Source organism: Camelus bactrianus, chromosome 13 (genome assembly GCF_048773025.1).
Source record: "Camelus bactrianus isolate YW-2024 breed Bactrian camel chromosome 13, ASM4877302v1, whole genome shotgun sequence".
Classification (NCBI taxonomy): Eukaryota; Metazoa; Chordata; class Mammalia; order Artiodactyla; family Camelidae; genus Camelus; species Camelus bactrianus.
In genome coordinates, this window is record NC_133551.1 from 12,498,000 (window position 1) to 12,777,866 (window position 279,867).

A 279,867-nucleotide genomic window follows, 5' to 3' on the forward strand; every position below is an offset into this window, starting at 1 on the left:
GAATTATTTTTGTAAATCTGCTACCCCTCTCATCAATTATCCATTAAAAGTATAAACATCATATTTTAGTTGAAACCTGAAGAGCTGTAGCTTCTAACATCAGAACCCCATTTTCTGTGTAAACTACTGAGATAACTTATTATAACACTGCTTTTATAATTATTCTTGAAGCATTCTGCTGACCAATATATGCATGAAAGAGTACAAAACGCATGAAAACCATCCAATTTGCTGAAGTTTTGTCTCTCTGGAATGCCCTGGTAAAACGCTAGTCTTTCTGGGAAGTGACCATTTTGAAGGAAATCTGACTCATGACACTTTGCTGGTGAAAGTCCATCACTGCCTCAGAGGAAAAGCCAAAATTGTCACTCTGGCCTCGGAGCCCTGCATGACCCGAGCCTGCCCCTCCCTAACCTCATCTCTTACTCCTCGGCCCTTCCCTGCATGCGCTCCTTGCTGACCGCTGAACACCAGGCCTCCTTCAGACAAGGTCCTCTGACCTGAGGTTCCCTCTGCCTGGAATACTTTCCACCCAGCATCTACCTGGCTACGTCCGATCTTTACGCAAATGTCACCTCAGGAGAACTTATCTGACCTCCCATTTAATATTGTAAATCCTGCCTCTCCCCATCCCTTTTCCCTGCCTCATTTTTCTCCTTAGCACTTACCATCGATCTTACAATGTTTCCCTCATTTTATTTATCATTTGTATCCCCTCCTAACCTATGTTCCCTGAGTCTCCGGATTTTTCATGTTTGTTTATCGCTGTATCCGCAGCACCTAAAGCAGAATCTGGCATAAAGTAGCATTGGATAAATGACTTCCTGCAAATGGAACTTGGCCCTCAAAACGCTACTGGTGGTTGGTTCTTAACATTGTTTTGTTTTTAACCTTGTGTCTCTCTTTGGTCCCTAAGATTGTTCCTAAAACAGCAGGTATGATAGCATATCTGAGTCACTTCAGCCAGGCTTCTGAATCACCCGTGCTGAAGGCTTCAGCTAATCAATAATGTGGGACTTTGATCTGTGGAAACCCAATCCCAGGATACAGGACTCGAAGTCACACTTGGCTCCTGGCTCCAAGACGTTTAGATTCAATAGAGTAGAAATCTGCAAGCATTTTTAAGCCAGGCAGTGCATATGTACACATGCATATGCACACATGTGTGTGCATACACATACACACACACACATACACACACAAAAGCTTGAAATTATATTTGTCTCCCTCTTGCCTGGTAAATAAGTATTTCTAATCAGGGTTTGGTTCAGTCTAAAACAATGCTGATAACGATATCTCAGCCCCTGCCTTTCAAACATGGGGAAATGGATGTGAACTGGTGCAACATTCCTGGAGGGCGATTTCACAATATCCATCAAAGTATTCTATGAGCACACCGCCCTTTGATGCCCTGATTCTGTGGCTAGGTATTTACACTTTGAACACACAAACTTTCAGCCACAAATATGAACAAGCATGTTCATGGTGGCATTGTCTGTAACATCACAAAACTAGAAACAGCCAATTCCTCCGTTATTGGCAGTATAGTTAAATAAATTATGGTGTCTAGCCAAAGAATGCAGTTTATCTCTGTCACCTGAGGAAAAAAAGAAGAATAGACTATTGAATATGATCTATTTATGCCAATAAAACAAAAATACATTAACAGATGATTATACCCAGGTACACTATGGATGCATTTTACATGAATTTGAATTATGCAAAAATTGACCGCTGGACCATAACAAAATATTAACACAGTCTTTCTTGTGCTCAGAATTTTAAATAATTTTCATTTCCTCAAATAAAAATTTTGTTTGAAAAAATACATAACTTCAAGGCTGGCAGGCCCTGTGCGTATACAATTGCAAGATGGCAGTGTCACCTGAGCTGTAAACAGCGCCACCATTTGGCCAAGGTGCTGAGGTCGAAGGAGCCTGGGGAGTCTCAGGTACATTGTTCTTAGCCTTTTGTTCAGGAAATGGGACTAGCTGTGCACAGCGCTCGACAAATGGTCTTAAGAAGCAACATAATCTTTCTCTTTCCTTGTTTCATAATCAATTAAATGAAAAAGTACATTTCCATATTAATAGATCCAAATACTTCTGAGTTCCAATTAAAAGTACTCAGAGGGGTGATCTATCACAGAAAGCAAGCCATAACTAAATTCTTATTAAGTTCAAGTGTAGTTCATATCATTTTACTCTGGAACAGTTTCATGAAAATTTGAGAGAATCAAACAAGTCTGGTTATTTTAGAGGTAGAGAATCATGACCATTTAGTTCAGTGGGAAATTCTTAGGATCTCCGTTGTAAAATGAAACTACTGACCTTGGGTGTGTGGGGAATTTTTTTCTTAACTTCCGCATCACAGAAAAGAAAGCTAAAAGATAGATCCAATCCCTCATTCACAAGATAGACAATAATGTCAGACTCCAGCCTGAGTTGAACCTAACTGGAAAAGGACAGATGATAGTCCAAAGACAGGTTAGGAGTGAGCATTTTGATGAGAATGCTACAAAATTAGCTTGAGGGCTCAAAACACTGGGTAGGAAGGGACAAATGCAAAAAAGTGACCGGGGCTTTGTATGCAGCTGTTTTTCTGCATCTGGATGCCAATGCCGTACAATAAAGTCATTAAACACTGGAAGACTGCTAGCCCATTGTAGGTTTTGTGGTTTTAATAGAAAAGCTACTTTCAAGTTAACTTTGATGTTTTTTAACTTGAAAAAAAACCCATCCCAATACAAGTGGTCTAAGTACCTGATAGTGCACCAAACATCACCTCTACTAAACTGTATATGGAAACTGCTTACCTTACTGGTATTCAGAACACTCATTAAGAGTGGGCACACTGTTAATACTCAGATAATACTACTACTAGTAACGGTAGCTCGTGACGTCTGGAGATGAGACACTGAGCAGACACTACACATATTGGCTAAGCTCAGTGGTAGGACAGTGGGTGGCAAACGCTTTACTTCACAAAAGTGTAGGGCAGGGTCCTTTCATCCGGTCATTGTGAAAGCAAACTCCTAGGTAGGAAAGGTCAGAAAATAGTGAGAATGAGCAGGTATAATGGACAACTTTGTAAACGAGAGACAGCACTAGAGGGAAAAAAGGAAAAGCTAGCCATGATGGGAACACCCTCTTTGTAAACCTCACTAACCTGGTTTAATTATTGTAAAGAAGAGTCAGAATAATCATATTGTAAAACATATTATGTCATTCATTCAATCAACCAATAACTCACATAAACTACAATTATTGCAAAAGGTTAGTCAAAAAGGTCCAAAGAAGAAATTAGGATGCTTCAGCCCTCAGTGAGCTCGACACAGTTTCTTTTCAAGCACCTGTAGGAGCAGATTCAACCCTGGGAAAGCACTGCTTAAAGGTCCTTGGTACATGCACTGGTTTTACCTCTTAAATTGCACTAAGACTTTTGGGGCTGTCTGTATATCATTCTCCTATTTCAAAGGTAAATGTTGTTTCTGTTTCATAACATTATAACCAAAATTACAATTTTCCTGTTTTCAGCATCTATCTTGCTTCCAATATTATATTTAAAAACATTGCAGTGGACATCTTCATGAACATAGTATTCCGTATTTTAAATCATTTCCTTACTTCAGTTCTCAGAAGTGGGATTACAGGCACAAGATGCTTTCACATCTAATTCTTCTTGGAGTATTGCCAAACTGCTTAACTGCTTTCTTAAAGGGTTGTGTCGATTTACAGTCCTATGAGCAACGCATGACAGTAATGAGAGCGATTTTACATTCTCATCACATGGTCATACTTTATCATTTGTATACAGAACTTTGATTTAACATACAAATAATATGAGATTATTTTTAAATTGGTAGTTATTTTACACCAATAAGGTTTTTAGCATGTGATTTTCATGGAAACAGTAAGCATCTAATGTTAAAATTCTAGAATTTTAACATTAAGAAAGTGCCTAGTAACAGGTTACATGAATATGAATGTGTCTCATGTTCTCATTTTCCCCCAGTAGCTCACTATCTGAAAACCATTAATAGGACTTTAAAGACAAATCTTATTTACACTAAAGTAAATGAACCTAAAAACATTTTAAATTAAATTCTCATATATCATTCAATTTCCCCATTTTTTATTACAAAATGAGAATGTTTTTATTTTGAGAAAAAATATTAGCTTCAAGACATATAATAAAACAACACTAAATAGTGCAGCATAACTTTTGGAGTCACATACTTAATGCCAAATGATGTCTTTTTGGAAAAAAATATTGATTTGAAAAGTCACAAGCTACTAATGGGAACCCTTTAGAGTTCTTTTGTTTTGTTTTGTTTTTAGCAGAGTCATTTATTTATTTACTTATTTTATTGAGTTATAGTCAGTTTACAATGTTGTGTCAGTTTCTTGGTGTACAGTGCACGCAATGCTTCAGTCATACACGAATATACATACATTCATTGTCATATTCTTTTTCATTGTGAGCTACTACAAGATATTGAATAGATTTCCCTGGGCTATACAGTATGAACTTGTTTATCTATTTTATGTATACCAGTCAGTATCTGCAATTCTCAAACTCCCAGTCTAGCCCTTCCCACCCCCCTCCCCCCGGGCAACTACAAAGCTGTATTCTATGTCTGTGAGTCTGTTTCTGTTTTATATATAAGTTCATTTGTCTCTTTTTTTTAGATCCCACATATGAGTGATATTTATGGTATTTTTCTTTCTCTTTCTGGCTTACTTCACTTAGCATAACATTCCCCAGGGACGTCCATGTTGCTGCAAATGGCATTATGTTGTCATTTTTATGGCTGAATAGTATTCCATTGTATAAATATACCACAACTTCTTTATCCAGTCGTCTGTCAATGGACATTTAGGTTGTTTCCATGTCTTGGCTATTGTATATAGTGCTGCTATGAACATTGGGGTGCAGGTGTCTTTTTGAATTAGGGTTCCTTCTGGATATATTCCCAGCAGTGGGATTGCTGGGTCATATGGTAGGTCTGTTTTTAGTCTTTTGAGAAATCTCCATATTGTTTTCTAAAATGGCTGCACCAAATTAGCAGAGTACTTTAGAAGTTTAAAAGAAAACTACTGCCCACTGACTGAACATGAAATTAAAAAGTGAGTTAACTTCTATTGGGGGGGGTAATTAGGTTTTTTTGTTTGTTTGTTTGTTTAGTTTTTAATGGTGATTGAACCCAGGACCTGGTGCATGCTAAGTATGTGCTCTACCACTGAGCTATACCCTGCCCCGAAAAAGTGAGTTAATTTCTAGCACCCTTCCTCCCTGATTCTATAAGAAATAATGATGTTAATATTTTCTACGTTATTGATTATTAATGTTTTCAAACTATATTCTACTTTCTAACACTTGCCAAAAGCTGCTGGCTTTTCCCAGTGCAGAAAAAGATTTATTCTCAAATGAACAACAAGCTGCCAATACTGAGGAATCAAAGATTTCAAATAAATCAACAAACAGACAAATGCAAAAGTTAAATTCAGGATCACATATGCAAGTAGATTTAGCAATGGGATGGGAGCCAGGCACATTTCAGTTGAGGGAGCACGTGAACTGACAAGCACAAGTGTCCTTATGTGGGCAGCTGGCCAGAACATTTTAGAGTCCAGCTGCCCCATGAAATCAAGCCCACATGATAGCTGCAGGTACACTGCTTGCTGAATCCACTTCCTGATCTTAAAGTTTGTAAACTGAATTTCTGTATACTGAGTTTCTATTAGGAGGCATACTGCATGGACTCTGGAGCCAAATTGCTAGGGTTCAAACCCCGCTCTGCCATTTACTAGCTGTGTGACTTCAGGCAAGTTACTTAACCATTCTGTGCCTCAACTTCTCCATCCATAAATCGGGGACAATAATCGTATCCAACTCAACAGAGTTGTTGGGAAGATTAAATGAGTTAATATATGCAAAGCTTTAAACATCATACTCAGCACATATTAAGCACTATATGAGTGTTTACTATGATTATTAATATCATGACTCTTAATTTTTATTACTACTTCTACCTGAATTTAATAAAGCTTTATGCCTTTGTTAAAGAAGCAGAAGAATGAATGCTTCTATAAATACACTGTGTATTTCCCAGGGCACAGTAATTTGGTATTAAAACTATAATCTTTTAGTAACAGTTACATAGTAGGCATGTGCAGAAGCAAGGCAATTTTAAAGTCAGTTATTCCTGACTTTGAATTCTACTGCCACTCACTTATTTCGTAACCCTGGGCAATTTACCTACTCAACCTCTAAGACTTAAAAGGAGAATAGTAATAACTGTCTGACAAGATAACCAAGAATTAGATAAAATAATGATCATGAAATACCTGACAGGTGGCCTCACGCAAAAGGACCTCAGGCCTACTTTCCTGAACTCACCTAGTCCTTGCAACTCACCATGTCCTTTCCCTCTCTGGCTCCCTGCCACCTTCAGCTGGGCCCTTTTCTGCCCAGTGCAGCCAAACTACCAAGAAGCAGGCCCAGGACAATCACCAACAGAAAACTTAGTGTGTGAGGACATCACTGACAATGTAGGAAGTATTATAACACTATATAAAAACGGTTTAAAAGTCCATGTTTTTTAGAAACGCAGACTAAAGCATGTATGGGTCAAGGTGATACACGGGATCGGTTTTTAACTTACTTCAGCAAAGGGAGAAAAAAGGGAAGAAGAGGACACACGAAACAAATGTGGCAAAATCATGATAATTGTTGAATCAGGATATTACATGAGGATTCATTATATTATTTTCTCTAATATTTAGTGTGTTTGTAAATCTTCATATATGATAAAACACTCCAAAATTTAAAATAAAAAACCCTCACATCTCTAGAAGTAATACATATGGCCCCTTAGGCACCAGGCACAGGAGGTTTGTCTCATATTCTAGGCATTTCTTCTCATTTCCAAAAAAGCCCAAGACAGAGCTGGTCATAAATTTCAGTGAATCCTCTGTTCTTCCTAGTCCAACAGAATATGTCATATGACATATTTCAAATATTCCATGATTTCCAATCAAGTATTTGTCAAACCTTGCTTAAGTTAGGAAATTGTCATCTTCTGCAATATCACCATACAGGCACTTTTATAACAGACACTTATATATCAGTCTTCCCAAAAGTGAGGCCACAGGATAAATCTAATGAACCTCCAAAATATTACACCAAGGAGAAGAAGCCAGATTTAAAAGACAACATATCATATGATTCCATTTACATGAAAAATCAAAAAAAGGCAAATCTATAGAGACAGAAAGCAGATGAGTGATTCTCAGGCTGGAAGTGGAATGTGCATTTACTGTACATGAGCATGAGTGAGCTTACTGTGATGATGGAGATGTGTTAAACCTGGGTTGTGGGGATGGTTGCACAACATGCTAAAATTGCTAAATAGCATTGACTTCTAAACAGGTGAATTCTATGTATGTAATTATACCTCAATAAATTAAAAAAATATATATATATCCAGGTGATCACAAACTTTAAAAAAATCATTTACTAGGTATGTAAAGCATTCATACTTTAGAAGAACTATAACCTACCACGTTGTCATTTCACAGTAGTGATATAAATGTTTAAAATTTTAAGTTAAAAAAGATGTGTTAGTGCAAATGATTGATTTAAATAAATAATTTTAACTAATTAATTCACATAATTCAGTTAAATAAAAATGATGATACTAACAAATCAGAAGTTTTGGTAAATGCTAGTCTGGATCATTGATTTCTAGGTGACAAAACCTCAGCTCTATGTGTTTCAATCTCAGAATCAGATACGAAGATTAATTGAGATAACGTTGAAGAAAATGCTTTGTAAATTTCCAATGCTATACAAACAACAACAAAAAAGGAATGGCCTACCTAAGCTGCTTCTATTTTAATATAAAAGGAATCCTAACTAGGTTATGACAGATAAGAGACTCTTCACATGGGGCAGAAGTAATTTAACCATTGCCCGGCTTCCTTCCTCTGGTGTTTCAATTTCTCTGATGGTTTCTTCCCTCCACAAACATTACTGAATGCCTACCACAGACCATAGGTGGTGGATCCTTATCTTGATTCTCAAGAGGTGCACAGTTGCCTTCCTCCTCTTTTCCCTTTTCTCCTCCCAAGCCAGGGTGCTCTACTATGAAAACTTTCTGCTGGATTGGGGTAGAGCACCCCCAAGCCCTTCCTTGGTTGCATTTGGCATACTTGAAATAAACTGGCATCTTGAAACTTTACCACGTATTAAGGGAGAAAACAGAAAACCCCCCACAAAAGTACAGTCGAGTTTTTAAATTACAGATTGGAAGACCAAAAAACAAAAAAAAAAGCTCTCCCATTCCCATCTAGATTTCCGTTCCTAAACTCCTGCCTCTTATATCTCTTGTTCTTTCTAAGGAAGCGAGTCTTCCCCACCTTCAAGAAAACAAGGAGTATTTCGTGGCACTTAAGTCCCATGCCTAAATGAACAAAGCAGCCACTATATTATATGTTCTCACCCCCATAGAAACTCACAGCATCCTTTTCCCTCCGATTCCCATAGGGCCAAGGGAGGTTTGCTTTCATCTAAGTATTGATAGCGTCGTGGTGGTTATTACCATTCTGACACTAGTTTGGCTAACTAATAAACCTAGGAACCTTTTGCGGCATTTAAACGTTCTGCTAAGGTCTCCATATTTCAGCTACCAGCCAAATTTGCAAAGACCATGAAACCAACAGTCAGGGTAGGGCCCACATCACTTCCTCACAGCGCTCTCACATGATTTTGTTTCATCTCCTGCCAATTCTAAAAGGGTATGCAAGGCAGATACTATCACCCCTTGCTCCAAAATGCGAAAGGCGGAGAGACATAGCATGCCTAAGAAGACACAGCTTGCTCGCTGATGACAGAGCCTGAATTGACACCTGTTCGGGCTGACCTCAGTGAATTTCTCTTTATTCCAAATACCTTAGTGGAATCAGCCCTCTAGCCCAGTAACAACTGCACTCAAACTGGAGTTAAGTGACTCCCGGAGGGGTGAGGGGGCGTCCTAAGTGATGAGGGCTTTGCCCCCTCCACGAAGCAAGGCTCGTCTTTATGTTTTAATTCAGTCAAGTTGAAGGTATCTCCGGTGTAGCCCGTTTGCAGGGTACCCTTGAGGGTTTTCCAGGGTAGTTTCGTCGACTGACCCAGAAGCTTAGCAAATAACCGAAACGGAACAGGGACGAAGAAAACGCAAAGCACGTGGCGTAAGGAACGCGCTATTCTTGGCCCTTCTCCCGACCCGTAGCCACGCCCTATTACGACTGCGTGTTTGACTCGTTTATAAAAGCCCGTCTCGAAGCGTCTCGTCGCCAGTCTCTTCCTGTTCGCTTTGCGGTTGGCGGTGGTTGTTTCTGGAGCCGCAGCGGCTGTGAAGATGGCGTCTACCAGCCGGTTAGTACGTCCGGCCGAGCCGGGCCAGCTGAGGGGCGGGCCGAGAGTGCGGGACTTGCTGGGCGGCCACCTCCGCTGCCGCGTCGGGCGAAACGCCCCGGAGGTGCGGGGAGAGGCGGCGGGACCGGCTGGCCGACCCGGACAAAGGCGCTTCCAGACGCGGGGCTGTCAGGGGTGTCGCCGGGGGAGCTGAGCCGTCGGCGTTTCCCCTCCAGCGTCTTCGGTCTTTTCTCACCCAGACAGCACCCTGCGGGGGATGCGGTGTTCCCGGCCCCTGGCCTCACGTCTTTGGCGGATCTTTCAACCGTTTTTTTTCCTGCGCTTGTTTTTCCACCTATGGCTCAACCAGCCCTAAGGTCCATGAGTCGTCCTTTCCAAAGAGCGGGCAGGGGTTAGTTTTAGGCCCCTATCGATCTGACAGCTAGAAAGGTAGGGACGTCAGCAGTGGTAAGCCTGATGGAAACTGACTGCCACCCCGGAGGCCTTTTGAAGTGGAAGTTAGGGCATTTCTGAAGAACTGACAAGTTCCCTTCTGAGAGATTTCCTTAAAAATGTCTTCTGCGTACTCCTGAAGATCTTGCGTGCAAAAATGATATGCTGGGAAGTCACTCTTCCATATATTTTTAAAATGTGGTGTTCTCATAGCTGTAGAAGATGCATACAGTGCCATTTGAGACAGCCTTAATCCTGGGACGTGAAAAATGCTTGCAGACCCTAATTATATCTCTCATGACCACTATGAGGTAGATACTAGAATTTTTGCGTAAGTGTAAACTGAGTCACGCCAGTGTTGACTTTTCCAAGGCTAGTGTTAAGAGTGTGGAGTCTCAGATGTCTATTTCCTGTTATCACACTTGGGCTGGAGTTAACTCATAATGTATTAAAAGTATCAGTTTAGATTCTGGTAGCTTCTGGAAGGCAAGGCAACTCTGGAGTAATTTTTCTGGACTTGTTACCTGTGGAATTGAGTTCCCAGTGAAAACCATTATCACAAAATAGTAAGCTGGAGATGTCCAGGCCCTTTTTGGTAACTGCTAGGCTTCCTACTGTATGCTGCTGGGTTTAAAAAGGTTGCGGCGAGGGTAGGCAGCTTTACCTGAAACAACCTGAAAACAGGTAATAAAGCCAAAGACAACTTGTTTACTGATTGTAATTCTATGATTGGATGCTCAGTCATTCTGCCTGGGTGTGGCTCTGTCAGGTAAGGCTTCCTAGTAGGCAAATGGAGAACTAGTTTCTCTAAGACACTTAACTATGGCCTGTAGTCTGTCGTGGCAATAGATCTGAAGGGTAAACGTGGTCATATTTGAGCACAGCTTTTGTATGTCATAGAGCAGGGTATGGGATCTGTAAGAAATGTAATTGTTATTTGTGTGGTAAATTCACCTGACAGTCTTTACCGAAATAATACATTTCTTTTGTGTGCCTTTAATTTCTTCATTTGTTAAAAAAAAAAAAAACCTTTGAAATAAGTTTTTTCTAGGCATGTCCAGCTCTTAAATATATGTCACTACAGTTGTCCATCTCTTGAGGTTTTTCTACCAGTGAGAACAAAAGTAAATACATTTCTGTCCTTAACTTCCTTTTTTTCCCCTCCCTGAGGAAGATGCACAGTTGTTAGACCATGAAACTGCCTGGTGTTTTCACAGAGAAGAACACAAAAGAACACAGATTTGAACTCCACCACTTACTAGTTCTAGGAAAATCATTCTCTGAGAATAATCTTTAAAATGCAGATAATGCTTAATTTGTAGGGTTCCTGTGAAGACTAACCATTTATGGATAGTACTGGACATGTAGTAGGCACCGAATGAATGATAGCTGTAAAATGAAATTTGGGCTTTTCTGGCTCCTTAGGCAGCCTAAATTGTTGTAGTGTCAATGGTGGTGGTTTACTCCATCCCTTCCCTCTTTCTCTCCCAGACTTCCCCCACCACTCCACTGTTGTAGTTCCTCTTTTGTATTGCCCTTGTGGGTCATTTCTTTAAAAATTGACTTCTTGAGCACAGTTTCATTTTGCTTTGGCTAGGTAACGCATGCAAATCGTACAAAAGCGAGAAGAAAGTGAAAAGCAGTTTCCTTCCTTCCCTAGCTCCTAGTCATCTAATTCTTCTCCAGAGTAGCCAAGGTAACCAGTTTCTTGGTGTTTTCTTCCTTCCCAAAAGTGGTCTAATATAAATGCTGTACGCTACCTTGTTTTCTACCTTTTTTCATGAAGTTAGCACATATTTTAAGTGTACGGTTAAATTACAAAGTGAGCACATACACCTAGCTACCGCCCAGGTGAAGAAATCAAATACCACTAGCACCCTGGAAGCCTCTTTCATGCTCTCAGTCATTAACTCTTCCCAAAGATAACCACATCCTGACTTCTAACACCATAGACTTATTTTGCTTGATTTAAACTTTACATATAAATGGCATATGTATTCCTCCGTGTGTCATTTCTTTTGATCAGTATTTTGAACTTCCTTCATGTTATTACATATAACTGTAGTTCATACTTTTTTCAGTTTTGTATAAAATCCCTACCTTACTCTTTCCGCTTAGCATATCTTTGAGATGTTTCCAAGTCATTTTTATATGTATATACACGCACACAATATTTTGTCTACATTTTAGCAGTGCAAAATATATTAGTCCTCTGTATACTGTGTGCCACATGGCTGCCCATTTTACGCATTTGTAATTACTGTTACCCTGCTAACATTTTATTTATTTTGACACCGTTTAAAAATAATGTATACTAATTTCTTAATAGTTTGTCATAATTTATTAAAATACTTTTAGTAGGAATTTTATGGAATAAGCATACCATCTTTCCCCTATTTTCCCAGCGAAAAGATTCAAGATGGATTCTGGTTAGCCTGAATATGTGAATTTGGGGAACGTGGATTATTTTATCAGTTTTTCAGTGGGAATCACCTTCTTTGTTGAAAGTTAACATTCTGAATTGTATTTGCTGGTTTGAGAAGCGTTATTCAAAGCCACAAATACTTATTTACATACTTTAAGGATGGTTGATGTTGTCTTTTACATGTTTATTTGTGATGGCCACGACATAACCTTGTTCAGTATTACTTCAGGTGAACTTTTAAAAAGTGCTTGTTTTTGGTGATACCGACATTTGTGATTGTAAAGTCATACAGAAATAATTATTAAATCTGTTAAATTTCTTTGTTGCTTTTTAAAACTGATTCTGTCAGGTCATTTAGGGCTGATGTGTTTTCCCCAAACTGCCTTATTTTCAAAATAAAATAATCTGAGCAAATTATTATCACAGATAGATTAAAAAGTAGCTTTTGAAACCATTTCTTAGGGGAATGGTACGGCTCAGTGATAGAGTGCGTGCTTAGCATGCACAAGGTCCTAGGTTCAATCCCCAGTACCTCCATTAAAAATAAATAAATCTAATTAACACCAACCCCTCCCAAAAAAATAAATACATAAAAAGCACCATGAAACCATTTCTTGAATGCTAACAAACTCAGTCCTGGACTAAAAAATGAAATCCTGAGGTCGTTAAGTCAGCAGAGCCACATCTGCCACCCTCCTTTATGTACCTGCTAGGTTCAGTGTACTCTTCTAAGTTTGTTAGTGAGAGATACAACAGGTAGGGGAACACAGACTTGATGTGTATTCTCTGACCAGAGAAATAAGTGGCAAGAGTCAGGAACGCAGATATGTGTGTGCAAATGTCGGCACATTATTATGGTAGCTAGTCGTTTCTATGCTAATTAGGATCTGTAAACATTTTGGTAGCCTACATGTTAAAAAGAAGAACACTTGTTTTCCATTTAAGTTTTTAAAGTGTTCCGTGTCTGCAAACCAGTAACTGTTCTTAAAAAAAAAGTTCCAGTGGGATCTGTTAATTACTAGCTAGGACTTAAAGTAGCCTGACTGGGAAGTTTATTTTGAAAATTTAACTTAAATGTGTTATAAATATGTAATATTTGGGAAGTGTTCAAAATCCTCCTTTTTTTCCGCCCGAAGACTAGTATGTTGTTGTATTTTGGTTAGGAGGATATTAAAAAAAAATTTTTTTTTTCCATTTAGTTTGGATGCTCTTCCAAGAGTCACATGTCCAAACCATCCAGATGCGATCTTAGTGGAGGACTACAGAGCTGGTGATATGATCTGTCCTGAATGTGGCCTGGTTGTAGGTGAGTGGGTATTACGGTTTTAACTGAAATCACTATTTAGGGTATTTTGCCTTTGTGTATTTTCCAAACTCTTTTAGTGAATACATTTTGACTTTTTTCCCTACAAGTAATTCACATTTATTGTAAAACAAAAAGAATTAGAAAAGAGTAAAATCAAAGACACCACATTTTATTGTTTATATAAATGCATTTATTTCATGATGTAGGATAGGAGGGAATATCTAAAACTGACATCGGTGATCCAAAAGAAAAGGCTCTTAGTCTCCTGGGTCCTTACGCCTAATTAAGTATTTGATGTACACTCATGCATATGAAATAATGAATTAATGTCATCTAACTTTGGTGGCTTTTATATATTTACACATGATTTATTTCGGAGTAATAAATGTATCTGTCTGTACTGAGTCTCATCCAAGGCCCTTTAGTCGGCAAAAGAGATTTGTTTTAATTTTCATTTGCTCATATGGAATTGTTCATATTTAGGAATTTCTGTTATAAAATTGTTATTGCCAAAAATAGTACTTCTTAAAATTTCACTTTTACTCCTATTTGCTCACTAATCTAGATATGCAGCATTACTTTAGAATAAAGATGGTCTGTTAAAAAAAATGTTCTCATGAGTGGGTTGCAGCCAGCACCTGAGGCAAGGAGTAGTACTTAGCCACTTGAAATACTCAGGAATGAAACTGCCAGTAGGACTGTGGGAGGTATAAGAGAAGCACTGGTGGTGGTATACTGTGAAAGGATCTGACTTGGAGGACATCTGTAGTGTTACTCCAAGTAAGCTGCTTGCCTCAGACCTCCAGTGGGAGTTTTAAATTGTACAGAGTTGTTAATATGAATTTGAATCCGTTTGCAGTTACATTCTGCTCAATAAGCAATATAAACAGCTAATGTACTTACTAGATGCTAGGCACTGTTCTAGGTGACTTACATGCCCTGGTGATCATTAGATAAACCTGTGATGTGAGAACCAACATCTTCATCTTAGAGATGAGGAAACTGAAGTTTAAGTAGTCTGGCAGTCTAGCTCCAGTGTCTGCATGGGAACCAAATTTCTATCATGCCGTTGTTTTTCATAAAAAAATGAGTTCAATCTGAGATTGGCAAACTATGACCCGTCGCATATTTTTAATATTGCCTGCATGCTAGGAAAGGCTTTTTTAATGGTTGAAAAAATCAAAATAATAGTATTTTGGGACACATGAAAATATTATCAAATTCAAACTTCAGTACCCATAAATAAAGTTTTATTGGAACATAGCCAGACTCACTTGCTGATATACTGTCTGGCTGCTCTTATATTACAGTAGCAGAACTTAGTGGTTGCAGCAAAACCATATGTGGTGCTCTCAGCACATCCTGCTGCTCCCTGTGCCGAAGTCAGTGATGCAGTTATAAATCCACAGCATTCTCAGGGCCAAGCGTGGCTCCATACTGCAGTATTTTACTTACTCTGTTACCACTGCATGCCTGTCATGTCAAAATAAGGGGAAAAAGTGAACTTTGAATGTCATGCTTTTAAGGCACAGTGGAGTGTAGGTGGTTACTGAATTAGTTGGTGAAGTATTGTGTTTATTACGCAGTGATAGATGTGCCAAAAGAATACGACAGATGTTGACATTAGCAGATTAAGCACTCATCACAATGCCACTAACTCAGGAAAACAATGGTCAGAAAATTTAGAGTGTAAAGGGAAATACCTCATCACAGCAGAGTTTCTTCACAAAAATTAAAGAATAAAAATAGGGCCGCAGCTAAAGTAAGTTTGAGTGGTTCATTTGCAGGCCAAGCAGGGAAAGCCATTTACCAATGATGAGTTAATTCGTGTTTGATTGCAGTAGCTAAAGAAATGTGTCCAGAGAAAATAAACTTATTGAAGACTATCAGCCTCTCAGCAGAAACAGCCATTTGAAGAGTTGAAGACATTGGGACTGATATTAGTAGTCAATTAAAGGTCAGGGTGATTTATTTCAAGTATTTTTCTAGACTCTGGATGACTAGACAGGTGTTACTGATACCAGTGAGTTGTTTATTCAAGGAGTCAGTGCAGAGTTTGAAGTGACTATGGAACAACTACAGGAGAAACTACTTCCAAATAAGTTGCAAGAACACTGATTCACTGCAACCTGAAGTGGAATCTGCCAGGGTGTATTAAAAATACTACGTGGAGCAGAAGTCTTAGTTGGACAAATTTACAAAGAATGTGAAAATGTAAGAATTTTAAAGCCTGTAGTTACTCACTGTGTTATTCATCAGGTACATTGTGGGAAAGGTTTGAATCTATCACGTGTTACTGATGCAGTAGAGTCAGTTGTGAACTTCATTCACTCTCATGGACTTAATTGTCATCAGATCTGTAAATTTTTGTCAGAAGCTGAGTATCCTGACTTGCCCTACCGCACAATAAATTGGTAGCTTAGCAGTGGCAAAGTTTTCTTGTGTGTGTGTTTTTTTTGTTTGTTTTTAGGTCAGGGCCAAGGTTGAAATTTTTCTGAACCAGTGCTGCCTTCAACCACTATTATTGAACTGGCTTAGGAAGTTGGGTTTTCCTGCAGACTTGCTAATATTTCTTAATGAATTCAACCTGGAACTGCAAGGCAAAATAATGCCTGTATATTGATTACACTGTAGTAAAGCCCATTTGACAACAACTTAACACTATTTGAATCACAAGTAATATCAGATTGCTTTAATATATTTTATATACCTTCATTGCTGTCAGAAGTTAAAACAAGAACTAAAGATTTTCGTTGCCACGCAAATCTGCAGTGGATGTTTGCCAAATTCAAACTATATTTTAATCAGTGTTTTTCAGACCTGGATGCAAATGGAAAGGAAATTTTCATATTTCAAAAACATTTAACTGCAATTAAGGAGCTTCCACTTAACCTTCAATTGGAAGTGATTAATCTACAATGTAATCACATGTTAAAAGGCAAATATCAGATGAATGTAATAAAATTCTATAAATGCCTTCCAAGCAATGAATATGCTCAATTAAAATCATATGCTTGCAGATTAATACCAGTATTTGATAGTACTTGTCTGTGTGAAAAAGACATTTCTAAAAATGGAATACATAAAATCTTAACACAGCATTGACAGATGAACATTTGTAATTGATTTTGATGATAGGGAACACTAACTTTGAACCCCAAATAAGTGAAATGTTATCCTCCAAATGAGAATTCTGTTTTTCTCAGTAGTAGAAATAGATTACAACAAATTATACTGTTTATTATATTTTTTAATTTCATCCATTAAAAAACTAGTGGATTTTTCTTTTTCTATATAAATACCTTTGTAATATTCTCAGTTTGCTCTCTTGACCCATAAAGCCAAAAATATTTACTGTGGCCCTTTACAGAAAATGCTGACCTTTAAGTTAAATGAGAGCATTCTAATTCTCTCAAAAGTACTAAGATCAAACGGATATGTAAAAGTGAGACAGAGACAGAAGACTGAAGATAATTTTAGATTCATGGCTCTCCTAAGCTCTGTAGCCGTTTAAAAAGAAGTAGTGCAAAAATCCTGCATTATATTTCCAGTCCTTCCATCACCTTCATTTCCACTTTGACTAGCAGGGTAGTTGGGTAAAAATAAGCAACTGGAGAAGGAAGATACAATTCACAAGTTTTCTGTGCTTTTTTGTGCTTGGAATCACTAATTTTTACTTGCATTTTTCTGCTATATCAAACCAAAGGAAGTTAACTTTCTTTTAGTTTTGCTTTATTATTAGTCTTGAACACTATTAAAACAACTGTATTCTAACGAAACCTACTGGCTTAGATTTTAAGGCCTGAAAATTTAAAAAATATATAAACTTTTCTTCGTTTCTATATAAACAAATATGTTCGTGATGCTGGTTTTCTGACATAAAATATAACAAATGTTTGTTTTAGAACACACAGTGGCCTGACTCACAGGTATTTGTGGTTAAATGTGTAATATGATGTCCTGCAAGTGAAGAATCTGTTCCATAGCCAGACAAGGGCAGGAGGGCAAGAGTCTGCTAAGAAAGTTCTATTTTGCTGAAGATACCATCAGTCAAATTATGTTGAAAATAGTTCAATTGAACATGATACTCCAGAAGTCTAAATTTTTAAGACACGTAACATGTACATATATACAAAGCATATGTCATTGTCATATATCAGTAATAAATTTAGGTTTGCATCATCATGCTGGTTTAAAGGCATATGGTCTTTGTTGCCAGCTGAATTCAACCTTTAATACTATGGAGATAGGGAAGAAACTAAGCTGGGCAGATATTCTGCAGTCCACTAAGGGCATATAAAAGTGTTGTGGCTTTTTTCATATTTGAGATACTGATATTCATACAGATTTATATCTAGACAACATCATCGTGTTTTTCCTAGTAAGCTTGGTGTACGTTGTTTGTACTTGGCCATAACATTTTACACTGTAAGTTTTTAGGTTATAGCATTTATTGAATAAGCAATTTGAATAGCCGCCTGTTTAAATAATCACCAGACAACTTTAGAAACTGAAATTCTTTTAGAATTGTTTTTGAAGAACTCTGTACTTGATTTTTAGTACGTTCTTGAAACAGTGCAGCCCATTGTCACTAACTCCCCTTAATTTTAAACTCAAGACTAGATGCTCCCAGCTGTCTTCACAGCTGTGTATTACCCCTTTCAACTGAATCAGCAAGTGGGAGAGCCCATTACTGTCATCTTTTTAAGTGAAATAATTCATAATACAAAAAGTGTATTTTATATGATATAAAATATCTTTTCTCCAGTTCCTGATAACACTTTTCTCACTGTCCTTCAAACCTTCATTCATAGGCTTCTTGAGGCCCACCACTCAGTCTCAAAACTGGTACAACATGAACTTTCTTAAGGCAACATCAACATCATACTTTGAGGAACCAATTTCCTTCTTTTCTTTTCTTTCTTTCCTCATCTTTCTCTTTCTCTCTTTTTCTCCCTCCCTATCTCCCTCTCCCCTCTTTCTACCCCCCCTTTCTCTCTCCCTCCCTATTTCTGTTTCAGTTAGATAACACACCACCTCAAAACTTAGTGGCTTGTAACAAACATTTTATTTTGCTCATAATTTTCTGGGCCATTGTTTCTCTTCCCTGGCACTGGCTGGACCTGGGGGATTCACTTCGGTAATGGCTTCTTCATCTGCGTTTCCGGTGCTTTGTGCTCCCTTGACCTCCCCACATGAGTCTGTCTTCCTCTGAAGCGTCTCCATAGTTGTGTTAATCATATTTCACACATGGTGGTTGGTTTCTAAGAGAGATATCCCAAGAGCAAGTGTTTGGAGAGAAATGGAAGCTGGACTCAAGTAGTTAAGGGCTATGCCTAGAACAGGATCACTGCTCCATTCTAGTTAAAGCAGTCCTAGGACCCACCTGGATGGGACGGGGAGGAGGAATAGGCGCCACCTCAGTGTGAGGGTGACAGGGTCATTTTGCAGAAGAACATGTGGGTGGGAGATATTATTGCTGCCATCTTTGGAAAATACAATTTGTTACATGTTTGATGCTTTTGTTTAATTTTCCCCCAGTATTTAAATGGTTGTGTAGTATTCAGTCTGTCCTATAATTTAGGTTGTTTCCAATTTCTTGTTTTTGTTTAATTTTTATTTATAGGTTATTTCCAATTTTATGGCTATTTTTAGTACTATTTTAACATGTAATATTTGTTTAATTGATTTTCCTCTATGAATTATAGGGTTATTGATTTAGATATATGAAGTATTATGATTTGTCATTGGTGGTCCCATCAGTGACCGTTGAGATATTGGTAGTGATCTCTAAAATAGGGCCAATTTTTAAATCAACACTGTGTCATTTCTACCATGAAACTACTGGCTCTAACAGTACTATTTGTGGGTTTTTTTCCCCCTGAATCCTGTGTGATTGTGTCATTTTAAAGGTTGAGCATTAGGTGGCAGTATAATCATATGTAAATTATCAGTTTGTTCATAAATTTGACCTTGTGTGTTGTTTATACATAATTTATAGGCTGCAGAGTGTTAGGTTAGTAAGCTGTTATAATAGCTATTAAAACATGAAACTGGTTATCAAGACTTTTATAAATTAGGATTTCAACAATGAGGTATTGTATAGAACTGTTTCTAGTTAAAGCCACATTTTGTGTACAATTTAAAACTAATTCTCTCTCTCTTTTTTTTTTCCTAATGGAGGTACTGGAGATTGAACCCAGGACCTCATGCATGCTAAGCACACCCTCTACCACTGAGCTGTGCCGCTTCCCTCCCCCAAAACTAGTTCTTTCGTTCTTAAAAGTAATATAAGGAAAATACTAGAAAATAGTTTAGATGAATTTGAAAGAGAAAAATGAGTCAATTTGACCATCCCCTCCTGAACTCAATCCAGATATTGTTTATACCAGTGAATCTGAGACATGGAGGTGAATGTGCATGAGGAATCAGCTGAGAAATTTGTTCACAAGGATTCCAGGCCCCACTTCCAGAAACCGTAGCTCAGGTCACACATTGGTAATGGGTTAAGAACAGATCTGTACTACTAACTTTATGATTTGCCACATTCTTTGAGATCTTTGTACTTCTAGTTTTCATCTTTTTTTTCATCAGTTTTCTTTGTCTCCAGACCTAGGCTGCAGATTCCTGTAGGGCAGGTACCTCTGTGTGTCCGTAGTTCCCGGTATAACTTGGAGTCAGTGACCCTGGAGTCTAGGCTTGGCCCTACTAGTTAGTTAGTCATGTTAACTATAGTCAAGTTAAGTAATTTCTCCAAGCTTAACTTTCTTTATAAGCAAAATAAACAACCTCCCCTCAGAAGGGCCATGTACCAAGCATCTCAGATTTTTTAGAAATTTTTAAGAATCAAATGAGATAATGTATGAAATATATAGTATAATTTTATATGAGATTTCAGTGATACATATTTTGGGGTTGTAAGTACTCCTTTTTCTTAACCTTGTAGAAGAGGGTGATTCTGAGTGGGAGACACTGTCCTTCACAGCAAGTCCATTGCAGGATGTGTCTGAGTAATTGTCATGTGTCTGGTATACTTAATGTTGCAGCTATAGTATTTAAACATTATTGGGTTACCATCTTTAAATTTACGTGAGTAGTGTTCCCTAAAAGGAAAATACTCAGATTTAGTTTAATGGGCCAAGTTATATTTTTAAATTAAGGAATATTTGTATTCACTTTCAAATTCTTGCTTTGTTAGCTCCTGTAAGTACCCAGGGACAGCCTTCTTGCCTAATTCAGAATTTTTAATTTAGACACTACTTTTCTTTTAAGCATTGAAGACCTACTAATGTTACTTGGTTGACACAGTCACTCTTTGAGGTAGTTCTTTTCATTCTACAGAAAGGGAAACTGAGGTATGTATGGAGTGTTTGGGTAATTAGTTCAAGATTCCACAACTAGTAAGTGACAAAGCTACTTAAATCCAGATCTGTAGGACTTAAAAGCCTTTGGTCTTTGTACTGTGTATTTCTGTTAAACGCTGTGCTGATCAGGGAGAGCGACAGAAAGATGAGCAAGCCCTGGAGCAGCTCTGTCTGGTTTGTGGAAGGGAGAAGGGTAAATTAATACCACAGAGCATGGCAGAAGTTCTAGTACATATCTTCCAAGTTTGGTGAGAACATGTCGGAAGGAAGCAAGGACTCCTGGGGAAATTAATGTTGAATTTACGTTGAGACGTGGTCATGAAGAGTTAGTAAGGGTTTATGGAGGTAAAGTCATTCCAGGTAGAGGGAAAAGGAAATGCGTTCCGTGGGATAGAAGCCTGGAAGCCTTAGTATATGAATGGCTAACGCGTTGTGACTGGGTTAGGATATGTCTATCAGAGCTGCAGCTCCTTAGCTTAGATGCTGCTGCTGCAGACCTCCCTGCCTGTATTTGAGGAAAAGCAAGGTGTATTCAGATATTCAGGGATGGAACTTACAATGTATTTTCTTTTACAAATTATTTTCCGAACAGTTTTTTGTTTTGTTTTGTTTTTTTTTTTGCTTTTTGTTTGTGTTTTTTAAGGGTCTTAACATCATGGTTAAAGTAGGCTTTTATGGGTTGGTCTGAGAAATTAACCATGAGATGGTTTGTTTCAGGAGGATAAGTCATTTTGCGTTTGTACTCAGTTTACATTATGGGAACATAAACTGATTTGAAGACTGGCTATATTATTAATAGTTTTTCTTTATAAAGTATCTCTTGGTCAAAGTTGACTTCAAAATTATCTTGAATGCAAGATTTCTTATAAGAATGTATTTTAACCCTAGACTGAAAATTAGGATTTTTTGAAATACCTTAAGAAGGAATGGTAGAAAGGGTTAAATGACTGAGGTGGGTTTAGAAGCTAGTGATATATTTCATTTTCAGCATTAGATTTAACAAATAATGTGTTGGCTTAAACAGTTTTCCAAAGCACCTTGATTTTTTTAAATTAAAAAAATTCAGTGCTTTTAGTTTATCCATCTTGAATAATAGATTTTGATTATTGATGTTTTAGACTTCTCATGTATGATAATATGAAAATGTAGTTTTACACTAAGTGGGTTTAGATAAATCTAGCCTATGAAGACAAGTATTTTGGGGATTATTGTTCCAAGACTCTTGCCTACTACAGGTTGTATGCCAAAATGCTTACTTAAATAAGAACAATTTCCAGAAAGATGGCAGAAATAATTAAAATTCTGGGCAGTTCCTCTTAATATTCCCTTTTTAAAAAAGTTCTTTATTTATTTACAGTAAGAAACAGAGAACAAAATCCTGATAGTCTAAGCCAGGTTGGAAAATCAGGCTATCCTCCAGTATTGGCTTTCTGGCTGCTTTTGGTACACTGGAGTTTCCCCATGCACTATTAAGATTGCTAACTTAAGCTCTTGTGGTTTTAATATTGTGCTACAAAGTACCTTTGGTTGTATTTACAGTTTATAGCTTGCACCGTAAGGAGGTTAAGTGTCTGTTTACTTTAGACTATAAGGCAAAGAACCTTGTTTCAACTGGACATTCTTTCCAGTCTCTCTCTCCCTACCCCGTTATTCCTTGTAGTTTGTGCTACAAGGAATACCTATTCACCAACTCTTTCATACTAAGACTCCCCCAATTTTCAACTGGGCGTGTGGCTGCCCAGCCAGCCTGTATTTCCCAGCTTCCCTTGCAGTTAGGTATGGCCATGTGATTAAGTTCTAAACAATGGGTTGTAATAGAAGAGGTATGTGCAACTCTAGATCCCGCCCTAAGGGATGTGCTTTCTCTTTCTCCCCTTCCCGCTGGCTAGAATGAGGGAACTACCAACAGCCACCATATGCTACAGAACGCAGGTCATGGTGAAGGTGGCTTATCAAAAAGATAGGAGAAGCCTGAGAGTCCCACTGATCAAAACTATTAACTGTGGACTGTTAACCTGAGAACGTTCTGTTTTGTTTAAGTCACTGTTGTTTTTGCTTTGATTACAAACCTACCTGTTCCTTCCTCATACATTTTTAGAATCATACTGGGAGTTTATTTTTGTTTGGGTTATCTGTTGTCTGCCAGGGGTTTGTGAGTACCCAGAGAGACTGACAGCCGGCGTTGGTGGATTGGAACCGGTTTTCCAACATCACTGCCACCACTGGACTTGGATTGACAATTCTTTATTACAGGGCAAATAAACATAAAAATCAACATGAGGCTTATGGATACAAACAGCAGTGAAGAAGAACAGTGATCCTGTGGACTTAACAGGAAATTCTGCCCCGACACAGTTTACTAAAAAAATTACACAAAATAACTGAGTCTTGTGATCAGTGAAATAAAGCTTCCTTAATGTCTCTATTAATTGTGATCAGAAAGAAGTAAGATAGCACAAGGAGACAAACACAGTAAAAGTGTTTTGGTTCGCAATTAGCTGACATAACAATCTAGAAAGTTGAATCAGTAAAGCAGAAAACACACCCGAGAATGTGGAGGTGAGTGTTGGAAAGTGATAGAGGTGAGAGAGCCACTGTGGTACTACTTGACCATCCAGGTAAATATGAGAAAGTATTACAGTTACAATAGAAGAAAACCTTACATTCCTCTCAGAAGCCCCCTGGGGTTGCAAAGCAAGACCCCCACCTACTAAGGAATGTATCATTTTAACATTTTTAAACAGTTTTTTAAATAAAAATTTGCAAGCAGCCAACTGGTAAAAATATTACTTTGAAAGGATCAAAAATTTTATTGACAGATTGCTTCTCTGTGACAAATGCTAAAATACAGTGAAGTTAACTCTAAGTCCTCAGTTTGTTGTGTAACACAAAAATGAAGTCATAGAACAGTCTTTTTAAAATGAACTTATACAAAAATCTACAAAAATGTGGAGCTGTGAATTCTGTTTGCTGATGGTCATGTGAAACAGTGCTGATGACTCTTCACTGATAATTCTGTTTCTTCTCCTTTGGGCTACATGTTACAGTTTTATTTCCCCACTCCCTTTGAAGTTAAGCATCACCCTTTCACTGGCTTTGGCCAATGGCATGTGACTGGAAATGTTGCTATTAGAAACCATTAAGGCAGTGCATGATTCACATTCCCATTTCCCTAGCACATGACTGGCATGTCTCCAGGGGTAGGGATTCCATCATCTTGAATAAGGATGGCATGGAAAGCAGTCCTTTTCCCCTGTAGACATGTAGTATGAATAAGAAAGAAATCTTCATTTTAAACCACCCATCTTCTGAAACTTTCTATTACCCACGAATAACTTAGTTTATCTTAGCACATAAGTACTAGAAGAATAAAAACCCACAGACAACTTACAGTTAGCTTTTATGAGGTAAGAAAAACACTATGGTCTGCTAAGATGACAGACACTTAATAAACTCAGCACTTACTCTTCGTACAAGATGCTCTGAATTACAGTAGAATGGTGCTTTAATAGAAGACTTTTTAGTTCAGCTGTTACTTTCATGCATAATGTTGAAATATTGGAGACGTTTCTGTTTTAAATCAAAGGCATTGTTTTGAAACTTCCAACAAGTGCTTTAGATATAAAATAGAAATGGGAGTTAAGCATTGGAAGGGGAACAAGTTCTTTCCACTGATGGAATTCTATATCTGGATTATTCAGATCAAGTTTTAAAAATTAATACTCTATTAAAAGTGGCTGAATATAAGCATGTAAAATATTACAGCAATTACTTGTTAGAAAATGAGATTTTTAACCAAAGAAAAAGGTCTAAATGTGGCATACGTGTAATCTGAAAGATCTTGAGAAAGAGCATGTTCTCTTGTCCAGGAAGATTGATAAAAATTGTTGAAAAAACCTATACACTCCTTCCAAAGTGTATAGGTTTACAGTTTAATTCAAAATCAACTATTTTGATGGGAGTGAACTTTAATTTTTAAGTTATTAAGGAATTATTGCAGACAGTAAAGTGCGTAGATCCCAGATGTACGGTTTGAGTTTTGACATTGCATGTGCTGGTGTGCCCTGCACAGCAGTCAAGATGTCTAGACCAGTTCTGTCGCCTCAGAAGTTCCCTCCTGCTGCGGAGTCAGTCACTGCTGCCCCCACCCCCACCCCCACCCCCACCCAACAGCTGCCACTGTACTGATTTCTATCCTCCTATTTTGTCTGTTTTTGAACTTTCTATTAATAGAATCATATAGTATGTTCTTTTTTGTGACTGACTTTTTTGGCTTCAAGTAGTGTTTTTGAAATGCGTTTCTATTACTGCATTAGTAGTTGATTTGCTGAGGGGTAGTCCATTGTTTCCATATTCCTTTTGATGGACATCTGGGTGTTTCCAGCTTTTAGCTAATATGAGTAATGCTGCTATGCACATTCCTGTATGAGACTTTTGTAGGCAAATCCTTCGGAGTGGAAATCATAAGGTAGGTAGGTGCCGAAGTGGTTGAACCATTTTAAAACTGGTGTGAATGATTTTGGCGATTAATCTTAATTTCTCCTTGAAAAATAAAGAGATGAAACTCATTCTCTTTAGAATACAGTAATATGTCTTAGTGAATGAATACTCTTTAGGCACCACTCAGATATACGGATTGAGAACTGTACACGTGTGTAATACCTGAATATACACACTGCATCGGTTTACCTCTCCGGATGGGGAGCTTGATCAGAGTGTTAGCGATCATACGCTACAGGCGGAGGCAGGACGAGTGCTGTTTCATATGGCGTAGTAGTGCTATTGGCTATTAAAAACCTTATATATAGACTTTATACCTGGTGTTAATTTTACAGAAACCAGCGTGTGGTTAAGAAAGGAACTGGTAAAATTTGGCATGTTTCTCTGCTTCTAGAACATTAAAGGATGTGTGAGGTGGTGTCTGTGCACACACATGCTAATTGGCAAGCTGCTCCCTTGTCCCCGGTTGATTATACCCAAACTTTGTGACTGTCTTGTGCGCTTACTCCTTGAAAAGATTCTAGATTGCAGTTTCCTTCTAGAGTAACTTTAAAAAATGCTGCCGCATTTAGATTTTGTTCAAGAAAATCCTTTCTGTATTCTCACCTTTTTTTTTTTTTCCCTGAATGGTCTGCCCTGTTTCTTGTTACTCATGCACTTAATCTGATGGTCTAGTTGTAGTTTCATGATGTGCTATTTGAGTTATTTTGGAAATTTTGTTTCTTACAAATGCTATGTTTTGAGCAATAAAGTGTGAAAAGAGAGAAAGGCTCTTAAGACAAACCACAGATTGTTGAATGAGTCATGTAGATCATTCCCACGTATGTGGAAAAATTACATCACTGCCCAGTTCTGAGTTTTCTATTTATACTGTCCTAGGCCAGCTTCCCTGCCCCCCCACCCACCCAAATCCAACTTGGCTTTTTTGAGGCAGCACAAAGTAAGCAGTAAAAGAAACTCATGGTAAGTTACTTTTGGAACAAAGGAAAATGCTGTGAAATGAAGTATCTTGGCTAACTAATACTTTAGAGTTCTAGAGAGACTTACAAGATGTGAGTTAGTAAAGATAAAGTATTCTCTTAGTGTATTCATTGTGTTAATTAAAATATCAAAAGTTAATGATGACTATTCAGCCATAAAAAGAATAAAATACTGCCATTTGCAGCAACATGGATGGACCTGGAGATGGTCATTCTGAGTAAAGTAAGCCAGAAAGGAAGAAAAATACCATATATCACTTACATGTGGAGTCTAAAAAAAGGACACAAATGAAGTTATTTTTTACAAAATAGAAACAGACTCACAGACATAGAAAACAAACTTATGGTTACCAGGGGGAAAGAGGGTGGGAAGGGATAAACTGGGAGTTTGAGATTTGCAAAAATTTTTTTTAAATGGAGGTACTGGGGATTGAACCCAGCACCCTTGTGCGTGCTAAGCATGCACTTTACCAATGAGCTATACCCTACCCCCCAAGATTTGCAAATACTAACTTCTATATATAAAGTAGATAAATAAGTTTATACTTTATAGCACAGAGAACTATATTCAGCATCTTGTAGTGACCTATAATGAAAAAGAATATGAAAATGAATGTATGTATATTCATGTATGACTGAAGCATTGTGCTGTACACCAGAAATTGACACAACATTGTAAACTGACTATACTTCAATTTAAAAAGTTGATGATGACATTTTTTTTTTTTTAACTTAAAATTTAGCAAGTAACTCTAGATTTGAAGGCCACAGTAGTTTTTTGTGTTGTTCACATTTGTATTTTTATTTCAGTGACCAGGAAAGTTAGAACCACTTTTCTTCCTTTGAAAACATGGAGTGTAGAGATAGCATGATACCACTTTAGTGGATGGATGCTATTTCAGGGGCTAAACTTCGTCTAAAAATCTTGTTTTGGTGTTTTGATAGAATTTTAGTGAAAAGAGCTTATCATGGAACAGGCACAATATAATCTAATTTTAATCTTAGAAAAAAACGTATTTGTACACATGAGGGAAAGGGCAGAAAGAATATATACCAGAATGTTTTCAGTGGCTGTCTCTGGGTGTTGGGAACACAGGTGATTTTGTTTTGCTTATAGAGCTATTTTTTGTAGGCAGCTGTTCTTTATAAAAAGGAAGAAAAATCAATCTTTTTAGAGTGGGCTCTGAGACGTGGGCCTTGCTTAGTACTGTAGTGAGGCTCCGTGCACAACTACAGATTTTGTTACTTTCTGGTATGTTTTAAAAATCGCTATTAATTTATATAATTAGAATTGCTTCTGAAGTTTAGTGATGTTTGTTACTATGAGGAGGAAGCAGAGAAATCCATCGTGATCATCCCATCCGTTTCACTTCTTATTTGGGCCACCTGCTCAATCTCTGATCCACTGAAGTTGCCGTATAACTGATCTCCCTGCTTCTGCTCTCCTTGGCCATTCTCATTGCTTATAGGTATGGCAGATGGGGACCCTGCCTCCATGTCAGTTCCCCAGTGATATGGACACATGATAGTCCAAGATCATCTGGTTAATCCCAAACGGTTTGAGTGTCCAGAGAAAAACAGGTTTTTCCAAAACAATCAGAAATGAGTGATTCTGTTGTGTATTTACCTGCTTTGTTAAATGAAACACTGAGGTCAGATTGTGATCACTGTGCTCTTGTTTGTGAGCATTTTAGTTTATGTACCATGCATCAAATCGTTTGCGACTTGGCATAGTTTACACTGAGTTCCTTCCTTCTGTTCCCTCCCTGCTTCCTTGGCTGTGCTGCTGACCATGCACCCGCAGCAGCTTTCCGATACTTCTGTTTTACAGCTGCTGCTCTTCTTACTCAGAGCGAATGCCAGAATGTCAGAGTATTTGTCACCTTGCTTTTTCTTTATAGCAGTAAATAGCTAAAGTCAAGCAACTCACTCTAAACTGCTTTTTAAGCACTTCTTGTATACTGTACCTGTATTAGCTTATTTAATCTTTCCAATCTTTAAAATGAGGAAACGTCCAAGGCTAAGCAACAACTGGTGGCGTCCCCTGTCAGCCGTTGTGCTGCTTGCCTCTGAGAGTCGGGCTTCTTTTAGTTGCTGGAGTAATTGATTTCTGCCATTCCGTGTTCCTTTCTGCTCATTGTGTAAAGATGAAAATAGCCTGACTCTTGCTTTCAGCTTTATCACACTGGTGGAAAAGCTCACGTTCGCAATGCAGTATAGAACAGACTCTGGAATCCCATTCAGATTTCAGTTCCACCTGTGTGATCTTGAGAAATTAATCTTATTTCTGATGTGGCAATAAAAGTGATACCTACCTTTATCAGTGCCCCACAGATGCAAGTGTTCGTTGCTAACTTTTGTCTATGATGAAGTTATTACCAGCCGTTGAGCGCCCCCCCAAAGCAGTAATGTACACCGGATCTCTCCATGTCTCATTTCTTGGCGAGATGTATTTAGCCACTGCCTCTTTGCCTAAAAGGAAAAGCTTGCCTACCTTTCTGCTTACTGATTCTAGGCTTCAAGTTTATTCTGTATAAATTGTTTGCCCCAAAATACTCTTTCATCAAATAGTTACTAAAACATAAGCTTAGGCTTAGTTCTTTGCAAAGCATTGCCCATAAAAGCTTTGTAATTTTTTTCTAATGCTAAATTGTGTTTTAATACCATTGTGAACAGCTTTCTATTTTTTTTCCATGCCTGTTGCACATTTTGTGCAAATTTTGGTTCTTCATTGTTATATTACTTTATCTTTGCAGCACATGAATAGCTTTATCTTGCTATTTGTCCTTATTTTGACTAATTCTTTCTTCCAGAAGTCAGAATATGATTAATCAGAGCAGTGTTTAAAGAGGGTTATAATTGGGACTGGCACAATAGTTAAAGAAATGCTTTGGGACAAATGTCTGAGACAAGATACTTAACACTGAAGCGCAGATGTTCGTGTTGAGGTGTCCTGGGAATAAAAGGGCTGAGTCGGGCATTAGACAGTGTTCAATAAATCCTGTCTTGACGACTTAGATTTGTGCTTGTATTCTTAGGTGACCGGGTTATCGACGTGGGATCTGAGTGGAGAACTTTCAGCAACGATAAAGCAACAAAAGATCCATCTCGAGTTGGAGACGCTCAGAATCCTCTTCTGAGTGATGGAGATTTGTCCACTATGATCGGCAAGGTAATACATCCACTTGGGAGGAAGTACCAAGTGTGCACTGACCGAAGGCCTGGGAGTTCGGAAACTACAGAAGCGTCAGTCATTGCCCCAGGGCGGAGTCGTGACCTGAGAATCACATTTGCCAGTAATACCATTGTGAAGGATGTGCATTTCTTCCATCTTAAGGGGGAGACCAACAGATTTAAGCCGCAGAATCCTTACATCTCAGGCCCTTGTTTTCATGAAGCAGTTTCACACACAAAAATGAGTGTCGTATGGTCCTTAAGAGTTCGTATTGCCGTGTTCTTGAATGCTGGGGATGTCTCCTCTTTCCCTCCATACCACCTCAGGTAAATCTCAGTGTAGACAGTTTTCTAATACTGCTGAATGGATGACTTTCCTCAGCTTCACTGTCCTCATCAGTAAAGTGAGGATAACACTTCATAGAGGTGTTGAGGGTCAGTGGGAGTGCACGTGAAGCGTCGTGACACGGGTAGTGTGTGGTGTGTGCTCAGTTAATTGCTGCTGCTCGCACATAAGGCAGCAGCAGAATCTTCCTGGCAATCTGGCCTTTTTTTTTTCCCCTGTTACCTGAACTGGAAGTCGCAGTGGCAGTATTCCAGAGGACTCATCAAGGAAGCGTGTGCTATTTTAGAGCTTAATCTGTACTACTGCAGTGTCTATTTTTAAGAAAGTATTAAAAAGCAGGTCATTATTTTTTCATGCTCTATAAACTACATATTAAATTTGAAAAATACAGGCTAGATGAAAAAGTTTGTAATGTTGAGAAATATTTTAAGTAGGTGGTTTCTGCATTTGCTTTAGCTTTCCAGGCTGAAAAAAAATTATACTGAGGACATTTAAAAATGTTTTAAGATTGCAGCTAACTGACACTAACTTTTATTAATGCTTAATTTTTTTCAATAGGAAATACATGATTCGAAAACAAAAATGTAAAAAGAACACAGTAATTTTTCCTCACCCTTAACCCTCAAACTCTCAGTTCCTACTGCAGCCCCCTTTCCCTGTCAGAAACAGGTAACCACTATTACTAGGTTCTCCTGTGTGCTTTGAAAGTATTTATGCCTGTGTGGCAAAGATTTGTCTATATGTCAATTTTTGAGATGCTGCATTTGTCATGCTAAACTTCTGTGTATTTGGGGATATTTCTGGACTTCTATCCTTTCTCTGACCTGGTCTAGTTAGTCAGATGCCACACCACTCTGTTCTTATATCTGGGAGCATTAATCCTCATTTATTGCCCCTTTTCAGCATTTTCTTTACTAGTCTGTTCCATTTAAAGTTTAGGATCATTTTATGTAGTTAAAAAAAACCCCTCAAAACCTGGTTATTATTGTCACTGAGATGTTGGTTAGATTTATTTGGTAATTGACTTCTAGAGAATTGACTTCTTAATGAAGAACCTTCCTGTCCAAAGACTTGGCATCCGTTTCCATTTCCTTAGGTCATGTGTGTCCCTCAACGGATGTTTTAAAATTTTTCTCCATGAAGATCTTGCGTGTTTCTTAAGTTGACCCCTCAATATTTTGTCTTTTTTGTTGCTGTTGTTATTGGACCTTTTTGTTTCTCTAACTGGTTGGTTACACACATGTAGGCTGCTGATTTCTGTTTGTTAATTTTGACCTTGCCACGCTAATGAATTCTTACTGTTTACAGTAGTCTCAGGGATTTTCTTGAGTGTTCTGCGTATATACAATACTACCTGCAAGTAGTTTATCACTTCCTTCTCAGATTTATACTTTAAATCTTTTGCCGAATTTTAATATAATAATATAATTGTTATGTAATTACATTATGTAACTGTAATTACATAATACTGGCTAGTTTTTCTAGCACAGTGTTGGGAAATTGTGCTGGTAGGAAGCACCTTTGTCTTCTGTCTCTGGTGGTGGTGCTGCTAATCCCTCCACTAATCATTTTGCTGGGCTTGGGCTTGGGCGAGTGGCTTTCTAGTAAGAAGTACCTATTGTGTTTCATGAGTTTATCAGAAAATGGATTTTGAGTTTTGTTTTCTTAGCCTTTTTTAGCACATTTGGAGCTCAGCGTGTGATTTTTCTCCTTAGTTCTGTTAATATGATGGTTTATATTAGACTTTCTACTAATATTTTTATATTTGAAGTATTTGCTACAAACCTCTTTGAACCCATCTTAAGCTAGTACTTTTTCTGAAAATTGAGGAATAGAGAGGATGCTCGGGGTAGATTTCTTGGGCAATGTGGAGTCAGATGGTATAAGTTCAGTTTTGCTAGAAATTGATCATTTGGGTTTTCAAAATTTTTTTGCATGAGGTTACAAAACTTTTGTTTTATAGGGAACAGGAGCTGCAAGTTTTGATGAATTTGGTAATTCTAAGTACCAGAATCGGAGAACGATGAGTAGTTCCGATCGGGCAATGATGAATGCCTTCAAGGAAATCACCACCATGGCAGACAGAATCAACCTCCCTCGGAATATAGTTGTAAGTTCTTGTCTGTCTGTATTTAAGCCATACTGGCATTGGCTTCACTAGCATAATTTAGTGAATACATGAAATTTTGATCTTGCAACTAATTAAATGGCCTAGAGTTAAACAAACTTAGTTTCTCTGCTTTGAAGGATCGAACAAATAATTTATTCAAGCAAGTGTATGAACAGAAGAGCCTGAAGGGAAGAGCTAATGATGCCATAGCTTCCGCTTGTCTCTATATTGCCTGCAGACAGGAAGGGGTGCCCAGGACATTTAAAGGTAAGTTTTTACTTGCATAGATTTAAGTGTTAATCTGTTTTGTAGTAAACAGACCAAAGGCAAGCAGCTGTGACACTGAGTGGCTAAGTCATGTCTTCCTGGTTACATGCAGTAATCCACCTCAGCGACTTTCCAAGTGTTACGTTACCTCCTTCCTTGACAAAAATAAATTCCATGATTTAATTGACCATGTTCTTTTCAGGCTGTTTTCTTTCCCATGTGAAGTCATTTTAGTGCATGTAAGCCCTGTGTTCTTTGCTAGTAAGATCTTCTGACTGTCCTTGGGGGCTTCGAGGCCTGGCGTGAGAAGCCAGAGTTGGCCTTTGGCGTGGTCCGTACGCCGGAGGCGCAGGGATGGGTTCTGCTCCTAGCACAGGTCTCTGCATGAGAGGGAGTCGAGCCTTAAAAAGCGTCCGTGGCGTTTTTTCTCCTGAGTTGGACAGTTTGCATGTTCATGCTTAAGTCAGAGGCTTTGAGAGAGCCAGAATTTTTAATCCAGTTTGCAGTTCACCCATAAATACGTGACAGCGCAGCCACAGTGTCGCTGTGACACTTCCACATTTTAGCTTAAGACTGTGACTACCCTTCGTTCATCCACAGATACTTCTTTGTCACATTTTCTTGTGCCAAAGTAAAGAGGCAGTGCCCGTTATCGTCATCATTTGATTATTACGAGTAAAACTAGGCTTTGTTAGATTTATTCTGAAAGTGGTAGTTGAATTTTTAGAATAACGGAGTCAGATGTTTGATCCCATTTTGCTGTCGCCTAAAATCGCAGGGCTTACACACACGTATGACATCTTTAGCTTCAGAAGCGTTCTTTAGCTTGAGTCTTTTCTCTCATCTTCTTGATACTCTCCTTAAAGCAGATTAACATAAATATCAAAGAAGTTTTTGATTGGTTGAAGAGACTTACTTGATGAATTGAAACTTGAGAGAAGTTACTGGACTGTGTGCCTTCTGTGGATTGATTTACTTACATTTCTTTTTCTTTTAGAAATATGCGCTGTATCACGAATTTCTAAGAAAGAAATCGGTCGATGTTTTAAGCTTATTTTGAAAGCTTTAGAAACCAGCGTGGATTTGATTACAACCGGGGACTTCATGTCCAGGTTTTGCTCCAACCTTTGTCTCCCTAAGCAAGTGCAGATGGCGGCCACGCACATAGCCCGCAAGGCCGTGGAGCTGGACTTGGTTCCTGGCCGGAGCCCGATATCTGTGGCGGCGGCGGCCATTTACATGGCCTCGCAGGCGTCCGCGGAGAAGAGGACCCAGAAAGGTAGTGCTCGTCATCTGGGAGGGCGGGCCGAGGGGCGAGGGCTGCGGGCCGCGTGTGATTGCGTCTGCGCTCCCGGCGTGAAGCCGGCAGGCACGCCGCTCTCTGTCGGACTTCTCACAGCATCAGACAGATTGACGGTTTATGTCAACCCTGCATCGTCAAATGATGGTTAGCGCTTCTTAAGTAGTCAACTATTTTTTAATTAAGGTATGTGTGTTGTTTTTTTAGACATATTTTTGCACACTTAATAGACCATGGTATAGTATAAACCTTAAGTTTTATATGTGCTGGGACCCCAAAAAATTCCTCTGACTTGCTTTATTGCAGTGTTGGCTTTATTGCAGTGGTCTGGAACTGAACCTCCAGGTAGTCTGGTAAATATCCAGAACCCACATTTAGGAGGTAGTTCCTTAGCATCAGAACTTAAGAAAGTACAGTATTTTGCTTGTGAGTGGCTCATAAATAAAAGTATTTGGAGGCATAACCCTGTGTACAGACTTAACGTTTTTGTGATTAATTTTAGGTTGTATATTTTTCATTTTTAGAAGTTTTTATGTGTTCCCTCTAAATATTCCTGGTTATTTTAAATAGTCGCTTTTTTTCCTCTCAAATTTTACCTTTTTAACTCTTGAGAGGATGTGGTCGTGCTTTGTTTCTCATTGCCTGGCACGGCGCCCTCAGGATAGGCACGCTGTAGATGTGTGCTGACCATCGAGTTTCACCTTCCTGTGGAACCTATTCTCTTTCTTCCTCCATGTGCCGTCCACAGCTCCCTCATGAAAATGCTGACACAGGTGGTTCAGACTCTGCAGCCGTTTTTGAATTTGCTCTTGTAGGAGAACTTTCAGACAGAGGTATTTAGTGAATGTCCTTGCAAGCATGTATTCATTAATTACTTCTGTGGTCCTCACGAAGATGTATAAAGAAAAAGGAGAAGTCGGTTCTAAATTTAAAAGTGAGGCAGTGAACTTACTTGCTGCAGTGACTGTAACACCCTGTTCACAGCGGCCTTTTACCTTCGCTTAGGCCGTATGTTTCTGTATTAATAAAAGTAATGAATTATATAGAAGAATGATTAGAAAGAAGCACCCATCCATTAGGTATGTAAGTGTGCCATTGTCCATTCTCTTTGGCCTTCACGTTTATTTTTTAAGGAAATTGTGAGTCTCCTGGGAAAATTTTGAGAAGTTGTGGCTGGGCAGGTCGTCCTTACCTTCATTCCAAGTTGTAAAGTTTATTCTAATCAACACAAAAATGTTGAGCTTGGCACTTTGCTACTGTTTGTGTTTTGCATGAAGTTTTGTTTTGTTTTTTTTAATTTAAGGTCCTTTCCTTCCCTGCCCAGCAGCCAGCAGACATTCACGTAGTTGACATTCATTGGTACCTATATCTAGAAAAATTGTAATGCAGCATGAGACAAGGAAATTTTAAATTAGCTAATTATGCACTGATGGAGGTGTCCATGCTAAAAAGCCGTAAAGTCTCATCGATTTGAATTGGCTGTGAAAAGGTGGCAAAATGAATTTGTATTAAAGAGTGTGTGTGTTTTAAAAATCTATTTTGATTAAGTATAACTAACCAAATAATTAAATGGCTCTCCTTTGGGACTTCTAATAAAGAAAAGTGACACCTAGTGACTTTACAGAGAGTAAGTGGATCCTAGGGTTCTGTAACGGGCTGTAGGAATAACTCATGAGCTCAATATATATGCTCAAGCATGCGTTTATTGTAATAGTGAAAACCTGCATCATGCCGTAATATATAGCTGCTCCATCTCACACGTATTAAGTAGAAAAAGAGGTTGTAGAACAGTACTTACAGTGTGACCCCATTTTGCTTTTTTTAAGGTTTGCAGCTGTTCTGTTTACAAGTATACATTGAACACAGTGAAATACAGGCTGGTGTATGAAGCCTAGTTAGTGGTAGTGTAACTGTGTGTCATTTTGATGATTACATTATTGTAAACAAATTACATTGAAAAATTAATACGATAAAATTCTTGGTCATAATATTAGTAAGAAATACAATATATAAATTGAAAATATGATTGCTTACAATTTGAAAATGAGAGTGAACTCACTGGAACCTAACGGAAGAACCTCTTAATAGAAATTTGCTAGGGGAGATGTTGCAGGGTCAGTGTTTTTTCTTTTCTGGTATGGGAGTCTTTTTTTTTTTTTAATAGCTTTATTGTGATATGGCTCCTGTACAGTACAATTTGATGAATTTTGATAGATGTATATACACCAGCGAAACCACTGCCACAATCAAGATAGCTATCATTTCCATCACTCCCCAAGAGGTGCAATTTTCGAATTCGTTGCAGGGGAACTTTTAAACACAGAAATAATAAAGTGAATTTCTTTACAAGAATGTACTCATGGATTACTTCTGTGATCCTCAAAAGGATTTCTTGTGAAGAAAACAAGTCAGTGCTAAATACAATGACCAGTATAATAGTTATCACACGTCGTGCTATGCCCTGAGCACTGTTCAAAATGTTTTACGTACAAAACCTTTTAATACCGACGTGCAGCCTTTGAGATGGTGAGTACTAACCCCACTGCGTTGTCGCTGTAGCCCTTCTTTCTGCTTTTCAGAATGTATTTCCATTATCAGTTTTTAAGAATCAGCATTTTTGTCCTGTTTTTCACTGAGCCGCGTTATCCCACCATGTCCCGCAGATGGGAATGCAGGTAGGAGCAGGGAGGTGGGTGGAAGTTCGACTGATGTTTTGCTGTCTGTCTTCTAGAAATTGGAGACATTGCTGGTGTTGCCGATGTCACAATCAGACAGTCCTACAGACTCATCTACCCTCGGGCGCCGGATCTGTTTCCTACAGACTTCAAATTTGACACCCCCGTGGACAAACTCCCACAGCTTTAAACCAAGGCAGCTAACGTCAGACTCCTCTGCACACGGAACCCTGCCTGCCTGTTGCACACGGCCCGCACGCCGTGCCGGACAGGGCCTGCGTGAGGGGGAACGAGAGACGTGGTACGCATTCCAGGCCCAAATGTTGACCGCTTGGCATTCTGTATGTATATACTAGTGAAACATATTTAATGATTTAAATTTCTTATTGAACTTGCTTTCTTTTGTAGTAATCTAGGAAACTGTATTTTGGAAGATATTTGAAATTATATAATTCTTGAATAAAACGTTTTTCAAAACTAAAGTTTTTGTTATAATTACGTGTTACATGTAATTGATAATTTATAATATATAACTACAAATAATGCATATTATTGCAGCTAATAAAGCTGATAGAGGTCTTTGTTTTTTGTTATTTTTTTCATATATTTTTTATTTTAATAAAGTTATGGAAATAATAAAGGCTTTTGAGACCCACTGTTGAACCTACTTTAGTTTGCAGTCTGAAAGTGGGGGGTATGCATGGTTTATTACTATATGCATTAAAAAGCAAGAAGGGGTGAACTGGGCCTTGCAAGGCCCTGGCCTAAGAGAGATGTTCGAGTACATGTCTCCCTCAGTGAGCTTGCTGAGCAGAAGGTGACGCTCATAAATAATAAGCAGCAGGACCATTTCCGTTTTCAGACGCTTACATTTCTCTTTATAGAAGCTGCATATCTGCAGTTCTTCGTTATTTTTTCTTAGTGGAGTACTGTCAGTGTGAAAATACTTTAAATGGAGGTCATTTAGCCTGAGAACGTCCAGGAGCTTGTTGTAACACGCGGCTCCCCCAGGGGCTGTGAAGGGCAGGCATTCTTCACGTCGCTCTTCCAGGAGCCCTGATGCAAGGTCTCGACCTCTGGGCAATGTAAGTGAAGACGTAGCTGGTACAGGGGACTTGAATCCATGCTGAACATCGCCACGGATAGCACTTCCTTTAGAACGGTGTCACGGTTCTTACACACCTGTAAAGAGGTTAGCTCTAGATTAAAGAAAGTCTCCTGCTGGGGCCTTGGCAGCCACATTCAGCCTGGTCCACAGAGTGACCTTCTCCTCTAGAAAATCCGCCCTCCGCGGTCATTTCTGTTGACCATGGAAGGAAGGTGGGTGTTAGGCCGTGAAGACATGTTACTTCTCTCTTGCACAAAGTGTAGGCCATGCAAACAGTATCACTGAAAGCTGAGGGAAAACACGAGAGCAATAAGCACAGGAGCATTATAACCAAGTGCAGGGCGGTAAGGCTAGTGGCGAACGCTACACTCTGCAGGCAGGTGGAGCCCGTCCTCCCCACAGTGAGACCAAAGAAGAAGTCCTAGGTTAGTGCCTCCTCCTGGGGGCACCAAGCCTCTCCATCTTTCCAGGTATAGACAGAGCGTCAGGCCTCCCGTCATAAGTTTCCCCGGTTTTTAGTGATTGACGCAGATCTCCCCGTTCAGCGATGACTTTCTGTAAGCTGCGACCAGTTAAGTAGATCTTAAAAGTTACTCTTGCAATTATCAAAGGTTAGTATGTGCCCACTATGGAACATTTGGAAAACGCACAGTGAAAACGCCTGTAAGCCACCCAGGAATAACCACCGGCACGGTGGTGGTGTTTCTTCCCAGTGGTCTGCTGCGCTTTAAAGAAGGACAGTTGCAGCTTAGGTGTAACTGTTACACCATGTTGTGGTATGACAACATGTTTAGTCTTTCCATTTTCCTGGCTGCAAAAGTATATAGTAGATAACTAGAAAAATGCAGATCAGCATAAAGGTGGGAGAGGGACCTTGCCCCTGCCACGGATGTACAAACATTTTGGTCTTTCTTTAAAATGTATATTTAACAAACTTGGATCGATAGAACTGATTTTGAAGACTGATCTGTGGGCAGAAGTATATTTGCTTTTTTTAGAGAATGGAGCTTATAGTCTTACCTCCTGAGGTGTGGAAAAACTCCCCATACACAGGTGGACACCAACCTCGTTGAGAGCTGATCATACATAGAGTTTGAAGCCAGCTTCTGTGTGGGGCCTACATCCTAGCAAGTTTGGCGCATTAGCCGTGCAAGGCAATTTCTCTGACGATGAGGTGGTGGATCCATCCTGTGCACGCTGGCATCTTTAAACAGTTGAAATCTTGGCTAATGTGGCCCCTTGCATGTGGGTATTCAAAACAAAGCCTGGCTTACTGAAAGTCAGTTTCACTGACAGTCACTATGCGTTCAAGTATTTGTAAGTTTCATGGAATCTTGAGTTTGCTCTGGTCCAGTGTCCCCATTTTGTGGATCAAAAGAGAAGCCTAGAGAAGCCAAAAGATGCAAGGTCACTTGGCAGCAACTGGACCGACTCAGGTCTCTTGATCACTCAATCCAGTGCCCTTTTCCACTTCAGTGTTCTATTTAAGCTTATTTCACAGGAGGCTGCCTCAGGACTGACTTCAGTTGCTTTTGAATTAGAACTCTTCAGTTAGTGAATTAACAGTTATTCAGTGTAATACTTGTATCTGGGTCTTTGGGGAAAGCTCTTCAGAGTTCGAGTTTGAACTACCTTAATATCCACCCAGATGACAAGGAGTTAATAGCTAGAAATTATTCTTTTAGCTCTTCCTTCAAATGAAATGGCTTCTTAAATTAGATGCCTCTTGATAGTAAGCCTTTGTGTTCAGAGCAACAAATGCACTTTTCCCAGGGTTGCCGTTGGTTTCTGAGCTCATTTTGTATCACAGGTGCAGGATTTACTCTAATTATCAAAACGAACAGCTGGGGGATGGGCCAGCCTGCTACCCACCTGGTCCTGCTCCAGCCAGGAGGCCTCTGTGCCCCATGCCACTGTTTCCAATTGTCAGTGGCCCTGACTTTTCCTACTGCTGGAGTTTTAATCTCATCTGCCAATTGTGGAGCGATGAAGGATTCCCTGGTCCCCTAAACGCCTCACTCCCCCCTCCCAGGTATCTACACATACTTCTTCTTTCATCGGGATCTCAAGATCTTAAGGTGTCACTGCAAAACCGCCATTCAGCTGATCTCTGCACCATGGGGACCTCAGAATCTCTCACAAGCACGAACTTCCAATTGTAATCCCCACTGGCATTTCTCTGGCCGGGGGGGACTTTCAACTGCCATTCTGAGAGGCGGAAGTTGGTACTTAGTGAAAGAGAAGGGGAAAGGTGACCATAAAGCTGCTCGTTTCTCCTGCAGAGGAGCACAACAATCGCATGCCGTCTCTCATCTGTGCCTGTGGCTGGTACAGCCATTATTTGAAACGATCAATGTTTTGAAACATCTGGGAAAGACGGAAAATCGCTGGTCTGGCAAAGTACTTATCAAGAGTAAGAAAAACAAGCAAAAGTGATGTCATGTTAAATTTAAGACTGCCAAAAGATATTTTGTTTTCAATTGACATATATGACAAAGTTAAAAACCACAAAAGAACTGGGTTTCAGTGTTCTTAGAGGCATTAGAAAGGCTAGCTTGTTCCATGATGTTCCAAAATGCAGGTCTAGGGTGGAAGAGTCATGCAGCTCCCAGCTGAGCACGTGAGTCCTGATGAAGACTTCACTGAGGGTGCTTACGCAGAGACTTGCCTGATCTCTCAGAGATTTCTCTGGAAAGACCTTACTGCCTCTCCGGTTCCTTCTAGCTCTAAGATGGCTACTAGATACCAGAAAACTTAACGATGGACTCAACTTTCAACGCCCTCCCACACTGCTACAACTGAACAAATGTTATCTGCTATGCAAACAAGTTTTCTCCCCGTTTTAATCTGTCAGTGCGGCAGAGGTCTGCTCTTCAGTGCACAATAGGGGCCCGGGTTTGGGCCTTGATACCACGTTTTAGCTCTGTGACTTTGAGTCTGCCATCATATTGGACGTGGTGCATATTCCATGATAGCTCTAAAAGGCATTTTATGGGTCTTCTAATAGCATGGACATCCAACTCTGTAGGTTAGGGGCTTCCACGGAAGACAGGAGTAGCTCCAGTGACTGACAAACTGGGCCCCTGGCCTGCTTCTGCTCTGACCTTCTTGCTATGTGTTGGAGTAACATTGAAGATTCTTGTTTGAAAAGAAAGATTGAAAATGAATGACCTACTGTATCATCTCCTTCATTTTGCAGATGAGAACATTAGTGACATGTTCACGGTATCACCTGTGAGGTGGGATGACGCGTCCAAGGTCGCAGCAGTAGTTAGCAGCAAAATAAGGACCAGCCCTAGGTCTCCTGCTGCCTCCATGTGCCGACTCTCCCAGTGGCTGCACGTCTCAAGCGACAGCTTATACGCGGACATTCTGTGCAGGTTAGGAAGAACTAAACTGAAACAAGGGATGACTTACAGTGGCTGTCAGGGGGTCACCGTTGTTGTGTTGAAGCCCAACTGCAATTCATATCAACAACTAATCTTAGGTTGAGTCTCAACCACTCACAGAAACTTTGTAATATTTTATATTTCTCTTTGGACAGAATAATGTAAATGTCTTTGTACAGAGCAAAGCAAGCCATTCCCTCATCCTCCACGACGAAGACTCTGGAGGCACAAGATGACACACGAGGTGAAGCAGATGCCCTGCACCGATGCAGAGAGTGAGTGTGAGATGGAGATGTGCTCAAAGCCCAGGGCAGTCAGAGAGGAGGAGACATTCTTTCCACCTGGGTGCAAAGAGCGGTGCGCAAAGTGGCAGAAAGGACTTCTTAACTGGAAAGGCTCTTGGGGGTTAAGTGGCACCCACACTGGCGGGGAGACATCCCCGCCGTGGGGTTGGTACACGGCCCCTTGTGGGCTGCATGTCGTCAGCCCTAGTCCTGTGCTCACTCGCCCACTTTTCTCTGTCCTAACTGCTATCTCCCACTCTGGGCCTTTATCATCCCCAGCAGCTGCTGAGGAGGCTCCAAGCCACTGCTCCAGCTTTCGCCTCGAACCCTCCAATCCAGCCTCCACACGGCAAATCTAATCCCATCTCTCCTGGCTGAAGAGGCTTCAGTGGCTCTGAGACAGAGGGAACTGATCAGAAAGCTAATGAAACTTAAGGTGCAGGCGCACAGGCCCCTTCCAAGGCTTTGGGCTTAATTTTGTAGCTATAAATACAAACTCATGGATTCCTTAAAGAGGGCCCCCCAAATTTGTACACTTCTGGCCCCACAAAACTTAGATCTGCCCATATGATAAACAACCCTTTCTGAACAGAGCCCACAGTGCCCGCATAATATGAGCCTTTCCTTCCTCTTTACCCACCTGCTCCGTACACATGCTCCGGCTGCACTGAACTGTCGTTTCCTCAAAAGTGCCATGTTCCTTCATCTCTGGGCAAATTCAAATATTCCTTTCTCATCTGGAACCCTTCCTGGCACACTCTGCTTGGCTAATTCGTCTCCATGCATCGGCCTAAATACCAAGACCTCTGAGACGCCTCCACGGACTCCCCGCCCTGGGGTCTCTGATGAGCTCCCGGAGCATTCTCTGTACACAGAGACCCTAGAGGGGTCCTGAGCATGCCACAGCGTGACTGCCGCCTGGCTCTGTGCACCCGACTGGGTTGTCAGCTCCACTGAGACAGCGATGTCATCTTTCCTTTTGTCTGAAGCAAGCACGATGCCTGGTGACCAGTAACATGGGATCAATATATATAATTAAATGAATAAACATCAGACTTTGATTTCAAACACTGGTCAAGCAATATATAGAGGCTGAACACTCCTCCCTTGGACAAAATAGCAATTTTCTTATACTTTTGATAGTATGAAATTTAACCGTGAAGAAAATTCTTTGAACTTTTAGCTTCCCTTTGAAAATTCGCTGTTCACAAAAATAGGACAAACGATCCTAAAATTTTGTGTGGAGCCACATGAGACCCCCGAACACCCAAAGCAAGCTTAAGAAAGAAGAGCAAAGTTAGAGGCCCCCTGCTCCTTAACTTCAAACTATATTAGAAAGTTAGAGTAATCAAAACAGTATGTTTTTTGGGGGGGTATAAAAACAGACATGCAGATCAATGGAATATAATAGCGATCTCAGAAATAAACCCATGCATAAATGGCCGATTAATTTATGCCAAAGGAGCTGAGACTATAAAGGACAGTCCTTTAATAAATGGTGCTGAGAAAACAGGACAGCCATCTACAAATGAATAAAACTAGAACACTATCTTACACCATACACAAAACTTAATTCAAAATGGATTAAAGACTTGGACCTAAGACCTGAAACCATAAAACTTCTAGAAGAAAACATGAGCAGTAAGTTCCTTGGCACTGGTCTTGGCAATGATATTGTGGATTTGATATCAAAAGCAAAGGCAACAAAAATAAAAATAAACAAACAGGGCTACATCAAACTAAAAAGCTTCTGCACAGCAAAGGAGACCATCAACAAAATGAAAAGGCAACCTTCAGAATGGGGGAAAGTATGTGCAAATCATGTATCTAATAAGGGGTTAATATCCAAAATGTATGAAGAACTACAACTCAACAGCAAAAAAAAAATTCGATTAAAAAGTGGGCCGAGGACTTGAATAGATACTTCTCTAAAGAAGAGAGACAGATGGCCAACAGGTACATGAAAAGATGCTCAGCATCACTGTTCATCAAAGAAATGCCAATCAAAACCACAATGAGGTATCACCTCACGCCTGTTAGAATGGCTATTATCAGAAAGACAACAAATCCCAAGTGTTGACAAGGCTGTGAAGAAAAGTGAACCCTCACGCACTATCAGTGGGAATGTAAATTGGTGCAGCCACTATGGAAAACAGTATGGAGTTTCCTCAAAAAATTAAAAATAGAACTACCTTGTGATCCAGCAATTCCAATTCTGAGTATTTATCTGAAGGAAATAAAACCACTAACTCAAAAGGATGTGTGCACCCACATGTTCATTGCAGCACTATTCACAATCGTCAAGACATGGAAGCAATCTAAATGTCCATCGACAGATGGCTGGCTAAAGCAGCTGTACCATGTAGACACAATGGACTATCACTCAGCCATAAAAGAGAAGGGACTCTCGCCACTTGCAACAACATGGATGGACCTTGAGGGCGTTATGCTCAGTGAGATAGATCAGAAACAGAAAGACAAACACTGTACCATCTCACTTACACGTGGAATCTAAAAACACAGAAAACCAAAATGAGCTCATCGATTCAGAAAGCAGATTGTTGGGGGATGGAAAATGGGCGAAATGGGTGAAGGCAATCAAAAGGTACAAACTTCCTGTTATAAAATAAGTAAGTCATGGGGATGTTATGTACAGATGGTGACTGTAGTTAATAATACTGTATAGCATATTTGAAAGTTTCTAAGGGAATAGATCTTAAAAGTTGTCAGGAGGGAGGGAATAGCTCAGTGGTAGAGCGGACGCTCAGTATTCGTGAGGTCCTGGGTTCAATCCCCAGCCACCTCCGTTGGAAAAAAAGTTCCCGTCACGAGAAAAAGTATTTGGTAACCGTGTATGGTGACGTTAACTAGAATCACCGTGGTGAGGCACACTGTAATTCAGACTGCCCTTTTCCTCACAGGCCTCACTTCAAGTCTCCAATTTGGAGCGTCAGGCTCAAGTAACGACTTTTAAAAGGCCAGGATCAAACACTCTCATGAGAGATGAGAATAACATAACACCATTTTAAATCTTAAAAACCAAAGCAAGCGGGGAGGGTATAGCTCTAAGGATAAATAAATGTAATTACCTGCCTCCACCAGAAAAAAAAGCAACATAAAATAACAATTACCAAAATATATTTCTGATGACAGGTTATCAAGTAATTGTAACCACCTCCACAAAATAAGACATGTCTGACAAACAATTCTCCCTTCCTCCGCAATTTGCCTGAATTTTTTCCAGGCCAGCCTTAAACCTACTTTTCCCCATCCTAAGTTAGGCCAGCAAGCAGTATATGCCAACTGCATGCTGTGTAAGATGATTTCATTTTATCTGACCTGAAATTACCTCTTTCTTTTTCAGCCTTACATTTAACGCATTCATTTAACAAATACTAGACACCAACTAATATTGTCTGGTACTGTTTCGGGCACTGAGGATGTAGTGTTGAACAAGGCAAGGCCTCTGCTCTCATTCTAGATGGAGAAACAAATACATAAACAAATGAGAAAAAATCAGATTATTATTAGCACAAAGCAGATAACTAAAATATAATAAATAATATGGTAATATGATAAATATGGCACTGTGATAATGACAATATATAGTTACTTTCATAAAGGTGATAGGAAAAGGGCTCTTTGAATAGGATATTTTAAAAAAACTTTTTATTATGGAAATTTTCAAACATTCAAAAAAGAAAGAATATTGTAAAGCTGTCTTCCTCCCAACCCCCATGTATCCATTACGTAGCCTGGTCAGTTAGTACCATTATGCAATTCTTGTTTTATCTACACTCTTGCTTTTTGCTTAAGTATTTTAAAGCAACTACTAGAAGCCATATCATTTCATCCATAAATATCTACTGGTAAAGAATTAAAAAAAAAAAAACCCTATAAACCACAAAATTATCATAGCCAACTAAATTACAATGTGATATGTTGTCCATACCCATGGGTCCTCATTTGGTCTCAGAATTACCTATGATTTTTTTTTTTTTCCAAATTAGAATCAAAGTTCATACATCACATCTCTTGAATCTTTAAAGAAATCTATAATCAATTCCCTCCTTTTTTTCCCCTAAGTCATTTGTTTGCTAAAGAGCTTAGGTCATTTGTATTTTGCACCTCCTGGTGTGTCCTCATGACGCTATTCAGCATATTACCCCTGTATGACCCATAAACTGATCGTTAGAGCCAGAGATTGGATTAGATTTAGGTTTAAACTGGGAGGGGGGCGGGGGCGGCGGCGACGAAGGGAACAAGATGGCGCCTTTCGCTTTCTATCGCATCAAACCAGAACGCAGACCTTTTGTATTTGTTCTGATTTCTGTGATACTAAGATTGAGCAATGAGTTCAAGAGCTGCCAGGCTGACTCATCTGTTACAAAAATTCCGTGGGGTTGTTTTGCTTAGTAGTTTTAGCAACTATTGCCAAATTGCTGCCAAGATCCATTATTTCAACAGGGGTTGCAAAGAGCCAGTTGTCTAATTCTGAAATTGTTTCTGCATTTATTAGCTATGACTCTTGTACACAAAAGAAGAACACGTCCCTAGCAACTGTTTGGTTACCCTGAAACGTAGTACGGTACCCGGAAGACAGGTGGATGTTGATTCTTTCCTTTAATTTGTAAGGTTTCAGAGCATGGGATTGGAGCCTTATCGATCGACCTCTGAACCCCACAGCCCAGGCCCATACTATGAACGTCCAGCAATTTTGTAACACGCCACCGCCCAGAGTGCCAAGGGGCTTTACTTCCTACCTGTGTCGCTAGGCTACAGCACAAACAGCTCGAGGGGCCAATGAGGCAGGAAGTAGCCCAGCATGCGAAGGAAAAGCAGGTACCAAGAAGGCATCAAGGGTTCCTTAGAAATCAAATTGTCACTTACTAACTTTGTCTAAAAGCGCCCTGGAGTTGATGAGTTCAGATGATGGATGAGAAATAAAGCTACACCTCTTCTTCACAGTGCTGAGACGCTGGACATCCCTGGAAGTTTGCTAAGTGCTTTACAAGCAGTTTGGGGATCAGAGATAAGATTACCAGGATTAAGCTTTTTCACATCAATTTCAAACTTTGAAAAGGTAAACGCAGTTATTATTTCCATAGAAACATAACTCTTTTGTTGCTAATCACATTCTTAAATATTTCACGCATGCCACAGACTGCGCAAATCAGAGAAGGCAACAAGTTATTTGTCATTTGCATATTGTTTAGCTTTGGTTAGTTTGCATTTTTCATTATTTTTATTGTATTGTGTTATATCCATATTTCACAAGTAAGAGACCAACTTGAAAGTGGTTCACTGAAATGTAAAAGCAAGAAAAAGCAAATGCTGCCATTCAGCACAATGCTGTAAATGTCAAAAAGACTAAACCGGGTTCCACTGAGAATCTAAAATGTGAACCTGTACACTAGGAGGAGTGAATCTGTGAGTGATGCCTTTGCATAAACAGCTAAAAAGAAAACAGAAATTAGGAACTATGTCAACAATCCCTGAAAACTGTTCGCCTGGCTCCCACTGAGGCCTTGAAGGCAGTGGCAGGAGGCTTTTAAGCTTTTACATAATTTCCAGATAAAGTATAGCAATCTCTTTGGTAAACTGACTCAGATTTTTCTAAAACAAGAAAGAAAAATACTGCTTTCTAGTATGAAATTGAATCACCAAATGCAGACCCTCAAAAACGAGGGTCTTTAATAGCAGAAGAAAAATGAAAGTATGAAATGAGGATAAATTGAAGAAGAATACTGTGATTCTCTGTTATAAATCAGGGTAAACCCACGATTTTGAGAAAGGTTTATTTCTTAGCTCCATCAACTGAGAGGGTCTACATATCATGACTTCACAACAGCAATCAGATTTTATTTTCTGTGTATTCTTTCTCCACTAAAAAAAGAAAACAAAAACAAAAACAAAAATGAAGCTAATACCAGGTTTGCAGGGAAAATATAAAGTGGGCCTGGAACATCTTATAGCACAAGAAAGCAAGGAGGTACTCAGAGACCAATGGAGCCAAATTCTGGGACAATTTAAGCATCCAAGAAAAAAGAAATAACAATGGATTATAATACAATAGTTTAAAAAAATTCATGCATCCATAGTAATACTCATAAAAAAAGGTGAGGGAAGGAGAAAAAAGGGAAAGCTTTAAAAAAAAAAAAAAAAACCAAGAGTGGCAGATAATGGATGTAGATGAAATACTAGAGTTTGAAAATTATTTTGCAACTTCCAATGTAATAATTTGTTTAGGTGAGGATCAGGAGGCAGGTTGTTGGGAAATAGAATGTTTAAGTGATCTCGAGTATTATCTGAGATTGTCTATTAGTTACAAAGGTAAAAATATGTCTTTACAAAGAGGGATCTGATGCTCACCACCTTAACCATGTGACCAAACTTAGATCAATGATAGTGGAAACATCTGAGATTACAAATCTGCTCATGTGATACAGTAAGTGCGTAATACCATCGTGGTGGGTAGCGTTCTTGGAAGAGGGGAGTTTTACCTTTATTTTGTCTTCATCTTCCTTTGAGGGGAGTTGGCTATCGACTGGTCTGATTTAAAAGCATCTTAAACAAAACGTTTGTAGTGTAACAGAAAAGCCAATGGGCAAGGAGGGGATGGTTCTAGCTCTGCTACCCGGCAGCTGTGTGAGCTGGGGCAACTTACGTTACTCCACCAACTTCATAGGGGTAGTCTTGAAGATTAAATGAGATCATATATGGGAGACTGTTTAAATTTTAAATGTTATTATTATATTTCTAAGAAGAGAAAAAAATGGTAATACTAGTGTCACAAGCAGGCAATGGTTTCAGGTCAGAGATCTGATTAATACAGGTTGACAAGCAAGTGAGTAAAGTAGATCTGAGTAGAAAGGAGAAAAAAGGCAAGGTCTGAAAATTCAGTGAAAATAAACTGCCCTAGAAAGCCTGGGGCCAAGATGGCAGTGATCTTGAAATCTTGGATTTCTGGCTTTCTGTTTGTATGTTCATGACCAGGGGATACACGGTGCTGATTATTTGAAGGGAGGAGGAGGGGTGCTTTATGAATCACTCTGCATAATTACATTACCTTGACAGTAACAAGCAGGTATTTAATTTATACAAATACCTACTTGGCATGAACACACACGAGAGAGAGAAATAAATTTGTAACCAGTCTTGTTTCTTATTCTACTCCATCTCTTACTAAATCCGTCTCTCAGTGTGACCATGATAAGGGAGCCAAGTTAACTGTCCTTCAGCTGGTCTCAATTTCATGTGCTTTTCATATGTGTACTTCTCATTTTGCTTAGTGATCCTAACACTTAAAAATCTGAGATACAGAAGTGTATATACATATACCTACACACATATTTTTTGGGGGGAGGTGTACAACATAGTTCCTAAATGCAAGCCTATCACTTAAGCCTATGCTCAACGTAAGAGTGGCAGTGTGCAACAGGCACATGAAAAGATGCTCAACATCACTAATTATCAGAGAAGTGCAAGTCAAAACTACAATGAGGTATAACCTCACACCAGTCAGAATGGCCGTCATTCAAAAGTCCACAAATGATAAATGCTGGGGAGGGTGTGGAGGAAAGGGAACCCTCCTACCCTGTCAGTGGGAATGCAGTTTGGTGCAGCCATTATGGAAAACAGTATGGAGATTCCTCAAAAGACTAAAAATAGACTTACTATGTGATCCAGCAATCCTACTCCTGCGTATATATCCAGAAGGAACTCAATTTTGAAAAGACACCTGCACCCCAGTGTTCATAGCAGCACTATATACAATAGCCAATTCATGGAAGCAACCTAAATGTCCATCGACAGATGACTGAATAGAGAAGCTGTGGTATATTTATACAATGGAATACTACTCAGCCATAAAAAGAATAAAATAATGCCATTTGCAGCAACAAGGATGTCCCTGGAGAATGTCATTCTAAGTGAAGTAAGCCAGAAAGAGAAAGAAAAATACCATAGGATATCATTTATATGTAGAATCTAAAAAAAAAAAAAAAGAAAAAAAGACACTAATGAACTCATTTATAAAACAGAAACAGACTTGCAGACATAGTAAACAATCTTATGGTTTCCGGGGGAAAGAGGGGTGAGAAGGGATAAATTTGGGAGTTCGAGATTTGCAAATACAAACTTCTATGTATAAAAATAAATAAAGAACCAGTTTCTTCTGCATAGCACAGGGAACTATACTCAATATCTTGTAATAACCTTTAACGAAACAGAATATGAAAACAAAAATATGTATGTATATGTAGGACTGGGACACTGTGCTGTACACCAATGACTGACACATTGTAATGGACTATACTTCAATTAAAACAAAACAGAGTGGCAATGTGTTTTGATGCCAGAGGACGAATTGACTATGTTGACCCAGAGACAGTATTTGTCTCCAAAGTATAGGAAAATAAAGTTACAGAAAAATGAGCAAGCAATCAAAATTGGAATGAGAAAAATGTCAAGTAAGAAATAAAAAGGCATCTAAATTGGAAACAAGGAAGTAAAATTGCCATTATTCACAGATTATATGCTCTTATATAAAGAAAACTCTAAAGATTCAACCATAAAACTATTAGAAATAATTAACAAATTCAGTAAAGTTGCAGGGTGTAAAATCAACATTCAAAAATCAGTTGCATTTCTACACACTAACAATGAGACATCTAAAAAAATAAAGCAAACTATCCCATTCACATTAGCATCAAAACCAGTAAAATACCTAGGAGCAAATTTACCCAAGGAAGTGAAAGATCCATACAAAGAAAACTACAAGACTTTGATGAAAGAAATTGAAAACACAAATGGAAAGATATCCTATGCTCATGGATCAGAAGAATTAATATTGCTAAAATATCTATATTACCTAAAGCCTTCTACGGATTCAATGCAATTCCTATCAAAATTTCAATGACATTTTCCACAGAAATAGAAAAAAAACCCAGTCCATATGATCCAGCATTCCCACTCTTGGGCATATATCCAGAGGGGAACTTAATTCAAAAATATACATGCACCTGAATGTTCATAAAAGCACTATTTACAGTAGCCAAGACATGGAAACAACCTAAATGTCCATCGACAGATGACTGGATAGAGAAGCTGTGGTATATTTATACAATGGAATACTACTCAGCCATAAAAAGAATAAAATAATGCCATTTGCAGCAACAAGGATGTCCCTGGAGAATGTCATTCTAAGCAAAGTAAGCCAGAAGGAGAAAGAAAAGTACTATATGATATCACTTATATATGGAATCTTAAAAAAAAAAAAAAAGACAAACGAACTTATTTACAAAACAGAAACAGACTCACAGACATAGCAAACAAGGGAGGAAGGGGGTGGGAAGTGATAAACTGGGAGTTCAAGATTTGCAGATACTGACTAACATATATAAAGTAGATAAACAACAAGGTCATACTGTACAGCACAGGGAATTATATTTAATACCATGTAGAAACTTATGGTGAAAAAGAATATGAAAATGAATATATGTATGTCCATGTATGACTGAAGCATTGTGCTGTACACCAGAAATTGACACAACACTGTAAACTGATTATACTTCAATAAAAATATATATTTACCAAAAAAATCCTAAAAATGTGTTTGGAGCCACAGAAGATCTTGAATAGCCAAAGCAATCCTGAGAAAGAAAACAGCATGGTACTAGCATAAAAATTAACACATAGAACAGAAAAGAGCCCAGAAATAAACTCTCTGCATTTTGGGTCAATTAATATTTGACAAGGGCACCAAGAACACTCACCGGGGAAAGGATAGCTTCTTCAATAAATGATGTTCGGAGAACTGTACAGCCACACGCAGAAAAATGAAACTGGACCCCTAGACCCCTACCGCACACTGCTCACAATAACTCAAAACAGATTATAGTCTTAAACATAAGACCTAATACCATGAATCTCCAAGAATAAAACAGGAAAGAAGGCCCTTTCCATTGGTCTAGGCAATGATTTTTAAGATATGGTACCAAAAGCACAAGCTACAAAAGCGAAAATAAGTGAGACTACATCAAATTAAAAAGCTTCTTCACAGCCAAAGAGACAATCAACAAAATGAAAAGGCAGGTTACAAAATGAGAGAAAATGTTTGCCATATATCAGATAGGGATTTAATATCCCCAACTCAATAATAAAAAACCAAATAGTCTGATTAAAAAAATGGGCAGAGACACTAAATAGGCATTTTTCTAAAGAAGCCATCCACATGGTCAACAGGTACGTGAAAAGATGCTCAGCATCACTATAATCATCAGAGAAATGCAAATCAAAACCACAATGAGATGTCACTCCACACCTGTTAATGGTTACCATCAAGAAGACAGGGGAGAGGTTTTGGTAAGCATGTAGAGGTAGGGAACCCTTGTGCACTGTTGGTGAGAATGTAAACTGGCTTAGCCATTATGGAAAACAGTATGGAGATTCTTCAAAAAATTAAAAATGGAACTACCTATGTTCCAGCAATCCAAATCCTGGATATATATCTGATGAAGATGAAAACAAGATATGGAAGAGATAAATGTACCCCCTTGCTGACTCTAGTATTTCTCTCAATAGCCAAAGTATGGAAAAAACCTAAGTGTCTGTCAATGAATGAATGGAAAAAAAAAGTTGTGGTGTATATACACAATGGAATGTAGCTCAGCCATGAGAAAGGAAATCCTGCCATTTACAACAACATGGATGGACCTTGAGGGCACTATGCTAACTGAGATAACAAGACAGAGAAAGGCAATTGCTATATGTTATTGTTTATATGTGGAATCTAAAAAAGCTCATCTAAAAACAGAGATGGGGTGGTTACCAGGGACTTGCTTAAAAAAAAAAAAAGCAACGTTTTATCACACGTGCTTGGGTTAGTTTTTAACTTTCAAAAATGATATCATGCTTGTATATAGTCTTTAATCAGCTTCTTTCAGATATTTTGCTCTTTGTATTGTTTGCTGTAGCTGCAGCTGGTTTTCATTGCTCTATAATATTTCATGGTGTGATTTCATGGTGATAATCATACTATATTTTATTAAACCCTTCTTTTCCACTGATGAGCATTTGGGTTTCAAGTTATAGCTATTACAGATAGCGCTGTGAACATTCTTGCTCATGACTTGGTGCGTATGTAAAAAGTTTCTTCAGGATATAGTGAGTACTCAAGTGGAATTGCTGGGTACCAAGGTATACAAATATTCAACTTTACAAGATAATATCAAATTGTTCTTCCGGAGTGGTTACTTCTTTATATGGGTCACAGCAATTTACATGAGATCTCATTGCTCCACTCCAACTCCACCAGTTGATACAGTCCAAATTGAAAAGTTCTGCCAGTTGAATGTGTACAGTTGTTTCATATGGCCCTGATTCTGCAGTCTGACTACAGCTGAGATCGAGTATGTGCATTGTCCCAGTGAAATGTTTGTTTACATCTTTCAAATTTTTCCACTTTCTTCTCCTTGCTGAGTTTCAGGAATTTTAAATATATCTTAGCTATCATTCTTTCTTTGTTACATGTGATAGAAATAATTTTCCAATTTGTGCCTGTCTTTCCCCTTTATGATGTCTGTTGATAAACAGAAACTCTAAATTTTATTATAGGTGAATTTATAAAATTTTCTTGCATTTTAGGGCTTTTTCTTCCCGTATCTAATTTTTAAATGTTTTAAGTCTTACTTTTGACATTGTAATTCATCTGAATTTTTAGTGTATGGTGTAACACAGAAATTCTACTTCTTTTTCCCTTTCCACATGAATATTTTTCCTAGTACTTTTAATGGAACATGTTCTTTTTCCCACTAAATTATCATGTTGCTTCTTTTATATGCGAAAATTTTAGATATGCGTGCGTCTGATCCTTGACTCTCTTGCTCCATTTGTAACTTGTACCAATCCTACAATAATTGCTACAGCTTTATAATTCTTGGTATCTGGTAGGACAGATTCGCTCTCCTCCTCTTTGCTCTTCAGGAGTTTCAGAACTATTTTCTACTATTATTGATGTTTTGCTCTTCTATATAAATTCTAGAATGGGCTTGTAAAGTTCCATAAAAAACTGTTGAGATTCTGCTTGGAGATGCATTAAGTTTACAGAGCAATTTGACAACTGACATCACATCATAAGATGGGATATTTCTACATTTACTTAGGGTCTACTTTAATGTCCCATTATAGAATTAAAAAACAAAACAAAACAGGTCTTGCACATCTTTTGTTCGATTTATTTCTAGGTAACTTAGTTTTGTTGTTTTTGTAAAAGTTGTTTTAAAAATACTACGTATTCTAATTATTTGATCATAGTCCATAGACATGTCACTGACTTTTCTGTGCTTTCATCTTACAACCAGAATCTTGGATAAACTATGATTGCTGGCAGATTGTAGTCTTTTGCGTCTTCTAGGTAGATAATCGTATCATCTGCAAGTAATAACCATTTTATATCCTCCCTTTCAATCCATGTATTATTGAGAGTAGCAGAGATCAGTTTTGAAAAGAAGTAGTACTAACAGGCATCCTAGTCCTAGTCCCCAGTTTTAAAGGGAATGTTTCCTCATATGGGATGAGGCTATTGATTTTAGTTACTTGTGTTTTTTGTTTTCCTATAGATACCACTTACCAGTTTAAGGAACCGCCTCCCCGCCCCTGCACCGCTTTAAAGCAGGAATGTGATCAGCTTTTTCTAAATTTATTACTTTTTCTCCTTTAATCTGTTAATAAAGCAAATGGCAATGACAGATTTTCTAATGTTAAGCCATCCTTACATTACTAGGATAAGCCAAATTTGCTAATGTCTTTTACAAACATCACGGAATCTGATTTGGTAATATTTTGCATAGTATTTTTATATTAATATTCATGAGTGAAATTTGCTAGTAACCTACTCTTGTATATTTTGTTATCTGGATTATACTGACTTCATAGAATGAGCTAGAAGATACAGATTTTCCCCATTATCTCAAAAGCTTTCTATGTGGTTGAAATAATTTCTTCCTTAAAAGTTTGGAAGGATTCACTTGTAAAGGAATCTGGACCCAATGTTTTCTTCGTGGACTTTGAACTCCTGCTTTGATTTCTTTAACAGTTATGAGATTATTCAGGCTAACTTCTTCCCCAGTTAGTTTCCTTATACTTTCCAAAGATTAGCCCCACTATTTTAAGTTTTCAAATTAAGTTGTTTACTGTTGATAGCATTTTCTTTCAATGAAAAAAAACTTTGCTGTGTTTGCATTTTCATTTATAATAGATAGCATTTATGCCTTCTCTCACTTTTCATCTATTCAGAGCTGTGTCTGTTTTGTTAGCATTTTCAAGGAACAAGCTTTTGGTTTTTGTTTCTATTATATTGATTACTTTTACTGTTTACTTTCAGTTTATTGTTTTTTTCCCCTAACTTCTTAAACTGAACAATCAATTTTAACTTTCCTTTTTCTAGCAAACATTTAGTTTATAAAGTTCCCTGGAAGAACCAATTTTGCCACGTCTTCTCAAGTTTTGGTATGTAATGTTTTTACTATTACTCAGTTACCTAAGTATTATTTCTTCATTTTCTCCATTATTTAAAGGGCATATTTTTTCTCAATTATGAATATATACATATTTAATCTTTCCGTTCTAACCAGTTAGAAAATATAATCGGTATAACTATAATTTTCTGCAGTTTATGGCTCAATTTTTATAAATGCTCTGTATGTACTTGAAAAGAACTTGAAATGTCTTGTTATATGCAGACATCTGTATGTCCACTGGACTGAGCTCATTGTTTTTTTCAAGCATTCTGTAACTTTGCCAATTAAAAAATTCAGTAATATGAGTTGAAATCTTCCACCCTGATGGGAATTTGTTTTTTTCAGTGGCTCTAACAATTTTTGCTGTATGTACGTAGGGAGTATTTTATTCAATACATATATGCTTAGAATTATATCATCTTTTTGGAGAACTGAATCATTCATCATTGTGTAGAAACACTCTACTCTTGGTGGTACTCATTTTTTCAAGATGGGTCTAAAATCAGTTTTGTTTGATATTAGGTAGAGCTACCATAGTTGTAGCCTTACTGGTTTTTGCATCATATATATTTCCTTATAGTTTTACTTTCAACTTCTCTATGTACATATATTTTAGATTTATCTTTCTGTAAATATTACAGAGCCAGATTTCCTTTTAAAAATCTATACCTTGCTTTTAAGTAGTAAACTTGTTCCATTTACATTTATTATGATTAATGATACACATTGTTCAAATGTAATTAGATTTATTTCTACCATCCTACCTTTGGTTTGGAATTTATACACAGTATTTTCTTTTAATGAATAAACTTGACATTTTATGACCATACATTTAACAGTTAGTCAGTGTCTTGACACCCCAACAATAAAAATAGAATACTTCAGCTCCAATTTTCGCGATCTCAATTTTCTTACTATTGCTGTCCAGATTTTGTTGATTTAAAACAGAAAAAAAAAAAAAGGCTTTGTCTGATCTATTGATTTGGTTTATTCAGATCTACCTAAGTGTTTACCATTTTATTTGCTCACCAGCCTTTTTTGTATCTTAGATCATTTGGGGATCATTTTCTTTCTCCTCGAAGCACTTCCTTAGAGTAGAACCCTTGATCATGAACCCTCCTTTAAAAAAGAGTATTTTCAATTGCTCTCATTCTAAAAAAATTTGTTTTTTACTTTCTACATAATTCCAGGTTGACATTTTATTTTCCAGTACTCTGGAAACAATATTTCACTGCTTTTACCGTTGCTATTGAAAATTCAGTTGTTAGTCTACATAAATTTATATTCCGTATGCAGAATATTGTGCTTATTAAATACGTACCATCCTTGGGAGGTTTACAGTACTGCCTCTTTAAATATTGCCTCTCTTCCATTCTTTCCTGTTGGGTCTTCATTTTCTGTAACTCTTAACCTTCCTTTCACATTTTCCACTCCCTTATCCCTTTATTTATTTGGGAATGATTTTTCAGATACTATCTTTCAGTTCTCCAGCTCTCTTTTCACCTGTCTAATCTGCTGTTAATGCTTCCACTGAGTTTCAGATTTGATCAATTATATTTTTTATTTTTGGGTTTTTTAAATTTGTTAATTTCTCTCAAACTTCATTGTACATATTTATCCTGGTAAATTTTAGGTGTGTAAACATTTTATATAGAGCTATTTTATATTTTGTATCTGAGAATTCTAATACTTGCAAACTTTTAAAGGGCACGTCTCTATTTACTGTTTTTGTTGGCTTTCATTCAAGACAACTTGCTGTCGCTCATGTAGCTGGTGATCTCTGATAGTGTATGACTTGATCTTAATCTGTGGAAACCCTACATGCCCAGCCTGGGGAAGCTTTCATTCAGAAAGTATTTGATTCCACCGGTATAGAGTGATGTGCAAAACAGAACTTGAATTCCTCCTGAAGGATTTCTGGAACAGAACATAAATTCTACTGCTATTCCAAGGTTTGTCACCTTCATAATGGTGTTGCTACAGACATCTGTCCTTGGCAACGACCTCCACTTCTGGGTGCCTGCATTTCCAGGCCAGCTCCCTGCCGTTTTAGCTCTCACCCTCCCACTTCCTGCTTCTCTGGCCTGCCCTGTGGGCTCAGCTTCCGGGCCCATCCTCTGACTATTCTCACCCTTATTCTGGGATCCTCCCTAATCCTTAGGTGCTGAAGCCCTCTTGGGGCTAGATTCATGCTCGAGATTGTTCATTTTTTCGGGGTGAGGGGCCGTCTGAGCCCACTCATACCTTTAATAAGAGCAGCAGTGCCTCATGTTAGTTGTTGTACTGGGTGCCTGAGAGCGTCCACTTAGTTATGACACTAAAAGTAAAAATTATGCAAGATTTTTGATACCTACAAGTTACTTAAAAACTTACCTCTATTTATATATGTGTATGTTTATATACATGTTTATAAATACATATATTTATATACGTATATACATATGAAGCTTATATCTCAGAGAAACGCAAGAGCTCCCAGGGCAGCTAGGGGCAAATGAGAATTCTAAATTAGGACTATGATCCGTTGACTGGCATCCGCTCCGTGGCTTTCTCACACTCACCTCAGTTGCTTTGGGAGAATTAGCAGCACCTGTGAAAGTTCTGTTAGATTTGAATCTACCGGGCAGCTGTTACCCAGTCACCATATAATGGCGATTTCCATTATGACCTTCGCTTGTGTTACATAACCTCAAACAAGAGGAAGTTCACACAAGGCTGGTGCTTGCACTTTAGCGTTAATGCACGGCATTCTTCATGTATGAAAACTTCGGTGCCCCCCCCCCCCACTTTTCTATATTCGGTGTCTAGCACACAGTAGGCGCCCCATAACCACTGAATGAAAGATGCTACTAATCTTACAGGAGCAAATCCAGAAATTTCCCCATTATTACCAGTGAAGTAGACATTTTGGTCTGACTCTTAATGATTTTGCCTTTCCCGAGGACAAAAAGTATTTGCAAGAAGGCTAATAACTCAAGTTAACTAGTCTCTGAGATCTTGGATATAATAAAGTGAATACATATTTTGACCAACAGGAAGTTTCCAAAAGGAAATAATACTTAAAAACAAACTTACAAATTACAATCTATTTAAACTTTAATTTGTGCATTTGTGGTAATTTATGACTGCAAAACACTTTTTCTTAAAATGACATAAAGGCACATTTCATTTGAATGCATAGTGTACCATTCTAAAATATCCTAATTTCCTTACAAAGTGCTTGAGCAGTCACTTACACATACAGTAATAGCAAAATATATTTACACTCTATGGAGTTTAAAAATTTTTAACCTAAAATATATATATTTTAAAAACTACAGAAAAAATTAGTGCTTTCTTCAGCTTAATTGTGTGAATATACCCTGCCCTCTAATTATTTTTAGTGATTGACTTCAATTAAAAAAAAATTCTGTACACTGTGTAGTTACAAAACGCTATGTCAGTTTTTAATGCTAAAAAGTCTATTTTAGACATTGCTCTCTATGCATATTTGAGAACCAGAAAAGGTGAGCAGACTGTACCTCAAAAGTATTTAGTGTTTTTTTTTAATGTTGTATTAACACTGTTTACATTAAGACCATTTAAGCTAAGATCCTCTACTGTCCTTTACCAAGGAAGTTAACTGGCATTTTAAAATAATTTTAAACATAAGTACTCCCTCTTTCTGTAAGATTTCCTCCAAAGGATCATGGGTAATAATCAATTTGTAAGGAAATAGGAATTATCTGTGAACAATTTTAATTGTTCTCAGAGTACAACAAAAACATGCCAACACATCCTGGTAAGGCTGAAGAATTTATAAATGCTTTAAGCTCAACTGTCTTATAATCAGTGTGCTTTCATTTTTTTCACAGGATTTAAACTTGAGCAATTTTAAAGATATGAGATCATGGTGATTGAATTGTTTAACTCAGTATGGTTAGTTAACAACTTGTTATTCCTGAGGTATGATGACCCTAACATGCTAATAAGCACAGAATCAACGATGGTGTTATTGAACTGAGGAAAAACAAAGTCATAGGCTAGGAGGGAAAATAATTAAAACAAAACAAAACAGAAATAAAAACAAACTCCAGGCAAGTAGAAAAGTCATGGCCTGCAAAAAGACTCTTCTATAAGAGCATTGAAAAAGCCACAATGGATCCTCTGAACAGTTGTAAAAAGTATTTGATCAAATTATTTTTGAGACTTTTGAGGTACAGCTTTAGTGTTATAATAATTTTTATAAAATATAGACTGTTTTATCAAAAATATTTATACATTCTGTTATAATATATTGCTTTTGCCCTCAGTAACTGCCAATATAAAATCTGGATCCAGTGGCCTAAAATGTACAAATGCACTTAATGTACATGCTGGAGTCTGAGGTGTCTGCTTGGCCACTGTACAAAGTGATGAAGTGGTGAAATTAAATAATAAACCTACAACACAGAATACATTACAACTTGCACATATACATGTTCACAGCATGTATACAATGATAATCCCTATGTTTTAACAAAGATATAGTTCTCTTCTACAGTAGACACAAGAAGATGAACTAGGTTGATAAATGTACAATGAATATCAAAAAAGGAGTAATCAGTTCACTGATTCTGGAAGAAGGTAGGACTGAACGTACTGAGTAGCTAGACTTTGGGAATGCATACAGGTAACAGCGTCTTGGTACAGGCTGGTCGTAAGTCCTCATTCTTAACATTTTAAGTAAATGTAGATGTAGAGTTGTTCCTGTTTGTTTCACCATGGTTGGTTTAAGAAACAAAAAAGTTGTTTGGCAAGTAGCTCTGTTGGAAAGCTATGAGGCTCTGTTACATGGTTGGTAAAGGTAAGGCAATAAAATTTTTCTTCTAATAAATATAGAAAATTTATAATACAAGACATCAATTCATTTCGTTTAAAAAAAAAAAAGGCCCCAAAATGTGCACAAACTACCACTACATTTTTTTGATATTACAGTAATTTCTTTAAAAAAATAAGAGCATTTGCCTTATTCAAACAAAATCATACTGTGTGTGGATGGCAATGGCACCCCAAGCCCTCCTTCCTCTTTCTGGAAACGCAGCTGAGGGCAATGGCTCCTCAGCCCTGCTCCCACTTCAGGTGGGCACACGGCGAAGCTCGGGGCTGCAGAAGGGTGTTTTTTGTTTTTTTTTTTCCTTTTTTAAAAATAAGACTATTGATCCAAAAGTATTCATCTGTGAGAGATTTTCACGGCCGATGTTCATTCAGCTTAAATTCCATGAAACTGTTTCCAGTGCTCGATTTACATTGAAAATACACTGAGAAGCCACTTTTCAAGACGGTATTAGAACAGTACTTTTAAACACATCTTCATATGTTTACAGTAACTCAGAAGCTATTGGTGGCAAATGAAGGGTTGCTATTTTTAAGAGGTCTGCTTGTGAGTGGGTCTCCTTTGTTTCACAGTGTATAGGAACTCAACACCAATCAGCGATGTAGTCAAAATCTCTGAACATTTCCTGCTCCTCTTCTGAAAGTATCCTCGGTTCTCGAGGGGGAGTCAGAATAGGTGCTTCTGAGGTAAATTCATCATCAAAATTACTGACATCTTCCCGGCCTCTAATGGTAGGTACAAACGGCGGCTTTACTTTTTTGTCCATCAGAGCACTCCAATCAATTAGCTGCATTGCAAAATATAAAACGACCAGTTTAGCTTCCTACTCTTAATTCCTATAGTTTCATTAAAAAAAAGAATTAAACTTTCATACTTACTCGGAAAAATGGGTGCTTTTTTACATCCTCTGCATCTTTCTCTCCAGCTCCAAGGCGCCGCTCAGGATTTCTTCTTAATAACTAACACAACATAAAGGAAGAAATTTAAAATAAAACCCGGGACTTCATTGATAAGGATTTTTAGAACTTGCAAAGTTTAGACGCTTCTTTTGACGTGTGTTTGTCTAAACCATGCAACATCTACGACTGAAAAACAACTTCTAAAATTCTACTGAGAAATGTCTTCAATATAAAAGAAGTCAAGGAATTCAGAAACCACTGATTCTTACCCTTCTCATGATTGAGATGGCTTCTGTAGATAAGAACCTTGGGTACCTTACTTCATCGTTTACAATACTGTCAAACACTTCCTCTTCATCATCACCAGGAAAGGGAGACTAGAAGAAATATCTCTGAGTCAGTCAAATTGCATTTTAATACAGTAAAATCTTACCTATCTGAAGTTCTGAAGTACAACCAAGAACCAGGTAGTGGGGAAAAAAAGAAAAAGGAAAAACAAAAACAAAAAAACAAATCCACCGAAACACCAAGCAAATAAGGACTACACAAGGCCACAATAGACGCACAGAAGATATGTATCTATTATCCAGAGATACACCATATACTCCTGCGGAAATCTTCGTGTGGAAAGACAGAAGGAAACGGGTAAGGCAAATATGGTATTACGTGTTACTGCAGAGGGAAGCACAGAGTTTGAGGAAATACATCAGATATGGACGTGCTTTGAATTTCACAGCCAGTAGCAAATTAATGACGGCAAAACACAGAGACTGTGGTGTAATGATGGCACTGAGAAGCAACTGCCCACAAAATTAACCCGAAAGGAACAAAAGAGCACACAATTACAGGCATATTTAATGCTCTATACACAATAGGTCTTAGGGCAGTTCAATAAGCAGAATATTAAACTGTTGCCCATAATGACAATAATGACCCCAAATCATAAAAAAGTAGTTAAGTAACATTCACTGTAACAATTTGATGTACACAGGCATGAACTCTCAACCACGTTGGAAATGTGGCCGTGAAGCATGACTTACTACCTCAGAATCTCAGATGACTCAGATCTGGCTGCTTGCTTCCTGTCAGTTTCAGTTATTAAAGAAAAAGAACCCAGAGCCAAGGGGAAGGCACTATTAGCGGAGAGCGCGATCTCTGCCCCAAGCAATCTGTGAAAGTGAACTCAGAACCCAACTTCCTAAAGCTGGGCTGCTAATCTTACTGCTCATATCTAAGAAAACCTCAAACTTTTCAGTCATCTAACCTTAGTTATGATTTGCTAAAACCTGGTTTTATCAAGTTTGTTGCATCAAAACCAAGTTTGCTCATTCACTCATTCAAAACACGTAAGTCAAATACCTGCTATATGGGACAACATAAATTTTTCTGAGATTGAGACTGTAAGTTAGGGGAAAATTCTATTTCACAAGGATTCTCCATCAGAATTTCAAATGGTAACACATAGCTCTTTTGTCTCCTATTTGATCAGTCGATTCTGTATTTGAAAACTAACACTCTACAAGTCTCTGAACAGTGAAGATATATCTATGTATTTGTTAAGTTGTTAAAGTTCCTTTTTCCTGCAAATAGATTATAAACAAACAGGGCTCACAATGAAAGGCCAGCAAACGTGCTTTAAGCACACAGAAAAAGAACCCTGTAGTCTGCTCAGCCATCGAAGCCCTCACTCCAGTATCTGAGGCTGCTTCCAACTCCGCTGACACTTTCACTCCCATTCGGCACAGAGAAAGGGGCCCTGACGCATTAGTTGATTCCTACAGTCTTCCAAGTCCTCAAAACTCAGACAGATACAAATACAAACTTGAAAATGCACAATGTATCCAGTGAGTTTTCAATCATTTGTAGTAATAGAGGAATCAGATATAAACTTTAACTGAACCTCACTTTTATAACATTAAAAAAAGGTATTGTTTACATCTCACCAGTGCTATGGATGTGTGTACCAATGAGTTTTAAGTTTAGTTCTTTTCCTAACTACACTTTCAAAAAGGTGCTAAAAAGAAATGATGTTGCAAAAAGCAATTGTGAAGAAACAGCCAGATTCATTGTCTTTCATCTCCTAGTAAGTGAGAGCTTCATCAATTAGGAGCTCTTTTAAAAAAATATGGAATAGGAGCATCCCCATTTGTCCACTGCCACGTTCCCCAGACACACAATTAAGTGGCTCTCGATTCTATAGTATTTTGCAATAAACTCACATTTTTGCATGTCACCTCTAATGTGGCAAGTAAATTTTAAGCAAGCACATAATTTTTGTTAACTTAAATCTCATACATAATTGAATACTACATTTAAAAAACAAAAACAAAAGTGTTACTTAAAAAAGAAGAAGTTCAAGTGTGCCACAGCTTACAGAAGCAACTATAATGAGCACTTTTGGAAAGTAAAGACCACTGTGGATTAGGGATAAAATGTATCTTTCCATCTTAAAGTACCATGCACTTTTCTAAACAGGTGAAAAATTCAGATCTGAATCCTTGGTCTGAATAATAGAAACAAGTTTGGGTGGATTCAATACCCTATTCCTGGAGGCAGCAAAGCAGAGACAGGTGAAAATCTCAGCCCCACTGTATGAGAGCTGTGTGATTATAAGCAAGTTATTAGCCATTTTGGGTCTCTATTTATATGCATCTGAAAATAAACGTAAGACTCCTACTGAGCTCATTAAAGGTTGCTGGAAAATTAAATGAGCTAATATTTATACAGCACGTAGAACAGGGTCTGGCACACGGTAGACATTTTAATTGGCTACTTTCGCCCCTCTTTTCCAAGTTTCTACTCCAACTTGACATACCAAAAGGCACTGTCATTGGAGGAACTAAAATAATTTATTTGTTTGTTTGGGATAACTGTCACTAAACTGCAGTGCCAAACTTCAGAAATTTCTGACATTCAGTAATTCAGTCACCCCTTCATTCAGCTACTACTTCATTCCCACCTAGAATGTGCAAGGAAGGCTGCTGGCATTAGGGAAACCGGAACAATGAACCAGTCCCGTAAGATAATTTTTCTTGCATCTTGAGACCATCAAGCCCCTCTACTAAGGAGTTTTCAATTGCTTGACTAAATATTTACTCTTTTCTAATTCCACCCTAATTTACCATTTCCAACAATTTATAACAAGATAGATCAGCCTCCTTTTACTGCTTTATTAATCAGATATAATCCACTGTTTCCCAAGTGGTAACAATTTCTATGTACAAATAAGTTAGTCCAAGAAATTTAAGTTAATTTAAAGAAAACAGTAGGAAAAAATGTTACTCTTTTCGATTCTTCTGTGTTGCTTTTGAAGGTAACACTTATTTTGCCCAACGTATGGCTACTTTTCCTTATACAGAGTGCATTCTTTTTATTAGTCTTGCTTTCTATTTCCTATGAAATGATCAGTCATGTATGGTTGTGTTTTAGAATCATAAAGCATAATCATAGCAACACTGAAATATGAAGCTGTTTTCTAGTGTTAGTAACGCATTCCACAGACAATACAAAAATCTACAAAAGACAGTGAAGGTCAATGGAGAACACAGGCAACTGTAAGTATATTACAAATATTTATAACACTTTAAGTTCCACTTAGGCAGGAGCTGTACTAAATGGTTTTGTAAGTGACGTGCTGTGCGCTGTCAGTCACTTTTCTCTTCTCCCTATTTTACACCGCTTACCTCCCCAACGAGCATTTCATATATAAGCACACCAAGGCCCCACCAATCGACAGCCCTCGTGTAGGATGTTTCTGTTAACACTTCCGGGGCAAGAAATTCAGGAGTGCCACAGAATGTGCTTGTTCTGTCTCCATATCCCATTCCTGCAAAGAGGTAAAATTTAAATATTTGTTAGCAAAGGAAAAAATGAGCATGAAATTTAGAAGATGTCCTTAGGAAGCAAAATTAAAGGTGTGCATTTGTGCATGGTGTCCAGACTCAAGACACAGCAAGGACTTTTAAAGAAAATGCTAAGGACTGGTAGAGAAAACTGTGCAACAGCAACTCATACTATTTAATTAATGGGTAAAAATAAGTACATAAAGGTTCCATACTTTGTTTTATTATTTATTCTTTCTATCTTGTCACTTCTTTACATTTACATTACAAATGCTCCACGTGCTGCTAGGAAGTTAAATTTAAAATAGTATGCATTTATTTTGATTGAAAATCTCAAATGAATCTGTAAGACTATGGGAGCAAAACTTGAAGGGCATAATTAAATACAATAACACATTAAGGTGGAGGAATTTCCCCCCTTAACATTTCTTTAATTTTGTCATATTCTTTTTTTTATTTTCAATAAAATGCCATTTTAAAAAATAGTTGATACAATATCTATATTAGTTCTACACAAGCCTTTTAAGTGACTTGGAGAAGATTAAGAAAACAAAGACAGAAACAGAACTAACATTTTTGATTTTTATGATTTTTATTTTCTGCTCTGATCACATTAATTAATCCAACTACTTATGAATTAAACATTCACTGAGTACTTAAGATGTGCCAAGCACTACACTATATGCTATGGAAAGAAAGCTAAATAATAAGAGGCTACCAGAGAAGAGGGGGAGACAGACAATGTTCACTACAGTACACTGTATTAAATGTACCTATGCGTTATATATTAGGCACTGTGCCATATGCTTCTCTCTAATTCTCATAGTTACCCTAAGCAAGAAGAGTTCTATTCATTTTATAGCTGAGGAAACAGACTCAATGAGCGTAAGAGTAACTCATCCAAAGACACACAGCAAGTAAGTGGCAGAGCCAGGATTCAAACCTAAGACTGTCTGGTGCGCGAGCCTATGCTCTCTGCACTTTCTTTTGCTGCCTTTGACTCAGACTCCCTGGGTACGTACTTGTTCACGCACACGCAAACGATTCCTGAGGGGTATGAATATTTCTTATTTAAAATGTTAAAAGTTTTAAGAAGCAGGGGAGTTTTTAGGCCTATATAATTTACTCTGCACAATCTCAGCAGAGCAAAAAATCTGGTGCTTAACCAATGCTTTCTTAGAGTAGTGACAGAGAATCTTAGTTTTAAACTATAATTTCTGAAAACCTAACCTTATTCATATTCACAGAATAAATTCTTAATAATGTGATAAGTAGGTTAAATGAACAATCCAACATGTCTCAATAAAGAATAAATTAAAGTTAAAAATACACTTTGCTTTCCATAGACAGGCTTGAAAAGAATTAAAGTACCAAGGAATAGTAATCTATTAGAAAAAGCACTTTAAAATATCTAATTACCTTCTTTGCAAAGACCAAAATCGGCAATTTTCACAAAGCCCTCTGTATCTAGCAATAAGTTATCCAATTTCAAATCTCTGTTCAGGGTAAAAAAATGCAAAATGAAAAAAAAATCAATAAAATCAGTAGATAATGTAGTAAAAAAATCATTTCAATAAGAGCCATATTTTCTCTTTACTAAAAAAAAACTGAGTTTTTTCAAATTAGGGTTGAGATTTAAATACTGTCTTGCAAGTATTCATTTTCTTCCTTTTGGCAAGTTTATTACTTTATATAACACAGCTTCCGACTAATTTTCCCCGTTATATAGAAAAGGAAAAATGTATTTAAAAGAGGAATGTTTTATCTATTTAAATACGTATTTTAAAGCATAGGAGGAGTTCAAGTGTATTTAACTCAATTTTTATTAATTTGTTATTCATGATAATCTGACTTCTAAGTTTGACGTTTGCCTACCCACCATCCATAAGAAAGAACTGTCAAACTAACAGTACAAATAAGGTGTCTGGGAGTAGGTTTAACCAAACTTCTAAGGGAATAATTCAAAATAAAGAGAAAGTTACTGAGTATACTAAATGATTGCAAGTTAGGTTGAAAATTTTATTCTTTGAGTAAAATAGGGCCATGAGGAAACCATTACCTTGGGAATATTGTAAGACGTTTGAATAAACTGATGTTTATACTCCTTTTAATTCTGACCAGCCCTCCCAGAACTTGCCCAACCTACAGTGATACCATTCAAAGTGTGGCCCACAGACGAGCTGCTGGGCTGTGAACTCTCTGTTCCTTCCTGGTCTGTGATGTGGGGAGGAGTCTGTGCCAGCACAGAAGTCAGTTCTGGCACCAAGCACACTGTTTAGCTGATGGCAAGACTTAGTGAAGGAAGCAGAGTGATGTCTTACAATCTGGCACAAGCTACTCATCACGGACAAATTTTGAGGAGTCGTCGTCTACAGACGTTTTCTGTAGTGGGTCTAATGGACGCAAAATATTCACCAGGATGAATATTGTTGGCAAACTGTGTTATCACAAGCCAATTTATAATCTGACTATTCTACTTGGGGAATGGGCAGAAGAGCACGAACAAAGAAGCTCATCACACGGTTACTGTGTGAAACATGTCTTTCAAAATTGGAGTCTACCTTTTTCAGAGGTCACTCATCATATGAAAGATAAAATTAAGAAGCTGATTAAACACAAAATATCCTTATTTATTTTTAATTCTAATTCATATAAAAATAAGCAACTAGAAAGTATCAAAACTTTACTTACCTATAAACAATTTTGTGTTCATGTAAATACTGCAACCCGAGCACTACACATGCAGCATAAAATCTGTGTGAAAAATTAAATCAAAAGAAGTTTATTAAGTTCCACTGCTCTCGAATTCCAGTTTATACTTTTATGTTCAGAGCAGAATTCTATAGTTCATTATTTCACAAACACTTACCATGTGCCAGACATGTAAGTAAGACATGTGCTAAACATTAGGGCTAAAATAAAAAAATAAGAAAAATACAGTCTCTAAAACGGAAGCCAGTATCTTTGCCTGGTGGAGTCACGGAAGCCTGTGGACAGCAGACATCTGACCTGGTTCTGTAGAAGTAATTACACCATGACATAAAGGCGGAAGGATGCTGTGAAAGGCAGGAATTTTGTGGGGAAATGTGGGGCATCCCCCTAAGAGGGAAAGGACCAGAGGTATCAAAGGTGTAACATGTTTGACAACCAATAACAAGTTTGTTGTGGCTGAAATAAAGGATGGGGAAGAAATGGTGGGCGATGAGGCTGAAGAGACAGCCTGAGGTCAAGTCATGAAGGACTCTGAATTCTGTGTTATGAATGCAGGCATACGTTGTTTTACTGCATTTTTACCTTACTGTGCTTTGTAGATAATTGCGTTTTTTTTTTTTTTAAACAAAGTGAAGGTTTATGGCAACCCTGCAAGAAACAAGACTATAGGTTCCATTTTTCCAACAGCGTTTGCTCATTTCAGGTTTCTATATCACATTTTGGAATTCTCTCAATATTTAAAACTTTTTCATCATTGTTGTATTTGTCATGATGATCTATGATCTTTGATGTTATTATTGCAAAAAAATTACAATTTGCTGAAGGCTCAGGTGACAGCATTTTTTTTTTAGCAATAAAGTATTTGCTAATCAAGGCATTTACATTTTTTTAAGACATAATGCTATCTCACACTTAATAGATTAAGGTATAGTGTAAACATAAGTTTTATATGTACTGGGAAACCAGCAAATTCATGTGACTCACTTTATTGTGACATTCATTTTATTGCGGTGGCCTGGAACCGAACCTGCAGTATCTCCAAGGTATGCCTGTACTGAAAATTCTTCCCTTAGCAATAGCCAGTCAAACCATTTCAGTTGGGACAGAATGATCAGATTTATGTTAGATTTTTCTTGATAGCAGTGTGAAGGTCAGAGTGGAAGCAGGTGTATACTCAGAGGGAAAAGGAGCAGACAAGGCTAGAATGAAAGTACAGATGAAGACCCTGAGTACCTCTAACGTAGCAGCAAGAGAGTAAGAGATGGATTCAAGGGAGACCACAACCAGCATGGCAGGACTTGGTGTCTTATTAACTAGGAAGGATGAGGGAGAGGGAAAAGCTTAAGATAACTATGCTCAAGGTTTTCTTCTTCATGTAATGAACAGGTAATGAAATACACAAATAGCTCAAATTTTATAGGGAAGATGAGTTTGGTTTTAGACATGTTGACTTCAAATTGCCTTGAGGCAGCTGAAGATGTCTAGAAATTGGATAAACAAGTTTGGATCTTAGGAAAACTTCAATCCAGTAGAATATTAACTCTTTAGGGACAGGACCATGTTTGTCTTTTTCAGCATTTAGCCTGATACATAAAAGCCTCACTGAATGAGGAGGTAGGTAATAAAGAATGAACTTTAAAATGCAGATCTGTCTTCAAAGTAGAACCTATAAGGAGACACTTAAAAATCAGTTCTTAATTTGACAAGCAATACACGGACATTTCCTCTATAAAATACACATAATGCCCCTGGCCCCACAGCACAGGATCTCCTTCATCCATCTCCATCTTGCCCCAAGCCACTACCATCCACACAGATAACTAGTCCTGTTAGTTTTGTGAATGTTCTTCAAACTTTTAGAATGCATTCATATGACCATGTAGATAATATGTATTTACGTTTACTTATTTTTATAAAAATGGAACCATAATTTGGAGAATTTAAATATGCAATTATTTATAAATATTTGATTATATGTTATATCTTATTGAATTATCAGGAGTTTAAAAGATCCAGCTGAAGTCCATCAAAACAAATGTGATTCTCAAATTGCTTAAGGTAGTCTTTTCTTTTTAATTAGCAAACTTATTTTAGTGGCAAAATAATGTTGTAACAATTGTAAAAATATCTTGATTTCTCTTTTCTCTGTAAACAGATTGCCCTAATGATACTTAATAAATAACTGGGTATATACTATTTAAAACATCTATTTCACTGAATGCTTCCATGGCAGGTACTATGTTAAATATTTTATCAACTTATTAATTTTCAAATCAAACCTTTAAGATAAATATAGAAGCAGAAAATGAAGTTCTCAAAGAGAGAGTAACTAACTTATCTAAACTCACACAGCTAGAAAACAGCAAAGCTAGGAATCAAACTGATTTCAGTTTCATAGTCCCAGGCAGTAAGAACACAGTTTGCCCAGGGTACGCCAGCCACTCTTCTGGGCGCGCTGCTAGCACGCAGAACAGACACGGTCCTTGCTCCTGCTGCTGTGTGAGGGGAGGCAGACAATAAAAATGTAAACAATAAATTAAGATGATTCCAGGTATAGATGAAGTGCTAAGCAGAATACAAATAGAAAATAGAACAGAGTGGCCTAATTTAGACCCTCGTGATACAGTGGTATTTCAGGTAAAAGTACTCAGGAGAGGACCTTCAAAGAAATGACATTTGAGGTGAGACCTGAATGGTTAGAGGGAGGTACTTCAGATATGAAATACTGCAATGTAGCATTTTATTCTTGTATTTCACTGGGCTTGTTTCATTGATACTATATAATTTGTATTCTCAGAAAAAATAAAAAGTTTCAGGATTTTATATTTAAAAAAAAAGGCATAACAAAACAAAAATAAATTCCCACAGCAGTTAGCACAGGGCTAGGCACAGTCCAGATGTCCTGATATTAATCTTTAAACATGCAGGAGATGGATTATTAGTAGCTCTCTATTACTTTGTGGTTTTGCCTCCTTTTCTGAAAGCTTCACTACCATCAGAACTAAAGCCGTATTTCTTCATTGGAAACTTAAAAGTGTGACAGTACGACTACTGTCTACTCTACTGCATCTCTAATGGTTATGGCAAGAATCAAATCAAGGAGTGAAAGTGAAAATGTTACACCAATGTTAGCCGCCAGAATACAGACAAGTGATAATAATTCAATAATGAACCCAATAAAGGTTTACTATTGGCTTACGATTTTTATGATTTGGGATATGCTTTGGAGGTAGAATTTGGATGCTGCACGTAAGAGAAAAAGAGAATCCACAACGATCCCTGTGTTTTGGCTTGAACAACTGGTAGGCGGTACTGCCGGTTAGTAAGACAGAGAAGAACAGTGGAGTGACAGGCTGGGGGCGGGGATGGGAAACACCAGGAGTCCAGCCTGAGCTGTTAAATGTGAAATACCTACTAGCTGTATGAAGGGCAAGCTGGCCGCTGAGTGTTATCAGAGCTGAAAGTTTAGGAAAGAGGTGAGGGCTGAAGGTGTCAACCTGGTGAACACCTGCACACAGAGCAGAGCTATTAAGAGCATTTTCCTAGGTTCACAGCTCCAGATCGTAGCGCCAACACTTACGAGCTGTACAGCGGGGATGACGACAGGGGAAGAATATATACACGTGGATGTTCAATCACAAGTGTTCGCTATTAATTATTTTTATGCATTTGAATAAGCAAAATTCATACAATATCAGATTCAAAAACTACAAAAAGGTTATAGTGGAAAGTCTGCATTCTCCGCCTCTCACTGGAAGCGATATGCATACCAGTTTCTTTCATATTCTACCAGAGATGTTGTGTACACACGTGCAAACAAATAATACTGCTTCTTTTAGATTACCCTTTAAATGCAAATACAAATATCTCATACGGATATATGATACAAACTCTTCTATACTTTCTTTTTTCACTTAACAATGTACTTTGAGTATAGTTAATATTTAAAGCCATGGTCCTAGATAGCATTCCCCAGGGAGAAAATATTATTAGGAAAAAAAGAGGAATTTTATTAAAATAAACCTAAATTGTATATTTAAATGATCAAGTGTGATTTAGGGTAATCCACGAAACTTTCAACATGGAGAACAGAGAAAAACAGATACATTTACATATGGCACAAAGGTAAGTAAGGAGTCCTAATATTCCTTGCAGAGATCTGTTTTCCATTTGGGGGAAAAATAAATCTAAAATTTAGACAGCTTTTTTCCCTTCCCAAAAAGAAACAGTCATGGAGGACCTCAGAAAACGTCTCAGTACTCACACAGCTCTTGGTTCAGAAAAGACGTCAGCATGAATGTGCATCATGAGGTCCCCGCCGGCAGCATATTCCATTACAAAGCAGACGTGCTCTTTGGTTTGGAAACATGCAAAAAGGTTCACCAAAAAGGGATGCCTTACACTATTCACAGTTTCAAAAATTCTTTTTTCACACATCAGGCTGTAAGAGAAAACATTTAAAAATCACTATTTTTTTAAAAACTTCTAATTGGAAATAACGTTCTTTAAAAATTACTAAACTCTAAAATAAGCAAAATTCTTAACTATTATAACTTTAAAACCATAAAATTTGTCTTAGTTTTGCTATAAATGCTTTGAAAAATTTGGACTACTTGCTATATATAACGTCAACAGAAATATATTTAAAAAAACTAAATACGATTAGCATGACACAAAACTCGCAGTGACTGTATCAGAGTAGCACACACACGGTTAACGGGTACAGTTAATAAAAAGGCTTAATTAGGGGTGAACTGTGAAAGTTTATCAGGAATTGGCCAAAGGATTTAGCAACTTTAAATTTTTAGGGCATAACTTTAAAATATAAAGTTTGTGATCAAGGTAATTTCGAGGACTGTATATGTTTATAATTCATAAGTAATGGTATCCAAATATTCTATCATATAAGAAGTTGTGGGGTAAAGATATACCATATAAAATTTTAATTTAGAAGTCTAACTGGAAAATAAAGAGGATACACAGGGCATTCTACAACAGGCCTCAAGGAAGCTCCTGGAGAGAAAAACAATTTATCTATGAGGTCTGCAGCTATCCCAGGTTTTCCCTGTAAGAACGCTTACAAGAACAGTGGTCAAACTTACTGGCTCTGAAACATTAATTTTGCCTAAACAGCAAAAAATACCACTTTTCTTTTTCAACTTCACTTAAAACTCAGAGCAGAAGAACATCAGGTCACATATGACTCAAACAGAACCTGGAATTAACATTTTAAGCACCTGATCAAAAGAAATATACCAACAGACAAATTTTATTAACAACTGTATTATATTTATGTTTCTAATACAAAAATAGGCACTTTTTCTGGTTTGTTTTTGAGACCGGAATAAAAAATGGATGTTAATGTCTGTTTAAAAGCATTAATAATGCTTTTATTTTTAAAATAAAAGAACTGGTTAGATTTTTTGTGTGTGTGTGGTTGTTGTTGATTTCAAAATGCCAAACTAAAGTCCAGATGTTGGAGGGAGGCAGACCCATTTTCCTTTCTTTTGAGTCTTTTAAGAGTTAATTTTAAAATGTTAATCATTTAAAGATTAAAGCATTTATTTGGGTATTCAGATTATATTGCTATAACTCAAAAATATTAAATAGAATTTTGAAAACATTTAAAAGTACACCTGCTGTGTAGGAGGATCATGTAATTTTGAAGCTATGTTAATATAGCTGTCTTCTGGGTTACAAACTCAAAATACCTGTTCAGTTTTAAATACTGACAGTAAATGGGGCTATTATAAAATAGCGTTTAAATTCTATTGAATATGGTCACATTCTAGATAAACTCCTATGCTCTGATTTCACACAATGTATTTATAATTTTACATATACTCAGGAACAGAAAGCCCCACTGTAATCATTTTTAAAGCGCTGGCCTTATGTCTACATACATTTGCCAGGTTTCTAAATGACTACAAATTTAAGTCATTATTAGAAATAAATTCATGGAAGATTAAAAAGAAAGTTAATAGCTTCGACTTTATCACCATTTAAGTTTATTGGAAAGTAATGTTCAATTGGGCAAGATCTATGCGATGGATTTTAAAACAACTGATTTACTATATCAATCTAAATTTTGGCTAATGTAGACAAAATATTCAGATGAAATAAGACAAACTGACAAGACGTCTTGGTCTCAAGTGGATGACAAACATGGCCTCTTGACTGTCTATGGTTTATATTTATGGGTGAATTACTAATAAACTATGGGGGAATTTATGGAAGAGTCATTAATTCTCAACGGGATGAGTATGAGGTTAGACCTGTGTTGAACATGCAAATGGTCTAAAGGATTGATCAGAGAACGTCTCTTAAAATGGTTTTAATGCCATAGGAATTCTTTGATGAAGACTGACAGTAATGATGAGGACTGGGTAGATGTCTTACGTCTATTAGGTAAACGAGAAAGGCTCTTTATAGACCCAAATCATCACAACAATTTTAAGCATTTCATAGCACACCAAAAAGCCGCTCCGTAAGAGTCTTTAACTATTCCCACCCTAATCTAAACTGCATGTTCTCCCTGAAAGCCCACGGAACAATCAAACCTCATTCAAAACTTTAAACTTCACTCATTCTGTCCAGAACATTTTCCTCTAAATTGTCATTTTTCTTCTCTCCATGTTCCCAAATATCTTCCACCTTCCGAAGAACAGCACAAACCCAATCTTCTTTACGAGGCCTTACCTAAACCCACCAGCACACCTTCACCCTGATGTTCCCATTTATGAGCTGCTACTGTCTTTACTGTTTATTTTAAACTCAAACATATCTAGTCTCTTTTACTTACATAACTAGTGTATTTCTGTTTTATCTCCCTAAGCAGCTAGTTCTAGCCTAACTTTTTTGTGCACTTCCTTCCCAGTACATTATTAGACATGCAGGAAACTTAAAACCTTGTACAGATAGTTATTTTGGTCAGTGGAAACCACATCATTAATAAGGCCAGCCTTAGGATTGAAGTGTGTGTGTGTGTGTGTGTGTGTGTGTGTGTGTGTGTGTGTATTATATAAAAAAATCTGACTAGCTGTGCTTTTGTTCTACAACTGCAGAAGTATACTTCCACAGCTATTCTGTTCTCTTGAAATATGAACTGATAAAAAAAAAAAGGAAGCTGAGTGAGAAGGCGTAACAATGACATAAATTTGACATGCTTAGAAGTGGGGAAGATGGGACTGAGAAAAAAGGTTCTACTACTGGTGGGTGGAGAATGTGATCTTTGTATATAAATCATATTACTCAGGAGTTAGTGCATAATTTGTATCCCTTTAAAAAGATGTAGATTTGTGGTTACCAGAGATGGGGGTCGAGAGAGGCGAAACTGGATGAAGGCAGTCAAAAGGTACAAACTTCCAGTTATAGGTACATAAGTACTAGGGATGTAATGTATAACATGATAAACAAAATTAATATTGCTGTATGTTATATATGAAACAAGAGAGTAAATCCTAAGAGTTCTCATCACGAGGAAAAATAGGTATTTTTAAAATTTGTTTAACTTCATTTCTATGAGATGATGTTTACTAAACTTACTGTGATAATCATTTCATGATGTATGTAAGTCAAATCATTATGCTGTACACATGAAACATGCTGCACTGCATGTCAATTATATTTCAATAAAACTAGAAGAAAAAAAAGCAAAAAAAAAACCGTAACAAAGTAAGGGGCTGATTTGGAACTTTCTAAGATTTAAGCAAAATAATAAAATTTACACTAGAGAAAGAATATTTAGAAAAAGTATTATCAAGAACCATTAAGCATTTAAAAAACATCTACAAAAAATAAACGACTAATATGCAATAACACTGAATTCTATGGAGCTATTATTAACAAGGATGAGCTAGAAAGTGAATATAAAGGATTCTGCTTACTTGTTTACCATTCAGACTTGCAAGTAATAAATATATTACTTTAAAAAACTTGCTTGTCTATTTTCTTAATTTTTTTCTTGTCTTCCTCTAATTGCTCCTTTTTTGCTGCCCTCCTCAAATTCCTCTGAGTTTTAGTTCTCACTCTGAATCTTACATTTCTCTGTTTTCCCAGTTCTACCAGAGATTATTTTACTTCCATGTTACTGAATACGTGGATTTATAACTGACGTTAGATAAAGATCACTCATCAACTTTTCACCAACGCTGGATCAAGTTTAAGTACGGGTAATGTCCTAGTTCTGGCTAAAGCTTCATTCTCTAATCTGGACGTTCTTTTTTAATAGCAATATTAACATTATTATGTCTAGATTAAATGAGAAAGTGTTTTCCTACAGAGACAGGGCTCAAAGTTGTAACAATGTAGTAACAATATAGGAGAAAGCTATTTAAACCACAAGGTAGTACCAGTTTCCCATTATGAACAGTAGTAGTACCAGTTTCCTATTATTTTAGGATATAAATGAATTTACTATTTATGGATCTGGAATAAATATTCTTAAAAGAAAAACATCTGACCTTACTATTATTGTAATTATAAAGAGACTGACAGTGCAATTAAAGGTTTGCATTAGCTACTTACATAACAGAAAAATACAGTTCTAAGCATATAATATGGTGTTCAGAATACTTCATAAATATTAAGCAAAATCCTCTCTGAGTAGTTTTAGATCAAGAAAGAGTTTATTTTGATGTAATTGAGGAGTATGACGAACAGGTAAAAAAAAGGAGAACTCCAAAAGGAAAAGATTTTTTTACACAAAGGAAACTCACATCTTTTAAGATCTATCCGAATTCTAAGAACTTCCTATATGATGGGAAAAAATTAAAAGCAGCAATCTGATGTATCTATATGGCACTTGGAACAATTTGGTAAGGCAAGTACTACCAAAAAATGTATTTTTAAAATGTATACTTTAACTGAGGCTCAGAGATGTTCAGTGAATTGCCCTGGGGTCAAATAATGAACTAAGAAGGAACAATCAGGACTAGAGAAGTGTTCTCACTCAAGTCCCAGGCTGTTTTCATTAGACAGGGCTGTCTTCCATTAATACTAATTGATGCTTCCTGGTGGTTTAACAAAAATAGTTGCAAATATCTAATAAAAGTCTCTTTCTGTAATAAACATGCCATTTGTTATATAATAATTTCCATGTTTATAAACACTCCATTAATTTGGAATTTGAATAAAAGTATATTCTCTAACCTAATTACAGTATTACCTCCAAAGTCCTTACATTTTAACAACTGTCTGTTAAGATGTATCCATATCAGTTTACACCCAGAAAGGTAAGATGCTCTGGTCAAAAAAATGTTACTTTAAGAAAAAGAGAGAGAGAAAAAAAGAACAGACAGGTGCATTTTAAAAAGCAGAATATATTAACCATTCAGTTAACTGAAGATAATTTATAAATGATATTTTATTACTTCTGGAATATGAAATGAGAAATAGCCTCCCCCAACCACAGATGCGTAACAGATCTTATTCCATATAAACACTAACACTTCCAAGTATAAGCTTATTAGTATTAGTTTAAACCATTTGTCATCTTTCCTTGGTATCCATTAACCAGTAAACTGTCGTAAGAGTGGGGAGGAGGGTTGGCTAGAAAGAAAATATTTAATTAATGCCTACCTTATGCATTAACTTAGTTTCTTTACATATCATAGCTGCCCCCTGAACAACACGGGGTTAATCTGTGCATAACTTACAGTCGGCCCTCTGTACCTGCAGCTCCTCCACATCTGTGGCTTCAACTAGCCACAGACCATGGAAACATATTTTAGTATTTACTATTGAAAAATATCTGTTTTAAGTCGACCCGCACAGTTGCAACCCATGTTGTTTAACAGTCAAATGCATTATGAAAATAGAAAGTTGCAATATGTACATCGATTGTCATAATATCAAATTACAACTTCGGAAAAATAAACAATTTAATTAAAAAAAAACTAACCTGTCTACTTCATCTCGAGCCACAATGTCTCCTTTCTTTAAGGCTTTTATAGCAAACATCTCATTTGTGTGTTTATATTCAGCCAAAAGTACCTGAGGTGAGATTAAAATAATTATTTCCCATTTGAGCTACTACTTTTGTAGGCATTCCAAGAAAATGTAAAAGATTACCTTTCCAAAATGTCCTCTGCCCAAGACAGCACAGCATCTGAAGTCTTGTAGATTAAACTGAAACATCTGTTGAGATCTGAAAACAGGGAGGCCAGTTAAAAACAAGGCAAAAGCACGGGGCCAAATGGGCAGGAGCAAGGCTGTGTGTGTCTTCTGTACCTTCTGTCCTCAAGTTCATGATCACCACTGTATTCGAGAACTGACTGAGGAATATCAGGTTCATATTCAGAATGCGATGTTGGAAGTACACTATTTCTGTCATTTTCAGTGTCAAAAATAGTTTCTGAAACCTGTAAAATATTAAACACTCATTAAATCATAGAAACATTCACAAAACAACTTACTAGGTAAGGACAGTTAAAAAAATATTAGAAGTCAATATATATATGAGTGAGAAAATAAAATTCAGGTATTGGATATTCATTCTTATGGTTATTAATTCTACATTACTCTTATCTAAAAATGTAAAAAAAGAAATAGAGTGGAAAAACTGAAAACACTAATTTGAAAACGTATATGCACCCCAACTTCACAGCAGCACTATTTACAACAGCCGAGACATGGAAGCAACTGAAGTGCCCACCAACAGATGACTGGTTTAAGAAGATGTGATGTCTATACATACAATGGAGTATTACCCTGCTATTAAAAAAGAAATTCTGCCATCTGCAGCAATGTGGATGGACCTAGAAAATATTATGCTTAATGAAGTAAGTCAGACAGAGAAAGACACTGTATGGTATCACTAACACATGGAATCTAAAAAATAATACAAACGAATGTGTATATAAAACAGAAACAGACTCACAGACATAGAAAACAAAACTGTGGTAACCAAAGGGGAGAAGGAAAGAGGGAGGGACAAATTAGGGGTATGGGATTAGCAGATACGAACCACTATATACAATGGAAAAGCAAAAAGGATACACTGTACAGCACAGGAGTTACACCACCATCCTGTAACAACCTGTCATGGATCAGAATCTGCAAAAATACTGAATCTTGACGCTGCACATCTGCAACTGACAGAATGCTGTAAATAACTATATTTCAATTAAATAAAATGAATACATCACTGTCATCTTCAATGCATTTCAGAAACCACATTACCCTAGTCAGAAGATGAACAGTGTTCAGGCAGCATGCCATCCAGCACCAGGCAGGCTCCTGTGCTCCTAGTTAAGCAGCCTATTCCATCTCCACCAGCTCAGAGCACCCGGAGGTGTTTACGATTCACTCAGAAGAGACAGGCAATTTTTAGTCATCTGTAACGTGTACCTCATTCAGTAGGACGCTTTTACTGGTAACTCATTGGTGACAAGGAATTATACAAGGTTTAAAATGCCTTGCCTGCCCTGGTGTATCCAAATCTCGTAATTCAGCAGATTCATCTATTTCTCCAAGGGAAGAATCACGTGGCGGGGCTGGAGGAGGTTCAGGTTCCAGATCAAAGTCCAATTTGGTTACTGTAGAATCACTTATAAAAGATAAAAGCAGTAATAAAAAGTGTGTATTTTAAACAGCTTCAAAATTAAAGCAAACAATTTTATTGTTTTAAAAGTAAGCAGAACACGAACTTCAAAATACTATTTGGAACAAACAAGACTTAAGAGACTCACTGCGATCAGTATGTGTGAATGTCACAACGACTACTTCATAAAAGCAGTGCGTCTCGAAGCACTTAAGTCCCATACCTAACTGGAGGCGCCAGTTCAGGGCTGCGCGCGTCAACCACGGGGACTGCAGCGGGCACCGGGGCCTGCGGGCTGAAGGTGCCAGAATGATTTACTGTGGGAATAGCTCTTCTCACTAGCCTTCCCCAAGTGGCAATATTAATATTCATCTGAGGAGCTCTGAGAAATGTTTTGCCTGTGGATATGGTGATGAAAGAAAGCAGAACAAGAAATCTTTTAATATATTACCAAAAGCCATATTTTAAACATTCATATTCATTGGTTTTTAATTTATGAAGAACAAACAAAATTTGTCACTTAAAAATAGTTTTTACTGTTATTAAAGGCTAGTGCAAAAAAGCAAAATCAGTTTTAAAAATAAATAGGTAGGAATTGCTCTTTTTTTATGTGTAATAATGATATATGGTTAAGGTTTAAAAAAGAATTCTTATCTTTTAGATATACTAGCTGTAATATTTATGGATGAATCAATATGAAGTCTGAGTTTGCTTCAAATAATCTGAGAAGTAGTGAGTGACAGGCTAGAGATGAAACGAAACTGGACATGAGCTAACTGCTGTTAAAGCTGAGTGACGATGCACTGCACCAGCCTCCATAACTCATGGATGTGCTTCACATATTCCCTAATAAAATCTAGAAGTAAATGACTGAGCAAATAAGAGGAAAACAAAAAACAAAGATGGATATCACTTTTTAAACAGTGTGTGGACTTTTTTATATTTACAATAACACCAAAACACTTTGTACTTGATTTCTTAGTAATTACCTTGTTGTTTTGAAAAAATTTTCTTTTGTCTTTGGAGTTTTGGTCTTCTTTCAATAACTGGATTAAAAAAGGTAACCTGCAGAGAAGAAAATTCAAGTTGACATGAATATAGCATTCGATTTATGGTTCATAAAATTCGTTTAACTTCTAGGTTTTAAAAACTTAAGAGAATCTGAGATATAATTTAGTTCAATTCCCTCATTTTCTAGATGAGAAAACAGACCTAGATAAATGATATGTCTTAGAATAATACACCTATTCAGTGGCAGAACTGAGCCAAGAATTCAAGTCGTCTGCCACTCAGCCTAACACTCCTCCCACTTCTTTCTCATGCTGCCTACGTGTGTCGTTTCAACTGTAGTTGTGCATATTTAATAAAATACATTTATTACCTCTGCAAATAAAGTACCCTGTGGTTCCAAATAGAGACACATGCCATGCCGTTGGTTGTCTAAAAAATCTTCTAACCTCAGAAATTTTACAGCACACAGAGATCGCCAATCACGCCAATAAACTGAAATTTCCAGTTCACGTGACTAGAATAATTAAATAAAAAATAAAGAAAACAGGGGAGACATCATTGGACACACACTTGAATAAAATATCACAAAAAATATAAAATACAAATACAATAAACAAAGATCACACACACAATGTTTGCACTATTTATAAGGGCGCTTTATATCTCTATTATATATTACTTTAACAAACTTATACATTTTAACTAAAAGGAAGAAATTCATATTCTGACACTATCAAGTTAAGGTATTCGTTTCAGATAAAGAATACACAACTGGGAACAACCAATACAAATGAAGCACCACAGAAACCCTTTCCCGTCTCGTAGCTTCAATCTTTTGGATTTTCCTCCTCCACTTCACATCACTTGCTGTGTCATTGCTAAAAGACCTCAGTGTTCACCTCAAAGAGCCCATTTCAAACCTTCTTATTTCCTTATTCCAATGTTGAATCAGGAAAAGGTCTGCGAACAGCATTTATTCTGTACTTCCAGTGTCCCACATACTATGTCAAACACTTTAAGAATGTTAGGTCATTAAATCTTCAATAGAATATCACCAGGTTATAGGACTAGTGATAACTGGGTCTGTGTAGGCAGGGAGCAAACAGGAAATTCAGATTAAGTTTTATATAGAAAGATGCTCATTTATTACAACATCAAAAATGAACAAACAAACAAACAAACCGCCCAAAACAGGAACAAGTGTATATAACATGTCTATATGAGGGAATACCCTGTAGTCATTAAAAATAATGCTTATGTGGAAAAACATATTTAAGGCTTTAACAATCAATTATTAAATGTACACAGTTTATAAACTGTACGTCAAGCCATAAACTGACTTCTACATGTAAGCCATAATCTACATACATTTTAATTATAAAGCACAAGACTTCTCCATTATTTTGTTTTTCAGGATTTTGTGGATCAGCCACAAAAAGAGATAAATGTTTTTCCCTTTAGGCTCAACAAATAAATTACTTCTTTCATATAAAAGCTTTCAATTTGTGAGCTTATGTATCTTATTATGTAAGCTCCTAGTATGCATAATAAAAATCATCTGAGTTTAAATGGTAAAACTAGTTGATGCAAATGAACACACAAAACACTTATAAAAAACAGAACATGAAAAAATGAGGCAAGACACAACATGCCAGAAGGTCTCACAGCCCATCAGGAAAAAAGGACTGGAAATAGACGTCTACGCCAGCGAACATGTGTGCCCAGGACCTCCTATCCCATTTCTTTTCTCTGATACATAATTATCATGGGAGAGAACACTCGTCATGAAAGAGTGTAATTATTTTAAGATCAGAAAATGACATTTAGAAGTGGTGAGTACTAGTGCTATAATATTTTATTCAACTTAAAATTTTAAGCATTTTGAAACCAGTTCTTTTGGGAAATAAATTAAATAGCTGGCTCTGGGGCTGGTAATTCAGACTGCATTGTTTCAATGTACAGGAGGAGGGGTGGGCTTCTCCTATCTTCTTCCACTGCATCAGGCAGGAAAACTTGCTGTGGACCAGGCGAGTGCAGGCAGTGTGCATGTTTGGGATGCGATCAGTCATTCTTAAAAATTCTTATACTTCTCACTCTGCCAAAATGGTAAGATTACAACTCTGTCCGGATGAGAGAGGATCCAATCACCTTCTTTATATTCTTTCTAGTCAATTTGGTAAAACTCAAGTATTAACTCATTTCTCTTTCTTCTCTTTATTCCATGCTTCAAACTAAGGTATGTTAGAAAGACCAGAGATGTGGGATGGAAGGTTATCTCAAGGCTTAAATTAGCATTCCTGGAATTCTACACTGAAATTTTAGGGATAAAGCTCTTCATTTTTGGTTGCTTTGCATTGTTCCCTGTGGGTATCACTCTCCACAACTTAAGGTGGAGGGTGGCTGTGATCGAAAGCAGATTCTGAAGTTTTATGTCAGTACTCGTAACACTGTCTCATGGAACCCCGATCCTACTTTAACTCCTAACATCCAGTGTGATCTGGAGAGATAAAGCAAGGAGACAGCATCTGAAAAGCACCCATAATATAAGGACATGCCACTGACGTTTGCTGAATTTAAACTGCAAATGTGACTGATCATTTGCTGGAATTTTCCAGACGAAGGAGGTCAGTTCCTTTATGGGAAGCAAGGGCATGCTTGCAGGTAATGTCAAACCTCAAGGGCCACAAAGTTCTAGATGGAATGAAATCACCACCAAAATAGCTGAGCAGTTATGATCTAAGTACTGATTGGTAACAGGGGCAAACTGTCTCAACCTGTGTTTCGTCTTGTGGTATTATGAATTTGAACCTAGAATCAAAGAGGAAACCCTGTAGCAGATCTAAGGAATCTGTATGGCTTGCCTGAAGTCTCTGTAAGGCCTGAAAGTAATCAGTAACTACTTCTTAAAACCTGAGGTATGACTGACAAGCAGAACTGTAAGACAGGGACAGTATACGTCAGGACGATCTGATACACACATCCATACACACGCTGTGAGAGAATTCCTCCCGTCTAGCTAATTAACACACCCATCACCTGGTTTATATCTATATAAATAAACATATATACATTTGCTGAGAACATTTAAGTTCTGTTCCCTTAGCAAATTTCATATACATACTACGGTGTTATTAACTAGTCATCATTATACATTACATTACACATTATACACATTTATTAGATGCTCAGACCTTATTCATGGTCTAACCAAAAGTTTGTTCCTTTTTACCAACCTCTCCCTGTTTTCCCCATTTCCTGGCAACCATTCTCCTAATCTTGGTTTCTATGAGTTTGACTCTTTTCTAAGGATTCCATACATGTGATACCATGCAGTATTTGTCTTTCTCTGTCCAGCTTATTTCACTCAGCATAATGTCCTCAAGGCCATCCATGTGACAGTGGCAGGATTTTATTCTTTCTCGTGGTTGAGTAATATTTCGTTATATATAGGCCATATTTTCTTTATCCATTTCATCCATGGACAGACACACAGACTGTTTCCACGTCTTGGCCATTGTGAGTAACGCTGCAAGGAGCATGCGAGTGCAGGGATCTCTTCAGCACCCCGTTTGCATTTCCTTTGAATACACACCCAGGATGTGGATTGCTGGATCACTTGCAGTTCTACTTTTAATTGTTTGAGAAACCTCCATACCGTTTTCCAGACTGGCTGAACTAATTTATACTTCCACCAGTACTGCACAAGGGTTTCTTTCCCTCCACGTCCTCAATAACACTCATCTCCTGTCTTCTTGATGACAGCCACTCTAACATGTGATATCTCACTGTGGTTTTGAATTGGATTTCCCTGATGATTAGGGGCGTTAAACACCTTTTCACGTATCTCTTGGCTGTTTGGATGCCTTCTTTATAAAAATGTCTATTCAGTTTCTTTGCCTTTTTAAAAATCAAACTGTTTTTTTTTGCTATTGAGTTGTGTGAGTTCTTCACATATTTTGGATACTTATCTAATAAAGTTTGGGAACCTCTGATAGATAATCAGTAACTACTTCTTAAAAATGAGAAAATGAGAACCAGATTTCACTGCTGAAAAGAAAAGGCAAAAAGCAAACTTTCTGTAGCCATTAAAAGAGAAAATTACTCAAAGCATGGAAAATTCAAAAGCCAAGGAAAGGTGAGATTTTGTGAAGGTGCACATGGCAGATGTCACACTAATTGGTCTTCGATTAATTGGTCTTCAATAGGCTTCTAAGGACAACGTAGGCCTGGGAAACAGCAACTAGGGTCCCAGCAGTAAAGAGATCATGCACTCAAAGAGTTTGCTTTAAAAGTTGACTATTTATGAAGGTGTGATTAGGTAAAGGAACCAACAAAAATGGGAAGCACCTGAGGATTAGCAACAGCAGAGATCTATTACCACTCCTAGCCTGGATGAGCAAGATGTAACAGTTACCAACATTCAGTGAAAACGGGGTCCTGGAAAAGGAAGTGCCAAACAGGAGCTGCCGCCACAGATGATCACGGCCGTGAAACAGGAGAGACGAGCCTCCTGACTTCTCTCTCTTCCTGCCCTCAGACCTCCTAACAGCATCTCCCATTTCAAGTCAGAGCCCACTGGTTCAGGTTCGCAGCCATCAGCCTCCAGAGACAAAGAGGCCAGTGAAGGGAGGCCGTGGGAACCCACTAGGGGGCAGAGAGAAAACTACCGCCGTGGGGAACAGTAACATCTGATTTCCTTTCAGGAGTCCAATGAGGGCGAGTCTCAGCTGCAACTAATGTGACGAAAAGCAGGAACAACCTAGGATCTTTGGGGAGGATGAGAAACACGAGGAGAGTAAAGAGACTGAGATAATGGAGAACATAAAGCTGTAAATTTGTTTGAAAAGTCTGCCTCCTATAGATGCGGGTGACTCTGCTCCATTCACAGGGAGTAGAAGAAACAGGTAAACAATTATGACACTATTTGGTGCTGGCACAGTTATGTGTAACAGTGCCCTATATCAATTCACATCCAATAAAAAGTTCCAAAGACTCCCTACTATTCCAAACCAACTTTTCTGCCTCACTGTATACACATATGGTTCCTATTTCTAATGGTGTGTCTTATTCCTCAACCAAACCGATATACCTACACAGACAAGGTTGAAAGCTGCTGTGGGGGCATCAGTAAGGAAGTGGCTCAGGGTAACACTGGTTTTAGGGAAAACAGAGAAGGAAATAAAATTTGTAAGGGGCTGACGGCCCCTTCTTCAACAACTTCCTGAATAATCAAGTAAATGGAAATGTCTGACCAGACATCTAGCTTTGTGGTAACAAAGAAACAACAGAAGCAGAGGAGTAACAAGAATAACATGAGCCACCACTAACTACATAACCATTATGTGCAAGGTCCTAATCTAGGTGCCTTACGCAGTTATCTCACTGAGGGGAGTAAGAGATTTGGTGACAGTTTGGGATACTGAATTTAAGATTTCAGAACAATTCACTGCTAAAACGACACAGAGCAAAGGCATCCTGGGGTTGATGCATTCAAGGAAGTTTGAAATAATATGTTAAATGGGTTGTTGTTTAGATACTCTAAATATTCACTGTCTCGGAGGATTCACATAGTCTCAGAGGATATGTGTCATTTGATAACAGAAGAATTGGAAACAGCAAAAGAGAGGTAAAAAGGGTATTATTACAGCTTCATTTTAAGTTAAAAAAACAGCAGCTCAGATTAAATAATATTCTTAACATCAGACAGCTCATACATGAAAGAATTAAATTTTCTTTGTATTCCTATTCTATGGCTTGTTCTACATTAAGATGCTTCATGCCCCATTACGATGTTTGCATGCATTTCTATCCTTTTATAGGAAGGAAAGCATCTTTCTTTCTCAACACCGTGGTTTCTATGAGGAATAATTCTCACTTTTCCCTTATGTATCTGGGTTTCTACCTTAACCCTCTTACCCATCCCCTACAATGAGTTACCTGATAAAAGACTCTGAGAGAGAAACTGGACATGAATAATCCAGCCCATTTCTTCCCTCCTTTTCTTGAGAGCCAGGCTGTTAAATGAGAGCATACAGTTTGTTCTTCTCGGCTACGCCTTAAGCTTTACATGGGCTGGTGCCCACAGTGATCTAAGGGACTGGGTAAAACCCCATTATTGTTACACATCCAACCACACTTTCAAACATCAGCTTATGATAACATTTTACTTTCCATTAGTCACATCTTTGTTTCTTTTAACTAGTTCAGAACTTGGGTAGGGAAAAGCCTCAAATGCAGAACTTCCAGTAATTTTTCTAATGGCTCATTCTTAAGGAGTCAAGGATGGCCAGACTTTTCACCAAATCTGCAATATGCTAAAGAAATCATGAAATGCATCTCAGAAGAAATAAAGACAGTTCGGGGGAAGAAAACTTAAAATTGATATTCTTTACGATGTAAGAGAGGATACTGTCCTTATGAGAGAAAAAGAGTACTCAAAAGAAAAAAGAAAGAATAAACTTTCAGAAATTAAAAATATGATATAAATCTGTCAATAAAAGTGTTGGCAAATAAATCAAAATTTCCTAGAGAGCAGAACAAAAAGACAAATTGAGAGACAATAGACAAAAGATAAAAAAAATCAGAGGATCAATCTAAGACATTCAACTAGCAAGAAAGACACTGAAAATGGGGAAGAGGAAATGATCAGATAAATAAGTCATTTCTCAATTCTAAAGCACATCAGCTTTCAAAACTGAAGGTGCTCTACAGTACTCACCAGTGAAAATCACTTGTAACTAAAGGACACCCCTGTGAAATCTCAGAGTCCCAGGGGAATAACAGATAAAAATCTTAAGATCTTTCAGAGAGAAAAGCAGATCAAAATCAAAGATAAGAAATCAAAAGCATGTAAGAAATCTCAACTATAATACTAGAGCTAGAAAATAATTACATAATTCCTTAAAATTATCTTTTTCTTTTAAAAGTATGTTGTTTTTGGGGGGTGGGAGGTAATTAGCTTTACTTATGTTTAGAGGAAGTACTGGGGATTGAAACCAGGACTTCATGCATGCTAAGCATGCACTCTACCACCTGAGCTATACCCTCCTCCCTGAAGGATGGCTGATTCATAATGTTGTATTAGTTTCAAAATGATTCAGTTTTACACACACACACCACACACACATTCTTTTATCAGATTCTTTTCCACTACAAGTTATTACAAGACATTGAATATAGCCCCATGTGCTCTCTCTCTCTAGTCCCTCAACATCCATTGATCCTTCAACCCTACTGTTACTTCTGATCTACTAATCCTACCACCTTTTTACTGGCTTTCACTCCTGCAGTGTCCTCTTCTTCCTTTCCCATTGATCAGTGACCACTCTCTATTGCTCTACTCTTGTTTTTTTGGGGGGTGGGAGGTGGGGGGTAATTAGGTTTATTTATTTAAATGGAGGCATTGGGGATTGAACCCAGGACCTCACGCATGCTAGGCATGCACTCTACCACTGAGCTACACCCACCCTCCCTCCCTCTGTTGCTCTACTCTTAACAGAACTGATTCCTGCTACAATTTTTCTAAGTTTCAGTTCTAAGGACAGGGCCCTTTCTTGTTTCCATATTGATACAGACTGTCCGCTATTACATTAGCAAAGTTAATCAAAAGGAACTGTGAATGAGAAAAAGTTAGATGTAAGGACTCTTGCCTTTTATTTCAATCTCTCATGGGAGGATTAAACTTTTTACAACAAGAGGGCTGAGGAATTCAGAAAAAATAGACACAATAACTATGTAATTTCTTATGATAAACATTAATAAAGACCAAATTTTATAAGAAAATATAAAAAGGGTTACCTGATAAGAATAGAAAGAACACAGCACTGATAGCACATTTAGGAATCCTAGATCACAGCTTAGACTGGTTACTGAATCCCTAGGCCACGATTTCCTGATTAATCTATAAAATGAAGGGGCTGGATTACATCAGCAGTTTTCAAACTTTGTTTTTTTAAAGTGGCAAATTCCAAATGACATGTTACCTAGAATCTCAAAACAAACCAAAAAAGGGCTCTATGTGGCCTCCTGAAACAATTCTGCAGAGCCCTGAGCTCCCCAAAGCATAATCTGAAATTCTCTAGACTATTCTAGATGCAGATCATTTCTGGAGTATCTTAAAATTCTAAAAAGACCTATTAATCTTTGTATTTTGGAGAGGACAGAAACAGTGCAGACAATTTAGTTCCAAAATGCCAAAGAAAAGAGATTTGGCATTTGAGGCAAAATGCTGGGCATGAACATGTCAGTTTAAAACAATTATTTTCTGTAAATGTTTCTATAAACATTTTCTATAAATAAATTTTCTATTAATATAAGGGATTAAAAAAAAGCACATGAAAAAGTAAAGCGCACTATGTAAACAGAAGGACTTATAATAAGGAAGGTGGTCTCTGTCCAAGAAGAGTGTATAATCCAATTAGGGAAAAGTAGCATGCATATCAGGAATGCAGAAGGTCTAGCCGGCCTGAGGGATGAACAGCTTTACTCAGCCACGCAGTGTCTTCAAAGTTTCAAAGGGAGGATGACTCCCAAGTGGGAAGAAAGTCTGACGCCATGAAGAAGAAAAATAACTTTAGGTGAAGATTACAATTGCACGTAAAGAAAAACCCAGCAATGGTTATCGGTCTTTCTAGTTTTCTAAGCTGCAGCTTGGGTCATGTTTAACTATTTCCTCTTTACCAGGTTTTCGTCGTCTTCTGCTGCTTCCTCTTTGTGCCACTGTCATCTATCTCATACAAATTACCACAGAGGGAAGAGCTTCTATTCTGAGGGACACTCAAGGTCTAGTATCAGCTTTGAAATTTATTAATAGCGAATCACTCTGGCCCTCAGTTTCCTTACCTGTAAATGCTGGCAAGACAATTACTTTTAACTCCTATTTTAAATGTAAAACTCTAACTCAATAACCTTGCTACAAGAGAAATCTAACCAACCATTTTCCCTCTAACAATCTCTTTCTTAACTTTCATTTTGATCATATCACTCATCAGAATCCTATAATTACCTTAAATAGGCTCTGAAATGAAAATGACATTCAACCAGTTAATTCCCCATTACCTAACATGCTCTTCCTTTACACTCAAATTCACAGCCACATGCCAAAGCCTAGGGTTAAAGAAAGAACTAATATCGTTGAAGAGCTGAACGTGCCAGGCAACACAAGGCATTTTATACACTACCTTAGTATTTCTTCCTAACAGTCCTGTGAGGATTATATTTCACCCTCATTTTAGAGATGGTGAAACAAATGCCCAGCAGAAAGGTTATGTAACTTGTCTACCACCAAACAGTTAACAAGCAGCAGGTGGTCAATGAATCCAGTTTGGCTTCAAAGCCAACATTACAGCCAATCTATTCCATTAAGTATGAGCGGAAACTGAAACATTTTATAATCATGGTTATTTATATGTATTCACACAGTTTAGAAGGAAGATGCAAACATAATACAACAGAAAATCATATCTATAAACACTAAGGACCTCAACTGTATTTCTCTCTCTGATGGGCTTCACCGAATTATATTCGTCTAACTGTTTAGTTGATTTATAGCATGAAACAATGCTAGGCCTCCTCTTGCTCTGAAAGAGAAACTGTCAGAGTTGAAAAAAATCTTGGAAGTATAATCTTTATCTGATACAAGAATTCCCTTAAAGTCTCTTTTAGGTTGCTCATTCAACTTTATTGAGAGAGAACTTACTACTTTATAGAGCAGCTCATTTCATTTTTTAACAGTATTAGTCTTTACACTGAAATGAAATCTGCCATCACTGACTGGCTTTGTCCTCTACACCCACGAAGTACAGTCAATCAAAGGATGGAACGACTGTGTACTGCAGCTTACCACTTGCCCCTTTGCCAAGCATCTGGCCATCACTGTTAACACAGCGACTTGGTCAGCATAATCTTCTCTGAAAAGAAGGACCCACACAGTAAACCTTGAGCTCCAGAAAGTTACTACCAATCCATCAGAGTCAATACACACAAATGGAAATCTCATTGCTATCCCTAGTTTAATTTTTTTCCTACATCTTCCTCCTTTTAACTTTAAAGATAGTTAACAAATCTTTATTAAATCTCTTTTCTAATAGACTTGAACTCCCATTTTCCTTCAACTGTTTCATATGCAAGAGGATTTTCATCATCTCACCATCCCAGCAATTCTTCACTGGATAAATTTTTATAAGGTTATGATCTGATCGAACCCAGAGTTTTCCATTTCTCTTTGGCAAGCCCTCTTTCTCTTTCTATTCTTGGGAATACTGCTTACGATTTGACTGTTAGACCTTTGTTTTCTTTCATCATAAGCTCTTTCCCATTATGGGCTAATGACTCTCTTACTACCTCCTGTAGGGAATGGGACTGACTTCTATCAGATCATCTGATCAGATGATGCCAACTCCCCTATCGAAAGCCTTCAGCTGCCTTCTAATTCACAGACTGTAAAGGCCCAAGTAATCTGACACCCACCTACATCTGCTATTTTACTTCTCCACACTGATCTGTCTTATGATTTTTACTCTTAAAACACGTCAAGTTTTCTCCCACCTCAAGGTATTGTATGTTTTGTCTCCTTTGCTAGGAAAATTCTAGCTGCATCTTTGGTAAGTCCGGCAACTTTTTGCCCATCAGGTCTCAAGTTAAATGTAGCCTCCTCAAAGAGACTTTCCCCAATTATGTTCTCTACCTAAAGTAGACCCCACCGCCTCATTATACCACCGTATTTACTTCATTGCACTTGCAGATTTTTAAAAAACTTGTTTACTATTTATTATCCCTCATTAAAATATAAGGTGCAAAGTATAGGCCTTTGACTATTCTGATCAATCACCACCAGCATCTAGAATGCTGCCTAGCACTGAAGAGAAAATCAGTGGTGCTTAAGCCTAAGAGTTTCATTACAGCAATTCCTACATGTATCTCTTTCTTTCTATTCCTACTGCCACATTTTACTTGAAGTTCTCTTCATCTTACAGTTGTAGTACTGGAGTAGCATCCTGCCAATTTATACGCCTCTGGTCTCTATCCCCTTAAACTCGTTCTTCATACAATCCCAAAAATCAACTTTTCCATTATGTCTCTCTCTTCACCTGCAACAAGTATAATCACCTTAGCCGAGCATTCATTCTAAGTCCTCAACACCCTTTTAAGTGAAATCATACAGTTTCAGATGAGATGGTAAGAAGTCTGCAAATAATCAGATATAATCTGAGAGGCCACTGAAATAGAAGCTCCTTGAGGGAATCTTGAGAGACCTTGTTTATATTGTTTGTTGTTAATCTACCACCTGGAAGTGTCTGGAACTTAGGAAGCATCAATGAATATTTGTTGATTAAATGAATTAATAATATAATAATTTTTTACGAATAAATGAATGACCCTAAACCAGAGAATGAATGCCAAGATGAAAGTACTATTCTTTGAAGATCAGCCTGGTACTCAGACACGTGGAGATTAGTTAGTAAATTACTTTGGTAAAAATAGCCAACATTAATTGAGTTCTTACCACTAGCCTAGGATTTTTACATGAATTTAATCCTCACACATTTCAATGAAGTAGACAGCATTAAAGATAAATCGGTAAACATAAAAACTTGAGCATTTTGTTCGAATACATTTAATATTTAAATGGCAGACACAGTATTTGAACCAAGGAAAGCAACAATGAGGGCCTGATTAGATGCTGGCTGTGAGATGGAAAAAAATAAATTGGAAGAATACTTCAAGAGTAGACACTAGAGCAGTAATTGCCACCTCACATCAACACTGAGTATTATAAACTCGCTTTCACTAATACATGTACTTTTTAAAATGAATCAATTTAAATACTAAATGATAAGAAGCTTATTATCTTTCTTATTTTTAAAATAAAATTATGATTAAGTTTTAATTTTTCTTCCCACACCTCACGGGACAGATTAGAATCTAAATAATAAAGCTATCGTGGTGGATTTGAATCCACTGTGGACCATGTTAACGTCTGCTGGGTTCCAGTTACAGATCGCATTCTAGTCACAAGAGTCACGAGAGCCACCGAGATACATGGAGGAAGGGCTGCCTGAGCCCGGCAGCTCCCTTTCAAGCCAGCTTTGACAGTATGACCTACAAATGGTGAGTCAGAAGAGTCACCTTAGTGCTGAGAGAGCACATTTTTAAAGTAAAAAAACATATTTCAACGTTAGATCTCACCTTGTTGTCGATCTTCTTGCTGTTGAAGTACACATTTTCAAATCGCTGCACAAATGAAAGCTACTGAAGCCATCGGATAAGGCAGATTTACATACGCCTCATCAGATGAGAAATGTCAAAAGCACTTAGATTCTTCTTTTTGTTAAGAATAAAACTTATCAAAGTTTTCTAAAACATAAAATTTATCATAAATATAATGAAAATTCAAGTAAAAAATTTCTCATCTTACCCTGTCTAGTTCCAGTGTAAACTTCTGGTCCCATGACTGATTGGAAATTGGTTTCCAGCTAGTTTGACCAACCACAGTATTATCTAGCTTCAAAACTGCACAGACATCATCTGTAATTACAATTTAAAAACTTGCTTGAATATGTTAAAAACTTTAAAATAGAAGTGCCATTGTTGAGTATCAACAAGTCTTACGATCCTTTGAAAATAAGGTTTTTCTTATCCCCTACTAAAGCTTTTGAATCGTAAATGGCTAGTTTTATATATACATACACTCCCACTAGACCCTCCCAAGTTATCCTTTGTGTTTCTCAAAAACACAAATAAGAACTGCTATCTATTTCATTTATATTCGAACGTAACTGGTAGGTCTAACGGTGACCAGTAGTTGTTTGCCACATGTATGTGTGCATGTTTGTGTATCATTATCAATCATCCAGGTCTTCTCCCTCTACATTAGCTAAAAATTACCTTACACAATTTCAATTTTCATACTTTTCCTAACATCTCTCTCACTATACAGGAAAGCACAGACATGCTCACCTCTGCACTCTGTACTAGGCTGAACTGTCACGTGCCTTTCCCTCTAGTTACACGTTTATACTGTAGTTTATGATTATACTTTAGGTGTCCCCAAAGCGATTCATAAACCTCTTGTCTTTTACTCTTACCACCTTTACCCTCTCCCCCAGTTCAATTCACTACTGGGATACCAGGCTAGTATCCTATTAAAAATGTTTAGTTTAGTGCTTAGTTACCAAAATCTCAATGTTACTTTAAAGAAGTGTCAGTACACCATTACAAGAGACAAGATGTAACACAAAAGTCCGACATAAAGAGTGATGTTCAATATTTCATTATTCCAAAAGAATTAATGCTATATGTCATTCAGTTTTCTAATATATTTCCAGTAAAGAAAATTTTGTTGCCTTTTTTTATCTCCCTATCATTTTGCTTTTGTTGTTTTAAATTCAAATTATGGAAATCATAATTTTAAAGTCTGTTGCCCAACGCTGACTCTTCTCACTCCTCCCTGTCCGCACTGCTCAGTCTTTTATGTAGGCCCTCTAATCTGTTACACAGTTGTTAAAAAATCTGGTTACTGAACTGGACAAGTCATCGGTTTTCAGGAGATTTCGACTACTTCCGCCTTTACTTTTACTCGTTCTGCTCATAAACGATGATCTGGTTTCACTTGGACTCCAACCAGGCAGTGCAACTGATGCTGCCTTTGACCGTCCAGGGACATTCTCTAGGATATCCTGACAGCCCATAAGGCGAACTTCCAAAGTACCTGCAGCGCAAACAAACACCAAGTAAGAAAACGTCAGTTCTCAACATGCAGAACTGCCTTTGCTACCTATTCAGAAATGGGGCAGGGGACAGGGAGGGAGATCTGCTAGAATAGTAACCTCTCTTCTCCGGGAGGATCTCTGAGGTAACTATGATCTTTCCTGTTTTATTTAGAGAAGCCTACTAAAAACTCTTAAGTCAATTAAAAAAATTTTTATAGGAAGAACAGTACCTCCCAAAAGCTAGCTGTGGGGCACAGAACAAAACAAGTTACATAAACTTGTGTATCTGAATACTCATTTTTATAATTACACGGAAGAATTACAGAATTATGTGGACAGAACATGTGGGAGGGGAAACATAAAGCTTAAAAAAAATGTGTATTAAAATAAACACACAGAAAGTAGAAACAAGGAAATCTGACTATGTGAATAACAGCTGTGTTTCATAGTTAACATAGAAAAGAACTTTACAGGTTTTTGTTTCATAAATGGATTTCTGTTCTATTTGAGATATAAAATAACATTATCTTTCCATTTTAATAGTTTAGTTAGTCAAATAGTTAGGGGTTTTAATTACCTAAGCATAAAATAATTGTAATTTCCTTAGGCAAATAAATACAAAAGGTGTTCAAATGAAAACGAGGAACTGTGAGCTTAGCCATTTGGAGATATGGCTTCATCATCATTTGGGCTAGACCCAGTATACTAAAATTTTAAAATGGTGCTTCACAGTATTAAAATTTTAGATACTGCACATAGCGTAACATTTTAGACAGAGTATTTCCTGTAAAAGCTGTCCCATTAAACTTAAATAATTAAAACTTAATTTTATTTAAAGTTTTTAATTATTTAAAAATACCCAAAGAACTTCAAACAAAGTAAAAAATGTCTGTATTTACCCTCGACTCAATCAACTGAAAAAAATAAATCCAACAAAAAATATGAAACAAACTACTGCTAAACACATTGGGCATCTGGCAATGAAGAACGGTGCTCTTTGAGAGAAGCGTCCTAAGACTGTGTACTGCCCTGAGACTATCTGGGACACAGCACAGGGACGGGGAATGCGGGTGGAGCCAAGTGGACTACCTGACTTAAGGACACAGAGCTCAGAGTATTAAGACTGAACTGACTGAGGTGACTAGATTTCACAGCAAAGTAAAGGAAAAAAAGACAGCTAGCTGTCCAGTGACAGAACTTCCAAGATGTGCAGAAGGTTCCCCAGACCAAGCGTTCAGTCTTGCCCTAGGAGTAGGGAATCAATTATCCTTAGACTAAACGATGCTCTAGTTTCACATAACAAACCTAAAAGCATTACCTAAAAGATCAAACTGTTTCTAAATAATTTAACTGTGACCTAGAACAAAGCTTAAGAATATGTGTAATATTCGTAGGAATATAGAAATAGCCAGCACCTAATAAGCTAAAATTCAAAATGTCTGGCATCTACTCAGAGATTACCAGGTGTATTTGTTTTCTGTTGCTGCATTGCAAATTATTACAAACTCAGTGGCTTAAAACAATACCCATTTATTTTCTAATCATTCTGTAGGCCAGAGTCTAGGCGGGCTGGTCTGCACTCTCTGCTAAAGATCTCATGAGGCTGAAACCATTATGTCTGCCAAGCTAGGCTCTTATCTGGAAGTTCTGAAGAAGAATCTACTTCCAAGCTCATTCATGTTATTGGTAGAATCCAATAACCTGCAGCTATAAGAATGGGGATCCTATTTCCTTGTTGGCTGACAGCCAGGGGCTGTTTTCAAATTCTAGAGAGGACCTGCATTCCTTGTCATGTGACCCCTAACCTCATCTCCAAGCCAGCTATGGTACATAAAGTCCTTTTTATGATTCAGATCTCTGATTTGCCCTTCTGTCACTGGCCAGAGAAAATGCTCTGCTTTAATGGGCTCGAGTGGTTATATTAAGCCCACCCAGATAAACGTCCTTCACAATACCTCAGAGTCAATTGATTAGTAGCCTTAATCACATATGCAAAATCCCCTTTGCCATATAACATAGTTACCACAGAAGTGATGTTCCATCATCGTCACAGGTGAGGGATTCTGGGGGTCATTCTTAATATTCTGCCTATCATGCCAGGCAAGCAAATAAATAGAAAACTAGGACCCATTATAAAAATTATAATCAAATGAAAATCAACATAAAACTGAAATGTTAGGATTAGCAGACATTCCACACAGTTATAATATATTCCATCTATTCAAAAAGTTGAATAGAGACATTGAAGAAATCAGAAAGACCCAAAACAAATATCTGGAGATGAGAATTACAATGTCTGATATTTAAAAAATATTACACTAGATAGGACTGATGGCAGATTACACACTGCAAAAGACAAGGCTGGTGAATTTGAGCTAGAGCAATATAAATGATTAAAAATAGAAGCCAGAAAGGAAGGATTTGGAGGGTAAAAAAAAAAAAAAAAAAAAAAGAACAGCACATACATGAACTGTGAGTTTAACTTCTAGTGGCCTAATACATGCGTACTTGAAGTCCCTAATGAAAAGCATAGAGGACAGGGAACAGAAAATATATTTGAAAAAATAATGACTGAAAAATTTCCAAATTTGGTGAAAACTATAAACCCTGGAAGTAACCAAGAAGTTCAATAAACACCTAGCAAAAGAAAAATAAGGAAGTCACACCAAAGCATAGCATAATCAAATTTCTCAAAACAAGTGATAAAGAGAAAGTATTAAAAGCAGCCAGAGGTAAAAAGACATGTACATACAAAGATTAGGATGGCAGATTTCTCATTAGGAACAATGGAAGCAAGACTGGCACTTCAAAATGTAGAACAGATAAACAGGATTATACTGTACAGCGCAGGGAAATATATACAAGATCTTGTGGTAGCTCACAGCGAAAACAAATGTGACAATGAATATATGTGTGTTCATGTATAATTGAGAAATTGTGCTCTACACTGGAATTTGACACAACATTGTAAAATGACTATAACTCAATAAAAAAAATGGTAAAAAAAAAAAAAAAGAATTAAAGTACTGAGGAAGCAAAGAAACCATGAATGTAGAATTCTAACTCTCCTGAAAATATCTTTCAAAAATGAAGCCTTTCCAGATATAAAAATGGGTAAAGAACCCATTATCAGCAGACTACCAAATGATCCAGTCACACCAGTCCTAGGTATTTACGCAAGTGAAGTGAAATCTATGTTTACACAAAAACTATACCAGGATGTTATTAGCAGCTATATTAGAAAAAAGTACAAAATGAAAACAACCCAAATATCAACCACAGGTGAACGGATAAACAAGTTATGGCATATTCACACAACTGAATACTACTAATAACAAAAGGAAAGGAATTACTGATACATACAACATAGATGAGTATCAAAGAAATTATTTATAGAGTGAAAAAGGCCAGACTACCCGCAACCCTCACAAAAAAAGAGTATACACCATATTCAATTAATATAAAATTCTATAAAATGCAAACTAGTATCTAGAGACAGAAAGAGGCCAGTGACTGACTGGGGACAGGCGTGGGGAGGGAAAGCATGAGAAAAGTAGAAAAGAGGGATTACTCAGAGGCATATGAGGGTACTTTTGGGGATGACAGATATAATTATTTTGATCGTGATGTTGGTTTCACAACTTAAAATGTATTACAAAACTTCTCAAATTCTATACTTTAAATACTGTAAAACCTGGATATTGATAATGGTGACTCCACCAGACACATTTACTAAAAATTATAAAACTATGCTTAAAATTGGTAAATATTATAGTATATAAAGTATGTCTCAATAAAGATGCTAAGGATGGGTTTGGTCAGGCTGTGGAAACCTTATCTACCTGTGAAGTATTCAGGCAGATTATAATAGTTAGTATTTTAATTTTGCTTCAAAAGAAGCAACTTGTTGTGCCTGTGTGTTCTGTTCGCTTTTTCCCTTGTTGTTAAACTGGCAAACTTAGTTTATTCCCACTGTGAATGCTCACATGTAAACACCACCCTGGGAAAACTGAAAACATCTGGCTACTACTGCAAACCCTGGTAGCTCACTAAATATTTTAGTAATTTCAATGTATTAGGAGATGACAGTGTTCAACACCTGCTTTCATTTAGGAAAAAAACCTAGAGGGATTTAAGATCTTTATTAAGCATCTAGAAGTTTCTTTCTTTTATGAGGTGACACAACTGCAGTTGCATTACCATATAAGAAATTGCTTAAAATTATACTTTTTACTTTTATAACCCATAATATGAAATTTTTAAAAACAAGTAAATCTAAGAAGGAAATGTTTATATTCATAAGCAGTAGTTACGAATTCTATTAGAACAAGTAAGTGCTTTTTTATTCCTTTTAACTTCCTGAAAAAAGTCCTTTATATTCATTTTACTAATTCAGTATTTCATCTTGGTTGAACTGAGTAACATTTTTTTTTTAATTCTGAGGAAATCTTTTATAAAATCTTCTTATAAAAATCAGTAAATGTCACAAAATTTGGACTAGAAAATTCAATTATATTAATAATATAATATTAATTATAATCACACAACCACAAAAGAAACCAGAGTATAAATGAGACAAACCACAAATACTAGCATCCAGTAAAAACTCCTACTACTTACCCATGCTAATCCTTTATCACGTCTAATCCTTTGGTAACATCAATACTATTTCTCTTCTTAGTTAACTCCGTATGTAGTTTAAGGTCCAGCAGAACCTTAAAGAAATTTTTTTTAAAAACCCAAATATCTTAAGAATTATAGGATACCTCCATTTAGACTGGTGATTTACATCTCTGTGAGTGAAGTTCAGTAAGGGAATGAAGAACATGGAAAGAGAGAACTGAAAAAGCAAGAGCTGGGAAGAGGAGCCAACTAGAATAGAAAAGGAAAATGATTTCCAGCCATATTAGCTGGTTTTCTTAAATGCGGCTTTGTTACTTTTCTAAAAATATTATTAATTTCCAAATTTTTGACAACCATATTTTAATCAATGACTCATTCAGAAATTCTTGAATATTAAAAATACATTCAGCCCTGAGCCACAAAATGGTGAAACTCAGATAATAGGTACAGCCCCTGCCTTAGTATCAAATAATATTTATCAAAATCTGTTCAATGTTAAACTATCCTGTGCTAGGGTTAACTGCATTTAGGTGGATGACAAAGTCTTGGTTCTTCACAGGTCTCTATTCCAGTTTTGATTTTAAAAAACACAGTAAGAAGATGGATAAGGCAAAGACATTAAACAGGCAGTGTGCAAATCAGATTAATTGCAACAGAAGGTTCGTGGTAAGAATTACAGAAGACGTGACGGAAAAGATAAAAGCATTAAATAATAAATATTTAAAACACTTAAAATAAAATGGAGAGTTTAGACCAGAGGTTCTCAAGCTTTCTCATTTCACGCTACCCTAGGGTCTCAATTTTTTCACTGTGCTCCTAGTTTAATGACATACCTAACAGTTCTGTTTCATAGGATACTGTAACAAATTAAAAACTATTGAAAAAGTAATACATGTAGCTTGAAAGAATAAAGTAGTCTTATTTCATTCTTTTAAAAATGAAAAAAAATTTGGGGGGGGCAGGTAATTAAGTTTGTTTGTTTGTATTTTTATCTTTAATGGAGGTGCTGAGGATTGAAATCAGGACCTCATGCATGCTAAGTAGGCTCTCAAGAGAGGGAGGTCCCCCCTCTTGTTTCATTCTTAAACAACCATGTTTACTTCCTAATAAGATGTGAGTACTCACCAGGCACTGTACAACTTATCAAACTTTGGACTTAGACTGGAACCCTTATCTTCTATTCCACAATGATCTTCTCATGTTATTTATTATAGCAGTGAAGGAAAACCCAGGAACACCCAGCTTCCTTAATTTACGACACAATCAGAAAGAATGTAGCTCCACCTAACGGTGAAACTGTAACTACCTTAAGCTAGCAGTTCAGCGGTGACTGAAAGAGGTGCAGTAACACTGGGTTTCCTTCAGACACCCGAAGCACCCTGTTGCACCACTGTGAATTCATGCTGGCATCCCAGGGTAACTCAAGATTGAGAAACTCAATTTGCTCACTGCAGATTTAGGCTGATCCTAATAGTGGTAACAGCACAGTTCAAGTGTGAATTTGTCCTTCAGGTTTTAAGGTAGAAGTCAGCCATAGTATGAAGCTGACTGGTGGCGGGGAGGGCATAGCTCAGTGGTAGAGCGCATGCTCAGCATGCACAAGGGGCTGGGTTCAATCCCTAATGCCTGCATTAACAACAAACAAACAAACAAACAGATTACTGATACCCAAAGCCACTAGAACGTGATAGCGTGCCATGCAATTCTGAAGAATACTTTTATATCCTCAAAATATTTAATGATATATTTTTAAGGTAAAGCCCTTGCTGACATTTATGTTGATAAGATAACTTAAGGATTCCTGGGGATGAGGGAGGCCTGTGTATCAAAAGTATGTCACATTCACATAGGCCATAAAAACCTTTGTAAGTAACGGTCAGAAAATGGTGGAGCAAGGCAGTTTCTCCACAGAAACACAGGAAAACAAAGAAAAACTAGCAAAAATTGTTAGAATTAACTTTACCAGATATCAGGGTTAACAGTCAAAGGTTTACTGCAACCAGGCAAATGCTTAATCAAAAAAAAAAAAAAAAAGCTGGGTAGGAGAGCTTTGTGGCATTTTCATTTACCTTTGCTTCATCCCCTCTCCCTCCACCCGCAATGGCCTTCCTGAAGACAGCAGGCTGCATTCCTGGTGTAAGTTCCTGGTGCCACAGAGGGCAGAGGAGACCTCATTCTGAAAGAACTGTCGATTCCTGCTTTGGCCTCTCTGAGGGCCCCCTGAAAGACTAACAGAAAGGGGTTGTTCCCCCCTCCCCCCTTCAAAGTAGGAACTCTCTCAGGGCAGAGATACAGCCAAGTGGAGGGCATTTAGAGGCATAAGAACCAGCCACCGCAGACTAGGGCAAAGGAAATCAGTTGGGACAAACAACAGATATCCCAGGGTCTTGGGGGAAAAGCTAGAAGTAAGATGTTTTGGGGAATCAGAGCTTTGCAATGCTCCCACATACTACTGGAAAACTAGAAGGCTAAGTGCAAAAGGAGCCATCCTTAGAAGAGATCTGAGAAGGCCCTAAGCACTCAAATCTGACGGATCTTTAAGTTCTGTGCAAGCAAAAGCAGAGTTAGCAAACGCCTGGGTGAACGCTGAAGGTATGCCTTGAACATAAACACAGAACCCAGCTGCAAACACAGGGCAAATTTTTCTTTCTGCCTGAACGCGTTAAAAGAAATGTCTGTCAAAACACTAGTTCATCACTAAATTAATGGAGACTTCAGTGACCACGTATGACACAGAATACAGTCTTCCTTAGAAAAATACTTAATAAAAATCAGTAAACAACTATATCCCATATCAAACAACAGTAAAAAATAATAGAGAAGGGGAGTATCTTTCAGAGTTACACGTTAAAATATTCACCATATCCAGTTTAAAAAAAAATGAAGCAAGTAAAGAAATAAGAGAGTATGGCCAATTCATAAGAAAAGCAGAAATTCACACAAACTATCCCTGAGGAAGCTGAGAAACTAAATTTACTAAACAAAGATTTTATATTGACTGTCATACACATAGTCAAAGCTTACATATGGTCAAAGACCTAAAAGAACCCAAAAGGAAAAAGGGAGAATGTTATTTCAACAAACATGGAATATTAATAAAGATACAGAATTTATATATAAGAACCAAACAGAAACCAAACAGCTGAAAAGTACAATGACTGAAGTTTTAAAAGCTTACTAGAGATGTTGAACAGGCAGATTTGAGCAGGCAGAAGAATCAGCAAACTTGAGGATAGCGGAATTGAAAGCATTCAGTCTTAGGAGCAGAAAGGAAAAAAACGAAAGCTCAATGTTATTCTACCTTATTTCAATAACTGGGGAATAAAGGCCATTACATGAAGAAAAACACTGATAAGAATTACAGCTGACTTCTCGTAATAGAAAGTGAAAGCTAGAAGACAATGAAATCATAGTTTTAAAGAGCTGAAAGAAAAAAAAAATTAGAGCTCTACATCTACTGACAACATTCTTACAAAATGAAGGTGAAACACACAGAAAAAGAGTGGAAAAATCAGACTCCAGCACACTTTCACTACCGTAAATGCTAACACAAAGAGCTACAGGCTAAAGGGAGATGTTCACAGAAAATCTCCAGTAGAAGAAACAAAAAACAACAGAAAGAATAAACGGATCATTAAAAATAAAGGACAGTGTTTTGTTTTCTTTCCGGAAAAAAGTAACTGTAAAAAAGTGAAATTATAGTTGCCCCTTGAACAAGGTGGGAGTTCGGGGAGCTGCCCGGTTGCATGGTTAAAACCCACGTGTTAACTTCACAAGTGGTGCTCTTTCTCTGTAGCTCCACACTCTCAGATTCAGTCAACATGGATTGTGTATATCCTTAAAGTTCTTATCTCTCTAGAGTGAAAACAGTACTCAAGGATGTACAGCGGAAGCTTGAAGCACCTGGGTTTGAACTGTGCAGGTCTACTTGTATGTGGACTTCTGTTCACTAAATACATACAACGGTACTATATGATCCACAGATGTGGAGGGTTGACTGTGAAATTATACACAGATTTTTGACTGAACAGAGGGTTGCCGCCCCTAATCCCAGTGTTGTTCAAGGGTCAGCTACAGAATTTTAAGGCATAGGCAGAAGTGAAATATATTACAACAAGGATATGAAAGGGTGAAGTGGAAGGATTTGCAAATATTTCTGCATAAAATTTTAAAATGGATTTGGAAGTAAGAGAGTATGTTGTGATCACAGACTGTAATAACTTCAAAACACACTCGAATCTCTAAAATAAGCAATAAACACACAAACGTGGACATGCACAGGCATAACTAAAAGGCTGTTAAGGGATGTAAAAAAGCAAGCATTTGCTTCAACAACAAACTACACAGGGCAGGGAAGTATAAAAGGGGAAAAAGAGCAAATGCTATTCAAACATCAAGATTGTAGAGTTTAATACACATCAAAAATAATATTAAAAGGACAGTTTATAATGGGCACTTTGTGAGTATCTTTTGTAACTTTTTGCTAGACCCAAATAATTTATTGCTTCTTTTATCAAGTACAGGGGGAAAAAACCTTAAGAATATCAGAAGACAATTACAACAGAAAAAATTTGTCTTCACTTCTTTATTTATACCAAAAATAATTTTGAGTAACAATAAAATATAACCCGCACTGATTTTCAAATCATTTTGAAATGTTTCATATGCTTTTTCAAATAATGACAGTATATAAAGCCCAATTCTTCACAAGTAAGTTAGAATAACTACATGGCAACATCCAAAATGCTCCATACTTTAAAACCAGGATTATCAATTCTCTTGAATATCACCAGCAAACGGGAAAATTGCAAAACATCCATAAGTAACCTCATCTTTTATATGTGGGAAAAGACTCCCCTGCGTCCTTACTCTGTTGAGTAACAAAATTCACTAAGCTTCGAAATCCCAACTTTGTGTTCAACTTACAATATTATACAGATAAGCTTTTTCTTTTCTTTTATAATCAAATAGTGTACACATTTTGTGCTGCAGCTGTTGGTTGTAAACAACATTTGGTTTGGCATCATGAGACTTGCACTTAAATCACCCTTCGTAACTTCTGAGGGTCAATATCAAAAGTTATCAAATTGTACATCAAATATGTGCAATTTATATATATAAATAAAGTATTAAAAATACAGGTGACTAACAACTTGAATTAGATTTTTCATGTTAGGTTAAAAAAAGACACCTATACAATGTACATAAAATATTTCATTTTAAATAAAAAGGATCAGAGAGATTGAAAATAAAAAAGATGGTTCCAGAGCTGTAAAAATAAATGTATGTTGTTAGCAAAAAGGCAGAAAAATTCATTAGGTTACTTTAGGCATGAGGAGGATAGTATGGTTCTACTAATATCAGACAAAGTAAACTATAAGCCTGTTTTCAGCGATAAAAGGGAATATTTATAATGATAAAGAAGTAAGTTGATCAGAAGACAGAAAACTAAATGTGTGTGCTACTAATTAAAACAACACAAAACAAACAAACAAAAAAATAGGAGGTAAAACTTAACAAAATTAAAGATGGTCTGCAATTTAACATAATCTAACCTAATCAATTTGACACCTGGCTTGATTATGTTAAGAGTCCTTATGTGAACTTGTTGAGCTCCACTAAAACCAGGTTTTTGGAGCGATCTTGGCAGTTCAAACCAGAGAGACAAGATTCATGTTTGTAAACAGGTTAACAGAAGATTGTTGGTGGAAAGACTCTCTGAGTCCTAATGCTTGCCTCACCCTCGTAATGTCTGATATTCATGAAAGTTGATTCTTGTTTTTGTGTTTACATCGGTGTCTCTGGGCCCCCCAAAATGATTCTACATCAATAAACACTTGTTGTTCTCAAGAAAAAAAAAAAAAAAAAAAAAGGAGACTAAGTGATTTCTGGTATACTGTTAAGAATATAAACACAGGAGTCTCAGAAGGTGAGAAAAATGTCAGAAATAATATGTGAAGAAATGATGACAGAAAACTTCCCAAATTTGATGAATGACATGAATCTACACATCAAGAAGTTCAAAGAATCTAAATGGAATAAACTCAAAAGACATTAGCATTCTGATACGCATTATAATCAAACTGAAAAATCAAAGACAAAAATGGGAATCTTGAAAGCAGCAAGAGAGAAGCAACTTATCACTTAGAAAAAAACCTCAATGAGATTAAAAGTGGATTCTTCATCAGAAAGCATAAAGGCCAGGAGGGACTGGGATGATATTTTTAAAATGCTGAAAGAAAAAAGCCTGTCAACCAAGAGTTCTATACATGCAAAACTATCCTTCAAAAACGAAGAAAATAAGAGATTCCAAGATGAACAAAAGTTAAGGGAGTTTATCACTGGCAGAACTTTCTAGAAGAAATGCTAAAAGAAGTCACTCAGACTGAAACAAAAGGACACTAGACAGTAACTTGAAATCATAGAAAAAATTAGGCCAGTAAAACTAACTACATAGGTAAATTAAAAAGACAGTATTACTATATTTTTGGTTTGCAACTTTTTGTTTCCTTTATGACTTAACATGCAAATGCATAAAATTATAATCTAATATATAATATAATATGCTAATGAACACACTTTGAATAAAGAAATAATCTATGACAACAGCTGTATAGGAGCATAATTTTTGTAGGCTATTGAAGAGAAGTTGGTATCAATTCAAACAAGATTGTTATAAATTTAGGATTAAATTGTAATCACCAAGGTAACCACTAAGAAAATAATTTTTAAGTATACAGAAAAGGAAACAATGAGAGAATCAAAAGTAAACTAGGAAAATTTAATCTAACACAAAAGAAAGCGAAAGAATTCAGGATAAAAAGATTAAGATTTACAGAAAACAAACAGCAAAATGTACAAGTAAGCCTTTTTGTCATATAATAATGAATATGATTCGTTTTTGTCCCTGGTTCCTAGGAGGCAGCTTCTAAACCCTTATAGTTTCCCCACTGATAGCAGTATCTTTGTTATTCATCGTGGGCTCCTGAGACCACATGTGAATTTATGCTACCAAAGGGACTCATGGTAGATCTGTACACAGTTCCAGGATAGGGGCAGACTATATACCAGGATGACTAACCGTGTGGTTAGAGAGCTAGTGCTTTGAGCCACATACCAGCCTAATCTCCTATCCTTCAGAAAGGGGTGGGGGGTCTGGAGACTGATTTCAATCAATCCTACATAATGAAGACACAATAAAATCTCTGAATACTCACAGCTAAAGTGAGATTCCCAGTTGGTCACAGAATTTAATATGCTGAGAGGGTGATGCATGATGAGAACAAGGAAATTTTATATTTGGGACCCTGCCAGATCACTCCCTATGCATTTCTTCTTCTGACTGGTCTTAATTTGTATCTTTTATAATAAAACTGTAATAGTTAATATAGAGCTTTCCTGAGTTCTGTAAGTTGTTCTGTGGAATTACTGAACCTGAGGTGGTAGTGGGAACCCCTGAATTTACAAACAGTTGGTCAGAAATGTGGGTGGCTGGGGAAACTCCAAGCTTCCAGCTTGTGTCTGATATGAGGGCAGTCCTGGGGGAGCCTGTGCCATTAACCTGTAAAATTTAACCTAACTCCAGGTAGTCAGCATCAGAATTGCATTGCACCTTATCAGTAATTACCTTAAACATATATAAAGATGTTCAAGTTAAAGGCAGAGATTTTTCAGAATCTTAAGAAATAAATAAATAAACCAAAACCATGATCCAATTATATGTTGTCTAAAAGAGACTCATTTTAGATCCAAGGACAGAAACAGATTGGAAGCAAAAGAATAGAAAAAGATATTCAATGCAAACAGTAATCAAAATAGAGCTGGGGTGTCCATACTAATATCAGGCAAAATACTTTAAACCCAAAATTGTTATAAGAGATAAAGGATATTATATTTTGATGAGAGTCAATCCATTAAGAAGATAAAAAAATTATAAACATATATGCACTTATAAACAGAGTCTAAAAATATAAAGCAAAAGTTTACATAATTGAAAGAAGAAGAAAGTAAGTTTACAAAGATAGCTGGAGACATCACGATCCCACTTTCAATAATGGACCCACCAGGATGGCAATAATTAAAAAAAAAAAAAAAAAAGGAAAATAACAAGTGTTGATGAAGATGTGGAGAAACTAGAACCCTCATGCTTTGCTGCTGGAAATGTAAAATGATGCAGCTGTTATGGAAAACAATTTGATGGCCCCTCAAAAATAGAAACATAAAACTACCACATGACCTAGTAATTATATGTCTAGGTATATTCTCAACACCACTGGAAACAGGTGTTCAAATAAAAAACTGCACACAAATATTCACAGAAACACTATTCACAACAGTCCAAAGGTGGAGACAATCCAAATCAAGACTGGATAAATAAAATCTGATATATACTTGTACAACAGAGTATTATTTAGCCATAAAAAGGAATGAGGTATTGATACATGCTACAAGAATGAGCCTTGAAAATAGTACACTAAGAGGTCAGACATAGAAGGCCACAAATTACATAATCTTATTTATAGGAAACATCTATAACAGACAAATCTATAGAGACAGAAAGTTAATAGTGGCTGCCAGGGGTCAAGGGGAAAGGGGGCTTGGGGAATGACTACTTAATGGCGACTCAGTTTCCCTCTGGTGTGATGAAAATACTCTGGAACTAGAAAGTGGTGATAGTTATACAACAGCGTGGATATACTAAATGCCTTTGAATTGCGTACTTTACAATGGTAAAATTAATATATTTTGCTATGTGTATCTTACCACAATATTTAAAAAATCTGTTTCCACATTTTTATTCATTTATTAACCAGAATCAGATGTCAATAAAAAATGCACACACACACACACACACCCCAATCAGGAAGATACATGCCACGTACCTGTCAGGGCTGCTGGTTTGGACAGAGTGCTATACTGGTTTTGTGTAGATATCATACTTTGGCGTGGACTTAGTGTTGGTGACGTAACAAGCGAGAGCTCCTCAATGATAATACTGCTTTTGGGATGATTCTTGGGAAGTTCATTTAATCTTTGCTCTAGTGAATACTTCAAAAGATCCAACTTCTGACTTGATTCATTAAATCTTGCTTGAGCCTTGAACAGGGAAAAGACAATGTTGTCATTTAAATAATAATATTCTTTGAAAAATGTATTTATTAAGTTGAAATTTTTATTTAAAATTACTTCTGAAAGTGCTTTTCTGTCTGTTACTTTTCCTGAGCCAAGTAATTTCATTACATTCTTTGCACCTTCTGCTACTGCAAACTCTATCCTAAAATGATGTCTTAATTCTTCCATCCGTAGTTCAAGAGGACTTATGACAGGTTTGGCTAGAGGAGGGAAAAAAACAAAACAAAACAAAACTTAATTGAACCATTTATTTGACTGTCTAATATGTAGTGATTAAAACTCAAGAAAAAGAAATGAATTCTGACAACATTAGAAGTTAGTCCTTAAAAGTCAATAAACACTGAAGTTATACCTAGTAGACACAATATTGAAATACAGAGCCTTTCATTTTAGCCATCGAAACTCAAAGATAAAACTCAAGATAAAAACCCATAATGCTGCTTCCCTCTTAATTTTGAACCGTTGCTTCTTTCCTACATAAAATTTATTTAGTACCATAGGCCCATAACAATAAGAATGACAATTTATCTCTGTTCCATCACCATTATCAAAAGCCAATTCATTGGTCTGGACTGCTTGAAGAATCTGCATTCGTATCACTTCTATTTTTGTCTTGCTGTCCTGGAGCAGTTGCTGAGCTGTGCCATGGAGTTTCCGATCCTATTAAAAGTAAGTTTGAAAAGGTAAGCAGATAAAGAGAGAAATAAAACATTTTTATAACTTCTAAATAAGATCAAGTGATATTAGCAAGTGAAAAACAAGGGTCAAAAGAACACTGTGAGCACTATAAGATATATTAAAATATATATACTGGTAGATACATTTGTTTTAAAAAGCCATCAAAGGGATAGAGTGATAAACAAGAAAAATAACTCCATCAGTTAATTCAAGAGAAAGCAAGTTTCTCTGCTATTGTTTAAGTTACTGTTTAAAAAACATCCAAATTCACCTTCGTAGTTTTCTCTTTCTTTGATTGATACAAAATACAAAGAATTTTCCTGTATCACGGTCAATAATTCTCATACTCAGAAGCACTGTATGTGATGGATGGCTCAGTGACTAAGCCTTAAAATTTCAGAAAATCTCTTCCTTCCTGCTTATATTACAGCTAAATTTTCATGAAGCTTCGTGTATATAGGAACGTTTATAAAACAGCTAATCATAGATAGTATTTGTGCTCCCTTAAATTTATGATAAAGGAAACAGGAAACAGCATTTGTCAACACTAGTAATTATGAGAAAGGTCCCTACAAATTTGAATGTCAAAAAATGAGACCTCAAAAAAGCTATGGAGTATCTTACAGTGAATAAACTGTCATGTTTTAAGACTTCAAGAAAGACCCTGAATTGAGTGAAACAATGTTACCGTCATACCTCCCAGTTTAGTTCCAGTTACACTGAATTACAAAAAACTTACCGTTTTAGGAATTGTGGTAGGCAAAATAATTATCCACCAAAGACGTTCATGCCCCAACCCCCAGAACCTTGTGAATATGTCACCTTACATGTCAAAGGGGAATTAAGACAGCAGGTAGAATTAAGGTTATTAATCACCCAGCCTTAACATTGAGAGTCCTGGACTATCCAGGTGGGCCCAATGTAATCACTAGGGTCCCTCAGAGCAAAAGAGGAAGGCAGAAGAGGAGTCACGGGAGAAGAACTGGAGACGTAGGAAGAAATGAGCCAAGGAATACAGGCAACCTCAAGAAACCAGAAAGAGCAAGGAAATGAATTTTCTCCAACAACCTTCAGCTTATGAGATCCATTTCAGACTTCTCAATTATAAAACTGTAATAATAAGTTTATGCTGTTTTAAGCCACTAAGTTTGTGGTAATTTGTGACAGCAGCCACAGAAAACAAATACAGGATTTTTTTTCAAAAGTTTCATGAGACAAGTAGCAGAAGTTAATGCTATCTCCTACTTAGTTATATTAGTTGTCAAAGTCTAGTAGGCTTCAATCCACAAAAAAGGAAGTGATAAATAAAACTAAGCAGTAAGTTAGGAAATACTTTGTCACAAGAAAGACCGATTTTTACATATTATTTAAGCATTTCTACTTTTATCACTGAGGCAGTCAGAATAAATTTAGAAATAAAATACCATACAATCAACCTATGTTCTCCATGAGATTCAAAACTAGATGCTAAGAGACAAGTATCAGCTGTGCAGCATCATTTCAACAAATCAAACACACACACAGTACACCACAAGTAAGGGGGAGAATGGAGGTACGTGTGACGGGAGAGGCAATGTTGCTGTTACATAAGGAAAAAAAGGAAGTGAGCTGAAATATATTGCGTTAAACATCAAACTAGGTTAATATACAGCGGAAGAAAGCTGAATTTTTCTTTCATTTCTCTCTTGCTCCCAAAGTCAGTCATTCAAGAAAGAGCTTCTAGTCAGATTTTGTTCTTAATATTAAGAAAAATATTTAGATTTCACAACAAGGAGTTGGGCTTACATAGCTTACTAAGTCCTTTAAATATCTATTTACAACATTAAGTACATACACACATACTTTATTTTTTAAAAAAACTATTCTTCGCCATTAAGGATACTAACTTGAATTTGGTGTTTGTCTATGACTCACTATATAAGCTTTTAGGGAATATACCTCTTTACCTCCCACATTTAAAATGAAAATGCCTTTCTCTTTAATTCCTTCTCCTATCCAGTATTAGGAACATCAGACAAACTGAAGATTTGAATTAACTTTTCTATTTCTTTGACATCAGATCAGAATAAGAGAAAAAATTAGTATTTCGAAAACTCCTAATTTAATGGGACAAACAGGTTTCTTGAAGACATTATGTAAATAGGGACACTGCTTTTTAAAGTAGAGCTTTTGTAAGCATTAGTTAAAGCTAAAATTATACTGCCTAGCACACGATTGGCATTAAAATGTTCTTTTAGAGGAATAAAAACAATGATTAATTACCTATTTCAATGAAGTTCTAATGTAAAAGTATAAAGATTAAGTAAGGTCTATGCATAATACAACGCTCTTCAATTAAGCCACTCCTTTTTTTATTTTATCACTATGTGAAAAGATAGTACTGTCATTTACTTCTTTAGAAGTACCTTTCTTAACTATTTCAATTCAACATGCAAGGAAAAGTATTTGTATTTCATTTTAAAAAGTAAGTGACTTTTCTCACACAGATTTCTGGAAGATATGCACATATGTTAAAGTATGATAAAGGCTTTACAACTGACACTGGGTATTACCTACCACAGGTAATTTACACTTACTACATGTCAGTCTTATGTTTTCCAACACAAAATAGTTTTATTGTCAGTTTTATGCTTTCAGGTATTCAATGGATTTTTTTATTGAGCACCTAATATGTACAAGGCAAGAGAGAAGGTAGATCCAAAGTATACGAACAGATTTATACATTAGAAAAATGCTGGCTTTACAATAAGATTTTGGAAGATTTTTACATATATAGGTTGAACCATATGAAAATGCCAGTATCAGTCTGATTTTGAGCTAAAAAACAATTTCATATGGCTCAACCAACAGACTAGATAAAGTAGGTAACTATTAGTAATTAGCATTCTATAATGCCTAATACTTATATTTCAAATGTACAATATTTTACAATCATAAATAAAAATAAATTTTATATTTTTAAATTATAAAATATTTTTGCTTCATAAAAATAACTTTGTTTTACAAGTCATAGTGGGATATTATAACAAATAAACTACTCTATACACACAGCTTTTGGAAATCAATCAATTAATCATTATCTTTATTTTTCCATTACATATTTATGGCTTACTTCACATGAATTATATGTTGTCACCTCCGGGTAAAAATACAAAGATTAATCAGTTAGAATGCTACACTATAAAATTTATGGTTTGAAGAGATACAGATAATTATTATATATACCAGAATGTTAAAAGTAGTCAAAGAAAAATTCAAAGGAAGATGGGATCAATTTTAGCTGAAGGAATCCAAAACGGTTTTGTGGGCTGTTAATATAGATTGGAACATGTCAAGTTTGGAAGAGTGTGGAGAGGAAAGCCTGGATAGATGGTCAGGTACTTTCAAATGAGGAAAAAGAATGAAAAGTCTTGGGAGCACTTAAAAAAAGGGAAAAAAAGTGCTAGAAAGAACCTCAGATTTTAATAATAGCTTGGTTTGTCAACTGAATATATGAACAGGAAACATTTCTTCAACATATTTTATCAAGCCCTCGGAGATTATTCTGAAAATCAATGGTACTACATAAGAGCCATGAAATTCACATTCTAATGTTGAAATACATGATACAGAAATCAACTGTGTGAATTACTATTGCAGGTAGTGGTAATGCAGTGAAAGGGATAAGGAGACACAGGGTTGCTATTTTACATAGGACAGTAATGAAGGGCTCGCTGAAATGGTAGCATTTGAGCAGAAACTGTAATAAAGTGAGAGAGAAAGCCAGGAAAGCACTTGGGAGAAGAGCTACTTAGGCAGAGACAGTAAATGCAAAGGCCGTGAGGTAAAAGCGTACCTGGTAAGTTCAAGGGATAGCAGAGAAGCCAATATGGCTAGAGTGTAACGAGAGAAAGTGTTTCAGAAGATCAGATCAGAAGGTAGCCAGGGGGAAATCATGTACGAACTTGCAGAATCACAGTAGGGACTCTGGGTTTTGTTCTAAAATTGCTAGAAAGCCACTGGAGTGTTTTGCACAAGAGTGAACATATCTGATTTATCTTTTGAAAGGACAACTCTGGGTATAACATGCACTGGGGTAATAATTTTATACAGAATCCAATAACCAGAGTTCTGAAGACGACTGTCTATTGCCAAGCTGAATCAATTATGCCTATCCCTAAATCTGGGCCCCAGCATCAACAACCCTTGTGAAGGCTACCATCATTCACCAGTCTGTCTACATAACCAATCTAAGAATCTTCTTCAACTCTTCCTTCTTCCCCACATCCAGACACCACATATTTATTCTACCAAAATCACGTGACTCTGTCTTCTTTCTTTTCATTGTTATAAGAGGCATAAAGCATGTTTAACTTGGACTACTACAAAAGTCTGTTTAAACTTGCTGCCTGAAGACCTGACCCTCTCTAATTAATTCCCCAAGTCTGAGGAAGATGGATGTAAATTTTCTAAATTTTAAATCTGATTGCGATTTTCTCTGCTAAAAGCCTTTCAGCAGCTCCATGTATCTTGTAAGACAGAATCTCAGCTGCTTAATTTTGTACAAAGTACTTTATAATCTGGTTTGTCTCTCCTTATGCTCCACCTCTCACTACACCTCATTTACTTAAAGCTAGCTGTCACCAGTGGGGAACAGAAAAAAAGTTCTGTTGGAACCACCTGGAGGACTTTCCCCAAATAAAATATGCCCTTCTGGAGATTCAGATCTATTATTCATAAGGGCATGGCCTTTCATTGAAATAACCGCTAGAGTTGACGACTATTACTATTAGAAGTATATTCCACCCACCCTCAGGCATGTCGAATGAGAAATAGAGTGAAACCTTCTACTACAGCCACAGGAAAGCTCTTCCGATCTTGAGAGCCAGCCGCGCTATTCCACACTTTCTTACCCTATGAACACTGGGTTTACCCACATCACTGTCTCTAGAAAGTTAATTCCTTCTTAAACTCCAAATCATCCTTCAAATCTTATACTAAGACTTTATTTCTTCTGGCAATTAAGTGATTCTTCTCCACTGTACTTCAAAGTAACGTAAATATACCACTATTATATACTGTAATTATTTACATGTGAAATCTACTTTTTAGATAGAGGGTCTCTTGAAAGCAGGATATTACCTGTCGAGTATCTATCATGTGTAAGGCACTAGCTTTATCATATTCACACCCGAGTCCAGCATAATAGCTATCAAACTGTGACGTTCTTAACGAAAAAATAAAATTAATTAATATCCCACATAACTTCAATCTATAATTTTCCCTAATCTCATAAAGATACACTCTGACCCTTTGAGAGCTTTAGAGATGAGAAATGAAATAGTTAAGACCAAATCTAGACAAGAACAACTGGCAGGCTTACCTCCGAGACTACAGCAGCTGTTCAATATGCTGTGGACTTCCATTCAACCCCTTCTCAAATTAATGAATCTCTTAATTAAAAATAAAAGGCTACTGGTAAATTATCTATTTGTTCTAGCAAGCTGCTCATAGCCCTGTTCATTTTGGACCTGTGGTTATCATAAATTATCTGTTTTACTTTTAATACATCCATAAACCTTTAAATTTGGGGCAGAGGTAGTCAGGGGTGCCCTCTTAATTCATCCATCTATCAATACATACACTTACTTTTCCTATAACTTCAAAGGGTTCATGGACCTCCCAATCTAATCCATCAACCTTAGATTAGAAACCTTACTCCAGAAGGTGTTTCAATTCTAAAACACTCAGCATAATATGGTGCATTCACAGTTCTAAGAACATAGTATTTGCCTTAAAAAAAAAAAAAAGTTCCAAAGTAGCATTTGATAAAAATGACCCCCCTCCTAAAGGTCAATACTAAAAGTAACAGAAAAACCAACTCTAACACCCCATAATAAATGTTCAAAGTTAGTGCAGTATGCTATCAAATATTATATCATGTAAGTAATATCTCAAGTAGAAACAAATGTATTTCTCTAAAAATAATTTAGAAATTCTTTTGAAATATGGTATACCATCTAATTTTCATAATTAAGCTGAAAAAAATCTTATTTATAACTATACACATTTATCTCACAAATTTCATATGAGTGGGTAGGTAGGGTGCATGGCTCCAAGCACAGATTCCCACTGTCCCCTCCCTCCCCTTGATTTAAATTTCTTCCTTTAAAAGAAAAAGAGAGAAAACAAATACCTAATAACTTTTGTTCTAAAATTACTCAAGAAATATCTATTAAAATATGGAAGAAACATTAATTTGCAGAGGCAAAAATCTTTAAAATAAGTTGAAAGTAAAAAGGTGAATTTTATAATTCACCTTTCTAAGACTTTTTGAAATCATAAAACTATAGAACCTTATCTTAGAAAGAACCTTCATGATAATCTGGTTCAGTTGTTCCTAACATTTTCTCTTCCACATTATACCTCAGAAGAAGGACACATTTCCATTTGTAACAACCCCTCCTTGTAACAGATTTTCAATTAGGAGTTACATGTCCACTCACACCAGATTCGCCAAGAACCTAAAGATGTAGTCCAAACAATCACTAATGATAGAATGTCTTCTCTTTTCATTTGTACTTTCTTAAAGATTTGTATGTAGTGATGGAAAACTAGAGTTTAAATTTTTAAAAATAAATTTCTTGTTTTAGAACATATTTAGATTTACAGAAAGGTTGCAAATATAGAGAGTTCCTGTATACACTTTACTCAGACTCAAAAATTTTTTTATTGATTTGTTTTGGTAAAAATAGCAATTAAAAATATTATTTTAGAAATCATTTGTTTCCAACTTGTTTTACTGTCAATTATTACAAATTCAAAGCTAAAATGGTCTGAGAAATCATAATACATTGTTTAAACAGAAAAATCACCAAAAGCATAAAAACGCAAAAAAAGTGGTACTAAATAGACTCTGAAAAGGACACTTGTTTATAGTAAGAGTTGTTTAAACAAGAAGGAAGACCATCATCTTGTTCAACCTCAGCTGTTGAACATGCCATGAGTATTGATGTTGGGTTTCAAATAAATTTTATCAGGCAGGTAGGTGAATTCATACATATAGAATCTGGGAATAATGAGGATTGACTATACACCTACATTTATTTACTGTACTTACCTTTGAAGATCCATTTGAATACATCTGTATCATGTTCTCTGCACCTTGTTTTACTTTAAGTTCTATATCCAATTGCTTTTGTAAGGCCATCAATCTATTATTGCTGGTGGAACAACGAGGGTCACTACTGGGCGTATCTGGAGTCCTTGGGCAATCTGTAAATCAAATAGTATATTAAAAACTACTTACTATTTGAAACATACTTACTAGGACCAACTGTTGTCTAAAATTGGAAGTTAATATTTGCAAAGAATAAAGAATAGGGTTTGAGACGAGCTTGAAGGTGTTTAAATGGAATCTCCTTACACTTTCAGGTAATATAAGAATTAAAGCCAAGAAAACATTCAAGTAGAGTTGAAGGACCATCTACCAGGGATACTGTGTAGAAGTGATTACACTGAGTCTGAAGCTGAGGTAGATCACTGCCCTAACTTTTTCTAACACTATTATTTTAAATTAAATCAAATGAATTTGACTAGTCTATGCAACAATTAAACTAAATTCTCTACTTATTATCTGATTGGTTAGAGAACAAAGCATATTCAAACATTATACAAATTCCAGTAAAGTAATTCTCTGTAAATAGGACTAAGGGTCCTTCAAATATAATACCTGCATTAATTAGTAATAACTTAAGTGTATGCATAAAAGCCTTCACATTTTGTTTTCTACTATGATGGCAGGGGGTGTAGGAAGACCAAAAAATCACGTCCCTTGCTCTCATAAAGGATACCATGGTGCTTACATTTTGAAACAAAAACAAAACCAAAACACCTCAAATAGAACACTGTAATTATTCTGGGTAATCCATTATTGTTGAAACACTTCTAATAATTCTACCACGTATCTAAAATTCTTCATATTGAAGTTCATTACTTTGGGTTTTAGCCACACTAGGTCCCTTGCTCAGTTAAAAAAAAAAAAAAAAAAGACTAGGGTGCTAGATCTGGTTTAGCTATAAGTAACATGGTAATCACCAGAAAGCTGCGTGAATTGCAAGTCACTTAACCTTTGTGCTTCAGGGTTCCCTCTCTCCTCTGCAATAAAAGATGGTGTGACTGACCAATTCTAATGAATGTGTTTCATATTTGTGTTTTAAACTCCTTTAAAAAATTCACTAGTTAAAAGTTATTTATGTTTCAATATTACTTAACAATATTTATTTAAACATAATTCGTTAATTAACTTAACAAAATACAGATACTATGCTAGATATTGATATAAAATAATACTATTCTATCATTTATATACTGCTTTACAAGGTGTAAGTCCTGATCTAAGTGCTTTACTGACTCATTAACCCTCATAACAGCCCTGTAACAAGCATCACACCTACATTACAGAAAGGAAACTAGGGCACAGGGAGGTTAGGAAACTGGCCTGGTCATACAGCTAGTAAGTCAGCTCTGCTCCAAAGTCCATCATAATAATTGCCCGGCTATGCTGCCTCTTTGCTATCGAAAAGCCTTGTACACAGCTGTACTAGACTGTGTACATGTGTGCATACTCACACATGTACCAGGGTACTTACGCACACACAGGTACGTGTATATGTGCATATCAATCCTAAAATAACCTTTTGAGACAGATATTATCCACATTTTACACATCAGGAAATAGGTAAAGTTACAGTTATTAGCTAGGATTCAAATTCAAGAAAGGTTTCTATTGTAACTGAATTTCCCAAATTACAAATGAGCTGCTCCAAAAGTTGATTTTTACAAGTGACATACACTTACACAAAACTAACATAAAAGGTAGGTAAGTTTTCAGATCTGGCTCACAAAATAAGTACTTAACATGCTGCTATGGACGAAATGTTTGTGTTCCCCCCAAATTTGTACCCTGAAGCCCTAATGTGAGGGTGCCTGGACGTGAGGTCTTCAGGAGGTAACTAGGTCATAAGGGCAGTCTCTGCCTGTTATGTGAGGATGTGCTGAGAGGACACTGTCTACAAACCAGGAAGACGGCCGTCACCAGAACCCCGACCTGGCCGGCGCCGTGACCGCAGAGCTCTCAGCCCCGGGAACTGTGAGATGTACATTCCTGTTGTTTGAGCCACCTGGTCAGTGGTGCTTTGTTAACACAGTCTAGACTAAGAAATATAAACAAACACACCACACATGATAGCAGTTGTGCCTAGGTCTGAATCTCAGTTTTGGCACCAAGGTTCAGTACAAACCATGTGATATGGGATAAATGACTTCACAGCTCTGTGCTTCATCTTCCTCATCTGTCAAATAGTGAAAATAACATCTACCTCACAGGATTGTGACTAAATAAGCTATGTGTAAAGAGCTTAGAAGAGGGCATGGTGCGTAATAAACACTCAATAAACATTAAACAGTAGTGGTCACTGCACAAGTGTTAAGTATATCTCTGTTGAGTCCATAAATGAACTACACGGTACAGCAATGACTGAAAAGTATATTCAGATCTGTGAACAGTTAGGTTTTCTTCCTCCCATTCCTTTTATTTTATTTTTTCACATAAATAATATAAGACTCTTGGAAGAAACAAAAATCACACAAAATTTGGTACATAGTTAATTTATAGTAAGCACATTTTTAAAAAGAGTTGGAATGCATTAAGAGTAAAAGGCCCTCTGTTGAGAAGAGTACAGAAATGTGTTGTTTGTAAAATACTTGATTGTGTTTAGCCTTGGATGAGAAAAAGAAATGATTCTTGCCTAAATATTTAAATAACTGTCTATGAAAGAAGCTGTCCACTTACTATTACCTCACAGGGCAGAGAATTAGAACCAATGGGTAAAAGTAGTGAGCACAAAAATGTTATCAGAGGATAAAGAGAAATTCCTTGCATTTTGAATTATCTAACAATGAAATGGTTTGCCTTAATATGTAATAAAATCCCCTCTCTCTGGAAGCATTTACATAGAAACTAGATTACAATCTGTTAAAGATAATATACAAGAAATTCTTGCACATTAAAGCAAGTTGTCTAAGACACTGAAATACCCATTGATTCTAATAGTCTGTGAATTCATAATAACATTATAAGACTTAACACTTTTTATGGAAAAAATATATCCTCAGTTTTAATAAGAACTATAAGAACATAAGAAATAATACAATGTTAAGAGTCTGGGCTCGTGAGGTCAGGATGCCCGGGTTAAAATCCTGTGGCTGTTACTTACTGGTGTGGTCTTGATCGTATACTTACTTAATATCTCTGTGTTGCAGTTACCCAACCACAAATTGGAGGTTACTATGAAGATAAATCCTGTATAGTGTTTCAGCCAAAGTGTAGGGGTCAATAAAATTACATGTCAGGGCTCAGTTAAATAGCTAATATTTCTGCCATTCAATCTTCAAAGGAACTCACAAAGGTTTGTGATATAACCTCATTTTACAAACAAACAAACAAAAAAACCTCAGAGAGGTTAAGTAATTTGCAAAGGTCACAAAAGTATAAGCCAAGCCAGGAATTTAACTTAGATAAATCTTATTTTACAAAGCTCAGTTTTTAGAAACACTTTTAGAAACACTTTCCCATCTCCTTAGATTTCACCTACTTTCCCTTTTAATCCGCTACTTTTCTTCTCTCCATTTTTTCTTAAAGATTATGGTAAGTTGCAGCATTATAAAACGTGGTTGCCAGTATATCTGTTAAACATTTTTGTTCATAGTGAAACATATTTCAAACAGGGGTAACCAGAACTCTGCAATAATGTTCTCTTCATTTAAAAAAGCAATAAAAAAAACTCCATGAGATGAAATTCTTTTTCTACTCTTAAAGAACCACCTTTAAATTATAAGAGCAAATGTCGCATCCACTCTTAAGCACACACTTAAGACCAGAGACAACCAGTGTTGACTAGGCAGTGGAGATAAGGGAACCCTTGTGCACTGTTGATAGGAATGTAAATTGGTTCAGCCACAAAGGAAAACAGTATGGAGGTGCCTCAAAAAATTAAGAATAGAATTAGCATATGATCTAGCAATCTCACTCCTGGGTATATATCCAAAGGAAATGAAAATAGGATATCAAGGAGATATATGCACTCCCATGTTTACCTCAGCATTACTCACAATAGCCAAGATACAGGAGCAATCTAAGTGCCCACCAACAGATGAATGGATAAAGAAGATGCGGTATGTATTTATACAATGGAATATTATTCAGCCACGAGAAAGAAGGAAATCCGGCCATTTGCAACAACATGGATGGATCTTGAGGGCATTGTGTTAAGTGAGATAGATCAGACAGAGAAAGGCAAATACGATGTCACTTCTGTATGCAATCCAGAAAAGCCCAGATCTTACAAAAGCAGAGAGCAGAATGATGGTTACAAGAGGCTGGGGGAACTAAGGATGTGTAGTTTAAGAATACAAACCTGGAACTAGTAGATAAAGTGAGTTCTGGAGATCTAATGCACAGCATAGTAATTACAGACAACAATACTTACTATAAACTTTAGAGCTGCTAAGAGACCAGATCTTAATTATTCCCATCACAAAAAAAATGATAATGATGTGACAGAGGTGTCAGCTAATGCTGTGGTGGTGACCATACTACAATATATGAGTGTATCAAATCAGTATGTTGTACACCTTAAACTCACACAGTGTTATATATGAGTCAATTATCTCAATAAAAATAATTTAAAAAATTTTACACATCAAAACATTTGTGATGCAGCTAAAGTAATACTTAGGGAATATTCAGAATCTGTGAACACACATATTAGGGGACAAAAAGAATAAATTTAAAGTGCTAAGCATCTGTCTTAGTTTTTTTTTAACCTAATAATTTCAAAAATGGGAGAAAGGAATTAATAAAGATTAGGATAGAGATTAACAAAATAGAAACAAAAACAAAAGAAAGTATCAGTAAAGTTATTTTTTGTGAAGAGGGAAGACTAGTAATATGGCAAATCTTGGAAAGTGGTCAAGGAAGAAAAATGAACATGCCAATACTAGGAGTGAAAGAAGGGAACGTTACTACAGATGTATACTGACTTTGAATAGATACTAACACAGATATTATGTTACGTCAATAACTTTGAAAATCATATAAAATGGAGAACATCTTAGGAAATTATAATTTCACAAGAAGTAACTCAGGAAGAGATAAAAATCAAGGTGCTACAAAACACCTCAAATAAATTACATAGTTAGAAGACACTTGCAGTCTTCAAGCACCTGACACTGTAGGTTGGCTAACTTAATACTCCTGTGCCCAGTCTCCTCTCTTGCTTTAAATAAGAGGCAGGTTAAGGGGAAAACAAAATAAATAAAGAAACAACGCCCCCCACCCCACATTTCTCAGTCTTACTTGCAGTTGGGACCTAGGGAGAAAGCAGTGAGTGCAGGGTACATGTGACCCAGTTCCAGGACAGAGAGCAGCAGACATCTGTACCTTTCTGCTTCTGAGAATGCTTTTGCTTTTCTGAACAAAAAAGACTTGTTAGGTTTTCATCATCCTGGTGAAGTAAAACTTGGATTTTAACAAGAGCCCAAGAAAAGGCCTGAGGAATCCTACAACGTGGGGTCAGTCAGATCAGGAATAACATGATTAAACACAGGAACCTTAAAAGGTTGTCATCCATAACGGCTGAATTATGTGTTGACTTGCCTTTGGCTTGGGGTGACTGGGGGGAGGGGAAATGGATATTCTTTAAAAATTCCTATTGCTCTCAATATAGGTCTGAGGCAAGAAATCATACATGGCCCCGTAAAATTAAGGTTAAATTGTATTTTAATTGACCTCAGACTGATAATGCTTTCAGATATCTTACAGAAACAAACATAAATCCTCTTTGAAAGAAGGTACTTTAAATCCAGACCTACAATAATTCCCACAGATAAAGTTCCAGGGAAAATGTGCACACAATTAGAAATCACAAAGCACAGGCAGGAAGAAAAATCATCACGAGAGAAATAAACTCCAGGAGCAGCATGGCCAAGATTTCATTTGTTGTCATTATCTCACACAAAACATGAAAACGTATTATTTAATATGTAAAACTAAAAAAAAAGGTATCAAAAGAATGACTAGGACAAGACACTATCAAAAATTACTAAGATTAACAAAACAGAACTTGTAGTATTAAAAAATAAATATACCAGAAGTTAGAAATACAATATATGTGATTGAGAGCAAAGTGGACACACGCAAAGAAAGTACTAGAAAAATGGAGACAGACTTGAAGAAGCTACCATGCGTTTAACCTGAGTTCCACAGTTAGAGTGGAGGGAATACAGGTGGTACAAGATTCAAAGGGATAGGGGCCAAGAACTTCCCATAATCAACGAAATACACAAATCTCAGATTCAGAGATCTACAAATCCCAAGTAGCTTAAATGAAAGAAAATCTAGCCTACTATACTCAAAGAACAAAACACTGCAGATAAGAGTTTCTTAAAAATAGCTGGGGAGAAAAGGCAGAATATCTGCATAGCTCCAGCCACTGTACTGCCGGCTGCCAGCTCAACAGGGGAATCCAGAAGACAGAAAACAGTAGTTTCCAGGTACTGAGAGAAAATAAATTTCAAAGCAGAATGATGTATCAGGGGAAATACGTTTACAAAGTATATACCTTTAGGAAGGAGAAAAACCCAAAATGTCTAGAAGGAAGATCTGAGAAGCACTGAAGAAATGGTGAACAAAGAAAATGATAAACATGGGTAATTATAAACCGACAATGAATATATAAATTAGTAACAATTAGATCTACTTTGTGGAACTGAAGATAAAATGACAGAACTAGAAATACGGACAACAAAGGCACGTAAGTTAAGAGGAGTTAAGCAGACCGAAGTTAAAGCATTCTAGGTTTTGTTACATGGTGTGGGAAGCGGGTGTATGAGTCAGAGTCTAGTTGACAGAAACAGAAAGCACACCAGACATTTTGAACAAAGGGAATTTAACATAGGGACTTGGTTATATCATATGTGTATCCAGATATTATGCTAAGGACTTGAGTAAAACACTGAAAAAATTCCTTTTCTCAAAGAGCTCAGAGTCAGGTTCAATCTGTATGTACCTATAAACAGGTATGTGTTTATACAAATAACAGTATATGTATGTATATATGAACATTTTCAAATACACTGCCAAACTGAAAAAACTGTGTAGTTAGTCTTCCAGATTCTACCAATCTACATACACACACACACACACACACACACACACACACACACACACACGTATAGAGACATTAAAAAAAGATACAGCAAAAATAAATGGTAGGAGGAAAAGTGAGAAAATTAGATTTGGGAGGAACAGTAGCAGAAATTTAAGTAACAGGTCAAGCCAGGTCATATGAAAGGCATCTATGAAATGATACAAATTTGCACTATATTCTGTAGGGAATGGAGAGCCACTGAAAGGTTTACAGCAAGTAACAGGATCAAATCTGAATACTATACAAAAAATACTGCTAACAATGTTTACATCAGATTGGACAAATACTGAGCTTGTAAGCTTTGGCAGGAAGGACAGAGAAGAGAGACAGATCTGAGACCTACGTCATAGGTAGACTCCACAGGGCTGGGTGACTGGACTTACTTTGGACAGTGATAGGAAAAGAAAGGAAGACATCTGAGTAAAAGTCAGGTTTTAGATATGGATTACTTGGGTCATGCCATTAACAGGACAGAAAACAAAGGGAAAGGTTTAGAGGTACTGTTCCCAGAAAGAAGAGTTCAATTTTAAACATGATAAGAGGCAAAGCCAATAGGATATTCAGGTAATTCCCATAAAGTTATAAGGCTATAAATTATCAGATGAAGCCCAGAAAACTCATCTTGGCTTGAAATACCACTCTGGATGTCAGCAGAAAAAATTATATGGTTAAAATCTCCCTAGGGATGAGGTTTTCCAAGGTCAGAATTCAAAAGGTGGATTTGTTAGTAGTTTCCTCAACAATGTGTAGAAAAACAGATACACTGTTTCTGGTGCTTTTAGTATTTTCTCTAAATCTCTAACTGAGCATTTGGCTTCCAAAATGAGCTGAGCTCTAGCACATAGGAACAATCTCAATCCTTACAAGGCTACTGACTCCTTAAGGCTCAGCCTTGCACTGGTTCCTTGATTCTCTCGCAGGTTAGTAATGTAACTGACCTGGAATCTTTACCTCCCAGCCCCAGGAAAGCTTCCTCAGATTATACTTACATCCAAACAGGGGTTTCATGTTCAGAATTAGAAAAGCTTAGTTAGATGCTTCATACTTGACCTTTCCTCAAGCTATTAAAACCTTTGTTCACAAAACACCTTAGGAAAAAACAATATGTATAGTCTGTATCTTGCTTGTTTTACAAACAAGAAGAACGAGGCCTGGAGGGCTTGCAAGTGGCACACAACCTCCTAACTACGTGATGGTCCAGCTGGGGTGAGACCTCAGATCACACAAACTTGGTGTTTATTTTATATCCAGCTGATTCCCAACACGCAATATTCATAAAGTGGTGCTAGTACAGCCAGGAAGTCTGCTTTATAGACAAGGCTATTTATTGCATTAAAAAAATAGGAGGAAACATAACTGAAGTAAACCTAGCCAAAGCAAAACTAATGAAAGCATTAGAAGTACTCAGCTTACTATTTATATCTATCTCCTTTACAAACTTCAATCTCTAAGTCTCTTGCTTGCTGTTCACTGGTCAACATTTTGGTTTTCACTTAGTACTTATAAACTGATATTTAAAAAATAAACTGCTCCAGATTCTTGACATGTGTCACAATTAAATTAACTAGATTCCCCCCCAAATCCACCTTTCTTGTTTAAACAGATATGCTTACCTTATACAGCCATCTGGAACCTGCTCATTCTATAATAAATGCTCACTGATTATTAATGGATGCTTAATCAGTTATTTTGTATACTTAGGATGACCTTTATTCGATGTCATTAACTGAAGAATTTTGCTGAAGTATTTTATAACTCCTGGTTGGGCTTTCTTAGTATTTTATAAAAATAGCATGGATAAGACTGTGGGTTGTAAAATTTTTTGTTTAAGGTGAAATGTGCAATCTAGGCATTAAAAATTTCAGAGCTGCTTATATCTGTTATATTATATCTTAATATCTGAAAACTGCACATTGTGTATCTTCTTCACTCTGTACATAACTCTGTACCTAAGGCATGCACAGTTCTTTCCTAAATTCTCCTTAAGATGGTGCTACTTTATTACGTTTTTCTTTCCTCTTCCTAATTACAATAATATATATTATCAACCACTATACACCTGTTAGACTGGTTAAAAAACACATTGTCAATGTCAAGTGCTGGAGAGGATGGAGAACAACTGGAACTTTCATATATTGCCGGTGAGAATGAAAAATAACATAGCCACTCTGGAAGACATTTTGGCACTTTATAATGTTAAGCATACTCTAACATATAACTTAGCAATCACACTCCTAAGTATTTATGAAAGTGAACTGAAAACATGTTCACACAAAAACCTTTTCAAGGATAGTTACAGCAGCTTTACTGATAATTGTCCCAAACTGGAAAACAATCCTAATGTTCTTGGTGAATGAATGGAGAAGCAAAGTGTGGTACATCTATACAATGGACTACTACTCAGCAATAAAAGAATGAGTGATTGATAAATGCAACAACCTGGATGAATCTCAAAGAGCAATATGGTGGGTGGAAGAAGCCAGTCTCAGTAGGTTATACACTTTATGATTCCATTTACATGATATTCTTGGAAAGCAAACTGTTAAGTGACAGAGAACAGACCAGTGGTTGCCAGAGAATATGAAGTAGGAGAGGGTGTGACTACAAAGGGATAGTGCTCTTCCTGTTCCTGATTGTGCTGGTGTTTAGATCAGCCTATCTGTATCTTAAAATTCATGGACCGATGCACCTCAAAATAATCAATTTTACTATGTATTACCTTAAAAATATATATCATCAAAGAATTCAAGTATTAGGGATCTGTGAATCATATATTCTCATGATTTTAGCAAAAACAATCCCAGGGGTGAATTAATGACCACAGCTGGTTACCTAATGGCAATCCTTTCCTTAGGCATTCACAACTTAATATAAAATATGTTTACTTCAAAATGGGAAATTCAATCAGAAATAAGGAATATACAGAAATTACATAAACAAACCAGGTCACACTTTTATTTTAATATATATAAAATTCAACCATAATTTCTATGTCACATTTAGGTGGACAGGCCAACAAAAAAAGAAATTTAAATTCTCAGTTCTACTCATTCAAGAAAGACTTCATAATCTACATTTTAGTCATTAAAAAAGAAAAATCCCTCAATATAGGCATATTCTCTGGGATTTAGAAGAATTTCCAAGGTTAACTCCAAAAAATTCCAATATTATTACTTCTATACTAAAGCAGTATTTCCTTTCTGAACATTCCAGATATTTAAGAAAACATTCAGTACCTCAAAGGGTAAAAATCAATCTAAGTTTGTGGGGTCTGAGAAAACGGAAATGGGAAGAGGTACAAGCAAAGGAAATAAGATAAAACAGAGGGGCTTACACTAAACAAAGTATTAGCTATACTTAATAAAACGAGAAATAGTCTTGTCCTCTTCTTTCGGGATGATACATAAGAGTCCAAAGATTTAGAAAAGTGGTTGTTTCTTAAGTATTTCTTTCTACAGTCTCAGGTATCAACCAAGGCTTAGATTGCTACTCTACAGAGATCCAATGAGGCATTTGGCCTCATTTTACAATATCTTTATAATCTCTATGTTGGGTAATAATAATACCCCACAAGACTATTTTTGAAGTATATGGAAGGTGAACGGGAAGCTTTGAGTATCATGGGAATGAAGAGAACATTAGAAAATTCACCTTTTACTACTCTTAAGAATAAACACTTAATATTTTACAAGTAACAGTCTGAAATGATCAGATCTTGACATTACAATAAGCAACACTTCAGAGTTTTATAGTTAAAAGCCTTAAAATTCACCTGATGAAAGTCCTTACTTTACAAATTAGAAAGCCAATCAGCAGTAAAGTTAACTATTGCAGAAGTAAGGCAAGAGTGGGCCTCCTGACTGCCGTCACAGAACTCGCCCACAGTGCGGACTTAAGTGATGTCCTCCCTGCCTCGAATCACTCACTCTGCCCGCACACTTCCAAGACAAGAGGCATTGGTCAAATACCACTGCACACATTTATTAACCCACATACTTCAGAGGACTGAAAGCAAAGTACTAGGTCCTTGAATCTTTATGTTACTAGACCTATCCTAAAATAAATTATTTTGTCCATTTTAGTATGCCATGTAAATTTTATAAAATTTTATGGCAATCTGCCCTAAAATTAATGTTGAACTACCTTTAATCCTGTGTTGTTGTCGATTGTAATGTGGTCAAATCAGTAATGAGACAAAATGAAAAAAACAAAACCCCAAAAAACTTATTACCATGTGTATGAATACACCATTTGCAAAGAGAACTATTTTTTAAAATAAATTTAAATTTTAATTAACTTGTCAAGTTCATTTCAAACAAAGTGAAGTATTAATAAGTCATAGTAGAAAGTCATATTTCATATAACACTTGCCCTGCAATTATCTGAAAAGTCAGTATTAAATGAACAGCAAAGAACGTTTCTGGATTTATTTATTCTAAAGCTTTCATTTAAGGTATTGTTCCCCAAGTTACTAAAATTTTAAAGCACCATAATAAATTATACTATGGTATTGATTACAAAAACCAATGTAAGATTTTTACTTGCTGGGATTTAAAAAAAAATAATATTCACAACTAAACACCTACTATGTTCCAGGCTCTGTAAGTCTTGAAAATAGATGAATGAAAACATGCCCCTGCCCTCAAGGATCATACAGTCTACTAAGTGATATAAAAGTATACAGAAATAAATTGTGATACAATGTGACACCACAATGAGTGGACAAAGTAGAACAGAGAAAATAATCAGAGAAAGTCAGGGAAGTTTTCACAGTGATAACCAAATTGGCTTTTGAGGGAGATAAGGAATTTGATAGTAGGACTAAAAGGTCATTTTTTTATATGAAACTCTAGAAAAGAAAAATCTAATCTGAAGTGATAGAAGGCAGACCAGTAGTTACCTAAAGCCAGGGACAGGGACTGGAGATGGACTAGGAAGTACATATACAAGAGAACCATTGAAATGATGGAAACGTTCAGGCTCACTGGCTGTAGTGATGGTTACCTAAGTATAAACATTTGTTAAAACTCATCTAATCATACATTTAAAATATGTGCATTTTATCATATGTAATTCATACAGTTCAGTAGAGTTAATTTTTTAAAGAGGACTGGGGAAACCAAATGGGCTATTTGTGTGGCAAAAACTCATTTAGATTCCAATTACAAGGTGGTTATTGGTATTGTGAGTAGGAAAATGCTTTCTCTAAATAAGAGTTTAAAGCTCCAGCTCAGTTTCCTATTTTAGACCTCTTCTAAAGAAGTAATGGGCAAAAAATGTAGAGCTCGTCAGAGTTCCAACAGAACAGGCTATTTCTAAGTTTACATGACACTGCTAAAAAAAGCATTTCATAATATGAATTTCCACTTATAATTACTGAATGTGCTGGTAAGAAGATACTAGATGAGGAGTTGAAGAGTTATTTAGCTAGATTTGTAATTCTGGGCAAATTAATTCACATTTTGGGGATTATTTCAGCTCTACAATAAGAAGGCTGGTTTCTTTATGATTTTTTTCATTTTTAAGATTCAATTATTCTTACAAGATTGAAATTTCTACACAGAGAGTCTCCAGATGAAACCCCTAAGGTAAGTCCCAGAAGCTGAAAGTGATGCATTAAAACAAGTTCTATCAAGTACGTTGAGCATCAGGAGTATTTTATGCGACTTTTAAAATTGTCAATTTGTGGTTCTTAGTTAAATTTATATAGTTTCTTAAGTGTAATTTTACTTACATTTGTTTTTTATTAGCTAATCACACAGGTTTTTTAAAATTTTATAGCGCTAGATACATTATTCCACACACACTACTCCTTTTCTTCACAAATGAAGAAATTAAGGGTGATAGAGACTAAATGCCTAGCCCAATACGATCATTTCTGCACAGACAAAACTCAGATCAAATGTGTCTCGTGTGATTTTTTAAGGACAGTTTTAGAAATAAAGCACATATGAACGGACACTGACATAAATATGGAATTTTTTTCTGGAAGGATATACAACAAAAAAGCATTGCTTCCTTTAGGAAGAGGACCTGGAGCGGATAGAGGTCATTTTTCTATATTTACCTTCTGTACCACTGAAAAATTTTCAGCATGAACATCTGTTAACTCTGCTGTTTAAAAATTATGCTCTTAGGCTGGATTATGGGTTGTATTTTCTTTTCTTTTTCTATACTGAAGAAAAAAGGTAATGTTTGGCTTTTAAAATTTTCTTCTTTTTTAAATAAAATGCCTAGTGGTTTAGCTGTTAATTCAGTTGCTTAGAGCACAAAGAACAAAGATTACAGGTTTGATTAACTACATTTTCAAGGAGTAACATCCCTTGGTCACAGAATGCATTTTTAACTTTAAAGTCATCTGGCAAACTCGTGCTGCTGATCACGAGGGTGAATCAGGTAAGAGCGTGTGGTTGACTCAATACAAAACCTTAACACTGGAAAATGACTTTAAGTAATGTCTTAGTGACAAACAGTTCGAGAATAGACAGCAGTTAGTCATCTCTAAGTAAATGTTTTAATTTTCATATCTATCAACTCACTGCACTCCTGAACAGAATATAAACAAGACCTTAACTGTAGGAGAAAATACAGTCCCTGTACTTTCAGAAAAGCTAAAAACTATACATGTCATAAATCTTACTATTTTTAAAATAATACATTTCTTATTAGTATACTATATAAACATTAAATAAAATACGTATATACCTGTAACATCTTCTGGATCTGATACAACAATATGTGCATTTAGTTCCTGTAGTTTGTGATGTAATTCTTCTAATTTTTTATTTGATTTTTTCAAAATGTTGTCCACGTAAGCCAAACTTTTTTTATCTGTCGTGACTTTCCTCAGATTTTCAGCTCCTTCTTTGATTTTCAGTTCTTTTCTTATTTCTCTCTTAATTCGATCCTTGATATCATCCAATTTCTGTTGCACCATTGTATCTGAAAAGTCTAATTTTTGAACAGCACTCACATTCTCAGAAAATAGAGGACTTCGGGAATCTCCCTACAGAAAAAAATAAACATACAAATGTGGGAGTTTAGGAAAGTTAGCTGCTCAGTAAAATACGCGTTATAATAATAAAACTGTACGTAAAGCAATTCTTTAAAAACTCTGCCCACTCACTAAAAATCATTACCTGACAAATTTATATTAAAATAAACACAATACATCTACACACAAAGACACTGTTGGTTTGTATAAATAGACAATGGATTTTTGATATTCTGTGAACCTAATTTAGATCCCAATACCCACACTGTGAATCTCAGGCAAGTTATCTGACCTTTCAAATACTCCATCTCATCATTTGTAAAATCTAAATAATAATATCAGGCACTTTTCAGAGATAATGTGGTAATTCAAAATATTGTATGCAAAGCTCCAAATACAATACTTGGCCCACAACGTCACTTAACAAGTGAAAATTATTATTAAATTCCACAGGTGAGATAAAATTCTATTTTTTCTTGTATAAGAAACCTCTTAAAAATAAATATTGGCAAAAAAAAAAAAACAAACTGTATCTTAGGACCACTTTTTAGTGAGGAATTAGGGCTCGGGAAGACTATTTTCAGAATTCTATTCATGTATTTCATGGCAAACTATCCCAACTGCTAATTTGGTTGACTCACTACATAAAAATCATTAGTAAAAAAATGTCTAAATTATGTCCTATTGATAGAACCTAAGACAATATTCATCTTAAAATGAAAATCAAATTAGGTAAGCACATCTAACGTACATTTAAAATAAGCAACGTTATGTTCTAACTATTCGTATATCTTTCACTGTTTTAAACTCCATTACTATAATACTATGAGTTTTTAAAATTTTAATTTCTGAAACACAAGAAACTAGAGTGAACTTTTACCTTGGGAAGAGGAACCGATTTTGTAAAGGACATAGAAAAGAGAAATTTATATTCCACCATGCACCCTTTATGCACCTTTTGAATCACAGATCTAATTAACTAAAAAGATTTCCTTTAATTTCTTTGTGAATTCATCATACCCATGTAAGTAAGTTCTGTTTAAATTCTTGGTGCAAACACTCTATACATCTAATTCTTAACCTCTGAAAACATGGATTTTGCAAAGCAGTGAGTTAATAGATGGAAAGACAGGGAATCTAGTCTTGGCTTTAGTACCAGTTTATCCTGTGCCAGCAGGCATACTATGCAAAAAATGAAGTAGCTGATGTATAAATTTGTCCTTAATCTTCTTAGGGCCAGGAACCCCTTTGAAACTCTGACAAAACCAAACCAAACCAAATCAGTAGAACAAAGAAAATTTCATGTTTGTATATACCATTTCCAGGTACCATGGACCTTAACTAAGAACTCCAGAAATAGGTGATCTACACCTATTGGCCTTAAATTCTCACCCATGCAGATATAGAATGATCTCCTACCTGGGCCAAAATAATGTCTAAGCTTTTCACTATTTACAAGTCCTATCATCCATCTATTCAGTTTCCAAAGTTTAGAAATCCACCTTTGGCTGGTTATCAAAAACACTAGCACATATGACTATTGTCAAAAAATAGACAAATTTCTGTTGTCTAGCTTCAGATAAACTGAACTGAGGCAAACAATGCTTAAATGAAAAAAGTTTAAGCTAACCTCACTAGTCTAGATACTTTCATTTCTATCTTTATAGACTTAGAAAACATCAGATGAATCACTTTCACCAATTGGTACTTTAATATTTATGTACTAAGCCAGAACTTAATGTCTCCAATTTTTTCCTTATGCCTCACAGGCCAAAAGAAATACCTAACAATTCCATTTACTAAGTAGTAAGGTCCAAATAACTTAGTAAATACTTATCACAACTCAGCAGCTGTCTGAAATAATTCAAATTGAAATAAAAATTACATTTTTATTTCATTCTTTAATAACCATAGTTACTCTTGTTAATGGGATGTGTCTACCTATTGGGTACTTCACAGTTTCTCAAACTTTGAGATCAGATTGGATATTCATTCCCTTCTGCGTTCATTTCCTGTTCTGCCAGTGCAACAGAGATGTGGAATAACCTAATATTGCAACTTTATTGATTCTAGTTAGTTCACATGGTATCCAACAAATGGTGTCATTGTGTTTCCCTGAAATTTTAAAATGTAATGCAGCATCCTGAGAGTGGGCTGAGGCACCCCAGAGAGTCTTGCTGCAGAGTTTGAGAATTGTGGTACTAATATTTAAAGAATGTTAAAACTAACAAACAAAAACCCCCCGAAACTGTTACCCCTGGCTACTTCAACTCCCCCTTCTTTTCAATTTGCTCCCTGAATTCCAATCACATCAAATTACAGAAATTTACTGCCAGAGACAGTCTCTCTTGACTCAGCTACAATGCATGCTGCATCTTTGGGATGCACCACCTTTCCTTCTTTCTTCAATCATCTCTTCCTAGTCCCTTCTTTGCTTAGTTAACTTTTACTTTGTTTCAAAGTGTACTGCAATTTTTTCCCCCCGGAGAAAGAATTTCCTGCCTCTGCCCTCTCTCAGAATTTAGATTAAATGCCTCTCCCCTGTGTGCTCTGATAGTGTGGATCTTATTTAAACAATTATGCCTTTTCTTATCTGACAACTCCAAAGACTATGAGCAATTTGAGGGCAGGGCTTATGCCTGGCAGAATAGTTCTGTTTTGTTTTCTTAATGATTTGTCAATTACATTATTTAATATTCTTCATTTAGAATTCAGGGAAAGCTATCACTGCTGAGAAAGTCATGTTTTCCTCTTTCTGATAAAGGAAACTCACACTCCAGGAAGCTCAAAGGGGAAAATGATATTAAATCATAGCAACTATATTAGCTAGAATTAGATATTAGATATAAACCATATGTGGTTAGCATGCTTGCTTCCTGGTTCTAAAAGGCCTGAATTTTTAGTAACCACATTTTTACTACCATCTTTTGTTGTGGCATGGCTCAAATACCTTCTGAAAAGGAGCAGGAGATACATACAACATTATCAATCATTTAAGATAAACAAATGCCCTCTGAGAGCAGAACGGAAAGGTTACAGTACTTTCTATTACTTCTTTCCCCAAAATTTTACTTTTAGTTGCAATAAACTGTGACAGTTACTGGAAAATATAATTCTCTTGCATTTGGAACAAATGAAATAAACTTTTTTTTTTTTTCTGGGGGTGGTTAGTCTTTTTAAAATTTTAATTAATTAATTAATTTATTTTCTTTCTTTCTTTCTTTCAGTGGAGGTACTGAGGATTGAACCCAGGACCTTGTGCGCTCTAAGCATGTGCTGTCTCACTGAGCTATTACCCAGGGAACAACTGAAATGATATTCCATCTATTAAATTGTGTCTCTACTCTAAAAAAATAATAAAAACAATTATATCATAAATGCCAGGAATCAACAGTAGGCAATGTAATAATGTTCTTGACACAGGTAAAAGAAATTAGCCTCAGGAACATAAACAGCTATTTAACCAGTGAAAATCTTCAGTGATAGTCTTTTCCTCAGTAGTTTCCATTACAGGAAGTAACATATTAATTTATGTTTACAAACTTCATAATTTCACCCACCATTCAACTTCTTGTACTCTATAATAAAGTTCACACCTTCCCCAAAAGTAAACAGTAGATACCTTTTCTCATCTTTTCAAAACGAAGCGAAGTTAGATCCAACCGCTAAGCACAAGCTCCCTTTTAAATTCATTAATGTGCTCAGAAAGGAAATAAAAATATAAAACGAAAAAAAAAAAGTAATCTAAACCCAAAACTGAACTCCTAGTATTATTCATGACCCTCCACCAATTATCTGTAAATAAAAGGAACCTCATAATTCTCATACCTTTTATTACTGAAATCAGCAAGCTTAGGCACTTGATTTTAGTCGTTACTCTAACAGTTTTTTGTTATGTTCTCTTTCTTTCTTATGCCCTGTTCCTTTCACTATCAATCTAAATCCACCATCATAAAATACTCGTTCAAAAACTATTTCAAGTCTTTCATGATTAATCCTACCTATTTTATAGCGGTGTACTTTAAATTTTATATCATCCATAGCCTTAATGCAGTCATTTAAATCAGACGGGTCAAATCCAAACACAAGGAAATCATTAGTGAAACTAATATTCTCAGGATTTATAGCAGTACAATCAAAACGATTTTTAGGTAAGCAGATTTAAAGTGGCTAAATAAATAAAAGAAGGAATAGACTTCAATAAGTAAGAAACAAACAGTAAAAAATTAGATGAAGTTCAAAGTTTAATTTCAAAATAAATTAAAAACTCAGTGGATAGGTTAAATAGCAGATTAGACCAAGAAAATGAATTAGTACACTGGCAGACAGATAACTCAGAATTCATCAGGCAGAGATATGAGAAATTAAAAGGCAGTAAGATAAAATGAGGAGACCCAAGATCTACCTCGTAGGAGCTCCAGAATAAGAGAATAAAGACAATAGGGGAGAAGCAATACATGAAGAGATAAATGGGTGAGAATATTCCAGAACTGAAGAATGATATAAAGTCTTAGTCTTGTGACTTGAAAGTCACACCAAGTTGCAAAAAGATAGATGAAAATAACAACAACAACAGAAGTAGATAGAAAAGGCATCTTATCTACAAATGAACGGTAATCAGATCAACAGAAGGCTATTCTTTAGTAACAAAAAAGGCCTCAAACTTCCACAGGATTTTCAGCCTTTATTTTAAGGTCCTCATATATTGCTAAGACTTTCTCTAAAATTAAAAAACAAACAAACAAACAAAAACTGCTACAAAATATTAACATTCCTGGGAAAATTACAGATGAAACCCAGTGTCCATGTTATACATACATCGGTCCCCTGTTCACTAAGCACATATGTGTTAATTTCTATTAAAAAATTGTGCTATGGTAGGAACGGGTGTACCACTTTTACCTACTAAATGGACAAAGATTTTTCTAATCATAATGTTGGCAACAATCCAGCTGTAAGCTATTAAGACTTTATAAAATTTGGAAATACCTTATGAGAAACTTTAAAATAGTGATTCCTTTTGACTCAGTAATTCTAATTCTAGAAATATAAACCAAGAAAATGATTAGAAATTATCACTATATAGAATCATAAATTCAATAATTTTAAAGTAATCAATAACATGTGCTCGGCAGAGAGGAGACTCCCTTACAAAGCTTGCAAGTAGCAGGGATTTACACCAATGTATAGAAAAGACAAAGTTCGGGATGCTAAATATCATAACAAAATAATTTCAATCTTTCAGTCTAAAGAATAAGGATAGGCTTCTTTTATTTATGCCTTTTATTATTTCGCAGCAATGTGTCCAGCTCGACATAGTTGCTACTATGGACACACAGTTTTATTTCAAATTATGTTTAAAATAAGAATGTAAAAAAGACTGGATGGGAAGAGATTAAAATATTGACAATAATTATCTCTGGGTAAAAAGAAATGAAGAGGGATTTTCATTTTGTTCTTCAAAGTTTTCCTTCTCAATTTTTTAAAGCAACGAATATATGCTGCCTGTCTAATAAAGAGGAAAATACATTTTTTATAAAGACATCAAAAGGAACTTTCACTTTATTTCAATCTTGGCAAATGTAAAAGCTCATAAGGATTATCTTATACTCTACATTGTATCTGCTATTTACTGAACTAGGTTGTATCGAGTCTATTCAATTCTATTGCAAGGGATGAGACTATACACATTCCACTCTAATTAGACCACATTATGTCCCAGTCAAGTGTTTTTAAATACACAAGTATGTTAATATGTTTTTGATAATTACAACTGTCTTTAATTTTATATAATAATGAAATTCTGATCTGCAGATTAAAACATAAATTGACATTTTAAACTTACTACTTTTCAACAAACTCACAGTGCAGTTTGAGAAAAAACCACTAAAATAAGAACAGGATCAGATTCCAAGAACAAAATGAAGAAAAACTTGGTCACTTATAACCAAGTACTTCATTTAGGGAGAGATAGGAAAGGATGTTTACTTCTCACTGGCCAAGTTCCCAGAGAAGAAGTGAAAAAGCTGTTAAACTTTCTCTGTATTATAGAAATACAAAACAGTCTGACCTGATAGATGCCAAGAAGTGTTAGAGCCCATAAAAACTCACTGGATGTGATTCACGTATCGCTTATCTAGAAGGAGTTTCTGAGATTACCTAGTCTAATTCCCTTGATTTTAGTTTTGAGGAAAGCAGGTTCAAAGCAGCTGTGCAACGTGCCTCAGGCCACAAAGAAGTCAGTGACCCCGTCTCCTGACTCTCAGCTTGGGGCTCTTTTACTCACACTGCCTTTTTAGAGGAGTGTCCATTCCCCTTTATTTGAACTGCATCTTTACCGAGTTGATTTGCATTAATTAATGGGTATTCTGTGCCATACTTCAGGGATACTGGGAGGACATATTTCCTCTTATTCTCTAATATCTCCCTAATCCAACCTTCTGGGGTCTCAGGGGAGAATGCTCTCATCAGAAAGCAAGAAACCAGTTCTAACATCAGCTCTTGTCACTCGCTATGCCCCTCAAGCATGTTATCCCATCTATGTACCTGTTGGCCAATCTGCAAAATTATGTTTGGCTTTCCCATCTTTTAATTTTTAAAAAAACTTCATTTATTCAAAACATTCAGTGAATGCTATGCAATGGAAGTGGCACAATCTTGCTTTCTTTCAGGTATGTGATGTACTAAGGAAGATACACATGAAATCCAAACAAAGCCTGAAGCAGCAGCAAAGCTTTACACATATGTAGGCTATTCTGTGTGTGTGTGTGTGTGTGTGTGTCTTTTAACAGAAGGCTCATTAGAATGAAGTATGATGGAAAGAAGTAAGTATTTGGAGTCAGTCAGATTGGCCATGTTAAGCCTTCCATTGCTTTTTCTACAAGATGGAACTATTACAACTACCTTGACTATATCACTTCCAAGTCTAATACTGGCTGTGCCTGGGACTAAGAAGCATGCATTCATAGCAAGAGTAGAGTTCTGGCACATAGCACTGAAAGGCAGTGCTGGGTGCCTTCGTTGTATCCATCCTCTTATTTTCCTTATTAAGAAAATTCCCATTTTGTTAGATGCAACAAAGTGCACAGATAAAATTCTCACTTTCCCAGACTCTCTTGCAGCTAGAAGTAGTTATGTGACATCCTTGTCAGAGAAGCCCAGGATTTTGGGAAAAGCTTCCACTTCTCCTTTTCCTTCTGTCTAGAATGCAGACCCAAAGCCTGAAGGTGCAGGAGCCATCCCGAGACAGTAACAGACAAATAGGAAAAAGACAAGGCTGACAAAGCAGAGAGAGCCCAGGACCCGGATGGCTTTACTAAACTGCTATACAGGTCTCAGAATGCCAACTTTGGACTGGTTTTATATGAAATACAAATTCCTATTTGACTAAGGATTACACAGAGCCTTGTAAGCCAATATAAAGACTGGCTTTTATTCTGAGTGAAATGACGTAGGGCTTAGACAGAGAAGTGATACTGTATGACCTCCTGTGTTAAGAGTAGATTTGAGGGGAGCAGGGAAAGGCAGGGAAACATTATGGAGCCATGGTAGATTCTTATTAAATGGCCTCAGATGAATCCTGCCTCCCTGCATTCACATCATCATGTTGCCTCCTTCCACACTGACTCAAAGCTAGCCTTTTGACTTATTCTAAAACTGTAATGGAAGGGACACACTGATGATGGGCAGGGAGTTCCAAGCAGAGGCCTCCAGAGGACTCAGGGCTTGTTTTTGTTCGTGAAAACCCAACTACTATTTAAAGTCCAGACTGCTCTGCTGGAGACAGAGAGGCCCCTGGAGGACGAGAGACACCACATGGAGAGAGGCCATGTGGAAGAGAACCAAAGCACCCAGCTGTCCCAGCCATGCCAGCTCAGGCACCAGACGTGTGTGTGTGGGGGCCACGGTGGGCGCTCCGGGCCAGCTCGCTGCCAGATGAATGCAGCTGTATAAGTGAGCATGGGCAAGAAAAGCAGAAGAAACACCTTTTCTACCCACGGAAACTTGGGATGAGTTTGTCACACTATACTAGACATATGACATAGAGGCTACTGCCGCAATGCAGGCGAGATAATGACAGTTTAAGCAGTTTCTTCAATTATGATTATTAATTATTTTTTGTTAACTGTCAATAGATAAAAAGTATAACAACTTAATCTGAGGATGTTAATAACTGTAGCATTATATTCAAAAAGAAAAAACAGTTTTCTTTTTCTTTACCACTTTACAATCCTTCCATTCCAACACTTTGAGAAGATGTAGAGACAACAATCCTCTTAAAAAAACAAAAAGGAAGTCACTACTTTTTTTTTTGAAAAGTCACTACTTTTAAAAATAGACTTGCTTAAAAAAAAAAAAATCTGTCTTGCGTGTCCACCATTCCTGTGACAAAAACAAGCATAAATGTAGGACAGGGTGTCCAATCCTCAGATTTAGTTATTGGTTTAGGAGTAGTCACCTGATTGAAGTAGGCCCGTTCAGATGCCCTTTTCAGGGATTGACAGGGAAATCCTTCTCCTGAGAACACCAGCTGCAATGACAATAAAAATCTGAAGCTACTGATGAAAGGAGTGCTCTTCTTACCATAGATAGTCAGAAAACAAAGCTAACCCAGAAAGAAGCAACGATGAGAATTAAAGGGAAAAAGATCACTGAGGATACAGGCTGAGCATCCAGATCCTTAAGTCACCTGATGAGGTGGCTGAGTGGCTAAGGCGACGGGATGTTAAACCCTTAAATCTCTAAGCACGCTTAAAGCAAGCATAGGCTCCCACTCCCCTAAGCTGTTTAGTCACAATGCAACTAACTCTTTGCTTGAGGTAGTTTGACTTAAGTTTTCTCCCACCACAAATAAGAGTCCCAGATAATACTGATAGGTCTAGCTTCCTATTTTGAAACATGAAATTTTCTCTAATTCAGTAATGTTAACTGCAATTCCAGATCTATATACGAGAGTTTTTCCCAGTATCAAGACCACTGTACCCTGTAAGTGTGTGTGTTCTCTGCCACTCCAAATAATCTTGTTTTATACCACAAACCTGAACTTAGGGTCAGATTCCCACCCTTGTTCCAAAGGATGCTACTAGTAATCCTTGGTCTTACTTTTGTGTACTCTTCTCCCTTGAGCTCCCGGGAAATGTTTCTTTTCTTATTCAAACCATGTGATTCCAGTGAGGTCTTCAATACTCTTACATGATCCTACAGATCTGTGGCCACAGTTGAATGATTTAAGGATGAACATCTGACTAAGCTAAACCAGAATGTCCCACATCCTAGCCAAACACGACTGATCAACTCATCCCACGGGTATTTACTGAATACCTGCTACCTGTGCTAGATGCTGTACTAGACACTGGATATGCAGTGCTTAAAAAAAGACATCTGTATCTACATTGAGCTAAACATGAGTCCATAATGATGCAGAAAAAGCATTTCACTAAGCTCAACAGGCACTCATGATAAAAAAAACTCTCAGTAAACTAGTGGAGAACTTCCTCAACTTGATAAAGAGCATCTACAAAAAACTTACGACTGACAGCAATGTATAATGGTGAAAACTAAATACTCTCCCCTAAGATCTGGATCAGGACAAGGATGTCTATTCTCAGCACTCTTATTATTTTTTATTAAAATATAGTTGATTTACAATGCTGTGTTAGTTTCTGGTGTACCGCATAATGATTCAGTTTATATATGTACATATATATATACACCACATACACTTTTTCATATTCTTTTTCATTATAGGTTATTAAAAGGTAATGAATGTAGTTCCTTGTGCAGCAGGACCTTGTTGTTTACCTATTTTATATACAGTAGTTTGTATCTGTTAATTCCAAACTATTACTTTATCCCTGGTCCCACCCTTTCCCTTTGGTAACCTTAAGTTTGTTTTCTATATCTGTGAATCAGCAGCACTCTCATTCTACACAGAACTGGGCATTTTAACTACTTCAGTAAGACAACAGAAGGCATATGGGTTGGAAAAGATTTAATAAAACTGTCCCTATTAGAAAATAACATAGTCATCTACACAGAAATCCCAAGAAATTTATGGGAAACTTCTAGAATAAAAGAGTTTAGTAATGTCACAGGATACAAGAACACTCAAAAATCAACCATACTTCTATGTACTGATGATGACCACGTGGACACCAAAGTTAAAAACAGAACACCATCTACAGTCTTTACTTAGATGCTCCTGTGAGATGACCTGTAGCACCGTGCATGCTCCCAATCATATTCCTTATAACAAATTTCTTTGTCTTTCTCCCTTGACAATAAGACAAGTCCAGAGGCAGTATTTGCCTTGTTCATTACTTTATCCCCAGCACAATGTCTGGCACATCACACCTAGATAATAAATATTTTAAAGGAATTAAAAAAAAAGAGAGAATATGCTTCAAGTTTTATAAGCAAAATAGCAATTCTCCATATCCAAACCCCAAACTCTACCCCCTCCTCAAAAAAGCTCTAGTTACAGAAAAAGTTTCAGGCAAAAATAAAAAGGCATTGAAACACACAGCTAGAATCAGAAATCAAGACAATCCTCACATTTATAATATGGGAAGGGCTTTCAGACACAAGTCTTTGTTCTTTTCAATTAAGTCACATGTATATTCAAGCACACACACACAAAATTATACAGTGAGTAAAATCTGAATTTTATTACTGTCCTTTTTGTGACTACTTAGATTAATCAATATTCTAAACAAGAGGTTTCATTATCAAGTGACAGATACTAGAGTTACCAGTAATTCTAATAGTGTCTAATCACCATTCCATTCATCAGTTTTACCAATTCCCCAGCAGTGGTTCTTAAAACTTTGTGTATATGGAGTTGGTGTGAAGCAGGGTGCAGAGGGGAGGAGATACAGATTACAGATCTACCCTGGGATCCAGATGAAAGCAATGGACTCTCAGAAAGTTCCATGTATGCAACACACACACACACACACACACACACACACACACACACACACAGTGGCAGGTTTCAGGGGGCTCATAGGTCCCTAAGTCCATCCAAGCAGCCCAAGTTCAGAACTCATGTAGGTCTAGCCTTTTGTCAACCAATTACCTCCTAGCTATTAGCTATTTCTGAGGAGTCTAACATGCAAAACAGACTTTTAAGGAAAGTATACCATATTCACAAAAAGGCATATAATAAGACCATGATTAATTAACTTTACAGAACACCTCCTTTATACAAAATCAAGTATGTTAAAATTTTATGTACCTTCAAAAATTATATTAAGCAGAGCTCCAGACGATCAGAGGAACAAATCCTTCCCAGTGCCTACATTCTATTTGTTCTCACACCTCTATGTACCTTTTGGTATGCCTACAATATTTTATTAAAAAATGAGAAAGGAATGACACAGAAAGAAAAGGAGAGAGCTGTGTCATAGCACAGATACTGGACTTCATTACTGAGGAAGTAGTCTTGGAAGGCTGTAGAATTCTGGGAAGGACTTCTAATGTAGGATAGTCTTCTGTCTGGAATTTTGACACTACAGGTGAAGGTAATGGCTTCTCAACCTCTTAAAATTGTTCTACTCAGAGTATATTTTCTTAAAAACATGGTAAGAATTTTTAAGTTGAAATGCCATGTTACTGGGTATATTTCAATACATAAGAATTATTAAGCATATAAATATATATATATAAGCATTTAAATTTATATCCAACATAATACATGAGCTTCTTTTGTAATTCCTAAAAATGAAATTTCCTAGTTATTAATTACATTTTTAGTAGTATCTTTATTCATTTTTTTCTCCTCTTCTAAAGCTGGTGTCCACAAATATTAATGTATCAGAATAAAACAATTAAAATGGTACAAATGTACTAAGAGTCAAGCTGATGTCTTAAATGGATTCTGAATTACAGCCTTAATTTGAAAATATTTTATATTTTATGGTATATTATTCTAATAATTATTTTAAATAATTTATAACCCTGGTTATTACCCATCTGATGGAATCATACACATTACATTTTTAACAATTCAGAATATGGAATGATTAGTTCTTTTGGCACATTTTCATAGTAGTATATAATAATCATAATTGTAAGCACATTACTCCTACAACAGTCATACTCTATGAGGTGCTACAAAAAACATATATAGGAAGAAGTGGGCGTAGCCAACAATACAGTCTGTTCTGTTATAAACCATAACTCGAGTCTTGGCATGCAGGTACTCTTATGTGTGTTCTGTCCTATAACTCAGCATACAAATTTGCTTTTCAAAAATTGTTTCATTCAGTAACAATTTATTAAATATTTACTCTAAGTTCTATTCTAGACACTGATGATACAAAAATGATCAAGCTACTCTTCCATAAATTGGCTCAGATTTAAGTTCACAGAAGCATATCTACTTTAACAGAACTTATTCTAAAACTATAGTCATATATTACCTTAAAAAGCATGATTTTAAGCCCCCAAAATGCATATGTGAAACAGAAATAATTTTTTAAACCAATAATGTGTCACAAAAGTTTACTTAGCAGTAGGATTATGAAGGCTTAGGAAAAAGTAGTACATTAAAAATAATATCTCCACATTGTCTCCATTTCTCTTACCAGGTCTACACAAACATAAATATACCAAGTACAGTAATTTTATAAACCAACCAAATCAGAAATATATTTATATTAGGACTGCAGAGAGCAATGAAAGAGAAATCACATAAAATACAGTTCCTTACTATATCTTGGTTACCATTCCTCAGACCTCACTTTACTCCTATAGGTTTGAAACTTGTGGAGGTTTCATCTCTCTACTTAACTAAGTAATATAAATGATCACATTTCTATCTACAATTGTAGCATCTTATAAGGATTCAAGAAGTATATACATTTTATTAAAATGCATTATATAGCCAAAGAAATAATTTAAACATCTATGATTTAATCACTTCATTAATATGGAAATCATTTCCCCAGCCCAATCATATCTCATAATTAATATTGCTAAAGTTACTATTGGTAAAAATGACATCTCAGTAAAAAATGTAGTTGCTCTAAGACCTATGGCAAATTCTTAAACTGTTTCAATTTTTTTTTCTAAAATAGTGATTAGTTCTCATTTTAACTCAAACCTTACATTATGCCCATTTTAAATCCTTTAATGGTGAACTGGGATTGTATACTTTCTTTTCTTCCCCCTTCATTATCTCAGTTTAGCAGCTCTCAAAGTGTGGTCCATCACCCCTGGAAGTCCAATATCCCTGTATAATCACTTATGTCTGTCTTTCCTTCCACAATTTAAGTTCCCTGAGAGAAGGAAGTATATTTGATCATTATTGAATATTTTGACCCTTATTGTATGACCAGGTCCCAGAATAATGCTTTGAACATAGAAGGTGCTCAGTAAATATTTGTTGAATGAATGGAGAAATGGCTGCTCACAGTTGATATACTGAGTGAGAAGTAATACCTGAGAGAAAAAGAAGAAAAAAAAGAATCATCATAACCACTAAAGTCACTGAGTACAGGAATAAGGAGTACTACCTATTTAAAGAAAGAGTCAAATTTCTAAGTATATTTCGTAAATAAGGCAGCAAAATGTGGCATACATTGCATAAATGTAACTTCTAGAAATAATGTTAAAAATCAGTTTTATATGCTTAAAGAATTAAGACTGCTTTATTTGAAAAATACACTTCATTCTCCATTAATGAGTCATTATAGTATGACTAAATATTTCATAAAACAAAATCACATTTTAATCACAATTCAGAATTGGTAATTGTGAAGTATGACTTGATACTGTATCCCAACACGTTAGATCACATTCTCCAAAGCGAAGAACCAACTTTTCCACTGGCATAAGGAGAACTCCACAGGAAGATAAATACTCACAGTAACACTTTGAGCTATCTTATTCTTTGCTATCAAATAGAACAGAGTTTATAAAATGACACATTCCACTGTGGGTGGAGTTAGATAACAAAAACCTACAGAGAACCAGTCAATAACCGTAACTAGTTTCCTTTTTTCTGTTCACATTAACACAAGAACTACAGGTTAGACAGGCTGAACCTCAAAAACCAGTTAGAGGATAACAGGCAGGCTACTACTGCAGATCTACAGAATGTCGTTACGGCATTACGTATCAATAATAATAATAATAATAATAATAATATCCTCCCCACTCCAGGTTGTCAATCAGCATTAGTGTTAGTCATCCTACCACATGTAACCAAATGGCAATTGTTTTGTTCCCATATACTATCCAATAAGCTGGCTTTCCTTCAAATACACAAAACAAGTAAAAATGCAGCAGAAGAAAAATATAAGAACAATCATTAAGACAAGTACCACAGTAATTCAAATATAAATTACACATGGATTACTTTTGCCATTATCAAGAGCACTATGAGATAAATAAATGGGAAATGTTAGAGTGGCTTTTCCTAAATATTTTGGTTAGAAAAATACGACCAGGTAATTAATAGAAAAAGAATTCAGAATGGACAATAAGCAAATGAAAACCCTTTGCTATAATTAGGAGATGCAATTAAAATAACGAGATATTTTTCATGCCAAAAATAAATTACTTTCTTCCCAGGCATTTACACAAGAATAAAAAAAGCACAAAGCCACTAAAAAAATTTGCTCATGAATGTTCATAGTAGCTTTATTTGTAATAGTCAAGACTTGGCAACAATCCAAATATTCAAGAACAGACAGTTGGAGAAACAAATTGTGGTATACCCAGACGATAGAATATTACTGAACAATAAAAAGGGATAAACGATTGCTACATACAACGGCATGGTGGAATCTCACAAATTACTATGTGGGGTCAAAGAAGCTATAAAAAAAAACAGTACTCACTGTAGGATACTTTCATGTAAAACTCTAGAAAATGCAAATGAATCTACAGTGATAGAAAGCAGTTGTCTGGGCCTGGGAATGGGGAAAGGGATGTAATGACAAGAGGATGAGATTACAAAGGGAAACAAAGACACTTTTGGGGCAACAGACATGTTCATTATGTTGACTGCAGTAATGTTTTCATGGGTTTAAAAGTGTGCCAAAACTTATCAAATTGTATATTTTAAAAACGTGCAGTTTACTGTATGTCTATTAGATCTCAATAATGAAAGATGTTTTTTGTTTTTAAAGAGAATGTCTTCTTATTCCCTTACTGTAGACATGGTTATATTGTTTTTTTTTTTTTTTTATTACATTCAAGGTTGTTCATTAAAAACCTTACTCTCCTAGAACTAGGATATCTTGGCTCTAGTCTCAGTTCCCTCACTTAGTGATGGCAGACAAATCATTTAACTTCTCTGGGTGTCATTTTTCTTAGCTGTGAACTAGATTAGGCAAAATTGATATATGCCCATCTTATTTAATATTTTATGGATCTATAGATAGTAGCCTCAGCTTTTTATCACATTATGTTGTTCCAAGAACTCTGTAGTAAATCAAATCGCATTCTGTGATGGAGGAAAATGTTCATTACAAAATTCAACAATAAATCCCTCTAACTGTTTAAAATATTAAAATATAAAATATACAGTGAAAAGAGCATAGGGTTAGATTTAGACAGATATATATAGTTTCAAATTCCAGTTGGGCTAATTTGCTATGTATATAAACAAGTGATTTTATTTCTCTATACCTATACAATATACAATAGCCAAGATGTAGAAGCAACTCAAGTGACCATCAATAGATGAATGGATAAAGGAGGTGTAATGAAAATACACACACACACGCTGAAATATTACTCAGCCATAAAAAAGAATGAAATCTTGCTATCTGTGACAACATGGGTGAACCCAAAGGGTTATTACACTGAGTGAAATAAATCAGAGAAACACAAATACCATATGATTTTACTTATATGTAGAATCCAAAAAATAAAACAAACATAACAAAACAGAAACAGAATTATAGATACAAAGAACAAACAGGTGGTTGTAAGAGGGGAGTGGGTGAGGGGGAGGAAAGTAATAGGTGAGGGAGATTAAGTTCAAACTTCCAGTTGCAAAATAAATGAGTCATGGGTATGAAATGTATTCTTTGGGGAACACAGTCAATAACTATGCAGTATGCTGGTATGGTGACATATGAAACTAGACTTACTGTGGTGATCATTTTGAACTGTACAAAAATATGAAATCACTATATTGTGTAACAGAAACTACCATAGTGTTGCAGGTCAATTATACTTCAAAAACAAGCAAACAAACTCACAGAAAAAGAGATCAGATTTGTTGTTACCAGAGGAGACAGGTGGAGGGTGATGGCAGTCAAAAGGTACAAACTTCCACAGTTAGGAGACAAATAAGTACTAAGAATGTAATGTACAACATGACAAATATAATTAACACTGCTGTACGTAATATACGAAAACTGTTTGGAGAGTAAATCATCACAAGCAAAAAGATTTTTTTCCTGTTACTTTAATTTTGTACCTATATGAGATGATGGGTGTTCACTAAACCTATTGTGATAATCATTTTATGATGTAAGTCAAATCATTATGCTGTACACCTTAAACTTATACAGTGCTGTATGTCAATTATATCTCAATAAAACCAGAATAAAAAAATTAAAATATAAAATATACAGTGAAAAGAGCACTGGCTTAGATTTAGATAAACCCTGCTTCATATTCCAGATGGGCTAACTTGCTATATAACATGAACAAGTACTTTACTTCTCTATGCCTATATACCTTTATAGGTAAATAAAGAAGATAAATCAATACCTTCTAGAGCTGTTGTGAGGATTAGTAAAATAAAAACGGTAAGATATCCAGCACATGCCAACATGTCACCCAATAGGTGTTCAACAAATGGTAATTAAAATAACTTAATGAGAAAATAGTATTTTAAATTATAAAACAATTTGCACACTTTAGACTTTATTGTACTATATAAAATAATTACCATATTATTAGCATAAATTGAAATAACTACCACTTTAAAAAGTATCTCATAAATTTTAAAAGGCAAGAATTTTATTGCTCATGATGAATGAGGAAGATTAGACAAGAACATTTACTAAAGTGCCCATTAAGTATCAGCACATAAAGTAATAAATGCTTTATTTCAGGTAGTCTACATAAATAAACCAAGGAGACAGAAGGGGGATAAGGCGTGCTGGAAGGTGGGTGGGAAGTCCTTTTATGTAAGATAACCAAGGGAATGCTCTCTCACATAAGGCAACATTTTAACAGGGATTTTAGCATATGTATATATATATATTAACACCTTGATTGTGGTATGATTCCTGTAAATAATAAATATTTCAGATGTACAATTTGATGAATTTAGATAGATGTACAGCAATGAAGCCACCACCACAATCTAGATAGCTAACATTTCCATCAGTCTGCAAGAGGTGCAAATTTTGAATTCCCAGTTTATCCCTCCCCCTTCTGCTTTAACCCCGCGTAACCATAAGTTTGTTCTCTATGACTGTTTCTGTTTTGTAGATAAGTTCATTATGTGATTTTTTTTTAAGATTCCACATATAAGTGATTTCATATAGTATTTTTCTTTCTCTTTCTGACTTATTTCACTTAGAATGACAATCTCCAGATCCATCTATGTTGCTGCAAATGGCATTTATTCTTTTTTATGGCCAAGTAGTGTTCCATTGTATGCGTGTGTATGTCTGTGTGCGTGCGTACACGCACACATACCCCCTCCCCAATCTTCCCAGTCATCTGTCCATGGACATCTGGATTGTTTCCATGTCTTTGCTATTATAAATAATGCTACTGTAAACACTGGGGTGCATGTGTCTTTTTGAATTATATTTTCCTCTGGATATATGCCCAAGAGTGGGATTGCTGGATCATATGGTAAGTCTGTTTTTAGCTTTTTGAGGAATGTCCATACTGCCCTCAATAGTGGCTGTACCAATTTACAGTGGAGGGTCCCTTTTTCTCCACACCCTCTCCAGCATTTATCATTTGTAGGCTTTTTAATGATGGCCATTCTGACTGGTGTGAGGTGATATCGTAGTTTTCATTTGCATTTCTCTAACAATTAGTGAGCATCTTTTCATGTGCTTGTTGACCATCTGGAAGTCTTCTCTGGAGAGATGTCTATTTAGGTCTTTTGCCCATTTATTTATTGGGCTGTAGGTTTTGTTTTTGGTTTTTTTTCTTTTTTTTTTTTGATATTAAGGTGTATGAGCTATTTGTATATTTTGGAAATTAGTCCCTTGTCAGTTGCATCATTTGCAAATACTTTCTCCCATTCTGTAGGTTATCTTTTCATTTTGTCAATGGTATCCTTACCTCTGTAAAAGCTTTTAAGTTTAACTAGTTCCCATTTGTTTACTTTTGCTTTTATTTCCATTACTCTAGAAGCTCAGCTGAAAAAAATATTGCTGAAATTAATGTCAAAGAGTGTTCTACCTGTTTTCCTCTAGGAGTTTTATAGTATCTGGTCTTACATTTAGGTCTTTAATCCATTTTGAGTTTATTTTTGTATATGATATTAGAGAATGTTCTAATTTCAATCTTCTACAGGTAGCTCTCCAGTTTCCCCAGCACTGCTTGTTGAAGAGATGGTCTTTTCTCCCATTGCATACTCTTGCCTTTGCCATAGATTAACTGACCATAAGTGCATGGGTTTATTTCTGGACTTTCTATCCTGTTTCATTGATCTATGTGTCCATTTTTGTGTCCATACCATACTATTTTGATTACTGTAGCTTTGTAGTATAGTCTGAAGTCAGGTAGCATGATTCCCCGAGTTCTGTTCTCCTTTTTCAAAGTTTTGGGTATTTGAGTTCTTCTGTATACAAATTTAACATTTTTTATTCCAGCTCTGTGAAATATATCATTGGTAATTGGATAGGGATTGCACTGAATCTGTACATTGCCTTGGGTAGTATGGCCATTTTAACAATATTGACTCTTCCAATTGAAGAACACAGTACACCTTTCCATCTGTTTATGTTGTTTTCAGTTGCTTACATCAGTATCTCAAGGTTTTAATAATACATGTCCTTTGCCTCCTTGGGTAAGTTTATTCCTTGGTATTTCATTCTTTTTGATGCAATGGTAAGTGGGTTTGTTCCCTTAATTTTCTTTTCTGCTATTTTGTTGTTAGTGTATAGAAATGCAACTGATTTTTGTATATTCATTTTATATCCTGAAACTTTACCAAATCCACTGATGAGCTCTAGTAGTTTTCTGGTTGCTTCTTTAGGGTTTTCTATGTCTAGTACCATGTCATCTGTGAACAGTCACAGTTTTATTTCTTCTTTTCCAATTTGGATTCCCTTTCTTTCTTTTTCTTCTCTGATTGCTATGGCTAGGACTTCCAAAACTATCTTGAATAAAGCAGCAAAAGTGGGCATCCTTGTCTTGTTCCTGATCTTAGAGGAAATGCTTTCAGATTTTCACTATTAAGTATGATGTTGGCTATGGGTTTATCATATATGGCCTTTATTGAGGTATGTTCTCTTTATGCCCACTTTCTGGAGATTTAATTTTTTATCATAAATGGATGTTGAACTTTATCCAAAGCTTTTTCTACATCTATTGAGATGACCATATGGTTTTTATTCTTCAGTTTGTTAATGTGGTGTATACACTGATTTGTGGATACTGAAAAATCCTTGCAACCCTGAGATAAACCCCATTGATCATGCTGTATGATCCTTTTAATGCACTGTTAGAATTGATTTCTTAGTGTTTTGTTGAGGATTTTTCCATCTATATTCATAAGCGACACTGGCCTGTAATTTTCTTTTTTTGTGATTTTCTTTGTTTGGCTTTGGTATCAGGGTGATGGTGGCCTCATAGAACGAATTTGGAAGTGTTCCTTTCTCTGCAATTTTCTGGAACAGTTTCAGAAGGATGTGTTAACTCTTCTCTAAATGTTTGGTAGAATTTGCCTGTGAAGCCATCTGGTCCTGGGAGTTTTTAAATTACTGATTCAATTTCAGTACTGGTAATTGGTCTATTCATATTGTCTCCTTCTTTCTGGTTCAGTCTTGGCAAATTGTACCTTTCTAAGATATTGTCCATTTCCTCTAGGTTGTCCTTTTTGTTGGCATATAGTTGCTCATAGTAGCCTCTTATGAGCCCTTGTATTTCTGTGGTGTTGGTAGTAACTGTTCCTTTTTCATTTCTGATTTTGTTAATTTGGGCCCTCTCCCTTTTTTTCTTGATGAGTCTGACTAAGGGCTTATCAATTGTTTATCTTTTCAAAGAACCAGCTTTTAGATTCATTGATTCTATTTTTTTTTTAGCCTCTTTTACTTCATTTATTTCTGCTGTAGTTTTTATGATTTATTTTCCTCTACTAACTTTGGGTTGTTTGTTCTTCTTTCTCTAATTGCTTTAAGGGTAAGGTTAGGTTGTTCACTTGCGATTTTTGTTTCCTGAGGTAGGCTTATATCGCTATAAACTTCCCTCTTAGACCTGCTTTTGCTCTGTCCCAGAGGTTTTCGATCATTGTGTTTTCATTTTCATTTGTCTCAAAATATTTTTTGATTTCCTCTTTTATTTCTTCAGTGATTCATTGGTTGTTTAGTAGCTTATTGTTTAGCCTCCACATGTTTGCAGTTTTTGCAGTTTTTTTTTTTCTTGTAGTTGATTTCTAACCTCATAGAATTGTGGTCAGAAAAGATGATTGGTATGATTTCAATTTTCTTAAATTTACAGAGGCTTGCTTTGTAGGCCAACATGTGATCTATCCTGGAGAATGTTCTGTGTGCACTTGAGAAGAATGTGAATTCTGCTGTTTTCAGATGGAATGCTCTGTAAATATCAATTAAGTCCAATTGGTCTAATGTGTCATTTAAGACCTGTGTTTTCTTACTGATTTTTCTGTCTGGGTTATCTGTCCATTGATTTAAGTGGGGTGTTAAGGTCCCCCACTATTACTGTGTTACTGTCAATTTCTCCTTTTATGTCTGTAAACAGTTGCCTTATATATTGAGGTGCTCCTATGTTGGGTGCATATATATTTACAGTTGTTGCATCTTCTTCTTGGATTGATCCCTTGAGCATTATGTAGTATCCTTCTTTGTCTCTTGAATAGGCTTTATTTTAAAGTCTATTTTGTCTGATATTTGTGACTTCAGGTTTTTTTCTTAATTTCTATTTGTGTGGAATGCCTTTTTCCATTTCCTCACTTTCAGTCTGTATGTGTCTCCAGATCTGAAGTGAGTCTCTTGTAGGCAGCAAATATATAGGTCTTGTTTTTGTATCCATTCAGCCAGTCTGTATCTTTTAGTTGGAGCACTTAGTCTATTTACATTTAAGGTAATTATTGATATGTATGTTCTTACTGCTACTTTAATTATTTTGGATTCATTTTAGTAGGTCTTTCTCTTCCTTTTCTTCTTTTGTTGTCTTCTCTTCTGATTTGGCAACTGTTCAGTGTTATGTTTGGATTCCTTTTTCTTTTTTGTTTGTTTACCTAGTATAAATTTTTGGTTTGTGGTTACCGTAAGGTTTTGGTATAACATTCTGTGTGTGTGTGTGTGTGTGTGTGTGTGTGTGTGTGTGTTTGCTTTAAGTTGCTGATCTCTTATTTTCAAATGCATTTGAAGTACCCTGCATTTGTACTCTCCTCCTCCATGATTACTGTTTTTGATATCACATTTGTACATTTGTTTTGTGTGTCTCTTAACTGCTTATTGTGGAGACTGGTGATTTTACTATGTATGTCATTTACCCTTCTTACTAGTTTGTGCAGGAATGATTTCCTACTTTTACTGTATGTTTGCCTTTACCAGTGAGTTTTTCCATTTTGTAACTTTCTTGTTTCTAGTTGAGGCCTTTTCTTTTCCAACAGAGGCTCCAATCAACAGACACGGAGTGGCAGATTGGAGAATAAAACCAGAGCCTACAATATGCTGCCTACAAGAGACCCACTTTAAGGTGAAGGACACACACAGATTGAAAGTGAGGGGATGGAAAAAGATATTTCATGCAAATGGAAATGACAAGAGAGCAGGGGTAGCAATACTCATATCAGACAAAAAAGACTTTAAAACAAAGACTGTAAAAAAAAACAAAGGACATATTATGATAAAAGGAGCAATACAAGAGGAAGATATTATACTCATTAACATATATGTACCCAACACAGTTGCACCTAAACATAAAAGTGAATAAAGATGACTGAATAAATAAGTTGTATGCATATGCAAAATGGAATACTACTCAGCCAAAAAAATAAGAATAAAAAGATGCCATTTACAGCAACATGGATGGACCTGCAGACTGTCATACTAAGTGAAGTAAGCCAGAAAGAGAAAGGAAAGTACCATATGATATCACTTATATGTGGAAACTAAAAAAAATGACACAAATGAACTTATTTATAAAATAGAAATACTGACAGACATAGAAAACAAACTTATGGTTACCGGGCAGAAAAGATGGGGAGGTGGAGAGATAAACTGGGGAGTTCAGGATTTGCAGATACTAACTACTATACATAAAATAAACAGCAAGGTCCTACTATATAGCACAGGGAACTATATTCAATATACTGCAATAGCCTACAATGAAAAGAATATGAAAAGGAATATATACGGATAACTGAATCACTATGTTGTACACCAGAAACTAACACAACATTTTAAATTGAATATACTTCAATTAAAAAATTAAATTTATACAAAACCCAAAAAACAAAAACCTACACAAAATATTAGTGTGCAAACAGTGCACTGTGAAATTCTGTTTTCGTAACTCCTGAACTCAAGAAAGTTTGTTATTTGTTTCTGTCATTTGTATAGTAGAAAATCTACAGTGAGAGAACAATTTCCTTTCATTTAAATCTATCTTACTCTCTTGGTTACTGAAGGTTTTTTTTTTTTTGTAATATCTACATATACTAGAAATAATTAAAATTTATCTTTATTAAAATTTAATAAATTTAATAAAATCTTAAAATTTAATAAATTTAATAAAATCTTAAAATTATCTACTTTTCTCAGTTCCAGCCACTTCTCATTATCACATCAGCTCATTAATTCTATTTGCAATAAGTCAAGTTAGTAACAGAAAAACAAAAGTTTTTATCTTACAAGGAGCTGGAATGTAAACTGGTATCCTTTCTCAGCCCAACTCCAATAATTAAGCCTAAAAAGATATCTAATTCCAGACTTGTTTACTGTCAATATCACTCCTTTCTTTTTTCACAAGGTCAGAACAAACAACAGCCTAACTTTTTGTTCCTTAATATCAGTTCTAACTAAAGATTGTTTTTAAATTACTGCAATAGTAGTTAATAGTTCTGATATAGAAAAAGTCCATTTGATAGATTTTTTTTAAAAATGAGATTAGATCAATTTCCTATTTACTTTTGAAAAGAAATACATGAACCATTATTTTAAGAAATTAGGAATTTTATTTTTGGCTTCCAGTCTTTCAAATAATATATTCATGGAATTAATAAAAAGGTTTTTTTTTAATTACTTAAAAAATGCTAGATTTAAGTGAGTTCTCAAGCTCCAGCAATTATTCATCAGGTTAAAATTATTTGTAAACATAGCCAACAGGTTCAAAAACTGTTTCAAAAGTTTAAAAATATCTTCATATCTTTTTTAAAAAGTAACTTAAAAAGATAGGTCAACAATTTGGTATTAATAAAAACATACAACACAGAGTAAAAAAGGGAATGCGACAAACACACATACCACACGGTCCCTCCAGTTCTCTAGAGACACCATTTGAGGCCATCAGAAAAAACTTCATCTAATTTTTCAATGATAATATAAATACTTAGGAATACAGTTAAGAATTTCTAGTTAACAATACTGTATATTTGAAAGCAGCTAAGAATAGATCTTATGAACAAGCTCTCAACATAAGTAAAGAAAAATTTGTAACTATGTGTAGGGGTGATGCTAACTAAACTTATTGTGGTAATCATTTAGCAATATATATAGATATTAAATCATTATGTCATATACCTAAAATTATTATAATGTTATATGTCAATTATATCTGAATAAAAAAATAAAATTTAAATTTTAAAAATATAATTTCTAGGTTAGGTTGTGTTAAGATCTCAACATGAAAAAACTAGACAAATTACTACAAATCATCATCTGCTGTCTTCTACACCTGAGATCAATTAAACTCCAACTCCTAAACACAACACATGTGCTCCTAAGAGGATGATGAGTACAAAATACGACTTCAACCTCAATCTATTTTCTGTAAATCTCTGATGTATACAAATACATGACACTTCATATATTTTTAATATATTAAACTTCTAAGACATTATTTACCTCACTTCAAAGCCAATTTGTTTAAAATTTGTTCAGTACAAAGTGCTTTAACCCTTTGCAGCCCGAGTGTGAACAAAAAACCTCTAGGATGAATCTTGAATACGTAATACTAAGTGAAATAAACCAGTCACAGAAAGATACATACTACACAATTCCATTTACATGTCAAATTCATAGAGACAGAAAATACAATCGTTTTTGCCAGGACCTGGGCAGAGGGGATAATGAAAAGCTAGTGTTTAATGGGTACACAGTTTCAGTTTTCCAGGATGAAGAGTTCTGGAGATGGATGGTGGTGACAGTCATACAACATGGTGAATATACCTAATGCCACTAAACTGTACACTTAGAATAGTTAAAATGGCAAATGTTATGTGCATTTTACCACAATTAAAAAACTTTTTTAAAGCATCATAATTTGACCAAATAAGCAACTCTGATAACACAGCCAACTGGAAATTGAAAGTCACCAATAAAGGAAATAAACTGTTTCTTAGAGATGAAGGCATCAGATTTGCTGAGAAAAAAACTACAACAACCCCATAATAAATCAAGCTGTACTACATTACCCCACCACAGCCAAGAGCTGAACATTTTAATTCCACAGGACCTAGCTGGAAAGAGAATATCCTCTCTTTTAAGAAGGCACAAGACTTGACAGAGTAAAGTCAAAGCTGAACTACAGCGTACTCAGCGTTTTGTTGTTTGGCCTGACTTTGTTTTAGGCACCAGCAACAGAACTGGTCTTGAGCAACTCACATACTGAGAAACATGAAAAACAGAACCCAGAAATACATTCAGTTCATTGTACAGTTATTTTTAACTTCCTTAGAAGATAAGATGAGCTCTATTTTACTGTAAGGGCATAGTAAAAGTAGAGCTCGCAGATTGTAAGGAGGATAGCAAAGAAAAACTAGAGCAGGGGTGAGAATACTGCCACTAATAAGGAACAGCTTAGGCACAAGGAAGGAGGGTAAAATGAATACAAATAGCAACAACAAGCAGCTTATCCCTTTCCTCTTAAGTCTATCTGAATGTATTTAGGCCCAAATGCCAGCATCACTGAAAGTGTTAACATATTACAACAAAGTATTTTAGGAAAGTTATTAAATGCTCAAGTGGAAAAGGGCTGATAAAATGAATTTTTCCCTTCGGCTTTTAAAAAGCTTTTTTACTTAAAGTAGATTATTACTACAAGATCTTTGCCCCCACAAACAGTCAAAAATTAGAAATAAGTGCAGACTATAACACGAGAAAAATATTTGTTTAAAATATATAAAACATGAGTATTTTTTAAAGTGCACATTTTTAAAATAGCTCATGCACATAAAATACCCACTTTGCAAGTCTATATTATGTGGGTAGCATGATTGGCCTGTTTTAACATATAATTTATAAATATAGAAAATATCATTCAGTTTCATTAGTAATAGCTTCTCTAAATGATTTTTAAGTTTTATATAAATGTTAAACCATGATAAGCTTTCCAGAAGTTACACACTACTACTCTTGGAATCACTATACCTCTACAGTATTTTTATGTTACAAAAATTTGACAAAGAACTTTGATACTGCCATGAATACTAACAACTAGGTGGCAAACTATATATTACCTTTATAGTTTTTCTCAGTTTTCTTGGGGAGAAAAGAAAGGCATTCACTTTTAAAATATCTTGGCAAATGTTAAGACATGGAAGCAGCCTAAATGTCCATCAACAGGTGACTGGATAAAGAAGTGGTATATTTATACAATGGAATACTATTCAGCCATATAAACTGACAACATAATGCCATTTGCAGCAACATGGATGCTCCTGGAGAATGTCATTTTAAGTGAAGTAAGCCAGAAAGAGAAAAAAATACCATATGAGATCGCTCATATGTGGAATGTTAAAAAAAAAAAACATAAATACAAAACAGAAACAGACTCATAGACATAGAATACAAACTTGTGGTTGCCAGGGGAGCAGGGGGTGGGAAGGGACTGGGATTTCAAAATATAGAATAGATAAACAAGATTGTACTGTGTAGCACAGGGAAATATATACAGGATCTTGTGGTGGCTCACAGCGAAAGAGAATGTGACAATGAATGTATTTTCATGTATAACAGAAAAATTGTTATAGAATTTGGAATTTGACACAACATTGTAAAATGACTATAACTCAATTTAAAAAAGTAAATTTGTATAAAAGATTTAAGAATTTGGACTTCTAAAATCCAACTAAGAATGTTGTAAGTATATCAAGAGTATATCCAAATAAAATGCAATTGATTTAAAAAAAAAAAGAAATGCATTTCTTTGACTCTGCCTGGCCCGCTCTTTCTACTCAGTGCAGTGTTCTTAGGAGATGCGTGTTGATTATGAGGAAAAAAAAAAAACTTGGCAAATGTTAACCATTTTTAGGTGTACTAAAGGAAAAATTACAACTCTAAAAGTTAATAAAACTAGAATTGTATAGAGTACTAAAACGAGGGACAAGTCAGAAGGTAACGGCTGACGTTAAAGCAGGCACTGGCTGAGTAAACACGAGCACCTGCAAACTGGGTATCATAATCCTTCCCCAGGCCTAACTCAAAGGGTCATTTCAAGAATCAAGTGACATACTACATGCACGAGTGCACTACTACTCAAAAATGCTTCACAAACATAGAGTGACATTACTATTAGCAGTACTACTCATATTTTCAACATCTTTCTCTTTATTTTGTATACTTTTAGAATCAACACCAGTTCCATCTCTATAATTACCATTACACTACAGTAAAATACTTACCCTCCGTCTCGTCAACTTCAAAGAAAAGGAAAGGAAAGGTCTACTTTTTCTTTTTTTTTTAAGGAGACTTAGTAAAGTTTTCTGGGGGATTTGATAAAGAAAGAATTCTGCTTTAGATGCGATATTTAAGGATTCCAAATGGTTACAGGACAATCCTCAAAAGGACAAACCAAAACTAATGTAGAATTTTGTAAAGTGTTTTAGGAGGTTTTAACACAATGATAACACACTAGAACAAAAAATTATAGTAAAAATGAACATTCTATTGATGCTGCAGTGTAGAGATACGGTTTCCATCTCAACAAAATGAAAAGTCAATCACGCTAACCAGTAAGTAAAAACAATTGGACATTTCCTGTAATTCACACATCAAAGCTCAAGCACATTAAATCAGACTTGATATTATTTATTAATATTCAGAAATATACTACCACAAAATTGCTTCTCCAGTGCTGAAATGTGCAGGGCCGTTTTGGACTCTGCAGATATATAATCTTAGTTCAAATTTATAAAAAGTCCAAAATCCTCTGGGAAAGGACAAAATAAAGATCTAAACTTATGTAAACTACTTCATGAAATCACCAAATTGTTCTATTGTTCAATATTTACAATACATATTTTTTGCATGACAAGTAAGATTCTTATATGAAAGCTCAATCCTAGTTCATTATTTATCAAACTGTAATTTCTTTTATTATTCTTACATAACTTCAGTATGCTGATATTTTAAATTAAGGCAATCATGGATATATGCACATCCTCATTATACCCTCTATGAACCAACAGAGGGAAGAAAAGAGGGGAAAACAACCTATAAGTATGATCAGTTCTCTAGGTCTCTTATGCCGAACTTCAGCCAGCCTATCAAACATACAACTTAAGTATTTAAAGAAAATTGAAAGAAAAATGAAGTAATCCTAAAATGTAAACCTGCAGAGGGAAGGATTACTAAGTGTTTACTATATCCCAGGAACTTTATGTACATCATTAAAAAAAATACTTATATCAGGGAAATGCAAATTAAAACCACAGTGAGGTAACACTTCACACCTGTCAGAATGGCTATCATCAAAAGAATACAAATAACAAATGTTGGCGAGGATGTGAAGAAAAGGGAACCCTCGTATACTGTTGGTGGGAATGTAAACTGGTGTAGCTACTGTGGAAAACAGCTGGGAGGTTTCCCCCCAAAAAACTAAAAATAGAACTACCACATGACCCAGCAATTCCATTCCTGGGTATGTACCCCCAAAAAACAAAACACTAATTTGAAAAAATACACACACCCCAATGTTCATAGCAGCACCGTTTACAGTTGCCAAGATAAGGAAGCAATTGAAGTGTTCATCAAAACAAACGGATAAAGAAGGTGTAGTGTATATATACACAACTGAATACTACTCAGCCATAAAAAAGAATGAGATTTTGCCATGTGCAGCAACACGGATGGACTTGGAGAGTATTATGCTAAATGAAATAAGTCAGACAGAAAGACAAATACTATACCACTCACATGTGGAATCTAAAAAATACAACAAACTAGTCAATATAACAAAAAGGAAGCAGATGTACAGATACAGAGAACAAACTGGTGGTTACCAGTGGGGAGAGGGAAGCAGGGAGGGGCGATATAGGGGGCAGGATTAAGAGGTACAAACTATTATGTATAATATAAATGACAATATATTGTACAACACAGGGAATATAGCCGATATTTTATAACTATAAATGGAGTACAACCTTTAAAAATTGTGGATGACTATATTGTACAACTGTAATTTATATAATAATGTACATCAACTATATTCCAATTAAAAAAAAAAAAAAACTCCTACCAGGAAAAGGGTCTCACCAGAACCCATCCACCCTGGCACCCTGATCTCTGACCTCCAGCCTCCAGAGATGTGAGAAATAAATGTCTATTATTCGTGGAAAAGAAAAACAAACAAAAACCTTACAATAGCCCTGAGCCAGAAATTATCACCATTTTTATAAGAAAACTTGCCTCATGTAGCTAAATAACTCACACAAAGTCAGACAGCTAATCTGTGCTAAATATGGGATTTAAACCTTTGTCTCTATGATTTCAAAACTAGTTATCTACTAGACCAGTGATTTCAACAACACCTTAAAATTACTGATCAGTAAATTTCCAAAAATAAATTTGGTAGATATAAGATTACTGATTTATTATTTTGCCAGTTAGAAAATTATTATCAATTATCCTCATCATTTCTTAAAAGGGAGTATATTTTTGACATCAAAAAAGGAAAGAAGAGAAGCAGAAATGGCAAAATCTCAGAATGGAGTACAGTCCACCTCTTTACTTACAAACGGGCAGCTTTATATCAACGTATACAGAATACGTACTCATACAACATTGTCGTAACATCCTGAACAGCACTGGCTCATGACCCAGTAGTTGTAACATCCTTAAGTATCTTCAAAAAATGCACACTTTTTAAACTCAATGAGGCTTCCTTTTCTTTAGGTACCTAACTGGTAATGCATCAAGAATTGACAGGGTCAAGTGTTTGTACTGTAACAGGCACTTACAACTGATGACGATTCAATACATAAAGGAATCCTCCCCTCAAGGCTTCCAAGAGAATGAGAAATTAGGTAACTTTTACTGATACAGCAAGAATGAAGTTTTGCTGTTTATAAGTATACCTGTTATCTAAGGATTTTATTAAATATGTAAGTTCCTTCTGTTTGATGAACACTTGAGGAATTTGGCTACATAATTCAAGAGGAGTAATTTGAGGGAACTGAACTGTCCTTCCTAAGGGAGAAAAGAATCTGGAGTTTTGATGGCAAATAAGAAAGGACTGAACAGCACTACTTCAGTAGAATTGTCTTAAGGATTCAATGAAATAACATCAATATAGTTATAACTTGTTTTAATAATATAAAAATTACTATTTTAATTATTACTAGTTGCTTCAATTATATCTAGACTTGGCACCTCCTGCCAGTAGAAAATTCTCAGTCTGAGATAGGAAACTAAATTATTATGACTGAAGGGAATAAACTTAAAAGCATGTACTTGTCAAGGGGCTCTATGTAAAGAAAAACGACATAATGCAGTTCTGCTCCCTCATAAGTACCAAAACAAAAGCAGAAAAAAAGTTTAAAGTAATAAACTTAAAACCCGGGATTTTCCCACATGAAACTTGTCTACTCAACGAGCATTAGTAAGTAGCTGCTATGCACAAGTCGCTCTGCTCAAGACTGAAGAGCAGAGATGAAGACAAAATACACGGTCCTTTCTCTCAAAGGTTTCAAGCATTCAACGTAGGAGAGAAAATGAGGCAGGATGCAAACCACCGCGGTGCAATACAATGCATGGCCTAAGTCACGAGACTGAAAATTTCCTACTGAAGTTTGGAGGAGACATTACACGTGACTAGGGAAAGTAAGGGGAAAACATTAAAAAGCAGATCTAAATAGGGTCCTAAAGAAGCATTCTAGTTGACAGACTGTAACAATAGAGACAGAACACAGGTGAGGAAACACCACTAATCGTGGTGAGCCTAAAGATTAGGCTGCTTGCATGAAAAGAGTTAAGAATTAAAAGGAATTTGGGGGCCACAACAGCTTTCAGTGCTGAGCTAAGGAATCAGGAGCAGCCTGGAGCCACTGAATGCCAGAGACAGCTTCTGAACCCAGCAGTTGTACACAGTCTGACAAAAACAGAGTGAGACCAAAGAGGTAGAGGTGGAATATCAAGACGCTGTAATCATCCAAGTGATGATAATGAGGGCTCAAACTTAGACAGCGGCCAAATAATGAATCAATTCTATTTACATAAATGGAAGCATCACCTGAAGAGGCTGAGACAGCAGTCAAATCAAAGTAACCAGCGGACTTCCAGCACAGGCAACCAGAGAAAGAATGATCACCTTTGGAAGCATAAAGGCAGATGTAGTAAACTGGTCATAGAATCAGTTACAGAAATCAGTCGTCTATTTATTAAACATTTTTTATTCAAGCACATATCAAGTATAAGCCATATGCCAGGTGCTAGACACATAAAAACGAGTAAGACCTACCTAGTTCCTATCCTGAAAGTGGGCAAGACACGTATAATTTAACAATTAACTGCCGTAGTGGATGATATGTTCAATAACAGGAGCTGCAAAGTGGAGAGCAGGCTAATTTGCCAATGGACCAAAATGCCATGTGACCAGTCACTAACTACTTATTTATCAAAAATGCACCTTAAGAAACATTTTCTTGATTATATGACATGAATATATCTATATATTCACGGAATACATTTTTCTTAGCAGAATTTTAAAGTGTCCAGTTGGTCAAAATCTTTTCAGGCAGACCATCAATATCAGTATTCCTAAAGATTCAAATAGCAAACGCAAAGACACAGAGGTATAAATTGTGTAGTTCCAAGAACTGCAAATAGTTTAATATATCAGAGAGTAAGATACACAGAAAAAACTGAAAAGACTGATACAGGCCAGATGATGGAAGTAAAATATATTTAATTCTATAATCAGTGAAAAGTTACTAAATGTGCTGAGGCACAGAAGTGCTTTCTCAGCCTATACGCTCTTCTCAGGGAACAGTCCCCACCCCTAACTCACAGGAGAACCCTTGTAGCCATATTGTGGTACTGAGCACGCCACCCCTCCACTGCCATAGTTGACTAGATCAGGGTACATGTTCTGTATGGAGTCAAATTTTCTCATCCAGAAATTTAGAATTGCGGCACAGAGTAAGACTGACAAATTTAACTAAAATTATTTTTTTCATCAAAAGATACCACAGCAATGACAAAACTTCATTACGATTCCAGGTTTGTAAATATCAGTAAATTCTACAAGAGAAGACTATTTTCTATTTTATATCCAATATTAAACCGATTAACTACAGCACTTATTAACAAGCTATGTATATAACTGAATAACCAATTTACATAATTCTAGACTTGGAATATACCTGCCCCTTCAAATGAAATAATAAAATGTGGATAGCTTGTGAATCCACAAGTCATAAACTGTGTAACTTTACCCTTTCTATTCCAAACCTAGAACAGATATTAAGGTCAGGCCTGTTGATCACAATGATATAAATGATTCTGAACATTTGCCAAAAAAGGTAAAACATTTAAAGCTGTCCCTCCCACCAATTCCCTAAAAGAAAATGAAAAGACAAGTTACAGAGAATACATTCAAAACATACACATAGGGTTAATACAAAGAATATTAAATAAAACCTTTATACATCAGTAAGAAAAACACAGAAAAATAGGCAAGATACGTGAACAGAAATTTTACTGAGGAGGAAACATAAAAGGCCACTAAGCATACAAGGAAATGTTCTACATTAGTGATGATCAGGAAAATGCAAATCAATACCACAATGAGACAGCATTTTACATTCTCTGGCTTATGAAAATTAGAAGACAATATCAAATGTAGAGAGGACGGATAACCGAAGGATATTTTAGCTCTTACGTGTTGCTGATATGCATATAAACTGGCACAGCCACACTGGAAGTTGGGCATGCACCCACTCTGTGAGGTTAACAGCTGTACCTTTAGGTGTACAGTCAACAGAAACTTACATATATACAACAGGAAAAGTGCACAGAATGGCGATAGCATCATCATTCACAATTACAAACACCAGGAAATAACTAAATGCCCAACAAGGAAGAGTAAGTGAATAAATACCCGAAATATCCAACAAAGGGAGAGTTGAAGATTTTACTCATTGAAATGTAATACAGCAATTAACATGAATGACTACAGCAACATATAATAATATGGTGAAATCCACAATAACAGGTGAAAAACCAAGTTTGGAGATATTATATTCAACACAATTAAATAAAGACTACTAAAATAAAAGATGTAACTTTAGAATTACATAGCCAACAAAACTATATACAAAGAAAGCAAGAGAATGAACACTGGACTCAAGATGATGATTACCTTGGATGACATGAAGGTGAAGGTAGGGGGGTGGAATGAAGAAAAACCATGTGTAAGTTAAGTTCCTAACTTTTCTGTGGAGGTGGGGAGTGAGTGGTGGTCTATGGGTGTCTATTACAATGATATACAGATAGATAGATACTGATTAATCCAAACCAGTGTACCTAAGGTTTAATAAAAGGAAAAAAAAATTCAAAAATTTAATGACATTTTTTCAATGAAAACTCTGAAACAGATAAAACAAGCACCTCCTTAGAGAAATCGCTAAGGCAACAACTATAGGAAAGGGAAAACAACATAATTGTTGTAAAATACATGTATTGAGTGGTGAGTATATTTTCTATAATCTAAAATAAATTTCAAATTCTGTAATAACAACTTTCTAGTAAATTGTGAGCCAGGGCAGTAAAGCTTGAACCAATTAGAAAAAGTAATCACTGCCAAATTCCTAAAATAGATAAATCCTAATAACAGTATATATTATGTAATTCTTATCAGTTCATCTCTATAATGTGACACCAACATTTACCTTCAAACCTAAGGTATTTATCATCAACAAATACACTCCTCCCAGGAGTTTGTGTTGTTCATTTTTAACAGACAATATTTATGTACATGTTACACATGTTTAATTTTTGTGAGACTATGAAAAGCTGAATGTGACAGAGCTAGTTTCAAATAAGATTTCATTAGATAAAAAAGAGAAATTAGACACGTATCAAAATAAATATTCTTATTTCTGCTTTTCTAACATGAGAAGTTACTTTTTTGACATTTTATTTTCTTTATTTTTTAATATATTTTTATTGGAGTATAGTCAGTTTGCAATATTGTGTTAATTTCTGGTGTGCAGCACAATACTTCAGTCATCTAGGAACATATATACATATTCATTTTCACATTCTTTTTAACCATAAGTTACTACAAAATACCAAATATAGTTCCCCGTGCTATACAGTATAAATTTGTTGTTCGAAGTTACTTTTTCATTAGTATGTTTTTCCCAGTCAAAATTTTAAATATCTTTTTAAAGCTTTTAACTAGTCTTTGACTTTTTTTGTTGCCAAGTTTGAACTCTGCTATATATTAAAAGTTTATCATATTAAATGTGATACGATTTTGTCTAGTTAGAGTAAAGCTGGTTTCTGAAATAGAGTAGACATCTGACACCTGTTCAACATAGTACACTGGACTAGAAAATGATGCAGAATTAACTACTCTATTCAAATATCACATATGCTCCTGGAAGTAACATTATTTTAAGTGATATTGATCTCTACAAACTACTACTCCACTCTTCACATTTGTTTAAAAATACACACATAGGAATTACCTGATAAAAAGCACGAAAATTTAGCCAAACTGGAAAATCAGAGAGGAGAACCCAAGAATCAGATGCAAAGCTCTGGAGCAAACAAGACAATGCCTGGAAGGTGCCCTTACCTTTTCCTATTTCAATATTGATCATGTGTGAACAGGAGTTGTAGGGAGACTAGAACTAATCTCTATTTTACTAATTAGAAATGATCAGAAAACATGATCCATTTCAGAGCCCATCATTTTATAATACCGGTTTCAGTACAAAGACTTTTACCTAGGTAGTCAGTAAGTACATGTCAAGTTATTTAAGGGTCTGTCTTATTCAGTAAAGTACACAGCATTCTATAAAAGTAGTGAGAAGCAAATCTAAGCTGAAAAACCACATTGTATCCATTTATGTTGAAAGAGTTGATGCTATGTATCATTGTCTAAGTCCATACTGTATTCTCAACTTACTCTTCTTAACTGCATCTCAAAGCACCGACTCAAAATCAAAATATGGTAAGATAAAAAAGTCAATAAAACTAGTTAGACCCACTTATCTAGAACCAGTGGCAAACATTTTTCAATCTATAGCTATTTCAACCTAAAGACCCTATAAACCTCATTTCTCTATAAAATTCTAATAAGTAAAACAGGATACAGAGGGAGGGAAAATATCAAATCAATACGTTGTATACCTTAAAACTATACAGTGTATGTCAAATATAGCTCAATGTTTTTTAAAAAGGGGGAAAAAGAGGAAGTGGACTCAAATGCCAGAGACTTACAGGTTGGAAAAGTTTGTCAGTTATCACTGACTGACCGATCTATGAGCACCTTTTGTTTTCTTTGTGCTTTTCTGCATTTTCCAGATTTTCTAGAATGAACCTGTATTATACTAATAATGTGAAAAAAACTTGTAAAATCTGTTTTACCCATTTGCCCATTTTCTCACACTACATTCCTCCAGCTCACCCTAGTCTCAATCCTTCCAACACAGAGACCTTCCACTTTCTAGTATTGCTGCAAAATTAGATGCTACCTCCCAATTTGCCACCAATTGGGTAAAATAACAGGGTACTGTATGTAGGTACAGCATAACTAATGCAGAAGTCCCTTTTGAACTTTTTAAGGAAATATTTTTGGGACAAGGGATTAGAAATGTAAATTAAAGAAAACTAAATAATTTCTTTGTCAATGTTTAAAATCAACTTCTCTAATAACAGTCAAGACACTTCTCACCCTGGGTGACAAATGGAGCCTTCTCACAGATGTACTGAATACCTTGTAAGTGCCAAACACACAGCTTGGTTACACATGAGCTTAAAATCTTAAAACTGCTGGAAGGTTTTGGGCAAACATTTGATAACTTTCAAAAGTAACAGTAATTGTTAAATGAAGAAAACCTGCAAAAAGCTTAACTGTACTGTTATTCTTTGTAGAATTTTATACCTTATCGCAATAATAAAGCACTGCTAAATTACTTACATTTTGGGCCAATTCTTAGAAAGTTCACACATTTACAACATTGGAATGCAAAACATTTATGGGTCCACACAACTGCAGTAGCTTACAAATGTCACAGAGGTCAAGACATGAGTCCAAATTCAAACTCTGACTTACAGTGAAACCATGAACAATTTACTTATTACTCCTGAACTTAGTTTCCTGATCTGTAAAATGGAAATAACAACACTCACTTTATTGGATTCTTGTAAAGATTATATAAGGTGTACAGTGTACTAAGTACAAAGTCTGACACAGAGCAAATAATCAGTAAATGTTACATGTACTCTCTTCTAGAAGTAAAGGCCATATCCTGTCATCTTTATGCCCTCCAATATACCTTTGGTAGATACCCAATAAGTGTTTCTTGAAATGAATCTCTGTAATGTAAGGCTAACTACCTCAACCTTCCACTTGAGCAAGTCACCTCTACTTATATTCTGCTGAGAATGGAATTTAAGATTCTCAACACTTTATTAGCCATTTTGATGAAGATTAATCTCCAGGATTAAACAAGGTAAGTTTATTAGTATCCTACTCAATATTTGGGTTTGCAGTATACAAAATTACTGTTGTAGCCGACATTTTCATTTTGAGATTCTTTAGTTTTCATTAATCCAGTTTCCTTGAAAATAAACTTTGATTTCTTTGCCCTCAAAAGTATCTCACTAAGCTTCCCACTACACTTCAAATAAAAAAAGGGAACAGGAGACAACTTAATTGTAAGAGATAAAAATTAGAAATCATCAATTAAATTGTTAATATTTTCAACAGCCTATTTTTATTTTTACTACAGCAAATATTCTTCCTTACACACTGAAGCCTCTAGCCATCAAAGTCTGTGTACACTTTATTAATGATTCCTTGTTAAATAAGCCTCCTAAATTACTAGCAGATTCCTTATTGAATAAGCCTCCTAAATTACTAGCGAGAGTTAGAAACATTATTCCATAGAAATAAAACAGTAATTAACAAGACTGTGGTTTCAGATTTTCTTTGCTTTGTCTTTCCACAACTGAAGGTTATTAATAAGCCAATTCCAGCTCAAGTACTAAAATATTTCAAATTCTCCAATATAGTGAAAAATAATTTTTAAGAGTTATACAAAGTTTCTAAATATCAATTACATTAAAAGCACATGGTAACATGTAACTTTCAGTGATACATGATATGGCAAAGTAACAGTTTTTAACTAAACAACTTAAAAACCTGCTACTCGAATTACTATTTAAATACTTAAAATCTGTATGGCAGAGAAGCATTAAGAATTTCACATAACAATTTTGCAATCTGAATAAATTCAAACAACTTAGAAAGCTTTAAAAAACTGGTTCTCCAAACAAGTTTGATAAATATTTGGTTACTATATTCTTGTTTCATGATGCAATGAAATAATAAAATGTTTGAACAGATGCATATACTTGGTGAAGCAAATTTTATCATGGTTTACCTTGAGTGCTGATATAAATAATATTCTCAATTATTTTAATAAATATGATCAAGTTCAAATGAAATAACTTTTATTAGAACTGAGAATCAAATATACCAAGAAAAATGCTCTTAACATACATGACAGGTAACATTTAATAAAAACTATTATTTTTCTGGAGGAGGTTACATTTTATTTTATTTTAGACTAGATGTTTCCCTAGTTTGATTCCATTTTTAAGATACTCATATTTTAAATTTCTATTTATTTGACTTTCCTCTTTGTTATTATAAAAAAAGATCTTATTAAAAATCCCTAAATGCTATACTTTAATACACAGGAAAATATTTTTTTACATCCAGTGCCAAAATAGTGTCTTTTATGCCAACTTCCTATAAAATACAAATAAGGATGCCAACACTTTATGATTCTGAAGCCACTCCTCTCAAAGAAAATGTTACTGTCATTTTCATGGCTTTTTCTCAGTGAGAATCAAAGTATGTTTTTCATATTTCAAGACTAGGCAGTGGAAAGCATTTCTGATATGCCTCAAACTTCATTATAAAGCTCGTGTTGAATAATAAAACAGTAAATTCCATTCACTTAGCAAATTGGTATGCTGTAAGGCCTCCTTATAAAAGGCTAAGAGTAATTAAAACACTATACGGCAACATGTTCTACAATATGAAATTCAGCTCTGCATTTTCAAAGGATTCTAAACTTGCAATAGTGCATTGATATACCTTGTTGAAATCTCTATTTTTGCGGAGGAAATATCAAGTTTTAACACAATGCCTTCAAGCTTACATCTAACTGCACAATAAACCAAGCTAACACAGGGATTCATCCCTCCAAATACATTTAAACAGCAAAAAAAAAAAAAAATTTAGGAGTTGAATTTTGACATCATCAAGAATTCTGTCTAGATTAAGAGTTATTTAAAAAATTAACTGCTAAATGCACAAAAAAGAAATGTAAGTATAGTATTTTTTTCTTCTATTTGCCATCGCAATCTTAGAGTAGCTAGAAGACGACTATATTTAAACGAGCCGAAATAGGTTGAAGTCAAAAAACAAGCATGAAACTTTAATCCAGATGTAAACATCTGAGACACTCCAAAGCCATGAAAAATAAACCCACCAAGGTAGCGCAAGTACCCTGTAACATCACAGAGACCTAAAAACAAAAATTGTGCCTACATCATCAAATACTTAGCTGGAAAACAGAAAGAATAATATTGCTACTCGACATGGACTTAACTAATTAAGAGATCTATTTTGTTCTCAGCTTCTGCAAGCCAGTGGTGCCCAACATTTTCCCTTAGTGGTCCGCCTTTTCACATGTAAACAACTACTGTAGCTCTTTTTCTGATATTCAAACAGTAGGGAAAACGAAGCCTGAAAACCATCAGCATCCGAGCTTTCGGATCTGAGCCGGGAGCAGCAGGGCAGGGGACCATGTATCTACCATTTGGTTAAAAAGAGGGGGAAAAAAGGTAGCCTTCAAAGTAGAATAAAAATCTAGACACCTGAAGCGGGCTGGTGAAGTGAAGCAAGCATTTGCTGAGACACGTTTGGAAAAAAAAAAAACCAACTTGTCTGGGGGCTGGAAGTTATGGGGGCGCTCTTTGTGCGGAGTCGGAGGGGAAGGGGAGGGACGAGAAAACAGCTTGGGAGTCATTCAAAGGAGTTTAAGGAGCGGTGTTCGAGGGGAAGGCGGGGCGGGGCCGGCCCGGCGGAGGGAGGGGGCGCAGGGGTGTCCGCGGGCGGCGCTGACACCAGGGAGGGGGCGGTGAGCTGGCCGCCCTGGGGACCGGGTGAGCGCCGACTCGGGCCCCAGGATGGGGTCTCTCTGGTAGGTAGAGCCGAATCAAAGCGGTGGCAGGCCACACTTCCCGCGGGGGCAGTGGCTCTGGCTCCCGAGTGACATCCCGAGTTTCCGCACTTAGCGGGCCAGGGGCGCGGCGGCGCACGGCTTCCCTCGGCCCGCGTCCCCGCGCCAGGCTTTCTCCGTCTGTCCCTCGCCGCCGGCGCCTCGCGCCCGGGCCGCGGCCCTTACCTGCAGCTCCGTGAGCAGAATCTCCCCGCGTTCGGGGTTGGACGCCATTGCGCTGCGCTCTGGACTCCGCACCTGGACGCGGCCGCTGCTGGCGAAGGGAGAAGGCGGGCCGGGACCCGGGGTGGGGGTGAGGAGCGGGGAGAGAAAAAAAAAAAACCTAGAGATTCATGGAGGCGCAGCCCCTGCTGGAGGCGCGGCTTACTCCGTCCGGTTCATGGAGAGCGGCGGGAGCGAGGGCACTCGTAGCGGGCACCCCCTGCGCCGCCTGCGCCGCCCGCCCGCCGCCGCCGCCCGCCGGCGCCGGACTCTGTAGCTCAGTCGCTCCCTCTGGGCGACGCCAGGAGCCGCCTCGAGCCTCTCGGTGCGGGGCGCTGCGGCCGCGGCGGCAGCTCCTCCTGTCGCACCATTTGGCTGTCACCGCGTCGCAAAAGCGGCCTCACTTGGCGGCTGCCCGGGCACGTGACGGCCGCGGCGGCCGCCTCCCGCCGGGCGGGGGAGGAGGGAGCGGCACGAGGGCGGGGGCGGGAGCGGCGCGGGGGCGGGACGGGGCGGCGGGGGCCGCCATTGGACGCGGCGGGGGTGAGAATGAGGGGAAAGGACTGGGCTCGCGTCTCTGGGGAGGAGGGAAGAGGAAGGAGAAAACACACGCCCGCTTTCCTGCTTGCGTTTAACGGGCCCCGCCGTGGACGCTGGGAATCGGGAGTCTGGTCGCTGGTTTTTGTTTTTTCCCCCGGGGCCGCTTTCTCTTTTCTTGCCGAAGTTTAGGCCTAACGTGGACGGACCCGTTTTTAACCTCCACAGCCCAAAGAGTTTTGGGGCTCAAACCTTACAGATGATTCCCCACCCCCTCGCATTAATCCAAGCAGTTAACCCTGCCTTTTGCTCGCCCCCGCCCCCAGCTGCGTCTGAAATCAGCAAGGTGCGCAGCTGGCTGAGCTGCGGGGTGGTCTGTGCTTTACAAGAAGTGTTAGTGGCTGCAATCGCTGGCAAGTATGAGTGCAGCTTTTTTTAAGATGCCTTTTCCCAAGCTCTGCACGACTATGGTTTGGGTTTTAGTGTTCCACTGAGTTTAGAATTTAATTAACTGGCTTCTTAAATTGTTTTAACTCAATTTAAAGTGACGGAGGCGGGGCAGGATCAGCCCCACGAATGGGAGAGAGCCAACTTTCCCTGCTGTGGTAAACATCCAAGCTAACCTATTAGTAGCATATAGCTAAGTAGTCTAAGTTTGGGTTTAAGAAATGACACTACACTTTTCAGGAATGTCAATAAAGCCTTCAACCCATAGCTTTTGTTTTGTCTAAGCAGTGAGTGGATATCCTAGGCAACTGCTTAACTTTTGATTATTTGAGGCTGAGATACAAGGGCTTTGTTAAAAGCTACTCAGAGAAAGTGATAGGGATTGTTTAGTTAGATAGCTGCTTGAAGAATGACTTAGTTGGGAAACTTCTTGAGACGTTTACTGCCATGAACTCTTACACGCCATATGTTTACCTTTTTGTCTCATAAAGTCCAATGCGTCTGTCTGACAAACATTGATTGAAGGTCTAGAGTTCTGTGACCACATTTTCTGAACTCCACCTCGTGTGATAAAGAACTTTTCTGTTGAGTATTTCAAAAAATTTAAAACTTTATATGGTTAATACATTGCCTTGGTTGGAAATGATAATTAAAGTACATGATATAACAACACTTGGAAAAGCCAGGATATAAATGCCCTCCCTGGTAAAAGCCAGTGTTCTAGGTCTTGGAGTTACAGCTAGGGTTTTAGAAAGAGTCCTTGTCTTTGGAATGCTTGAGTCCTTTGGAGTAACAGACTTGTGTGCAAACAACTATAATGCAGTTTTAAAAGGTAGTCACAAAACATTAGGAGACCACTGCACTCAGACATATATTTATACACACACACATATATATGCATATATATTTTGTGTGTGTGATGAATATACGTAACACAAAATCGACCATTTTAACAATTTTAAATATACAGTTCAGTGGCACTATATGAATGCAGATACACATTGCTTATTTTTCCTTTTCCTTTGCCTTACTCCAGAATGCTTAATAATGATGTAAGTAAAAAGTACCTATATAAGGAGTTAGAAATATAGGCAATGAGCATTCTTTTAAAAAATAAATTTAGGTGGGAGGGTATAGCTCAGTTGTAGGGTGTGTGCTAACATGCACCAGGTTCTGGGTTCAATGTCCAGTACCTCTATTAAAAAAAAAAAAAAAGTAGAAGTAAAAGAAAAATGTTCGCATTTTAGTACTGTGGAATTTTAAAACTAGAAGAGACTTAAAATGTCTAGTCCAACTCTTGTTATAAGTAGAGGAAAATAAGCCATAATTTGCTTAACTAATTAGGAGCATGGCAACATTATTACTTAGTGGTGGATATAGAAACTGGAATCTAAATCTCCTAATTGTCAATCTTTGTTTAAACCTACACCATGCTGCTCTAATCACTTTAAAATAGACTAATTTAAACTGAGCTTGAAGTATTACAGCTTCAATTTTTTTAACCATGGAAAAAGACTTCAAACTTCACACACTTCTAGTGCTAAAACAAGCATTGATAGCAATTTTAATTTTATATTAAATTGCTCACATGTAAATGTAAGCAACTAGCATAAAAGGTTTTTAAAGTTACAGGAATGATTTCTGAACTTAGTTATGTTGGGGAAAGTAGTACAATACAAAAGGAGCCAAGACAAAATAGAAACTGCTTGAGAATCTGGGAAATGTGATGGTTTAAACAGTAAATTAACTTAAGCTGAAAACTACTATCCCGCTCACAGTCTTTGTTTAGTGGGGAAAAAAAAAGAAGTAATAGGACATAAAATATATTTATCAAAATGAAGCATGCTTGAAAACGTTTTAATAGAAACATGTATCATGTGGATTCAGATGAGTTGTATTCAGCCCCTATTTGCAAATGTTTTTAGGGACTCCTAAGTATAGTTCACCTTAAGTTATGTTTTAATTTATATTAACAATTAAAAAGAAGGTTTTTTTTTTTTTTACTTATTTTCATGTAAGAAATTAAAGACCTAAAAAAATCTGATGTGTCACTAGTTTTACAGGTAGCTTTTTAGATTTTTCATTGATATTTTAAAGGTCTTTAAGAAGTAGAAATGACCAAACATATAGAAATAGTTTTAATTAATAATTAGAAAGTGTTATATTTTCCTTTTTAAGAAGGAAGCAATGTTACAGGAAAAATCCTAGTAGACCTGAACTTAATTTATTTTTGTTGTCTTCTGTGCTGTTGCAAGAAACAGACATTCAGATACTCAGATGATAAGGCTTCTCTTTTCCCTTGGATCTCAAGTGAAGTGAGACAAGAACCGTATATCCAGGGACAGGGTTAGAAACCTTTACTCTGGGAGCCACACGGTTTCCATTGCCTCATATTTTAAATTTCTCCTTTATTCTTAATACTTATTAAAGTGTTTCTGAAAATTCTAACTTATCCCAACAGCATTATGGAGAATCAAGGGAAATATGTTCTTTTTGGATAATACACGTAAAGTTTGTTCACACCATTGATTATTGTGTGAATAATCAAAAATTATGCAAATTAAATTCAAAATAATGCACTGCTTCTAAAACTTGGAGGAAAATGTTCTCTCACCAGTTTGCTTAAGGCAGTTCTCAATGGTGAGCTCTTACAGTTTTCACTGATTTATCAATCTGAGGGGAGTATTTTTTGCTTTTGTTTTGTTATTGTTGTTGTCTTCAATATTAGTGTTTAAAAAAACAAGAATAACCCCTTAATCCCCAAGGATCAAACTAAAGTAGGAGTGGTCATCAAAGTAAGAGATTCCCAAAGGAGAGGCAAACTCAGAGAGAAAGAACCAGAGCTACTTGGTTACCACCCTTTTCTTCCTTCCGAAATCCTTTGTAGGGATTTTCCCCTTGCATGCTCTATGGGAATAATTTTGATCATTAAATATCAAGAACCCAGTATAGTAAGCCATAGTGACTGTAGCAGATACTTTTTGGGGTGTTTGCTCAGCCCACATCCCCTTTTCTGAGAATTGCCCCATCACTGGAAAAGAAGTCTTGGTAACCATGCTGCTTCGGCTTAACCGGGATCTTTCAGCAAACCATGGATGGACCATGACAGAACATGTCTAAGTTTAGCTAACTTGATTCTCCAGGAATTTGGAAATGAAATATTGGAATGCAGATCAGTGGGTGGCCCTCAAGTGGGAGGTGTTGTGGTTCTAGGGCTAAAATGGGCATTTTCTGCCACGTGTACAAAGAAGCAGAAAAATCTGTTCTTTGGAAAGAGGCAAGAAGTCCTTCCTTCCCGTCACTGGGAATATAATGTTTATCAAGCCGTACTGGGTCTTTGTCTTCATGAAGCTTATAGTTTAGTTAAAGAGACGTAATGACAAAGGTGAATTCAGGGTACTCTGAACTCAGGATACTTTGAATTCTTTTCTAAGTACTTCACACTTAAACTGAGATCTCACTGGTGAGTAAATGTTAACTGAGCAAAAAAGAGTGTAAAAAACTTTCCAAGGAGAAAGAATGACATAAATAAATGTTCTAGGACGGGAAGGAGCATCTTATTTAAGTACCGAAAGGCCAGTAGGCCAGTGGAGCTATAGCAAAGACACAGAGCAATTAGCAAGGGCTTATAGACCATGTGTGTCAGGATAGGCTAGCTTATGCTGAGTAACACATGATTCCAAAAATTCTCAGTGGCCTGCATCAAGATTTATTTCTCTTTCATGCTGCGTGGCCATCAGGCTATGTTCCATGTCATCTTCACTCTGGACTGAGGCTAACAGTATAGTCCCTGTCCGGAATTTTGCCATTGTCATGGTGGAAGAAAAAGAACAGTGGTAAATCACCCACTGGTTCTTGACGTATGTACTCACATTTCTCTCACTTTTCATCAGCCAAACTTCTGCCATGCCTGGAAGCAGCAAGGGGCAAGGCTGTGTAATCCTCTGACAGAGAAGGACACTACAATGATGGGCGCAGACTGGAGGTGAATAGTCATCCAGTTTCACACCATGTTTAAAATTTGATGTTTCTCCCAGGAGCAATGGAAAACCACCGAATACATTTTCCATTTTTTTAAAACAAATCACTGGCTGTGGTGAGCACAAGATTAGAAATGGGCAAGAGTGGCCTGGGGGAGAACAATGAGGAGGCCATTTCAGTTTTCTAGGCAAAGAATGATAGTACTTCAGACTGGGGTCACGGCATTGGAAATGGAGAGACGCCAATAGGTTTAAAAGACAGGAGAATCTAGTGATGTGCAAAGAGAAGTGGAGGTGAGAGACTGCGTGGCGCCCGGATGGCGGAAGCAATGGCTCCCAATGTCTTACCATTTGCTTGCTCCAGACGTCTGGGAAGTTTAGCTACTCTAGTCTTTGTTTTGGTGCTTCATGTGTTCCCGTAGTAAGTCTTCCTTTTTGCTTAAGCTAACGTGTGTGAGAGTGTGTGCGTGCGCACACGCGCATCGCACTAGAACAAACATTAAGACGTGAAGCTAAGATGAAAACCATCAGAGGAGAAGTGGCACCACCATTCTGGCTCTAGGGCAGAAGGAGGTAGGACAAGCAACACGGTGTAACCAGTGCTTTCTTCTCTAGCAGAAAGGATGGATGACTCACTCTCTGTCCAGTCCACTTATTCCCTGACGATTCTGACACCAGCAAATGTTCAAATTATAAACATGAAGTATATATTAAACCCAGTATGAACCTTCTTTCCCACAGTACTTTGTTGATAATCTGAGCACTTAAATTTCTTCTTTGTGGAGTCACTGTATACAGTCTTTTTCTCCTGCTAGACTTAAAGCCACTAAAGAGGGTCCATGTGTCTGTATGGCCTGGGAAAGTATCTCTTATGAGTAGCTATTACGTGTGTATGTATGTTTATTTATGTGTTACAGAAATATTTTAGGACCACTGTCTGCTAGGTAGGCTTATCTTGAAAGCCCAGTTTCATAGCCTCTGAAGTCAAGAGACTGTTTCCTCCAGTCCAATGTTTGGGGCTCTGACATGTCATTTACAAATGTTTGCCTGCTTCTCTGTGCCTCCACAAACGCGCCTGCAGCACACCCCATGGCCTATGGCCCTTGGTTCTGCCTGTATTGGCGTGGACCTAAAGCTCAACCCATCACCAGTCACCCCCAGCACCAACTGTCCTCAGGCACTTATGAATTCATTAACTTGGTACCAAATGTGTAAGAGGGATTACACTGCAGGACAGGATGCCTTTCACCCCAGTCCTGGGTCTGCCTCTCTTTTTCTACCCTCAATAGGTTAACAAGCAAATTCTGCTCCTTTCCCAGGCTTTTAGACTTGGACCATACTCATGGTCCTTATAATTCTCAGCTGTTATTTCATAGAAGATTGTTTGGAAATTTCTCCCCAAAATATGCCGTGTCCTCCTGAAACCGACATGAGAAGAGGCCACTCTCCTGGCTTGGCACTTAGCATTGAACGAGTGGTAGCATCTGGAATTTCCTGTGTTTGACGTAATGGCAAGTTATGTTTTAACCTCCATTGAGAAGTTAACTTTTTCTTCTAACGCCCAGGATCCCTTTATACTCTTAAGAATTATTGAAGACCACAAATAACAAATGTTGGCAATTATGTGAAGAACAGGGAACCCTTCTATGCTGTTGGTGGGAATGTAAATTGGTGCAGTTACTGTGGAAAACAGTATGGAGTTTCCTCAAAAAACTGAAAAATAGAACTAACGTGATCCAGTAATTCCATTCCTGAGTATATATCTGAAGAAAATGAACATTAATTTGAAAAGATACACACACCCCAATATTCATGGCAGCATTATTTACAATAACCAAGATATGGAAGCAACCTGAGTGTCTGTCAACAGGTGGTACACACACACACACACACACACACACACACACACACACACACACACAAACACACAGAATACTACTGAGCCATAAAAAAGAATGAGCCATTTGCAACTACATGGGTGGACTGGGAGGGTATTATGCTAAGTGAAACAAATCAAACAGAGGAAGATGAATACTGTATGATACCACTTATATGTGGAATCTAAAATATAAAACAAACTAGTGAGAATAACAAAAAAGGAACAGACTCGCAGATATAAAAAACAAACAAGTGGTTGCAGGGGGAGAGAGAACGAGGAGGGGGCAGCAAGGGGGAGGGGATTAAGAGGTACAAACTACTATGTATAAAATAAATAAGCCACAGGGATATATGATACAGCACTGGGAATATAGCCAATATTTTATAATAACTACAAATGGGATAAAACCTTGAAAAATTGTGAGTCACTATACTGTACACCTGAAACTTATATAATATTGTATATTAACCATACCTCAATAAAAAAATTTAGTCTTCAGGTATTCATTTGTTTGTTGCAAAAAGGCAGATATTTTATGTATTACATATGTATTACATAATATAAGTAAAATAAAGTCTGCACTCAGCAACCCAGCTGGTGCTTAGCATACAGACTTTGGTTAAATTTTTGTTCTTTGGGAATGTATAAAATATTCCATAATACATTTTAATAATTAAAAATGAAAAATCCATTGACTAAAAAGAAAATTATTGAAGACTCCAAAGAGCTTTTGTGTGGGTTGTATCTTCTGATGTTTACCATATTAGAAGTTAAAACTGAAGAGTTTTTAAAACACAGAAATACACAAGTTCACATCTCATTAGCCATCAGAGTGATGACTTCAGCCCATGTCACATAGCCCCTGAAAAACTCTTACCTTACACTTGTGGAAGAATAAAAGTAAAAAAGGTGAGCATCATTCAAAAGTCCATAAATGATCAATGGTGGAGAGGGTGTGGAGGAAAGGGAACCCTGCTACACTGCTGGTGGGAATGCAGTTTGGTGCAGCCACTGTGGAAAACACTTTGGAGATTCCTCAAAAGACTAAACACAGACTTACCATATGACCCAGCAATCCCAACCCTGGGCATAGATCCAGAAGGAACCCTAATTCAAAATAACACCTGTACCCCAATGGTCATAGCAGCACTATTTACAATAGCCAAGACATGGAAACAACCTAAATGTTCATCAATAGATGACAGGATAAAGAAGGTGTGATATATTTATACAATGGAATACTATTCAGCCATAAAAATGACCACATAATGGCATTTGCAGCAACATGGTTGTCTCTGAAGAATGTCATTCTAAGCGAAGTAAGCCAGAAAGAGAAAGAAAAATACCATATGATATCAGTCGTATGTGGAATCTAAAAAAAAAAAAAAAAAAGACAAATGAACTTAACTATAAAACAGAAACAGACTCATAGACATAGAATACAAACTTGTGGTTGCCAGGGGTGGGATGGGTAGGGACAGACTGGGAGTTTGAGATTTGTAGATACTGACAGGTATATATAGAATAGATAAACAAGTTTATACTGTCTAGCACAGGGAAATATGTACAAGATCTTGTGGTAGCCCACGGTGAAAAAGAGTATGAAAACAAATACATGTATATTCATATACGACTGAAAAATTGTGCTGTACACCAGAAATTGACACAACAATGTAAACTGACTATAATTCAATAAAAAAAGTGAAAAAGGTGAGTAACATCTTAATATTATTAAGAAAATAGGTTTGACCTTACAGACCCCCTGTGCCACACTTTGAGACCTGCTATTCCAACCTATAAGGTTGCCTCTGATGATGCTGAGTTTAATACATTTCCTCTGCATGTGGGCATGTGATCTGTGTGTTTCCAGAGTTTAAGATCTACTGCCATGCCAAAGTAATTATAAGCTTCTGGACTTTTCAAATGAAACATTGGGGTGGTACATGAAAAATTGGTCTTTGTCAAAATGAAAAAGGAATATAGGTATGAAAAAAATCATGTAAAACATAACCATTTTACTCCTAGCATTTCCTCTAGAGGAAACTCTTCTGCAACTGTAAAATGGTGATAAAAACCTATTGGGTACAAAGAACTTAATATTGGTCGTACCAAACATTTCAAAGGGTTTGGGAAGTAGACAACAGGGAGGTGACTTTCCCCACGATCTTTTCTTCATCACCCAGCTTTTATTCAATAATGTGCATCCACTATCTGAATTAGGGTAAAGCTAAACGTTTGTAACAAAGAGACACAACGTGGTGGTTTAAAGAACAGTGAAATTTGTTCCTCCCTCATACGCAAGGACTGTACGAGATAAGCAGTCCACGTTATCAGACTGGCTTTGCTCCGTGAGGCCGTGCAGAGAGACTCAAGGGCTTTCTGTTTTACTGCTCTGCAGTCCAGTACGGCATTATTCTCAGCTGCCTGGTTGTAGCTGGGTCAAGGAACTCCATGACCTACCTTGTTGGAAGGAAAAGAGAGCATGGGGGATTACACGTCCTGTGTTTGAAGGCCCAAGCTCAAAATTAACACACATCATTTCTGCTCCTGTTCCATTGGGGGAGTGTAGGCTTTGACCACACACCTTCAAGTGAGGCTGAGAGGTGTGCTCTCAGACTAGTCACGGACCAAGCCGCAACTCTTTCACTGAAGAGGGACAGACGGGATTTTGATGCACAATTCACAGTATCCGTCATGTAGACTCTCTAGTCATTGAGTTTTGTAATCAGCAAAGTGTTCTGCTTCTCAGGCTTTAAAAGGCAAGCTCCAAATCTGCAACTATCAGATTCTCTGGTCCCTAGCGCAAGTATACATTGTGTCAGTTAAAAAAACAAAAACAAATTCTTTCAGACTCATAGCAAGTGTTACTATGAGAAAACAATTGCTCTCTTGAATACTCCCTCTCAGTTTGAGCTTTCTTAGAACCCAGCCACTGTCCTGTGAGAAGCCAGAGCCTCATGGATCGTCTATATGCGAGTGTTCCGCTCAACGGTCCCAGCTGACCCCAGCCTTGAAGTCATCCCAGCCCAGACACCAGACAGGTGAGTGAAGAAACCGTCCTGGTAGCAGATCTTCTAGTCTCAACTATTCCAGCCCCTGTTCATTCAAGTCACCCCTGTTAGGATCATCTTATCTGAGGCCACAGACATTATGGGAAGAGAGAATCCCGCCTATGCCCTGTCCACATTTCTGAATTTAGAATTTGTGAGCATAATAAAATTGTTTGTTTCGGGGATGGGAGAGCAGTAAATATGCGTGGCAACAGATAACGGGAACGTACACTTCAAGCTGGATGCTTAGATAAGCCCTCTTCTCAAACTTGTCCCTGATAGAAGTTTTCTGAGGTATTCAGTTTACATTCTCTAAGTAATCAGTTAAAAACAAAGTTTAGCTTGTATATAATTCACTTATTTGACAATATTTATGGAGTACTACAATTTACTGGGATTGTATCTGTAAACCACACACCTAAGGACTCAGTTATATTCACTCTTCTATTTTCCAAGTAGATTTTATGCTTCTTGAGTAAATATATATATATATTTATATCAGTAAAAAAATATATATATATCAGAATTCTGTAATCTCTTCAGCAAAGCTCATTATGAGTAGGAAGTTCGTAATAAGAACTTATTTGATTGATAAAATTTTTTAAAGTTTATAGTAGAAGTATATGTATATGTCTATTCTTTATGTTCATACCTGTAGTTTATTCAGGTATGGCTAGAAAGATGTGTATTTTCTAATTAAAAATAAGAATTGCTAGTTATAAGTACTTACAAGATATAAAAATGACTTTAAAATATGTCACTTTATAAGGATTCTTAGGAAGGGTTTCCTATTAACGATGCTATTTTGGAAAAGAGTATTGCAGTCATTTGCATATTTATTTTTATACACTGGTAATTCACATGATCTGTGTATTGCTTTTACAGTTTAACTGTAAGCTTCTTGCCAAATGAAAATTTATTTTTAAAGTATCTTATCACCACACACACATACGCAGGCAAGCAGTTTGAATGGTGTAAAATATCAGATCCACATTTCAATTGCTTTACTCTGTTGCCTATCACAACTAGAGCTTCCTAAAGTTCTTCTTTATTAGAACAAAATGTGGATGATTCAAATACCATGCTTCAGCTGCCTTCATCATTTGAATGAGATAAGCTCTCAGCAAGATGTATTCAAGAAACTGTGGTTCAAACTGTGTCATCCGGCTATAAAGCAATCTGCTAAACGTTTCTGAAGCAATTTAGACAGCTGTGACTTAGCGGCAAACAATGTGGGCACTTAATCTATTGACTTGAAATTGGGGCTGCAAAGAAGATATTCAAGAGTTTTCTCATGAGTTCATTTGCTACATAGAAAAACACTTCCTATTTTTTAGTGCTAAGAATGGAAAGCAATTCAGACTAAACCATAGTAAAACAAAGAATGAAAATGACCAACCTTGCAAATTAGGTTTTCATTAAAGTCTGTAGTCATGGAGAGACAATGGTTTTATACCACCTACTTTAGGTATAAGCATATTTAAGGGCTTTTACTCAAAAGAACATGACATGCTTTTGATTTTTTCCAGGCTATATTTGTCTTAGTATAAATTCTTCTTAAATAGTAGTAAATTGGTTACCTATATTACCAATATCCCGTTTTGCTGTTTTCTTATGCTGATAAAATCTGTATTTGGAGTAAGTAATTATTCACTTAAGAAATGAATGCCTAACTTGAAATGCATTTCAAAAATAATTCTTTGTACAGAGACAGTTAATAAAATGTTACATTAACTAACTACATTATAGTCTTCGATACTGATCAAACCATATTAAAATTTGAAATTCACTGTAATATATTCATCAATATGTCTATAGACAAAGGAACATAGACACACAGAGGCTTATCGAAATATGGGGAAATAAATGCTCATTTTTTACTTTTTTTCAGTCAGTTATTTTAAAGGATATTATTTCTATTGTGAGTGTAATATATTATGTATTATGTAATATGTATGTAATATGTTATAGCTCACTGCACAATGTTAAAAGCTAGTTATATTTAGTAAAACCAGTAGATAAGCTGACTTTTCTCATTTTCAACTTCCTGGTTTGGCATTATGTGCATATAATTAACAGAATAATAAAGCAAATAATTTCTTACAGGCTGTTGATTATTTAGCAGATTTTACATTACCTCAAATATTCACTTTTGAACTGTCGTTCTAAAGCTATTAACCTTCTAATGCGTTTTTCCCCTCCCACTGGCTTGTGATACAGACTAGCAATGCTAGTGATGACAGCTCTGAGTGAATCGTTTCCCATTAGCGCCGGTTTTACTTGCCCTAGGTACCGAGTGAAAGTTGATCTCAGTTTGGGCCTTCTCCTATCCCTTAAGTGCTGAAAGAATTTAAATTTCTTAGCTGTAATAATACACTCAATTGATTTGTTTTTCTTTAGAAAGTAAATGAGGCCAGAAGCTATAAAACCTTTTATGAAAAGCAAAGCTAACTCAAAGTGTTGCAGATTAGACTTGTTATCTGTATGCAGTTCATACAGAACATCCTTTGTCCAAGGCAGTGTTAGTGGATGAAAGTCAGGACGTTCCTGGGAAGGATGTGAAATGTGATGGGGTTTTCTTCACGTTCATTCCTTCTGCACTTGCTGTGATGTTGATGTGGTCTCTTTGATGGAGGTAGCTTGGAGACAAATGGTAGTTATATCTGTAAGTGGCAGAATATGTTTTTCAATATACCATCATTTTCCCCCCCCTGACATAGACCCCCTGCCCTCCCCTACACACCTCCTTCTTTACCCCACATGGTTAGAAATTACTTGCAATGGACTGGTGAAGGAAGACATGTAGAATGAGGGTAATATCCCACGGCTCAGCATCAGTTCATTTCAGGGTTTGAATTTCTTTTGTCCATGTATAGATATACTTAAAAAATGTATAATTCTAAGGTGATCTGTACCTAACCCACCTCAAGAGAGCAATCCTAATCTCAAAGTTTGCAAAAGAAAAAGAAATCCATCTGTAATTAATTGTTATTAATCCATAAATTACAATCTTAAAATTATTGCTTTTGTCAAATTTATCCTTTTTTAGTCAAATTTAAGTCAGCTCTCCATTCTCAACTTGAACAACAGAATAACTATCTGATTTTTACATTTGGCAATTGAAAATAAAATAAACAATTCACAGATATATGTATATATTAGAGTTAGATTAATTGGATGACATTCACTCTCTCTGTCCAGAAATTGTCATTCTGTTGACATATGATCCAAATTCAATTTTCTTAAATATCATGAGAATGTCTTGGGGTCTCATTTACTCCTTAATTTGAATTATCCTGTGGACCTGATCAGTATGATCAGCCAAGGTACAGAAAAGAAAATTCTTCATTTTCATTTCAGACAGGCAGATTTTAAGATCTGAGTTCCAGCTTCAGTTGAAATTACCCCTGCAACTTTATTGTTATTGTTTTTCTGCCTGTGTTGCGCTATTTTGTATTTCTCTGTATGACTGTATTGGCATCTGTTTAGTTGAGCCACAAAGAGTAAAGCAGTAAAGAACAAGAGTGAAGCAACAGTAGAGCTTAGAAGTTAAATAAAAAACATCCATTTTTACCTCTTTCCCGAGTTCCTGTACTAGGTCTCAGTTCGGCTCCTTGAGGCTGAAGTGAAGGTTTTCTTTCTGTCTACCTGTTTGCCTTGACCAGTATCCTCACTGGCACCCAACCATCACATACAATAAAATATGATGTGTATGAGTTACGTGTGTATTTGCATGGATTGAATGTATTTCTTATGTCAGTAATAAACCTTTATGCCAAATACTATTCTGAATGTGTATATTTTATCTTCCTAACAACCCTATAAAGTGAAACTAGTACTTACATTTCATAGGTGAGGAAATTGAGGCTCGGAGAAGTCGCGTGAACTGCCCAAGGTTTCCAAGCTGTAAGAGGCAGAACCAGGACTCGAAAGTCGTCTGGCTTCAGAGCCCATGCTCTCTCAGTGCTAACACTCACTCATCCAGCCATGGGTACCAAAATCCACATATTGATGGATGGAGGTGGAACACATGTACGGAAACCAAATAAGTAGACTGAGGCAGTTACTGGAAAATTAGGATTTGAGATACCATTAAGTTCGTTCCAGGTTTTTTTGTCAAGTCCTCGATGAGAGTGGGTACCATATTGAATCCTTCCTTTGGGTTATTCTCTTCTCCTTGTTACACCTACTCAACGTAGTCATTCAAAAGTGTTTTTGTTGATTCATTGTCTAAGGAAAGCTGAGACCTTTCAAAGCTAGAATACAGCAAATAAGGACTAGCCCAGAAACTTTATTTTCTGACTCCTGACCAAATGATTCAGTCTCAGGGCAAAGTTTCAGACAGATGAAGCCATAATTTCAATATTCACCTAATATTTATTTACTGACTACATATACCTTATAGTAATAAAATCTTTCTCTTTGGATAAAATGCAGCAAAGTTTGTTCTTTAAAAATTAAAAATCAAATTTTTAATTGAAGTAGTTGACATAACAATATTATATTAGTTTTAAGGATACACCATAGTGGTTAACATTTATACATATTATGAAGTGATCACCAGGACAAATCTAATTATAATCTGTCACCATACAAAGCTATTGCAATATTATTAACTATATTTCCTATGCTGTACTTTGTATCTGTGTGAGTTATCTATTTATAACTAGAAGTTTTTACCTTTTAATTCCCTTTACCTATTTCCCCCATCCCCCAACCTCCTCCCCTCTGGCAACTACCAGTTTGTTTTCTAAATCTATGAGCCTGTTTCTGTTTTGATTTGTTTGTTCATTTGTTTTGTCTTTTAGATCTCACATATAAGTGAAATCATACAGTATTTTTCTTTCTCTGTCTGACTTACTTCACGTAGTATAATACCCTCCATGTCCATCCATGTTGTGGCAAAATGACAAGATTTCATTCCTTTATATGGCTGAGCTATATACCATTGTGTATATATATCACAACTTCTTTATCCATTCGTCTATGGATGCCACACTTAGGTTCCTCTTTTATCTTGGCTATTGTAAATAATGCTACAATAAACCTTGAAATGCACATATTTTTCAAATGACTGTTTTTGTTTCTTTGGATAAATACCCAAAAGTGGAATTGCTGAGTGGAATGGTAGTTCTATTTTTAACTTTTTGGAGAACCTCCATACTCTTTTCCATAGTGGCTATACCAATTTATATTCCCACTAACCGTTCACAAGGGTTCCCTTTAATCCACATCCTCACCAATGCTCATCATTTCTTGTCTTTTTGATAACAGCCATCGGAACAAATGAGAAGTGTGAAGTATCTCGTTGAGGTTTTGATTTGCATTTCCCTGATGATTAGTGATGCTGAGCATCTTTTCATATGTCTGTTGGCTATCTGTGTGTCTTCCTTGAGAAAAAATGTCCATTTAGGTCTTCTGCTCACTTTCTAATTGGATTTTTTTTTTATATTGAGTTGTGTGAGTTCTTTGTATATTTTGGATATTAACTCCTTATCAAACATATTTGCAAATACCTTCTCCCATTCAGTAGGTTGCCTTTCCATTTTGTTGATGGTTTCCCTTGTTGTGCATACCTTTTTTGTTTGATGTAATCTAATTTGTTTATTTTTGCTTTTGTGGCCCTTGCTTGAGGTGACAGATCCAAAAATTATTGCTAAGACCAATGTCAATGAGCATACTGTCTATGTTTTCTTTTATGAGTTTTATGGTTTTAGGTCTTACATTTAAATCTTTAATCCATTTTGAGTTTATTTTTGTATATGGAATAAGAAAGTAGTCCAGTTTCATTCTTTTGCATGCAGCTGTTCAGTTTTCCCAACACTATTTATTTGAAAAGACTACATTTTCCAGCTGTATATTCTTGGCTCCTTTGCCATAAATTAATTGACTACATAAACATGAGTTTATTTCTGGGCTCTGTTCTGTTCCATTGATCTATGTGTCTGTTTTCCTGCCAGTACCGTACAGTTTTGATAACTATAGCATTGTAGTACAGTTTAAAACAGGGAATATGATACCTCCAGCTTTGTTCTTTTTTCTTAATATTGCCAGGGCAGGCATGTTGGGCAGGGCTGTCCTCGGGGGAATGCAGGACAGAGTGCATGGTGTTAGCTAGGTTGACAGTGACAAAAATGGCACCTGCCAGTGCTGTACCAGCTAGGTGGAAGGAGAATTTAAAAAATGGTGCCCACCAGTGTTCTCACCCCTGGAGGAAGTTCTACCACATTCCTGCCCCTCCGGCACATGCTCTAAAATTAGCCAGTGAATTTCCTTCTGATATGATCCATGTGCTTTTCAAACTGGGACTTGGAGCAGGTAAATTTGTGCACAAGCCCTTCAAGACCAGAGCCTCAGTTCCCCACAGCCCCCTGGCTCTCTCCGACATGAGCTCCACTGGGTCTTCAAAGCCAGATGTTGTGGGATCCATCTTCCTGGTGCAGGTTTCCCAGGTTGGGGAGCCCCGTGTGAGGCTCAAACCCCTTGTTCCTCGGGGGAGTCCTCCACAGTTGCGGCAATCTTTCCGCCTGTGGGTTGCACTGGGCATCTCTGCCTTGTTCTGATTAGACCATATCTCTGCGCCTCCCACCCATCTTGATGTGGCCTTTTCTTTATACCCTTAGTTGTAGAAAGTCTGTTCTGCTAGAGTTCAGGTCATTCTCAGAGATAACTGTTATATACGTAGTTGTAGTGTTGGTGTGTCCAGGGGAGGAGGTGAACTCAGAATATCCCTGCTCTGCCATCTTGATCCACTGGCTTCAAAGCTCCTTCTTATATGTGATTTTGGAAGAAAAGATTACAATCTGCTCTACAGAAGATAGGGCTTTCTCTAGGAATATATTTTATTTGATCCACCCCTAGACTATTCAATCTGTATAATACATAGAATGTAGTATTTAGTATTAAAGTTACTTAAAGGACTTAGGGCCCTTTTTATTCCTACCTTTTCATTTCAAATCGTTTTCATGGGCAGGAACACCATCTGTATGTTCTGCTGCTGTGAAAAGGACATATCCCCAGTGTGCTGCTTCTGAAATATACTTTTTATTACTGTGGCCCTCTTCCTAATTACTCATTTCTAAGTCATCACTAATAATATTTTATTTCCTTATTCAATTAAATATTTGCATAATGTTCTTTATACAATTAAACATTAACACAGACACTTTAGATTATACAGTGTACTAAACTCTTTAACACTAGTTTTGAAAAGGCATATTTTATTTATCTAACTTAAAGCCACACAATTAAGAAAATTCAGAAATAATCTTGAAATTCTTCCTTGAAAAATATACTGCAATAGATCCTCTAGTTTCAAAGACTGACATATGCACTCAGTATTGCCTAGCAAGCTGAAAATTTAATGTACCTGACACTAGACTTAGTTTATAACACAAGTAAGGAGCAACTTTCTGGGAATCAAATATTCTCACTCTGAATATTTAAATTTCTTGATTGAATTAATCTAATTTTGAAATTTCAAGTTCAAACTGAGTACCCCGTTGCGTTATGTCTCAGATGACAGGCAATAAATGATCACCAGTTCAAGGCAATAATTAAATGTCTTTGTTCTACATATTTAAGATTAGCATGTAGGGACAAGGGTAAAGACACCCTCACATGTCAATCTCTGGCCCCAAACACCTCCCTCAGTGATCTCCTCTACTCTTCCAGCCTCCACTAAAATCACTGAGAGAGAACTCCCAATCTAGAAAGTTAGCCTTGACCTCTCTCATTTAACTGCAGCCTCACATCTAACACCTACTAAATATTCCGAAGATTTCCGCGTGGACATTTCTCATCCACTTCAAACTCTAATTATCTAGAGCTGGACACTTTTCCCCTTGAAATTGTCTCTTGGTCAGGTTTCTTTATTTCTAGGGAGTATTTTCATTCTTCTAGTCATTCAGGCCTAAAATAAAGTGATTTTTGATCCCTTGCCTCTCTGCTCCCATCCTGCTCACCCATTGTCAGTTGCCAAGTCTTGTCTATCACTTCATTAGTGTTTCTTTTATCCATCCCTCAGTTTTCTTCCTAAGGCCACTTTCCTAGTCACAATGCCAATCTCATAGGCTCACAATCTCTCTCGCTAAGTATGCTCCCAAATCACAGGGTTTGGGGATGAGCTGTTCCTACAAAATTGGCTGCACCCTCTTCTGCTGCTAGCATCTGCTTACTGCTATCAATACCACCGTCGAATTTGTCTCTAGATTCCCTCCAGCATTTTTTTCTTAGCTGGTTTTCTTTTTCTCATCATTTGGGGCTAGCAGCTACACCTGGATACCGAGATTCCTTCTGTTTTTCTATTCACAACAAACCTTGTAGCAGAGCCCACATCTCTGGCAGCACCATCTTTGATTTGAAATTGTCACTTAGTCTTAGATCCCCTGTGTTTACAGCTTGTACCTTCTGAATTACTAGAGGACTGAGTGAGCCATTGTCTCAGAGGTAGATCAATTTCTCCCCTCACCTACAACACTCACCCCTAAACCTAACTTCAGTCTTCTCTTCTTAATCATAAGTTGTGCCTTTCTTTCTCAAGAGTCTACTGACATATACTAAAGTTCACACAGGGCCCCAGTTGGCCAACAAGCTAATCCCGCCTGGTGCTTAACATGTACAGTGAAATCACTTGCGTGTTTGGTGATGGCAGTGGCCCTTACTCCCTGTCCCATTCAAACTTTACCATAATGTCTGTCTGCTTTGGGGTTACACTTTCATTCTGCTGCTGCTGCTACACATAATGGATGAAGTTCAAATATGTGAGGCACTTATGAATATATTTAAATAGGTGTCAGTGTTTGAATTAACCAGTAATTCTGACTCTTTTTCTTCCCACTTTATAAAGCATACAAGAATGCAAGAGAAAGAAAATGATGTTTTCATAGGAATGTCCTTAAGTCTTCTCTGAAAAAAAGCGAGCACTGTCAGCAGACTGTAAAAGCACATCTGTAACCTCGGGCACTTAGCACTTCTATTGCTGTAGTTTAATCTCCTACATGCTAAATCTGAAATTTAGGAATATAGGAAAAAATGTAAACAAATAAAAACCTCATGATCTCTGCTCCCAGAACCCCCCCCAATCAATCAATCAGAGCACACCCATAGCTAGTTAACAGTCATCAGGATACACCCGGTACCCTTCACAGCAGGTAGGTGCACCATCGCCCCATGACCTGGAGTTGAGAACATTGCCCTTGCTGGGCCTTTTTTTTCCCTTCAAAACTTTTACAAGGAGGCAGTGGTTAGACTTCTTGCTTGAGTTCAGTAGGGATGCATTTAAGTAGACATCCCTCTGGAGTTTGATCAGGGACCATAGCTTCAGAGCCTCCAGGGGCTAAGTGGGTTGTGCATATGAGTGAAGTAGGCAGAGCATAAGGAAAACAACACTGTAAACTTGAGGATAAATGACAGCTGGCACAGAACAGTGTTTGGGAGACATTAATAAATGATAGGGACTACAGGAGAAGTACGTCTAAAACTGCAGTTGCCGTATGAGGATAGAAGTCAGCATTAAGGAACGCAGAGCAGACAGACAGGAGGAACCTGGGTCCCCAGTGATTATAAAGCCACCACACTGACCCAGGACTGCCTGCCGCCACACACAACTGGTCAGTCTGGGGAAGTGACAGCTGATACCAGATCCAGGGATCAGCAAGGATTTCTCAGTCTCTCAGGTCTTGCTTTCCTCTGTTCCTCCTGGTGTGCTAGCTTTGCTCTCCTGGATTTGTTCTCTCTCACTTAGCACTTAGCATGAGTAGTGAAATCACCACCATGCTTCAGGCTCCACACTTGGGGCTTGTGATACAAAGTCCACATAAGGATACTCCTCCCCTTCTATCTCCCACAGAGAAGCTCTAAGAGGCCTTTGATTGGCCTGGGACAGTTTTCTGCCCCTCCCTGAACTCATGTGATTGGCCCTTTCAGGCCAGTGGAGCTGGGGCAGAACCTCCTGAAGAAACAAGGAGGCAGATGCAAACCATACTTCCATGGTCCTTCATCTCTCCTATATCGTAATCATTCTTTCAGTTCTCTGTCTCCTCCACTGCTTTGCAAGGGCCTTGAGGGCAAAGGCTGTACCTTACTGATTTTGCACCTACCCAGTGAATATTTCCTGAAGAAATGAAACAGCAAAGCCAGGCAAAGAATTTCAAGCAGAGTGGGCTAGGAATCCATGATAAAACTCTGGGCAACAGGCATAAAGTACCAGCAGTAAGTAGTGGCGTTATGACCACTGAGCTAGCCTTTGGTTTGAGAATTTTTTACAGCTCTAGTGGCAATGGGAACTCGTTGCAGTGTGGCCAGTTCATGCTAAATATGTGATTGGCATATAAACTGTGTGCAGAGCAAGCAATTTTTTTTTTTTTTGGCAGGAAGTTCCTGAAAAGTCTCTTACAATTTGTTGTTTAATCTTGTTAACATTTTTTATAAGTCATGTTTCAAAACGTGTTTCAGGATGACGGGAATGTAAACCACTATGAGAAATGTTTGACGGCCCCGAGTGATGCTGGATAATTTTAGACTCAGAAGAGCTGGAGAACTGCAAGATCCCTTTGAAGACATCTCAGTTTTACCAGCCCTTTCCCAAGGCAAGAGCTTGGGTGGGACAACATAATTTAATAAGAGAATTGTGCCAAAAAGAGATAAAAATAAATACCAACATGGATCAAGCTCAAAATTGACTTGTTTGGGAAATAGTTTGAAGATAGTGTGTGAGGGAAACTATGTGGTAAAAATTGCTCTTTTCAGGTTAAGTGTGTATAGAGACAAGAAACAGAGTACCAGCTACAGGATCAGTTTTTTTAAATTTAATTTTCTTAAATTATTTATTTATTGAAGTATAGTCGATGTACAATGTTATATGTTGCAGGTGTACAGTATAGTGATTCACAATTTTTAAAGGTTCTATTCCATTTGTAGTTATTATAAAATATTGGCTGTATTCCCTGTGTTGTACAATATATTCTTGTAGCTTATTTTATACATAATTGGTTGCACCTCTTAACCCCTAGCCTCTGTGTTGCCCCTCCTGCCTTCCCTCTCCCACTGGTAACCACTGGTTTATTCTCCATATCTGTGAGTCTGTTTCTTTTTTGTTATACTGACTAGTTTGTTTCATACTTTTAGATTCCACATATAAGTGATATCATACAGTATTTGTCTTTCTCTGACTTACCTCACTTAGCATAATACCATCCAAGTGACAGGACTAATCTTGAGAGAAGCCAGTTTTGAGGCAATAAATGTTAATCTTGAGGAAAAAATTATTTGTTGAAGAGGTGAGCAGAATGAAATAGTGTTGTTAATAGAGGTCAAACAAGTGGAAGTTTTGCTTTAAAGAAATTCATTTTACGTTCAAATTTTGAGTAATATCTTTATTTTGTAACATATTGACTATCCCTGCCTTGGTTAAACTACTGTCCTCTTTGACTCAACTGTCGAGTATCTGATCTATTTTAAATGTTTTAAAAGTTAAGATGTGCTGAGCTTATTTACATACTGGATGTTACCCTAATACTTTGTGATGTTACGTAGTGCAAAAATACCACATTGTATTCATCCTTGTGTTCCCAGTGTCTAATAAAGTTCACAACCACAGTGGGCACTCAATTGGTGTTTACTGAGCAGAAAATTCTTTAAATTCTATAGTGCTTTATGATTTTCAAGAGTTTCACACACACGTTTTAATATAATCCCACAATAACCCTTTGAGGTATTTATAATAATTTTTTCAGATGAGAAAATAGATTCAAAAGAAGACAATAACTTCCCAGGCCACAAAGATTTTGAATTCAAATCTTCCTTCTGGCTTAGTTTGCTCATAATGTCTCCCTTCAATGAATAAAGTATAATTTAAGTCATGACACACACACCCAGAGACACACAGACATTGGAGGATATCTAGTTTTGTCTGTTCGGTACCCCACCTCCGTTAGGGGACTAAAGGCTGCCATTCACACTGGTCTACCCCTCTGGTCCCCAGGGGAGGGAAGTAATCCATTTCCAGCCACTTAATAATGCTCTGACTGCAGCGTTTGGCCGAGGTGAGGGTACGACTCAAGCCATCTCAACTGCGATCCTTCTATGTGAGTTTTCAATTTAGAGGCAAAAAAAGTTAATGCCATTTAAAATCACAGAGCCTGAAGGATGCAAAGGTGGGTCTGCTTGTGGCCGTGGAGAAAGACTAGTTGTAGCTGGGAAAAATAAAGCAAGCTGACTGGGATGGAGTGATGCAGAGCCCACGGGGCTGGTCATGCCTAATGGGTCAGCTCCATCCCAGATATGTTGAACCATATGAAACTGCCATTTTTGTAGGTCAAAATGGCTAAATGCCATCATTTTCATTTGGTTCAACCTACAAGTTAAAAGACCACACTTCAGTTTCACCCAGAACCCTGTGAGACTTTTCCAACTCAACTCTCTCTTATGATAAATAGGAAAATAAAGTCCTGGAAACATCAAAGGACTTGCTCAAGGTTAGTACTGATGCCAAGTAATGCAGGTTTTTTGAATTTAAGTCCAGCACCCTTTTCATTAAGCATAATGAGTCAAAAATTTTTAAATTAGTCATTTTCAAATTTTGTAAACTGGCTGCTTTTGACTGCTCTTTTTGCTTTTAACTTTGGATTGTGTTTTTCCTTGTTAAGCCTAGGGATATAAGCTGTTATGACTCAAAACAGGCACATTTATTTGTTATAAACCTTTCCAGGAAAAAATAATCTCAAGGTTTTGACTAAAACCAGGAACTTCGAAACCAAAAGAAAAAATCTGATTCAAGTGAAATATGCGGTCATTTTAAAGACAAAACTCACATACGCAAAATTCTGGCTACTTTTTTCTACTCCCTTTTTAATTAGACCCCCTCAAGAGCTTCTCAAACTTCAACGTGCATAAAAAACACCGAGGGAGTGGCTTTTTAAACATGGGTACTCCTGAGCCCTGCAGCACGTCACTGAATCACATCTGGGGTTGGGTCTTGGCATCCTCACTCTAGCCAGCTTACTGGGTGTTTTTGTACACACCGGAGTTTAAGCAGTGCCCCTGCAGTATCGATTCCCAGGGATTCTGTCATTCGTGTTTCTCAGCACCCAGAGAGGAGAGTGCTGAGAGCACATGCCCGTGCAGCCACGGCATTGCCACGGTCACAGCGGGGCTGGGGTGCACCTGCAGGCATGCCGGGCTGGGAGGCGGCTGGGGGCCAGTGCTTCGCGCGTGGGCCGGCCCATCCCCGCCCGTTAATTAGGCTCCTGCCTGTGCACACATGTGCGTCCTGCTCACACCATTGTCCGAATTAGCACGGTATTTCTAATGAACAACCACTCAAACCCCGCATATCTTCAACCAAGTTCATTTTTATTGTTTTCCCCAAATCTGCTTGTCCTTCCATATTGTACTACGTCAGTTATTGGCACCACAAGCCACCTAACTGATCAAGCCAGAAACCTCAGAATTGTCCTCACTTGTCTAATTGTTCAACTAGTTGTGTCAAAACTACTCTTCAAACATGTCTCAGGTTAGTTTTCTTCTCATATTCCTCACTGCCATTGCCTTAGGGTCCTCCCTCAAATGCTTGTTATCTTGTCTGGGCTTCTGAAAAGGCCTTCTCACACGCTTTCCTGGTCCCCAGCCTCCATTGTCTGTAATCTGTCTTTCATGTTGCCCTTGGAAGTGCATTTCTAAGATGCAAATCAAATTTAGCCATTTCTTCTAAGGTGGCGCCCCATTACCTCCCAGATAAAAGTCCAATCCATTTGTATGTCATACAAGGCCCCTTGTGATCTACTTTAACTTTTCAGAGTAACTGTTCCTGCCAAATCTCAAATGATTCAAATCCAATAATTTTAGATTTCATTGACCTATTAAATATGGTATTATTGTTATAATATAATAATTGATAATTATCATTTAAAAATGGCCCTAAAATAATATCTTGTTAGTAGTGTTTATTAACTGTAAAATTTGGGGCTTTCATAAAATGTTTTGAAAATGATTAAAACCTAACTCAGACCAAACCAAGGACTCCCTGTGAGCAGAAACAAAAGTGTTCCACTGTTATCTATGCAGAAAAGATGCATTGACATCCTGTAATTTATCCATGTGTAAAAATCCGTTCTCAGCAGGAAGCAAGAACAGGAAGCCTCTCTCTACTGTCTTAGGTCAGCATTAATCTGATACCCTAAGGATGTGTCCTGAAAATTTTGAAAAGGAAAATAGAAGGAAAACAACATTACTTCCTGTATTCAAGATGGGAGCACATGTTCTGTTCCAACCCACTCAACCCAACTCAAACCCTTGTACTATAGGGGTATAATCTCCTTCTGTGAGTATTAGACTGACTCTTCTGCATATATTTCCAACTTCTCATCCAGTGTCATTGCTCTGCACTGCTAGTGCAGCCATCTTTATGTCAAGAAATGACATAAATAGGAAAAGAATAAGACAGCCAGTTTAGGAAGTCAGTTTGCATTACAGACCTGTCTGCATATTTTCATGAGATTAAGTTTAAAGACAATCAGAAGCAGTCATTAGCATAAATGTAATGAACTGTAAAATAAGTCTAAAGTAAGAAAAGAGTGTGTATTACAAAAGAAAGAACATATAGGATAATGGGAAAGGAAAATATACCGGTATGTACAAAAAATTGAATAATGGTCATTGTAGAGGTCTAGAAGGAGGCAAATAAAAACGTTAGTACTGACCTAGGGCAGTTCAAGAGGCCATGTGTCAAATAATTCTGAATTCACCATTAAAGAAAAGGTATATTCTTGTTTATTTTTAAATGGAGCATGGGAAAATGAAAAGACAACCTACAGAATGGGAGAAAACATTTGCAAATGATGAGACTGACAAGGGTGTAATTTCCACAATATATAAACAGCTCATATAACTTAATAACAAACAAACAAACAAACAAACAAACAACCCAAGCCAAAAATGGGCAGAAGGAATTCTCCAGTGAAGACATGCAAGTGGCCAATAGGCAGATGAAAAAATGCTCAGCATTGCTAATTATCAGAGAAATGCAAATCAAAACTACCATGAGGTATCACCTCACACCAGTCAGAATGGCCATGATTCATAAGTCTACAAACAATAAATGCTGGAGAGGGTGTAGAGAAAAGGGAACCCTCCTACACTGCTGGTGGGAATGTAGTTTGGTGCAGCCATTATGGAAACAGTATGGAGATTCCTCAAAAAACTAAAAATAGACTTACCATATGATCCAGCAATCCCACTCCTGAGCATATATCGAAAGGGAACTCAAATTCAAAAAGACACCTGCACCCTAATGTTCATAGCAGCACTGTATACAATAACCAAGACATGGAAGCAGCCTAAATGTCCATTGACAGATGACTGGATAAAGAAGAAGTGGTATATTTATACAATGGAATACTATTCAGCCATTAAAGAATAAAATAATGTCATTTGCAGCAACACGGATGAAACTGGTGATCATCATTATAAGTGCAATAAGCCAGAAAGAGAAAGGAAAATACCACATGATATCTCTTATATGTGGAATCTTGAAAAAAAAAAAAAAGACACAGATGAACTCATTTGCAAAACAGTAACAGACTCACAGACAAAGAAAACAAACTTATGGTTACCAGGGGGCAAAGAGGGTGGGAAGGGATAAATTGGGAGTTCAAGATTTGTAGATACTACTATATATAAAATAGATAAACTAGTTTCTTCTGTATAGCACAGGGAACTATATTCAGTATCTTATAGTAACCTATGATGAAAAAGAATCTGAAAAGGAATATACGTATGTATGTGTATGACTGAAACACGATACTGTAAGCCAGAAATTGACACAACACTGCAACTGACTCTACTGCAATAAAAATAAATGAGTGGAGCGTGGGATGATGCTTTAGGTTCTCCCATCGTCTTTAGCACTGCTGCTGCCTTTCCCTACCAGTTCTTAATGTTTTCTCTAAGAGGTTGTACCAACCTTAAACTCACATACCTTGGTCCCAGTCCTCTTTATATGAGTTTGTCCTTCCCTACTAGCATCAGTTTGAAAACCCTGGGGGCTTGTTTCTCAGATGCTGGGATTCTCTTTTCTGCCTGTTCTCTAAGCTGGTTAGGAGGTAGGACTGTATTTGATCCAACAAGATCCTGCCTTACTCTCCAAGTTGCTTCTCCTTGTCTTTTCTTATGAAACACAGCAGACACCAAAGGCTAGACCTGGATGGTTGCTGGGTATAACAAACACCCTGTGTCCTTCCTCTGCTAAGCACTGTAAGATAAACACTCTCTTCTTTCCCAGTCACTCACTGGCTGGACTATAAAGTCCTTTTGTTTGTATTCAGGAGCAAGGTGAATTATTTACTTTCTTAGCTGTGGATAGCTGAGCCACTGGCATCTTCAAAACAGCCTGAGGTCACTGGAGTTGTCAGTATTCTTAGAACAGAGGAGCACAGTAGAAAAATTCAATAAATTACATTTCCAGAACAGGATATTTGACAATGTTGTGTGTTAATCCATTTTAATGATTAATAAACCTGCTGTCCAAAAACATTACCATCTATGGTAAGACTTCAAGTTTCAGGTTAAGCCTGTTTTAGCTTTTGTCATCAGTGTACACGGCCACTGTTGGTCTCTGTCCCTTTATTGTAGGATCTTTCCTCTATCTTTTCTGTAATTCCATCCTCTAATCTTTTTTTTTAAACTTTATATGCATCCTCGTGTTTGTCACGTCAACTTAGGTTCTGAGGTTTCCACATTGCCCTTAAAGTGGTGGCTGTCAGCATTAGTGTGTGTCATGGTGCAGGTCCCACGAGCACCGAACACACCAGGGAGCCGGCCTGGCGGCTCTCACGTACCAGATTCCAGTTTACAGATCAGAAAAAAGTGCAGGGATTCATTGCTTGTTCATAGTCAGCTAGTTGCTCACTTTGACCCTACATGTTTTGCTGATATGTTTTTGTATAGCCACAGGCTCTTTCTTTTTGAAAAATTGATTTGTCATGGTTGTTTTGTGTTGCACCTGCTCCGCTCAACACTGTATCCTTTGTTTCTAACACTTCTTTAATTATCCAAGGTCCTTTTGAGTTCTGATGCTGCCTTGTGGCTGATGGTCATTCGTTATCAGAGATACTTGGGAGCATCGCTTCTATCCCCTCACCCAGGTCCACACTAGGCTCACAATGGACTTACTTATTTATTTGCTGAAGTCTAGTCAGTTACAATGTGTAAATTTCTGGTATACAGCATTATGTTTCAGTCATATATATATGTATATGTATATATACACACATGCATGTATTTGTTTTCTTATTCTTTTTCACTGTAGGTTACTACAAGACATTGAATATAGTTCCCAGAGCTGTACAGAAGAAATTTGCTTATTTTATATACAGTAGTTAGCATCAGCAAATTTCAAACTCCCAATTTATCCCTCCCCACTCCCATTCCCCCGGTAGCCATAGGTTTGTTTAGTATGTCCCTGAGCCCAACAATATCAGTGAGAAAATCTAAAGGAGGGGAATTTCACCCACAATAGCAACAAACTAGGCATAACCATAAGAAGAATTGTGTAAGACTCATACAAATAAAAATGCAGGACTATTGAGCTATAAAGTAACTTTTCACAGGCTTTGTAGCCAAGAAGGACTGAGCATTTGCACAGAAGGCACTATAGTCCGTGAGTCAGGCAAAGGGGCGCTGATATTTGTAGCAGAGGGACCGCTGTCGGGAAGCCACGCTGCTCATGGCTGTTACTTGCTGAACGCAGCAAGGCAAGGACACTTGGCGGGCATCGTGCCACCTGCCACTCAGATTACAACAGGCACGCTCATTACAACGAGCACTCAGTCAGGTTGCGGTGTTTCTTTTAGGCAACAGTTTCTAGTTTTATTTTATGAAAAAATATAGGCATTTTTGTTAAGAAACTAAAAATCACTGTGAACTCTCATTGATAGGTGTTAAATGTGATTATTTTAAACCCAGAAAATATTCAACTTTAAAAAATTATACGTTCAACATGTAACAAATTGGACAGCAGATTTCGACGTAGTTAGTTTTAAAACCTTCACACAACTCTCTTTCACATAGAGTCAAGCTGAAACTTCTGGTATCCTGAACACCTAAGACATGAGTTTTTGAGATAAACTTAGTTTTTCCCGTTTGTTCAAAAAATGTTAAATACATAACCATTTTATTTTATTTTATTTTTAAACATTTTTTATTGCATTATAGTCATTTTACAATGTTGTGTCAAATTCCAGTGTAGAGCACAATTTTTCAGTTATACATGAACATACATATATTCATTGTCACCTTTGTTTTCGCTGTGAGCTACCAAAAGATCTTCTATATATTTCCCTGTGCTATACAGTACAATCTTGTTTATCTCTTCTACATTTTGAAATCCCAGTCTGTCCCTTCCCACCCTCATTTTAGATGGGAAATTTCCTTAAGGATATTTTGTATATTACTGCCTCTGTGAACGAATGTTCAGAGTCAAACTGAATTTTCACTTGATGTCGCAGTTTCAAAAGAACACAGGAGCTTAAGGAGCCTTTTCTGTGCAAATCCTGGCTCCATCATTTAACACTTGGGGCAAGTCAATCAATTGCCCTGAGTCTTGGATCACACACATATCTGAGAGAAATCACACAAATATCTGAGAGAAAATCAGAGCGTGGATTGTACACTGTGAAATGTAGCACTGTGGTTTTAAGTTGAATGTGGGATTCAGAAGTGAAAGAGAAGTAATTTTTTTTGTACAATGATGTGTGCCAGATACTTCGAATGTTTTGTCTCCTCCAGTATTCATAACAACCTTATAAGGTGGTTATTATTATTCCCATTTTAGAAATGAGATATTAAAGCTCAGAGAAGTTAAGTAACTTGCTCTTTGTAACATGGATGAGAGAATGAGAGTTAAGTGGGTCAGGAATTTTCTTCATATTGTAAAGGGTAAATCAAAGTCCAGAATTTGCCATGCATGCATACTGGACAAAACTAAGAGTTAAATGTAATTATTTTTCACTGTCACTTCATTTTTTTTGTTTGTTTTGTTTTTATTCTTCATTATTAAAATTTGCAGGTTTTTTTTTTACATCAATAGAGGAAGTCTATGACTAGATATGTCTTAATGTTATAGAATTACTATTAATTTCAAAGGTATGATAGTGATATGGTTATTATGATTTTTAGAGCCCTGTTATGGACTGAGCATTTGTGCCCCTCCAGGTTCATGTGTTGAACCCTTCCCCTCATGTGATGGTATCAGGAAATGGGGCCTTGGGAGATTAGGGGTTGGTGAGGGTATGAGGGTGGAGCCTTCCTTCATGAAGAGGATTGATGCCCTTAGAATAGTCAGGGCAGAGTTTGCCTCCTTTCTCGGCTCTGCCATGTGACAGCACAACTGGAAGTCAGTGGTCTACGGCCTGCAAGAGGATTCTTGCCAGAAGAACCTGACCATGCTGGCACCCTGAACTCGGACTTTCAGCCTCCAGAGCTGTAAGATATACATTTCTGCTGCTTATAAGCTACAGCCCATAAGGTTTTCTAGTTCTTCCTTTCTTGGAAGAAAGGGAGACATACTCTGAAAAGTTAGCTCAGGGTGCTGATCCCAGCGCAGCCAGGCAGTTGTACCCCAGCATTCCCTTGTGCCCACCTGTCGGACCGCCTGTCGGACAGGTGGGGGTGGCGGTCTGTGCTATCACAGCATTCACCTCTTCTCACCGGAGGCAGATGGTCTGGGCTGAGCCACAGGGCTGGCTGTGAGAACTGGTTCCTCAGTATGCACACCTGCCTGTCCAGTAACTAGCTCTCCAGGGGGGTGGGGCACAAGCCCTGCCATCTTAATAAGATTTATGGTGGCTCCTCTCTAAGCCTTCCCCTGAGCAGGGGCCATCTGCATATCCTTTAGACTCCAGGCTCCCCCTCATGGAAATTCTGGCCCCTGATCATAGTCCCTAGTACTTGGAGCACAAATGACTCTCAGAGAACTTGATCAGTGCCATTCCTCCGGGACACAGGCACATGCAGACACTGACTGTCACAATCTCTGAGCTACATTATCATCATTGATTGTACTTAATGCTAAGTGAGTTTTAGGTATAGTAACTACTTTCTGAATTGAAAATTAGGGAAGGGAGGGAGGGTATAGCTCAGTGGTAAGGTGTGTACTTAGCATGCATGAGGTCCTGGGTTCAATCCCTAGTACCCCCATTAAAAATTTTTTTTTGAAAACGTAAATACCCCCAGAAAGCTTAAATAATTAATAATAATATATTAAAATAGCAAACAAAAACTCTAAAAAAGAAAAGAATAAAAAAAAGAAAATTAGGGAAAACAACGGGGAAATTTTGAGTGTCTCTATGGGGATAATGAAAATAAAGGCTTAAAATCTGAAGTGTCCCCAAAAGTCCAGAACACATGGAATTCAAGAGTAGATTGCTGGTGTTGTAAAGGATCCCAGGTTGTTGTGCATTTTAAGTCCATCCTGCCGCCCTTCACACACCCTCTCTTGCCCTGCTGCTAGGTCATTTCTTGCTGCTGTCTAGGGCCCCAGTTAGCGGCACCCCCTTGAGAGTGAGTCTGCAGCCAGGCTGTTTGGGTGGAAATTTCAGCTGCCTTGTAAGAGCTCTAAGTAACCCTGGGTGAGTTACTTAACCTTTCTGCTCTTCTGTTTCCTCATGTATGAAGTGGCAGATAATAATAGCACCTACCTCATGAAGTTGTCATGAGGATTAAGGGAAATAAAGCTGCTTAGAACAATGCCTGGAAAATGATGGGTGCTCAGTAAATGTCTGTCATTGTCATCCTCTTTCTCATTTGTTATTTCAAATCTGCTAAGGACTAGGAAACCAGATAATCAGGCTTATTCAGACTCTAAATAGGATACAATTAAATGGTCTTTGAGTGAATGCCTAACCAGCCAGCCCAGGGGGAAAGCCAGCAGTAGTCCCATCAGGCAGGAGAAAGCTCCCATGAGACAGCATTGTTAAGAGGGGCTGCTTACCTGACCTGCTTTTTTCTGATCAACAAAATCTTGGCTTTTACTATAGGTCTGGAGAGAATTTTAATGTTATACAAAAGTATTCTCTAACTCAAGTCTTTATGATCACAACAAAAAACTTATATGAAAATGGCTCAGCTTGAAATATGAGCCTATACCATATGGGTAGCTGTATTAAACAATGATGCTCCAAACAGTCTTTCATGTTCTGAGTGGTTCTGACATTGATCTCCAATATTCCATGTCCAGGAACTGGTGACGCCCTTTGTCAGTCATGGGTAAAGAGAGTGCCTGTGTCCTTAGTCAGGTTAGATCCTCTTTCTCCATCATCCCGGTTTTCACAAACTTCATCAGTTCTGTTTCATCCATTCAAGCTATGCTGCCTTTTGTTTCTTTTCAGAATGGACCCACGTAATGTTGAAATTTCTAGTTCACAGTCAGCCTAATTCTGAGATGAGGTTCTGTCTCTGAGACGAAAGTGGGTGGAGTTGATGATGCCCAGCACGTAGCAGTATCTCAATACATACACATTTATTAAGTGAATGGCTGATCGCTCTGGTTTTCAGTGGGAAGGAGCATAATGCACGTAGTCTCGAAAAACAGCCCTCAGTTTCACAGAAATCCTTGACCCTAAACTGCTGTGCTTCCTATGCCACACTATCAAACATCCTGGCTCTTCCAGCCGGGACTTAAATTGTTTAATGCGCACACGAGACCATTGATACCTGAAGCCATCTGTACACCAACTCTGTGACACTTGTTCTGGTGGGTCAGAGGTGTCTTTTTGATTTGAGTTTTTGGTTTGACTGGGTGGCTCACATTGTTCAGTAGCAGACTACAGATAGGTGAGCAGCTAATGTCATTATTAAGCATATTAAAATCTGCCTAAGTGGAATTTCTTATTTTGCTTGAGATTCTGAACTTTTCTTTGTCTATGATCAATCTTTTCTCACAAAGTTTTTACGTTTACAAGCATCAAATGCACTGATAGCGATGTTGTTTCACTAAGTTTTCTCTACTGGAGATTATAATAAATGTCCAAACATCGAATAAAGTAAAAGAAATGGGAGCAGTTAACAAGTGACCTAAAATCAGGACTAAATTCAAAACAAGCTTGATGTGAAAGCATGAGTGAAAAAAAATATAAAATTTAGTTGCTCCATCTAGTGGAGAACAGTTATATGACTTTCGTGAAGAGATGTTAGTTTTTCATGCTGGAGATTTTATTCAAATTTTGATCTTGTAAGTAGAAATAAGAATGTAGTAAACTCACTATCTTATTGTGCCACTTTATTGACAGAAAATGACTCCACATAAAAAGCAAACATCACTGCTTAATCTAAATAAACTTAAAGACGTATTTGCTAACGAATTCAGATTTCAAATAATGATTTCTTCCTCAATTAGTCTAGGAATTAGCATCAGAATTGATATCTATGTCTATTCCTACATTTTAAATCCTTACATTATCCTGAAATTATAGGCAAATTTAGGGTTAGCCTGGGTTAGTAGGAGAGAAATGCTATTAGAAAAATCAGCCTTTCTAAGGTTAAGACTGTGAGTTTGACTCAGGACATAATGAGGCCTGAAAAGTGCTCTGAGGTGTATGGAAAATATCAGTCCAGTTAAAACGCATTTACAAGTCAAGGGTACATATGTGCCTGAATGTACTAAATTGTGGTAACAGGGTTCTAGGTCAGGCTGCTTGGGGTCAAATCCTGGCACCAGTACTTATTAGCCACAGAGGCCTGGGTCTCTCAGTTTCTTTATCCATAAAACAAAAATAATACTGTACTTCTCATAGAGTTGTGAGGTTAAATCACATACTGCACAGAAAACACGTGTAACTATATCTGACACAGAGTAAGTACTCAATATAATTCTCCTAATATCATTACTAGGACTTCTGTGTATTTGTGGATTTCTTGATATTGATCTGGTGTGTAATTGAATTGTGGCAAGGGTTCAGGTACCCATCTGGCAAGCCACTGGGAATCTCTTGCTTGCCTGAGTCAGTGAAGTGTTCCCACTCTGGGAGGGGCTCTTTATTGCAATATCTTACATGTGACAGCAGCCCAAATCCCATCCTGCAGCGTTATTTAAATGGTCAGTCATTTACTTTCCGAATCTGACCTTCTCTCCCAGAATTTCAGCACTCAGCTGCAAAGCAGAAATGGTGTGCTTGCTCCCGGGCATGCCTCGCATCTGATAATTTCCTCCCCAGAGCTTCAGAACCATGGTTTGGCTTTTAGTCTTTCCTGATAGCAAAGTTCGATCAGAAAAAAGACAGAATCTATGAAGCTACTTGCATACATATTCCAGGAAAATGGCACACTGGGTTGACTATGTTAGACCACATTTTCTTTTACCCATAAAAGAGTGTCTGCCATGAAAATACCACCCTTCTTCCATAATCAAATTGCAGATTCCCTTAGGAGCCTGGACTAAGGAGGTGCCTAGTTTTGAATTTTAGTTCCACCATTTAATAGTGGAATAACCTTGAACAGATTATTGACCTCTGTGGGCCCTTGTTTACTCATTTGTAAAAGGGAAATCATAAAACTCATCTCAAAAGTTTTTCTGCAAAGTAAATGACCTAATATGTATAAAGCACTTAGAATCGTATGTAGCAAGTGATATAAAAATTTGTTGTTACAGAATTATTATTTGCAGAAACTCATTCTGTGGGGCATGAATGTTGTCTCCTTCTAGAAATTCCAAATCCAGCATAATCCAAGACATTTTTTTCACTTTCACCTTTTGTGACATTTTCCTTATACTCTCTTGTTGACTCTGGTCTTGAACTTTCTTTGCCTCTTTCCAGTCTTTTATTTCTAATTTTTCTTCTTAGATAGTATTGTTCACTTCCTTCAGGAACTCTTTTCTCTTGTTGATATATTTTTCTCTAACCCTTTTACTTCTTACTAGGGAATTCCTCAAGGACCCAAACTATGTTTAGTTTTTATGTTTCCAATGCCTTGTACAGAGATAGATCCACAGGAGGGGCACGATGAACAGGCATGAGCAAAATATGCAGAAAAACCAGCTTGTATTTGCACTTGAACTAGGCACTGTGCTAAGGGTTTTACGTGCATGATTTCATTAAATGGCATCAATAATTTTGGGGATAAATTCTATTAGTTTAATTTTACAAATTAGGAAGCTGAGTTTCAGAAAATATGAATTATTTGCTCAAGGTGTCACTGTTAATGGCCGAAGCCCTGCTGTCCTGAAAGAGCCCCCATTGGTTATTGAAGAATGCTTTTATTTATTTATTTATTTTTATTGAGTTGCAGTCAGCTTGCAATGTTGAGTCAAACTCCAGTGTAGAGCACAGTTTTTCAGTCATACATGAATATACATATATTCATTGTCACATTCTTTTTCACTGTGAGCTACTACAAGATCTTGTATATACTTCCCTGTGCTGTGCAGTATAAACTTGCTTATCTATTCTGCATATGCCTGTCAGTGTCTACAAATCTAGAACTCCCAGTCTGTCCCCTCCCATCCCCCTCCCCCGGAAACCACAAGTTTGTATTCTGTGTCTGTGAGTCTGTTTCTGTTTTGTATTTAAGTTCATTTGCCTTCTTCCCCTTCCCTTTCCCCCTCCCCTTCTTCCTCTTCTTCCTCTTCCTCTTCTTCTTCTTCTTCTTCTTCTTTTTAGATTCCACATATGAGTGATCTCATATGGTGTTTTTCTTTCTCTTTCTGGCTTACTTCACTTAGAATGACATTCTCCAGGGACATCCATGTTGCTGCAAATGGCATTATATTGTCATTTTTATGGCCGAATAGTATTCCATTGTATAAATATACCACATTTTTTATTCCTTCTAGTACGTTGGTTTAGGATGGGGCTACAGCTCTTCTGTCTCCTGCAGGCAAGTGACTTTGCTGAACTTCCCCAGAGAACTACATGTTTGAGAGGTTACATTTGTTATTGTGAGGGCATGAGCTGTGTTCAAAAGAACAGGTCTGACTTGACTCCCCTGCAATATTTTTGGTCAGAAAATTTCACTCAATGTTGACAGATACTCCGATTTTTCAAGAGCATCTGGAAATCTTGAGTTTGTCTATAACCTCTAAATTCAAACCTGAATTTTAAATGTTGACCCAAAGTTTAAAAGAACACTGTGTAGGCCAAACAAACCAGGCCTATGGGCCAATCTAGCCCTCGGACACCATTCACAACCTCTGACCTATATATTAAAAATGTCCAAGGTCTTGGTTTCTCTGCTGTCAACTGACTTAAGCCCCAGGCCAAATGACATGCACAAATTTGAGCTGCCAACAAATAGTTGTTATTGGCCTGGGGACTGTGTGGCCAATATCAGGGGTCATAGCTCATCTATCAGCAAATAGATCATTATGTAGAATTTTTTTTAAATTTCACTTTTATCTTTTTTTTTAAAAAATTCTTCTTCTCTTCTTTTTGATGCTGACTGTGCCTGGGAGCCTGATAATTACCATCCGTAGCAAACTCAAGCAAGTCTTGGCCTGGAATACATCCCTGCCTCTTTGGGGTTCCTAAGTAAGCACTAAAATTTTTTAATTCTCTGTGAGCAAAAACAACTGTTCACAGTAAATCGTTCGATGGGGTGAGAGACTAAATAGTAATAACTGAATTGCTTAGAAGGTGACAGAGAGAGAGGGAGAAAGGTCAGCATCCTGGTTCTAGTCAGCGCCTTGAGTAGGCTGGCATCTAAATCTTCACCTCTGCCCCTGATCTGCCTTCAGGTGTGCCTAGTCCTCTAAGTGTCTGGGTTGGACTCCAGGCCAGTGAGTGTAGAGGCCTCGTCTGTCTTGTCACCGCAGAAGCCCCAGGCTCCAGCACGTTGCCTTAACATAAAGTAGGGGTTCAATAGATATTTGTTAATTGACTCTTGGATGTTTCACTTGGATGTCATCCTGTCACCCCAAATCTACTAGGTCCAAATCTAACGTGTCTCTAAATCAGCTCCCTTCTGAACATCCCTTTTCCTAAGAGTGGCATTATTATTTTCTCATTCACAAGGCTCGGAAGTGCTGAGTCCCACTGGAGACCCCCGTTTACCCAACCCCATCAGTCCCCAGGACCTGTGGGTGCTCTGTGAATAGTGTCTGCTTGGCCTTCCAGTCCTTCCCTCCTCGCCACACCACTCTAAATCGAGCCGTTGTTCCTCAGGCCTCCAGGGACCACCGCCAGGAGCTGCCTAGCTCCTCTCTGCAGGTCTCCTGTCTTCCCCTCCCTAACCTGTTCTGTTTATCACAGGAAAACAAGTTTTCCAGGACTTCAGCCCCCTTACTGAAAAACTGTTGTGGTTTCCTGTTGTTCATTACTGAGCACAAACTTGGCTTTTCATTGTAGACCAGCCCCCACCTATTCATGCCTGACTCTCCAGTCTTAACTTCCATTATTCCCTTACCTAAATCCTCTGCGTAAGTCAGAATGGTCCCACTGGCAGCTCCTGAAAATGCCAAGCACAGACTCTCTTTTTCCTTTCCACTTATATTTTCTTAGGTTCTTCTGGAAAAATAAATCTTACCCCAAATTTCTGTTCTGTACTAGTTTTCTGGGGAGACAAATGCCTGTCTCCCTCCTTCCCTCTTTCCTTCCTTCCTTTTCCCCATGCTCCCTTCCCTCCCTTTCCTTTCTTTCCTTCCATCCTTCCTTCCTCTCTCTCTCTTTCTTTCCTCTTTCTTCATCTCTCTGTCTCTCTTTCTCCCTTTCTTCCTTTCTCCCAACATGAATTTGCCCGACACTTTATCACACACATTATATCATGAGTATGGAGGTGTATATCCTGTTTTGTAGAAAGGCGGTGGGGTGCACTAGCCCAGCACGTAGACTCGAGCCAGGCAGCTGGCTTCAAACCCTGGTGCTCCCACTCAGTGTCCTGGGGACCTCAGTAAAGTTGCTAAACCTCTCTGTGCCTTAATTATTTCTCCTCTCCATTGAATGTCAAGATAATGCCTACCCGACAAGATTGCTGGGAGGATTAAATGAATCATTATATGTAAAACAATGCCTGGCACAAAATAAGCACTGAATGATTGGGATGCTGCTGATGGTGGTGGTGATGAGAAATAATTAGAATTTCTTTTTGATGTTTTCGGTCAATAGCGACTCGATCTTCTCATGGACGTCCCTCCCACCCTCTCCCCAACCTCCCAGAAAAGGATTATATTCAGAAGGCAAGTGAAGAACATGAGTAGTGGTACCTGGTACACTGGTGCCTGGAGGCATAGCAGGAATCGAAGAAGTCTCTTAAAATCATGTTCTAACTCTCGTTTCACAGAGTTTAGTTTTTTGTCCACTGTTTGTCAAAGTGCTTACTGTCTCTTTTCTGAGGTCAAAAGAGAGGCTGCACTCAGAGAAAAGGGAGTAGGGGAAGCGAGCACAGAAAACCAAACAATCATCACGGGAGGAGAGAAAACCGGAAACTGGAAACTGACATCCGGACAATGAAGGTGTTAGATTAAAAATGAATAAAAGGCGGGACTATATAAAATGAACATGATTTTTTCTTCGAGGCAAGAAACTGACTCATTTAGTCTTCGAGAAGCAGAATGTTACCCCAAAACATAATAAAAATAATGAGCACAGAAGGGTATATGATGTGGCCAGCTGTGGGAATTTCTAGGCTGGCTTCTGGGCTAATTATGAAATATCCCAGCTCTCATTCCACATTCACACTAAGCGTCCATAAACTCCTCTCTCCAGCAGGATGAGACATAGGAAGGCATTCAAATACCAAAGTAACTATGGAAATAGGAGGAACAAAGAAGAATTCTTGAAAGTCTCTGGGTAAAGATAAAAAGCAAACAGAATAAAGGCGATCTCACAGCAGGGGCTCGTGACAGATCTCCAAATCAGGAAGTCAGGGAAGATGAAGTGGCGAAGAGCCAGATCTCCACATCCAGGGAGATGGGCCGTAGATTTCAACCACCCAGTTAACTGTCAGATAACTCACTCAGGAGAACAGAACTGGAAACGTATGAAACGTAAGTCTAATTCTCTCAGTAAATGATGCAAAAAGAGTAGCAAGAATTTTGAAAATGGTCTGACATTTGGAAAAAAGATTTTATAGACTGTCTGAATGTCTTAAATAACCTGGAGAAGAACGATCCTGAATTAGCCAAATTCTAAGTATGAACATCATTTCAAAATGATGGGAAACCAAGCTTAACTTGCTTATAAATTTGATGGGTTAAAAAATAGATATCAAAAATTTGAAGGAAGATTATAGATTTGTGTCATACCAAATACAAGGCAAGAGGTACTTTAAAGTATATATTTAATGCAAATGCCTCATTGGATTCCTGTTTTTTGTTATAGTCAGAAATTAGCTGTGCATTTTGGTGATATATAGATGATTTATTTCTGCTACCCACCCCCCACCCCCCACACACAGTTTAGAAGTTTCCATGTGGTTTCTTATCCTTTTCTTTGGTATGTTCTCAATTTTTCTTAAGGCCCAGGCTTGGAATTCATACAATGTCACTCCCTCCTCATTTAGTCAAACCAAGTCCCCAGGCCAGCCCCTGTGCCAGGGGTGGGGAAATTGAGTCCTCTTCGTGGGAGGAGCTAGAAAGAACTTGTGCCGGTTTTCATCTGTCATAGGCGTTTAGCTCCACTACAAAACGGAACAAGAGATATGAAAGAACTGGACTTAAATTGAAAACTCCCGAATCATTGCCAAGTGTAACTGTTACGAAGCTCCTGGTTCCCTCCGTTCTTTCTCAGGGTCTTCTTGGCAGGTATCCTCTTGAGGAGGTTGAAGACAGGATACCGCAGGCACATGGAGCCAACTGGAGCGTATCTGGGGCCTCGGCCACAACCTGGTTCTTCTTTGCTGTTTAGTATTTCATGTGTGAGTCTGCTACCAATTCAATGACATATAAAGTGCACTGAATTTCAAAAAGATTTTTCTGTGTGCCGTGAACCTGGTGATGAGATTTGTCATTAGCTCAAGCACTGATCCACAGTTCAAAGGAAATTTACACTTCACCTCAGTAAGACAAGTTTTCGTCTTCTTAAATCTTAGTACCAGAAAGCCTAAAGAAAATAGTTTAAAAAATTAAGGTTGAGTTACCTTGTTTCTTCAGCTCTGTGACATCCTCACAAGCATTCAGGTGTGACAAGGAGACCGAGTGGGCACCTCTTGTGGTGGCTCCACAGTGCAGGCTTCCCCGTCTCTGAGGAGCTGCCAAGATGCACAGGTAGACAGATCACGTCCTCTCCTTGCCCCTGCCCTGACAGACGTCTCCATGGGAGGAAAGAGTCCCCTGGACCATGGCTTATTGGCACCAGTCTGTCATGTCACCTGAGGTGAGCCAGTCAGTTTGTCTCTCCCACGAACTGGAAATGTTCCTGCAAGAGCATTAGCGTTATGGGACGTTGTCGGTGGCTGAGCCACGTTGCAATGCTCTGAAAGGAAGGCCCGCACCTTCCCGCAGAAGAAATACACGGAACTGCCCGAGCTCCTGCCCTTTCTGGGCCTTGGTTTAATTCTTCCTTAGATTCTGTAAGATATTCTAATATTCTTGCAATCAATTCCCTGTTTTTGCTCATCTGACTAGAGTTAGTTTCTGTTACATGTTAACAAAAGGAACTTAACAGAAGAAGGCACAACCATGGCTGCATGGTGGGAAGAAAATGGTTTATTACCTGGATGCCATTTCATTAATTCATTAATTCATTCAATAATCATGTATTGAGGACCTATTATATGTCGATCACAGAGACAGGAGCATAAAGAAGTCAGGAGGACGTGTAGGGAGACAGCCATGCAAACCTATAATTACACTGAACTGTGATAATGTTCTGGTAGAGATGCTTACAAAGTGAAGGAGGGTGGCGTACAGACAAAAATGTGAATGAACTCTCCAGGGGTGTTGGGAAACTGGGGTCAATCAGCTTGGAGAAGGATGTAAGCTAAGGACTAAATCAAAGCTGTACAGAAAATTCAATCTCATTACGTTACAGAGGCAGCAAATGAAGAATTTCTACAGAGAGGCTGGAGACCAGTTGTTCTCAATATCAAGTCGGCTCTGCCAAGCAGAACCTGATTTGAACAGCAGCGTGAGAGACTTAGATTATATGTAGAAGGATTTCCTGACAGCAGAGTTGTTCATCGGCAGATTGTAGAGTCTTCTCTGGAGGTTTAAAAAATCACATAGCTCTTCATCTGCCTGGGATAGGATTATTGTGATGTTGCCTGAATGTAGGAAAATGGAAGATAATTGCCCAAGGTCTTGTCTAGCTTAGAGTTTTGATAATTCTGTCACTTTTAAGAAGACATTTGTTGAATCCATGAAAAAATAAAATTACAGGTAGAAGTGTAATGCAAAAAAATGGGAAAATAATCAAATTATTAATTCTCTCTTGGGTCAGGAGTAAGACAGAAGTGAAGAGACTAAAAAACTTCGATATTTGTAATTTTAGAAATTACCCTGAAATCACACAGTCTATCGGTTGTTCCAGAATTTCCAGGCTGAGCTCAGCTAGCTGTTAATCAGCAGAAGGGCCTGTCTTTTCCTTCCCAACCGAGAGTGCTTCAGTCTCCCCTAATTCACTTCACAACTAATCTCAGCCAGTAGAATATTTTGTGTATGTTTACCCATTTCTTTTGATTGTGAACTTAAGCAGATTTATGGAATAAAACAGTCAAATGAACATTATTAGCTCTTTATGTCACTCAAAATTTACATCTGTCCCTTTAAAGGTTAGCTACTTTCATTTTACTTAGAGAATTTCTGAAGTCTGCTTTTTTCCACAAGATGATTTCATTTATACTCTTTGATGGGTTGATGTATTCCCTAGACTTGCCACATTGAATAGCACTTTAGCCCATCACTGTGAATCCTTAGATTTTGATAGATGTAATAGGTGGGGAAGTTGCGGGGGAGGACAGGTGCCCTGGGAGCATCTGTGATGGACTGAAGTTATCACTGCCTCAGACCTGTCCCTGGAGCCCCTCACCCAGCTAAACCTCCCTCCCTCCTTCCCTGCCTCCCTCCCTCCTCCCCCATCTCCCTTCCTGTCTCCTTCCCTTCTTTTCTTCCTGTCTCCTTCCCTCCTTCCTTTTCTTCCAGACTAGCATGAGCTTAAAATTAGAGCCTGTGTTCAGAGAATTACAGGTCTAGTTGAGCTAGAGGTAAGGTATATGATTAGCAAATAAAATTGGAAAATTAAGTTAGGGGAAATTCTGTAGATCTTGCTAAGACCACAGGGTTTAGTTTATTGGCTGGATTTGGGAAACAAGTAAACCCAGCATTTGGAAGCTCAGCATGGAAGTGGCGTATAGGTGAAGGCTATTGAGAACAGAAATCACCTTAAAGAGTCCGTTAAAGGCAGGAATCATTCAAAATGCTACACACATTAACATTTTGTTTTACGTTAAAACCCAAAGATGTGTATGCATACACCACTATTTTATTTTAACCACTCATTGATGTTCTAAGTTTTTTTCTTTTTCTAAACATACCCATAATGCACTGCCTATGGTTTCCAGTTTTGGTGTCTTGAAAGCCAAACAAAAGTTTAAAGATCCATGCAAAGCAATCTAAGCGTAGTATCCTTTGAGATTTTAATTGTTTCCCCAATCTTTTGTGCTTGTCTCACCTACACTTACTTTTGACAGCAATTTTTTAGCAATTGCTTTCATCTAGTCTCTGCCAAAGCGTTCCACTTACATTTCATTAAAAAATTTTCTTTTTTTTCTCACACATACTTCACCAGTTTACAAAATTTTTAACTCAGTAAAGAAGATTAGAGTAATGAAAATGCACCACATTCTTGATAAGCATACAACTTAGCTGATGTCAGAGGTCCCCCCCCATGGAGTGTTCATTCCCTTCCACTCACGGCATATGCATGTAAGGTACTGTAGCACCAGGGCCTTGATATCAATGGAGACACCCCGAGGCAACAAATGAGAAGTGTGCAGCGTGGGTCTGAGACAAGGGGTCATAAGGCTGTGCCTGTGTGGTCTTCTGTGCCGCAGGAGCGCAGAGACAGGTGAGACAGACACACACTAAAGCGGTACATGACACGAGCTCCATACGTGATCTTTCTTCAGTTCTAGAACATTTCCTGCCATCATGTTTTCAAGTATTACACCTTTCTGATTCTCACTCTTGAAATTTCTAGTCTGTTGAAATTTCTCACTTTATCCATGATTTCTCTCAATTGTGCTTCCATATATTCATTCCATCTCTTTTTTTCTCTGAGCTGCATTTTGAGTGATTTTCTAGGTTCTGTCTTTCAGTTCATCAGTTCTCTCTTCAGCTGTGTCTACATGACATTTCAACTCGTATATTATGTATTTAATTTTAGTGCTTGTATTTTTAAAATTTCATTATTTTAAAAAGTCTGTTGTTTTATAGATGCACAGCTCTTTTCTTATTATTCTTTCTTTATAATTTTGAACATTTGGTTTACTTTGAAGTTTGTTTCAGATTTTTCTTTTTCTGTAAATCCTGAAGGTAAAAATTCTATTTTTAAAAAATAAAATGTGAATTGCTTCATCCTGTGGGTTGTTTTTCATGGGAGTCCTAGGTCCTGGGTAGATTCCTATGAAGAGTTTCAAGTCTGCTTTTGCTTTTAAGAGTTCCACCTCTTCTGGACCAGGCTTCTTACGTCACCTTCCTACTTGGGATGCCTCACCATGCAGGTGGTTCGAATTCAGACCACATGCCCCTGTGTAGTTTAGGCCTGGGGTTTAATATTTTTTAGAAGTTTCTGTCTACTGCACTAGACAGGGGAGTCCCCCCCTCCCATAGCTGACCCTATTTTCGGTCCACGTAGTGAACAGCCGTCCTGACTCCTAGGCCCATGCAGGTAGCCAGGTCCAGGTCCCGGAGGTCAGGTGTCTGAGGTCTAGACCTACCTGTTCCTCAGGTAGGTATTAAGGACCCAGCCCCCAGGCCTCTATCCTTTTCTAATTACCTTGTAAAATTTTGGTTTCAGTTCTGCTCAGGCTGTGACTTTGAATTCTGTCTTTATGTCCAACACCTAGATAAGTTTTCTTTCTTGTTTACAATTTAGCTATGCACTTAATTAAGTTTGTTGTTATTGTTAGATTGTGTCCAGAATTTCTATGTGTTTAAAGCCAGGGCAGGGGTGTCAAATGTGCAGCAGAAGCAGGAAGTTCAGAGGCTTCCCCAGTGATCTATCTCTATGTATTAATCTTTTTATCTCCTTGGCAAGATTATCCAGTTTAGGGCTCTGTAACGTGTCCATCATGGTATCTCCAATACACAGACTAACTTTAGGTTCCACGTGACAATACCTAGCATGTTCCAGGAAATGTTTTCCTATCGTATACTGTTCAATACACAAAGCCTCAGCATTAGGAACACTCATTATCATCTCCATTTTGCAGATGAGGAAACTAAGAATTACAAAGCTTAAATAATTTTGGCAGATACAATCAGTAGGTGACAGAGTAAGATGAGCACCCAGGTCTTACAGAATCTCTAAAAGCCTGTATCGTTAACACTGCCAGCCTCTCCAGTTTTTCCACAAGAGGGCCTTGCCACAAAATTACAGTGTGCCGTTCCTTATTCCTTGATGGCATTATCAGGCTTGTTATTTTTCTGATAACATTTGATTATAGCAGCTTATTGTATCTTTGCCTCTGCTCCCAAAGAGCACAGGGCAGAGGGAGGCTAGGTTAAGTTTGGGGGACTACAGTGTAGATTCTTCTCTTGGTGCTCAGCTCAGACAGTACCAGGGAGGTGAGCACTAAATAAATATGTTCCAGGACTGAGGGAATTTAGTAAAGTTGATGTGGGGAATTTACAATCTCCTGTCACTTTTCCTGAGAAATTGACGTTTACCTCCACCGATTTTTTCCCTTAGTACTCAAACCTCTCTTGCTGATGGGATCCCTTCTCTCCTGTCCCTCTGTTGATCCATCCCAAATGGCATTTAAATGTGTCAAGTCTTTTTCACTAATTTGAACACAAACCTGGGGCATCTTCTCAGATTGTCCTGGGTACTTTCTTTACAAAGACACGGCTTGCCCTGGACCGCGCTGTCACCACGGCCATCACGCGCGCAAAGCACGCTTACTCTCCTTTGCTGGATTGTCCGAACAAGCTGCAGAGTGAGCTGGAGCCTTGGGCCGGCGGGGCCCTCGTGGTCCGCACACAGGGCCCCCTGTTGCGGAGTGACCTTGCTGTTTCATTCAGATGAGATTAAAAACCGCACTGTGGGCACGGCATTTCACTTCCTGGCGACTGCTAAGCGGCCGGAGGACATAGCCTGGAATGCGGAGGAGTGAGTTCCCTGGGGGAGGAATCTTGACTAGTGAGGTTCAAAAGTAGGAAAGGCTAAAGCAAATTCCCAAACCTTTCCCCTCTGCAGACTTCTCTGAGGTGTGATCTCGCCTCACAGCGCTTCTGGAAGGCCTGCGGACGCACCGTGAGCACCGGGTTCCTCTGTGGATCATTGTGAGGTGGCAGCCCGCGCTTCAAGCCTCTCATCGCATTGCTCCGCATCTCTCCTTGCTTCACAACCCCCTTCCTTCACCTTTACGTCCCTGGACTCACATTTCACAAATAAAGAAGAGTGGCTGAAAAGACATTTTTTAGTGGGGAGGGGTATAGCTCAGTGGCAGAGTGCAGGCTTAGCATGCACGAGGTCCTGGGTTCAATCCCCAGTACCTCCTGTAAAAATAAATAAATAAACTTAATTACTGCCCCCCCCCAAAAAAAACAGATTTTTTTTTTTTTTAATTTGAAGTATAAGTCAGAAAAAATAGTGTTTTAATCCTTACTTCAGGCTGTTTCCTAGAGGACCTGGGCTAAGACACCTACTATAAAAATTTTTTCCTCTACCCCAGATCTTCATCCATTCTACTTACATCTCTCCTCCTCTGAAACTTTTTGAAATAGACTTCTTTTTAAAAACTCTTTATCTCTGTTTTCTTACCTGCCACTCATTCCTCAGTCTACCATTGCTCTAAAAGTGCTTTCACCAAAATCAATAACGACCTGTTGTTAAATCCAGGGGATGATCTGCAGCCTTTATCTTACTTGATCTGCCTGCAGTGCTTGGCACCAACCTCACCTCCTTCCGACATTGTCTTGCCCTGAATTCTGGACAATGCATGCTCAGTTTTTATCTTGCCGTTATAGCTGCTCCATCTCAGTCACCGTTCATATGTCTTGTAAGGGTGTCCTGATGCTTCCCAGGGTTCTGTGCTCAGCCCCCTCCTCTTCTGTCCCTTCTCTTTCCTTTTCTCCCTCCCTTTCTCTCCCCTCCCCTCCCCTCTTCTTCTCTTCTTTTCTCTTCTCTTCTCTCTGGTATAAACTATCCCTGAGCAGTCTTATTCATTCATATGGCTTCAAGTGCCATCTATATGCCAATAACTTCCCAAACTATATTTTAAATCCAGCCTTCTCTCTTGGGTACCAGATTCTTAAAAGGATCTAATTCTGAACTGAATGTTTCTTCTTTGATGTGCTATAAGCTCCTGAAACATGTCCAAAAGTGAAACTCAGCGTTTTCTTGACTTTGTTCCTATTCCTACCTTCCCTGCTGCAGGGACTGGTACCTCCATTCCCAAGCCAGAAACCAGTGGCTGTCCTCACTCACCTACAGCTTCAACTCCCGCAGAGTAACCAGTTCATCCCAGTTTCCCCAAAACCTTCTTGGTTTTGGCATGAAAGTTCCCACATCCACAGAACTCCTGTGTCTCATGAAAACTGGACTGGCTGGCCTGGAGCTGTCCCCAGATTTTAAAACAGGTGGTCTCACATCTTCAGTCCCGGGCAAACCAGGGAGATTGGTTACCCATTCTCCGTCCTCCAGTCAATCATCAAGACCCACTGATTCTAACTTTTTAAAACGTCCAGTTGTCCATTGCTCTCCATCTCCACATTGACTATAACCAGTGCAAGCTTTAACATTTCTTGTGTGAATTGCTGCAAAGCTTTGTAACTTCCCTTTGCCTCTATCATTGCTTCCTCCACCCTCTCCCTCTCCTATAAACCTTCTTCTTCTCCTTCAGTCTTTGTAACTGTTCCCCACTTGACCTGAGACAAGGTGCATGCTTTTTTTAAAGACGGCTCACATGACCTCTTATAAAACCATCCTGCTTATTCTTCCAGACTCTCCCCTTCTCACTGTCCTCTTCCAATGTATAAACGCCCAGAGGCCAGCTGTCTCCTCTACAGAAGCAACCTTTGTTTTTATTTTATACCCACGTAAACATAGAACTCTTGCATGCCTTCATAGTCTCTTTCCCAAATCCATTTTTTGCAAAAGTCTTAGTGAGCAGCACAGAATGTACAGGGAGGTGGAGGGGAAATTCCATCGCACGTGGTATAGGAACCCCCCCAGTTCACCATTTGATGTTTTCTTCCCCCAAAGTTTCTTTTCTACTGTGCTCTCCTAGAATTTATTTTTCTTTGTCTCTACTTTCCCCCCCAAGGCATACAGTCTTCCTGGATCTACTCGTGCCCACCCCGCCCCCCAGCTCCTGTATATGAATGTAGGCTCCCAGCCCCATCCAGGGGCTCGACACGACACAGTACTCTTCTATTTCTAGATTCCATTCTTGTTTAGTGCCATTTATTTTTACATTGAATATGTCCCTTGTAGGCTTACCTCTCATCCCAAGCAGCTTATTAAATTGTTCATTTTAAAATATGGTGCTAAGCTCCTAGAGGAATTATTCTACCAGCTACTAAGAGAGTAAAAGCTTCTTCATTTTGTTACGTGTGTTTCAACCAAACTGGTTTTCCTGCAGCTCTCATCGAATTTCTTGTTCTCCGCTACTATTTCTTTGCATAAACTGCCAAATTAATGAGATGCTTTAGTACCATTTATCAAAAGAAATATATATATGGATGAATATACTTAAAGTTATGAGATCTTTACATCCTGTTGCCAAAATTTGTCTTCTGCATCAGGAAGAACAAACTGATTTTTATAAACTGAGTCAGCGTTAGATACAGTTCATGGTGTTTGATTGGGACAAAGAAATTCCTAATTATATCGTGACTCATTTCAGCATTTGTAATCATCATGGTGTGATGAAATTCATGGCATTGATCTCTGGGGGATTAGAAAGAAAACTAATTTCAGGTTTTGAAAGTCATTTTCAAGACCCCCACAGAAGGTTTATAAAGGACGTGAAAGGGCCTAAGATTACATAGCTCTCAATTTGATTCTAAGTCCGAGAATTACTACAATTAATCAAAACTGCAATCCACAGCCCCTTGGAAAACAACAATACGCAAAACACATGGCCATTGTGTGCAGTCCAAGCAATCATACACGTTTACGGGTTGGTCGTATTCAATTAACCTTGTGCATTTTCTTAATAACATCATTGGGCGTGACTTCATTTTCACTAATGCAAATGGTTGAAGATATTAAGATGGCAGTGGAATCACTTCTTACTGTGTACAGAGAGTCACAGTATTTGGGCTTCACAGTGGCCTTTATTAATACTCCAAGCCCTCGCTTCAAAATACTTGAGAGGAATGCAGATAAACAAAGCAAATTCAGAGTTAGAATTCAGAAACCCAGATTTCCATATAGTTATGTTGTCTTAAGTCATTTAAAACTCTGCACTTTCTTATCTTTTAAGCAATCTTTACACTTACGTGGTAAAAGATAGATTGTCCTTTGTTTTCTTTTTCACTCAGAAAGGTAATGTGAAGAAAGAGATGTGAAAATACTTTCAAAATTAAAAATGCTTTGTACTTGTAGGTGGGAGCATCGTTTTTCAGATTTTCAAAGGGCATCCATGAGGAAGTTCACCGCACCAATCTATTCACCCTTCCTACTGCTTGGCTGTCCATCTGTCATTCCCTCCCTTCTTCCCGTAAGTATTTACTGAGTACTTAGTGTTTGTATATAACAGATATGGTCCTTGTCCTCATGGACACTCTTATGTAACTAGTAAATAGACAATTTAAATCTAGGTTGAGAAAGACTAGAACTTAGAAGAAAACTGTGGGTTAGATTCGGTAAGGCGGTGCTTAGGGAAGGTTTTCTACAAAAAGTGCTGTGTAGGGTGAGGGCTGAAGGATCAGCACTCCTGGGAAAATACAGGAAATGTCTGAGGTCTCATGGGAAGTGTGGGTAATAACAAGGCAAAGAGGTGAGAGAATGTTCCAAGTAGAGAAAACCTCGTGTGCAAAGGCCCTGGGCAGGGGTCAGTGCAGTGAAATAAAAATTTCAAGGTAGCTGCTTTTCAGGCAAGATATCTTCATCTGAATTACTTATGAACAATGCAGGAGTTAGTTCCTTTGAGTATCTGACGTGTGACAGGTGTGAGTTTTATCCATCGCAACCGTTCTTTGGCCTTTAGTCTTAGACTGAATTGTACCATCCTGGGCAGCTGTCTGGGTCTTTTTAAAAAGAAACCGTTGGACAGTGGGCTGCTGACTCTAACGCTTTTGGCTTTTAAGATACAGCACTTTGAGTTGAAGCCCCGCAATTGTCAGAGTACTTCATACCACTGTTCCCATCTCTCCTCACTTCAAAGAGAAGAAACTGGGTCACAGAGAGTTTAGATGCCTTTCCCCAGGTCACACAGCTGCTAATCTGCAGCCATTATATCAAGTCGAGGCTAGACCTGGGGCAACAATGTTCTCCACATACTAGAATCAAGAACAACAGGACCAGTGCAATACGTGAAGATTAGGAACAACCACAGAGGCCGATTGCTAGCTTTAACACAGAACAAGAGGGGACTAAAGCTCTTATCATGGACACCAGCATAGTCATTGTCTGATCTAAGGGATCAAGACTTCCTTCTAGTCTGAAAACACTGACGGTATCACCTGCCATGGCTCCTTCCTAACATCCTGTTATTAGACAAGTTGAGCCTTGGAAGCATGAATTTTCTCCCAAAGTTCCCTTAAAGTCAATAGCTAGTTGAGCACAACATAGGTCCCCAGGCAATGCCTAGGAAAGATATGGGAACCTGGAACCGGGGAGGAAGAAGAAGAAGGTAAATGAAGTGGAAGTTTAAGAAACCCAAATACAAACTTCTATCTGCCTGGGGCTGACAGCGTCGGATTCCTAGGGAAATTGGGCAATCACACATAATCAGAACGATTGCTAAACATCTCCAGCCTTGACTAACAGCTCATCATAAGAATAACAACATGAGAGAGAGCCCCTCTCCAGCCTGATTATTTGGCTACTTAGGTAGGTTAAGTATGGTGAAGAGAGGCAGGTACGTCATATATGACGGTGTAGACTAAAGTCTTAGAGATCTGTGTCACACCGAGAAACATTAACGATTGAAATCTCTCCTCACCCACTTCCCCTAGTACACATACTTCAGGCAATGGCAAAACTTCTGTTGCAATTACTTTCCGGCTACAGGAAACTGCGCATGATGTCCTCACCCTTGAGTGATAAGTTCCTGAAAGCTAACCTTCTCTTATCAGAATATTTCTTCTACCATAAAACTTTCTGTATCTCTTAGAAATCTTTCAGTTGCAAATGGCAGAATACCTAACTCAAACTTGCGTAAGCAAAACATTCATTGGTTCGTATATCTGAAAGGGTCAGAGAAAGGTCTTGTCATAGATGCAGTTGCCTCTGGGGAATCAAATGACAGGTTTCTCATCACCTCTCGACTCTTTCTTCCTTTGTGCGCCAGCTTCATCTTTGGGTTGCCTCTTTAATGAGACAAGATGGTGTCAGCGTTTCTAAGCTTCAACTCGTCATCTATAGAATCCAGTGGAAGAGTGAAAGCTTTTGTTCCTCAGAGCCGGTCACCATGGCCGGGGAGTCAGGGTTGTGGGGTTTTGCTTAAGGCAATCAAGGTCCTCCGTGAAGGTGTGGGTAGGATCATTCCCACCCAGCTGGGCTGGCAGAGACTCAGGCTGGGAGGATTTTGCACAAGGAAATTTTGCTTCTGGATGAATGGGGAAATGGAAGCTCAATAGTAAAGAATGGATTTGCGCTACCCTTGATTTTTTTTCTTCTGTCCTTTTTGGCGTCCCACTTGATAAGGATTCTCAGTTAAGCTTAGCTTGAGTATTGGTTAGAGTATAGTTTCAGGTACATAAAATAGAGACTCAAAGTAACAGTGTATTAAACAAGATAGACGTGTACTTCACTCTCATTTAAAGCCTGAGATGGCACAGCGGCTCTGCATGGTAGAATTGGAAAGGACCGGGGTGCTGCTCTGTCACTTCCAGGGTGTTGCTTCCATCCCTAGGGTCCAACGTGGGTCATTACCATGTCCCTATGCCAACAGGAGACGCAAAGAAGGTGAGAACACGTCTCTTCTCTTTCAATTAGTTTCTTAACATTGGCACTGTTGGCATTATGAGCCAGATTATTCTTTGTTGAGGGAGGACGTTCTGTACACTGCAGGATGTTTAATGGCATCCCTGACCTTTGCCCGCTAAATGCGAGTAGCACCCCCTCACCCCAAGTTGTGTCAGTCAAAATGACTCCAGACCTGCCAAATAGCCCCTAGAGGGGGCATATTTTCCTTTTGCTCACATTCTTTGGATAGAACGGAGACATATTGTCATTCATAGCTACAAGGGAGTCTGGCAAGTGAGGTCCTTTTTTTTCTTGGTGGCTGTGTGCCATCAAGAATGGAAACTTCTCATTCATGGTGGTTAAGGTTAAGTGTGTCTTTCTTCATTAACACCGACCTAGGGTCACAATGTTGATAGTGGGCAATGATTGTTGTGCTTTTGCCTCCATCCACCTCCAGGGCCCCACAGAATTTCTTCCAAATATTTCTGGAACTCTTTAGGTTGCATTTCATACTCATGAACATCCTTTTAGACTCTGACTATGGGGAACATGGAAATCCATGAAACTAATGTAGGTGTTTTACAAATGGCATTTTCACTGGCCATTTCAGTGCCATTTTGAGGGCACTGAAGTCTGTCAGGTGCAGTTTTCAGTCACCCTCAAAGCTTTTCTCTCCAGAGCTGTTGGAGCAGCCTCCAGCCTGCCATTTCTACCAAAGCCGTTGGTGCCAACTCAAGCCACCACCCATCCTGCTACAGTTTAAGTCACGTCCAGCCCCACATCTCTAGTTCTGATGAAGTCCTGATGAAGGTTTCCAATGCTGTAGACATTTTAACAAATCTAGCTCTTCCACATGGCTGCTTCTCTCCTTCAGGCTCACAGCAAAACTGGGTGTTGGGGTGGAAGACAATTGCAAGTAACACGAAATTTGACGTTCTCAATACCATTCTTCCATTCTCTGATGATTGGAACATTGTTATTGGGTCAAGCTTATATGCTTCCCTCTTGTCAGAATTATTTCCCCAAATTATTTCTCCATCCCACAAGTGAGTAGAATTCAGGTGTAATATCCCAGTCATTTTCCTGACCAGCCCAAGCACTTGGAGATCCAGTTTAGGGCTCAAACTGGAATTCTTTGCTATTTATTCATTCAGTCATTTATGATTTTCACTCATTTATCCAATCAACACCTTTATTAAAGGTTAACTACATAAAAGTATGTTCTGGGTCTTAAATTTGTGACTGGGAGCACCACTGACGTGACCTTTGCTTATACAATCTAACAGCTCCCTCCTCCTCCACATTATCAGTCTGTGGATTTTATACTCTGTGCATTCTTTCACTGGAAGCCTTTAAGTTGGACCAGAATCTCACTGCTACCCAGTTGCTGTCAGAGGTGCATTCTCAGGAAATGCAGTATTTCTGTTGGCCAATCCTACTGATAAAGGTTGACCTGAGACAAAAAGTAAAAATCACCCCGTCACACATTCTCAAGTGGAGCAAAATGTCTGAGTTACTGGGAATCTGGGATTGTCTACTATTTGCTGAACCGAGCTGTGCTTTTCTTCATGGGCTTCGGTCAGACAGAGGGTTAAAGACGTCATGTGTAATTTGCCCTGTAAGAGCTCACCATCCGAAATTTAAAAAAAAAATTCATTAAAAACACTTTCCTGTGGTAAAATACATATAACATAATATTTATCATTTTAACCACGTTTAAGTGTAGAGTTCTGTGACATGAACGACACCCACTTTGTTGTGCAAACATCACCACCATCCATTTCCAGAACATTTCCTCTTCCCCAACCGGAACTCTCTACTCATTAAACAAGAACTCTCCACTCATTAAACAAGAACTCTCCATTACCCCTGCTCTCCAGCCCCTCGTAACCACAGTTCTGCTTTCTGTCTCTACGAATCTGACTACTATGTGCCTCAGATAAATGGAATCACAGTGTGTTTGTCCTTTTGTGACTGCCTTATTTAACTTAGCATAATGACGTCAAGGCTTATCCACATTGTAGATTGTCTTAGAATCTCCTTCCTTTTTAAGGATAAATCATATTCTGCTTTATGTGTATAGTACATTTTGTTCATTCATTCATTCAGTGAAGTACTGAAATGTCTTTTTCTGCCTTTTTGGTGGGGTTTCGATTTGAAGATCCCTCTAAATCTTCCACTGGCAGATGTAAACACTTTAAAGTGAGCAGTGAGCTCCATGGCATTAATGAACAAGCTATAAAATCTACAGCTGCTCTCAAGAAGAAAATGTAATTCTACAAATCAAATTATGGCCATGTTTTATTAGCAGTAGAAGCCCTAAAATAAGGATTATAAAATTATTGTTTTATGAAAAAAGTCGGTTTAAGAATTTTAGCAGTCTTAATGCCATGAGGAATATTTAAAAATAATGGGAAATCTTTCTCTTATGGATTTGTACTGACCAATACAGTAGCCACCAGCCATGTGTGGGTTTTAAAATTTAAATTGATTAAAATTACATGAAATACAAAATTCTGTTCCTCAGTCACACTAGCCACATTTCAACACTCTGTCACCATTGTTAGTGGCTGTCTTATTGAACAGGACACACAGAATATTTACTGTCATCCCAGAAAATTCTATCCCACAAGGCTGATTGTGTTAGCTTGGATTTTTTTCTCCCCCCAAAGTTGTTAGGGATCATTTAAACTTCATAAAATTCATTGCTGTCTGACAGAGTGTGTTATTCTGAGTGTTCCTCGGCTTTGCCAACCTGTCTGTAGCTGAGGGACAGGACTCCCCCTTCTGTGGAGCGTAGAAACAGCATCAGCGTGGTCTTGGTGCTCGCTAGCCCGTTGCCCGCGGAGGCGCAGAGCTGGTACGCACAGAGGGAAGAGGGAAGGTGAGACTCCACTAAGGGTGAAGGAGGCAGGAAAGGAAAGAGTAAGCTCACTGTCAGATGATAGCACTTTAAGTTTTTATGGTTTTTGAAATTTAGCTTGTAGTCTCTCAAACCCCAAGGAGTAAAAAACGCACAGAGATGGAAGTCCTCAAACAGTAAAGAACATGTTTCTTTTTGGACCTAATGTCTTTTAATTCTTATAATGGGATACTTGCACATCTGTTGTAGAGAGAGGTCTCTTGGGGATGGTAAATAGAACCTGATGATGACAGAGGGGGCCTCCGTTAGACTCTGTCTCTTCTTTAGAGAGGTGATTTTCAGCCTTTCTTTTCATTGAGATACCTTGGTGGTCATGGATTATTTGTAATTATTTGGTTATTCTGTTTGTATGACATCACGTGCTCTTAAAGGGAGGAAATGAATTTTATCTTCAGGGTTTTGCTATCCCTTTGACTCACTGGACAGGAGCTGCTCTTAGCAGCCTGCTCTGCCCCCAGAACCTAGCAGAGTCCTGGTACAGAATTGGTGCTCAACACATGTTCAGAGAATGAATAAATGTGAATACTTTAGAAGTTCTGGAAGGCTAGGGCTGGGAATAATTTCATTAGGAAAGCTGATTTTCCCAGAAAGAGAAAACTGCTCATCAGTAGGCTTGCAGGGTCCTTCTTCAGCTAACAAGGAAGGAGCAGAGGATAGTGGTTAATCCGTTGAACGTAAATATGAGGTGGCTTGGGTCAAGTTCCAACTCTCGCTCTGATTAGCTCTATGAACTTGATCATATTAACTTCTCAAAGCTGTTTCCATATTTTGAACATAATAATAGCTACATTTTAGGGTTTTTGTGAGGATCAAACAACTTGAGATATGTAAACTGTTTAGTAAAATGCTTGCCACCAATATTTAGCCCTCAGTATACATTAATGTGAAAAAGAGAACCTGTTAAGCCTTCATAGGGGTGAATCTAGGCTTAGGCAAAAAGAAAGAGAAGAGGAAGAAGAGAGAGAGACTGCTTGTGTTATGGGAATCTAGAAGAAAGTGGGAGCTTGTGTCATGGTGCAGAATCCAGAGCACGGGAGAGGACGAATTGGTGCAGCTTCGCTGCAGGGCGCGCAGCTGGAATTATCATTGCTGCAAAGGAACTATTCTGTTCTGGGTACCTTTTGGGTCCTCGGCACACCTAACACACTCCAGCCTCCAGGCCTTTGCCTTTTCTGTCTCTTTGTTTGAAATTGTCTTCCTCCTGAAATCTGCATGGTCACTCCCTCACTTTGAGACCTGCTCAAGTGATGCTCCTCTCTGCTGAGCCTACCAAAAAAGGTACTGCCTCCCCTCTAAGGCCCTGTCTTCAATTATAATGGTAATTACATGCCCTGCTTTATTTTTCCCATGAGCACTTTCATTATTGACACTATTAGATATGTCTTTCTTCACATACTATGTTGTAATTATATATAGGCAGGGAGTGTCTTCTTTTGTTCACTATGCTTTGAATAGTGCTTGTTTATGATAGACTTGCAATGAATTGGTTTTTTGCTGAATTCACATTTTTATCATTTGATTCTCCTAAGATCTCCACATGGGAAATGGCTTTAACCTCAGGCTCTGGGGGAAAAACATGGTTTTCAGAGAGGTTAGATGACTTGCTCAGGATCACATAGCTAATGAGTCTTGGAACCAATCTTTGTCATTCAAAAACAAATGGCCTTTGCACTAAATCACATCCATTAGTTTTATGTTCTTTTGTCAAAAGGAATTGGGGACTTACAGGTTTAATGAGGGTGGTACTCATTATGCAAAATAAAGCAAATAGGGATGAAAGAGGACAGAGATCTTACATATAAAATTAAGGAAATGGGTTCTCTCCTGACATCCAAGATAAGCAAAATGTTGCCACAGCTCTTTTTTTTTTTTTTTTTTTTTTTTTTTTTTCTGGGTTAGTGGCTGCTGGTAGAAATGAGCAGATTCCTGTTGACCTTGCCCTCGGCTCAGATGCTCATTCCAAGCATCTGAGTCGCAGCCTCAGAAGGCTGAATCATCCAGTGAGTTGGTTTTCTTTATTACAGGATCAAGTCTTCCAGGGCAGGGGCTATATCTTAAATGTCCGAATCCCTTACAACCTGCAGCGTGACGCTTTGCCGGGTGGTCAGTGTCTAGAATGACGGACATCTGTGCTTGTGTGCATTGCAGGGGAGGTGGGGCTCCATTCTACCATTCTGCCCTCCTCCAGGAGTCCATGAATCTTTTGAAAAGAACTTGAAGTGTTGACAATTACCTGCTAAGGTAGTCATTTATGTCAAACCTCAGCATGAGGGAAACTGAAGGGGAGTGACAATGAAAGTTCATATGGGGCATGTAAGTGGCTGACCCAACTGAGCATAAACGTGAATTCTAGGAGTTCCTGCAGGTGGAGCCTCCTTTGCGCTCTGGAAAAAGGCTTTGACTTAATGGCTGCGGGAAGCCCTAAAGTCCTGGGCTACCTACTTGCAAGAGATAACTGTTATGCAGATATAACTTCAGGGCAAATGTGCAATTTGCTTACACTTTTATCAAGCAGGATTAAATTTTGGCTGGGTGTCATAAAAGAACCCAAATAATAGTGGCTTGAGTTAGACAGGGGTTTCATTTTCTTTCTAAAACCATGGAGGAAGGTGGGCATGGTACGGAAGCTGGAGGATATCAGCTCTCTGAGGTCTTTGCAGTCCTTTGTAGCCTTTCCTTTGGGGTCCAGTGCAGGCGGCTGCTACAGCGCTGGCCACCAAGCCCGCACTTGAAGACAAGGTCTGGCCCCGCCTCCTTTAGGTACTTTTCTTTTTCCCGCCTCCAAACACCCACTTACATCTCCTTGGCCAGAACTCTGCACGTGGATACCTCTGCTTATGTGCACATCTGTCTGCAGCGGAGACTGGGAAGTTTCATTTTTATTCGCTGGCTACTTTGTCCTCACCTCCCAAAAGAATAACGTTTCTGTCAGGGAGGCAGAATGGGAGAATGGATGTTGAATAAACGTCTAGCAGTCTTGCCATGACTATCTGTTGAAAACCCTTAGCATGGGCCCAGGGAACCCTTTATTGTAAAGGTCATTATATCTTTTTTTTTTTTTTTGAAAGCTGTAATTCTGAATCTATTTTATTTGATTTGTGGGAGGGAGATAATTGGGTTTACTTATTTATTATTATGTTTGTTTGTTTGATTAGGAGGTACTGGGGGTTGAACCCATGCCCTCATGCACGCTAAACATGTGCTCTACTACTGAGCTATACCCTCCCGCTCAAAGGTCATTACATCTTGATGGGTCTCCTGATGAATTAGTTGCATTAGCTTTATCAGCCTGTCTTTTGATGGGAATATTTAAGAGCAGATAGCCATTGAAATACTTAATATCACAATGGAGGAGTCCTGGAAATGGATTCAAACTTTGGCTTCACCAGAATTCACTGTGAACCACTTTGAGGTACAACTCAATTATATGGGAAAGGAGATACAGCAAACTGAGTTTTAAATTTATATGCAAGTGCAAATGATTAAGAATAAACAAGACATTCTAAGGTGGAGGGTATAGCTCAATGGTAGCACATGTGCTTACCATGCACGACGTCCTGGGCTAAATCCCCAGTACCTCTATTAAAAACCAACCAACCTGCAGAAGCAAGATGGCGGAGTAGAAGGACGCTGGTAGCTCACCCTCTCCCACAAATACACCAGAACTCACATCTACGGACCCACTCAGCCAACCAGAGCACCTGCCGAACTCCGACAGAACATCGCCCTCTTTAAAAGACAAAGACGCCAAAAATCTGGTAGGAAAAAGGAAAAAAGAAAGAAGAAAAGGCAAAACAGTGAGGGACTGATCCCGCGAGGAGGGAGCAGCAAAGGAGGACTGGCGCTCGTTCACTGGGTCTCCCTCCTCCAACAGAGAGGCCAGCGGGATGGAGGGGGAGCCTCCGAGGCTCAGGTCTGCCCCCAGCACCCCTTGACTGACAGAACTGAGTTAAACGGGCACAAAGGGTCCCCATGACACCCAGCCAGAGACGCGAGCTGGCAGCTGGGGCCGGGCCAGGTGGCCCGAGCCGGTCGGAGGAAGGGGGCGACTGCACTGAGGCGGCCCCGGGGGACCGCAGGGGGCTGCGCAATGTGGCTGGGAGGGGACACGGAGCAGAACAACCTCGGTCCCCCATAAATTGCGAAAAAAGCAAAGCAACACTGCTGGTGTGCCCTGGGGGGAGGAGCGCCGTAGCCTTTGCCTCCTCAGACCCGCGCTGCCATTACTGGCACTTCTCGGGAGAAGAGAGGCGGGCGCAGCCACAGCCGCCGTCTCCTCCTATGGGCAGCGCCCGGGTGGGGGATGGGACAGAGACCTGAATCCGCCCCCGGGGGCTCCGCAACCTCCTGGGTAGGACTGAGACTTGTTTACAGCCTGAGGCAGATAAGCTCTTTCTGCCCTGGCACCTCAGAGAACTCGCACCACCAAGACAAACAAGGAGCTGAGATTTGGCACGGAGCGGAGGTAGGGCCATTCCACGGTCTTCTGCGAGCCCGCCTTCGGAGCACCGACCCGAGGCGGAGTGGGCAGCTGCACAGAGAAGCGGAGAGACCAGCACCGGGAGAGGGCGGGTGGCAACCCGCTTTCCTGGCAGGAACACAGCACCTGATCACGGTGCTGGAGGGGGCTTGATCCGCCCACCTGCCTCCCCCAAGTGCAGCGTCTGACTGAGGCATCAGGAGGGGGAGTGACCTGCCCGCCTGCCCACTGGGTAAGAGCTCAGCACCTGACCCGGTGTTGGGAGGGGGCGCGATCTGCTAGCCGACAGCCACTTGGAGCAGCACAGACGAGGGCGCCAACAGAGGGCCTCTGGAAACAGCAAGCTGAGATCCTGAAACAGGGTGAAGACACAAAGACCTCTCGATAAAATCATTAAGAGCACACAGTCTCCAGGAGAACTAGATAACTGACACTCCTTAAGCCACAGTGCCAGAGAGATATGAACAATGTGAAGAAGTAGAGGAGCCACTCCCAATTAAAACATCAAGAGAAATCCCCTGAAAGCATGGTCAAGGAAATAGACAATAGATCAAGGCCTACTAGATCAAGATTTCACAAAAGGATTGATCAAAGTACTGAAGGAACTAAAAGAAATAGTGTTTAGAGATATAAACTATGTCAAAAATGAAATAGAAGCTATAAAGAAGAACCAGGTAGAATTAGTAAACTCATTTGCTGAGATGAGAGCTGACCTAAAGGCTGTACAAAGCAGGCTAGATAATGCAGAGGAATGAATAAGTGACCTAGAAGACAGGACAACAGAAAGCACCCAATCAGAACAGCTGAGAGAAAAAGAAATAAAAAACAATGAAAACAATATAAGGGACCTATGGGATAATATAAAGCATGCCAATCTAGGCATAATAGGGGTCCCAGAAGGGGAAGAAAGAACAAAGGGGATTGAAAAGGTATTGAAAGAAATCATGACTGAAAGCTTCCCAAACCTAAAGGAATCAGATATCCAAGTACAGGAGGCTCAGAGGGTCCCAAACAGGAAGAACCCAAACAGACCCACACCAAGACATATTGTAATCAAGATGGCCAGAGTCAAGGATAAAGAAATGATCCTAAAGGCAGCAAGAGGAAAACAAAGAGTGAGTTACAAGGGAACCCCCATAAGGCTCTCAGCTGATTTCTCTACACAAACACTACAGAAGGGAGTGGCAAAATATATTCAAAGTCCTGAATGAAAAAAAGATGCAGCCTAGGATACTTTATCCAGCAAGGCTATCTTTTAGAATAGAAGGAGAGATAAAGAACTTCACAGACAAGCAAACACTAGAAGAGTTTAGCAACACTAACCCCATGCTGAAAGAAATATTGACAGGTCTACTCTAAATAGAAAAGAAGCAGGATGCTACAAAAATGAGAAACTCATAACTGGAAAGGAGATAACCATCATGAATTACAACAAGAATAAACACAAAATTGTAAAAGAAGACATCTAAATCGTTAAGAGTGGGAGAGGGAAGGAAGGAAAGCCACTGTGGAAAACAGTATGGAGATTCCTCAAAAGACTAGGAATAGACTTACCATATGACCCAGGAATCCCGCTCCTGGACATATATCCAGACGGAACCCTACTTCAAAATGACACGTGCACCCCAATGTTCATAGCAGCACTATTTACAATGGCCAAGACATGGAAACCGCCTAAATGTCCATCAACAGATGACTGAATAAAGAAGATGGGGTATATTTATACGATGGAATACTATTCAGCCACAAAAACTGACAACATAATGCCATTTGCAGCAACATGGATGTTCCTGGAGAATGTCATTCTAAGTGAACTAAGCCAGAAAGAGAAAGAAAAATACCACATGAGATCGCTTATATGAGGAATCTAAAAAAAAAAAACAAAACATAAATACAAAACAGAAACAGACTCATAGACATAGAATACAAACTTGTGGTTACCAAGGGGGTGGGGGGGTGGGAAGGGACAGACTGGGATTTTAAAATGCAGAATAGATAAACAAGATTATATTGTATAGCACAGGGAAATACATACAAGATCCTGTGGTAGCTCATAGTGAAAAAAAATGTGGTGATGAATACATCTATGTTCATGTGTAACTGAAAAATTGTGCTCTACACTGGAATTTGACACAGCATTGTAAAATAACTATTACTCAATAAAAAAATAAAAGAAAAATCAAAAATTAAAAAAAAACACAATATGTGGAATAAAATGAAAAAAAAGGACTACATTAGAAGAATAAAAATTTTCAAAAAAAAAAAAAAGCCAACAAACCAACCAACCAACCTAACTACCTCCCCAAAAACAAAAACAAAAAACAAATAAAAACATAAGTAAACAATGTGTATTAAAACAAATACCTACATTTTATAATACATAAAGAATAAACAAAACATTCCTGAAGAAAAAGTACAAGGTGGAAGGACTGGCCTTTTTTTAAAATCCAAAGTTAAGAATTTATTATAAAGCTCTATTTCATCAGATGGTTTGGAATTAGGTGCAGGGCTATCCACATTCACAAACAAAACAGAATAGAGAGCTCAGAAACAGACCAATACCAAAAATGGAAGTTTTCTTTATGACTGAGATGCCATGGACACTGCACATTGGTTAAGGAAGATAAACTTTTCAATAAATGGCACTGAAATAATTGGTTACCTGAATGTGGAAAGATGACATTGGAAACCTATCTCCCACCACATATGAAAAAATGAAATCCATGTGTTTAAGACTTATGTGTACAAGACAAAACTATAATGTTGACTAGAAAGAGCAAGTTTCCAGTGTTTCCACTTGAACAAAGTGCAAAACCATGCAACACCGTATAATATATTGCTTAATAAAACAAACATGCTTAAACATAAAGTGATAAAAGGAAAGGTAAAGAGAAAATTTAGGATTGCATGTCCTCTTAGGGGAAATCAAAGAGGAGATGGAGGATCTAAATTTTCTTGTTCCTAAATTGAGTGGTGCCCACACTGAAAGCTTGTTACATCATTGTACTTTATACGTCACACAGTTTTATAAGGATTCTTTGGTAGCTACAAAGATTTAAAGCTAAAAGATTTAAGATGTGGATATGGAAGATACCACTCTCACTGGATTCTTATAAATATCAGACATGAAAGTATTTGAACAAGCATTAAATAAATATGTTATTTTTACCCACTACTTTGTGCACTGCTTAAAGGAAGAATTAATTTTGATTCATTTTTTGTATCCTTAGGACAGTGTCTGCAATACAGTGTGGACTTAATAAACATTTTTTTTTGGAATGAATGAATGAGTGAGAAAGGCATTTTAATATTAGCATATTTATTACAGGTTTTAAATTTTGGTATTGTTAGAGCTAAGCTGCTGCTTCTAGTGTTTACAAACATATCACTCTACTCACTCATGTATTTATTAATTTATTCCTGCCTCAAGTATATGATAAGGTCTGCAATATTCCAGATACCATGCTACTTACTGGGGGGACTCAGATGAACGCTAACTATTTCCTACTTCCGGTGGGCTCGCAGTCTAGCGGAAGAGACAAACAAGTACCTAGACTGTAATAACTGCTTCTGTAAACCATTTCTGAGCGGTGTTAAGACTGTCACTATTGTCCATGATAAAGGACGCCTCTCTTCCTGGTTGAGGAAGGGACAATGAGGACGTTCTCAAAGTTTGCCTTGATGGGCGGTAAATCAGCTCACTTAACTGTACTTCACAGGCATTTCAGGGAAATGAGATTCTATCATGTCACGTGAACTGGAGGCTTGGGGAGTAGGCGTCTCCTGCCTCTGACTTGAGTTTAGTTCAGACTGGAATCAGGTGTGAATAGGGAAGGGATTCACTTAATCCACACCTGCGATGAGACCAGTGACGCTCAGAGAGAAGTGCTTTAGGCACAGAGAGTTTGTATGTGACAGACGTCAGCACCTAGCAGGCGACGTAGCAGCACACGGCGACGTGGGACTTGACAGCTGCGGGGCGTGCGAGCACAGCCAGGGAGGGAGGAAAGGTGAAACCTCAGCTGGGCTGACACGAGGGTGACGGCACTCAGCAAGGCGGACCGGCGTGGAGGACGGGATGTCCCCAGTCACAGTCCTTGGGATGTCGTTCCTTCAAACACACTTTATAGGGTAAGTAATTGAAATCCATTTGCGAAGTGCTGATCCTTTCCTTTGTTTATAGATTCACAACACGGAATATCATGCTGAAGGCCCCCATGAAGCCAGCTCCACTTCATTGAGAAAGACAGCAAAATGATGTGGACAAACTGTTCAGTTTTTGATGTGTCTGTCATTTCTATGTTTTTTTAATTTTTTTTATTGATTTATAATCATTTTACAATGTTGTGTCAAATTCCAGTGTTCAGCACAATTTTTCAGTCATTCATGGACATATACACACTCATTGTCACATTTTTTTCTCTCTGAGTTATCATAACATTTTGTGTATATTTCCCTGTGCTATACAGTGTAATCTTGTTTATCTATTCTACAATTTTGAAATCCCAGTCTCTCCCTTCCCACCCTCCACCCCCCTGGCGACCACAAGTCTGTATTCTCTGTCTGTGAGTCTATTTCTGTCCTGTATTTATGCTTTGTTTTTGTTTGTTTGTTTGTTTTTGTTTTTGTTTTTTAGATTCCACATATGAACGATCTCATATGGTATTTTTCTTTCTCTTTCTGGCTTACTTCATTTAGAATGACATTCTCTAGGAGCATCCATGTTGCTGCAAATGGCATTATGTTGTTGGTTTTTATGGCTGAGTAGTATTCCATTGTATAAATATACCACATCTTCTTTATCCAGTCACCTGTTGATGGACATTTAGGCTGTTTCCATGTTTTGGCTATTGTAAATAGTGCTGCTATGAACATTGGGGTGCAGGTGTCATCCTGAAGTAGATTTCCTTCTGGATACAAGCCCAGGAGTGGGATTTCTGGGTCATATGGTAAGTCTATTCCTAGTCTTTTGAGGAATCTCCACACTGCTTTCCATAGTGGCTGCACCAAACTGCATTTCCACCAGCAGTGTAGGAGGGTTCCCCTTTCTCCACAGCCTCTCCAGCATTTGTCATTTGTGGATTTTTGAATGACGGCCATTCTGACTGGTGTGAGGTGATACCTCATTGTAGTTTTGATTTGCATTTCTCTGATAATTAGTGATATTGAGCATTTTTTCATGTGCCTTTTGATCATTTGTATGTCTTCCTTGGAGAATTGCTTGTTTAGGTCTTCTGCCCATTTTTGGATTGGGTTGTTTATTTTTTTCTTATTGAGTCATATGAGCTGCTTATATATTCTGGAGATCAAGCCTTTGTCGGTTTCACTTGCAAAAATTTTCTCCCATTCCGTAGGTTTTCTTCTTGTTTTACTTCTGGTTTCCTTTGCTGTGCAGAAGCTTGTAAGTTTCATTAGGTCCCATTTGTTTATTCTTGCTTTTATTTCTTCTAGGAGAAAATTTTTGAAATGTATGTCAGATAATGTTTTGCCTATGTTTTCCTCTAGGAGGTTTGTTGTATCTTGTCTTATGTTTAAGTCTTTAATCCATTTTGAGTTGATTTTTGTATATGGTGTAAGGGAGTGTTCTAGCTTCATTGCTTTACGTGCTGCTGTCCAGTTTTCCCAGCACCATTTGCTGAAGAGACTGTCTTTATTCCATTATATATTCTTGCCTCCTTTGTCAAAGATGAGTTGACCAAAAGCGTGTGGGTTCATTTCTGGGCTCTCTATTCTGTTCCATTGGTCTATATGTCTGTTTTGGTACCAATACCATGCTGTCTTGATGACTGTAGCTCTATAGTATTGTCTGAAGTCTGGGAGAGTTATTCCTCCAGCCTCTTTCTTTCTCTTCAGTAATGCTTTGGCAATTCTAGGTCTTTGATGGTTCCATATAAATTTTATTATGTTTTTTTCTAGTTCTGTGAAATATGTCCTGGGTAATTGGATAGGGATTGCATTAAATCTGTAGATTGCCTTGGGCAGTGTGACCATTTTAACAATACTGATTCTTCCAATCCAAGAGCATGGAATATCTTTCCATTTTTTAAAGTCTTCTTTAATTTCCTTCATCAATGGTTTATAGTTTTCTGTGTATAATTCTTCCACCTCCTTGGTTAGATTTATTCCCAGATATTTTATTACTTTGGGTGCTATTTTAAAGGGGATTGTTTCTTTACTTTCTTCTTCTGTTGATTTATCGTTAGTGTAAAGAAATGCAACTGATTTTTGAACGTCAATTTTGTAACCTGCTACCTTGCTGAATTCTTCAATCAGCTCTAGTAGCTTTTGTGTGGACCTTTTAGGGTTTTCTATATATAGTAACATGTCATCAGCATATAATGACACTTTTACCTCTTCTTTTCCAATTTGGATACCTTTTATTTCTTTCTCTTGCCTGACTGCTGTGGCTAGGACTTCCAGGACTATGTTGAATAGGAGTGGTGATGGTGGGCATCCTTGTCTTGTCCCAGATTTTAGTGGGAAGCTTTTGAGTTTTTCACCGTTGAGTACTATGCTGGCTGTAGGTTTGTCATATATAGCTTTTATTATGTTGAGATATGTTCCCTCTATACCCACTTTGGTGAGAGTTTTTATCATAAATATGTGTTGAATTTTATCAAATGCTTTTTCTGCATCAATTGATATGATCATGTGGTTTTTGTCCTTTCTCTGGTTGATGTGATGTATTACACTGATTGATTTGCGTATGTTGAACCAGCCTTGTGTCCCTGGGATGAACCCCACTTGGTCATGATGTATAATCTTTTTTATGTGTTGTTGGATTCCATTTGCTAAAATTTTGGTGAGGATCTTGACATTTATGTTCATCAGTGATATTGGCCTATAATTCTCTTTTTTTGTAGTGTCTTTGCCTGGTTTTGGTATCAGGGTGATGGTGGCTTCATAGAATGAGTTTGGGAGTATTCCCTCCTTTTCAATCGTCTGGAAGAGTTTGAGAAGGACTGGTATGAGTTCTTCTTTGTATGTTTGGTAGAATTCCCCGGTGAAGCCGTCCGATCCTGGACTTTTATTTGTAGAGAGGTTTTTAATTGCTATTTCTGTTTCCTTTCTAGTGATCGGATTGTTCAAGAGTTCAGATTCTTCTTGATTCAGTCTTGGTGGACAGTATGTTTCCAGAAACTTGTCCATCTCCTCTAGGTTATCCAGTTTGGTTCCATATAGTTTTTCATAATATTCTCGTATGATATTCTGTATTTCTATTTTGTTTGTTGTAATTTCTCCATTTTCCTTTCTTATTTTGCTAATTTGTGCTCTCTCTTTTTTCTTCTTTGTGAGTTTGGCCAGAGGTTTGTCAATTTTATTTACTTTTTCAAAAAACCAGCTTTTGGTTTGGTTGATTTTTTCTATGGTCTTGTTAATCTCTATTGTATTTAATTCCTCTCTGATCTTTATTATTTCCTTCCTTCTGCTGCTTTTTGGGGCTTTTTGTTCTTCTTTTTCTAGTTCATTCAGGTGGTGGGTTAAATTGTTTATTTGAGATTGTTCTTTTTTGAGGAAGGCCTGTATCACTATAAACTTCCCTCTTAGCACTGCCTTTGCTGTGTCCCATAGGTTTTGAGTGGTTGTGCTTTCATTATCATTTGTCTCAAGGTATTTTTTAATTTCAGCTTTGATTTCCTCATTGATCCATTGTTTTTTCAATAACATATTGTTTAATCTCCATGCTTTCCTTTTTTTCTCCTTTGTTTCTCTGTTGTTGATTTCCAGTTTCATGGCATTGTGGTCAGTAAAGATGCTTGAGATAATTTCTATCTTCTTAAAATTGTTGAGGTTTCTTTTGTGCCCAAGTACATGATCGATCCTGGAAAATGTTCCATGTGCACTTGAAAAGAATGTATATCCTATTTTTTGGGGGTGTAACGCTATGAAAATATCCACCAAATCTAGTTTTTCTATTGTAGTATTTAATTTCTCTGTTGCCTTGTTTATTTTCTGTCTGGAAGATCTGTCTAGTGATGTTAATGCAGTGTTAAAATCTCCAACTATGATTGTATTCCCATCAATATCCCCCTTTATCTCTGTTAGTAATTGTTCTATGTACTTAGGTGCTCCTATGTTGGGTGCATATATATTAACGAGTGTAATATCCTCATCTTGTATCACTCCTTTAATCATTATAAAATGTCCTTCTTTATCTTTCTTTATGGCCTTTGTTTTAAAGTCTATTTTGTCTGAAATCAGTACTGCAACACCTGCTTTTTTGGTTTTTCCATTTGCATGGAATATCCTTTTCCATCCTTTCACTCTCAATCTCTATGTGTCCTTTTCCCTAAAGTGGGTCTCTTGTATGCAGCATATTGAAGGTTCTTGCTTTATTATCCAGTCTGCCACTCTATGTCTTTTGACTGGAGCATTTAGTCCATTAACATTTACAGTAATTAATGGTAGATGTGTGTTTATTGCCATTTTGAACTTATCTTTGCAGTTGAATTGGTATATCTTCTTTGTTCCTTTCTTCTTCCTTTTGTGGTTTGGTAATTTTCCTTTGTATTATCATGGATTTTATTTAATTTTTGTGACTCCCTTGTAAGTTTTTGGCTTGTGGTTACCCTTTTTTGTAAATCTATTAGCCCATTACTATAACTGTTTTTATTAAACTGATAGTAACATGATCTCGAACCCATCCTCTCGAGAGTTCCCTGTCATTTCTATTTTTAATCGTCTTACTTTCCCAATAATAATTTCCTGAATGCTCACTGTAAGGCAACGGAGCAATTGGCTATTAAATAACAGTGACTTGGGAGAAGGTAAAATAATTTTTAAATAAATGAAAAAAAGGCATGTCTTGTTTTATCGCACTTCATTTTAGTGTGCTTTGCAGATATTGCATTTTTTTACAAATTGAAGTCTTGTGGCAATCCTCCTTCAAGCAGATCTATTGGCATCATTTTTCCAGCAGCAATTGCTCACTTCGTGTCTCTGTGTCACATTTTGGAAATTATTGCAATATTTTAAACTTTTAAAATTATTACCCTATTTGTTATAGTGATCTTTGATGTCATTATTTTAATTGTATAAAATGCCCATAAAAGACAGTGAAAGAATCCACAGATGTGGTGTGTGCTCTGACTGTACCACTGACTGGCCATTCCCTCTGTCCCTCACCTCGGGCCCCCCTTCTCCCTGAGATACGGCTAGATTGAAATTGGGCCAATTAATAAACCTACAATGACCTTTAAGTGTTCACATGAAAGAAATTCACAGATGTCTCACTTTATCTTTTAAAAAAAACTTATTGAAGTATAACTGATTTACAATGTTTCAGGTGTACAGGAAGGTGATTCAGTTATACATATATATTATTTTTTAGATCCTTTCCAATTACAGATTATTACAAGATACTGAATATAGTTCTCTGTGCTATCCAGTAGGTCATTTTAAATCAAAAGCTAGAAATGATTAAGCTTAGTGGGGAAGGGTGGACCAAAGCAGGGCTAGGCAGAAAGCGAGGTCTTTGCATCAAACACTTAGCCAAGCTGTGAGCGCAAAGGAAAAGGTCTTGGAAATTGAAAGTGCTGCTCCAGGGGACACACGGATGATACCAGAGCGGAACAGACTTACTGCTGATCTGGAGAAAGCTTAGCAGTCCTCATAGATGGTCAAACCAGCTGCAACATTCCCTTAAGTCAAAGCCTAATCCAGAGCAAGGCCCTAACCCTCTTCAACTCTGTGAAGGCTGAAAGATGAGGAAGCTGCAGAAGAGAAGTCTGAAGTTAGCAGAGGCCGGTTCCCTAAGTTTAAGTAAAGAAGCGGTCTCCATAACATAAAAGTGCAAGGTGAAGCAGGAAGTGCTGGTGTAGAAACTGCAGCACGCTCTCCAGAGGATCTCGCTCAGGTCATCAGTGAAGGTGTCTGTGCACTGAACAGCGGCTTTCAACTGGAAATGAAATAGCCTTCTATCGAAAGAAGATGCCATCTAGGACTCTGATAGCTGGAGAGGAGAAGTCAATGTCTGGCTTCAAAGATTCAAAAGACAGCTTGACTCTCTTGTTAGGGGCTAAAGCAGCTGGTGACTTGGAAGTTGGGATCAGTGCTCATTCACAGTGCTGCCAGTCCTAGGGTCCTTAAGGGTTATGCTAACTCTGCTCTGCCTGTGCTCTGTAAACGGAACAACAAAGCCTGCATGACAGCACATCTGTCTACAACGTGGTTTACTGAATATTTTAACCCCACTCTTGTGAACTGCTTCTCAGTGAAAAAAAATTCCTTTCACAATGTTAGTGCTCATTGTCAATGCACCTGGTCATCCAAGAGCTTGGCTGGAGATGCACAGTGAGATCCGTGTTGTTTTCATGCCTGCTCACGCAGCATCCACTCTGCAGTACATGGATCAAGGAGTAATTTCGACTTTCAAGTCTTATTACTTAAGTACATTTTGTAAGGCTATGGCTGCCATAGAGAATGATTCCTCTGCTAGATCTGGGCAAAGTCAGTTGAAAACCTTGAGAAAAGGACTCACCACTCTAGATGCCATCAAGAACATCTGTGATTCATGGGAAGAAGTCAAAATAGCAGCATTCCCAGGAGTTTGGAAAAGTTGATTGCAGCCCTCGTGGATGACTCTGAGGGGTTCAAGACTGTGGGAGAGGAAGTAACTGCAGATGTGGTGGGAACAGCCACAGAACTAGAATGGGAACTGGAGCCTGAACAGGGACTGAATTGCTGCCATCTCATGATAAAATCGTTAATGGATGAGGAGTTGCTTCTTATGGATAAACAAAGAGAGTGGTTTCTTGAGATGGAATCTGCTCCTGGTGAAGATGCTGTGAAGATTGTTGAGATGACAGCAAAAGATTTAGAATATTACACAAACCGAGTTGATAAAGCAGCAGCAGGATTTGGGAGGGCTGACTCCAATTTTGAAAGAAGTTCTCCTTTAGGTAAAATGCCATCAAACAGCATTGCATGCCCCAGAGACACTGTCCAGAAAAGGAAGAGACAATTAATGCAGCAAACTTCATTGTCTTGTTTTAGGAAATGGCCATAGCCACACCAACCTTCAGCAACCATGCCTTGATCAGTCAGTAGCCATTAACGCGGAGGCAAGACCCTCCACCAGAAAAAAAGACGATGACTTGCTGAGGGTTCAGATGATGGTTAGCCCTTTTTAGAAATAAAGTATTTTTTGTTTAAGGTATGTAGATCTTTTTTTTTTTATAGACATAATGCTATTGCACACTTAATAGACTACAGTAACTGGTAAACATAACATTTTTATGCTTTGGGGAAATTAAACATTCTTGTGACTGACTTTATTGTGATATTTGCTTTATTGCAGTGGTCTGGAACTGAACTCACACTATCTCTGAGGCGTGCCTGTATGGGACTGGATTACTGTCTCCGGGTTACAGCACTAAGCTTGTATAGCAAACTTAAATTAAAAAGTCTTGAATATCTGCTAGAGAAACAGTGTACCACCTAGTGACAGTTCCTGAAAGTGCAGGCGTGTCTCACAGATGGTTTTCCACCACTTCCCTGAGTGGAGTTACTGACCCTCACACAAACCAAGATCTCTGTAAAGTGAGTAAGGTTTCGGTGGGTCATGAATTAAAAAAAAAATTATTGCAAAAGTAACACATGTCAGTCGTAGAAAATATAGAAGATAAAAAAATGAAGAAAAAGAAAATAAAAATAAATTAGGTATATATGTGTGTGTATATGTATGTGTGTATGTATATATATACACACATACAATATATGCTTTAATCCTATAAATTGTACTATAATTGATAATTACTATAAATGTTCTTTTATAACCATATGTCACATAATAATTGTGTATATCCATTTACATCAATTAATATAAATCTAGATTATATATTTAGATTATTGTATAATATTTCACTATATGAGTATATTGAAATAATTTAACCTTTCCCTATTGATGAACATTTAGGTTGTTTAAAATTTTTCATGATCACAAATAACATTGCAATGAGCATCTTTTGTGCTCCTGACATTTGTATCTTCAAATTTTTTTTAGAAAATGAAAATGCTGGTCTTCAGGATATGGACATTGAAATGCGAAAAATTTTTCTCAAAGGAGTTTGTACCAGTTTACACTCCCACCCACAGAGATTGTGAACACCTTTCTCCCCATATCGTCACACACTGAATTGTATACATACAACGCTGAGTTTCATACATAAAACCAATGTGCCAATTTGAAGGCAAAAGTATCTCATTTAATTTGCGCTGCTCGGACTAACTACCGAGTCAGCACCTGCGTCCTCTGTGTTTACCGCTGGGGCTTGTTTCCTCTTCCTTCATGACTTGCTTTCTTCCTACCCTTTGCTGACTTTTCCTGTTGGGGCTTGATTACCTTTCCGGCTCGTTCGCCATCAGGTTGCTTTGCAAGGCTTTTTGTGTGTTTGTTGTTTTTAACTTTTTATTCTGAACTAATTTTGGACTTGCAAATTTATAAAAATAGTACATAGAGTTCCTGTGTACCCTTTACCCAGATTCCTCTAATGTGTTAAACATCTTATATAACCAACCAGAGCACAATCGACAAAACCAGGAAGTTAACATTCGCACGGCACTATTAACGGAACGACAGACCTTGTCTGAGTTTTACCAGTTTCCCCACGAATTTTCCTTTTCCGATCCAGCACGCAGTCTAGGATTGCACATTTCATTAAGCTGTTGTTTCTCTTTGGTCTCCTCTAGTCTGTAACTTCCACAATTTTTCTTGTCTTAGTGACCATGACACACTTTTATTTTTTAAAATATTTTCTCTTGTTTTTACTCTTTTAAAAATTTTGTTACTTTACTACATTTTTGTGTGTTTGTTTTAAGGGATAGCTCATTAGATTTGTTATTTTTTTTTTCAGTGGAGGTACTGGGGATTGAACCCAGCACGAACACGTGCATGCTAAGCACACACTCAACCCCTGAGCTACACCCACCCCCCACACCACTTTCAGAGAGAACTGATCAGTCATTTTGTAGAAGGTCCCTCAATTTGCGTTTGTCGCATGTTTTCTCATGATTGGAAAGAGGTTATGCATTTTGGGCAAAAAACCCCCTGCAGAAGTGGTGTTCTGCCATTCTCAGTGCATCATAGCACAAGGTTCGCGTTGCTGGTGTGCTCTCCTGCTGGTGATGGTGTCCCTTGGTTAAGGTGGTGCCTGTGGGGCTTCTCTGTTGTAAAGTTTCTATCTTCCCCTTTCTAGTGAGTATCTTTCTTGGGGGAGATACTTTGATGTTAGGCAAATCCATCTTCTCCTCAAGTAATTAATTCTTGTTTTGAATTGAGTAAGTTGAAACTGAAATTGTATATGGTAACTTCTAGATGGCGTTGTTATAAGACAGACATTTAGGATGACAATCACTGGGCCCATTCTCAAACGAAAGTCTTTAGGTGCAACATTTTTAAAAATTGGTGAATAAATATTTTATAGAATGTTTCATACAAAACATTTAAACTTTTATGTTTTAACAAAAGAAAACATTTAAAGTATTTAGTATCTTTTAATGATTTCATACTTCCACTGATTTCTTCAATTAACAACCCAATACTGGCCCTGATTACGTTCAATAAGAAGGCTCCTACTGTACAAGAAACTCTATGCAGTATTACTTGATTAAAACCTTAAATCTGTGGTAGATAATTTGAAGCAATACTAAATGCTGAAAGAATTGTGACTTTCCGTTTCTTTCTAACAGATCAAATAAAACCTTGTGAGTGTTGACATTATAATATTCTCTTTTTGCATGTCTCCTCTTTCTGAACAGACGAGTTTCTCTGAAAGAGAAATAGTTCAATTGTCTGGGAAAAAAACTAGACTGTGTTTGAATTCTCAGTTTGCGTCTTATTAGCCATATGGCCTTGGGCAAATCAGCCCCCTAAGATTCAGATGCTTTTGCCTGTCTCCCAGGACTACTGTACAGATCAACTGATGGAGCACTGGCAAAAGAGGTTTGTAAACTATAAAGCAAGAGACACATGCAAGGGGTTATTAATACTATTATTATCTTTTATTATCTCTTAAGACCATTCTCAGAGGTGTAAGTTTTGGTTACTGTAATGTCAATTTTCTTCCTAGGGGATAAAACTTATTGTGAAGGGTAGGCATATGCTGTAATATATTTTGTTTTTGTAATATGGAGTCTTGCATTTGATTCATTTCTATATTATTTTCCTGGTACAACTTCCTACCACAGTGTGACAAACAAGGAATGAGCTGCTTATCTATAAAGATTTATAGCAAAGGGATTCTGTAGTCTTGGGGAGATGTCATTGGCAGTGCAAATCGCAAGGTTAACATGGTTGTTTACGAAATAAATACAAACTTCTGTTAGTATTTCATCTTGAAAACCAGTTTAGGCGCTCTTTAGATAACCTCGTATAATTGAAGTCCTTTTATAAGCTTGGCCTTTATATTGAGTTTTGTCAAATTCAAGGTCAGGCAGCAATTCCAGCATTAATCGGTTCAAAATTGTGGCTATTGTCTTTCCATGAAATATACTAGCTGTTGCTTCCCTTTCTGTCATCTTCCCTTTTCTTCTTATATCTCATATGTGTAGTTTTTTTAAAAAAATAATTTCATTAAATTGAATTAGTCACAGTGGAACAGAAGCTCTTGCCTTTTGGTTTAGTGAACGCCTTCTGACTTATTACACCCACAGTCAAAAGCAGTTCATTCTGATTTGATAAACGCATTGAAAGCATCGGAAATTGTTTCATCCTTTTTCTTTCTTGCCTTTTCATCTTAAGAGCAATCAAATGAAATATCCTCTAGGTTTCCTAATCGAAGCTGTCTGCTCGGCCCTGGTGTTAAAAATGTGTTTCAGTAAGTGTTCCGGTGTGACAGTACATTCCCCAGCCTTAAAAGTATGTTATACTAAAGTTTTAAAGCAGAACGTCTTAAATGAATTTTTGGTATGTTTTCAGGTTGTGCATTTATCACTCGATCGGTATGTATGTATTAAACACATGCATGTACATATACACATTACTATATATGCATAGAATGAGAGAGACAAGAGTTACTAGTAGTTGCTTTGGTGCGTAGGGGACAGATGATCCGTGGTAACTTCTGTTCTTGCATTTTTTTCTGTCCATGATTTTAATGCTAGTACACACTTGTAGAATTACTAAAACATTATTTTAAGATGTTTCACAGCCTGTCATTAATAGAATGAGAGCAATAACTTGGCATTGCTTGCTTCTAGATTGGGTGTTAATGATCAATGTGGAGGACACAGGCAGGTAGGATTACTGCTTGACGGAGGGTTTGTACTTTGTGAAACTGAACTGCCTGTTGTGATCGTCAGTGAACGATGCTCCCATGGTCATAATTACTTTTTGATTTGTTCTCAAGAGGATTTGCATTCACTTTTGCAGTGGTTTTTCTATTTTCCCTTAAAGTTAAAACTCCTTTTATCATAATGTCAGAGTGATCTCTTCGGTCACATGTTTTTTATATTGTGCCGTCACTAAAAAGGAGAATCACACGTTGCCGAAACATACATGGGAGCACAAAGTGCCCCTTGGGCCCCCAAATAACCTGCTGAGAGTGTGATGACAGGGCCATGACTGAAATCACGCAGCAGTTGTTTGCATACGCTAACAAAAACCACAGAGCTGTGGTGGCACTTGGAGAAGGCAGGCACCTGTCATCCGATGGTGGGGTGACGGGCGGGCTAGTGAGGGCTGACGCACCATCCAGGTGTGCTGGCCTCCACGAGCATCGCTCGATGCTGAAATTACAGGAGTCCCTGAATGTTAGTCAGGCGCTCCTTCCCGAAGTCTCTGCTAGGGAATCCACAGGATGGACTCTCCTAGCTTTGGTTCGCTTCAGGAGATTAATTTCAAGAGAAAGCATTGGATGTTTCCTGTGTCTTACTGCTTGTACTCTAAGGTAACTACTTATTAACTTATTCACAAATGATTGCATGGAAGCTTTTTTTTTTTTTTTAAATTGTAAATTAAGCTTAGCTGTTTAAAATATGTTTCAAAGATTCCTTAAAATTTGAACTTGATAAAATCTTGTCCTGTCATGCTCAGTCACTGTTACTACTTGAATGCATGATTCAGTGCACATGGGTATTATTAACGCTTTGATTTAACTGAGTCATTCAGTGTAGCACCTGCTATGTGTCAGGTACTGTGCTAAGTGCTGAGAATACAGGGCTGGGTGGGACCTGGTTATTGTGTGATCCTGTCCTTAGGAAATACAGTGTGTAGAGCGGGTGGATGAAATTCTCTTCTGATGCAGAGAAGCAAATTTGGTGGAACATCTCCACATCTGTATAATGTTCTTGGGCAGCCAGGCTACTGGAATACAGACAATGGACCCTTCTTGGAAGCCATTAAAGCCCACGGTTGCAAAAATGCAACACGGTCAAAGTGGGTCAGTGGCAGTGACAGTCTAAGACCCGACTAGAGGGGGACACTTCCTGTGTTTCAAAGGGAGATAACAACTCACACCCTTTTGCATGTGGGACCAAAGACCAGAGAATTCTTTCACTAGTTTTGTGAGGCTTCTTAAAAACCCAAGTGTTCAGTGTTCTGAAACACGCTGTGAAGGACTAAGAAAGAAGCACCAAGGAAGGTATCTGTCTTCTGCACCCACCTTGAAATTTTGTTACATCTCGTTCTCTTGTCTGTGCTGGACATCCCCTTCCCTTCTTCCGTCTTGCTGATCATTCATTCTTTGGGTCTCGGCTTAAATGCCGCAGCCTCAGGGAAGCCCAGGCACCCAGCCTACGTGAGGGCCCTCTGCTGGGTGAGCAAAGATCACACTGGCCTTTCCTTCAGATCCCTTCTCATAGCTATTATCCAAATGATCATTTATGTCATTGTTTGTTTAATGTCTGCTTTTACCATTAGGCTTTAGTGCGTTGGCAATACTGGCAACTGGAGTTTTAGGATACAATAATTTACAATAATTCGTAATTATTTCTCAGTAGAAAAGTTTAAAGATGGAATGAAATAGAAGCTAATGATGTTATCTTTTTATGAAAGAGGAAGGGTATGAAAATGTAACAATAATGTTGATTTCATAGAATGGGAAACCGTGTTTACAAAGTAATGAAACAACTGTTTAAACAAAGAGCTATGAAGACAAACACAGTGTAGGCATTTATATGTTCTAGGTGACTTCTTAATTTTAACTTCAGTTTTTCAGAGGCAATTGGAAAGGTTAAACTCTTGACTTGTGGACTGACCATTAGGGACAGCTATATGAGTTCTGTTTTTCAAAACCCTCCTCAAATCCCATGTTATAAAAAGGGTTTCTTGTTAAAGACAGTATGCCAAGGACAGGATGCCCACTCTTCAGTACAGCTGTTACAGGTCCGAGCCCTCGCAAGGAAAATTCAGGGACGATTAGCATGCAGAAAGGTTTCTGGGGAATGTCCCTGGGCCGGCACCTGTCGGGGAGGGAAGAATGCAGGATGAGGCAGAGGGAAAGTGGAACAGCTGACGTCGTCGCAACAGAGACCTCAGCTGACCCACCGGGGGCTCTGGAGGTAAAGTGGGCCTGATCGTAAAGGCTCAGTCCGCTTTATCCCCCGTATTGATGAGTCATTGGACACAGGTTACCCTGGGAAGGGAACACGGTGTTGGAAGAAGTGACTCTCCTTAGCTGAGGACAGTGTCTGAAGGGCTGATCAGCCACGAACTGTCACTGATGCCCTGGGCGGCCGGGGGGATGAGAGCTTTTACCGAGGCCCAGCAGCGTGACAGGAGCTGTGTGTTGGTGAAAGGTGTCTCACTTTCGGCAGCGTGCTGGGGTCTGCACTGTGGTGCTCACGCTTGGGTTTGCCACGAGCTCCGCTCTGTGTCTCTCCCTCCCACAGAGGCCTGAGCACCCACTGGGTCTGCTGCGTTCTCTGGCCCGTGGCGAGACCGCCTGTACCACGACCTGGACTTCTGCAGCTTCAGATGCGCTCAGAGCTGGCTGCCTTTCGTATTTCCTGGAATACAGGTCGGAATAATAGTCTAAATGTGGAATATTCTTTTTCCAACAGGGCCCGCCAGACATTTTGCTTCCTGCTTGGAGGTGGGAGCTAGGAGATGCAATACTTTCTTCTCTGTTTTGAGAGGCTGTCCTGGTCTGCTCCCAGACCACAGGACCGCTAACATTTTACTGATGTTGACGAGCTCATAATCTTTGTAGGGTTTACCTCTCCCCACCAGAGTGTTACGTTTATTAGCAAAGCTTCTAGCACACTTGCTGCTTCTGGATATTCTGGCCCAATTTACTCGTCATTGATGTGACAGACCAAGTGATGTTCTGCAGCGTGCCCAGACGGCCCGGTTCCCTGAGGCCACACTGTGACACAGGGCGAGTTAGCATAGCCCTGGGGCAATGCGGTGAATGTACACTCTTGTGAGAACTGTTTATAGTAGAAATGGAAAGAAATGTGTAAGCCAGAGTGATGGCTGCGCTCCGTGTGCTAGTCGGCCCGAGCAAAGGTGCGTGCCTGGCGCAGCAGCTGGGATCTGCGTCCTCCTAGGCTGAGTTTGTGGTACTTCACTGTTTACCTTCAGGATCTGTCTGATTTTCCAGGGACCAGACTGATGGGGACCACCCCTGCCCAAGTCCTTCAGGCCTGTAAGTGAGGCACCGACCTCTGCCAGTCCCTGTGGGTTATAATATTGTTTTTGGTTTACTATCTCAGCTGGCCAAGAAACCCATATTGGAATTGCACCAGCTCCCAAAATGGTCTCTTCCAGTTAGATGACCCACTGGTGGGTCCATGGACCCCGTGGACCTTCTGTGAATTGAATTTTTTTGTATTACCTGGTCTCCACACCTCTCCCCACCCAGTAGGTTGTTGTGAATGATGTTTCAGGTCCTTACGTACAAATGTCAACATGGGCTCTGAATCCAACAGTCTTCAAAACATTTGATATTACCCTGTCCCTGGTTTATGGTAACCTAAGTAAGTGGCTGTAGGCCCCTTCCAGGAGGGACTGGCGAACCACAACCGCTGCAGTGTTGCAGGAGCCTTCCTCCTGGGGACACGTATCTTTTTCTGTCGATCAGTTTGGGTCTGAGAACTGGCCCAGGTCTAGAAATGGGGCAAGGGACTGCCCCTTTGTACACGCCGTCAGCTTCTCCATTGTCTAGCTCTGATTTTTTTTTAGAGAAATCAATCTTTCTTCCTTCCTTCCATCCTTCCTTTCTCACTTTGTTTTCCTCTGTGGGGCCGGGGGGTGGGTAATTACATTCATTCATTCATTCATTCATTTTTTAATGGAGGTACTGGCGGTTGAACTTAGGACCTTGTGTATGCTAAGCATATGCTCTACTACTGAGCTCTACCCACCCTCCTCTGATTTTTTCCTTTTTGATTGTACAGATTGAGAAGTACCCTGCGCACCTATCTCGCCCCTCTGGGTGCTATGTCCTGTATCAGTCGCCTCTGCAGCACTCTGTGGGTCGGACAACACAGCCTGACAGTCCAGGCTTGATGCCGTGCCCACTTACTTTTACGCTTATTTTCCACCAGCCGGCTTCTATCATTCTGAGGTCCTATCACCCCATCTGCTATCAAGGGGTCTGGTTTTACAGTGGAATCTCAGTCAGCTCTGGCCAACAAAGGACAGCACTCCTGAGCCTCTCAGTGCTGCTGGGGCCTCTCGGGCCATGCACTGCTTCCTGAATGTCCTCTGGGCCTTCTAGAAGCCGTAATCAGCTGGCGGTTTTCTGGCCTTCCGTAGTTTTTGTGCTCTAACATACTCATTTTTCGAAGCTTTCTGATCCTTCTTCTGTGCTCACCAGGGCAACTGTGGCATTTCTGCTAGACTTAGTAGGGACCATTGCTTTTTTCAGGATCCTTGCCTAGATGGGTAATCCTGAGAGAGGGCTCCCAAATCAATGAGTTGGCCTTTATCCAACTTCACGTTCCACCTTCTTTGATCCCGTGCACTCAGATCCCACCCTGCACGTTCTTGCTTGTCTCCTGCTGGCACACGCTGGCTGGGTCCTGCAGCTCCTTCCAGGTATTCATCGCTTTCCCTCAGCAGGCTGAAGCCAACTTCAACTAGATTTTGTTGTGATTTAATATCAGGTTATGGTTATGTAACTGGAGGGGGGAATCTCTCGGGGGATCCATGTGGTTTTGCAAGGCAGAGGCCACTGAAGCATCTTCAAGCACAGGGAAGGGGGGAGGTGTTAGATTTCAGCAGGGAGGAGTGGGTCATGTCCCCAGTTCCAGAGAGTTCCGGAGAACCTGGCAATTCATGAGTTTTGAAGGATTGCCATTCCATGTTTCAAGATCTCATACCTCCCCAATCAGAGCCCTGGCCTTGACAAAGAGACCTGCTGCGGCTGAGAATGCAGCGTTTTCTGGATCCCTGCTGCTTATATAATAAAGTGCTGGTCATGGTCCTCGGCTTTTTCTGTCTTTTGGCTGCAGATGAGTCTCTTCACTTCCTGCGAGGAGGTGCTCTAGCTTTGATAGTTGCCTTTTAATTGCAGATTAATCACCCTCAGCCTTTTATTAGGCTTTTCCCAAAAGCATGTTTGCCCCCAGAAAGAGCCTCTGATTCTGTTATCGTTGTACGAACCGTTTCTCCCATGTTCCTCCAGTGCCTGAGCTATTACACCCACCAGTGCGACCCTTCCACTTGGTTAGCATCGCAGTTTCCCAGCGGTGGGAGTTTTAACAATGTCACGCTAACACATGTCATGGCTCCCCGAGCTCCGCCTACCCCGGGGAGGAGACCCTCGAGGCCAGTGGCCCGTGGGTGACTCAGCGCCTTCGTCCCACTTGGGAGGTTCTTTCTCGTACCCTGGGCTTAGCACCTGTGAGGGAGGAAGCAGAGGGGGGCAGTCGGCTTGCGGTGGGGGGCTGGGAAAGTCCGGCACAGTCGGCCTGGTGGTGTAGACCAGTGATGTTGACTGCCCCTAGGAGGGGGCAAGGCTCAGGGGGAGGTGACTCTCTTCATCTGAGGGGCAAAATCGGAGAGGCACTCAGCTCTAAGCTGTGTGTCGCCAGCTTCCCGACACATGGCCAATGGTGCTGTGTCCCTAAGGGGCGCTGTGTCATCTGGGGGGTGAACCACAGGGGTGACTACAACCTTTCATTATCCCTGCATGTCCTTCTCCACCCTCCACCTTTCACCATCAGGATGGGTACAAGAATGAAGCAGGTGACTAAAAAGTTGTCCTTCTGAGTCCCTTCTGGAAATTATCCCAAAAGGTTAAAAATATACCAATCTAAGTTGTTTCCTTGTAATGTAAATGCCCTACGTGCTGAAGAACACGTGGATCTGATGACTGATTTTATATGCTTGGCATATATGAGATGCTAAAGAATTATTTGTTGCATAAATAAATGAACAAATGATTAAGTGCCTACTGTATACCTGTGGTCAGTCGTGCACTTAACAACAAGGATTGATGAAGAGCTGAAATTAGATTCACAAATCATCCGAATGGAACGATTTGATTTTTGACTCTTTCCTGGGTAGAATGGAAACATGGAAAGAGAACTGAATTTGGACTCAGTAGGTCTGGACGCACGCTTTGACTGCGCTATTCACAAGCTGCGGGAACTGGGGCAAACCACTCCCGCTCCGTGGGCTTTGGGCCTTTTTTCTCTGTATCTGGCACAGTATCTGTCCTGCCTTCCTCACTGTGTACTTATAAGAGTTAAGCTGATATCTTAGTAGCTAAAACATTGACGGCTAAAAAACGCTATGCAGACGGGCAGTTATTTCTCATTATCATTGTTACTATTATCATTATCGCTAATATTAGTAATTCCCTGGTCAGTCAGCATAAGAAGCAGGGAACATTAAAATGACTAAAACTGCAAGAAGATGAGCAGGGAGCTTGTACAAGTAACTAAAAATCATGAATGATAAAAGATCAGCATGCAGTTATCTATTCCCAGCAGATGGTTTTGGGGTCATTTATTGTGACTTAGGCTCTGGACTAGGAATAAAAAAAACTGGCTAAATTCTTGATTACTTGGTTAAACATTTTGTGGTCGTAGCATTCATCCCTGTATTATATTGAAAACGTATGTAGCATTTTCTCTTATATTTTCTTCATCATTCGCAACTTGTGTTTCTCTCAAGCAACCCATCATGAGGCCCCCCATCAAAACGGTGTTTATCCGGTGCTGATTTTTATCAATCCCAGTTAATTGTTCAGAGGTGAGTGTCCCACGCCTGTGTCGTGGGACATCAGTTTTTAAACCATGCTGTATTAAGGTTATGGATTTGGATAACACCGACCATAAAACACCTTCACTGGGGAAGAACTGTTTTATATCCTCACACAAAGACCTTATGCCATGCAGCAGCAAGCAACAATAAAAATCACTGTTCCCAAAAGTACTTTTTTGACCTGAAGCATAGAGGGTCGTTGAATGGTCAGTCTACCAAATGTTTTCTTGTTATCTTGTGAGTGTTCAAATCCAACTCATTTTAACTGTTAGTTGTGTGATAGAATTCTAAAGAAAGCTATATATATGTGAGAGACATATGTGTATATAAAATCATTCATTGCCATGTGTCTGGATTCCTAAAGGAAAATTTCTAGACTCACCTCCTCTGTCCTTGCCCGTGTTTCCCTGTCTGGTTCTGAAGTCAGGTGGGAGGACAGAGCCTGCTCAGCTCAGATTACAAGTAGGCGAGCTCACTTCCACCACAGAAATACACCAGCAACATGTCTATTTTCTCAGTTTGAACTCCTTTCACCTGAAATGTTCCCTGAAAAAGGAATAGTTCAGCACAACTCAGGTTTATCACCTACCGTGAACACAAACTCCATGAGACTTAAAAACAGGAATGAAATGTTCCCATCCTCAGGACCTTAAAACCTAGTAAATGACTAATGCGAACCTACAAAGGATGGCAGGGTGATGAGTGTGTCTCAGAGGGAGTGTCAACCCGTTGATGAGTTCCAGGTGGAGGGAGATATTAATTTAAGCTGTGTAGGGTGGGAGTGAGCTCATCTGGGAAACCGTCTTAAAGATGTGGAGTTTGGGATAAACCCAGAGAGCCATCCTCAGCCTCTTCTGTAATTTTTGAGCCATTCTCGGAACAATGTTTTGAAATGTATAAAATAAAATACAAAATACAATAATGAAAATCAATTTTATAGAAACACAGCTGTTGATATATCAAAAAGTTGGGAAATCATAGTATGTGCCCTTCTTTATTAAGGCCTTAAATAAAAAATTCCAGTTGCAAATGTAGTAACTACTGTAGTTGCAAAGTAGTGGTGAGCATATGTGGTAATTTACGACACCTGCGGGGCTGTCATGTGACATGGCTGTGTCTGGTTCCTATTTGTGATGAAGTCATGTGTACTTCTAATATTTCTATGGTTTGTTGCTTGGATTCATCATAGAAGGAAATGCGACACTTCAGTCAGAAGGCAGTGAGCATCAGGATGCAGTGTTTCTTAGAATCCAAGTTCACAAACCCCCTTAATTTTATCTCTGGGCCCTCTGGGGATCTGTGGAGCACAGGTTAGGAAATGCTGGCCGAGGGGCACGAGTCAGACATTGATGGGAACGTGGAGAAAGATGAGAGAGGTGAAGAAGGGAGGGCTTTCGAGGTAGAAGCACCTGAGCAAAGGCCTCGAGGACAGGGCAGGAGAGAGAGTGTCTGAGGAGCAGGTAGCTACGGCTAGGGTGTGCATGTGCATGTGTTCTTGGGTGTGTGTGGAGTGTGCACTGGATGGGGTGGGATGAGAAGGTGAGGGATGGAGGAGAAGCGACTGTGAAGGCGTCCCTAAAGGAGCAACTGTGTCAGCAGGGAGCCACCAGTGATGTTTCTGAGCAGGGAGCGGACACAAATATATCTTTGTTTTAGGAAAGTAATTTGCAGCATAATAGGAGTTGGTCTAAAAAGGCTGGAAGCAGGAAGCTTTTTAGGAGTTGATTGTATCAGTCAGAAGAAATATTGAGAGCTTGAAGTAATTCCACAGGAGGGGGAGAAATGACCTAAGCAAGGGACAGTGGGTGGGAAGACAGGAGGGACTTGGTGACTGACTAGACAGGGTGGATGATGGAGAAGGGGGAGAAAGCTGATTCTAAGTGTTTGCCTTGTCACACAAAGAAGGTGTCGTACAGGGAAAATGAATCGAAGCAGAGAACACAGCCAGATGGGTAACTTTGTGGCAAAGGAATTGTAAGTCGTTTTTGGGTATATTGAAGTTTTGAGGTATCTGTGGGCTAGTCATGTGAAAATGTTTAGCAGACGTTGGAGATATGAGTTTAGAACTTGGACAGAAGTTCAGGGCTGGAGATGTAGATTTGGCAATCATAAGAAAAACAGCTGAAATCAAGGGAGTGGAAGAACTTGCCAAAGGAGGGCAGGGGTGCGGACAGCGGAATCCTGTGACTTCTCAGGCTGTGCAAAATTCGTTCCAAGAACTGCTGAGCAATGTTGCACGTTTAGTCCTTGTTTCTTTAGTTCTATAAAGTGAAAAATGTGCTTGTTATGTTTCAGATATTTGACTTCCTCGAAGATCAATAAGACATTGGCCTGCTTTCAAGGAATTAATATTTCTAGTAGGGAAGCCGGCATATGGACAAACAAACGGCAGAAGTGCAGCGACAGAAGTGCGTACACAGAGGAGGGTGATGCGAAGAAGGTGACTGACTGTGAACGGGGTGAGGGACCAGGAAGCCTTCTGAGAAGGTGACGTCTGAGCCGCGTTTTGAGGAGCGAGCAGTGGTTTGCCAGCGGGAAGGGCATTTTAAGTAGCGAGGGTGGGAGATGCAGAGGCCTGGTGTGTTCAAGGAACTGCTTTCCTTCCGTTGTTTCTTGTGATCAATCCTTGTACAAGATTTGAATATTTACAAGACTTAAAGTCCCATCTCTCTGTGACTAGCTCCTCTCTTCATCTTAATCTGTAAAGAAGGACCCTCAAATTCCACCACGAAGCTCTGCTTTTTGCTTAGTCTAAATCTTTTCAGTTGAAATTTAGCTCCACCATCTCTGGTTTTGTTCTTTTAAAATTGGAGATGATTTGGACATCATCCTTCATTAAAAAAAAAAGGTCTTCAAAGTATCCAGTAAGTACACAATTAAAAGTAACGCCGTGTTTCACGGAACATAATTCATCCAAAGGCGTCTGTGTCCCAGCCTCTTTTTGTCTCCAGATTTTATCCATAATAATTTGTGTCCCTTCATGGAAATTAAGGCCGTGTCGGAGCCCATGTTTTCAGCCGAGGCACGTCAGCGCTGTGCATGACAGGTCCCGGCTGGCTGAGCTTAGCTCCTTAGCAGAGCCGTTGAGAGGTGCTTGTTAGAAAGATGAGTAATTTTTAAATATGAAAAACCCCACTATGAAAGCATGACTTTGTTTTACGTTGTTACTTTACATCTGTATACCTCCGTATCAGGGCAGAATTTCCCCCTCTACCTCCTTCTTGGGCGGAGGCTCCACTCATGCTTTCTGGAACCCTGGCACATACCTGCTGAGGACGACAGGAGATATTTGAAAAAGTAAACAGATCAGAAAGGCCCTGTCAGCGTAACAGCAGAGCCCTGCTTTAACCACAGTCAGGCACAAGGGAGGCTTGTCTTTTAAGTACTTAATTCCGAGCTTGGACGAGGAATGATTATTTTCCTTCGTCTTCTCAGTTACCCTGGAATTTGAAGAGCCATATGCAGCTCCAGTGGGGAGAAAGCTGGATAGAACCATCTGACTGAAAGCCCACGTCCAAGGTCAAGGGGAAAGAGCTGGGACACTGTGCAGAGGGATTAGGAATACACGAAAGGTGAAGACAGAGGGAGACCAGAGAGGACGGAGTCAGTCACTGACCGATAGGAGGCTCAAGGCGGAGAGTGAGGTCTGCAGCAACTTCCAGGCTCCGTGGACAGGCCTGTCTACCTGGGAAGACACATGATTCATGTATGTTACCATATGTCAGGCGTTTGCCTGTTTGGGAGAGAGCAAGTCACACAAATGCTAGCCCTCCATGCTTAGTGGACAGAAATGCAGACATATCTGTTCAGGAACGAACACTCTGCTGCACTTGGTATGCCTTATGCATATCTTGGAGTCTGAGGAGGAGGAGAGAGCCTTCTTCCAGGAAGCCTCTTTTTAGAGACGCAGGGACTACTTAGAAATGGACCTCAGCTTCTCACTGAGCCCCCCTTGTCTGAAATGCTAAGGAGGTGGTTCCCACTTGACTGGAGCCCGCTGAAGCCTGAGTTAGCCTATGATGTTCTCCTGCCTTGAATCGATTGATTAGTTAAACATCTGTTGAGTTACGCAGCATCCTCTATGTCCCACGTCCTGTGTGGGGACTGGAGGGACAAGGATAAGAATAAACAGAACCTTTTCTTGAGGAGCTGAGGGACATTCAGCAAGTAAACAATACCCACTACCCTCCCACCCACTGCAGAAAAGAAAGAAGAGGCTATAAATTCTTTAGGGGACAATGCTTTGCTGGTGGCTTTTTACTAGTGTGATACGTAGCTTTAAAAGCCCAGATATGTTAAAACAATAACAGTGCGAACCTTCCAGAGACCTAGACTTGGCTCATGTCTGCTCTCTGGTTCCTAAATTCTGTTAAACAAACTTTTCCTTGCCTGTTGGATTTATGAGGCCCCTTTAAATCCCAAGTTTAGGCTGTTAGGAGTCAGGAAGACAATGACAGCCACAAATCTAGCTTGGATTATGTACTTCTCCCTCTATATACCAGTACCACTGGAAAGGGCTGTATTTACCGCCACTTGTCAGGAATAGCACGGGGCCTGCGCCCTGTATGGACCATCGTTTCCAGGCATGGAGCAGGGCTCTGACACACCCAGTCAGTCCTCCCTCTAACCTGCCCCGTGCACTGCCAGGGCCTTCTTAGAACTCAGATCCCGCTAGGCAGTTCACAGCTTCTCTCGTGGGGAATGATCTCAAGTCTTTAGCGTGGCCTCTGTGCTCCCTGTGGTTGTCTTTTCAGCTTCATCTCCTTGTCCAGGGACCGCGCTGGGCTTTCTGAACTCACTGAGGCTTTCAGGGTCTTCATGTTTGCTCCTGCTGTTCCCTGCGCTGGAATAGACTCCCGCTTTTACTGTTAAACGTGTCAGGTTGTTGACACCCTACTCATCCTTCGGGACGTGATTTAAGTGTTGCAAGCATTTTGGAGATGCCTTCGTGATGTCCTTTCTCAGTGTTAGTAACTCCTTTCCCTAGGCTTTCACGGCACTTTGCTCGTGCCACCCACAACGTTAAGGTGTACAAATTAAATAGTATAAAGCACCGTGTTTGGCACAACACAGGTATGCAACAAATATTAACTGTATGCTTTACTTCTCACACTGTATCTGAGAGAAACGTTTCTCTATGTGTGTAATATGAGAACAACTCCTCCAATAGTCTATATGCTCTTTAAGAATAAGAAAAGACAACAATTTGCTCGTTTTAGTGCTTAGAGTCTTAGACATGTGCCTTGTTACCCAGAAGTACAAACAGCATTTGTTGAAACACTGACTGAATGAATCTGTTACTAGAATGTAGAAAAGAAAATCAGAGCGGAAAGGCTTCTGACCCTGCTATGTGCCAAGGCGTTCTGTTGGATTTTATACACTTTACCTTATTCAATCCTTAGAACCGCCCCGTGAAACATATACTGATGTCACGTTACACAGGAGGAAATCGAGACTCAGGGCATTAAAGTAATGTAACCCGGTCAACAGGAGGTACGAGGAGAAGCAGGAATTTGAAGCTGCTGTGTTTCCGACGCCAGCGGCCAGGCTCCTGCCCCCGTGCTTCCCTCAGCCTGGGTGACATCGCGTTGTCCCCAAGGGGGCTGCTGTGTAGATACCGAAATGGCTCTCCCCAAAGATGACAAATACAGTTCTCAGAAAGATTACAGGCAGTTAAAACTGAAATTCATCATTTCCCAAAGTTAGATTTCTAGGTTTTTTCCAAGATGTCTCAGTCCCCTCTGAAACATGCCTTTAGAATAGACCATAAAAATAGCATTGTAAGTGTGAATTCCCACGGAAACAAATCAAACTTTTAGATAGGAGCGTGAATAGGTGTGTCATCGGGACCCTAGATGTGCACAAATCCTTTAGTTACCATTTCCAATGCTAACATATATACTTTAACTAGAGGTGTCTAGCAGGCTTCGTAAAAACAAAACCAAGCAAAACCGAGCCATATGGACGTTGCCTTGTTCTCAGCCAGGCCCTTCCAGGGACTGCAAACCTTAAAGTGATGTTGGAAACAGGCACTCTTCCATCTGCCAAACAAGGTGAGAACAGTAAGTCTTGGTGCAAAGGCTGAATAAACATGAGAGAATTGTGGCCCCACGCTACTCTTTGCTTCCACACGCCTTGGCCCCACTTTGTTTTGACTAATTATGTAATCTGCAAAGGGGGAAGGCCAAGGGGCTTTTCCCTCTCTTGCTGATTACGTGGCTTGGAGTAGGGACGCCTTTGGCATGCGGTAGCTTTTCCCTTGTCCTACATTTGGAATGATAAGCAGTAGGGCTTTCCTGGGAGAGAACGCTGTCGAAAAGCCCAGAGAGAGAGGAGGAAAGGAACAGACTGGATCGTGGGGAGGTGGAAGCAGCTCAGGCTCTGGGTGTGAGTCCTGGTTTGCTACTCACTAGCTCTGTGGTTGGCCGTCAGCAAGGCTCGCACCCCTCCAAAGCTCAGTTTCCTTGTCTATGAAATGGGGATAATCGCCTCTTCCTTGCCAGGTGATCGTGAGACAGAGAGATAAGGTGTGTACAGCGCCTGGTACCTGGGGGCATGTGAGAAATGTCTGCTATGATTTTGATAGTTTTTATTTTCTATCGAAAGAGCTTGTCTTCCCGTGGTGAGGGGGCCTGAGAAGAATCAGGCCTCAGGGCAAATCCGATTCATGTCGATGATAACTTTCTGGGCGCATTTTTCTTATTTCTTTGCCCTTCTCACATCCCTGGCTTTCCGCGCATTAAATTAATGTTCCAAACTCACTCTTATCAGATCCTCTCTTTTGTTTTTTCCGCTTTTCATCCTTTCAAATGAAAGAAATCAGAAGAGCTGGGCAGACCAGCTAGTCACAGGCCGGCTTTGTTTGGAAGTCAAACATTGCCTCTCTTCCCTTTGCCCTGCTCGACCCCCCTCCTCTGGCCGTCACAGTCTCCACGTGTCGCTAATAAAATGAATCAGGAGACAGATCAACAAATGCATCACCTTGACACCTTGGTGAGTGAAGACGTAGATTTGAATACACCCTTGACCGAAACATCTTCCTGGTGGTGTCCAGTTCTGTTAGTTACATAATAATTGCTACACCAGAAAGCGACTGGTAGGACCTCCCCCAAACTGAGCGTAATTCTTATAGATGTGGACCAAGGAAGCTGTTTTCCTCAGGGATTCATTCGACTTTTGATTAGCCTCCAGTACATTAGCTCTGAACTACTCGGAGGACTCCCCCGGCCAGGCTGGGTTGCCAGCTGTGACGGAGATGGACGTTTAATTTGTCTGTGATTGGGCTGTCAGGGCTGGACATTTGTCACCTGATGTTTCTTCTGTACTCCTTCCCCCCAAATCTGCTCCTAACCAGGGAAATCTGAAGAGTACGGTAGAGTGAAAATGGATGATGTGGAACGGGTACTGGGTTGTCTTCTACTTTATTTTACTGAGTGAAAAAAATCATAATTTGGGGGCCAGTGATGAAAATTTCTGACTGTGCTCCAGGAAAAGCTCACATTGCCCACAAAACACCCCAGCAATCTCCTCCCATTTTTAGGGGAAGATCTAATGGCGGGTCTGTTCAGTGAGGCACATGCAAGTTCATCACCTTTATAAAACCCTTGGCGGGGCTTTTACTAGTGTCCACGGCAGTGCTGCTAGTGATTTCCAGCAACACATTTCTACGAAAGAGCAAAAGACAACCTGTCCTAGGCTTACCTTGGTTTTCTTTTTTTTTTTTTGGTCTTTTTGCTTCTTTGATAATTTTCTACATTCAGTTATTTACGCTGAATCTTGTAATCATTTGTGCTAGCTAACGACCTGCTCCTACTGTCACGTCTCGCTGTCCCTCTGGCGGGAGCTGCTGTAAGGGTGTGGGCTAAACTGAGCCTGCTCGCTTGTGCTCAGCTCGTGCAGTATTTCAGCTGAGCTACGGGCACAGATTCTGACTTCCACGCTGCTGTGCGGAAGGTCACCTGGGGATCGTGTGACTCAGTTTCTCAGGGGCATGTTGGGCAGGAGCAATGCTGGGTGTTCATTTCAACGTCCTCTCTGGCCTCCAGCTCGAGTCTTCAGGAATCTCATGTCAGATTTGGGTGGAGTGTTGCCTTTTTGATATTCACATTCTTTTCAGAGATTAGATTATACTTCGAAGAACTTTTAAACGCATGATTCCATTTGGAGCCCTTTTTGTGAACATGGCTCGATCGGGGCCCACCCACTGTGCCCGGGAAACAAAACGGCCACTCCCCTGCACTCCCCACTGCCCTGGCATCAGTCCGCCCTGGTTCTGAGCTCTGAGTTGAGACATTCTGAGTTGTAATATTTCTCTTTAATTTCAGCTTTCAGGCTAGGTTGGTAGTTAGGATGGAGGTACTATATTAAATAAATATAATTTTGATCTTGTTTGGAGAAGTGGGCTGTATGTGAATATCCATATAGAATATTAATGGCCAATATTGGCTTCATTTGAGTGCCCACGGGATGTAGAGGTTTGTGCTGTGAAGAACCCAGGGTGGTTATAGTCTCAGTCTTCAGGTGGAGAGGAGGTTGACCAAGTTAGCAGAAGCTGAGACATTGTGAGCATGTGCCACAAAGAACACCCATGCACACACTGAAATGAGCACACCAGAATGTCACGGTGAGCCCTCGTGTGTCTTTGCTTCACAAGGAGTTGCTGCTAATGATGTAGTGGACGGAGCATTGTGCCTGGAGAAGGAAGGTTCTAGTCGTGGCTTTTCCACTAGCTTGGTGTGACCTGATGTAAGTCATTTAATCTTTCCTCAACTCAGGTTAGATGTCTGTCAATGTGCAAGTTTTACTGGATAATTTCAAAGGTTCCTTCTAGCTCCAAAAAACCCCTGTGATTCTCATAAGGGGATGTTTTATTTGACTGTGACATTTCATTTGGCGCCTAATTCTATACAGATGTCTTAACTCAGAGTACTTTGGTTCTTGTAGATTTAATACATGGAATTTATCATTCTATTAATGTGCCTTGGAGTAAAATGTATGTCTGTGTATCTACCTGCTCTCACATTCATAATATATATCACATCTTGTTAATGTACATCATAAGAAATGCCAGTGGAACTAAATGCAACGTCACGATTGTTGCCTCCATTCTCACCAGCTCAGCCAGGAGATGAACTAAACGAGGAAGCAGTGTGCTGCAGGAACTGCGTTCACCGCACACTCGAGCGACTGTGTGCTGCATGACCACAGACCCTGAATCTGCTTTGGGTTTTTCTTTTGTAAGAGCCGGAAAAGTTCCTAACTTGAAAATAACTTGAAAATCAAATGGCTGATTTGATTTTTAAACAGGAGGCTGAGCTGTTGTTACAGCACCCACTGTCCCGGGCAGATGGCACAGCTGGGACCCCTCAGTGCCTTTTGTCCTGTGCCTGGTGACTGAGCCGGTGAGAGGCGGTGAGGGTGATGTGAGAGGCACGGGTTATAAGACTATGAACAGCGGCGGGAACGATGAACTGAGGATCAAGAAGCCTGTGGGGAGACTGAGAATAGAAGAGCCGGGGTCTCTGTGCGCCAGCTCTGCGCACCCTTCAGAGCAGTTGACTGTTCCCCCTTCTCTTGGTCCTTTTTTTTTTTTTCAGGTGGCGGGTGTTGCTGTCCAAATAACTTCTCATTTTACTTCTTCTCCATAAAGACACTACAGTCATTTTTGGAAATCTCACTTCAGCACGAATGTTTTTGGATTTGAACAGTAAATTCACACCAGGAAGAATTCTGCCTTGACATTTTTATACTTGAAGAGAATGAAAGGGCTTGGGAGGCAAAGGCCAGAGAGCGGGACATGGATTTCCAATTTGGGAGATGACAGAGTCACCTCAGGCTGTCACTTAAAAAATGACTTAGTGATGTTGGAATGTTTTTGTTTTCCTCTGACTTGAAACTTTTTTAAAAATTGTGAAAGAATTCAGATAGAATAAAGAGCACAAGTCTTGGGTGTACAGCTCTGCGACCACACACACATACCCTTCCTTATAATGATCACTAGATAAACATTTAGAATATCCTTACCATCCCAGAAGGCTGTGACCCCTCCCAGTGATGCAGGAAACCAGATGTGGGCCGTGAGCAGGGCCGTGTCCCAGGCTTCGGCCCCGCCAAGCGTGGGTCCTTGGCTTCGCGCGGGAAAGAGTTCAAGGGCGAGCCACAGCTGAGTGAAGGCAGATTTATTCAGAGACACATTGGAAGGCAAGAGAAAGGCCACGAGGTGTGGGGGCTGGGTGCTCAGATTAAAAGTAGGTGCACACTCCACAGACAGAGTGTGGGCCGTCTCGAAGAGGGAGAGAGAGGGGCGGCTGCAAGGCACTGTGTTGCCAGTTTTTATGGGCTTGGTGGCTTCGTATGCTAATAAGTGGAAGGACCAGTCTAAGTAGCCTGGGGAAGGGACTGGGATTCTCAGGAAGTTGGCCATTTCCCACCCTTTGACCTTTTGTGGCCAGCCTTGGGACGGCCATGGTGCCTGTGGGCGTGTCATTCACCATGTTAACATGTTACAGTGGGCGTATAATGAAGCTCAGGGTCTACTAGAAGTTTAACCTCCCACCATCTTGAGCCTCAAGGTCTCCTGGGGATGAATCTTTCACCATTTTGATGTTAATTGCTGTAGCATTCCTTGAATGGCTGTGCCCTGCCCCTTCCTGTCTCACCAGCATATAGATCCATCGATTTGTATCTCCTAATCTCTTGCAACTTGTTTAGAGGAAGATTTATAATTGTTTAATTCACAGACATTGCTAAGAAAAATATACCCCAACAGCTTCATTTTAAGAAGCAAAACCCAAGCCCTAGAAACCTTACTTGGATAGCATTGCAAGTGCGGGGAACTAGCTGCTCACCATTATGAGATAATTCCAAGGGAAACCCTGGCTGTGATCTGCAGGCATCTTTTTATTGAGGGTCGCTGCAAAACATAGGAGAATTCCAGCATTCTCATTAACAATCACACTCATCCTCAGTAGCCACATTTGTGGCTTCCTGTGTAATGAGGTGATTTATCATGGTATGTCAGCCATAGAAAGTTCAGTATAAATGAATTTAGTTTCTTAAAAAAAGTATTTATATCTAAACACTGCTACAGTAGTCTGACATTGCCCTTTAAGGGTAAGCACATATTGTGCGATTTGCATATGAAGGAGCCGTGCATTACTCTTACTTGACTGACTGTCAGCCTCAGCAGTGGCACCTGGGAGTCCCCAGGTCTGTCATTGTTTCCATGATAGAGCTCATTTTTCCAGGGTTAATAACATAGACCTGAACATTCACTCTGGGTTGAAACTTGGCAACCACCCTGAGCACACAGCCTAAGGAGCTGATTTGAAACAAAAATGGTTTAAATTGATTTACCCTTTTCAACTTAGAGTATGTCAAAATAATGGGACTTTGCATCAGGTCTAATGCTTTACATTTATTTAATGTTAAAATTTGTAAGCTACTGTTCCCAGGTAGGCATGTGGGGGATGCCAGCTATGGGACAAGTTAAATAGAGATTGGTTTTTCCATTGAGAATTCCAAAAGAAATTTGCAAACTTTGACTATTTTTCTTTTGTAATATCATTGCCATTTTCAAAGAAGAGATGTCATTGCCCTTATGCTTAATAGACGAGAGCAGTTGTGGAAGTAAGCGCGATTTGAAAGGAAAGGTGGAAATAAAATTTTGGAAATCGTGTTTAGTTGTATAGCACCCTGATCCCAGGATGGGTCCTTTCAGCTCAGCACCTCTGAATAGTATTTAAACCGAACTAAACTGGGGTGTGAGTAGTTACTCACAGTCTTTAGCGTTTCAGTTTTGCAGACTCCACATAGAAAAACAGAAGGGAATACTTGTACTCCTGCTCTGGGACAAATTTTTGCTACTCTGTTCAAATGTGCATTTCTATTTTATACATATTTAATAAAAATACAAACTCTTCCATCCTCTTTACTGAGCCCACAGAAGTCAAAACTCCACACTCATTTCTCTCTTTTTAAAATTACTTAGATTTGAGCATATTTGTATATTTAATGTACAGCCACATTCTAAAGAAAAAAACACTACTGGGCAATTTCTGCGCTAAAGCCAGCTTCTCAATGAGAGACCTGTCTAATGAGGACATCACGCTGTCAGTTTTCAACTTTGACCAGTGCGTGACTGAGCATGATACAGACAGAAATTTGGAGAGGAAGTTCTTAACATATATTAGACAGTGAAACTGAGTTATCATGTGTCAAAAGATGCAGCTTCATTCTTACACTGTTCAAAGACGTGGCTGAGGAGTAAGAAAAGCTTTAAAGTGGTTTGTAGTCCAGAGTGGTCTGTAATAGAGTAGAGACGTGAGGCTGGAGGAAAAGAATCTAGATAAAGCAAGGTAGAGAGGGGACAGCGTCAGCCTCAGAGCCAGGCATTTTTGGATTCAAATTGCTCTACCATTTATTAGGCAACTTTGTGCAAGCTTGGCATGCTAATTATCCTTTCTGGTCTTGGCAAGGTGTTACTAGTCACTATCTTCCAGTGTTTTTGTAAGAATTAAAAATGATTTATGTGAAGTGTTTGGCACATAGTCGTTGCTCAATAAATGGTGAGTGTCATTATGATGGTGTAATTGTAAGGTTTTAAAAAGTGAACTTACAAGTCATGGAAAGTTTCTGCCAGCTATATTACCTCCTATTGAGACGTCTCAGGGTACACTTACACCCACAGTCTTCTTGCTGGTGACTTTTTCAGAAATCTTCACCATTTCTCTATCCGACTCTTAGGAAAGGACACTTCACTCAAAATGGTCAAGGGACATTTTGCTGCCCAAAGAGGTAACTGTGGTGTCTCTACAGATGGTGTCTGGTCAACCAGTTGGATCCTCTCTTATGGGAAGTTTGTATAGTCATACAGACAATAATAAGGCAGGAGGCTGGTGAAAGCAGAAAGATGTACAGAAAGAGGGCAATGAGCACCTGCAGGCTAGAAAGGAGGGTAGAGAGAAGCCACAATATGGTGAGAGTAGACAGATCAGTTGCCACGAAAGCAGGAAAGCAGAACCACCATGAACAGCACGGCCACTATCCTGGTGGACCAGCTGAGCCGCAAGCAACCGGCACGTCTTCTGGGGCAGAAGCTCTATGAGCAGCAGTGGGGTGTTCCCTGCTACTGAATCCAGAACGACACTCCATCTCTCCCGCAGGCCTGGTTCTGTGTTGCCTCTACACGACGTCCTGTCTCTTACTTCCCCAGCTGCGTTACAATAGAGCCTCTTGTACTGAGGTGATTTGAGTGTGTCATCTGAAAAAGCTGGACAGATAGATGGTTTGGTCTGTAGGTCAAAGTCAGTTTTGAGAAAGGACCCCAGGTATTTTCCCTAGAGTCATGGATGTGCGAAGCAGAGTGGTACTTGGAGAAATTGTGAAAGGTTTCATGGTTTTAGATCATAAAGTATGAGTCAGAGAGAAGTGAAAAATGAGGCTGGAGAGGTCAGCAGGGGCAAGGTCCTTACGGCAAATTATAAAATGTGAAAGGGCTTGGAAAATACCTTTTCGGTTGAGGGAGCCATCAGAGGATTTTTAAGAAGGGGAATGATATAGTTAGGTGTTTTTTTTTTTTAATTAAAAATTTTTTTTAGACAGATGATTTGGAAGCTCATTTGAAGGCAGCTAAGCTACGTAAAGGGACTCAGACATGGAGATGGTTATGTAGACTGGCTTCTGACCACCAGGGATTTAAATACGGGTGAAGCAGTAGGGATGGAAAGGAGGTTATGACGTTCAACACAGTTTTAATTGACTAGGTCAGAAATACTTGGTTGATGTAGAGGATGAAGGGGACAGGCAAGGATGATTCGTAAGTTTCTAGTGTGCGTATCCCAGGGGATGATGGTGATGCTGACACAGAAAGAGATACAGGAGGAAGAGATGGGTTTGGGAGAAGATGACGAATGCCTTTCGGACATGCTGTCTGTGATGCCTGTGGGCCGCCCAGGGAGAGCTGTTTAGGAGGCAGCGTATATACGAATCTGAAATCCAGGGAAGTCAGGGGTGGGGTAGAGAATTCCATTCTTATGTGACAGTTGAAGTCACAAGGAAGGAAGATTATACAAAGGCAGGGGAAAAATAACATTCAGCGGGGGAAGAAAAACTGCTGAGAGAGTAGGCAGAAAAAGAGGAACCCACGTTGAAAGGAGAAAAGCAATAGTCAGAATGAAATGAAGAAAATCAAGAGACGATGGTAGAACTAAAGTTAAGGGAGGACAGAGTTTCACTGAGGAGAAAATAATTATCAACATAATTCAGGGAAGCCGTGAAATACAGAAAGATGACTACTGAAACAGGGTGGTTTCAGGAGGAAGGGGCTTTAGAAGATGCTGAATGGAGCTGTGAGTGGAAATGAATGGATATTGCGTTTTTGGAAGAATTTAGCTGGAAATATGTTTGGGGGAAGAGAGAGGCTGGGGCACAGTTGAGGGAGATATTGGGTCAAGGGAGATAGGAAATCAAGGGAGATTTCTTTTTTTCCAAATGATGGGAGCAGCTTGAAGATGTTCATAGGCTGAAGAGGAGACAGTAGCGAGAGAGATTAACTTAAGATATAAGTGAGAGAGCGTTTGACTGATTAAAATGAGGTCCCAGAAGAGGGAGAGAGGAGTCCTGAAGGAAGACTCGTCTCATTCTCTGAGGCTGGACGGAAGTGCCGGTGTGTGTGGCTGTAGACACACCTGAGGCTGCGGTGGCCACTGTGGGTGGGCAGATAGATGGTGAGGTCACAGCTATGAATTCAGTCTTCCCAGCAGAGAGGGAGGCAAGGCTAACTGCTGTGAGAGGCGCAGGGGCCAGCCTCTGAGGAGACTGGAGAAGCCTGGAATTAGCAGCTACTTTCAGGAGTGGGAGAGGGAGCTGATTCTAAGCAGATAAAATGCTTGTCTGAGGCAGAGGGCAGAGAAGTTCAGAGGCCACGAGTGTGTGGCGATGAACTCCAGATTATTTGAGTTTTTTTTCAGGCTGTACTCTGCTGCCTATAATTAAGCTTATATCTTAAATCCAGCATCAAGGTTTTTCGTGTGTGGTCATTCAAATATGCATTTTCCTCTTGGGTTCATTCCCAGTACAATTCTGCCAGGGGAATGAGACAGTGGCATCTGTGCCGGGCATCGCGGAGTGACCCTTAACCCTAGCTCACGGACAGTTTGGTTTTTCCAATTCATGCCATACTCTCCTGTGGAGGACATATATTTGGATTTGAAATAAAGCAAATTCCAATTTGGGGGGATATTTTAAAGAATTTATTATCACCTCTTGGGCACCTTGGGTCACCCAAGAACCAAAATCATTGCTGCCAGTGTGGTTACTTGCTTCCGGACAGGGAATAGATTCAAGCATTAGCCCAGGGGCAGGCACCTAAAACCCGTGCATTTACAGTATTTAACACGGGGTCCCACTGACTTGCTGGCTGCGTCATCCTCATCATCTGTGTTAACTCCTCAAAACAGGGAAGTAGTTTTGTATAAAATAAAGGCTTATCTGAACCTGTGCTCCCAGCTCCAACTGAATGTCAGATTTCTTTGAGTATGAAAATGCTCGGACAAATCTTTTCCTGTAAAAATGTATCGCTTTTACCGTCTTTCTGCTTCTCTGACTTCTGGCGGGACCTGCAAAGAAACGTCAGAGCTGCCGTGGAGGGGTTGTGTCGAGGCAGGAATGGCTCTTTTAGCAGCAGAGAATAGAAAGATCTCAAAATGAAGCCCATTGTCAGGAGACTCGCGCCTGCCCTGGCCGACGTCCAAGTTCAAGTTAGTTTGGATTAGACTTGGGTTGGTAACGTTTAATTTCTGAAGAGAAGATTTGAATCAAATTGTTAACCTCTCAAAGTTTAACCACCCGGGGGTGATGACAGCGTTAAAAAAAAATTAAATAAAAATGCCTAATTCTTGATAATATTTATAATACAACATTTATTCTTCTCCAATTTCCTGTCTTTACCTAAGCCTTTGCCTTAAACGTGTGGCTATTTGGAAATAGACGTCTGCTTTTGCTATCATTGTGTAATGAAGTAATTGCATATATTACTTTTGGATTTTGAGTTAGATTCAAAAACATTTACCAAATAACTTGCCTCTAGATTTCAATTAGCAGAAGACTTATCTACGTTAGCCTTGCAGATGGAGTGGCCAAATTTTATTGATTATCAGACTGTAAGGAATTATCTATAACCCAAAAGCCCAACCAAAAACAGACAAGTGGCTTGTGATACAAACATTTACGAGCCAATGGAATGACAATACTCATTTGAAAGCACACAGTATAAATTTGGCCCATACCACAGTGGGTGTGAAAATTGCAAGGTAAAATAAAACAGATGAGACCATTTAAGTTTGAAATGGAAGAACAGATCACTGGCAACAGCTATTTACCTTCACAGTCACTAAAATAGGGTGTTTTGTTGTGAAAACTATCAATACAGGGTGATGGATAGCCTGCTTAAAGTGCCAATATGATGCCATTCTGAACTGCAAAACGATTTCATTACAAGTGTATGGGGAACCTTTAAACATGACATTACGATGCGACTATAGTATAAGATAACAATGGAAAAACAATTTCAGAGTAACTGTAAGGAGACGATAACCATGCAGTTGGAAGGCCACTGCAATGTGAGATTATAAAAGCGCAACATTAAAATGCTGAAAAGGATGTGGTCAATTGCTTTTTTTCTTTTTAAACTGGGAGTAACCTGGACGACATTTACAGTCCTGGACAGTACAGACATAGGATGCCTGTCAGGGAGGAGGGAAACCCAGCAACAACACGCCCAGTTCTTAATCTCCATTCTGAAGCACATCCCCACCCTTTTTCCCTTTCCTGAGGTCACGCTGGAGACAGTTTTTGTCTGACCGCATCATTCTCCTTCAGCTTGACTGCGCTGAGGCTCTGCTGCGAGTTCATGAGCATTTTCTGTCTTACTCGTGTCTGGCCTGTGACCTGGCTCCATTAACCACCCGTGGGGTATAGTTTGAGCTCACCTAGGCTGCTTTCCCCCCGCCCACCCTCCCCCTCTGGCTTCTAGTTGTCACTGGACTTCAGCTGAAATCTCCTCATTACAAGTGTCTTCTTTTGGGTCTAAAAGGAATTTTCATTTTCAGGAGCATCTGATACATTAAAGTTGAAGACACACCGATGAACTTATACAATGTAGCTGTCTGTTTGAAGGGTAGCATACTTAAAGTTGAACAGCCTGAGAAACACAGCCTTTGTCCTCAGACAGACCTGAGTTCGTATTCCAACCCTTCCACTGAGTTGGGTGTGACTCCAAAGACTTTTTCTAAGCCTTGTTTTCCTCACCCATATAATGGGGCTAATAACAACACTTAATTCTTAGGCTAATCGTAAGGTGAAAAAAATATTGTGTCTGAAATGCCTTTCACGGTCCCTGACCTGAATGAAGGCTTAAGTCTATAAACATTCTCTGTCTCCGAATGTAGAAGAGGATGAAGAAATGGGCCAAAACCCTGGAGAGTGAAGCAAAGGAGGAGAGTGGAGCTCAGTGGCAGTGCCAGGGCGAGGACCTTTCCCTCATGTCACTAACTTGAAATTTATTTTTGAACCACTTCAGTTCATTTCTAATTAGTCCCTTAGTCTCGATTACCTCAAGTGTGCTTGAGTTTTCACATCTCCTCCGGCTACTCTGCATCGTTCGGCTGTTGTGTGTGTCCATAATCACCACCTCACTTAGTGCTGTGGGAGATCTGTCCTTTGGGCATGACTGGCCACTGCTGGAGGTGTCCGCTACTGGGCCTCTTTCCTCCAAGCTTCTAGCTTGCCTGGTCCTCCCTTCAATAAGGCTATTTCCTCTCAGATCACAACCTGGGGCTGTCATTTTCCAGCTGCCGAGGCTATACAAAGTATGTAAACAAGCATTTTGTTATGCCCTTGAACTACGTTTAAATCTATTTATCCACATATGACCCACATATGACTTAAAGGACAAATTCACCAATAAGATCAAACAGAAGTTTGAAAGCATGGAATAAAATCTTTTCTCCCCAGATTTTTCTTCAGCTAAGGATCTTGATGTTAACTATGACATTAGTTTTTGTCCAAAGCCCTTATAACATTAACAGAACATTCTCATGAAGGAGTTACCTGACTCTAAAAATATGTTCTTGGATTACTCAGATTTAATGGCCTCACTCCGCACACCACTGGCTTATTTCCTTAAAAGTCTTTCCATAGGGATGAGTCATCAGAGGAATAACTCACTGAACTTGAACTCCCCGAGAGCAGGGCCCGTGATAAACATATATTTATGGTCCTAGGCCCTAGCGGTGCCCAGATATTGGAGGTGATTAATAAATGCTTTTTGGAATAAAGTTTATGTAGACTACAAACCAAGCCAAGTTATTCGAAGCCATGTACGCCGGGGTGACCTGGAATGCGGTGCAGCTGCTTTGTGCTCAGTCCATCATGAGCACCCACTGTGTGAAAGACATGAAGATAAATATTAGGGATGTAACGTGGAAGTGGGGCTGGGGAAGAAACATTTAATATGTGCCTAACGAATGCTAGACTTCATATGCCTTATTTAGTTCACTTAGTATTTAAAACCACCCTAAGATGTAGGCACTGCCATCCATATCTCATAAAGAACAGAGGCTAAGAGAGACCGGGAGACTTGTGTGAGGTCGTGCACGGAGAAGTACCGGTACTTTTGAACCCAACTAGCTGTTTGGAGGCAAACTGTTTGCTATTTCTGCTCTATCACATTGCTGCCCCCCGTGTGATTTAGTTACAGTCCAACAGAGGGGAGGAGACAGGGCAGTCTGCAATAAGTATCACAGGGTAGAATGAAGCCGACCAAAGGGTTTGGATGAGGAAAAGATCCCGTCTACCATTTATCTCTTTTCTTCTTCCGTCTGCTCCTTTGGGGATGCTCTTTTCCCAAAAGGCACACCCTCTCTCTCCAAGGAAGGGTCAGCACTGATTTCACAACTTGCTTAAGCCAAGAATTGCTGCCCAATAAAAAACCCAGGTCCCTCGGCCCCTTGCTATGCTCCGGATTTCTTCTAGTCTCATCTTTCCCCCCAGGTTGGATGCTCCTACTTCCTCCATGAACTGTTCAACGTATGCTTACTTGTCCAGGTCCAGGTCAAAGCACTTTCTGGGAACTCTTCCCCCATCAGAACTAGCACCACCTTTTCATTTTCCTTCCAGCCCGCTGCTTGTACATCTATTTGGTACTTGTTACCTACTGTCAAGCATGGGGGAGCACCCTTGTGGCAGATCAAAGTGTGTTTTCCTTTGGGATTTGGACATTTCTGGGCATCTGTGTCATACTAGTGAGGTAGACCTGTTAGGAGTCCATTTATCTGAAGGACGGAGAAGTCCCAGGCACCGGGATAAGGCTGGGTAAATAGAGAATCAGAAACATATGCTTTGTCCAAAAAAAGTCACCTTTGTGAGGACGATGGGTTTCCTCTCTGAGCCCAGCGATCCTTCTGCCTCCATCCAGCTGTGTCTGAGTCAGAAGGTGGTGGGACGTGGAAGAGGCTTATAACTAAAACATCTGAAAACTGTTTTCATACAGACCTTGTGAGATTTGGGGGATTAGAAAGTAGTGTTGCTTGGAATTGACACGTGGAGTAACACTGGGTGGACCTGGAGTTGTTCTAATGGCACAAGACAGCAATGCATCAGAACTCCAGAGATCCCAGTCTGGCTTTAGTTCATCACAGCAGAAAATCTTTGTATCTGAAGCCTGTAGATTCCTGGGGGAGGGGTTTGTGCTCAGTCCACCATGAGCACCAACTACGTGAAAGACAAGAAGATAAATATTAGGGATATAACATGGAGGTGGGGCTGGGGAAGAAACATTTATTACATGCCTACTGTGTGCTAGACTTCATATGCCTTACGTAGGCATATGAACCACAAGGGAACCACAATTCCATACGCATATGATGTATTGTTGATGCGCAAAACAGTATGTTTCCCAAATACATGCAGTATTTCCTCTCAGGTGTATGTACAGACTATGATGAATAAATACAAAATTATTAAAAGGATTACTGAATTCATCGCAGTTTGTATCATTATATATTTGTGCAACTGGCAGATACTAAAATGTACTTATTTTTAATAAATATGGGTGAATATGGCACTTTTTAGCAGTAGAAAGTTGTTCCTACACTCACAAATACTGTGAGGGGTGGAGTTAGTGACATCTGGCGGTGGCAGCTCCCATTGGATGGATTAGCTCTGGGAAGACTGGTACTGGCTAATCTTTACCATTAAACACAGAAACGTTGGTGCCTGGCATTTAGTAAGTCAATCTTGATGAATAAATAAGTGAGTGAATGGATAACATTTGGATTGACAAAAGTCTATCCTTTTATCTCTGTATCATGGCATCTTATATAGAACTCCAGGTATAGGCTAGTCTCCACGAAAACGAGCAAAAAGTAACAAAAAGGAAAGTCTGCCAGTTTTTAGTCAGTTGATACATAAATACTATGCTAATTTATGTTGTTTTCAGGGATACAGTCATGTGGATCAGCCCACGTATGGTGTGTGAACTCGTTCCCATCCAATGAGTCGATTGAGATGGGAACAGTGGTTTAATTTAGTGCATTTCACTTGTGACCATCACCATAAAACCCTGATGTATGTTAGTTGCAAGAAAAAGATGACCCATGTCATTTGAATTTTCTGTCACGAAGTTTAAAATGTGATTTGTAAAAAGTTTTGATTAAGAAATGGAAAAACTCTTTGGTGAACTCTTCACAGGGACTTTGTTACGCAGTTGGGATAATTTTAATTAAACCATGTTCCGTAAAGAGATGTCAGCTTAGGTTGTGTGTGACATGAGCCAGGTCACTTAATCAGCTTTCATCCCTGGGCCAGAGATTTTTGCTCCAAACTCATTGGGTGAGATCAGTGTAAGCAGTTTTTAAGTTTCCCTTTTTCCTTACTTCTGGGACGGTCAACTCTCAGAAAAGTCTAGGCATGCCCTAATTTATAATATTCAATTCGCATTCGTGCCATTGAACCATGGGAGTGAAAAAAAGAGGAAGAGGAATCATGAAATTTAGAGAATCCTAAGTGGTTCAGGCTGAAAGGGCCCGCAGGTGTCATCATGGTCCAGTCTGTCCCTTTGACTGACGTGGCCCCGAACGTCGAGGGACTGGTACAAGAGCCCGTGTCGAGTCAGTTCTAGAGGTGGGCCGCCAAGACTTTTCCTGCCTTAGACGTCTACTTGGCCGTGGTATCCATTAAAAAAAACCCCTAAACCCCAAAACTTGTCCAGGTTTTAGCTCCAGTGTCGCCTCTTCTAACACGGGATGAGCTAACGACTCTCTAGGAACGTATCCTCCATTTGTCTTTCTAGAGCCTCTTTCCTTCTGCCCTGGGGAACTGACCTTTCGGGACATCTCTAGGCTCCATTGCCCTCTGGCGTCTGGTTGCGTTCGGCCAGTGGGAGACTTGGCAAGGTACTGGGGGCAGGAGGAGAGTGAGGTCAGTGCGTTTGTTCCCCTGGTGGCCTGGTAACATGGCTGCGAGTCACTGGTGGCTGTGTTCACTCTGGAAGACCACAGCTCCTGCTGGGAGACCCTCCTTGAGCTGTGGCTTTCTCTCTGGGCTCTGTAACCACTCTTCTCCTTTGTCCAGCCAGGCTTGGGTGGTACTGGTCCCCACTTTTTCTGGGTCCCAAACTACTTCACTGTCCCTTATTGGCTTACCTTAATATTGCCACGCCTTTAAAAGAGTTCCTTTATTAAACCCTCTTCAATTACCCCATTAAGTATATAAAATGGAGATCCTGCTCAAACCCTGATTGCTATACCCCATTTTCTGTTGCTTTATTTTTACCCCCTCAGCACAAACTACAAGCTATATCCAACTTAAAAAAATTTGTTCACTCATTTATTATCCGGCTTTCCCTACCAGAATGTGTTTCCATGGCTTGGAGCAGTGCCTGACACATAGTAGGCCCTTGATAAATGTTTGCTGAATGAATGGATCCACACATCCAAACTTCCAGTGAAAAATTCTTTCTACACGTCACAGTGGAATAACCCTATAGAACGTTCAGTGATGAATCAACTTAATGGGGAGTTTTAATTCACTTAAACTACAATATGGATTGTGTCGGACTTTGTGGCTGCTGGCCACTATTTAATATGTTGTTTCTATGGTAAAAATGTACTCCAAAGCAATCCATTGTTTCCCATTAGATTGTGGTTTCATGAAGGCAGAGATCAGGTGTGTCTGGTCCATGGTTTGATGCCCAAGGCTTTGCACACCGCCTGGTACAGAGGTAAGTTTTCCTTTGTGCCAAATGCCAAGCTCAGCTCCGGGCACCAGACTTGGAGATGCATAAAGCACGGCCTCTACCTGAGGGGCCCTTAGTCCTGCTGGGATTCGGTGATCAAATAGAGGCTGAGGGAAAGAGTTTCAGGATCACAGAGAAGGCAGAGAGGCCAGGGAACTCTTGACAGATGAGCTGGTGGAGGGAGAGGGGGCCCTTCCAGGACTTTTCTGAAACTGCTTATTCAGTGGAATTAGCTCAAAGCTACAGATTCTAACGTGAATCTTTGCAAACCAACCCATTTAGAACCTGTGTATTTTATGTGTATACGACGCTTCCCTACTTCGTGATGTTGGTTTTATATTTTCCTTCTTTTATCCTTTTATTTTCTTCAGAAAAACAGTAATGGAAGTAAAGGTCATTTTCGAATCTGAATTTTCTGAGTGTTGGCCACATTCAAAAGATAGTAAAATCTTTGAAAGATGATAAAATCTGGTTTTTCAAGAGTACTTTTTTAGAGCGTCGTGAAACTTATCTGACACTGACTGGAGGAAAAAACATTAAAAAAAAAAAAAAAAAGGAAAAAGAAGGAAAAACTTGTCATATTCCCCACCAGAGGGAGACAATTTTTTTCCTTTTGCCTTTCAAAACCCAAATTCTGATTAACACAGATTTGAAGAGCACAATAGAAGGTTTACTAGGGCTGATTAATACACAGGGGAAAAAAAAAACAAGCTTACAATCTAATTTGTTTACTTTTGTCTTTTAATATCAAATTATTTTCGAGATCTAAGTTCTGTTCTGCCAGCACAGTAAATGCTACTTAACATGCGAGGAACTTTAGCAGCTATTTGTTATTTCAGTGTCGACTTTATCTCTAATTATATTAGTATGGATTCAGATAGGACACTGATAATATAACCACATGGAATAATTTAGCATAATTATTTCCTGTAGTAAGATGTTTACAAATCAACCCTAAACTAACAGAGACAAAGAGCGTGGTGGTGATGGAGGAGGAGAAGCTGGTAACAATATGTTGCTTTCTATCGGCAAGACTGCCGTTGATGGAATAGATGAAATCCAGTCAGTCAGTTTTTAATACGCTGCAACTCTTTAATAAGTTTTGAAAAGAAACTGACTTACAGCAGGTGTTAGTTTAGAAAAAAAAAATGTTACATGAGCAATAGCTCCCATCTCTGACGTATCTGTGCTTACCATAATTAAACATTTTATCAAAAATATAGAAAATTGTCTCGAGATTCATAGTGTACGACCTAGTGTACTTTAAAATAAGGTCCAATTTCATGCCCAATTTAATAGATAGAGTGTTGGCTCTACATGTCCAGTGTAATTACTTGGACATTTCATTCTTCTCCAATGGTTCTTTTTGGAAACCAGTTCAGATCTGACCTTGTGTAAACGTTTTTTAAATCACTCTGAAACATTTTACAAATCTAATTAGTGCAGAGTCAAATCTCCTCAGCTCACCTCATCTGACACAGGGTGCTGCTGAAGGAGCCTTATTGCTTATTGTGATTTTTATTTACTTACTCTTTGTCACTTTCAGAATACGAACACATGTGGCTGAAATATGGAATAATTCTTGGAAGCTCACATTTAAACGTGGGATAATGCAAGGCATCAGGTAAAATATTTGTCTGCTTAGGAGCATGAGTTTCTTATCGTAATTCAGTGAAGGTAAATGGATGCTTTGGAAAAGCACAGAGCGTCACTTAAGTTCCACTTGCCTCAGGTATCACTTAATCAGCAAGCGCAGTTAATAATTCTGCTTTTCCATTTGTCAAGATCTCAATATTTTTTCAATACGAGGTCTGCTTCAGTGTACTTTACATGACACTTTATAATTAGTGGTACTTGAGAATTTGGCAGTTTTAAAAATTCATACAACATTCTTAGTTACAATTTATAAATGATTTTAAAGTATAATTAACATTCATCTTTACAAGTTATATGCAAACAAATATGCAAATTTAGAAATAAATATGCAAACATATAAAATGTTTTTGAATTAAGTAGTCCTTAACATTTTTAATGAAATCAATATTTTATTCATATTTTGCACACAGTTTTGAGTACTTACTGATTTGAGGGCTACGGCATATAGGTTTTTGCATATTTCAACCTCTAGTAGCAACTAGAGAGAAAGGGAAATGAGAATGAGTTCTTTCTTTGCTGAAAACTGAAAGGCTGATCTAGCAGACAGATCTAATAGGTGCTGTCTAGTGGATTACTGATGCAATCAACGGCCTTGTCACTCCTTGAACTCTTAACTTTACAAAGAACCTTAACTTTCTTAGATGACATAAACCCACTTGGATCTCAGAAAGATAAAGTTGAGGACGTCAACAAAGGGCCCCCAACTTCTTGAGTTGGTGGCTAATACGGGCTAATAAATTGAGTTGTGAACTATGAATTTTTAATGCACTAGAGTCTGAAAGGAGAAGACTGCAGGGTTCGGTATATGAGATGAACAAAGGCTTATTGGGAAAATGCACCATTGATGGAGAAGTTACTAGGTGAGAGTACAGATTCAACAGGTTTACTTATTGAAATTATGATTGAAGAAAAGCCTTTTCAAAAGGTTAACTGGTTCACAGTCTGAGTTCACTCATTCAACACTCACCTTTCAAGGCTCAGCTTCAGTTCCTCCTCCTCAAGGCAGGTTTCTCACTACCAAGATCTTCTTTCTCTCAATTCATACTGCATCACAGGTCAGTCAGACAGAGGTTTTTATGTGCTCGTTATGGGCAAGGACTGCAGCCAGTGCAATCGGGGGTCCAAAGAAGTTTGGGTTAATCAGTTAGCACCACACAATGTAGCTCTAAAATGCTCTTCCATTTTTACAGGTCTGCATGCTTTATTATTTTTTTAAATGGCAAGTTTCTTGAGATAAAAGAACATCACTTATACAAGAGATAATGGGGCTTTATTCTGAGTGGCCTCTGATGAATTCAGCTTGTTCGCTGGCATGCTGTGTAAGGAAGGATTCTGAGGCTGTGTCGTTCGCAGTACTGACACTGCCATGTTTCTGTTGTCCTTCCGCAACTTAGATCTTTTTTGGTCGTAGCATTTCTTTCATTAGAGAAGGAGAGCTTTATGAGCCATTTAATTTCCCTTTGAGCTGCTAGAAACTCAGGGGAAAGTTCTGATATAATTTTCTCCTTCTTCTTTATTACTTGACTTTTTTCTTTTAGTTTTGTGGACTATGTACTGTACTGTAATTTGTTTTAAACAGCCAGTTGCTTTAAATCTTTTTGAAAGAAACAGATAATTACATATACTTCTTTCTATCAACTTTATGGGGCCTAGCATGGGTCCAGGGCCCCAAGGAGGCATAGAATATACACACTTTGATTGCATGGAGAACACTGAACTCGATGTGGTGGGGGTCCATACGGCAGATGCACAATGATGCATGAATGAGTGAGTGAATGAATGAATGAGTTCAGAGGGAATTTAAACCACGAGGAAGATCATGATGGGATGTGATTTACCAAGGAAAGCATCAGACTGGAGACAAATCTTGGCTAATGCCTTTAAAAAAGGCATAGACTCAAGATTGGAACAGGAGGAAATGACTTGGAGGAGAATAGAGGTTTAGCAAGAAGGATTTAAAATGACAGGAGCCATAACACAATAATATTTGATTCTTCTACGTAGACCTATTTGCTTGGGTGGAATGTAAGATTTTAGAGAGTAAGAATTAAAAAAAAAAAAAGAATTCATCCAGGTCACACTAGTGTAAGCTTCCACACAGTGTTTCCAGGGTGTTTTGTTGAAGTTGTTTGGTGACGAAGATGCTCCTGCCACCTACATTTATTTCAGATTCAAAAAGTAAAAGATACAGGATGGGATGATTTGAGCTTGCTGATTTAGGGTAAAATAATTCATTTAGATGCATCACAAATTAATCTTCCTTCACAGAATCAGAATAAGCAATCGAAATTCTGTTTTGCTGCAGGCTGCTCCATTCCGTCTGTGGGGACTGGTTTTGCATGTTTGCTGCTGTATGACAGTCTTAGGTAAACAACATATAGCTGTATCTACGTGCAGCTGGGTAAGCGTCAACATTTTTATTATGAACTTAAACATGAAAAAGCCCAATCTGCTGCATTAGCAAAATAGCTAAATCTCGTTCAGTTGTAAAACAAACCCCTCCCACCTTCTTGTCAAGTAGCCTTGGTCTTTAAAGACCTTCCCTGCACAATCAGTCACTTCCATATGCCTTTCATTCTCCCCTTATTCTAGGGTATTTTTTTTTTTCCTCAACGTTTTGTTTCTCTGGGCTGAATTTCATCTCAGTTGATTGCCCAATTCACTTTTCATTCAGTCATAATTGTTTTTCGAATTGTCTTAAATTCTCAAATGGATTATGACAATTTGGAAATTAACAATGGCGCCTTAATTGCATGGGGCTGTGTGATCCGCAAAACCCTGCTGGCTGGTGCTTCTCCCCCCACCTGTAATTTTTTTTTTTAACCAAATGTGAAAAGGTAGAGACACACACACACAAAAGCGGAAAATACGTATTTACAAAAATGCTTGATTTTCCAATATTTTAAAATTCAACCACTGATACCTGAAAAATCATTTTAATACAGAAATTAATTAAAAAAACTCAATCAGGTTTTCCTTCTTTTGGACTCAATTTTTTTCTCTTGTGGAAGTGGGAGCATATGCAAGCAGGACAACATTTTCTGTATGTGTGTGGAAATTAGAATTCAGGAAAATATCATTATTCTTTAATTATCTGACTTCAGCTGGGCTCTCAGTGCAGCTTGGCAATCCTCTTACTTCCCTGGTTGGCTTCCTCTAGAATTCCTCCTGAGGCATCGTTTCTAAACCTTTAAACCTGTGTCATTCGTCTCATGCCTCATTCTAGCCTTCAGCTTTGCTTCATAATTTACAGAGAATGTAGCACTTTCTGAGCAATCTCCTTGGACTTTCCTTGCCTCTACCTGGAGGCTCACCTACAGGAGCACACATATTTTAACCTCTTTCTCCATTGATCTTGAAGCGAGAAGATTTTTACCTTTATTCCAACAGTAATCTTTTGGGTGCACTGGATTCTGTTTCCTCTGGCCTCTCCTCTAGGCAATAATCTTGTTCCTTCCCGTCCTCTGGTTCCCTCTCTTCTGCCTACAGAGTGATCAAGTCTGGTCTTCAGCATCTCCTACACCTTCACCTCCTCTGCCTCCCTTCTTGTCTTATCTACACATGGCCCTCTGGGTGCAGCCAACTGTCCTTCCCACCTGCAACCACCCACCCCCATCCATTGTGCATTGGGTGTTCGTTAGAAAAAGAAGACCACACCCATTCCAGGCGATCACCTGGGAGCGCTTGCCTCTGACTCTCCTTCTCTGCCTCACCATCCTTGCTCTCTCTTTCTTTATTCTTAACCCAGCTTTGAGAGAGCTGTTTCTGGGGTCGTCAGTTTAGGGCCTTGTTTGTTTTCCTGGTTGTAGCTTTCATGTACCTCCTCCTTTATCCTGGGTCCTAATCTGACCTGGTGAGCCAAAGTTTGGCCCTCTCTACCAGGGGAGGGGGGGGAGTCTCAGACATTTCCCTGGACTGTGAAGCACTTTGAAAACATTGTGTCTGCTGCCCCTCACCTCTCATCCCATTGAGCCAATGATCCCATTGGTCTTGTTGGGGCTCCTGAAGACTTCCTGAAGACTTCCTGATCGCCAGAGCCAATGCCCATTTTCAATTTTCAACATTGTTCTCAGCTCTTAACATGTTGACTTTTTGTTGTTGTTGTTGACATTTTGATGCTTTCCTTCCATTGGCTTCCAGAACACCAATCAGTTTATGTATCTTTAGTGGATACCTACTGCTCTGATATTTGAGATGAGAAGGAATTAAAACATGTTCTCTGCCTCCAAGTATATTACAATGTAGAGGAGAAGAAAGGCAAGTAAATTGTCAAGTGCAGATCAGGAAATAAAGTCTATGCATAGAAGAGTACTCATCCTTGTGCCTATAGTGCCAAAGAGAACTTTACTTAATTCTGAACTGGGTCTTGAGGGATGACTAGGAGCTACCTAGGTGGGATAGGGCCAGGGGCAAGGGTCTCAGGAAGAAGGGTCAGTACATACCAAGGCACAAGGAGAGAGCACGAGTATGCAGGTAACCTCAAGAAGCTCAGTGTGGTTGGAACAGAGGGTTTAGCGTGTGCATCATAAGTGTGGCTGTAGAGAGCTGGGACTGGATGATGGACGGCTACATAAGCCATTTTAAAGAGTTTGGAAATTATGTAAAGACCACGAGAAGATGCTGAGAAATATTATACAGAGGAGTGACGTGATCAGAGTCATATTTGAGAAATAACACTCTAGTTGCTGAGTAGATAATGAATTGGGTAGTGGGAGGAGTGATGGCAGAGAGATCGATTAAAAGACTGTGGCAGAGAGCTAAGACAGATGGTCCTGGCTCAATGCAGGGGGATGGTAATGCGGATAGAAAAATATGAAAGGAAGTGATGGATTTTAGTGATATTAAGGAGAAATAATGGAAAAGGCTTGGTCATTGATTGAATTATACCCTGTAATTGTCTTCAATCCCTTGCTTTCCCATCATGACATTCTTACCTATAGAAATTATAGCATTTTTCACAGTTTACTTTTCTATTACTTACAGGATCTACTGCCAGGACCTTGCCTGATTAACCTCCATCTCCATTGCTAAGGATGATGTTCTGTGGATAACAGATAAACAATAAATGCGGGTTGACTGAGTGACTCAGCTTCCCTGGGTAATGTTTACTGTTAGTCTTCAGCACACATCTCTGCCAGATTATCATCCCCACCCCTGCCACCCGCCCATACATCATACACCCACAGAGGCTGCTGCGTCTATTGAAAGCTGAAGACAAAGTTGCAAAACGAACTTTTTCTTACACTTAAACTCTTTATGAATATTATGTTTTAGGATGTGAAGGCAAATCCTGTATTGTCTTTTTATTAGTCTTCTATTGCTGCTGTGAAAATTAATACAAACTTAGAAGCTTTGAATTACTGCATTCTGTTGATTCTTTTTTTGTAGTTGGCTTTATTCCTTTGATAACTATGTAAGTTTAAAAAGCTTAAACTCTGACCTGTCCTTAGAAACAATAATTAGTACATATATGTAAACTAAAAACAATGTGCCGTGCCCTGTATACATGTGTCTGCATGCAGTATAAGGTGTGTGTGCAGTCGGGCTGTGGTAATTCTACCCAATAAAACTGAAAAAGGAAAAAAAAATTGACACAACATTGAAAACTGATTATACTTCAATAAATACATATTAAATAATTTAAAAAAAACTTAGAGGCTTAAACAACACAAATGTGTTGTCTCACCTTTTTTGTAGATCAGAAGTCGGGTAGGATCTGCTGGGCTCTATGCCCAGGGGCATCATGGGGGTGAAATCAAGAGGTCTGTGGACGTCTTGGAAGAGCTCATGTGGGTGCCGTGGGAAGACTCTACGTCCAGGCTCATTTGGGTTGTTGGCCACGTCAGTTCCTCGTGGCCGTGGGGCTGAAAGCCGGGTCTCCTTGTTGGCTGTCTGCTGTCGGCTGCTGCTGGCTGCTAAAGGCCACCTGCGCTCCTTCTCACACTGCCCAGCCATCTTCACACCAGTGATGCCAGCGATGGTGAGTCAAGCCCCCCCCTCCTTTTTTTAGCTTTATTGAGGTATAATTGGCAAAAAGCTGTAAGAGATTTGATATAAATGTATATTGTGAAAGGATTTCCCCCATTGGGTTAATTAGCACATTCATCACCTCTTTTTTTTTTTTTTATTGATGGGAACATTTAAGTTCTACTCTTTTAGCACATTTCAGTTATACAATGTTATCAGCTATGGTCACCATGTTGTACGTTAGCCCTTCAACCTTCTTTCGTCTTATGAATCTTATCACCCTTATACCGACCTCACCCTATTTCTCCCACTCCCATCCCCTGGCCCCTCAGAACCACTGTTCTACTTTCTGTTTCTATGAGTTCCACTATAAAAAAAAAATATTCTGCACCTACGTGATACCGTACAATGCTCGTCTTTCCCTCTCTGGCTTCTTTCACTTAGCACAATGCCCTCTGGCTTCATCCATGTTGTTGCGAATGACAAGATTTCTACCTTTTTTCAGAGGCCAAATAATATTCCATTGTCTATGACACGTTCTTTTCATCTGTTCATCCGTGGATTCACTCCACCTCCACTGTGGTGGTCTCCTTACCTGGTCAGGTCCTTTCCATGCCTTGAACTTCTCTGACTCCCCCTTCTCACCTGCGCCCAGCTTCTGAGGACCCATGATTGCATTGGGCCCACCTGGACAATCCAGGATGCCGCCTTATTTCAAGTGCACCTGCTTAGGGACCTCAAGCATGCCTGCAGACGCCCTTTTGCCGTGTGATGCGGCATAATCACCGCGTGGTATTTCGTCATATTCTCAGTCTGGAAGTCCATTTTAGCAATTCTGTCTACCACAGTTTGAAATTGGAAAAAATTATACGATGCAGAGAAACCACTACAATGTCATACTGTGAGTTAATCAGTAGTGTTAGGCCTAATTTTTTCTGAATGAGTGTCCCATCTAATACACATAGATATGTATGTATGTGTGTGTGTGTGTGTGTGTGTGTGTGTGTGTGTGTGTATGTATATATATATATATCTCAGCTGTTGCCTACTTAAAATTTAGATTTACTTGTTGTTTACCTTACCCACCCTCTACCTGCAACTACTCTGTCGATGGGGAAAGGATCAGGTCCTCAGTAGTCAAGCCCAACTAGAGAATGTCACTCGTCACCTGGCTTTACAAGGACTGAGTCATTAGCCACTGTCGTCATTGACCTTCAACACAGCCTGAAAGGAATTCAGGGTGGAGATCAGGAATGAGGCCCAATGTGCGCTAGAAAAACTGGCAGAACAGGCTTTCGGATAGTGAGATATTTTCAGGAGAAAACTTTATGAACCCAATTTCTTGCATATTCCTATACTTAGAAAAGCACTGAAATTATTATTAGTTTTTGAAGATTAGTTGGAAATTATTATTATTATTTTTAAGGTATACATACATATATATTTTGTTTTCAGATGCATTCCCATCGTATTTTATTACAAGAAACTGGATCTGTTTCCCTGTGCTAGCCGGTAGGTAACACTGCGATGGCCAGCGGAGGCGTCTGCGCCTCGCGCCTAGCACTGACAGTCTGTCAGGACGGGTGCTTGCTTGCACATGCCCCTGACCTCCCCTTTACCTCTTCAGAACAGTTCCTCAGAGAGGCCTGAGAGGCTGTCTCTCAGGCTACATCCTCAGTAAGTCCTCAGATGAAACGGAAGCTCACAGCTCTCACGTCGTGCATTTTTAATTTTCGTCCGCACCAAGATACCTGGATAGTAATGTCCCAGTGATGCAGAAAATCTGATTTTGTAACCTGACGCATTTATGGGAAGGTTTTCAGCTGTGCAGGAGGGGAGGGGAGGCAGTGAGAACCTGCTGTGATCATATCAGTTACATGATTTTGTTATCTTGAGGGATGACAATGATAACCTTTTGGAGAGTCAGAATTCCCACATGACTTTTTATTTATTCAGTCAGTATTTCTGAGCACCCACCAGGTTCTCAGGCACCGCCCTAAGGAAGGCGAGGTTCCTGTCTTCTCAGACCTTGTTGCCCGCCCTGTGCTGTAGTGAACAGAGGGGTAAAATGGCCAAAAGAGGAGAGACTGGGAACCATCGTCTCTACTCA

At 38.3% G+C, this 279,867-nt stretch overlaps 2 protein-coding genes and 1 long non-coding RNA gene across 5 annotated transcripts; 2 read left to right on the forward strand and 1 right to left on the reverse strand.

The window, feature by feature from the left end:
• Positions 1-9,268: 9,268 nt before the first annotated feature.
• On the forward strand, positions 9,269-36,784 carry GTF2B (general transcription factor IIB). Its single transcript, XM_074376059.1, has 7 exons — positions 9,269-9,423; positions 13,480-13,586; positions 29,469-29,602; positions 31,914-32,060; positions 32,198-32,327; positions 33,325-33,606; positions 36,359-36,784. The coding sequence occupies exons 1-7, from the start codon at positions 9,407-9,409 to the stop codon at positions 36,490-36,492; spliced, it is 951 nt and encodes a 316-aa protein (XP_074232160.1). The 5' UTR covers positions 9,269-9,406; the 3' UTR covers positions 36,493-36,784.
• A 20,897-nt stretch (positions 36,785-57,681) lies between these two features.
• On the reverse strand, positions 57,682-168,557 carry PKN2 (protein kinase N2). Of its 3 annotated transcripts, XM_074376060.1 has the most exons (23): positions 168,130-168,557; positions 137,308-137,379; positions 128,561-128,861; positions 114,706-114,860; positions 107,471-107,588; positions 106,983-107,128; positions 106,679-106,892; positions 92,987-93,172; positions 91,880-91,989; positions 79,835-79,978; positions 79,443-79,518; positions 78,677-78,851; positions 78,333-78,459; positions 77,142-77,272; positions 76,983-77,058; positions 76,813-76,904; positions 71,176-71,352; positions 66,891-66,953; positions 65,619-65,695; positions 64,041-64,183; positions 60,627-60,734; positions 60,337-60,417; positions 57,682-60,245 (listed from the first exon to the last, which is right to left on the reverse strand). In XM_074376060.1, the coding sequence occupies exons 1-23, from the start codon at positions 168,175-168,177 to the stop codon at positions 60,042-60,044; spliced, it is 3,024 nt and encodes a 1,007-aa protein (XP_074232161.1). In that variant the 5' UTR covers positions 168,178-168,557; the 3' UTR covers positions 57,682-60,041. The 3 variants fall into 3 exon arrangements, with proteins under 3 accessions (XP_074232161.1, XP_074232163.1, XP_074232164.1); XM_074376062.1 differs by lacking the exon at positions 137,308-137,379; XM_074376063.1 differs by lacking the exons at positions 128,561-128,861; positions 137,308-137,379.
• A 6,775-nt stretch (positions 168,558-175,332) lies between these two features.
• On the forward strand, positions 175,333-189,656 carry LOC141579558 (uncharacterized). Its single transcript, XR_012511134.1, has 2 exons — positions 175,333-178,049; positions 188,514-189,656. It is a non-coding gene; the product is annotated as an uncharacterized LOC141579558 (long non-coding RNA).
• The last annotated feature ends 90,211 nt before the right edge of the window (positions 189,657-279,867 follow it).

What these genes read in the sequence shown, in the direction of transcription:
- GTF2B (XM_074376059.1), top strand. An exon ending in TGTCCACTATGATCGGCAAG is followed by an intron (nt 29,603 to 31,913) that starts GTAATACATCCA and finishes TTTGTTTTATAG; the next exon opens with GGAACAGGAGCTGCAAGTTT. An exon ending in GGTGCCCAGGACATTTAAAG is followed by an intron (nt 32,328 to 33,324) that starts GTAAGTTTTTAC and finishes TTTTTCTTTTAG; the next exon opens with AAATATGCGCTGTATCACGA.
- PKN2 (XM_074376060.1), bottom strand. Translation starts at nt 168,177, where the DNA reads ATGGCGTCCAACCCCGAACGCGGGGAGATTCTGCTCACGGAGCTGCAG. An exon ending in TGAATTGGCTTTTGATAATG is followed by an intron (nt 107,129 to 107,470) that starts GTGATGGAACAG and finishes TCCCTCCTCTAG; the next exon opens with CCAAACCTGTCATAAGTCCT. An exon ending in GAAAACCGATGACTTGTCCA is followed by an intron (nt 91,990 to 92,986) that starts GTTCAGTAACCA and finishes TTGTAATTACAG; the next exon opens with ATGATGTCTGTGCAGTTTTG.